The following is a 212594-nucleotide window of genomic DNA, read 5'->3' as shown; positions in this document are numbered from 1 at the left end:
AGGGGCTACGTTCCAACAACCCCAGTGGATACCTAAAATCACAGATGTTACCAAACCCTATATATGCTGTTTTTTCCCTATACATACATACCTATACTAAAGTTTAAAGAGAAATAAGGCACAGGAAGGTATTAGCAAGAATAAAAAATTTATAACACCATTCTGTTGATTTAAGATGACAAAACACCTATGTGATGACATGAAGTGAGGTAAATGACATAGGCATTATGGTGTAGGGGTAGGTAAGCTGTTATTGACCTTCCGATGATATGGTGGGGGGATCATTTGCTTCTATACCACAGTTGACCACAGGTAATCAAGATCACAGAAGAAGGAACCACAGATAAGGGGAGACTACTGTATTACAAGCCAATAGCCTAATATGCCATTATATTATAAACCAATAACACACAATATAATAAATAGATGAAATATTTAGGGGGACCGATCATGGTAATGCTGTTATCTAATATCATCTATAATTGAATATTTATATTCACACCTTTAAAAGGCCAGTTACTCAAAAATACATTTTTAAAAGATTTTATTTATCTATTTGAGATAGAGTGAGAGTGAGAGAGAGCATGAGCAGGGGAGGAGGAGGTGCAGGGGAGAGGGAGAAGCTGGCTTTCCACTGAACAGGGACCCCAATACAGGGCTTGATCCCAGGAACCCAGGATCATGACCTGAGCCAAAGGCAGACGCTTAACTGACTGAGCCACCAAGGTGCCCCCAAAATACATTTCTTTATAAGTTAAAGTTATGTTGCTGGTGCCCTTCAGTCCTTATTTTCCAGTGGCTCTTTCCCCAGTAACCTCTTGAGAAACTTCTGACAGGAACCTGAGGGTCACCTATTGGTCACTGACATTTTCTTGTTACACCTTATTCAAAGAGGTATCAACCAAATTAAACCAAAAAAACTCTTTGTCACAATCATCTTCAGATGCTGGGTGGTCCAAGCGATCTCTCCCTTACAGGTTCTTTCAAAATGCTATTAGGAACGCCCAGGTGGTAGAGTTTGTTAAGTTTCTGACTCTTGGTTTCAGCTCAGGTCGTGATCGCTGGGTTGTGAGATCAAGTCCCACACAGAGCTCCATGCTGAGCATAGCATCTGCTTGAGATTCTCACTCCCTCTCCCTCTGCCTTTACCCCTCATGCTCTCTCTCTCTTTCAAATAAATAGATCTTTTTAAAAAATGCTATTGGGTGCCATGACCCAAGCCCAGTTAAGTGTCTGCTTTCAGCTCAGGTCATAGTCCCAGGGTCCTGGGATCAAGTTCCGAGTCAGGCTCCCTGCTTCTCATTCTCCCTCTGCCTCTCCCTCCGCCTGCCACTCCATCTGCTTATACTCTGTCTCCCTCTTGCTCTGTCAAATAAATAAATAAAATATTAAAAATAAAAATTAAAAAATGCTATTAATCTCTCAGAAGTTCTAGATCAGAGTGCTGTCTTCCTGCCACACGTTGGGCTCTAGGGAAAAAGTACTCAAATACACATGAATACAACACACTCTGATCACTTCCAGATAAATATGTACTTATAAATATTTACTGATATAGTGCAAAGAGACTACTTAAATCTGAGAGCATGTGGAAGGAATAATAAAAAAGGTTGATGTTATGCAGGGAATTTTCCTACTCCTTTTTTAAGAAAGAGGAAACTGAAGCAGAGAGTTTGGAGAATAGTCAGGTAAAAAGATGGGAATAAGCCCCGACTCTGGCTTCCTTCGGGGTCACATACGTGCTGCAATTTGATTCTGGTCTCGGTGTGTTTTGCTTCAATTTTCAGGAGAGTCGGTTGGGTGAACTCCCCTGCTTGGGGTTGGCTGGATCTTGTGTCAGCTCCTCTTATCGAATTAGCTATGGCTGGAGGGGTCAGTCAGGACCGTGAAGGACAAACCTGGGTGACCGTGCCTACCTCTTCAGTATATGCTTTGAGTTCCTACCAAAAGAAAATTCTTCGTGGCTTTCTGAGAAGGTGGTATAGGCTGTACAGGCTTGCTCCAATCTATTTTTTGTTTTTAAGATTTTATGTATTCATTTGAGAGAGAGAGAGAGAACAAGCAGGCAAGAATGGGAAAGGAGCAGAGGGAGAGGGAAAAGCAGACTCCTGCTGAGCAGGGAGCCTGAGGTAGGGCTCTATCTTGGGACCCCGGGCCATGACCCAAGCCCAAGGCAGACACTGAATAGACTGAGCCACCCAGGTGCCCCTAGCCCTGCTCAAATCTATCTGCCATTCTTAGTAAGTTTGATTTTCATAAGCTTGTCCATAGCTCTATTTTCCAGGCAAGAATGAAAGAGCTGTGTCTTAAATATGGAAGAGTCTGGTAAGGAACTCAAGAGGAATTTTTTTTTTTTTTTTTTTAAGATTTTATTTATCAGAGAGAGAGAGGGAAGAGAGCGAGCACAGGCAGACAGAACGGCAGGCAGAGGCAGAGGGAGAAGCAGGCTCCCTGCTGAGCAAGGAGCCCGATGTGGGACTCGATCCCAGGACGCTGGGATCATGACCTGAGCCGAAAGCAGCTGCTTAACCAACTGAGCCACCCAGGCGTCCCAAGGAATTTTTTTTTTTAAATAGGTTCTAAAATTTTAATGTTTGTGGATGAAACTGATCACTTTTCTCTAATAGCCACTATTTTATTCTGAGAATAATTCTATTTCCCCCATTTTCTCAATCATTTGAATTGTTAACTTTGTAAGATGATTGGAAAGTACTAAAGACAGAACATGAAAAAAAATCTGCTAACATTATCCAAATAGATTATAAAAGATTATTTGTAGACCATCCCCAAATGAAGTTATATTAGGAAAACAAGGGGGAATAAAAACTAAAATATGGTAAATTGCATGTATTAATTAGAACTCTTGGTTACACAGACAGAAGATCAAATAAGATTAACTTAGGTGAACAGTAGAATGTATTTCAAAAGTACTAGATATCTCATAGAAACTAAAGATACAAATCAGGAACAGTCAGAATCCAGGGTTTGAACATAATCAGGACTCTCTGATCCTCTGGCTGCTGTCCTTTGGTCAGAAGTCCACTTCTAGACTAACTGAGATGACCGGCTGAGTCGAAGAACTCTATGTATGGAGAGGGGGAGAGTGAATGGAAAGATGGTACTGTTTTCCCAAGAAGTAAAAAGAGTATTTAACAAAACAGAGATGTCCAAATTAAAAAAAAAGAGAGAGAGAAACAAGACAAGAGAAAATAGTTTGTTAAGTTCTTGCATATTTAGAAATAAAGTCAGTTTTAAGGTCAAGTATTCTCTATTTTAAGGAAAAACTCCTTCACTCAGGGACATAATTTAAAAGACATACCAACAAATGGTAAACTTTCCATTGTGCAATAGACAGGTTTATTGTGCACTTGGCCTGTTGAGCAATGCTTAATTACCAATATTTATTGTGCATTCCTTATTCACAAAGTACTATTTTAGATATGAGGTGAGAGTTACAAAGATGAATGTATCCCGCCCCCAAGGAGTTCACACTTTAGTTATCTGGAGAAGGAAAACAAACCATAATGACTATGTCATTCTAACATAAGGACCAAACAAATGGAGTAGCGCAGCGGAAGCATGCTGGGCCCGTAACATAAGGACCAAACACTTGTTAAAAAACAAATCCTGAACTCCTATTCTGTCATTTCCCCTAAAAAAAAATTTGTGGTCTTTTTAAAAAAAGAAATAATGCTCTCTACGGTGCTTCACCACAATTTGTGGTCTGAACTAAATTTGCAATCTGCTAGATGTCCTCAATCATACCTTGTATACTGATCACATAGACGTACCACCTGTTTTAGCTGAAGACAATCAAGTGAAAATTTTTCCTATGTCTGTTTCTCACTCACCTCTTGGGTAAAGACCAGTGAGGAAAAGGGAAAGTAGGTTCGTTTTTACAAGAGATGTAACTGTGCTTTTATTTATTATTATTGCTATTATTTTCAAGTCTGGTTTTTTTAAAGATTTTATTTATTTTTTTGACAGAGTGAGATCAGAATTAGACAGGCAGATGGGCAGAGAGCACGATGTGGGGCTCGATCCCAAGGCCCTGAGATCATAACCTGAGTTGGAGGCAGAGGCTTAGTCCTCTGAGCCACCCAGGTACTCCTTAAGTCTGGTTTTTAAAAGTCGGGCAATTTGAGAGTATTGAGTTTGGCTGGAGAGCCGGTTTGGAAGGCAGACACCAGCAGGTGGCGCTTGTCTCCTCCGACGGGATTAGAATATTTTACTCCGCCTAGAATCCTGTACGAATTAAGGGCGACTGGGCATGCAGGCCAAGCAAGTGACATAGATCATGTCGTACTTTAGTGCCGAGTCCATGAAGTCACCAGTTCCTACCTTCCTGCTCTACCATTTGGAAGACCGGCTCGTCTACCAGCAGGGGTGTGGTATTTTCCTACCTGTATCCTCATCTCTCCTAGCCAACTTGCTGGTAGTGATGGTCAAGACGGTTATCCGCAGAAATGGAGGCTCTAGGGAGTTGGAGCTCCGTCCTGTGAAGGGAGTGGGGTTTTATCAGTCTTCAGCTGGTCTGCCCTATTCAGATGCTCCGTTGCTGTGTCTGGGCAGAACGTGAATTTGCTTACACGTCAGTCCCCATGTCCTTTGGGGGCAAGAAGCGGCACGAGGATACTTTGACGCGACCTGTGCGCAGGCTCAAAATGTGCTGAGTTACTGACTAGTTGGGGTCACTGGTTTTCTTACTTCTCTCTGTACCACTCAACTTTGGGGCTTAGCCAACTATAGCCAGCCCCTCTCCCTCATAGGCCAGTAGATTCTGTCTACCATCAAAACTACCCTCTTTTTCAAAGTCCTTCCTTTCTGCCTTTACAGCACCCCCCCGCCCCCCGCCATCGCTCAGAATATCTTCTGCTCTACTCCTATTTGGCTCTTCGACCTAGGGTCCAGCCCGAGACTATACAGAAGGAGGGCAACCCTACAGTCTGAGGGCTATAGGTTCGCGCTGCCTCTGACTGCATGGGTGACCTCAGACAAGTTGTGTGTTGTTTTTTTTTTTTAACTTCCTCTGTAGTCTGGGGAAACAGTTTTTCCGCTCATGGGATCCCTGGATTAATGAGATAATTAATGTAGACACCACTGGTTCATTGCATACGCCCAAATGCCAGGGGTCTGATCCCACAGTGAAAACCTGCCTTTTGGGGGAACTGTGGGTCCAAAAGCCAATACAGTTCGCAGAATTGAGATAACCTGTCACCTCCTCTTGATCTCACTGTATTTTAAACCCCATCTATTGCCTCGCTGGCGTCTTCTCAGACCCTCTAAAACTCTTGTCCCCCCAAATGCCCTGGACAGCCAAAAGAACCCAGAGGTGTTCGGTGTCTATACGAAGGTCACCCCGGTCATAGGGTCCGGCCCCCGACGTATCCCCCGTCTGCCAGGCGGAGCGCAGCGAAGCCGCGGGGACCGCCCGGGTTCCCTCCCGCGCGGAGGAAGGCTCAGGGCTGGACTGACAGCTTGGGGTAGGAGGAGGAGAGAGCAGGCGGCGCCGCGGAGGAGGGGAGAGCCGCCGAGAGGAGGGAGCAAGGGCGGGAGGAGACACATGCGCGCTGCCTGCCGCCGCCGCCGCCGCCGCAGTGCTTAGCTTCCCGGGGACAGGAAACCTTCGAGACCGAGCCGCCACTGCCGCCTCCCCGACTGCCCCCCATTCCGCGCGCCTGCCACACCCTCCTCCCCTTCTTCCAGTATTTTCCGGTGGGGCTCTGCAGGGACTCGGCCCGCGCGGCAGTCTCCCCCTCCCGGGGGAAAGCTGTGACCCCCCCCGCAGGAGCGGCGGGGCGGGGTGGGGGGGCCCGGGAGAAGATGGCGACGCCGGGAAGCGAACCCCAACCTTTCGTCCCTGCCCTCTCGGTGGCTACTCTGCACCCACATCATCATCCGCACCACCACCACCATCAGCACCACGGAGGAACCGGAGCCGGCAGCGGGGTCGGGGGAGGCGGCGGCGGCGGCGGTGGCGGCGGCGGCGGCGGGGGCTTCAACCTGCCCTTGAACCGGGGGCTGGAGCGCGCGCTAGAGGAAGCGGCCAATTCCGGGGGGTTGAACCTCAGCGCCAGGAAACTGAAGGAATTTCCCAGGACCGCGGCCCCCGGGCACGACCTCTCGGACACGGTGCAGGCAGGTGAGAAGGGGCCGAGGGGCAGGCAGTGGGTGTGGGTGAGCAGCTGTCGCGCCTTCCCCTCGCCGCGGCCAGTCGGATCCGGCTTCGCGGGGGGTCCTCTGGCGGGTGCTTTCCAGAGTCGGAACACGCGTGGGCGTGGGAGAGGCGGGCGCCGCGGCGGGCAAGGTGGCCCCCGCCTGGCGAGAGTACCGGGGTGCGCCGGGCCGCGGCGTCCGCGAGCGCGCGAGTCTCCGGCTCCCCGCCCTGCAGCGGCCGCGCCAGGGAAGTGGCGGCCGGGCGGGGAGTCGGGGGCGCGCGGTGCAAGTGGGAGGTTTGGGGCGGCCGTGTCGGCTTCCCGGGCTCCGCGCGGAGCCGGGGGAAACCGAGCGCCGGGTGTGTGCTTCCGACCGGGGCAAAGCCCGGTTCGCGCCAGGCGTCGCCCGTCCGGACGGGGAAGCCGAGACAAAGGTGGCGCGCCCGGGGCCGACCCGAGGGCAGCGGCGTGGAGCAGCTAGGCCCCCTCGCGACATCACTGAGCGGTCGGGCAACTTGGTGCGGACTGCGAGGAGGTGCCAGCCTTCCTCGCCTGCGCCTGTGCGAGGGGAGAGTCGCTGCCGTAGTCGCCAATCCGAATGGGCAGCCACTTCGTCGGCTCGGCTCCCGCGTTCCTTGCCTTCAGCGAGCCGCCCACACGGTTCGGTCCTACCGCCGAGGTTCCCTGGTTCTCAGTAACCCGATCTTTGCGGGGGCCCAGGAGGGGACGGCATGGCATATTAAAAGAAAAGTAATTAAAGCGAGCCGGTTTTCCTGTGTGAACCCGACAAGTTGTAACTCGCGCCAATGAGCAGCCAGCTCTTTCAAGTTATGTCATGTATTGACATATTTCGGAGACGTCTGCTTTCTCTTTGGTAGTTGGGGTTACGGGAGCGGGATCTATAAACAGGAAGGAGGCTGGTGGAACTCGATGTGGGCCTTGGGATCCTTGCAGAACTGCCTTGGTTTCCGATTATCCGGTTCAGCCCCCCCCCCCCCCCCGGGGGGAGGGTTTGTATCTTGGCAAGCGCCCAACATTTCCCAGCGCAGTGGGTGCCCCAATTTGGAACCACTGCCCAGACTTCCTGGCTGTCATCACCTCTTGGGCTGAGTGTCAGACCCCTTGGATACTGGATGGCTCAACTCTCAGCTCCAGATCACCCAGTTTCCTCTCCTGGGGGAAGAGAGGGGGTTGGGCGAGGGAAGCAAGGTTTTTGGAGTTAGGTTTCCAGTGCTTTCTGTTTTCGACTTCAAGTCAGTAAACATGTTTGAGCTTTTTAATGAATATTTAGAAAGAATCCCAAGTTCGCTGGAGGCAAAAAAGGGCGCTTTAGGGTCATTAAACTTTGTGGCTTGGATTAGGGGTAGTCAGGAATCGTCAAAAAGGAGGGAATTTCCAGAGTTGAAGTCTCAGCAGCTGGGGAGTCTCTTGATAGGACCTCTTAGTTATATTTTCTCAAGTGGAAGTTATTCCAAGAATTGCCTGAATCATTAGCTTTAAAAAAAAAAATCTGTTGCTAAGTTCTACTTCCCTTTTGCCATAGAGAATACCAGGGACTATGGTAAGATTGGGTAGGACTGCGGGAAAGGGAGCTGGTGACGAATTATATATGTTTGCAGGGTCAGTGTTGGTTAGAGGGGTTTGAAAGTTGTTGGTCCACTCAGTGATGCAGACGTTTATTCCCAAATTTGAGTGAATTTGGGAATTGGTGGGTCTGCTGTGCTGGCATTTCTTTGAGACCTGTGCTTTTAAAAGCAGGGACCACCTTTTTTCAGTTAAGACCTTGCCACGTGAGGTAAATGCTCCACAATATTCCTTTTCTCCTCTCTTGCTTGGTTGTGGTGAACTTAGGTTGTGAGTTTTGCCAGTTTTTATTTGTGACCCTTCCTTGCATGTGTTTAAGGTTCAGAGAATTCTAACGAATTAAAAGTCAGAATCTTAACATCCCAGTTTCCCAACAAAAAATGCAATATTAGGTATGGGCTAGGGGAGGTCACCAATGTTTGTAGAAATGTAGGACGACTTGGAAAAGGTAAAGTGTATTTAAGGTAGCTAGCGATTTCATGGGAAATGTGAGTACCCTGCCGTGTTCCAGAGTGGCTTCTGCAAAACTTCTTTGCTTCAGGTCAAAAGCTGGCTGTAAACCAAATGTATTCTGCCCTTTGTTCTGAAGAAGTAATTACTGATCACTGTTCTTTATTTGGGGGAGCAAAAATCAAAATAAAGCAAGAGTTAAATCACCCCCAGTTTGCACAGTGTTGACGTTTCCTGCATATGAAGAGTTCTGGCAAAGTGCAGAGTATGAGGAGTAAGACATATGATAAAGACAGTGGTTTCTCCTGGTTAATATTTAGAGTTTACAGAAGTTTACAGAAAAGCTCTTAAAATCAGAATGGCCCATGAAGATTCTTAAAGACCTGAGATGTAAAGTGCACTTTTTCATAAATTTTGTACAACAGGGAATGACACAGAAAGCTGTTTCTCACTACCTAGTTGTATAATTCAGGCCATTTGGTAAAAGTAAACTCTTCTGGCTGCCACCTGTGCAGACCGCCACTCTTGGGCAATGTAACTTATCTGAACAGAGTTGAAAAGTGAGATGTAAACACAGAAACATAGAGGCCGGGGCCGCTCAGGAAATGTCTAAACTCTATCACAAAGATGCATACATATTTTTCACAGGGTAAAAAAAAAACCCAAAACTCGCAAGCCTTCGCTCATAGTGCCTCAGGCCCAAAGCCTATATTTTGCTTATATTTGAGTCAAACTAATCTTGTCAGGGTCCAGCCTTTTTGAAGGTGAGAAGGTTTGGAAAGAAAGACTGACTTAATGCAGGTGTGGTGGCACAAGTGACACTGAATGGGAGAAGCGTGAAGAAAAGAGCCATGATAAGCCCTTGGTGTGTTCACTTTGCAGGGTGCCAAGTACTTTTCTGCATTTGCCTGCTCATTCCTCACTGGAAGCCTATTCATATCCTCATTTATGTTTGGGGAGGTTGCGGTTAAGAGGTAATAGGCTCAAGGTCATACCCCTACTTAGATGGTGAACCAGTGATCGGACCCTGATGGTTTCACTTTGGCTTTTATGTTCTTGACCATGTTCCTGTGAAGCAGAGAAGAGATCAAGAGGAGCGGAATCTGAGAGGCTGTTTGGGGGTTCAAGCGACCAACATTCATTTCTCAAGAACGCGCTAAGTGCCGGGCACTGTTTCAGGCACCGGGGATCATCAGAGAATTCCTGTATCCCTTCATATGGAGTTTCCATTCTATCTGGAGGGGGATGGGGAGGGAAAGGAGGAAATTGATTTTGCAGAATGAGTTGGAAGATTTACAGGATAAATATAATACTTTGTTTTAGAAAGACACATGCTGCCTGGATTTAAGGTGACTTGAGGTAGCTTGTAACAACAAGAGCACAAAGGATGACGCTTAAGAAATAGAAACTGATGCATAAGATTGGGCCTGATAAAAAGAAGTACACATGCATCAAGAAAGCAAACTTTTTTTTTTTTTTTTTTTAGTGCTGATTTATTAAGTGTGTCATTTTGGGATGAAGAAGTTCAAGGTGGTGTGGAATAAGACTGAGAAAAAGCAAATTGAAAAGAGGAGTAAGAAAAGAGAGTAGAGTGTCTGTCTCAGATTGATTGCAGTAGGTGCTAGAAAATAAAAAGGAAGCCCTTGGACTTGATGCACAGACATTTGGTGAGAACCGGTCCCATTAAGGAGAGGGTGGAGGGGCGCCTGGGTGGCTCAGTAGGTTAAGCGTTTGCCTTCGGCTCAGGTCATGATCTCGGGGTCCTGGGATTGAGTCCTGCATCGGGCTCCCTGCTCAGCAGGGAGTTTGCTTGTCCTTCTGCTCCACCTCCCTCCATTGTTCTTTCTCTCTCTGTCTCTCAAATAGATAAATATCTTAAAAAAAAAAAAAGAAAGAAAGAAAGAAAAGAAAAAAACAAGAGGAGGGAAGAGTGTATCATGGCAGTATCTTTTTGAGGTGGCTGGAAGCAGGAAAGAATGTACGGGAAATGAAGAGCCTACCCAAACAGGAATATAGAAGTCTGGCGTAAAAAAAATGCTCACTGTGGTCCCGTATATACCTGAGTGGAAGCTATAGGAGATTACAAGGTGAAGATAAGATGGGAATGCATGAGAAGGTAAGTAATAGTTCAGGAAGTCCAGGAGCCTCAAAGCAGATCAAGCTGAGATGCTGAATTGCACAGATAGACAGTGTCTGTGAAATTTAAAAAAGAAAAGGGGTCTTTTCAGTTAAGCTGGCTAGAAAAGACTTTCATAGCATAGGCATAGTTTGGGTCAGATTTTACAGGATGGGTTAGTTTTGGATAGAAGTGCCCAGAAACACTCTGTGGTTGATAAGATGTTTCTGAGATATAGGTGAGAACCTGATGGCCTGAGATCTGTGAATAAAACAGAAAGAGAGGCATTTAAGCCTGTGCCTCTGGTCAGATCCTGCCTGCCCACTATCACCATGTAATGACGTCATAGAGACTAGGGCTCTTAGGATCTTTTATTTGAGACTCTGGAGATGGCTGAGGCCTGGGACTTGTCAGTCTGTGGGACTAACACCCGAGTCTGTCTGAGCTAGCTCCCTCAAATGTCTGTGCAGATTCAAAGAATCTTCTTGGAGATTTGTGGGCAGGCTTATCTGCTGAATGCTGACTTTCCCCACCCCATTCCTATCCTATAGCAGGGATCCTTGGGATGTTAGCATTCTTTAGTCATCAGAATTCATACAGAACTTGATAAAGTAATCTATGTGTTCTCAAAAACATGTTCTGTTCCATAAACTGAGAGTTTTCATTACAAATGTGATGAAACTTTTGAAATCATGTGCCTCCTTAAAACTTATGTTCTTTTATAGTGATACTTAGTTTTAGATTATTTTTCTTTTTTTTTAAGATTTTTATTTATTTATTTGACAGAGAGAGATCACAAGTAGGCAGAGAGGCAGGCAGAGAGAGAGAGGAGGAAGCAGGCTCCCTGCTGAGCCGAGAGCCCGATGCGGGACTCGATCCCAGGACCCTGAGATCATGACCTGAGCCGAAGGCAGCGGATTAACCCACTGAGCCACCCAGGCGCCCCGATTATTTTTCTGCTATTGAATTAAATTTGTTAATTATTGCCATACCTATCATTTATTATGGTCATTAATATGTAAATGTCTACATTTATGACATGTATCTTCAGTCCTTTCCTATACATAAATGATCAGTCACAGCCTTTCCTTCCTATTTTTTTTAAAGATTTTTTATTTCTTTGACAGACAGAGATCACAAGTAGGCAGAGGCAGCCAGAGAGAGAGGAAGAAGCAGGCTCCCCGCTGAGCAGAGAGCCCGATGTGGGGCTCCATCCCAGCACTCTGGGATTATGACCTGAGCCGAAGCTCAGAGGCTTTAACCCACTGAGCCACCCAGGCACCCTCTTTCCTTCCTATTGTTATTTTTTCTTCTGTTGATCAATTCCTAAGGTGTAGAAGACTTCTAAGGTGTAGAAGACTTCTAATGGTGAAAGCTTTTAGAATATCGAAAACTCAGTATACGTGGTGGCTCAGGGTCCTGTCCAGATCTGCTTCATCTGTGTGTCTGTGTATAGCAGAAGCCGTCTCCACAAACACCCTGCTATTCTCAGTGCTTGCACTGTGGGCCGCTCTTTATTGAAGAGGCAGGAGCACACTAATCAAGTCTCTAGAATAATAGCATACAATTATAGGCCACAAAACCTCTGGGAATTTTTGGCCTGTGCTGGTTTATAAAGAAACAGCCCAGGGTTTGACCTTCATCATTGGGATGATTCTTCTGGATTGTTTGTCGGTCACTGCAACATCTTAAATTTGGTTTTTGGTGAGTGAAGTTCATTAAGCCACAATTTGGCAGATCCCAAATTTAAAATTTTTAATTTAAATTATTGATTCAAAAAAATTTCGAGTTCCCTTGCAAACTTAAATTTTTTCATGCTGTGGTTTAGTAACTCTCTGGTGGCAAGCATTTGAAAGGTAGATCCCTTTTGAAGTCTGTTAATCTTTTTTTTTTTTTAAAGATTTTATTTATTTATTGACCAGAGAGAGAGAGAGAGATCACAAGTAGGCAGAGAGGCAGGCAGAGAGAGAGGGGGAAGCAGGCTCCTTGCTGAGCAGAGAGCCCGATGCGGAACTCCATCCCAGGACCCTGGGATCATGATCTGAGCCAAAGGCAGAGGCCTAACCCACTGAGCCACCCAGGCGCCCCTGAAGTCTGTCAATCTTGATCAATTCACAGGTCAGTGTCCTTTTACTGTTGTTCTTCTGATGTGTAGGGAGACTTTTCTATCCTGTTATTCAACTTCATCATTACTTGTTTTTAAACATAAGTTTTTCCCCTCTTTGTGTGTACTTTTTTATTTTTTCCTTTATATCTATCGATATAAACATACATAAGTACAAAATATGCAAAATAGAGAAATGTACATAAAAGTATAGATAGGTAGGAGGATAGTTAGGTGACACATAGTTAGATAAGTAGATGTTTTGCGTTTAGAGGGCCGGCATTTATTCTTTTACTTTCTCTCCTGAGTCACTACCAGGCATAGACAGAGTATATTTTTCCAGAGACTTGGTAATTTAAATGATAGAAATGCTATTAATTCTACTTAAGGTGGCTGTCGGTTCATCAGTCTGACCACGTAACTTGCACTCTTATCTAAGCCTCACAAAGACCTGTTTGTGATGCTACTTTCCAGATTTGATTTAGTTCTTTGGAAAATTAGGATTCTGTCTTACAGAGACATCAGGGAAACTGCCCTGGGTTGAGATTTGGTAAGGCCCCGGATTTGTGAACAATTTCAGTGATTGAGTCAGTTGTTGGGATTAAGGTAATTTGGGGTTAATTGCAGTGATTATTTCAAGGTATTATAATAATCTATCATAAAAGGTTTAAGGATCTAAGGCACAAAACCCAACTATATTTACATATTTGATGCCTTCATTTATGTGTAACCTATAGGAAGCCTAGAGGCTTCTGTTACTGATACTCTTGGTTTTTGTTGGTGCTGTTTCATGAAAATTAATTCTAGAATTTACAGTTACTCTATTTCATATAGATTTTTTTTCTATATGATATGAATTGTTTAACCAAAAGGGGGAAAAAAAAAGGTCAGAATTCTAAGTAAGCCTTAGTTCAGGAAAACTAGGTTTACGCATGGAGACAAGCTTGAAGCACGCCTATGTTTTCTTCATCTTAATTGAAGAGTTCAGTAGTCTTGCTTCCATCTACTATAGTAAGAAGTCATGCATTTGGAAACCATCTGTTCCCACAGAGTAATTCAAAAATAAAGTGAGATTGTTTACATGAATAGAAAGTCGACGAACTGTGAGAATTTGGCTTTTCTTGCTTACTCCAGCAGTGCAGTGGGGGGAAGCGCTTTTATCATCAGATTGCTCTCTGTTCATAGTTTCTCCCCACCCTATTCCCCTTAACCAGTCACAGAGGAGGATTTAGGTGGATGGGGGCGGGGGAGAAAAACAATTATAGAAGAATGTTTGATTGCCATAACAGAAATGTTAGGTGTTCTTGCATGATGAGAAATTATTGCTCCTCTGTTAATATGCTGTTGGTTTACGGTTCCCAAAACCCTTCCAGAACATTTTTGTCACCAGCATCAAGCTCTATGGGTTTGGAATCTTCTTTGATATAGGCTTTTCTTTCTTGAGCTGTGTTTCCTCCCTCTTTTTTGCTGGAGGGGGCCCTAATACCTTGAGAGATTATCAGGGCCTGAGACCCCCAACCCAGTGAGTCTTGAATTTCCTCTTCATGTTGTCTCCGAGCAGACAGAAAGAGACCCCATCTCAGTTTTTTTAATCCTCTGGTTTCTTCTGTGGCCTTGCTTTTGGCAGCTGACCCCTACAGTGCAAGACCCAGGGTTTTGCTATATAGCATATCCCTCCGATATTCTTCCCGGTGTTTGATGTGATGCTGTCCAGTGTTAGGAGCAGCGCGAGTATGTCTGACCTGGCTCCAACTGTGTAGCTCTGATTCAACTTGTTACCTCTGCAGGCAACAGTGACTTGTTCGAAGGACTTCAGCTGCAGACTGCCGGACTAGGCTTTCCTCTGCATTGCCTTCATTTTGCTTTTCCAGGTCATTTCCCTCGCTTCCCCCTCTTGCCTGCCCCTGACGGAGTCTGCCTCTCTCCCACTCTCATTTCTTCCAGTGCCCAGGCCAACTTAAAACACGCAGTCTCCCTGCCGCCCTCCCTGCGGAGCTGAGCCCTGAATCATGGATGCCCTCAGGGCACCTTTGCAGTATTTCCTTATGCCATTTGTGGTTAATGATTACCTTCCTCCTTTGGTACTTTTCCTTTGTTTAGGCTGTTTCTGCCTTTACTGCCCTGGAAGGTCCGGCCAGGCAGGGTTTTCTTCATTTTCATAGGCACCCTCTGTGCCTGTCAGAGACAGCGTGAGGTCTCTGTCAAGGTGACTGTTGTGTCTGCCCTTGCCCACCTGCCGCCCCCCTGGAGGCTGTGTACTTGTAATCCATCATCTCAGGTCTGACCAGGTAATGGGGATCCTGAGCCTCAGTGCCCTCCCCTGCAGAGTGCGAATGACAGGTGCTCAGAAGGGTTGTTACAAGGACAATGGTTATAAGGGCACTTAGAACACTGTCAAGTGCTTTCTCCCGGCCAGGTCCTGCTCCTCATGCTTTAGATGGAAATCCGTGTGTTAAATCTATGTAGACTAGGTATCGCCTCATTTGATTCTTGCCGAGGGTTCTGTTTCAACCACGGTAGGAACTTGCTAACCCTTGGCTCTTCTAGCTGTTACCTGGATTCCACTCAACCTCCCGTATCTGGTTCAAGCGCATCTGCTTCTGAAATGCCTTTCTTGTCTATGGCCATACCACCCTGAACGCGCCCGATCTCGTCTGAAATGCCTTTCTTGACGACTGTGGCTTGAAGAGGGAGTTTAGACGTCTAGAAAGCATCCTGTTCACATCCCTCCCTTGTCTGAGGACTGAGGACCCAGAAGCATAGAGAGCTTAAGTTGCTTGACCAACATCACACAGCTGGGCCATGGGTAGGCTCCCGAGCCAAGGCAGAGTCTCACAGCCTCGCAGCAAAGGGCTGTTTCTGTGGAGCCCGGAAACTACCGTGGCACAGATGGACGACCTCCCGCCTTCCACAGAGTTCTCAGGTCAAACTCATCCAGACCAGCCATGTGGATGGTCCCTAAAAGAACAAAAAAATACTATGAAACCTTTAATAGCGTATGGTTTAAAGCCAGGGAGAATAAGCTATAAAACTAATCGCGGTTATAGATGAAACATGTTAGTTGAGGATTTTACTGTGTGTGGTTTGGGGGACATGCATGGGCCCCGGGTGAACTGGATTCAAAATACAGAAAGGCGGGCGTGTGGGGCATTCCCTAGCCTACAGACGGGAGGCCCGCAGCGGTCTTTCACTGCAGTGTTTTTCTTGGAATACCTTTTCTTGTGGAAACAAAGCAGTAAGTGGTGGTTTGGTTCTCCCGCCAACCCTCTATTTAACCCTGACAGAGGTGGGCCTCCATATTACGGTAGTTTCTCATTGTTTCTTTGGAAAAATGCAGCGTTAGTTGTAACATGAAATTCTGAATCTGGAGATCTTGGCATCAGGCTGTGAACGAAGCTCCTGCCTCATGGGGAGAACTCTCTCCCCTTCATCCTTTCCGATTGATCGTCAGAAGGTTTCCACCCCTTCTCCAGGTCCCTCGGTCAGTGGGTGTCCCTTCCCACTGGTATGGGGACAAGGGTTGGCAAAAGTCAGATGGTCGGCTCTCCCTCTCCTCAAGGCCTCCATGCCGAGGAGGGGCTGGCCCAGCAGATGTTGTTGGAGGGAGATGGGCAGGGCTTCAAACCCTTCTCTGTGTAATTTCATAAACATTTTTTTTGTAATTTTATAAATTTTTTTGTAATTTTATAAAAATTTTTAAATATATTATCTCCTCAATTTGTTAATTTTAGAATTTGAAGCAAGTTCCTGAACCTCACGACCTTCAGGTCTGTAACTTGTGAGAAGGGAAAATACTCCTTACCCCTGAGGGCTGTGAGGATTCCTGAGAGAAGGTGCAGTGGGTCTGGCACACAGTGAGCTGTCAGTAGATGTCACTGGCCCTCATGGGTTCCTCTGGGATTATGCCATAGTTTTCTTCATTAAAAATAATTGTTGGAAATTGTTGGCATATTGTTAGTCTGGGGCTAAGAGGACATTAAGAGTAGTGGCTGAGTCTCAGTTCTGGCTCCATCAGGACGTGGTGAATGCTGAACCTCTCGGTGCGTCAGATCCTCCCCTACCCCGCAGCATAAAATAAGTGTAACAATCATAGGATTATTGTGAGGAGTAAGTAAATGAATATATGTCTAAAGTGTTTAGTTCAATGCCAGGCATTGACCTTTGCCATCATTACTCTATTTCACTATCTTTAGGAAACAGATTCAATTTTATAAAGCACACACACAAAAAGCCACCTAAATTCCTGGAAATTTTGTGACATTACAAAATGATTTTAATACTCAGAAAGATTGAGTATACTTGCTTTCGGTGTGTGTAAGCATTACCAATAGTCTCTGACAGTCTTTGGAAGGGCATAGAATAGGTGTACTTATTATTCCAGCTCTAAATATTCTGAACTGAATTACATGTGAGAAAACCCAGACTAGAGGGTGAAATGGTTTTCCTTGGGTTATGTTGCTAGCGGGTGGTTGAGCCTGGGAACCAGGTCTTCTGAGCTTTTAGGTGATTTCCATTCAGTCTTTAATACAACAGCCTTCTTAGGTCTGATTTGATTTTACCAGGATGGAGAAGTCCTGAGGAGGACAAGCCTGATGAGAAGAATGGGTTCAGGATTCTCCCACTGAAGGATGGGGAACCATATACCAAGGCCACATACTATGTATCGATGCCAAGAACCTAGGACCCAAGGCTTATTTTTGGCCTCAGGATTGGAAGGGTGGGAATTATGGGGTGAGTCCTCAGAGGAGGGCTTGCCTTGTGGCTCTCTGGCCTGTGCAAGAGTCCTGCCACTGATTGAAGAGCTTTCTAGAATGGGGCGCCCAGGTGGCTCAGGCAGTTAAGTGTCCAACTCTTGATTGTGGCTCAGGTGGTAATCTCAGGGCTGTGTGAGATGGAGTCCCGAGTTGAGGCTCTGTGCTGGGCATGGAGCCTGCTTAAGATTTTCTCTCTTCCTCTGCCCCTCCTCCTGCTAAAAAATTAAAAAGTAAATAAATCTTTCTAGAAAAATAAATACATAAAAGCTTTCTAGATTAAAATAAATAGATTGCCTTTTTATGCTCTTGGCAAAAAACCATTTGTGAATCTTTTTACATTTTGGCAGCTGTTCTGAGGATGTGTAGCAAATAATTCTGTAAGATGTGAGAAGATGTCTATGAGGAGGCAAATCTTTAAGAATAAATATGTAGACTTAAATGTATCTGTTCTTTTCTCACTGCTTTCCTGGCATCCAGCATTCATTTTGAACTTTATTCAGGTGTTAATTCTTTAAAAGCCTTGTGATTGGTTCAGTATCATCTTGTAGTTCCTGCTAAGGGAACTGAAAGGGGCATGTCATCTGAGTCCAGGTTCTTTCAGAATATTTCTTTTTTTAAAAGATTTTATTTATTTATTTAACAGACAGAGATCACAAGCAGGCAGAGAGGCAGGCAGAGAGGGAGGGGGAAGCAGGCTCCCCGCCGAGCAGAGAGCCTGATGTGGGGCTCCATCCCAGGACCTTGAGATCATGACCTGAGCCGAAGGCAGAGGCTTTTAACCCATTGAGCCACCAAGGCGCCCCCAAAATATTCGTTCATTTAGTTGTCACGACTACCTGGTTAAGTAGGTAGTCTCTTCTCTTGCTGCTGAGAAGGAAACATGTTTCTTAGTAGATTTGTGGATCCAGTAAAGACATGACCAGAACTGGAGTCCACTCCTGGGGAAAATGCTAGAGTCTTGCCAGGCTGTAGTCTGCAGTCTGCAGTCACAGAGTATCTAGCGCTGGAGGAACCGGCCAAAGAAGGGGATTTTGTAGCATTTTGACAGGTAGTCCTTGGGGTAACACAGAATGAAGAGCAGAGCCTCGAGTTGCACTCAGATTCTGGACTAATTTTTTCTTTTCCTTTCCTTTCCTTTTCTTTCTTCCTTCCTTCCTTTTTTTTTTTTAAAGATTTTATTTATTTGTTTGAGAGAGAGAGAGCATGAGCAGGGGGTCGGAGAGGGGCAGACACAGAGGGAGAAGCAGGCTCTCCTGCTGAGCAGGGAGCCCAAGCCGGGCTCAATCCCAGAATTCAAGGCAGTTAACTAACTGAGCCACCCAGGCACCCCTGGACTAATTTCTTTCTCCCTCTAATCTGAAAGTGGGTGCCAAGAATGCAGGTACACATGTGGCACGTTCTGATCCTCACCTGTTTGTAATGGCCATTTATCAGCTCCTTTTCTGAGAACTGCATTTTTAGGAAAGTGACAATGACTGGTTTAAAAAATTCTCTGAGGTGTCTGTTGTGTAGAGACATAAATACACATTAGGGTTTTTAATTTTCGTATTTTTGTGTAGGTAGTTCTAGGGCTTACCCTATATTTCCTTAATTTATCACAGTCTTCTTATGTTGTATCACTTCATGTAAAATGTAAGAATATGTGATATACTCAGAGTATTCAGTTCAGTTCCACTTACTCTGTCGTTTGTGCTATTTTTACATGTATTTTACATAAAACACACATTTACATATATTTTGTATGCATTATAAACTTTGTAAACTGATTTAAACTACTTTAAAGAATTTAATAAAACTAAGCCTAAAAAACCTTACAGTCTTTTATTATGAAGGACTTTATAGTATGTAACCTAATTGAACAACCCATTTTAACTGTACTACATTTTATTCCCAACTATGAGAAATGAATGAAGACCCACTGGGTGAGTGAACAAGTAGTTTACTATCTAGAACATTCTCTTTATAATACAAGTGTTTATATTCTAAAGGTCATTTTGTTGAGTGATAATCATTGACTTGATTTTTTTTTTTTTAAGATTTTATTTATTTATTTGACAGATAGAGATCTCAAGTAGATGGAGAGGCAGGCAGAGAGAGAGAGGGGAGGAAGCAGGCTCCCCACTGAGCAGAGAGGCTGATGTGGGGCTCAATCCCAGGACTCTGGGAACATGACCTGAGCCAAAGGCAGAGGCCTCAACCCACTAAGCTACCCAGGTGCCCCCATTGACTTGATTTCTAAAAATGCATTTTATTTTGTCGTACAGATCCTGCGATACATTCATCGATTGCTCTTAGAGTCTTAGAAGATCGAACAGCAGCCCATTTTAGCTAAAATGGCAGCTCCACTTATGGCTGAATAACCAAAATTTTTTGTGTTGATGCAAATTGATCCAAATCAAAGGAATCTGATTGTGCATTTGAAGGCAAATAGACACCTCTTTGTGCCGTTCCCTTGGAGGTGTGGATGCTTATCTCTGCATGCAATTTTATGCAATTATGTTTTTTCTGGTCTTTAGAAAGCCTGGCTAAATCAAAGCTAATTTCAGTTGTACCAGTCATTCCCGTGGTTATAGTCTTGCAAAAATCTCTAGCTCTGGTTTGTTCAGATATTTACAATTCATGCTTTCTTGTATCTGTGCAGTCCTTTAAAGGGTGCTGTGCTATATAACTTTGAGAGTGTTAATGTGCCAAGTCTGATCTATTTTATGAAACTCAGTTGGTGGCTGTAAAGACTTGCTTTTGCTCCCCTTCCACCCCCAATGTCCTTGATATGTTAATGAGGACTTGGTATCTCCATAGGAAATTTGCACAGTGGGCATTCTGGGGTAATGTGCCCTGATAGAGCCCCTGATGTCTGCCCCTTGGAGAGTGAGTGACAAAGATGGGAGAACCCCGCTAAGTGCTTGCATAATCAGGCAGCCTGGGTCTCTCTAAAGTGGTTTCTTGGTTTCAGTGTGTGCCTTGGGCGCTCTCTCCGGTTTCCGTGTCTCAGACTCCCTCTCTCCTGTGGCAGCCAGGCAGCCTTGTTTGTATTCTCTTGACACCACATGGTAGATTGTGGTGATGGGCCCCATCAGTTTGGGATGAAAGACCTTAGTTTTCAAACATGTCATTTTGTGACGTGTCACCCCCTTCCAGTTTTGAAAGAGAACATTTGGTCACGGTGGACGCCACAAGACGTGCTCTTGGAGATGGTCATGCTGAGTCGTGTCTGGTTTAAGCCTCTTGCCCTGGCTTAATGAAGGAGAGCCACTCCTGATTTGGATGATAAATCCTACGGTCGCTCCACTCATGTGGGACCATAGATACCATCTTTTAAGAATAAAATGAAATGGAGACAAACAAAATGACTTTCCCGTCACCCTGTCCCTCAGCCAGTTAGTATGGGGTAAGGTCTAGAATCAGAAGAGCTTATCTGGCCATCTCTGTCTACCGCCCACACTGCTGTCCTTTGAAGAAATGGCGGTCAGTGGCTGGTTTTTCTTTTTAACTTTCAAACCGAGAAACCCTCACAGGAAGGTGTTTGGCATTTGTTGTTCATTTGAGTGGGCAGAATGCAGTACTCATTTTAAAATTTTGAAATACAGTCTAGAAAGGGGTCTATACAAAATGCAGGCACGATTCAAATGGTGATAGCAACATAGACGTAGAGGTCAGACAGGAAGCTGGGGCTGGGGGTGGGGAGGTCATTGCCTGGAGAAGCACGAGGGGTGATGGAAGCAGTCTGTGTCTTGACTGTAATGTTGAGTGCCTGGCTGTCAGGTCAACACTCAGAAACTCTTAATAATGGGGGCATATTTTCTTTTTCTTTTTTTTTTTTATAAAAATTATACCTTAGTAAAGTAGACCCATTATTCAACTTATAAGTAGACCATTTGCAATATTTGTTTTAGTTGTCTGTGTGCGGTGTGTCCCTGATGGACAAGCTGTTTCAAAACACAGAGTAATTGGGACTTCATGGCTGAGTCAGTGCCTCCTGCTAGAAGACTGATATTTCCGTTGTAGTGGGCAGATTCTTTGATCTTCATTTTCTTTATTTTGAAAGAGCTTGTTAACTGTCTGTCTATATAGTCATAGTAATAAAATATTCTAAGTCCATTTATGAGTGGTATTTTATTTAATTGATAGTAAAAACTGATGCCCAGTCAGGTTTTCCAGGATGATATTGGCTAATGAGGTCCAAGACCCAAGAGCATTTGTTGTAAACCCCTTGGGTAGCAGACACTGTGTAGACAGGCTCCCAGTCTTCTCTCCAGCCTATATGATAGCTGTCATTTACAGATACTGAGGCTCCTGGATGTTAAGCAGCTTCCCTGGAAAATGGAGGAGCCACGGTTTGAATCTTAGTTGCCTAAGTTCACCTTTCCCACCAAGCACTTGGTCATTTAGAAAGAACTGTCTTTTCCCAGAGAAAGTGGAGCTTGTTGGCTCTTTCCTGGCTGTAGCCTGTAGGTCTGGGAGCATGTGGCCTATCACTCCCAGACTTCCAACGTTACAGCTGTGACCGCCAGGTCCCCTGCCCAACCTCCCCGCATGGCTCTCTCCTGCCTGCCCACCCGGAGTCAGCTGCCTGCCTGCCGGCAGATCTGATGGGCCCCTGGAATGTGGCGCCACCCTGCTTATCCCACTGGGTTTTCCTCACACCCTCCTCTGGGCCCCTGGGGCTCCAGCTGCCTTTTCCTGTAATGTCCCCATATGTTCTGGGTTAAGTGCCTCTCCTTCGCCTTTGATCATACCTTTGCTTTCCTCTCTGCATTTGCCAAATAAAATAAAACTGAAAACAAAACAATAAAAACGAAAACTCCAGTACTTTGGTGCCTGACAGTCACCCCCCAAATCTCAACTCCTGCCTCTTCTGGGATGTCCCCAGTCCCAGCCTCTCACTCCCCGTTCACCTCCCATCCTTTCTGAACTCCAGGCTTTGGGTCTGAAGCAGGTGGTTCACGGGATCGAGTTGTCCCTCAATTATTCTTTAATCTTATGTCTTCCCTTTCCAAATCCCAACAGTGAGAATGATAACGGCCTTATTTATAGAGTCCAGTGTCGTGCTGTGTACTTCAGGGGGCTTTTCTCAACTAATCCCCGAAACAATTATAGGAGGCAAATATATGCAAATATATGTTTTCTCCCTATTTGGCAGATGAGAAAATTGAGGCTCAGAAAGAGAAATGTCCAAGTCCTAAGTGGAGAAACTGAGATTCAAATCCAGTTTGAATCTCACAGTTTGAGCACTCACATCTCACTCTTTACTGACTCCTTGCAAACTCCTTGAAGATGCTGGAGAAGAAAAGAAAGTGACATTTCCTGTGTCTTTCCTAGGGCATGGCATAGAGGAGGTCAACTCATTTCCTCACATGGTTTTTACACAAGTGCTAAAAATTAGATTCATGGCCTCTAAAACCAAGGCTTAATTTAAATAATTTGCTCCAGGTCACAGAGCTGAGAAGTGGAGACATCAAAATTAAACCAGGTCTTTCTGCCCCTGGGGACACACCGCTCTGTGCACGAGAAACTCAATCTTCTTTCTCTTAATTCTGTCCAGGGCATTTTCTTTCTCTTTTCTTTTCTTTTCTTTTTTTTTTTTTAATTCTCCCCAGGGCCCAGCTATATATTAGTGAAACTTTTCAATTAGTTATAGGTTGATTGAAAAACACCAAGGTCCCCTTTATTCTGTTAGAGGAGCAGGAACGGATAGGGCATCTTCCAGTAGAGCAGGGTGGAATCCACCAAGAAGTTAGATTTTTAAAAGAGGAGCTACAGGAATGAAGATGAGGTGGAATTGATTCTTAAAGGGCATGGCAGCCACAGATAAACCACACTTATCCTGGGAGATGAACTTTATGCCTTCCTGACTTATACTGTAGTGGAGCAGGAATGTCTAAAAGGCGGGAGAGGATGACTTCGGATTTCTGTTCTCACTTTTAAGTTGCTGTGTTGTTAACCTACTCTAATCAGCCTGCTTTCCCACTTCTCACCACCTTTCTCAGGGACAGAAGTAAAAGCCAATTGTGCTTACCCTTGGCCCTGTCCTCGGTGGATGTTTAGACCCTGAAATTCACCCAGAGAGCACCCTGAAAAATAATTAACTATTAGAAAGCAAAACAAAAAACCAAACCCAAACAATGAAAAAGGAACTCCTTTCAGTTCTGAATATATGTTACAGTACTTAGCATGAATATATGTTACAGTACAAAGCACACATTCTCCAACTGCCCAGTGTATCTTTGTTGTGTATCTCTGTTGTGAGTGTAAGTAACCCAGTGGGATGAGAAGATAGGTCTGCATCAGGTCCAGTTCCTGATCTTGGAATAGGTCCTTTACTTCCATTTCTATCAGCAGAGTGTTTCCGCTGAGTGTGCTACATGCCAAGCGAACAGTTGTCCGTGGTATTCACAGTGATGTGTGTTAGCCTGAGTGCCAGAAGAGACTCAAGTGTAGATTCTTGAGTGATGGACACAAACTCTGTCTTCCACCCATGGCCTTTTGTGCCATGGGTAGCGGAATTGCTGGCTGCATATACTGGGTTTTCTCAAAATGTGCCGGGTATGTCCTCTCCCAGGGCTATCGATCCTCCTAGAATGTGCATGATACGAGGGCTTTCCCAGAATGAAACACCACAGTGCTCAGATCACCATGCCTCTGTCACTGGCTTCCCTCATTTTTTTTTTTTTGCTGGGGATTCCAAGAGCTTTAAAACTATGGTGGCTGGTTAGGTATTAGGCTTGGAGATCAGGTGATCAAGTGGGAAACAGATGGCACAGCAGTGTGCATGGTGGCTTGGAACCATATTCAAGGCATTCCAAGTTGAGGTTCCTGCTTTTCCACTTACTGGTACGGTGACCTTGGGCAAGTCACTGAGAAGGCCCTGCCCAGTACCTGTTTCAGAGGGCTTTTGGAACTTGAATGTGTAAAGAGTGTAGAGCAGTGCCGGGCACTTGAGAAATACTCAATAATTATTAGCTGTTATTACTTATCTCTTTTTTGTCTGCTTCTTTGTTGTCCTTCTCCCCCTCCATCATTAAATGCTGGCAGAGACTTTGTTTTTCTTTTTCTCTTATAACTAGTATCCCTAGTTCCTAGGACAGTGTCTAGTCCATGGTAGGATCTTATTAAATATTTGAGCTCAATAAATGAATAAAGTGGACAAGTGAACAAATGCCAGGCTCCATGCTGGGTGCTTCTATAGTCGTAGAATGAACATGGTATCTGCCTTCATGAAGCTGTCATGTTAGTTTGTTGGAGAGGAGACTGGAGATATATCATGGCCAATGGTGATGAGTGATACACAAGGAAAGAACCAGGGGAGACTATTTTGGATGACTGATACATGGCGTACCTTTTTCTCTTCATCTCTTTGAAGACTTAAAATAGTTATTTGTGGGTCTCCCTTCCTGCTTTTTAAAGCATTTCCGTATCAACTATTTCCTCTCTTTAAACATATAGACTATTAAGTGCATGTTCTAAGATTTTTAAAAGGAAGATGAACAAACTTCAACAATTTTAAAGATTTTTGAAAGTCAACTAAGTAACTCAAAACTGGTTATGATAAACACTCACTTGTTTACTTTTAGTTGCTTTTTTCCATTTTGGTGTATGGGATATTTATTGGTTTTTCTTCACCTTTTCCTTGTCTACTGGATAAATTCAGCCAGCAAAATTCTTTTTGGCAGCAGGAATGATAAAGATTCTGCTTAGTCTTAGGATGAGATTTACATGAAATATTTACAAGTATATTCTTGGATGTTAGAATAACAGGTTTTTTTTGGCCACTGGATGGTGAGATTACTGAAAAGATCAAATCAAAATATGCCTGATGGACAAGAGCCACCTTCTTTCAGGAGGCAGAAATCCTTGATAGGGCCCTGACTCGGACTGTTGGTAGGCAGCGGAGAGCTGCTGGAAGGCTCCGTGCTGCTGCGTGCCCCCCTCATCACCAGCACAAAGAAGTGTGTTCTCTGCTGCAGATTAATGATCTTACAGGGGTGAAGTTTAAGCTCAGTTGTGCACTCCAGACTTTAGCAAAATTGCCTACTGTATGGCTTAGCTTCACACGATCGTGAGGTGTGTGCACCGCCATCTAAATAAAGCACTATCACTCGGCCTTGTGGTTAGGGTGCTTGCACTGAGTTTGGAGAGCTTTGCCTCCCTATGCGCTGCACACAGATGGTTCTCTAAGTTAAAGGAGACATGGCACCAGAATCTAAATCTACGGAACTAGAGTGTGTGTGTGTGTGTGTATGTGTGTGTGTGTGTGTTTGAGAGATGGGGACACATCAGTTTCTTTTCAAAGCCTTGCACAGGGCTTGTGTTTTTCATCTGGTGGGTGGACTAAATGTGAGCCCTGTGCAATCCTTTGCAAACAGTGGGAGATCACTGTGTTCCTGGGAGCCATTTATTTCGTACTGAATGATGAGATCTGTCTGAACCGAATTGCATGATACAGAAACTTGCTCAATTTATGTTAAGTATATCCTATATTCTTTCTCTCTCCATTTTTCATGAAATGCTTGCAGGAAGCTCTGGCTGAAATGAAGGAGTGAAGCTGGCCACTTAGCCCTTGAGCTCATGCCTCTGGTAAAGTAATAAGAAAGATCTTTTGGGAAATTCCGAAGGAACGAACATGATACACAGGAGTGAAGGAGGAAAGCCCTGGCAGGGATGATACAAAGCAGTACATCATCCGGAAGTCACTAATATTTGACTTTGGAATGATATTTTTCCCTTTTGGCAGTAGATTTCCCTCCTCTGTTCTGCTTGGACGAACAGGGGAATTAGTTGGCATTCCTTAAGCACATGCAGATTATGGCCAAAGAAAGTGGCAGCCTTGAGGCATGCCAGTGACCAGGGGAAAGCCATCTGGGTTAGACATTTGCCACGGACCTTGTGTTCATGTAACGTCTCCCTAACCTAGAGAAACAAGAACCTGAGAGGCACTGTTAGCGAGGGTCTCACACACAGCAGCAGGCTTGGACCACAGTGCTCCCTTTATGAGAGCCCCAGATGAGAATACTCTTCCCTTTTCTTTCTTTCTTTTTCTTTTTTTCTATAGGATATAGGTTCTGTCAGTGTAAAAATTCCCGAGTGGGACAGTTTAAGTTTTTTTCCTTCTGATAACCTGGAGTCCTGGCCCAAGTTGTCAAATTGCTGCTGGACTCAACGGAAATAATTATATTCTTTATGCTGATTGTCCGTGTCTGTTTTGAGACCCAGGAGTCCTGTCACAACATGAACACAATGCTCTAGTTGATGAAAGGTCTGAATTGTTTTTTTTTTTTTTTTCCCCTAAAGATTTTATTTATTTATTTGACAGAGAAAGACACAGCGAGAGAGGGAATAGAAGTAGGGGGAGTGGGAAAGGGAGAAGCAGGCTTCCTGCGGAGCAGGGAGCCTGAAGCGGGGCTCGATCCCAGGACCCTGGGATCATGACCTGAGCCAAAGGTAGATGCTTAACAACTGAGCCACCCAGGTGCCCCAAAAGCTCTAAGTTTTAAATGTGATCAGCTTTGTGCTCTTTGAAAAATTGGGGAGCATGCTGCTTCTCTTTGGATGTTCTCAACACCCCTTCCCCCACAAGCCAGAATTAGAGGCTCCTGGATGGCCCCATGGAATTTTGTACTTAGCCTCATTGTATTGTATTCTTAATTTCTCTGTCCTCAGCATCCCAGCACAGTGCCAGGCCCACATCAGCATTTGGGTTAGTTTTCCATTGCTTCATAAGAAACTGCCACAAAAAAATGTAATTCCTTAAAACAACGTAACATTTATTATCTCATAATTTCCCTGGGCCAGGAGTAAAGTCACAGCTTAGCGCGGACCTCTGATTAGAGTCTCACAAGACTGTAATCAAGGTATTGGCTAGAGCTGCTCTTATCTGAGGCTGAATCCTCTTCCAAGTTCATGAGATTATCGCCAGAATTCAGTTTCTTGTGGTTGTAGAACTCACAGAACTCACAGTGGCCTTTTTTTTTTTTTTCTTTGAAAGAGGGTCCCAGTTCCAGTCCCTCTTTGAAAAGCATTGCCTGGTGCCTGGGTGGCCCCGTGGGTTTAGGGTCTTCCTTTGTCTGAGGTCATGCTCCTGATCCTGGGATTGATGGAGTCCTGCATTGGGCAGAGCAAGAAGCCTGCTTCTCCCTCTGCCTCTTTTTCTCTCTGTTTCTTATGAATAAATAAAATATTAAAAAAAATTAAAAGCATTAGCTGATTAAGTCGGCCCACGTGAGATCATCTCTGTTTAAGAGCTCAGTCAGCCAATTGGGGAACTTAATTACTCTCGCAAAATCCTTTTGCTGTGTTAGGTAACATAATTACAGGAGCGATAATATGCCATCATATTCATGGGATGCATTCATATTCAAGGGGAGAGGCTTCTATGAGGTATACGTAACAGGGGGACAGATATCTTGGGGGACATCTTAAAATTCAGCCTACCAGAATATTGAAAGGATGAATGAATGAGTTCTGATCGATGACAAGACAGCAACCAACTTGAGTATAAAATGAGTGAGAGAAGGCATTGGGGTCCTTATTGCAAAATGTGGTTGCTAGCAGGTTCTTTATCACAAGTGAGCTGTTTCCTGGCAGCTGTAAAGGCATCAGCAGGAGAGAAGAAACAGCAAGAAAGCAAGGAAGGAAGAAGAGAACGGAAATCATGTCTTGGGCTGATTTCAGGTGGCGGTTCCGGTTCTGAGGAGCTTACCCACCTTCCAGGCTGCTGACATTTACACGCTGGTCAGACACTAGGAGCTATGGGTGTCTCCTCCGTTCTACCCCGGGGGCAGGGACGTTCTGGATGCAGCAGGGTAAAGGCAATAAAGGGAACCCCTTTCAGCTTGGCTTCTAATTTCCAGAGATGGAGCCTCTGCCTTAGGCTGAGATAAAAACCGTAGTCTTTATTCTGTCCCTTACAACCACATGCACATGCGGTATCTCCTGGACTCCTCTGGCAGCGAGATGCATTAGGTGTGGAGAGGAAGCCTTAACTTCAAATCTCCTGGCTGCGGTTGGCTTTAAAAATCAAATGGAGCTATGGCCGTCTGTGTTTAATTTGGAAAAACAGAAAGGATGTGTGCTTTGTGGCGCCCACGTAGTATAGAAGGCTCCATGACATAATACCGCTCTGCCCAGCCTTAGAAGCTTCCCGTGCAGACAATGGCCCTGCTTCCCTGACAGTTCCCAGGCATGGGTGCCACCTTGTGTAAACATTGCTGTTTTTAGTGCATTGCAGAGGCAAAAGGATGACACAATAATAGCAGCCGGAGGATCTCATTAAAATTGGGAGGAAAATATGAAGACTGGAGTCTGGCAATGTGCAAACACTGAGAGTCTTTGTCTCATCTGATTAACAACTGGATACATTCTGATTGCCTTTCTGGATTGTAAGGACCAGCATTGCAGCCAGAAGAAATATATTTTTCTGCTTTACAACAGACTGTCCTTGTTTCTCAAATCTCTTACTCCCTCCAAAATTCATATGCCGGGTCCTTGGGACTCCCTCGAGTGCTGAAATGGCGTGGTGGCTGGTTTCTGGGAGCTGGTGCAGAATCACTCAGCAGTCATTGGACTGGCTTTGGGAACACCTGCCTTATGCCGTTAGATGCTCACATCTTGGGAGGTAGAAGCGCAGGGCTTGGCCTTCCTGCCACAAAGGACAGGGAAGCACACTATAGGGGAGCTCTCTGGGGAGGGAGGTTGGCATTCTCTTAGGTTATTAATGAATTTAACGGGTAGGACCACACTGCCTTCTCCAGCTCTGCAGGGAAAGCTCCATGCTGACAAAAGTTCTGTCCCTCCTGAAGAAGGCTGTTTCCCAGGTGTGTAAGTGGAGGACTTGCTGTGTGCAGGGCAAGGGCTGCATTTCCAAGAACTCATATGTAGACCTTGGAATAAAAACAAAATAGGCCAAAGGGCTGTTCTCTTGAGACCTGATCCAGCTGATTCAGCCGAGCAGAAGTGTTGTCATGAACTTGACAGCAGGATCTAATTAGGAGCAGGGTGCGCAGACTGGACCGCCACCTGGTAATGAACCCACAGAACACGACTTAACTCCAGCCTGGACTGGACTGTCACTGGTCCTTGTGGAGTCGGGGATCCTTTTTTTTTTTTTTTTCTTTTAAACTCTTCAGAGAAATAGTAATCCCTACAAAAAGTGGCTTTTTAGAACTCCATGGAACGAGACGCCAGTATTATGAGATGCATTGGTATTGCTCTGTGTCTTTTTGTCTATGTTTTTTTTTTTTTTTATTTAATGGGAATGGTGTTTCCACATATGCTCATTTTATTGCTAGTGGGAAAAAAAGATTATCTTTCCCTAATATTAATCATTTTTCTAGCTGAGTTGGATAGGGGGTAAATCTGGCTCCTTTCCTGGGATTCGTCACTATCGATCTGATGATGTGAATGATAGAGAGATAATAACACCTCAGTAATCACAACAAAGCAAATAACCTTTAGTTTCCTAAATCACCTTATCACTTTTCACCACCTTCATACCTTTCAGAGTAAATTTTTCTGCAATGCACTCAAAGGCAGCAGCCTGCTTTGTTCCTCGTGTACCTAAGCAATGTGAATATTAAAATAATTGTCAGGCAAATCTAGTTTCAGAAACGTCTGTCCCATTGTTCGTCATCTTGCAGCTTAAAATACTGAAGCATGGAGGTGCCTGATCTTAACCTCAGCGATATAACGTTGTTAATATTGTGTAGCTTCAGAGTAATTTGATAAGACTGCCGTCTTGTATGTACCCCAGAAAGGCAGGTCTAGAGAGGGGCTTCGTGGACTGAGACCCCTCGGGCAAGTGAGGTGGGGGAGAAGCTCTTGGAGTTTATCCAAGGGAAGCTCTTGGAGCATTTTGGCATGAATGTTTGAGTTTCTAGCCCAAGGCTTTTTTTTTTCTTTTTTTTTAAATAACATTTGTTCCTTTCTTAGGCTCCATTCCCCTGTCTCAAAAAAAATTTTTTTTAAGATTATTTATTTTAGAGAGAGACGGAGAGAAAACACAAGCTGGAGAGGCAGAGGGAGAGAGAGAGAATCTCAAGCAGACTGTGCCTGACAGGGGCTTGATCTCACGACTGAGCTGAAACAAAGAGTCCTATCCCTAACCGACTGAGCCACACAGGCTCCCCCTCTTGCCTTCAATTTTTAACAAATTAAGTCTCCTTTAACCCAAACATTCTTGTTTGGTAGTGAGCTTTCTCTGCAAAATAGCCTTATAGAACTATTTTCAATGAAGAAAGAGGTTTTTGTTTTGTTTTGTTAGATTTTATGTATTTACTTGACAGATAAAGCACAAGCAAGGGGTCGTGGCAGGCAGAGGGAGAGGGAGAAGCAGGCTCTCTGCAGAGTAGGGGAAGCCCGATATGGGATTCAATCCCAGGACTGGAGGACCATGAACCGAGCCAAAGGCAGTTGCTTAGCCAGCTCAGCCATCCTGGTGCCTTTAATGAAGAAAGAGTTTTTAAAATGACTTTAATCACATGTAATCAAATTATAACCTGACTACAGATATATCTAAAGATCTGAAATAATAATAAATGCTTTGGTTATTGTATTTTTTCTTATAGGGCCCTTTTCTCATCTTCTTGCTGGGATCCTGTATTATTAGAGTGGGATGTGAAATTGTACAAAGTGTAATTTGTAGTTTGCATCTTAGCCTGGAGTTGAAATGACAACCGCAAAACACAAAGAGTTCTGTGCTGTATTGTAATGCCAGCATGGAGGGGAGGGCGCATACTGCTCTCTGTTTCAGGGGCACTGGCCTTGAAACTGGGGACACGCACTTTTTGATCTGGGACAAATCTGTAAGACTGATAAGTAACCACTGAATTTAAATTTTGCAGCAAGTCTTGTCAGAGGAGCTTGCTTGTGAGACCAAAAGGAAAGTCCCTTCCTTTGTTGCCATTCTGGATTCTCTGAGATGTGGATTAATTAGCACGGACACATTGATGAAACCTAATGTCACCAGAGCAACATTTCTGACCTGCAGTGGACCAAGATGGGAAAGCTTAAATGCATTTCAGTGACATCGGAAAGGACAGAACTTTAAGGGCAAAGCTCTTACTAACAAAGACGAGCAGAGCACAGGGGGAATTGGTAAAAATCCCTAGTTTCTGGGGCTGGGTCAGTTCTAATGAAGCTCTAGGAAAGGGAATTTGTGCACAAGGGCTGACTTGAGGCCTTCATCGTTATTATTGTTGTTGTAGTCATCGTCGTTGATGATGATGAAAAGCAGTATAGTGATGCGTCAGATATTGAAATGTACAGTCGGAACTCATCCTTTTGTTAATGGAGGTGTCACGGAGCGGGCTTCTAGATTGCTTTCCCAGGGGGTCTAGCATTCACTTGGTTAATGAAATAAAGTAAAACAGTCTGCTGTGGCCCTGTTGTGCCGGAAAGCGGGCTCCTGTGCCATCTCCTTCCTGACGTTTGGAGACTTGCAGGTGGGGTTTTGTGGGGTTCTTCGATCTCCTCATCTCTTTTGTTGCCTTAATAAACCCCACTGCAGCTGGAGAGATTTTGCCTCCTGTCCCTTATCCCCTGCCCTCCAACCTCTGTGCACTAAGTGGAACATGGCACTGACTATACCTGGAGCATCACAGAAGAGGCTTAAGGGGAGGTGAGGCGGGGAGGCCAGGGACAGAGGTGAATGCAAAACAGCAACACAAAGGGACCTGGGAGTTGGGGTAGAGGCGGCAGGCGCACAGGATCTGGACGCAGGAACTGAGAGAGGGCGGTGCAGAAAGACCAGCGACATGCACCAAACGTGTGGCACGTGCCAGGCCTGGCTCCAAGTGCGTGGGACCGATTACTTCATCAGAGTCTCCCAGAGGTCCTGTTAGGCAAAGTGCTCTCACGATCATCCCCATATTAGATGCGAGGAATCTGAAACACAAAAGGGTAGGCGGTTTTTAAGTTGTGACGTGACCCTTTTGGGGACTAACCCCCAGCAGTGTGACTCTAGTTTATACCCTTCACTGTTACACTGTACTGAACAAAGTGTGGGGTAAAAATCACAACCGGAGGCTGCCTCGCACTTCTGATTTTCCCACCCGCCCTCTGGCCACCGTTTCATGCCCACGGACTCCCTCTTTTTGTTGTCTCCTCCTTCCCTTGATTAGGTGGCCCTTCCTTTATATAATCCAAAAGAAATAATTAAAAAAAAATTTTTTTTTTTGAATGAAGTTAAGGGTGTGAGCTAAAAGCTGCTCATTTCACAGGACCCTGGCAATTATAAAAATCTGAGTGTCTTCTGGACACAAAGGACCCTTGTTACCAGGCTTTTCCACCAATGGGAAAACAGCTGTTGCTCTCATCTTTTCTGTCATTTCATCTTTGCAGCGGCCGACTGGTTGCTTTTGAGGTCCATTAGATGTCTTAACAAGGGGATGAGTGTGTTGTTGTTTGAGGGAATTAGTAAGTGTTACCAAGGCTCTCACAGGGGTTGTTGGGCTCAGGAGCCGAGGCTCTGCTCCAGCTTTTCCAACAGCTTACACCACAAAGGCTCGCTCTCTCAGAAGGAAAACAAATGACAGTTCCGTTCAGCCATGGGTGGAGCTAGGAACTGAATACGTTTCTCCAAAATATATTCCCAAGAAATCCCTGTTGATCAAAGCCAGAGGCATCCAGTGTCTGTTTATTGCAGTCTCAAGGAACATTCTGCCACAGATTCTCCAAAGACTGATCTTCCTGTCATAAGACTGCAAACCTTTCTGTCTTTTAAAAGCTTATCAAGTCTCACATTCAACATTTCATTTTGACAGCTACCGAGACAAAGCAGTTTTAGCTTCCTTTGTTTAAAAGGTGTTGGTGACGCGTGCTCTAATCTCATGCCCATTCTCAGTCAGCCGTGTTAAAAGCACTAATATTCTGCTCTTTCCTGGGTGCTAAAGAAATACATACAGCCAGTGAGAATCCCAGCCAAATTTTAAAGAATGAATTTCACCGTACCAAGACACTTTTTTTGCCGAATTAAGTCAGTGATTTATATCATGCCCTGGAGGTCTTGGTTGGGATGTGGGAGTGTAGTTTTGTCTACCTTCTGGGACTCAATTTCCCTTCCAGTCTTTCATACAGAAAGCTGCTAATTCAGGAGCCACTCGTGAGTGTTTGGCTTCAAAGATGGCTTCAGGTTCCTGGCTACACGTGTGAAAGTCCGTGCTCACTCCTGGGCAACTGAGAGTCAATAACACCCCATGGGTTTGTCTTCTATGTCACGGAGTAGATGTTATCGATGTGATTTGATCTGACTCGATCCCTACAAACTTTTGACCTTAATTTTCTATTTTTTTTAAATTTATTTATTTATTTGACAGAGAGTACAAGTAGGCAGAGCAGTAGGCAGAGGGAGAAGCAGACTCCCCACTGAGCAGGGAGTTCGATGTGGGGCTCGATCCCAGGACACCGGGATCATGACCCAAGCCGAAGGCAGTTGCTTAACAGACTGAGCCACCCAGGCGCCGCTTAATTTTCTATTTGTATTTGTGTTACTTGTTAACATTTCCACCAAGATTTGTTGGTTTTGGTGGTGGTTACCAAGATTTTAAACTGTATGGAGCCAGGAAAGTAATTTTTTGCATAATACGTTTTTCCTTTATGTAGAGGAATATTGTTTAGGTGTGTTTTTAGAGGGGATATAGGTAGTGGTTAAGGACCTCACCTCTGAAGTTTCCTCCTTTTTTAAAAAAATTCTTTTAATTTTTTAAGATGTTATTTATTTATTTATTTATTTGAGAGAGAGAAAGAGACAGGAGGAGAGAGAGAAGCAGGCTCCCTGCTGAGCAGGGACACCAATGGGGGACTCTATCTCAGGACCCTGGGATCATGATCTGAGCCAAAGGCAGATGTTTAACGGACTCAGCCACCCAGGCACCCCTAAACTTTCCTCTTCTGATGTAGATCGTGGCCTGTGCACTTGCTATTGTGTGGCCTCAAGCAAGTTCCTTAATCTTTCTGGGCCCTATTTTCTTGTTCTGCAAAATGTGGATGTGAAAAAGATGCTGGGAGATTTAAGGGGATAATCCACTTAAAACTTACTTACTTACTTACTGTCTTGAAAGACAGTAAACATCCAATAAATGCCAACTAATATTATGATGTTTCTATTCATTATTATTTTGTAGATTTTTTATTGTAAACAGGAGAGTAACACATGTAGACCTCTATATTGAGTTATGAATAGAGCAACTAAAGCAGTGAAATCAAACCTTTATTAATCAGGGGCATCTGGATGGCTCAGTCAGTTAAGCATCTGATGTCAGCTCAGGGCCTGATCTTAGGGTCGTGAGTTCAAGCCCTGAGTTGGGCTCCTCGCTGGGCACAGAGCCTACTTCAAGACAAAACAAAACAAAACAAAACCTTATTAATCAAAGAATAATTGAAGAAACTGGATGTGTAGCCTAGAAAAGAAAAAAGAAGTGTAGAAACAAGGGTAGCCATTTTCTAATATCTTAGGAGAAACACATGCCTTTTATTAGAAATTTCTGTTAACTACCAGAAAGACCCCATAAGACTGGAAAAACATTACATTTGTTAGTAAAAATTAATCTGTCTATAACTTTATCCAAAGTTTATATGATTCGGAAATTCTAGACATTGGGACTTGAAGACATAAGGATAATTAAGACATTTAAATTACACTCTATTCCATTTACCACTGGGATAATCGTAATTTTGGCTAGAGAGTGGCTTTCTTCCAGGGAACCTGCAGGTCCTTACACACATAGCCTCATTCCTTCCCACGCGTTCCATGTTCATCTCATTCTTTCACATTTGATTTAAGATCTTGCTACCCAAGGTACGGTCTGGGGAATAGCAGCCCTGGTGTCCCCTGGGAGCTCACAGAGAAAAGTAGAGTCCAACGACACCCCAGACCTCCTGAATCATATCTGCCCAAATGGTGTAGCCTGTGTTGCCAACACTTCCGAGAGGCCCATTCCTTTCTGAAGATGATGCAGGGTCCCCTTGGGCACCATAGGGCCCCCGAGGGTCTCGGCACCTGGGTTCCTCTTCTTAACTGTGCCTCTCTGTGCCTTTGTCCCTTGAGACTTTGTCCCTTGGGTTTCATCCTTGAGTGCTCCAAACTTAATAGCATTTTATTTCTTAGTCTTAACATGGCATTTCAGCCTGGTGACAATTTTATAGTCAAAACCCACACGGTATCTGTTTCATAATGTTTTATAAAGTACTACTTACTATGAAAAAGAGTGGGTCGTCCTGAGATGAAGCTCTGTGTGAATTGTGGGTGGAATTTGTGTGTCAGTCGGGAACTGACGGGGAAGTATATTTTGGTCCGCTAGAAACGTTTCTCCCCAAATTGCTTCCACACAACTACGCAGGGCAAGAGCAGAGAATTCTCAATTTGCTTCACTACTGAAAAGTAAAGGGAAATTTATGGGGTAACAGTGACATTGAGAAGAGGTAGTTCTTGAAGAGAACTGCATTTTTCATAGGTAACTAGAAACATTTCCAGCTTTGAAAATGAACAGATGTCTTCCCCCTTATTATTAGCAAGGTTTTAGAAATGAGTAGGAACAACTTGGTACAATTTTTAACAATACAGTTCGCAACATTTTCAATCTACTTTTTAAGTAAGGTGTTTTAAAAGCAGTTGGCACTTGTATTTCTGCTATTTGGAAGAACACATTCAGCATTTCTGTAATTTGCGACAGTGTTGTAGTAACCAGTATGATCTTCACATTAGTTTTCCCGGGGTGCCTGGGTGGCTCAGTGGGTTGGGCCTCTGCCTTCCGCTTAGGTTGTGGTTTTGGGGTCCTGGGATCGAGCCCCATGGCGGGCTCTCTATTCAGCGGGGAGCCTGCTTCCCCCTGCCTCTCTGCCTGCCTCTCTGCCTACTTGTGATCTCTCTCTGTCAAATAAATAAATAAAAATCTTTATTAAAAAACAAACATTAGTTTTCCTGAATATGCTTTACCTGCATATGTATCATTCACGCAGATAATTTTCATTCTCTTAGTTTGCATTCATCTTTTTGGTTTTGACTAGATTTACTGGGGATAAGGATGAACATTGTCATTTCGCCCCCCTAGGACACTGGTATGATAAGTGTAATTGCACTACTCAGAAATCCTTTCCAGCTGAAGAACAGACCACAGAGACTGTGGTTTAGGTCTTTGTAAATTTTTTTTTTTCCTTTTTAAATTTAAACCATACATTCAGATTTGGTTATGCTTCGCAGGTGTCTGCTTTTAAGAATTTTCTTCACTTCCTGTTCTCCCGGTTTTCAGTTACGAATCAGGCCAGTACTGAGGGGAAAAAAATGCACTTTAAAATTTACTTTTACTTTTCTTTTAGAGCTTTGAAATTCTAAAAGCATCATGGATTCTTTTCACAGGCCATAGCACTAGGATACCATTTGTATCAATAGTCTAGTATCTAGAAATAGCTTGACCTATAGGAGATACAAAACAAATCATTTTAAAAACAAAGAGAGAGGAACAGAAGGACAGACAGGAGGAAGACCAGAGGGTATGACCACAAAGATGGAGCGTTTTGCTTAATTCAATATGGTATTTGTTGATTAGGATGCCTTAGGGAAGGCCACACATGGGTTCCAGGACGGCCTGTCACATGTGGTTGGCAGCCAGGAACAGCCTGAGCAAGGCTGAGGAGGGCTTCACTCATTTGTTCTGCCAGCCAGCTTTGCCTCACTTCCTTCCCCAGCTTCAGGAAGGACTCCCATGTCCTCACCAGCAGCTCTTCCTAATATCTAAACTCCCCAAGCAGAAACGATTGTTAGACGTTTTGTGTAGATCTGGTTCAGGTCATTCAGGATTTTGTTTTAGCTTCAACAGAGGAGAGACAGTGACTCCCACTGGATCTCAGTATCTTTATCAGGAAATCAAGGTGGTAGGCCATCGCTGACTTCAGTTGTACCTTCTAGCTGAGACCCTTGAGATGTGTGGTTTGCTAGGGATCCAGCAGCTCCTGACAGCTGCCCCAAGAAGCTTGTAATTCTAGACCTTTATTTACCAATCCAGGTTGCTTGCCTTGTAAATGTTCTGACACACGGCTTGCTGATGGTGAAGCTTATCTCCATTTGCCCTGATTCTAGAGAAGACTGGAGGGATGGCCTTAGGCTCCATCTTTGTTCTTGACTTTATTTATGTGCCCCACTTTGTGTAGTCTCGGAGTGGCAAATTTCTGCAAAGAAAACACAAATGGATGCCTTCTGCAAAGGCCTGATAGGTTGCACTGCAAATAGAATGCGCAGATTGTTCTGATTAAGTGAAAAAATATTGAGACTTGATAATTGATTTTTGGCATTGATGAATTAAGGCAGATTAGACAGCTCTTTAGGACGCTCCTGATAACCTTGCAGTGCCAAAAGGCATTTTTGAAGAAGGGTCAGAAGAAAATTAATAAGGGTATTGGGACATATTGTGGGTGCCTGAGAGGAGATGTTCGACTCAGTTAAATTTTAGGTTGTCCCTGATTTATGAATGTGTCTCTTAGTCAACACTTCAGTTTTTTCCTTTAGTGACATTTATTAGTCAGGCATTAGAGGCAACTTTCTGAGTTCACTGGCCCTCCCTTATCTGCAGTTTTGTTTTTCCCCATATCAGTTGTCGGCACACCCCGCTCCAGAAGCAGATGCCCCTCCCTGTGACGCCCCGTTAGGAGGTCCGTAGCAGCCCAACGCTGCATCACAGTGCCTATGTCATCCACCCCACTTCTACCCATCGCGTAGGCATTTTATCAACCTCATTCCACCCCAAGAAGGGTGAGTCTATGTAATAAGATCTTTTGAGGAAAGAGAGACCACACTCACATAACTTTTATTATAGTCTATTGTTATATTGTTCTGTTTCATTAAAAGTTATTGTTGTTAGGGGTGCCTGGGTGGCTCAGACGTTAAGCATCTGCCTTGGGCTCTGGTCTTGATCTCAGGGTCCTGGTATCGAGTCCCGGGTCTGGCTCCCGGCAGGAAGCAGGAAGCCGGCTTCTCCCTCTCCTGCTGCCCCTCTCCTGGCTTGTGCTCTCTCTCTCTCTCTTGTTCACCCTTTCTCTCAAATAAGTAAATAAAATCTCAAAACAGAATAGTTGATGTTAATTTCTTACTGTGCCTGATTTATAGGTTAAACAATATCACAGGTGGGTATATGTAAGAAAAAACACAGTCTTTGTAAGTTTCAGTACTATTTGTGGTTTCAGAGATCTACTGGGGGGACTTGGCACGGATCCCCCTCAGGTAAGGGGTGACTTATTGTTATTGTTGTTGTTTTATAACAAGCTTTTATGGAATTTCATTAAATGCTACGAGTTTTTTTGGTGATAAGTTGAAACAAATCTACCCTTCTTTTTGCCACCTGTGACAGTATAGACTTGAAATTAGAGTCTTAGTGTAAGTGAAGGAACTGTGAGAAAAGGTGGAAACACATAGATCACATCATTCTTCCCAGTGTATGAAATTCATAATCTCTCTGCTTCCTCTTCTCAATTGCTGAACTCAGTTTTAGTGTTTCCATTTCATTTTCAATACCACAGTGTTTCAGGGATGAGGGGGCTGTGATTATTTGCATTATGGGGACATTTAAGTATAATTTAGTATGAGAAAAATCAAAGGAATGTGCAGATTTGAGGCTGTATTTCTCCCTTATGTAAATCTAGGCATTTTCTCTGATAGAATCGTAAATGCCAAGCTATTTGATCTTTCCCTACTGACTTATCTTGGAGTATTTATATTTACAACATGCTGTGCAAGAAAGTGTGAACACCATAACCATAGTTTAATGATCATATTAAGTTATAAGATTTTTTTATTTGCATAGTAAATCTGGGATAGATTATAGTAGAAACTCCTACAGATCTGAGATAGGAAAAGTGGTAACAGTTTTCAGAGATAAATAAGTAACCTATTCGTCTGATTAAACGTCTGCTAGTTACAGGAGACGTAATATATAACTTTCCTTTTTTGAGCTTCACTCTTTTGAGTTTCCGCATAGACATGTTTACTTCGTTTTTACATGCTTAAGGTCTTGCAGCATTTGTCCGCCAGCTCCCCAACTAGCTTTTTATTATAAAAGAGATCAAACAGAGAGAAATTGAAAAAACAGTGGACTGGGGCACCTGGGGTTTCAGTGTGTTATGCCATCGGACTCCTGGTTTTGGCTCAGGGTTGTCAGATCGATCCCTGCCTCATGCTCCAGGCTCAGCAGGGAGTCTGCTTGAAGGTTCTCCTTCTCCCTCTGCGCCCCCCACCCCGCTCATGCTCTCTTTCACAGAAATTAATTAATTACTTAATTAAAAAAAGAAAGACTAGTACACAGAACATCTATATATGCACTGCCTAGATTCATTATTAACATTGTGCTGCCATTTGCTGTGTGTGTGTGCACATGCGTGCATGTGTGTGAGGGTGTGAAGGTATACACACGTGTGTGTGTTGCCGAACAATTTGAGGTAAATTGGGGTAAGTGAATACGATGTGACTCCCTACTTTCTTAAACATCTATTTTCTGAAAAAGGACAATCTGCATAACCACAATAAAACTTCAAAATGTGAAAATTAAAAATTTTTCATGGCGGGGCGCCTGGGTGGCTCAGTGAGTTAAGCCTCTGCCTTCGGCTCAGGTCATGATCCCAGAGTCCTGGGATCGAGCCCCACATCGGGCTCTCTGCTCAGCAGGGAGCCTGCTTCCCTTCCCCTCTCTCTGCCTGCCTCTCTGCCTACTTGTGATCTCTGTCAAATAAATAAATAAAATCTTTAAAAAAAAATAAATTAAAAAAATTTTTTTTCATGGCATCTCCTAGCCAGTTCATGTTTGGATTTTCCCAATTGTCTCCAAAATGACTTTTGTGACTGTTTATTTTTTTCTCTGAATTAAGACCCAGTTAGTATTGATGCATTGCAATAATGTTATGGCCCTTTATTCTAGAATCTAGAATGTTCTCTTACATTACATGTATGACCTTGACGTCTGAAAGAGACCAGGCTGTGTGTCTTGGAGAATGCCTCGCACTGAGGATGTTTCTGATGGATTGTTTCCCTTGGGGCCATTCATTCTGTTTCACTCCTATATTTGCTATAAACTAGAAGTTGGGCAAAAAGTTTACAGGTTATTTCTTTTAGAGGTTAAGAAAAAGTGTATGCTGTCTTTTAGGAACAAATTTCCTTAAAGCCCAGACCTCTGTGATAGTGAGTAGAGTGGAGAAGGAAAATGACTTTATTGGAAGGTGAAACTTATAGTCTTCTGATTAGAGTCTCTTCATTTCCAGAGACCTGAAGGAGAAGTCCCATCCCGTCTCCTCTCCTTTGGGCTCCCATGGCACCTAGAGTGTGTGTCACTAGGAGATTTTTTTTTTTTTTTTTTTTGGCTCTATGTGGCAGCTGTCGTGTGTACTTTTTTTGTCTTGCACCGAGCCCATGAGGGTCTGACAGCAGGAACAGTGTTGATTTTATTGGAACAATTCAGTAACCACACTGAATTGCATGATTTTGCTAATTTATTTTTATTTAAAACTTTCTTCTTAAATTGGATGGGGAAAGGAGTTTTCTGGATCTACCACTCAGTTGTCTCTGTCAGGTGGATAGATGTTTTTGCAAAATACCAGATGGATTCACCCTTTCTCCTGTCGTTAGTTTAGCTACTTAGTCACATCTGGTCATCAGGGACCCCCATGTGAATTAAAAAGGTAGGTCTGCCTATCAGCGGGTATGCTAGCTTTTAGGAGTTGATGTGTGTCTTCTCTGAAACCAAGTTTCTGTTGCCCGTGGTTCTGTTTCTCTTAGTGTTTTGCCTGCTATACCCATGGACACATGTAGACTCTCTTCCTTTTCACAGAGCTTGGTGTATCACTTAGACTAAGTCTTTCCTGCACGGACATTCTGATTGACTCTGTGACCTTAAAATGTTGAGCAAGTACACTTTTTTTGTGTGCCCTACAACTTAGCCTAAACTTTGCTATAAATGGCAATGATTCTGAATTGCCTTGGTCCTGTGCCAAATGCTGGAAATAATTTTGGGATATAAAAACACAGCTTTCACATGAAAATATTTATTTTACGGGCAGTTGATAAGCATGCGCGTGTGTTACTCATTTTTATAATGAATTAGTTCCTTTCTTCAATTGCAAGAATAAGCCTTCCTTAATATCCAGTTTGTTGGAGTGGAAATGATTCCAGTAGTAGTATTATGATTTCATTGTGACTCCCTTCTGGAAAGGCATAATGGAATGAAGACTTTAATCAAATCTGAAGAAAAAGAAATAGTACTCTGGATGTGCACTTGATAAAAGGGAAGGTGGCTTTCCGCGTTCACTTTTAAGTATCACTTATTCAGGCAGGCCTCGAGGCTAGCCACCAGGTTCCTCCTGGCAATTAAGATGAGAGTCAGGATTCTGGGGAGTTCTCCGTCTAGCCAACTTAATTAAATTAGAGCTCTTCCACCAGGAAGGGGCCACAGCCAGCAAGCAAGGCAGGCCTGTTGCCTTCAGGCAAGTAAGATATTAACTCCTCTTCCCAGGCGAAGCTGGGTTGTCTTCCTTTATAGTTTAAATATAGTTAAAATAAAATACCAGTTTTATTTTCAATTCAACGAGCTAGGTCAATATCAAGGAAAGGAATATTACAGTTTGAGAAATGAGAGTTCAGTCTTCAGTTTGCGGCTTAACTCCGTGCCATGGTGTCATTGAACTTGGTCATGGATCTAGATGAAGAATGTCCCTGGTTTTCAGGCCTTCCTTACTGTCATGTGGTTATTTAAACAAAAAAAGAGGATTTTGTTTTAAAACGGCAGGATGGGGGTGCCTGGGTGGCTCAGTGGGTTAAGCTGCTGCCTTCGGCTCAGGTCATGATCTCAGGGTCCTGGGATCGAGCCCCACATCGGGCTCTCTGCTCAGCAGGGAGCCTGCTTCCTCCTCTCTCTCTGCCTGCCTCTCTGCCTACTTGTGATCTCTGTCTGTCAAATAAATAAATAAAATCTTTAAAACGGCAGGATGGGTAACACTTCCTACCCAGCCTTACTTTCTGCCACTCAGTCCTTATTTGGAACATAGTGTTGTTGAGTGCGATATTGAGGTCTTACGAATAAATCTTCTTACTGGTATGCGTAGTTGGATAGATTTTTGAAGTGTATCATCTCTTCACATTCACAGAGAAGCATGGTCTCCTGGCTTTGGGTTGCTAATTTTTTTTAACAACAGAGGAGCATTGCTGACTCCTGTCAGGGCTAATAGGCGCAGTCTCGGGAGATAACATTACAATTTCACCACTTACGACTCCTAGAAATGTCACGCCCATGACAGTGCCCTGTGATATGTGCCACTGTAGTCCATCCTTATAGCTGCTAGACTTCCCTTTTCCATTTCAGGCAGGGGTGCTGAGTTCTTGTTCTCTCTATACAAAGGGGATGTATCCTGTGTACAGATACTGGGGTTCCCTGTGGCTGCCAGCACTGGCCTTTAGAGTCACACTGATCTGGAGAATTTATTTAATCCCTTTCTGCCTCTGTTTCTTATCTGTAAGGTGGGGTTAAATTGCTAGAGCATGTTAAACATTTAGGAGGTATGTTATAAATGGCACTTTAGCTTTATACTGATGAGGGAGCAGGAGGCTGGCTGAGGACAGAGCAAAAGCTGGCGCTTTGCAACCCCCTCTTCACCTCCCCTCCATATGTGTAGCATTCCTCAGGCACCCCTGACTGCCATAAAACGATAAATAGTTAACTTGCAGAGATCACAATCCTGCAGAACAGGAATCTCCCTTGCTTTACAGATGTCCTAGAGACCTAAACAGGGAGGTTACCTTATCGATAGCACAAATTTCCAGAGGCAAATAACTCTCAGTTCCTGAAGCCCTAATGTCTCTCTCCCACCATAAACTGGAGGAGGCTGAGGTAGAAGGGAATGTAAATGATAGCAGGATCATAACACCCCACCAAGAATCTCCCAAATATCTTGGTGTTAATGCCTGACCTAAAGATGACATTGATCAAGCCATAAGGGCAAGTCCTCCCCCCACCCCCCGGCACCTTGTAGGCCCTCCTTAACATGTGAAGACTCTGTTGAAACCTCCCATCCCTTCACCATCCCCCCAACCGCAAGGTATATAACCTGCCTACCCTCACAACCCGGGGCAGCAGCTCTTCCTGCCCACGGGTCCTGTCCCCGTGCTTTAATAAACCACCATTTTGCACCAAAGATGTCTCAAGAATTCTTTCTTGATCATTGGCTCGGGATCTCAGCCCACCAAATCTCACCTAGATTCTAGAACTTCATCAATACTGCTTATATTTCTGCGAGTTTTATTATTTTGAACCCCTCCTTTGGTCATGTCCTGCTTCTCCCCAGTCCATGTTCTCAGAGGTGAACACCTTTGGTGATTCCCTACTGCTTCTGGGTTAAAATCCAAATTCTTTAGTTGGTCATATGAGGCTCCCAGTGATCTGCCCCCATCTTACCTTTCTGGGCTCATGCTTCCCCTTCCTGCTTGGATTGTATGGAAAATGTGGACCAGCGGCCATACCACACACGCCACTGAATTTATAGCTTCCGTATTTTGTGGGTTCTCTCCACCCAAAACTCCCTCATGACCTGTGTTCCTGCCCCTTCTCCGTCTGGCCTGTCCCCTCCAATTTCCACCTGCCCAAATCCCCTTGTGCCTTCTGGGTCCTGTGCCCCAGGGTAGGTTTTCTTGTTTCCCTGCCAACTGAAAATAATGTCGTCCTCCTCTAAATTGCTAACCCTATTTTTACAGTTCTCTTAAAACCCTAAGGAACTTTATTTAGAATTCAAATCGTTAATAATATTAAACAGTGTTCAGTACTTCTATTTATTCAATAAGAAAGTTTGTCAATGTACAGCTCACCCTCGAACAACCTGGGTTTGAACTGTGAGGGTCCACTTACAAGTTGATTTTTTCAATAAATACAGTGCAGTACTGTAAATGTACTTTCTTTTCCTTATAATTTTCTTAGTAACATTCTCTTTTCTCTAGCTTGCATTACTGTAAGAATACAGTATATAATACAAATAACATCCAAAGTAGTTGTTAAATCGACTGTTTATGTTATTATGTTATTATTAACCAGTAGGGTTTCCTGTCAGCAGTAGGCTATGAATAAGTTCTTTGGGAGTCAAGGTATATGAATTTTCCCCTGTGTGGGGGTTGGGGGTGGGACAGGATTGGTACTCCTGATCCGTACGTTGTTCAAGGGTCAGCTGTATTTTCAAACATTTTCCAGCAAGGATTGAAACTAAAATGTTTGTTTTATCTTTTTTTTTTTTTTTTTAAACTTGCTTTCCTAAGAGCTGAATTGATTAGACAAATTGAGTTAACTAGAACATGTTATTCTTCAAACATTTCTTTGAATCCCAGCACTTGGTAGCCGATGAGGTCATTCCGGAGAATACAAAGGCAGGAGTGAAAAAGTCTGTACAGAGAGTCACTGAATTTTAGAGCCGGGAGAAACCAACGTGACTTTCATGAACCATCACCGTGATCTGAAAAAAGCTCAATCTCAGAAAAGTGAGGCAGTGTTCTGAATAATTTTATTCTGTGGGTTGACCCAAGGAGCTGGTTTCTCTAGGGGCTGCCTAGTAAACCAGTGGGCACACTGGAACATTCGCAGAATGCCCCCGTAGCCTACTGCCCCACCTGCAGCGTGGTCCAGGTGGGGACCATCCTTCCTGAGGGAAGGTCTTGAGATGAAGCCGATGCTTCCATGACAAGTCCAGGGGGCACTGAATTGCCCCTGGTGGACCCATATTTCATTTCTAGTCTCTCTTAGTTTCTTCTTCTCTTCTTCTGAATTTTAATTCACTCTGGTTTGATTTCATATTTGTTCACTGTGGTAGCTCTGTTTCAGTAGGCCCACAGTAATGATAGAGATAAAAACACTGCTTTTTGTTAGCTATCTTTTGGATCATATATCATTTCCTGTAAGAAGCCAATTTTAACTTGATGTGATAAAATTTAAGGATATCATTATGGATAAGTATTATAACTTCAAATGTTTCAAGATTTGAAATGTGATAGTAATACATAATAATGCATAATACATAATAATACATAGTAATACATAATAGTAAAGTAAGGTTAACTCACATATGGCATTTACTATGTGACAGGAAAAATTTTACGTATTTTACATATTTGGTTGACCTATTTAATTCTCACAGTGATCCTGTGAGGTAATGACTGTTACTATCCTCACTGAAGCACAGAGAGCTTAAGTGACTTGGCTAAGATCACACAGCCAGTAAATGGAGGATTTGGGATTTGAACCCAGGCAGTCAGACTCCAGGAAACAAGTCAAGATATCCATAGTTCTTTCCTGTATTACCTGTAATCTTTCTGTTTGGCCCTGGACCCCTTCTTAATTTCAGAAAAAAAGGTGGAAAGTGCATGTTTAACATTGAAACAAAATAAGAATGATAAGTGAAATTTAAGAAACAAAACAGGATCACAGGGGAAGAGAGGAGAAAATAAAACAAGATGAAACTTGAGAGGGAGACAAACCATAAGAGACTCTTAATCATAGGAAACAAACTGAGGGTTACTGGAGGGGAGAGGGTAGGGGGATGGGCTAACTTGGCGGTAGGCTTGAAGGCAGGCACGTGATGTCGTGAGCACTGGGTGTTATAGAAGATTAATGAATCACAGATCTGTACCTCTGAAACCAATAATACATGATATGTTAATTAACTAAATTAAAATAAAATTAAGAATGTACTGTAATTTTCAAACAAATAAGGCATTGTTCCAAACATATTATTTACTTATAAAGTTTTTAAGAAAGCCACCTTGGGACAGATGTGAGACCCTTATTTTTGGACTAGTGCTAGTGCTACTTGAACTCAAAGAAAAATTCAGTGAGAAGATCTTTGTAGAGTAATAAGTGATTTCTTATCTCCCTGGAGAATAAAGACCCTGGACTTCAAGTCACTGCATGCTACCTCCTTGAGAGAGGCAGGGCCTTCAGACAGACAGCAGGTGCCCTGGGAGCTTGGTGGAGGGAGAGGTGACTTCTGGCTGAATCTGACAATAGAATTGAATATTTCAAGTTTCTCAGGTTGACTGAATTAGTCCCTATGACTTCATAAGGGACTGCTTCGGTTAGCTGCGGTGAATAAAATCACTGAATTACAATGGCTGCAAATCCTGAAGAAGACAGTTGCCCCTACTTTTCAAGTATATCACTGCTGCTTTCTAAAAATAAAACCTATCTAGCTCTGAAATGTGAGGACTGTAGTAAGATCAGATAACAAGAATGTAATTTAGGGAAACCTGATTGGCTCCAGTGTAGGTGGCTATTCAGTCTACATCTATAAAAGGAGTCTCATAAATAGATTTGATCTGAGTCCCATTGATAGTATTTCCAGTACTGCTTTCCCTTCCTCGAACTTTCTAGGCTCTGGATTTTCTCCTACCTTATTCTGATTTTACAGACCTTAGTTAGTTCCCAGCTTCATGATGATCACTAGATTTGCTTTTTCCTTGGTCACAGTAGGGTTTAACTTCCTATTATTTCTGGCCCCAGACTCTTTCAAGAGCCATATTCCTTTATGGCAGACTGGAACAAATGCAACTGTGGGTGACCCTTTTTCTCTCTCTGCGGAGCCAAGAGGATGAATGGGCCCGGTGCCAGCTTCACTGATCGTGCTGCCTATAAACTATAAAGCTGCCCTCATCAGGTCCTAGACCCACTTCCTCGCCACTAATGGGCCAGACCTGCTTTGCCCTCCCAGACCATTTTCGGATTCTCCTCCAGGTTGTATGCCCTGATTGCATATGCAGAATGGGTAGCAGAGCAGGTGCCATGTGGCTTTGTGTTCTTGTCAGCCTCTTCACTTAGGACTGGAGATGGATACAAACTAACCTTTGTAGCTCTCCTAGGCTTATTACTGACATCTGTTCCGCCTGATCATACCTAGCTCTCTGCAGCCACATCTGCACTTTAAACTTCCACCTGCCTTTTTGTTTTCAGTGTAGTTTTAGATTTCGTTTGTTTTTCACTGTGAGCTCAGAAGAGAAGATGGGTTCCAGCTATGACTCAGGGTGAGTTCCTGTGTCCTAATTCTGTAACTCTGGAGCATTCGCACCTGACAGGAATTGACTCAAGGAAACGAAAAGAACAGGAAAGGCCCTAGGCACATACCGGCCAGCCCAGACACGGACTTTTGCTGGCGACGGGCATAGAGCAGAATCAGCCATGTGAAATCAAAACATGGCTTGACGTTTTTTCTTTGACTATTTCGTGTAGGAAAGGGAGGATAAAGAGTTATCAGTGGTGAGCATAGCATGACAGTTAAACACAGTAAATCACAACTTTAGTGCTCCAAAGCTTTTTTAGTTGTGATGTCAAAAAGTCTTTGAGAAGGTAGCCAGTTTTGAGACTTTTAAAAAGCAGAAGTGTTAGGGAACAGGGTTTCCTATGTTAGTCGGAGAGTGGCAAGGAGGTGGGGGCTGAAAACGGTCTGGCTGTGACTGAGGAGGGAGCCAAAAAGAAAAGAAAAAAAAAAAAGGCTCCTTCCTTAAAAGCAGGCACATCTCAAGTGCTTATCTCTTTGATTGTAAAAGAGTGAATCTTGAACTTTCCTGCAGTTCTGAAGAAGTGTTGTGATCCTGATGAACTCCCAGGGTACCTGGTGCCTCTTCTGTGTGCCCCTAAATGTTTTCTGCCTGGAGGAGGTGGCATGATTTGGTCCAGTCTCAGACAGTGATGGTAAAATAGCGTCTTGACTTCTCCAGAGAGATAAAAAAATAATTTGTTACTGTGTAAGGATCTTATAGCAGTTGCGTTACATCTGGCACATTTCCCTTTTTTGTAGTGCACCTGGTGTTGCCATGGATATGGTAAATGGGAAAAAGTAGGGCATTTTTTCAATTTTGAATTTTATCTTTAGCATGTATATGGAAATGAAATGTGCAGAAGCACAGAGACCTCTTTGTTAGAGTGTGAAAGAATGCCCATGAATTCTAACTGCAAATTACATTCAGATGAGACTTGAAAGGGGACGATTTGAGGAAGTGCCTTCTGGAGACTGTGGGAAATCCCATCGTGGGTAGACCAGCGGCCGTTTGTTGGATCAAAGTCACAGAGATGTAGTGGTTGGTGCTGGTAGTCAAGTCTGCTGGGTCTGTGGTGGTCAGTGACTTGCCTAGTGCTTGGGCTTCTGAATTTGGGGAGCAAGAGGAGCATTTCCCCTGCCCCCAGCAGCCAGTGACTTGTGCCCTGTGTGTGCAGCTCAAAACACTGGAATTTTCAAATGGCTTTTAAAAGGGTCACTACTAATAGGTTTAAATAGATTTTGTATTTATTATCATAAGCTTAAGTGTGGGAAAGTTCCCAAGTCAGCAAAGACAGTAGATCTTCATCACTTGTGGCTTCTGTTTTTGTGAATTTTCCCACTTGCTGAGGCTCATCTGTAACCCCTGTATGAAGCCAATCAGTACCCATGGTACTTCTGTGGTCATTTGTGGGCATGTGTAGGGATGGCAGAAAATTTGAGATGCTAAAGGTTGAGGTTGGACTAGGCGATGCTTCAGCTTCTTGCTTCAGCTCTCATGTTGTGTCCTTTACAGTTGGGCCACCCTTTTTGCAGTTTCTGTGTTTTTTTTTTTTTTAGTGATGTCACTATTTAAAATGATGAGCCTGGTGGTGGGTATTATGGAGGGCACGTATTGCATGGAGCACTGGGTGTGGTGCATAAACAATGAATCTTGGAACACTGACAAAAATAAAATAAAATTAAGATGTTAAAAAAAAAAGTGCTCCCAGCTAGTGCTAAAGTGCTGCCTAGTGTTCTAAGTGTAAGACCCAAATAATACAAAAATACTAATTTAAAGGGATACATGCACCCCCATATTTAGAACGACATTATTTACAATAGCCAAGTTAGGGAAGCAGCCCAAGTGTCCATCGACTGACGAATGGATAAAGATGTGGCATATGTTTATATACAATGGAAAATTACTCAGCCATAATAAAAAATGAAATCTTGCTATTGGCAATGACCTGGATGGAGTTAGAGAGCATTATGCTAACTGAAATAAGTCAGTCAGAGACAGACAAATACCATATGATCTCACTCCTATGTAGAATTTAAGAAGCAAAAGAAACAAGGAAAGGGAAGAAAAAGAGAGAGAGGCAAACCAAGAGCCAGATTCTTAACTATAGAGAAGAAACTGATGGTTACGGGGGAGGGGAAGGGCGGAGCGATAGGTGATACAGGTGATGGGGATTAAGGAGGGCACAAGTGATGAGCAGCAGGTAATCTTTGAAAGTGTTGAATCACTATATTTCATACCTGAAACTAATATTACACTCTATGTTAACTAACTGGAATTTTAAAAAAAATTTTTAAAGTAAGGTGTGGTGTGTCTTTTCAAGAAAATGTATATGTTAGGCAGCTTTGTTCAGGTATGAGTTTATAGTTCCTATACTATGGGTGCAGTACTAATGGATCAACAACCTATTTCAACTATGGAGTTTTATTTTTGTTACTTTTCATTAGTTTTTAAAGACTTATTTATTTTGAGAGAGAGTACATGAGCGCGGGGGGCAGGAGGAGCAGAGGGAGAAGGAGCGAGAGGAAAGAAATCTCAAGTGACTCCTCGCTGAGTGCAGAGCTCCACCCAGGACTCCATCTCAGGACTCTTGAGATCATGATGTGAGCCGAAATTGAGAGTCAGATGCCCAACTGACTGAGCCATCCTGGTGCCCCAAATAAGAGGTTCTGGAACAGAAACACAAAAACAAGGTAATGTATTGATGGGTTGACTAAAATGTGACTGGAGGTATGCAAGGACCCTAACCCTGTATGTTCAATAGTAACAGTGCTTTGGTATTTGCTAAAGGTGACTTTGTAGGACAGAATTACCACAAATTATGAAGATCAACCATACGTGGGAGCTCCTTTCCATCCATCCCACCTGTTTTCTCTAACATTTCCGAGAGCATAGCTAGATGTTTCAACCATAGTACGTCACTGTCAGGACAGGAAGTTCTGGGAAACTGTGGTCGGGGGTGGGTTGGTCTGTCATTACCAGTGTGGAAATGTAATGGTGTGCCGGTCAGGAACCACACATCTAGCAAAATGTAGCAGAATTTAAACTTCACAGTTTCTGAGGCCATTTCAGAGTAAGCCCATGTATTATGTTCCTTTTTCTCCACAAGTTCCAGAAACACCACTTTTTTATATGTAAAATGGCCTCTTTCAGGCCACCGTGGGGGTGGTTTTTCTCTGGTGCTCTTGTAGCCTGCATGTCCCAGTTCAGCATACAATCAGTATAAAAATAGGCAGCCCAGGAACTTGGCCGTCGGGGAGGGGGGTGGGGATGGTGCAGATTTAGAGAAAACTTCTGCCTCCAAATGGATGATATTCTACAGGCTCAAGAAAAAGTCCAGTTTCAGAAAATTCAAGGGAAAAGGGAAAAAGTCCCTTTCCATACTCCCTACAACTTTTCCTTTTGTAGTTTCACACCCCACCCACCACCCCATTGCACCCCCTGAAAAAGGAAAGGACACAAACAGAACAGCCTTGTTCTGTGTTTTGAGGAAATGGTTTTGGGAGGCTGTTTTTGGACAGTGAATTAACGTGTCGGGACTTCCGGGATGGGCTTTCAGGAAGAGAAATGTCTGCTGTTGCAAAGCCTATGGTTCAGCTCTTAACAAGCTGTCCTCTGCTTACAGAGCCGTGGGTGGCGCTGTGGTCTACACCCCAGAACAAAACACCGGGGTGTGTGTGTGTGTGTGTATGTGTGTGTGTATGTGTGTATTTTTTAAATTGTGGAAAAATACACATAAAATGTATTACCTTATCTACTTTAACTGTTCCGTTCAGTAGTAGTGTTCAATATATTCGTGCTGCTGGGCAGCCAGTCTCCACAACTCTTTACATCTTGCAAAACCGAAATTTTGGACCCTATTCTCCCTGCTCCCAGATCTTGGAAACCACCATTCTACTTTGTTATGCATGAATTTGACTACTCTCCAAAATTCTTATCAGTGGAATCATTCAGTGTTCATCTTTTGGGGACTGGCTTCTTTCACTTAGCGTATCATGTCTTCAAAGTTCATCCAGGTTGTAGCATATATAGCAAAATTTCCATCCTTTTAAAAACCGAATACTATTCCCTTGAATGTATATATCACATTTTGCTTATCCATTTATCTGTGGGTGGACACTTGGGTAGTTTCCATCTCTTGGCAGTTGTGAACAATGCTGCTGTGAACGCGGGCGTAAAAATATGTTTGAGTCCCTGCTTTCAATTCTTTGGGTATATACCCAGAAGTGGGATTGCTGAATCATATGGTAATTCTATTTTTAACCTTTTGAGGAACCACTGTGCTGAGTTCCATAGCAGCCGTGCCATTTTACATTCCCACCAACAGTGCCCACGGGTTCCAGTTTCTCCACATCCTTGCCAACACTGGTTATTTTCTGTTGTTGCCTCATTTTTGATAGTAGTCCTCCTCATGGGTGTAAGGGATCTCACTGTGGTGCTGATTCTCTTTTTCCTAATAATTAGTGATGTTGAGCATTTCTTCATGGGCTTCTTGCCGTTTGTATAGTATCTTGGGAGAAATGTCTACTTCAGTTTTTTGCCTGTTTTTTAATTGTGTGGTTTTATTGTTGTTGAGTTGTGATTCTTCTTTGTATGTTCTGGATATTAAGTGTTAAATGTGCTTGTTATGTTGAATGTTAAATGTGTTAGTCCTTTAAAGGAAAATGATCCTATTCTATTACCTCACGCCAGGGCCTTGCCTGGGTGACATTTTGCCTTTGTAGTGTCTAAGGCCATCTTTAGGCTTTGCGATGTGCTTTAACTATGTGGGCCAGGCTTTTAAACACAAAAATATCAACATTTTTATCCTAGTAATGTCTTTAGGGTTTGGGAATGCAGCTTTCTGTCTTTCAAATCTTGATGTTCTTTGGGTTTCTTTCTTTCTTTTTTAAGATTATATTTATTTATTTGACAGAGAGCGAGATACAGGTAGGCAGAGAAGCAGGCAGAGAGAGAGGAGGAAGGAGGCTTCCTGCTGAGCAGAGAGCCCCATGCGGGATTTGATCCCAGGATCCTGAGATCATGACCTGAGCTGAGGCAGAGGCTTAACCCACTGAGCCACCCAGGTGTCCTTCTTTGGTTTTTTTTTTTTTTTTTTTTTTTTTTTTTGGAAATGCCTTCTGAACAGTTGCATTTGAAATCTTTCAGGTATTTTGCAGTAGTTTTCCCAGATAGTTGGATTACTTCGTGCCAAGGATAACAGAGTTGGGATTCAAGACCATGAATTGCAGGATCAGCCCTTCCAAGGAAGTATTTATTTTTATTCATTTTTGTTCGCTTTTCCTCGGGTCACCATCCTTATTGCTTCTCCCTTTGCTGCTATTCCCTTAAACTGAGTTTACTACTGAGCCTAGAGAGTGTTTTCTAAGCTTTTAAAATCATGACTCGCAGTAAGACATACACTTTACATCCTAGCCAGTTTCACAAATACATATACACACGCACAACTGAACTTAAAGTACTTGTAAGGAGTATAATAGTTCTTGCTAAGGATATATATTTCCTTTTGTGTGTTTGTGTGTTTGTGTGTTCTGTCATGATAGTCAACTTTTCTGCCTTTGACTGATTGCCTGTTGCTGGGGATTCTGTCCCATGTTAAAGCAGTTTGATCGCTAAAGTCATGCTGGCTCAAGTTGCTATTGAATTTTACCTGCACTGTTGCTCCTTGGAGGGTGGGAGCAGACAGAAGGTTCCATAGTGTGTGGAGGGAGAGGTTGCTCACAAAGGAAGTCTCAGCAGGATGGAAATCGCCTAGCGTCCCTTAAAAGCATAGGTTCATGCATTAAAAGCATAGGAATAGCATCCTGTCACCCACTTAGCGCATGCTTTGAGGGGAGGCTCTGATTCCCTTTTCTCTCTCTTTCCCACAGGTACTCACACAATGTGTGGAGAAAATGCATTAGCCTTAGGTCTGGTAGAGCCCTTTAATTGTCCCTCTTCTTTTCTGCAGTGCCTTTTCTTCCTTCCTACAGAGAACATAGTTTTATCCAGCAAGAGATAAACAGACTGTCTGGAATGACCTGGGGGGTAACTGTCCTGGGAGGTGGAGACCGCCCAGAGGTAAAAGTTTATGTTTGTGGCAAGTTGGTGAAAAGACTCTTTAAATTAAGGAAAAGTAAGATGACAGAATTTTTAAAAATGAATACAGGGGATGATTAGCAATGATCTAATTGATCAGAGAGAAAGAGGGGCTTTAGCTGGCTTTTAAATATCACCTAAGATTGCTTTAATGTCCTCTGGCAATCTGAATTTTTTTCTCCAATCCTTTTAAGTCCAGATGGGGTTTGGTTCCCCCTGAAATGTCACAAAACCATGAAAGTATTTGATTCCTAGGTTAACAAGGAGTTCCAGGGCCATGTTTAGGTGGCCGGCTGCCCCCGACCTGCCAAGGCCAGTCCTGCTGAGTTTCTTTGCCTCTGGGAAGATCCTGCAGAACCAGGGGACGTTTTGTGGGTGACAGGTCTCTCTGCAAGGTCACCAGTGCCTGGGGTGTTGGGAACATGAGCTTGGCTGGCATCCTGGTGTCAACACTGCTGCCTAACTCTGGAAATCAGCTAATGAGCCCAAGTTTTTCAGCTACTTTCTTTTTTATTGGGAGGAAAGAGCCTGTTTTGGTAAACCTGAGAATGAATACCTCGTCTGTTTTAACCTGGATGTTTCTGTGTCTCCCTTACGTACGGCATTGTCATATAAATTAGAGATCATGGATCTGGCTGTAGTTTAATAGTGGTTACATGGGATGTGGATTCAAAAGATCAGAATTTGAATCTCATTCTATCCATGTATTGAGGAAGCCACTTAACCTGCCCATTCCTAAGCTAAGAATAGTTGGCCCTGAGGAATCCTTCGTTCAAATTAAAAAGAGCCTTGAATTTTGAAGGTGGAAAGGTCTTTGCAGAGGATCTAGCTTTGTAGTATGACTGAGACCCAGAGAGATTGAAGTGCATTTTTGTTGTGCCTTACTGTGACAGTGGTAGTGCTATATCACCACCCAGAATGTGTCATTTAATCTGGAATAGAGTGCCCATAGGATTAAGTGGACTGGTTCTGGATTATTCTATAGTGGATCTAAATTATTCCCCTGCAGTTTATTGTCTCTGTAACCTTAGACAACCTACTTAACTTCCTACAGACTTAGTCTTCCCATGGCATTAAATAATAAGAGTGTTTTGGTTTTGTTTTTTTTTTTTAGCTTACAGGGGTGTGGTGAGGATCAAATGAGGTAAATTTATGTAAAGCTCTTAGCACAAGGGCTGGTGCCCAGAAAATGCTCGATGTCATTTTTTCCTAATCAAAGGACATTGCTTTCGTGGTGCCTGGGTGGCTCAGTTAGTTACGCCTCCAACTCTTGGTTTCGGCTCAGCTGATGATCTCAGGGTCATGAGATCGGGTCCCACATCAAGCCCCACATCAGGCTCAGCGCTCAGCGTGGAGTCGGCTTGAGATTCTGTTCCCCTTCCTCTCCTTCCCGCTCTGCCTCTTCCCCTGCTCACATGCATGTGTGCATGTGTGCACGCTCTCTCTCTTTCTCTTTTTCTCTCTCAAATAAATAGAATCTTTAAAAGGGGGGCTCATTGCTTTTGATCCCCTTCCAGCAATATGTTTTCTGAAGTTTTCCATGGTCACAGTGGTTTTGATAGCCTTTGTTCAGTACTTAAGATTAACCACAAGAAAAGGGAAATACATTAAATAAGTTTATTTTTTGCCGAATACATGGCAATACATACCGAATACATGGTATTTTTATAATAAAATGACTGCATTTTGTGGCTCCATCTTTTAAGTAACTGCCTGTTGCAGTTTCCCTGACCTTCTTCATTTTATGCTCAGAGATATGGACAGTCTCCAGATCACTTCTTTCTGGCATGGCATTATATTTGGAGCATGGGTGTGTCTGATCACTATGGGAGTAACAAAGCCACACTGTGGAGATCTGAGGTATCGGGAAGCTGTCCAGTTTCCTCCGCCTGACCCTGACTCAGGTCTTCCCTGAAATCTTCAGCCAGCTCCATTCTCTTTCTGTCAGCAGGCCTCCTTACATAACCCAAATGTGTTGTTTCCAGAGCTGGTGTCTGCAGAGGTGTTCTGTGTCTAGTAGAAAAGAACTGGGGGAGAGTTCCTGTGTGTAGTTTAAGTGGAAAATTATAGATACGTACACTGAATGCCATTAATAAATTGAAAATTATATGTATCTTGGACAATGTAATGCTATTAGAAACTAAGTATTGTGAGTTTTGAGCATTTAAAAACACGTTTTAATCTTAACCCTCACCTTTTAAAATCAGATGCTTTAATGGTCTAAGTACTATGCAAGAGGTTGTGTTCAGACTCCAATGACTCTGTTTCAAATAGTGATAATAAACCCTTTAATTACAATGATATACAGATTTTTGGAGGTATAGTGATAGTCCCTAAAATCATTTTGCCTTAATATTGTTAAACTTTCCTTTTAAAATTAGCTTGCCCATCACCCACCCCCACTTTGTTTTGTTGGCTTCAATTAAATTTTTCCTTGTGTCATAGAGTACCGTGAAAGAATATTAGAACAGCTATGGATGGGGTTTGTCAGACTTAGCAAGTAAAAGTACAGGGCTCTCAGGCTCCTGGGTGGGTGGCTCAGTCAGTTAAGTGCCTGGTTCTTGGTTTTGGCTCAGGTCATGATTTCAGGGTCCCAGGATTGAACCCAGCTAAGACTCTGCACTCAGAGCTGGGTCTGCTTAAGACTCTCTCTCTGTCTCTGTCTCTCTCTCTCTCTCAAATAAGTACATAAATAAATAAAAATCTTTTTAAAAAGTACATGACATTTGAATTTTACATAAAAATTATTTCTTTTTGGTATAGGTATCTCCTGTGCAAGAGTTAAATCTGAATTTCAGATAAATAAGAAATAATGTTTTAGTGTATCTCCCATACAACATTTAGGACATAATTACACTGAAAAATTATTGGTTATTTATTTGAATTTCAAATCTAACTCTCATGAATTTTTTTGTGTTGTGTGGATTTCCCATATGCATGAGTTAAATTTGTCTGCCTTTTCTCCTTCCTGATATTGCATAAGCATGAACTATTGCTGGAACAGAGCAGTTGTTGTTGCTTGAGTCTTGTTGCTTGAGCCTTCAGCCTCTGACTTCCTTCAAGATTTCTCTTTTTCTCTTTTTTTCACGATCCAAGGACTGAGCTGCACCAGAACGGTCTGGTGGGAATTTGTGATGCACTTTGAGTTAGGTGCACTTAGAGCATAAGTATTTTCATCTCATCCCACACTGTCCACAGTTTTCAGCCCTGACTCTGAAACTCTTCCTCTTCTTTCTCCTCCTCCCATTCCTTTCTATCCTCCCCTCCCCCTCCTTTTTCTTAAAAATCATAGCATATTTTTTTATCCTCATGTGCCTGTAAATATTTTTACTGGGCGTTCTTGACTGTTTCTAAACATCCTGATAGGGGAAGTCGGGTATTTCTTCATGTGATAAATTCCTTGTGGAGAGATTTGAATAGTATTGATTTTTAGTTTTCTCTTTTCATTCACTTTCTTTGCTGTCTAAAAATGTTACATTTCTGGAGCCAGACTATGTGCCGACCATTGTCAAATTAGCAACAGGCAAACACTTTTAGTCCTATTGCACTGAGGAGAGGGAAAGGTGCAAACAACAGTGTTCTGGGCCATACTGGATATCAGCCGAGGTGTGAGGAAAAACTCAGATGAATGAGAAAAATGTTGGGTTGAGTGGCAGGCAATTAGGTCACGGTGCTGATTCCTCAAGAAGTTGACCTGTTAAGTCCTAAGTCAGGAAAGACAATCTAGTTAGCATAGGGCAGTCCTTAGAAGTGTATTGAAAGAGAGATCTTCACCTACCCATTCCAAATTTTAACTATCCTGGATTTAAAACAGTTTTTCTCCAAGAAAAGTTGGGTTGACATTAAAACACACTTGTCTGGAATTATCTCTCTGCGTCCTTTATAAACAAATAGACCAAGACTTGGAAGGGCACACCTTAGGTTACAGAGTGTTTTCCTGGGCTGGGCTCCAGAGCTTCCTGACTCTTGAACAATAATGTGTTCTTTCCATGCTACTTTATGTATTTATTTTACAGCAGTCTTGTGCTTTTTATCCATTGCTCTCCACTTGGAAACATGCTTGTGTGCTTCGAGAGCAGAGGTACAGAAATTGTGAAGTCTTTTCTGTTTATAGACTTCACAGACTCTGTGTGCTGAGGGGGAGGGGAAACTCCTCCTCTTCTTTCTCCTCCTCCCATTCCTTTCTATCCTCCTCTCCCCCTCCTTTTTCTTAAAAATCATAGCATATTTTTTTATCCTCATGTGCCTGTAAATATTTTTACTGGGCGTTCTTGACTGGGATTTCTAAACATCCTGATAGGGGAAGTCGGGTATTTCTTCATGTGATAAATTCCTTGTGGAGAGATTTGAATAGTTTTGATTTTTAGTTTTCTCTTTTCATTCAGTTTCTTTGCTGTCTAAAAATGTTACATTTCTGGTCATAAGGCCAACACCCAAGCTGTAATTTGTGATAATGACTGAGAGATGTGATTGGGATTCTTATTTTAGGCTCACTAGGGACCATTCCTTATAAAATTGAAGATGCTGAAATGAGGAGATTTGATCTAGTTCAACACTTAGCCTCACTGGAGGAAGTGGAGACTCAGAGATGTGAAGTGACTTCTCCAGAGTCACACAGCAGAGTTAGTGGAGAAGCCATGAGTGAGAAGGAACTGAGTTGCTAAGCTGCAGAGCAGAACTTTCTCCCAGCTGCTGAAGAAAAAAGGAGTTCAGGATGGTTTAACTTTTCAGGTAATTGAAATATTCCTTTACGTTCCCCAATTCTAATTTTAACAGTTTTTTGGTGGCGGTCATCCTGAAATACTTTACCTTCTGAGGTCTAAATTGATGTTGTGGAACCTACTTTAACCTTTTCTCAGTTTGCTCTTCTGCCTCATTATCTTCTGATCATCAGTGTTTGTGGCCTAATACATAGTTGCCCTTTGCTGCTATGAAGTGTTGAACGCTTTGCTCTTAGTTACACAAAACTCCAGTGTGACAGACCTCCTCAGAGCATAGGCCTGATTTTGTCACTTTTTGGTATCCTTCCTCCTTGTCAGTTCTCAGTTTTTGCTCCCTTCACTGGTGATATTTATAATAGCATGTCCTTTCTCCCCTGTCTCACGTTGCTGCATTCATTTTTGTGGTGAACCAAGAAATCCCAGATCTCTTGGAAGGATGCATATTTTGTTTATAGTTTTGAAGAGAGATGTCTGGATGAGTGGGTACCTTTTTTGTGACTGGTGGGATTTAGGAAAGATATTTGTTTTTGTGCTTTTCTGTAAACTGGGACTTTTTTTTAAACAAAGATTAAAATTTTTTATAATTAAAAAACAAAGCTATTTTGTTTGGAAACTTAATATGCATGAGTGATAAGTAGATTCTGAGTGAGGATTTTCTTGCCCGGAGACCACCATCCATTTTATTTCTTCTCTTTGGAGAGGTTGATATAAAGTTCTATGTATGTTTTAAACCAAGCCCATGGGCCCCCTCTACTGTGATGTCATTGTCTTAGATGACCTGTCTCAGCTCCGACTCCAAAACATTGCTCTTGTATTTCTGGTGTGGCATTTGCCACATTTTAACCTTTTCCCCCCTCTTTGTCTTTCCTGTCCTCTCATGGATGTATTCCTGTTATTTTTAGGCCGTCCCCTTAGTGTCTGTGCTGAGCCATGTGCTTAGCAGGTATCCAGATGTAAGTATTTGTGGAGTGACATCTACAGTGGCTTGCCATTTGCCATTTTTGCTTACCTCAGGGATTTGAGATTTGTCTTGATAATCGAGGTTGTCTGCTGAGTGACTCCAGGAATGTAAGAGATGGCTATCTGTCTAAATGCAGAAAATGTTACGAGACATTCTATTAGGCCCCACTCAGTGTTTCTGGATCTAATAGGACAATCCAGTTTTTAGGGGTGGAGTAACCAAAGCAGAGAAAGAGTTTGGGGTAACCAAATTTATGTAATGAAAATATTGAAACAGAAAGACTTCAGTCCAATTTGATCCATTAGTAGGCTGAGTGTGTGTGTGTGTGTGTGTGTGTGTGTGTGTGTATTTAATGAAAACCCCAATTTTCAAAGGCTTTTCCATTTTCAGTTACTTAAAATGTAATTCATTAGTGTGGTAGGTCAAAAAATTTTCCCCACCCCCAACAGATGTCCAAGTCCTGATCCCTGTAATCTGTGAATACATTTCCTTACATGGCAGAAAGGAGTCTGCAGATGTGATTGAATGAAGGATCTTGAGGTCTGGAGGTGGGGGGATTATCCTGGATTTTCCCTGTGAGTCTAACATAAAGACAGCATTCTATTTTTTTTTTTTTAAGATTTTATTTATTTATTTGACAGACAGAGATCACAAGTAGGCAGAGAGGCAGGCAGAGAGAGAGTGGGGGAAGCAGGCTCTGTGCTGAGCAGAGAGCCTGATGCAGGGCTCAATCCCAGGACCCTGGGATCATGACCTGAGCTAAAGGCAGAGGCATAACCCACTGAGCCACCCAGGCGCCCCATGACAGGCATTCTTATAAACAGGAAGTGGGAGGATCAGTCAGAGAAGGAGAAGTGATTGACGGGATGGAAGAAAAGGTGTCAGTGACACAGGGCCATTAGCCAAGGAATGCAGACAGTATCTTGAAGCTGGACGAGGTGAGAAATGAGCCTCTTGGAGGAACCCAGCTCAGCCAACTCCTAGATTTTAGCCTTTTAAGACCCAGTTCTGCCTTCTGAATTGTAAGATGATACATTTTTGTTGTTTTGGGCTTCCAAGTTTGTGCTGATTTGTTATACCAGCCGTAGGAAACTAATACAGTCTGCTTTCAGATATTTGTTGTTTCTTGACTCCTGTTGGGCTACAGGTACCCAGATACTTGGACCTGAATGAAGAGAAGAAGTCCTCACATGGTGCCAGGCAACAGAACTTTTCATTTCTGTATATTCTTAAGTAACCAGAAGAAGATCCCTCATACGCTGACTGCCGCACACACTCAGCAGCAACACACATGCACACACATACACACAACTGTCCTTCAGTGGAAATAGTTGAGAGAAATAATGCATATTTCAGTTGGTTTTAGCTGACTGCGTGTGTGGAATGTGCAGATGCTGCCTGGATTCTGAAAAGATGCCCAGGTAAAGGAAGGTACAAGCTGTTGCAACTCTGGGGTTGAGACCAAGACTGTTCATTAACATCTTTAGCATTAGGTATTTTCTGTTGGAGATAACCAGCCCCTCCCTTGAAATATTTCTACTCTCCAAGCAAAACATTTAAATTGTGATACCAGTTTGCCAGTACCATGTGTACATAATATAAGATGTTGGGACCCAAGACACCTTAGGGAGGTAACCGTCATTATTGCCTACCAACCAGGAGGACAGCTTCCATACAAGTGAGGGGTGGGGTAGGGAAGGGCAGAGATGGTTAATGGAGAGGTGAGGTTCTCCCTGTGATGATCTTCAGCTCTGGGAGAAGGATCTCTGGCACTAAGTGCATCTCTTTATTTCCTTTCCCCTCCTTAAAAAAAAATTATTTATTTTAGAGAGAGAAAGCAAGAACACACATGCACAAGCGGAGGAATGCGGGGAAGTGCAGAGAGAGCAAGAGAATCTCAAGCAGACTCCCTTTTGAGTGCAGAGCCCTATGTGGGACTTGATCCCGTGACCCTGAGATCATGACCTGAGCCAGAATCAAGAGTCAGTTGCTCACCTGACTGAGCCACCCCGTTGCACCTCTTTAGTTCTAATACTATTAATAATTACCAATTACTTTTGAAGCGGGGTATTTTCTTTGCTTGTAGCGCAGTCTTGACTTCCTTCTCCATGAGATACTGGTTTTATAGCCAGAGCTGAAAGGTGATGGGTCACTCTGAGATCAAAGGCTGGGCTAGGAGGTGCCATTGGATGCACTGTGACCCCACTGTATAATCAATCAAAACAGGGATTTGTGAAGGGGGGGTCATAGGTCATGGGTGCCTTTCCAGAGTGACTAGAACTTAGAGCCCAGTGGACATTTATTTCCCCTAGTCCAAATCCAGTTTTGTTTCCTGATCTCTTGCATTAACAGCAGTCACAAGGCAGAAGAAAAGTGCAGGCACGTCCCCATGTCTTTTCCAGATGTGGTACAAACTCAGAGGGAAGAAAGGGAAGACGGTACTCTCGTCAGGACAGCTGATTTGCTTTGGAATTAAAAAGAGACTTACACATTGTTGTGTCTATGGCTGATCATATTTTCCACTGAGAATGCCTTGTGTCATTTGGGGTAACTTTGACTTTTATTTCTACTCAGTTTGAGGAAAAGACCATAACACACAATTGGAGTAAATTCTGGAAAAAAGAAATAATGCTTCATAGAGTGCTATAAATTCTTTTCATAATAAGTATTTGATGAACATGCTTTTATTTTCTGTAATTCTTCAGGAAAGTAAATGCACGGTATACATCCCTCCTTTAAGCAAAATGGTCAGAAAATGATGTAATCCTTTTCTAGAAACTTGGCTTTCCCCCTCCTCATCTCATGAAGGGAAGTGTGCGGTGTGTAATTGTGTGATCTGAACTGAATGAACCAGTTGAGTGAACCAGGTGGAAGCAGCCTCTTCCTAATCATTTCTTAACATCCACAGAGACTTGAGGTTAGTTGTTCATGACCTTTAACTTGTCATCACACTTTAAAATGGGGTTGGTAATTCCTGCATAGAATGGACATGGAGGGCTACCTCAATCTACTTCATCTGCTGAGGTAAGGCCCTTCACATGCTCCCCGTTTGGCCATGAGCGTGAGGCCCAAGGCCTGTGTGCCTTCCCCATTTCATGACGTTATTCTGGGGTGGAGTTTCAGGGCTGTTGCCTTGGACAAAACCTCTCCATTCCTCATCCTTAGAGGGTGATGGTTTTGCTAACAAGACGTGAACATCAGGGTGTCTGGGTGGCTCAGTGGGTTAAGCCTCGGCCTTCAGCTCAAGTCATGATCTCGGGGTCCTGGGATCGAGCCCCACATCAGCCTCTCTGCTCAGTGGGGAGCCTGCTTCCTCCTCTCTCTCTCTCTGCCTGCCTTGCTTCTCTGCCTACTTGTGATCTCTTGTCTATCAAATAAATAAATGAAATCTTTTTTTTTTTAAGATTTTATTTATTTATTTGACAGAGAGAGAAATCACAAGTAGGCAGAGAGGCAGGCAGAGAGAGGGAGAAGAAGGCTCCCCACCAAGCAGAGAGCCCAATATGGGGCTCAATCCCAGGACCCCGAGATCGTGACCTGAGCCGAAGGCAGAGTCTTAACCCACTGAGCCACCCAGGTGCCCCCAAAAATAAAATCTTTGGGAAAAAAAAAGAAGAACTGAACATCAGTTTTCTCCAAGTTTGGGAACCACTTTGACCCCTGCATGGTCCCTCTGATGAAAAACTACATTTTGAGAAAGCTGGCAACTAAGGGTACAGGGAAAGAAATCATGTATTTTTATAAACACTTGATGACTCATCTTTGCTCTTTATTTGAAAGGGAAAGAGTTCCCTTAAGGAAGGTCTCATGGAGAGTTCTAGAATTTCAGAATGAGAAGGGGGTCTCAGATTAACTAACTAGCTAAATCATCCAATTAGAAAGACTTATTGAACACCTCCTGGGTAGAGGATTTTGTGCTAGGAAATGTGCTTACATGTTGAACACAACAGATGTGGTCCCTTTCTCAAGGAGCTCACAGCCTAGGGGGTAACAGAACCAGAAACTAAAAGAATGGTGAGTCCACTGTAGGAGAGGTTGAGGACTTTGCGCTTAGGTGGGGAGGGGACCAGATCTAACCCATCATAGGTGGCCTAGATCATAGACCCCATCATAGGTGGGGAGGGGAGTGGTAGGTCAGGAGAATGAATGGGAAATAATCCAGAGGAGGGAGAAGGTGATCTGACTGTCTGTTGTTGAACATACACACAGCTACCTAAGGACCCTCTTGACAGCTTCCTTCTTCCTTTAGAAGGAAGATGCATGAAGAAAGGAGAAAAGGTTGTGTTTGTATTGTACGAGCTGTATTCATCAAGACATCTGCGAGCTAGTGTCTTTGTTTCCTTGTTCTTCTCTTTTTTACTGTTCATGGCCTCCATTGTCAAATAAAACAAAAGAAAAAGAGGAGGAAGTGGAATGCTTACCTCTTAGGCCTTACTTTTAATTCTGGTGCAGCATTATTTGGGAGAGAGTTTGAAATGATAATCCAAAATCATCACTCCCTTTGGATGGCTATAGAAGTTAATCATTAAAACCTTGTTTTTAACACTTAACTGTATCCATTTCTCTATTTTTTCTACCTTATTTTTGTTCAAAGTCAGCTTTCCTAGGGTAATACTGATTTATCTAGCCTACTTCAGACCATACAATCCTGTTTTTTTTTTTAATTTGAGAAAAAAAATAGATGGTCATTCTATTTATATTTTTTCTTTAAAAAACTGTGAAATTTTATTAATCTCTTCACCCACACCTCCCTCCCCAGAAGTGATAACAATATCTTTTCAGATAGGTGTTCATCTGCTATGATTTGCACTAACCATTACACTGGGACATTTAGGCATGCAGGATCTGGAAATGGATTAGAAAAGTGACATAGAGTGTAATTTGCTAATCCTGTTAATATACCTATTTAAGAGATGGCATAACTTCAAAATGTTATTTGGGAGACAGTTTTACAACCAAAGTTTGAAACAGCTGTAGAGGTGTAGAGTCCAGGATGCTTAGATTTTTGCTCCTGATTGGGATAACCTTGGTTTGGGAAGCATTAGGATAAGATTCTGGCTCTCATGTCCTCAGTCGAGTTTGCATCTGAGAGCCAGGCTTGGCACTTGTCACCTAGTGAGGTCCTCCACGGCTCTTCTAAGACAACATCTATTTAGACTTGGGAGAGCCAGACTTTCTCAGCCTGCCCACACTGGAGTGAGCTTATTTGGACTCAGCTACACAGCTCCTTTCCTTGGGCTCTTTGGGACATAGGAGGGCTGGGATATGGACCAGATCCTCCGGAGAACACATGCGTGACATCCCGACACCATCGTGCTCCTGTAACCAGAGCTGTGCAGTAGTAGCTCCCATTACCCAGTAGCCTCATTTGGCTAAAAAGCACTTGAGATGTGGTGATACAAATGAGGAATTGGATTTAATTTAATTTAAATTAATTTTAATTTAAACTTTAAAACTGATATTCCAATCCATGATTAGAGAACTTGAGTATGTGACTTTACTTTATCAACTGCTAATTTTATTAGCATAAAAGTATTTTCAGGAGGAATTCAGCATCCAAATCAAGATGTACTATATATGTAAAACATACACCAGATTTTGAATACTCAGTATTAGAAAAATATTGAATACATGTTGAAATGGTAACAGTTTGGTTATGTTAGATTAAGTAAAATATATTATTAAAATAGTTTTACCTTGTTTTAGTTTTACCTTTTTTAAAAATGTGGTTACTTGAAAATTTAAAATTATGTAAATGGCTTACCATATTTTTATTGTTGGGCAATGATCTAGGGCTTACTGAAGTAAAGGTACAAGGGCCTCATTTGCCATGGTAGTCTGTGGCATTAAGTACTAGGAGGCTCAGTACATACCCTGGGATGGTGACCAGAGACTAAGGAAGACCCTGCATTTTAAGGGGAGTAACTTCAATAAAAATGTATATTTTATATGCATATTTATTAAGGTGTGAACATATTAATGAGCAAAATAACTTCGTTTAGTTTTATCTTTCTGTCTCACAGTTTTAAATATATATAAGCAAGAAAGAACTTGCTATACCATAATGCTTTGGTATTGGGCTTGTTATATTATGGGCTCCAAGTGTAAATTCCTAAAAAGAGCTCACGGTTTTGTTGAAACTCCCACTTCTTAAGAGAGATGGGCTTGTAGGTGTTGATTTTGAGGCACCCCCTCTTGGCATAAGACCCGTTTGATCAGTCTGAGAACTACTCGATTTTCACCTTTGTGTTTTCTGGGGAAGACGGATAGCTCACATATGGCTGTTTATTTTTTTAATTTAAATTCAGTTAGTTAACGTGTAGCATATTGTTAGTTTGAGAGGTAGAGTTTCATGATTCACGTGTTGCTGTTGGTTCATCGGTTGTTACATGCAACACCAGTGCCTATCTGGTACAGGGACTCTGGAAAACAGTGTGGAAGATCCTCAGAAAGTTAAGAAGAGAGCTACGCTACCACCCAGCAATTGCACAACTAGGTATTTATCCAAATGATACAAACATAGTGATCCAAAGGAGCACCTGCACCTCAATTTTTTTTTTTTTTTAAAGATTTTATTTATTTATTTGACAGAGAGATCACAAGTAGGCAGAAAGGCAGGCAGAGGGGGAAGCAGACTTCCTGCTGAGCGGAGTGCCCGATCCGGGGCTTGATCCCGGGGCTTGATCCCAGATCTTGACGTAAGCTGAAGGCAGAGGCTTAACCCACTGAGCCACCCAGGCTCCCCACCCCAATGTTTATAGCAACAATGTCCACAGTGGCCAAAATACGGATGGAGCTGTTCATTTTAAGCAGGCTTAGTTTTGTTTTTTCTTTTTCAATGCAAAGTCATAGAAGAAGGAAAATTCTGTACTATGTGTGCAGGTCTTGTTAGATAGGCAGATGATTTCCAAGAAAACACTTAAGTGTTTTGAAGATAACGGAGCTGTTCCCTTACTTATCTTTAAGGCTGTGTTTTCTGTTGTTCATGCATTTGGTCAGTTAAGAACTGAAATTTAAGGAAAACACTTTCATTTTGACCTCTTGAAATCACACAATGTGATGATTATTTCTGAGGCTCCCTGGGTAAATATATGTGTATGTGTGTACCTTGGTAGATCATGTAAATTGCTGAAAGCCAGTGATATATCCTACTCACCTCCCAGGCAATATAGTTTGTTGTTGATGTACTTGTTCAATTATTGAAGACCCAAAATTTAAAGAAATCACTTTCATTTTGACCTATTGAAATCATATGATGGAATGATTAAGTAACTATAAATGTTCCTGGTGGAATGGATATGTGTATATGTACAGTGACAGGTGGCATAGTTTAGTGAAAGCCAATGAAAAACTGTGGAAACCTATAAATTGTACATTCCAGGTTTGTAGATTACAAATAGATTACATTGCAGTCTGTTTTAGATTGTCATAATAGGTATTAGCAGATTTTTGGTTTCCTTTAAATCAAACCATCAGCCTCTATATTTTTAGTTACCTCTTTCTGCTCCTTCTGCATTAGCCATCACTCTCCCCCATCCCAGTCATTTTTCCCTTGATAATAAAACCCAGCTTTGCTCAGGCCTCTCCCTTCCATTGTTTTACGTACGTAATCTAAAACATGATTTGCCAGAGTTTTGATTTCCCAACCCTGGCTCTTCCTTAGAATTGCTGAGAGCTTTAAATTCAGATGCTTGGGCTGTGCTCACAGAGAATCTGATTTAATTGGTTCTGACACAGGGCCTGGCTTAAGCCATTTTGAAATAGGTTCTTTGTGACTTGTAGTTGAAGGCATTCCTATAGACGCAAGGTAAGTAAGGTAGTATTGATTACTCAAGTCCAATACATTCCTAAATGTCTTATGAATTCCTACTTCCCACTCAGGTTTTTTTAAATGGCTTCATGCAAACACATTCTTTTTCAGCATTAAAAACATTAGCAGTTTGTTTTGTTTCATAAATACTGCCTACCCTTTCTTGGTGAGCCAGGTTATGTGCATTTTAATCTGGTGATGCTGCCTTCATTAATTATGCCATTTGAGGTAGTAGTGTGGTGCGATGGTTAGCAATCACTGAATTCTGGGGTCCTTTTGTCTGGTTTCAGAGAGGTGAAATTGTTAGGGAAAGACTAGAAGAAGAATATAAAAAGAGTTTAGAGATGATACTGAACAAAATCATAAAACTTAAGTCAAAAACATCTGCCAAACAAATCATAGTACAGAGAATATTTTTTTTCCTCCCCACCAATAGTTACTTATTTGCTGGCACTGTTCTGAGCACCGGAGTGCAGTGGAAAACAAGGCGGCAAGGATTTTTTCTCCTAAAACTTGCAAGCATACCAAAAGCAAGGGCATAATGGAAATAACTACAAATGTGACAAGCTATAAAGCATCAGAACGCAGAATGCTGGTGTAGCACAGGTGAGGGAGGTCTCCCTTTATCCCTACTTTAGAGGTCTCTCAAAGTAGACTGGCTTCTTAAAAACTTCTTTTAATTTAAATTGAACTTAGGTAACATATAGTATATCATTAGTTTCAGGGGTAGAATTTAGGGATTCATCAGTTCCCAGTGCTCATTAGATCAAGTGCCTTCCTTAATGCTCATCACCCAGTTACCCCACCCCCCCAGCAATTCTCAGTTTGTTTCCTATAGTTAAGAGTCTCTTATGATTTGCCTCCCTCTTTTTGTTTTGTTTTGGTTTGGTTTGGTTGTTTTGTTTTGTTTTAAGATTTTATTTTTTTGAGAGAGAGAGTGAGTAAGAGAGAGCATACCAGGGAAAGAAGGTCAGAGGGAGAAGCAGACTCCCCACAGGGATGGGCGCCCGATGCCGGGAGTCCGGGATCATGACCTGAGCTGAAGGCAGTCACTTAACCAACTGAGCCACCCAGGCGCCCCTCCTTCTTTGTTTTTATCTTGCTTTATTTTTCCTTCCCTTCCCCTATGTTCATCTGTTTTGTTTCTTAAACTCCATATATGAGTGAAATCATACGGTATTTGTCTTTCTCTGATTGGCTAATTTTGCTTAGCATAATACCCTCTAGTTCCATCCATGTCTTGCAAATGGCAGGATTTCATTCTTTTTGATGGCTGAGTAATATTCCATTGTATATATCTATACCACATCTTCTTTATCCATTCATCTGTCAATGGACATTTCAGAAAACATTTTTTTTTTAATTGAATTCATGGCGCACCTTGCTGGCTCATTTAGTTAAACATCTGACTCTTGGTTTTGGCTCAGGTCGTATTCTCAGGGTTGTGAGACCAAGTCCCACTTCGGACTCCCCATTCAGTGCAGAGTCTTCTTGTCCCTCTCCCTCTGCTCCTCCCCTGCTCTCCCTCTCTTTCTCTCTCTAAAATTAAAAAAAAAAAAAAAACAAACCAAAACCCTTTAAAAGAATGTTGAATTCATAAAACCAAACTGTTCTTAGAGGGAAGAACGTCCACGACTAAGGAAACATTTAAGAAAGAATGTCTTAATAAAATCTGATCTCTAGTGATAGATGCCATTTCCCAATCACATCTAGAATGTTACTTTGAGTCATGTTTTCTGAATGGCCTTTTTCTTTTTCCTTTGAAAATGAGTAATTGGTGGAGTCTTCTTGTTTCAGCATCCTTGTTTAATATTGCATTAACACTCTCTGGTGGGGGCTGCCAAACTCAAAGGAAGGAAGGGTATTAGGACATTCAAGATGAATAATGGCACAAGATGGACCTACTCAATTGTATATCACATGCAGTATCAAAACATTCTGTCCTGAGAAGAGATGACAGTGACTCAGAATATCCTGTTGGAGTTGTATTATAATGTAGAAAACCAGTTCAGAATTACTGTCTGGCATTTGGGCCTCGGGGACGCTGACCTCATTCCATGGCCACACGTCCTTATAAATGTAATTGTCAGGATGCTGTTCTATTTAGGGCTATACTGGTCTCACGTCTATACCGATCAGTTCACTGCGTAGCAGTGAGCCTGAGTTCTTGCTCTGATGATTTAGTTCTTAACTCATAAAAACACTGCTTCCATGGCTGGGGGGTGTAAGATACAACTACAGCAATTTTCACCTTGTAAGAGCCCAGTTTCATCTTCCTTCTGTTCAGTCGTCCCGACCTTCCTCGCTGATATGTCCTGGGACCTGCATTTGTGTTATTGTTTCTCAGAATAAAAGAGACTTCAAGCGCGAGAGTTTCAGGAATGTTTTTGTTCCCAAGAATGGATATTTTTCAATTGTATTTTCTTCCAGCGCATGCCCAACTATGGTATTCTGTGCAGGTCTTCTTAAGAAATCACTTACTATTATTAAGGGTTTGATGGAAACATTTCCCTGAAGTTTTATATTCTGAGTGTTGGTGAGGAAAACCCATCAGCAGAGATGCAAAGCCGCTCCTGGGACCTCTCTGCCTCTCCCACCCTCTGTGCCCCCCATAAGGCAACTCTTGTACTTAGGGTTTGTAAACAGTTTGAGTAGCTGCCTTACATTTCCCTCCTAGAGTAATTAAACACATTTCTTGGAAATGCAAACAAGAGACTGAGAATTAAGTTGTGGTAACACATTTGGCAGAGGAATGGTGTGTTGGAAAAAGAAAAATATCCTGGAGTGAGTTTCACTTTTGCAGATAAGGGAACTGGCTTTATTTAGTGAATTGGAACAGTATGAGCCCCATGCCCTGATGTCAGTACTCTCTCTTCCCAGATGAGTCTACCTGGGCACAAGACCAACTTCCAAATAAAACTTGAAAGCAAATGGCACAAAACAGAGACAGAGCCCTTGAAACTAGGTTTTTAGACTACAGCATAAAAAAAATCACCTATTTGCTATCAAAATAAGCTTAAAACAGAACTGCCATCTGATAGATGGCTTTTCCTCTGTCCTTCAGATGACAGTATCTGTCACTCCAGTCCTTGGTTGTAAGCCTGACATGCAAAAAAAAAAAGGTAAATAATAATGACAGTGTGGTGGGGTGTCCGCAGCTAGTGGCAGTGGATGCTGATGTTTATTATTTTATGCATTTCCTAAATGAAAGTAAGTGTAACTTCTTGAGTCACTTACTTCTAGATTTTCTCCAGAGAACTTTAAGTAGTATCATCCTGAAGAACAGGAGTGACAATTTCATTTTTTTTTTTAAAGTAGCCCAGAATACATCTCCTGTGTTCTCTGTGAAGGTAATTGATCTGAAATATTTTTTAATTTGTGTTTTTCGGCAGTGGCATAACACAGTGTTCAGTTTTTTTTTTTTTTTTAAAGATTTTATTTATTTATTTGACAGAGAGAGAGATCACAAGTAGGCAGAGAGGCAGGCAGAGAGAGACGGGGAAGCAGGCTCACTGCTGAGCAGAGAGCCCAATGTGGGGGTTGATCCCAGGACCCTGAGATCATGACCTGAGCCGAAGGCAGAGGCTTAACCCGCTGAGCCACCCAGGCGCCTCCACAGGGTTCAGTTTTGAACTGAACTGGCCGTCTGTGTCAGGTGAACAGCTCTGTGGGCGGGCTTCTGGCTGACTGCAAATGTGTTTCTGGTTGTTTATACTTGGATGCTTTGGACGGGAATAGTCAGCGAGTCAGCCTTTCATTTCAGGCAGGGGAGTGTGGCGAATTAGACATAACTTTGGACCCGGGTCCTGGAGATCTTGGTTCTCATCCCGGACCAGTTACTTACTAGCTGTGTGGGCAAGTCACTTCATTTGTCTGAAACTCCCTTTTTCCTTTTGTAAAATCAGGATGTTGGCTCATCAGTGTGGTCCCTTCCAACATTGTGTTTTTGTGAGCTAGAGACTGCACATTTGAAGTGGGAGCTCATAAGGGTCATCTGAGCTGTGTAGTCTTGTTTGCTACTTAGGGCGGCTGAGAGAAGCAGCTGCATGACCCGGAGCAAGACTTTTATGGGGCAGGTCCCCACGTCAAGCCCCCTGAAGGTCAGTTTCATGATTTTGGACATCACCAGTTCTTCCCTAACTTTTCTCTTTGAAAGACACATGCCAGGCCTTTTCTCTGCCATTAAGCTGTCTTTTTTGTCTCTACTTATTTACTCAGATTCTCCATAGAGAATGATAGCTTTTAGAAAGAAAGTTCCTGAGAAGAATAAAATCTCTCATCCAAGATAAGCCCCAGAATCTTCTTTTCATCATGATGGGGTTTCATGTCCTCATTTTGCATTTGTTTGTTGGTTCATTCATTCATTCAGTAAATGTTTTCAAGAGTTTGCTGAGCACTGGGTCTTACTAGACACTTGGACACAAAGAGAAATCAGACACAGGTCTTACCTTTGAGAATCTTTCTGCCCTGGTAGTGATGCCCTCAGTGTGTTATGTGAGCTACGTACGTGTGCATTCACATAGATGAAATTACAGCTACTTCGAATTTTAGCAAAGCCTGGTACACAGCAAATTGTTCTTTGTGTTGACTGCACTGAATTTTGCTCAATTTAAAAGAAAGTTTGCTGCAAATGATTGTACAGAGTCATCTTTGTCATTCACCATGGAGATGATGTTGAGGACACTGACATACTGTACCAGCTCCCTTGTGAAGTTTCTCAGTGGACTTTTCTTTGAAGCCCAAGTTTAATATAAAACAAAACAGTAATAACAACAAACTTAGTGTATCCCGAGTAACATGAAAGGATTGTTTTCCACTTGTGACTGTACATTTTCTCCCTTGTCAGTCATGTTTTCTTGTCTAGCTTTGCCCCTGAGGAGGCTCGGAGTTGACCTCTGTTATTAAAGTAGAATTTTCCTGCCTCTGTAGCTTTCCCTCTGTTATGTTTTCCCTGTGTGGGTTTTACTCTTTTATTACTATTAGGTAAAGTAATAACTACTTTATACATGGTAGTTTCTAGTTTACAAGTATTTTTAGAAAGATCTTGTCAGATTCCTGGGATCTTTAGCTTCATGTCTTTTTATTTTATTTTTTTTTTAAGATTTTTTATCTTATTTATTTGAGAGAGGGGGAAGCAGGCTCCCCACCAAGCGGAGAGCCTGATTTGGGGCTCGATCCCAGGACCCTGAGACCATGACCTGAGCCAAAGGCAGAGGCTTAACCCACTGAGCCACCCAGGCACCCCTAGCTTCATGTCTTAAGTTCTCATTTAAACAATTTCTTCTGGTTTCTTTTAGTTTGAGAAGTTGTGTTGGAGGCAGTGACCGAAGTATTTCCAGGAAATCCATTAAGGAGTGAATTATTCAGCAGAACAGGCTCAAAGTTAGGGTGTGAGTTTACAAGACCGAAGCTAGGAAATGGATAAGTTATACACAGAGAAGCTACTTCAGTACAGAAATCATCTTCAGGGTAATTTATTCTTAGAGATCACACACAAAGCTCAGTGTTTGAAGTCAGAAGAAAGGAAAGTGAACATTTGGATGAAAGGCTGGTGGATTGGCGTGACTTTTACTACTGTTTTTCCTTTGGAAGATGGACCAAATTGTGAGCCTTGTGGATTTCATGTGCTGAGAATTTTAGCCAAAATAGATCCTTATGTTGAGACATTTCCTAAATTCTACACCCACATACTCAGTCTTTGTGTTGCTGCCAGTAACACATTTTCTAAAATAGCAGGATTGCATTATAATCCTTTTAATATTGGATTAAATATACGTTCAAGAGAAAGAGTGCATTTAATTTACTTTTGGCTCAGGAATAATTTAAATTATGAATGGAGGTAATGTAATTCTGCTGTCTATACTGGTTGTTAAGATATTTGGACTCAGTAGTACATTTATGTTTTTCCAAATTTGACAGAAAGAGGGGACAGAGGGCAAACTCCTTCCCATGTCTGTCCCCAGCCATGCAGGTCATCTCCTCACAGGGAACTGGTGTCATCAGTTTCTTGCATATATTTCCAGCTCTGCCAAAAATACAAAAGAATATTATTTTTTTTCTGTTTTTATGCTAATGGTGATGTGCTATGTTCATTGTTCTGTGGTATATGCATTTATGTTCAGTTAATTCCTGAGGGAAAAAAAATGAAATGTATAGAGTAAATCAGGAGCCTGTGTAATCCCCACCAGAAACAAAGGGGCTCAAATGACAGTGTCGTAAAACCTTGATTAGGTAGTTAATCAGAACATGAAGCTATGTCGTGGTGAAGTGACCTGTGTATGAGCCACCATGTTTTCGTGAGGCAATGGTGAGTTTTGTGGTCAACGTCTGGAGGAACTTGCTGTTTGCCCTATTATTTATAGAGAATTTTGCCTTTGGAATTGGACATTTCCATGCTTCTTATTGAATTTAAATTTTAGTTCTAACTATACTCAATTAGCCCTCATTTCTTTTTTACCCATTTTACAGAGACATGGGTAAATAATTAATTAATATATGAGCTACTTTATTGCATATGGGGAACTCACCATCTTTCTTGGTTAAGAAATATGGTACATTCATTGAGTTCTTACTGAGTTTAAGGTACATTGGGGCTCTGAGAACAGGGACTGGGGTTGGTCTGCCATGCCCACCCATGCCCCTTCTCTTCAGTAGACCCTTCTCTTCATGTTTTGCACCTCAGCACCCAGGACATTTTGAGGGTGGTAGAGCTGTGTATGAGCCCATTTTCTTGTACCCAGCAGCTTTCCCATCCTCCCTTCCCTAGCCCAGACAGAAGATCTTCCAGTGTCATTTGGGTAGAGTGAATCAGAGATTTCTTCACCTGCAAAATGACCCTTGCCAGTCTGTGGAAGGTGCACTGCAGTGCCCCAGTGTATTTTCCATGTCCATTCGTGCACCCGTCCTTCCCACGTAGCTCTGAGTGGCTTCAGAGCCAGTGCTTGCTTCGTCTAGCACAGGGTAGGACGCCATGCCCGCTGAATGAAGGCAGATGAAGCCGACTCTTATAGAGTTCAGTTCTGGGTGTAGGGCACTTGAAGGCTGTGTAAACAAGTCTAGACTTTGGGTGGGGGCAATAGGAAACAGTAAAAGAGATGAATGAGGGAGATGAGGCGGAAGAGTGACAGGCTTCTATGGGCATCTTAACAAGTTATTCCCAGGGGCACAAGGTGAGGGGAGATGTTGGGGTAAGGGGCTAGTTAGAAAGCTTTTGACAAAGGTGAGCGATGATGGAACTCTGCATTGCCTTAACTAGATTTCTCAGTAAAAGAGTACATCTTGCATTAGATGTTTGCAGTATTGACAGTTGAATAAATTTGACACTGAAATGCCTTTGATATTTTAAAGACACAGAAAGCCCAGTATAATCAAGGAATATAGGGCATTAGTAACTCTCTGGTAATCAGTAAGGATAATGGTTTTTAGATCCTTTTTTTTTTTTTTAGATTTTATTTATTTGTTTGACAGAGAGAGAGAGAGAGAGAAAGCGCAAGAGCGAGCACAGGCAGGCAGAGGGAGAATCAGGCTCTGCACTGAGCAGACAGCCCGATGTGGGGTTCGATCCTAGAACCCTGGGATCATGACCTGAGCTGAAGGCAGTTACTTAACTGACTGAGCCACCTAGGCACCCCAGGATAATGGTTTTTAAACAATTTGTATTTTTTTACACTGTATTATGATAATAAAATAGAAAACTCATCAGGGGTTGAGGGTGCTGCTTGGGGAAGTTTGCCTTCCCAACGTTGCGTTCCTGCAGATGTTCATCTAGCCCCTTCTCTGTGCTCTTCGAAGCTAGAAGGATTTAAAAGATGGATAAGATACAGAGTAATGATGTCTGTGTTTCAGATATTGAACTCCAAACCTAAAAGAAATATTGAATTATTCTACTTTGTGTAAGAGAAACATTTATACAAGTTTGTGTATAAATAAATCAGCCCCAAGTAAATTGAATTAAGTGAAATGTGCAGACAGAAGTTGCTATTTCAAGAAACCCTGTGATGAAACCTTTGTGAAATGAAGAACTTGTAAAAACTGAAATCCAAATAAGAACCTTCTCATTTGTATGGCTTGTCCCAAGGCAGAGTATCCTGTATCTTCTATGTTGATTGAATGCCAGTTGGCCAACCACCTGACTGGTTAATAGATTATACCCTTAAGTAAGTCACTGACACCAGAGTTCTCCAAAGGCAATAAAATAATTTACTGTTGTACCAAATCAGCTATTAAATAGTTTTTAATTCTCTAGCTTGGGTGGGTGTGATTTGCATCTTTCTAACAGACAAGCATCTGCAAGTGTTTTGCCTGCAGAAGCTCATTAAAAATCAGTGCAAATCCTGATGACATCGCAAGCAGCAGGCATTAACTTGCAGAACTCTTGTCAGTGGGTTGCATCTCCAGTTATCCATAAGGCTTCCTGAGGATTCCTGCACTGTGAAAGTTGAGTCCTTTTAGACTTAGAGTGACCAGTACCGCTCAAACAATGCTGATTTTTAAATAAACCCCAGGGAGGCTGTCAAAGAATTAAAGAATGCATAATAGAAAGGGAACTGGCAATTCTCTGAGTGTTTGCTTATTTACAACTAACGTATGCAAGAAATTAAGCTAAGAAAATTACTTTGTAATTTAAACATCCTCCACAGTCTGCAGAAGTTTCCAGCAACATTCAAGAGCACCGTGGTTGTGCTCGCCAAGAGCACCGTGGTAAGGCTGGACTTTACCATTATGATCCTTTTACATTTGGTTTCATTTTTGTAAAAAGTTTGCCATTAGTTATCTCAGTAAAGTGGCTCTGTTTTTCTATCATCCTGCTCGTTGAGCTGGAGCCTTTTGGGAAGCACCATTTGGAGAGAGACCCATGGTGTCATAGCTGAACCCGCTGGCATGTGTCCCAGAGCAAGCAGGGCTGGAAGCTTTTAGTGGAGTTAAAAGATGCCAGTCTGAAATTGAGCAAGAGATCTCAGATGGAGCTTTCCATTATACTTCCAGCAAGAACAGCTGGTGAAGGGCTGCTGAGTCCGTGGGAGCTGGGACCTGTCAGCTGGTGTGTTTAATGGAATCCTGCTTCATCTTGGGAGCAATTTCTGGGGTGTAATAATAATAATGCACAGTCTTGGTGAAAGATAATGCTTGCGGTTATTAGAATGTGCAGACGGAATAGCGGCCTTGGCATTAAGAATGGTAGTGGTAGGTGAAGGCAAGTATTTAATAAAAGCAGATATTTTATAGGATCAGGAAAGCCACAAATACATGATCAGTTTAAGAGTTTTAAGTAAAATGTTTATAAAATGTGAGCTTTTCAATACTAGCCAGGCAAAATATCCACAATCTCTAGCTTCCTTTCTAAAACTCTACTCATCCTTGGAGGGTCACTTGCTTTTGTTCAAAGTCAACCCTTTCCTCCAGGGATATGTTTAATTAAGGCCATCATCTTCCATTAGTGATTGTGCCAATCCTATCATTCTTTTCACTCCTGCTGCCTGCCCCCTTTTCTTGACTCAGAAAATAATTTGTGCTACCACGTCTCTGTTTTTAACGTGCTATAAATTTTCTGCAGGAGTGAGTTTATATGAGATTTTAAGATTTGGTGGCAAAAATAGGACACACTCCATTGTAAGAGCTTCCTTCCTTCATTTCTGTTCTCTGGTGCTTGATTTGATTGGTATGGAGTTTAAGAATGTATGTGTACCCCTGAAACAAATAATACATTATATGTTAATAATTAAAAAAAAAAAAGAACGGATGTGTTCTGTGTCTTACTAAGGAAAACACTGAGAACTAGCCAGGTCCCCCCCCCCTTTTTTTTTAAGATTTTATTTATTTATTTGACAGAGAGAGAGATCACAAGAAGGCAAAGAAGCAGGCAGAGAGAGAGGAGGAAGCAGGCTCGCTGCTGAGCGGAGAGCCCCATGCGGGGCTTGATCCCAGGACCCTGAGATCATGACCTGAGCCGAAGGCAGAGGCTTTAACCCACTGAGCCACCCAGGCGCCCCTAGCCAGGTCACATTTAACTTAGTTTCAGAATGACAGTGCTTTGGCATGCCTTCATTCTCCCCCCATTCCTAGCTCTTCTCTGCGCCTTAGGACTTGGACTGTTGCAACTGACAAATCTCCCATTTTCAGGGGAGTATATTCTTTCATTTTTCTTTGGTGAGAAGACATAAATGATGGGTTGAATTGGTCGAGAGTTGGAAAATCTTGCAAGAATCCAAAGACCATGGAGGGATTCTGTTGTGAGAAGGTCCCAGGAGACAAGGCAGGCGAGGAGAGCTCCTTGCAAAGTTAAAATTCAGCAGCTTGTATTGGGAACACAATCTTTTTTAGCCACGATGAAGAAAAAAGAAAAACAGTATTAACACCTTTGGAATGATCTAGTGGTGTTATGATGACAGAATCTCAATATTGTGAGTTTAATCCAATGACTCTGAATAGGTCAATCATTTTTTCAAGATCTATTTTAACCCTAGTTACTTGTGGAGAATTTCCTTGTGGAATAGAATGCTGTATCCAGCCGATTGATTTTGGTCAGCAATCTTCCTACCACTGAAAGGCTTCCTGTTACTTTATTACTCAAAAACCTTCAGTACCTCCCACAGCCTCTGGATCACGTGTGCAGAGACCCTTGACCATCTGTTCAGCCTCTTCTGACCACGTTCTATCCATATGCCCCTGATTACCAGCAACCATGCTTTTATCCGTTTGTTTGCCAGCCCTCTCCCTGGCCCAAATGCTCAGTGATACCCTTGGCATGGTTTAAGCTTAAGTGTCTCCCGTTCCCTGACTCCCCCAGTCCCAGTTAGGACTATTCTCATCCAAACTGCCCTACCGTCATCCTCTACATACCTCTGTGTTCCAGCTTTCTATTGCCGTGGAACCAATCATCCCAAACAGTGGCATAGACCATTAGCAATCATTTTATTTTGCGTGTAAATCTGAGGGCACATCTTGGGAGTTCTGCCTGGTATCTCAAGTGATTAATGTCTTAGGGTGGCTGGCACTTCATCTCAGAGGTTCCTTGGCTCACCATCTGGTTCTGGGGCAGGGAAGAGTCCTACTGTTGGAGCTCCTGGGGTACCTTTCTCTCTTCATTTCTCCATGTGGTGGCCTCAGGTAGCTGAACTTCTTCCATGATAGAGGATCCTAGAGCCTGTCCCAAGAGGACTGGTAGAACCTGCCTGGCCTTGAAAGTCACATACAGTTGCATTAGCAGCACCATATTCATTGAGACGGTCACAAGGGCCTGCTCATGTGTGGAGCAGTTACATATACCCCAACTCTCAATGGGGAGGAGTGTCGTAGAACCGAGGGATGTGGGTTTTTGGTTTTGGTGTGTGTGTGTGTTTTAGATTTTTAGTTGTGGTAAAATACATAGAACATAAAATTTACTGTCTTAACTATCTTGAAGTGCACAGTTCCATGGCATTAAGCGCATTCCCATTATTGTGCAACCATCACCATACTTATCCACAGAGCTCTGTTCATCTTGCAAAAAACTAAGCTCAGTACCCGTTAAACAGTAACTCCCCATTTTCCCATCCCCTAGCCCCTTGCAACCACCATTCTACTTTCCGTTTCTATGAGTTCTACTTCCTAGAAGTGAAATCATATGGTAATTGACTTTTTTGTGTCAGGCTTATTTCGCTTAGTATAACATCTTCAAGATTCATTCAAGTTGTAGCTTATGTTAGAATTTACTTCTTTTTTTAAGCTTGAATAATATTCCATTGTATGGATAGAGTATGTAGATCTTATTTATCCATTTATCTGTAGGCGGATAGTTGGGTTGCTTCCTCCTTTTGGCTATTGTGAATTAGGCTGCTGTGAACATGGCTCTCAAGTGAAGGATACTTTTTAAAATCTGCTTGCTCTTATGGTTCATTCTGTGTTTTGGTTCCTTTTCTTTACTGGAGTGGGAGTACTTGAGAGCATGAACAGTGTGTTTCCACCCTTAAATCTCTAAGGCCCAGCACAGGCACAAAAAAATCTATTAAATGAAGGATGTATGTATGTATGGATGGATGGATGGGTGGGTGGGTGGATGGATGACAACTATCTATAGAAGATGGAAAGTTTCATTTCTGAAGTGTGGCAATGGCTATATTGTGTCCTATTGAAGATGGGGTCATCCCTTGATATACATCTTAAAGCAGTCACTGCCGAGTTGGGCTCCATTATTTTAGTATCCCTATAGGACAGCTCCTGGTACGGAGTGAACGTTTTATAAATATGGGTTGAATTGAGTTAAACTGCTGTTGGGAAGTGGAACTTGTAAGATGTTTTAATAATCTTTCATCATTTAATGTCTTCCACTGTGCTTAACATGTGGTCCTGTCTTGAGTAATTTTTTTGGTAATTCAAGGAGCTGTGAAGTAGAACACTTTTTTTGTGTGTTGATTAGTTTCTATTTAATTATACTTTAAGCTTGGCAACCTTGATAATGACAGATTATGTGCAAATTGTGTAATATTAGGCTTGATTTTCACTACAGCCATTTTAGCCCTTTTCATATGCAGACTTGGGTGGTCTTTCTGAAGCACAGTCCACATGATACTAATAGTGACCATGGATGGCATGGTGGATCATAATAAAATTCTTGCAGAGGCTTTGTTGCTCCTCTTTTATTTTAGTTAAATTTAAAGACCAGAGAGGAAGGAGGACTTATATTATATCAAATAAACAGCCACCCTTGCTTTCCTTTGTCTTCTTTTATTATCCACCCCCATCAGAGAGTTTATGCAAAAAAGAACAAAAAATGAAACCCAATAAACAAAAATGAAAGTGATCATAATATCCTGACTTCCTGTTTTATTCTAAATGAGATAAACACTACTGGGTAGCATTTTCCTTTACTTCTTCATAAATGTTCTTCAAATTAAAGTTTGAGGAATGGTTTGCAGTTACTACATGCCTCGTACATCTTTTATTTAGACAGTATGGTAAAATGGAGAAGCTTTCGATTTGGAGTTGGTTGGGCTTATGTTTTGGTTTTGGTTCTGTCATTTACTTGTAAAGGTACTACTTGGGAAAAGTAGGACTGATAATAGTGATCTCTTGGCCAGTTGGAAAGTTTCGGTTCGACCCAGGTGACCTGTTCATCTTAAGCATCTGTATGCTTCTGTATTTATAAATATGAACATGGTGAAAGCAGAACCCGACATATTTCTGGGAACTAAGGTGATGAGAAGAGATGGTACCGCTTCTATTCCTTCCTTTTTGCTTAGTATCATGGCATTTGAGATAAGATCAGATTCTTATTTAACAGATGGGGAAGTTGAGACCCAGAGGAGGAAATGAATGATGCAAGGCACAGAGCACATGGGAGACAGAGCCCAGGACTTTGTCCATTGTTTTACTATATTAATTATTAGATCACTGCCTATTTTCCTAATCTTTCCTCCTCCTTCTCCCTCTTTTTCAATCCCAGTTCACCGTGCTTTATTGCAGTGTGTACACACACACACACACACACACACACACACATTATGGCAAAGATCAAGAAGGATGCAGTGTCCAGCTTGTTTTCCACGGGAGCCTGCCAGTGCTGTTCCTGGCTAGACATGGTCGATGCCTGTTGATCACTTACAACAATAGCATATTTTGAAAAGCTAAATATAATTCCTTCTTTCTAGCTTTTCCTTTTCATTTGTAGTTTTTGGACCCATGTGACATCCTTGAGGCACCCACATTATTTTCTCTTTTTCTCCATTTCCATGGCCCGAATTACCATTACAGGCATCTCTCCTATAACCTAATATACATATTTACATATATACATTATGTACATTCTGAAAACCTCACCTTCTGCAAAATCACATAGGCGACTGAATGTGGCTAATGGGAAATACAGGGTTGGGCCGACCATTTGTAATCTATGCTGCTTTACTTTACAAAGACAGTAAAAACCAGAGTAAAAATAGTAGCACAGTTCAGAAGACATGTTGAATTACATATATACATATGTATTTGGATAAACTTGACTTTAACTTATTAAGAAACGTGGGCTGCTTGTTGGAAGGGGATGGAAGGGAGGCTCTGAGGCTGGCGGGATTGGGACACGGGAGGGAAGTGAGCAAGGGTCTCTGAGAATCATGCCTGTGTAGAGGGGCACTTATTTTTTTTTTTAGGTAATATTTTGAGATTTTTTTAAAAAAAAGAATTTATGTATTTACTTGAGAGAGAGCAGAAGCAGGGGGAAGGGAAAAGGGATGGGGGGAAGAAGAGAAGGAAGAAGGGGAGGGGGAGGAGGAAGGAGAGGGGCAGAGAGAGAGAGGGAGAAGCAGACTTCCTGCTGAGCAGGGAGACCCATGCAGGGTTTGATCCCAGGACCCTGAGATCATGACCTGAGCCGAAGGCAGAAGCTTAACTGTCTGAGTCACCCAGGTGCCCTCCAGAGGGGCATTTGCAAGACTGAGGGCCCAGCAGGCTCTGGCCTTGAGGGGACTGGGCATGTGGGCTCTGGTGCTGATGAGGAGTATGAGCCTCACTGTGTAGTCTGTGGAATGCTTATTCATTCTGCATTTAAAAGAATTCATATGTTTGAGTAATATTCCTGAATGCTAGAAAGTAAATAGAGCTATCTCAGAGAACTTTTCCCGAGAACCGTATTTAATACCTTTTTCCTGGTAGGTTATGGAAGACATGTGACAAAAGCCTATAACAAAATTGCAGAGGTTCTGAGGGGTGTGGAACCGGGCCAAAATCGGTGAGCAGAAAGGCAAACTGATGAGATGGGATAGAATCCTTTGTGGGGGCAAAAGACACCTTTCCCCCAATTAACAGAACAGGACCAATGGACACTGTCTTCTCAGAATCTGTAGCCTTTCTGTCTTTTATTTATTTATTTATTTATTTATTTATCTATTTATTTATTTTACACCTTGTTTGTTATTTTTAGTTTTAACTTTTTTTATACTAATCCCATGGAAATGCATTTTGTGTCCATCAAAAACAGAAAAAACATCATTCACGCCTCCAGCCGCACAGTTCCTAGAAGGTTGAAAATGATGGGAAGTGGCTGGCTGAAACATCCATGGGCGATTGGCTGGGTTTCCTTAAACCCAGTTAACGTGACCTTGATTCTGTCCTCATCACGCCTCCCACCATCCTCAGGGCCCATCATGTGGGTGATCAGGCTAGCCCTAGACCTCATGGAGGTCTCTGGCTGGTAAGTTGGGGGATAGTTTGTGCCTTTCAGAGTCTCTGGGACTGGAATAAGATGTGATAGGAGAGACTGGAAAATGAGACTAACTAGGACCAGGACTATGAATTAGTAGCCAGTAATGCAGGTTGGAATGGTGTCCTGTGTTCTTGCCTGGGTGTAACTTGCTCGAGGAGCTCTCAGGCACTAACCTCAGGGTAAGGACTCTGAGTAAGAGCCATGTGTCTGGGCCACCCTGCAGAAGTTAGGGAGGGCAGACACCCCTCAAAGCTGGGTGGCACAGAGATGTCCCCGAGTGGGTGGTGATTGAGCGGGCCTTTAAAGAATGGACAGGATTGGTTACGTGGAGATGGTGTGAAGCTAGGGAAAGAAGCGAGGCTGGGGGAGAGTTTGGGGCAAGGGAAGGATACAGAGCTGTTCCTTGGGGCTTGTGAGGGTGGTCACTGCGATGTCCACAGACCTCATTCCTAGAACCACAGGGCAACGGGTCTTTTTTTCCTTTTCCATTCTGCCCTATCCTGTCCTGTTCTGTCCTGTTCTTTTCCTGAGTTGTGTTGTTGTTGTTGTTCTCTTCTGTTCTCCCGTCCCTTTCCCTCCCCTCCTCTCTCCTTTCATCTGCTTCCTTTCCTTTCCTACAATATTCACGCCACTCACTCTGAGCATGCTTATTGAAAATTGATGGTAATGGCCATATGGGACGTCTCAGAGCTTATCTAGGATTTGGATCCCTGGAGCATAATTGGTGGGCAGAAAGCAGATGGATGGGGCAGGAATATTGTTCTCTTCCTACCCAATGACAGTTGATTGTAAGTTATATCAATGGGCATGTCCCTTGTGGTCCTGGATTCCGAGATTATGGAAGGTTATTACGATATATTATGACTACTTCTTCAGCAAATGGATCGAAGAATGACATTGATTATTGAGATTTAACAAGGTTGGACTTTGGGCTTTCATAACACAGGATCTTCTAAATCTAAATATGTGTCTTCTTTTCCGTGATCCAATGTGTAAGAAACCAAGGTACGTTTACCTTATCTCTGAAGTCCCACAGTTTGATGAGAGGCGCACCCAACAGTCGGTTCTGTCTCTCTTTCACTTGCTCTCTGCTAGGCTTTGGTGTGCAGTAAGATACCGGGTGGGGGGAAAGGATTGTATTGTTTGTTAAGTGGAAATGATACTCAGCATCCAGGCTTTACATGGACAAGAAGGGCATTTTGACTTTCCTTCCTTTTTGAAGGCAGTTAAAACTGATATTCAGAACAATGGTGGGAAAGTACTAATTAATATAGTATATGAGAAATGGTAAAATAAACAAGGTGGGCAGTTGTTTATGTAAGACGCCTGAGGAGGTGAGGTTTTCTCTGGCTGAGTGCAGTCCCTCCCAGCTCCCTTCTGGGTCCGCCTCCAAGAAGACATTTGCTCCCTCGATCTGGGACTCTTTTTGTCTGGATGCCACTGGGAGACCTCAAAACTGGGATCCTGCCCCCTCCTTCCTCCCTCTGGACTCTATTTTAGAGCTGCAGGAAAGATTTGAGGCTTTTTGCAAGCTTTCAACTCTGAGGTATTTTGGAAAACTGTAATTTTGTTTGTTCTCTGCTGTATGCATGTGGTTTCTTAAAACACAAGTGTGCTTATTTTCTGCGTCCTTTCCATAGCAAACATTTCCCCCAAAACTACAGGCTCCAAAAGTGGGTTCCCGAGTGCGTGTGACATACAGCCTCCTTTGGAAGCTTCTGGAGAGTGACTGTCTCTGCAGTGAACAACCTGCTGCAATTTTGAGGCTTGCGAGGTGGCTTCTGACCTCGTCTTGGGCTATGCCCTTCCTGTGTTCCGCAGCCAGATGGGCCCGGGGCATTCTGTGTATTCCCGCGGGCCAAGAGGTACTGCCGCGCTCTCATGAAACTCTATTTGATGATGGTGAGGGCGCTCTATAGAGAGCACTTTGGGCAGTCTCCCCTATAAAATAGCAATTTGTGAGTGACTGTCAGCATGTAGAAGGGACTCTAAAGCTAGATGACTTTGGTTTGAACACCAACTTTTCAAAGTTTTTTCCTGGTTGCTTTCCTGTTACGCTCCAATTTTTAACCAACCTAGAATTAATTTTGTTAGAAGGAGTCAAATTCAGATCTAGCTATTTAATCTTTTTTTTTTTTTAACGATTTTTTAAATGAATTTTTCTTGTGGGGAATATACAACGTTGAATTTACCATTTTAACCATTTTTAGATGTGAAGTTAGGTCGTGTTAAACACACTCCCGACTGGGCCGCTGTATGGCTTTGTGTAATGGGTGGAATTATTGTGTCTCCGTTTGTTTATCTGCAAGTGGGGATAACACACCCATGAAGTTTTTATGAGACTATGAGTGAGTCTCTAGAAGACACTCATTGTTTCCAGGCCACTGTAGGTGTTCAGTGGTGATTACACACCATGACAACACATCGTCCTGGTTGACTTGCATTTGGTGTCCTTATGTCTGTTGTGTGTATTATGTGAAAGGGGAGGTGGTGGCAACTGTCGCCCACTGAATCCATGTGGAGACCTAGAGAATTCTCAGTGCAGACACTGGAATTTTCCTCATTCTTGTGTCCACTTTAGCATGGGACTAACATGTACTTGGAGCTGCAGGGGAAGAAGAGATTTTCCAAGACTTAGATTTCATATGGTTTGCAAAGCAATTAATAATGAAAAGATAAAACCTGTTTAGTTTTCATGGTTAAAGCATAATGCAAGAGGCTTAGAGAGGGTGGAGACTTCTGACTGTATTCCACAAACACTAACTCTTTTCAGAGCCTTTGATAAAAGCTCTTACTTTAAAAAAAATATGATAGCAACAATTAGTTTTCATGAAGTCTAGATGAGTAGATCATGTGATCACAATGAGAGGGAAAAGGGAAGTCTCCAGAAAAGAAACATTTTGTTTACATTTAAATCTTCTAGAAATGATATGTTCGAAAATAATATACCAGTTTAATATATTTTCTTAAATAAGCTAGATAAATCACATTTCTGTTATACTTTCTGGTAAGTGATAAAAACAGTCTCAATTTGTACAATAAAGATTGTACAACAATCTTTTACTTTTGAGTTCAACAAGGAGCTTCCAACTAGATCTGTAAAAAAGGATGCGGAAATCATCTGAAATTTCAAACTATTTCCAGCCTTAAAATTCATGTTCCTACAATAGAATATACTATACTCAGTCACCATCACAAAAATGTCTTTCTTATCTGTGCTGTCCTAGCTAAATGTGAACTTTAAAAATGGGAAAACCAGGCACTTTGTAGACAGTTCACTCTTTGTTTCGTATTTTTGGGGGCTAAGAAAAAAAAATTGCCCAAGGAAGTATTTCTGGAAGGAGTCAAACTTTTCAACTGCCTTCATAGTTTAGCCTTCGGTATTTTTGTTGTTTTAGAAATTGGTAGTGACCCTAAGGAGGAATACACATTTCTTAAGCATGGATCATGATTGGTTCCTAATGAGTGAGTGACAACGTAGCAAATAATGCTGTTATCACCTGACACTCAGTTGGTCAGGTAATCAGCATAATACCATTATTATCACTGAATTGTATAATAAACATGTGGGCAGAGTGCTGTCGTGGACATAACACTGGATTTTGGTTCAGGAAGTCTGAATTCCAGGACTCACCATTGTGCTTGGGCCATGGAGCGAAGCCCTTAGGTTTCAAGAAGTTGTGATGGAAAAGAGAAAGGCATTGCTTTATGGTAGAAGCTTCTAGAAGGTTGTTTTCTAGTTCATCTTCTCTCCTCATTTTTCACATTTTTCCAGGATGACATCATGTATGGCAACTCCTTATTTATATGCTGATGTCTTTCAAAAGTACGCTTAAGGGGTGCCTGGGTGGCTCAGTGGGTTGGGCCTCTGCCTTCAGCTCAGGTCCATGATCTCAGGGTCCTGGTATCGAGCCCTGCATCAGGCTCTCTGCTCCGTGAGGGGCCTGCTTCCCCCCTCCCCTGCCTGCCTCTCTCCCTACTTGTTATCTCTCTCTCTCTGTCTGTCAAATAAATAAATAAAATCTTAAAACAAAAACAAAAACCTACACTTTAACCAACACCTTTCTTATGGCTCCAGACCCTCTGTCCAGTGACCAACAGACCACTCTGCTTGGCTACTCCATACTTATCTTAACTAAGGTCACCGTGACTCTTCTAACCCACCACTACCCTGTTTCTTTCCCAGCTTTCCTTTTGAGCAAGTAGCAAGTTTCCAGGCATTTCTCCAAGACAGAAATCCCGAGATGCCCTCAATCTTTCTTTCTCCTCGCTTTCTGTATTTAACTGATCGCTAAGCTCTGCCAATTGTACCTCATACGTGTCTCCCTTGTCCATCCCGTCCTAACGATAATGGCGACAGCGGTGGTGGTGGTGAGGATGGTGACGATGATGTCCGTTTCTCTATATCAACTTCTTCACCTTACTTCAAACCCTCCTCATTTCTTACCTGGATTTTTGTGGCTGCAGTTGGACAACTGCTTCCGTGGATCCCTGTTCAACATCACTTCCATGTGCCTCAGCCATAATGCCAGTCACACTTCCTCCACACACTTCTCCATCCATGCATTCTTCATCCAGGCTGCATGTTTTAGCCCAGAGTGAATTATTGCCTCTGCCCTGGGGATCTCTGTCCACCTGTCTGGAGATTCAGCTTCTAGGTCCTGAATCCTTTTTCAAGCTTTCATAGAGAATTGGTATTTTTAACCATGCTGATAAATTTAGGTCTAATCCATTGTATGTTTTCTTTTGTTCATTTCTCTACCTCCCCAGTTGGACTCCGTAAATCACTCGAGGTTCTGAATTGAGTCTTAAATTCACATCACTGCATACAATACTGGGCACGGTGTGTCTGTCTTGTAGAAGACAGCCAGTAAATGACTGAGTGAGAGAGTGACCGGGTGGAGGGTTTTCCCTGATGTGGGAAGGGATTGGGAAGGTGCCACACAGCCCTCGGGAGTCTCCCTCCAGCATCTGTGACTTCCCGCTGAGCAAGCTTACGTGGGTGATTTTGCTGGGCTCTTTCCAGTTATATATGTGCTTGGGGATCAGAGCTGAAAAATATAAGGCAGGACTACTTTTACATTTCCAGACTGAGCTTGTTGATAGGCAGAGGTACTGAGGTTGAACAAGACTGAGTTAATAGTGAAAGACACACGTTTCTCTCAGGCATCCATAGGACTATGGCCATCCCAGTGGCCTCACTTCCTGTTCATGCCCACACACTTCAAGTGGGCCCTGAACGTCACCTGGCTGTCATTCTGCATTTGTTGAGTGCATTCGCTTTCCCGCTTTCTTATTAGCTACTTCATACTTTGTCTTTCCTTAAACCTTTAATATCTTCTCCTCTCTCCCTTTCTGCTGTTTGGGCTCACAGACAGTCAGAGGAGACTTCTCTGTCTCCCTTCCGCCCCATCTACTCAGTTATCTGCATCTGTGCCCATACCCACTGCCTCACCCCCTCTGCTAGAGAAGAACTGTCCATTTTCCTTTGGAAGACCATGACTGATGCTTGAGCTCCCCTCCGCTTCTGAAAAACACCACTGTATTTATTGTCTCATTTCTCTGCTGATTCCTGTTTCCCCCTTTTCACCAAGTGATCTCCATCAGCATACAAACATGCTGGTATTTCTTCCTCTGATAGGACCTTCCCTCCAGCTTCTATCCCATTTCTTGTCTCCCCTCTACCACAGGCTCTTTGATTTGCTTAAACTCATTGTAACTTATTTGTCTCCTTCCATACTCTCTCTCATTCCTTAAAGTAAAAACAATTTAATTGTGGTAAAATACACATAGCCTAAAATTTACCATCTTAACTATTTTTAAGTGTAAAGACCAGTAGTAAATACATTCCCATTGCTCGTGAGGCCACTCTCCAGAACTTTTTCATCTTGCAGAACTGAAACTCTAGACCTACTAAACAGTAACTCCCCATTTCCCCCTTTCCCCCAGCCCTTGGCAACCACCGTTCTACTTTCGAACGGTCTGAGTTTAACTTCTTTAAATAGTCCTTCCATTTTCTCTTAAATCCACTTCCATCGGGCTTTTGTTCCCATGTGCCCCCAGCACGCCTCAAGGTCACCTGTGACCTGTACCAGGCTAGATACTCATTGCTCCGCTCTGGACTGATCTGATCCAGCAGTGGCGCAGGGCACAGGGGATGCACATCCTCCTCCTTGACACAGTTGCTTGACCTGGTTTTCAGGAGATCATGCTTGCCGGGGTTTTCCCCCTTCCTCACAGACTTCCTTCTTAGTCTTCTTTTCATTTCCCACCTCTGTGCCTTGGGATGCCTCTGGGGCTCAGTGCTGGGCCCTCTTGTCCACCTTCACTGAACCCCTTGGAAATCTTAGTTTTGTCTTTAAGTGTGATTTCTGCTCCCACAACTCCTGCCCTTTGTATCTCCAGCCCAGATATGTGCCCTGGGCTCCAGACGGGTGCGTCTCCCCACCTGATACCTTCACGTGCGTGCCTGCTGGGTGTCTCAACACTGATGTCTCCAAAACGAGCCCTCACAGTGTTCCCCACAGTGTCTGCCCACAGGCTTCCGCATCTCGGGATGATGACGCCACTTTCACTTCTGGAGCCAACATCTGCAGGCATCTTTGACTATTCCCTTTCTCTCAAAATCACATCCAATCAGAAAATTTGCTAACCTCTCTTTTCAAAGGGTATGACCTGAGCCCACCACTTCCTGCCTCTTCCCTCTCCCACTCAGGTCTAGCCACACGGTCTTACCTGGCCTGGATTATTGTAGGAGCCTTTGTAGAGTCTTTCTGTCCCTGTCCTTGCTCCCTCCGAAGCTATTCTCAACACAAGGTCTAGTAAGATCCTTTTTAAGAGTGGAGGAGACCCTGTGCAAAACCTTCCAGTGGCCAGTAAATGCCGCATCTTCCCCTTACCAAGGTCCCCACTTGGTCTGCTCCCCTATGACATGCTCCCTGGCCTCAGTTTCTTATTTTCTCACCCTGGTTCGCTCTGCTGGAGCCACACAGCGTCGCTGGTGTCCCCACAGTCCACCGTCCTGTGCTGATTCAGGCTTTTCAGTTTGCTGCTGACCCCGAGTGCAAGGCTCATCCCCCCAGATGTGCCCATGACTTCTTCTCTTGACCTCCTTCAGCTTTCACCTAACATCACCGCATTCGTGAGTCCTCCCTGGTCACCCTGTTTAAAATTGCAGGCCCCCTCCTCCATACTTTCTACTCGCTCTTTCTCTCTAGCACGTATCACCATCTAACACAATCTGTATTCTCCCTGTTAGTTTTATTTAGGCCGCCCCACCTGAACCTACGCTCCAGAGGGCAGGCGTTTTGCCAGAGTTCACGGAGCTGGTGCACAAATATTTGTTGAATGACTGTAGAGAAAAAAAAAACTCTCCCAAACAGAAGATTATAATTCATTGTCCATTTCCCTCTCCTAATAGTATCTAAGTTTCACTTGAAATTTCAAGTTCTTGTTTTATCTAAAAGATGAACAAAGCTGAATTTAAAATTCTGCAAAATGAGGTGTGTGCTTTCAAAAAAGCACATACAAGTAAAATCATAATTTAGGCTGCTCTGAACATTCTTGTACACATAAACTATCATTGGTAGTAAAAACACTGTTTCCATTATGCACTGGAAAACTCCTGTGGATTTTCAAATAGATGCAAATGTAAAATTCATTTTCATATCGACTTCCATTTAAATGTTACAGTAGCTTTAGATTTCCTGAGTCATATCTTAAAAATATCACTGGTAGTATCTTTGAGGTTTTTTTTGATAGTTGTGGTCAAGTTTGTGGTCCTCTTTCAACCTCACTAGCATATGTTGAAACTTGTGGATGGCTTTTGAAATTTTGCCTCATTTGAGATTAACCAACTACTGATAATTAATAATACCATATGGTATAAATTTTGAATTCTGTATGATTTATACCTCCACATCATGGCTCTTACCCTCCCTCTACTCACTTAACACAAGTATTTGGAAAACTTGAATAACGGGTGGTCTGGCTAGTAGAGCTGCAGTTTACATCATAGTTAATAAAAGGAAAGATTCTTTTCTTTATCTTGAACCCTCTTAAAATATACCAATACATTTTCGTGCCATTTAGAAAGTCTCCCAGTTATCTTATCTGTGATAATTAAAGATCTTACATGGTCTCATGACTGAGATTATTTACCAAATTGTAGAAAAAATAATAACATTTGATTTGCCTCTAAAGGGCTCTTTTCGGGACAGGAGCAGAGGACATGAGAGAGAGTGAGAGAGAGAGAGAGAATTTTAAGCAGGTTTCACACCAGTGTGGAGACTGACTTGGGGCTCAATCTCACAACCCTGAGATCACAACCTAAGCCTAAATCAAGAGTTGGATATTTAACAAGCCACCCAGGCACCCCTAAAAGGCTCTTTTTAAAAAAAAAAAAAAAAGATTTTATTTATTTATTTGACAGACAGAGATCACAAGTAGGCAGAGAGGCAGGCAGAGAGAGAGCGAAGCAGGCTCCCTGCTGAGCAGAGAGCCCGATGTGGGGCTTAATCCCAGGACCCTGGGATCATGACCTAAGCTGAAGGCGGAGGCTTAAACCACTGAGCCACCCAGGTGCCCCTAAAAACCTCTTTTTAATGGGAGAGACCAAATCAAAAATATATGTGAAAGTACTATGTAAAGTACAAAAGCACTCCGTCTGCTTTATCTTTGGGGGGTAGTATTCACTTTTCATAATGGTTTTGTTTGCTATTTTTAAAGAACGTAATAAAAGAATCTGATGAACTGATGGTTATGGTGAACTGAGGACTGTTTCACCATAAATTTGATTTAAAAAGCTTCCAACAAAGGTAAAAATCGTAGAAAAATGTTACCACTTGGTCATTTTTATGAGAAAGGGCTTTCTCTCCAGCAAGTAACTTTTGGTTCATGGTTGAGAGTTTCAATATTTATGTAATCATCAACTCACAACAGCGCATTGTTTCAGTCTTGATAGCGAGCCTGGAATGATAATAAAACTCAGGCAAGTCTGGGACCACAGAGTCCAGAGTTTTCTGCTCTCTCTTCTCCCCTGCTCTCCGCCAAGGATGCGGAGTCTGCTCCTGGCCTCCGACTCCAGCACTCTCGTGGATGGCAGGCGTGCGCGAAGTCCCTACTTAGAGCCCTTGGGACTCACCTCCTTTGCCTTCCCCAGATTTCTCCTCTGGCAGTACTTTCCAGATCCCTCACTGACTAGCAACTCAGAGACTACCCATGAACTGGTTGCTAAGTGACTGTCCTTATCGGCTCAGCCTGGTGGGGCAACAAGCCCTTTGCTACGTTTTGAATACTAACCACGTGCTTTAGTGAAGGGGTCTTTGAGCTCTTGAACCCCCCCTCCCCCCAGGAAAAGCTCCCCCTCTTGCAGCGCAGAGAACCTGAGGTCCTTGCCCTCCCCTCACAGCATCTGAGCGGCTGCTCTGTCTGCTCTGCCATGGGGCTGGTCCCCCGCACTCCCTGTCCCCTGCCCCGGGGCTCAGGAGCCCTGTCCCCAGCAGAGCCCCATGCAGTGTCTCATTTGGGCTCCTCTGCACCCCAGGGGATCCCTGTTCCTGTGCTAATCTGCAATGGAACCTGTTCTTACACCTCTCTTACTGTGAAAGGCAGGGCTGTTCCTTTCTGTGCTGTGAGCCTGTGACAGCAGAAGCTGTCCTAGCTCTATTTCCTTCCGGAACCATCTTCTGCGAGTTCAGGTGCTGCTGCTCTATACACATCATTTCACTTTTCCTTCCCAATGGGGATGGGTGGGGCCCAAGTGAATCAAGCACACATTTGGCGGCGGCGGCCAGTGGGGCAACGTACATGCAGGTGGATGGAAGGAGCTGGAGAAAACTGTGGGGGGTGCTCGGTCACAGAGCTGCTTGACGCTGCCCACGACATCGTCCCTATGTCATTGTCCAGAGCTGCCCCCTTGTCTCAGGCTGCCAGCCCCTGTAGGCTTAGTCATTTCTGGCACTCTGGGGAATTTCATGTTCTAGGATAATGTTTGTCTTTTATGACCATTTTGAAAAAATGCGTTTTTTTCCAACTGTGATAAAAATAACCTACAGCGGAAAAAGTACCACGTTAAGCATGTCTCAGGGTGTAGTTTGGGACACTCGTGGGGTGCAGCCATCACCGCCGTCCATCTACTGGGTTTTATCTGTGTAGTCCTGAGACGTGACTCTCCCTTCTGCTTCCCCACTGGCCACTGCGCTTCTACTTTCTGTCTCTCTGAGCTTCACCACGCCAAGCCCCTCCTACAAGTGCAATCGTACGGTGTCTGTCTTTTTTGTGGCTGGCTTATTTCCCTTAGCAAAATGTCCTCAAGTTGCATGCACGCTGTAGTGCGTGTCCACCCCCCTTCCTTGTCAAGGCCGCATCCTATTGCATTGTGTGCGTACACCCCGTTTTGCTTCTTTGCTCCTCCCCTGGTGGACATCTTGTCACCTTTTGGACATTGCAAATTAGGCTACTTAAAGCATTCGTGTTTTATAGGAAAAGTAGTATCTCCCCTTCAAATTAGTAGGTCCCATTTTAAAGATGATTACCATCAAGGGGCTGTTGTTATTACGTCTCTGAGACCAAAGTTGTCTTCAAGCAAATGGGATGTGATTCGTGGTGCAGTGAAGCCTTAGCTCCTCAGAGTCACAAAAGGATGGGTCGTGACAGAGAGGCTGCACCCACCTAAAATGTTTTCATTTTGAGTAACTTTATAGAGAACAAAAAAAAGAATTAAGGACACACTTCCCTCCTGTCTTCAACAGAATATTTGAAATGCAGTTCAATCCTCAAGTTGACAGGGGCACCTGGGTGGCTCAGTGGGTTAAACCGCTGCCTTCAGCTCAGGTCATGATCTCAGGGTCCTGGGATCGAGTCCCGCATAGGGCTCTCTGCTCAGCAGGGACCCTGCTTCCCTCTCTCTCTCTCTCTGCCTGCCTTCCTCTCCATCTACTTGTGATCTTTCTCTGTCAAATAAATAAATAAAATCTTTAAAAAAAAAAAATCCTCAAGTTGACAAACTACTGCTAGATTGTTTGGAGTCATTAGTATGTCCTTGTCTCTGGTCCCTGCCATTGCAGCTTAAATTTTTTAACTTAAAAGTACTTAAAATTGAAAATGTAGATCGATCTCACCATTCATTACTGTTCCATGTAAGAAATGTACTTTCTTACGGCTGTCTCTTTTCCTTACATGTTTGTTGTTTCTAAAATGCTGTGAGGCTGGAACAGTGATAAATAGCATTTGTTAGAATTGTGTTGAAGAGTAGAAAACCTCTTTGTAGAGGTTCTTTAAGTGAAATGATTATACTTTGGAGCAGAAATTTCCTACCCATCCTGCCCTCCACCACACACATCTATGCTGTTCTTTTAAAAATCGATAACCTGATTTTTTTGGGGGGGAAGGGCAGTGCTTTGGAGAGGTACAATAAATCAGGTTTTGCTAAATGTGTCAGTAATGCATTTGTTAGTAAAAGGCCACCTACACGTCATTACCTCTCGGCACTTTGCGGGCTTACAAGAATCACCCACTAATAAAACCACTGCACCAGGAGTCTAATCTGACACTAGATGCTTTTTGGCACTTACCAAAATTAATTTTGGTTTCTTATTTCTTCCTGCAGCCTTGGAAAGGGAAACCTTCCAACCAACTTACGAATTTTTCACTCAAAATACACTATATTTTTTTAGTCTGTTATCTAAGATTTGCTGTTATCATGAAGCATTTATGTGTATGGTTTACTTCCTGAGCTTGTCAGTTAGGTTTTAAACTCCTTCCCAGCCCAAGCAGTATTATTTCTGGCTAGAAATATTCAGAACCCAGCGTTAGCTAGCCTAATGGTAGAGACTTTGCTTAGAGGCCTTCACTCTGTGCCTGGGCACCTGCCCATTTGTGCCAGGAGCTGCTCAGAAGCTGCTCAGGAGCAGCTCAGAAGATTTAGAGGTATCAATCATCTCATGTGATCCTTCCTAATTCAATGGGGCTGGGACCGTTATTATCCTCATGTTACAGATGAGGAAATGGAGGTATGGAGAAATTAAAATAATTATTTCCACACAGCTGAGTGGTTGGACCAGGATTTGAACTCAAGTTGTCTGACCTAAGAACCTGCTTTCCTACTCCATTCATTCAAACAATATTTATTAAGGCCTTAGTGTACACCACTGAACCATGCAAAATCCCAACCCTCACAGGACTTACATTCTAGTAGGGAGAAAGAGAAAAGTAGTAACCATAATACTAGAATAAATGGTATGTTTCTTGAGGAGTTTAAGTGCTAAGAAAAGGAGAAAATGTAGACTAGAGTGAGGAGGTTAAGACAGAATTTGAGACTTTAAATAGATGGTCAGGGAGGACTCATGGCTCATACTGAGGAATTACTCAACTCATCTCTTCTGTTTGATAAGATTTGTTTTTGTTGTTGTTGTTGATCTTTTAGAGATGTAGCCTGAGATTTTGACCAACTCCCTCAGAACTTTCATGAAACCGCTTATTATTTCTGTCCCTTTAACCCTGGAAGCATCAGGTGGTTTCATCTCCAGAGTCAGGATGAGTCAGCCCAGGGGCTCTGCTTCACAACCGAAAGCAGCATGCCCTTGCTTGAGTGCATTTCCAAATGGGCAGGTGCCCAGGAGTACCCCCATGGGTGCTGAGTCATGGGGCCGGGTAGGCGGTCTCTGCCAAGAGAAAAGTTGAAGCGAGGGGTAGTCAGATGCTGGGGGCATTGTGGATGGGGGGAAGTTCAGAAGGGACAGAAAGATACAGCTGAGATTCTTCTAAAGAGATCCCTGCCTACCTAGGTACAAGGAGAGAGGGACTGTCTGGAGAGGACATATATTCCCAGACCATGCTTCCGCTTAAGGATGGTCCCTGCACCGTAGTCCCAGGCATGACCAACCAAGAGGGTGGTGATGGTCAGGCACAGAGCATCCTTCCTCAGTATTAGGAAGACAACAGGTCCCAGGCTCTAGTTGGTTGGTCAGGAGTTTAGATTTCTATGTGAAGAAAACCCATTTGACCCGATTTTATTGCAGCGTCATGCTTGGGGCTAACATTCCAAACTTTAAACTTTCATGATAACATGTGTATCGTTCAGCTTGAAAAATACATCCTTTGGTCTCGTGGAGCTGGGTGCGATGGTCACTCCAAGATGAGGCCTTCTTGCCTGACGGGAGAGTAAGACCCTGCAGGTGAGCTTTGCAGCAGCGTCGGTCTGCCGGTGCAGCTGCTCTGTGGCTGTCGCGGCCGATCACGCAGGATGTTGTTCCTGGACCGCTGGCCTCCTCCAGGTCCTCCTGAGGCACCACTTTCCTTTTTTATACAAAAACAACATCGTGCTTCTGATGGTGCTGACTGCACACCAGATTCCAGCGACTGTTTTTCCACCCTCCCCTGCTTATTTTCATTCAGTGGGCTACTTTATTTTAGGGATTTGCAAAGCTTGTTTTGGCCCGGGTGAAACTTATTGTTTTATTTCTGGCTGCGTGGCTTTCATGTCGATGGTTCAGTTAAGCAACGGACGTGGGGAGGACGTGGCTCTGGGGTTCCGGTTGGCTGCCTGGCTGTGTTGCACGGAGCTGTGGCGTCCCCCACTCTGCAGGGCAGGGCTGGCCCCTAGGGGGGCTTTGCAGCGAAGGACAGCGTAGCACAGGGTGGGAAATGAGGTGCCCATGTGACACATGTCCTTCTTTCTGGAGAAAATAATTGGCATCTTGTCAGAAGTTTTCGAAAACACTTCAGAGCAAGGTTTCCAAAGTATCATACCTACTGGTTTATTTGTTGCTTCCTAGCTCTGTATCCTCAGGCAAGTTACTAACCTCTCTGGGCCTTAGTGTCCACACGTAACTGAGAGCTATAACAACACCTGCTTCACTAGGTTATGCTGAGAAATCAAGGAGGAAAAAAAATCTAAATTTCTATGATGATAGCCAACTCATAATACATAAAACTCCCTTCCAGGTCGGATTTTTGCTGCTGTGATTGTATCAAAAACTATTTGCGGAGGAATTTAGAATAATAATCTGATTGACTAACAGTTATCTCTGGATCAGCTCAGGTTGTCTTTCCCAAATTAGGATTCATGGTAAAGGTACCAGTGGGCTCTCCAAATCAGGCCCCTCCTGGACCTCCTTGTCTGGCCCTAGGACAGCGCCACCTGTTGGAAAGGCTTGGTTTAGCTAGGGAACCTGAGAGGTGGGATCATCTACTCAAAGGAATCCCCTGGAATAGAGGGAAGCAACTGGACATCCGGGGAATCCTGATGCCAGAGCCACTTCCTAAAATTTATGGCCATAGGCCTCGGGCTTCCGGGCTTAAAAAACTAAGTGATTTCAGTGTACCCACGAGGCTGAGAAACACTAGGCGAACATTTTATTTAGGAAAACAGCCAACCCACGAGCTCTCCTGCTCTAGAGGTGGTACCTCTCTATATTTTTAACAGAATTAGACCAATAAACAATAAAAATAAACACAAATTCCTCATCTGTAGTTACCTCTTCCTAAATTTAAAAGCTTACTTACCTGTCGTTGCTCAGAACTTACCGGGTCATTTCAGAGCTCCTGACCCATTTGCCCTGCTGGTTTTGGTTGTATTACAAGATGAAGATTGGATTGGCCTTCTTCACATTTGCCTGTTGTCTATGAGTACTTGTTCTTTTCGTCTTCCTGGGTTCGACAGCGCTCACAGGCCCCACCTTGGTTTGTCTGTCGTAGTGGGTGGGATGACCAGGCTTCTGGCATGGCTCTATTCTTTCAAAGGCCAAGTTAGGGATGCTCACAGCTATGTGCACACTGTGAACTGGCTGTCCTCTTACTTGTTTAATTACAGCTAAGTCCTAGATTCCTTCCTTCTGTTCCTGCTGCTCCTCTTCCTCCCTGTCCTCCCTGTCCTGACCCCATCCTCCTCCTCTTTCTTCCTCCTCCTCTTCTTCTTCCTTCTCCTCCTCTCCTCCTCCTCCTCCTCCTCCTTCTTCTAATTACCCCTTCTTCTCCTCTCCCTTCCCTCCCACCTTCTTCCCCGCATTCTCCTCTATTTCCTCCTCCTCTCCCTCCTCCTCCCCTTTCTCCTTCTTCTCCTCCTCCTCCCCCTTCTTCTCCTCTTCCTCCTCCTCCTCCTCCTCCTCCTTCTTTTTCAAGAAAGATCAGATTTTGTTTTCTCTTTTTTCCACTAACAGAAAGATTTTGAACAAATTGGTATGCCACTCCCTGCTTCCTCCCCCAGTATTTATAACTGGATTATCTGCTCTGGGTTATCAAAGTCAAAACAGCATAATCCAGACTGACTTCAGCCCTTTTGGACAGCTTTCCTGTGGTGCTTGCAGACACTCAAAGATACAAAGTGATGTCTGCATTAGCCTGAGGAAAGCCCAGGAAAGCACATTACCTGGTTTTGGGAGCCTTTTTCTGTCTTCCAATAATAAAGTTAATTCAAAATTAAATGATACTCAGAGGCAAGTAGGGAAAGTAAGTCATGTCTTTGAAAACCCGTTCTAAACTCTTCAGTGAACAGAGTGCTTACGTAGGGTTAGCGTAATTAGCGGGTGAGGCCAGGATTTCTACTTACCAAGTTTCCGGGAGCTGTTTCCAGAATTTAGCCCATTAGCTGACATATTGTTTTCAGTACTTTATTTTTTGAACATCGTGTTTATAACTGTCTTCCCCTCTGGGTCTATACACAGAACATGCTGCTTTTCTTTTGACTGTATTTTGGACAAATAAAAATGCAGTGAAGATTAATTGCCGTATCTTCCTAATAATCTTGCTGAGGGACACATCATGGTCTTGCTGGCATTGTTCTGTGGAGAAAGAGTGGTCTCACGTGAGGACCTCTGTCAGGTCCTATAGTTAGATGTCCTTAGGTGTGAGTGTAACTGCTTATCTCTGTGGCTCTGGGCAGGTCACGCAGGCTTTCTGAGTCTAGTTTCTTCAGATGGTGGGGGCATAGCTCCTTGGGGTGGTTTAAATGAGGTACCAGATGCAAAACTCCAGATACAGTGTGTGGCACAAAAGACATGCCTAATGGATGGTAATGTGATTTGCCCACCTGGCTTTCAGCTCCTTATATGTACCTTTTCCCTTTTCAGCACAAGTAGAACATCTTACCTTATAGTACATTCTGGGTTTGCTTTATCTCATTTTTCAAATGATAAATTCCTTAAAAGTAAGTCTCTGTGTTTTTCACTTCTCCAGAAACCTCGTCCTGAGTGTATGTTGATAAATACGTCAATAATCCATCATATGATTAATGAACTTAAATAAGAAAGGAGAGCTTTTCTCTTTCTTTTCTCTTCTTTCTTTCTTTTTTTTTTTTTCGGTCCATTTTTCAGCTTTGTTTTAACTTCAACAATTCTGGTTTAGGCAACTGTTTTTTATTTAGGCATTGAAAGAGTCTGAGCTGTGTGCAGATTCTTTAATCAATTTCTTCTCTTTTCTTGTGGAAACTGGAACACGAATGCAGGATGATAGGAAGCACAGTGCATGGGTAAATTCTCACTCACAGTTGGACATGGAGCTCTGTTCATGTGACTAGCAATGTAGTAGGCTCAGGCAGGGCGGATGCCCATTGCTTGTAACTTCATTTATAATGAATAGCCAGAGTCCTTTCAGGAAAAGGATTCCTGAAAAAATAGAGGACAGCTAAGTTAAAAACAAGGATTAGAGGGATACCTGGCTGACTCAGCTGGTTAAGTCCTCAACTCTTGATTTCAGGTCGGGTCGTGAGATCGAGCCCCGTGTCAGGCTCCAAGTGGACCATGGAGCATTGTCTGCAAGTTTGAAAATAGAGTGCTTTTTAAAATTAGATTATCTGATAAGAATATAGATTTTACAATGGAAGGACATATTTGTCAAAAAGATGGGCCAGTAATTATTATGTGGGTTTGTACTTTATAACTTTTTTTGTCAACCGCTGCTATTGATTATCACGAGGAAACAAAATCACTTGGATTCTGACTATTTTGCCAGAAAATGCTTGAATTCTGAATACTTTTTATTCATAGAAATCTTAGATCTGAAAAGAATGTTAAAATTGATCCAGTTGCATGTACTCGGGTTTTACCTATTCAGGAACAGTGACCCGGGAAGCTGAGTAACTTCCGCAAATATCTCAAGCGGTTGTAAATTTAGAGCTGGTCTTCTGCTCTCTGATTGGAGCGGTTTCTATTGTTGATTTGCTATCCCATGATCTTTTAAAAGGTTTATAGTTACATGACAGCATTTCTACAAAAACCCCTATATCCTTTTGTTTAAAAAAAGTGTGAGTGACACTGAAACTAATAAAAACATTATTATTATTTAAAGCAGTTATTGAAACATTCAACTTGATGGTCTCGTTCTCGCAGTTCTCAGGAAAGTCAAGTTTGAATGTAAACTGGAACCTCCGTAAAATTTTTTCTTTGAGTCTAACCTAAAGGAAACAGCCCATAAAAGTTTTCTGGGCAGATTTCCAGCATTGTAGCACACGCAGATTGCCCTGTCTAATAGAGTTTCAGGAAGAAAGAATGCAAGAGGCTTGTGAAATTGTTTTCCATTGAGGTTCTAAACATTCACGAAATGCTTGTCTCTGTATTCCCTTCAGTAAGAGCATGGGACTTCACGGTTTGCTCTGGCTTCTTCGCTCTCTTTTCAAATGAAACAAAATTCTGTGTGTAGAGAATATGTTTATGTGTGTGCATGTATCTGCGTGTATATGCACATATGTGTTTATATGTAATATATATAACACATGTACCTATTATATATTGAATCCGTTTCTGTATGCAAAATCAAGTAAGTGATGCATTCACATTTCTAAAGGTACAGCAGGATGTACAGTGGGGGGCTCTCCCTCCGACGCCCCTCCTCTGTGCAAGAAACCCTCTCTCCAGAAACGACCACTTCTACCAGTTCCTTTTGCAGCTTCTACAGATAATTTATTTATATTTCCATATCTATTTACAACTCTGTAAATATTCATTTAAAAATACAAATACTAAATACTTGGTTCTATGCCAGGCTTTTAAAAGAAATTTATAACGTCTGGGAGATTGTACCAGATCAGCACACATAAAGCTGCTTCGTTCATTTTAATGACTGCATTGTATCAGCACTGCACTATGGAGTACATTCTACCACATGAAATATTAATATTATGCTAGTATTTATTTATTGATTTAATTTTAGTTTTATTTATATTTATTAATACCATATTAATATATAATCAGACCTCCACTGATGTTTAACTTGCTCCCTATCTTTTGCTCTTTCAAACCACGTTAAGAAATAAGTCAGTTGTACATATGAGTTTATCTGTAGATGAGAAGGATTCCTAGGTTGAATGAAATATGTACATTTGTAATTTTGATTGATATTGCTAACATGTTCTTCATTTCATCACCATTTCTTCAGCATTATAATGTGTTCACCAATCTCTTTTTGGGTGGGGGGTGCCTGGGTGGCTTAGTCGGTTAAAGCCTCCCAGGGTCCTGGGATCAAGCCCTGCATCAGGCTCTCTGCTCAGCAGGGAGCCTGCTCCCCCCCCCCGCCGCCCCCCCCTCTCTGCTTGCCTCTCTGCCTACTTGTGATCTCTGTCTGTCAAATAAATAAATAAAATCTTTTTAAAAAAAGAAAAGTTGTTTTTTTTTTTTTTTTAAGATTTTGTTTATTTATTTGACAGAGAGAGAGACAGCCGGGGAGGGAACACAAGCAGGGGGAGAGGGAGAAGCAGGCTTCCTGCTGAGCAGGGAGCCCAATCCAAGGCTTGATCCCAGGACTTGATCATGGACTGAGCCAAAGGCAGATACTTAATAACTGAGCCACCCAGGTGCCCTTCACCAAAGTTTTTGATACTAGTCTAATGGGTGAAAAGTATTCTCCCATGTAGCTGTGATTTTCATTGCTCTAATGCGAGTAAGGTTGATCGTTTTTTCATATGCATAAGAGCCGTTTATATTTCCTTTTCTGTGAGCCATCCATTCTTTTTCCTTCCTTCCTTCATTCCTTCCTTCCTTCCTTCCTTCCTTCCTCCATGCCCTCCCTTCCTTCCTCTCTCACCTTCCTTGCTTCCTTCTGTCCTTTTTTTCCCCCTGCATTTCAGACTTCTTATCATTGACTGTATAAAAAATTAACCTGTTGGGCTTATGAACTGTAGGACTGCTCACCTGCCCCTCGTTCCTTGATTGTCATGTATGTTTTTGGTGGAGTTTTGTTGGTTTTAGAATGTTGTAAGTTCTGTTTTAATGTGTTGAATTTATCAGTCTTGCACTATGCCATTCATAGGAAGACTTTCTCTGTTCTAAGATCATAAACGCAAACTTCCCACGCATTGTCCCTGTGCTGTGATGGCTTCACTTTTTGAAGTTAATCATTTAGGGGCAGCTGGTAGCTCAGGGAGTTAAGCATCTGCCTTCACCTCATACTCATAGTATGTTTATCTTTTCATATACTGCTCAATTCCATTTGCTAATTTTTAAATTTAGGATTTACATAAGTATTTATATAGAAGGGAGATGCCTAAGTGGTTTCTTTTTATGTATTTTCTTTGTTAGGTGTTGATATCAATATTATACCTTACTGTTTAAATAAGTATTTAGAAACTTTCCTTCTTTTACTTTGTGTGGAATAGTTTAAATTTTATCAGAATTGTCCCTTTAAACCTGCTTAGAATTCACTTCTGAAGCCATCTAGGTCTGTCCTTGTTTATTTATGTATTTATTTCTCAGAAGAGTAGTCAGGAGGATAGCCTTTGGACTTCTATTTCATTATTGTATTCACCTATTTAAATTTTTTTTTTTTTAAGAGTGTGAATCCTTAAGTATATATGACATGATACTTAATAAACATCTGGTCATACTGATTGAGTCCCTCCTGATGAAGGGTGATATCAGTAATGTTGACTTATTGTTTTTGACAGTGGTAGCTCTTTTCTCATGATTGGTGTTCTATGGTATTTGACAGTTATGTCTGCCATTCCTAGATCTAGACATTAAGGACTGTTCCATTTTTTATTGTTGAGATGGTGGTATTGTAAACCTTAATGTTTGCTTACACTGCTCTGTAGACCTCCATTATTACGGTCTTTGGTACACTTGAGGAAGGGAGCCCAGTTTTATGGCTGGTCATGTGGCCGGCACATTGCCTATCCTTAAGAGAGACACAGTTGATCTGTCTTGGGTTTGTTCATTGTAGGTTCTCAGTTATTCCAGTGAATGCAATATTTATTTAGTATCTACTATGTGTGTGTTTGCAGAGGATATAATGTCCCAAGAGACAACATATGTTATGAAAGCAAAATTGAATTAAATAAGTATTATGGTAAAGATATGTATTCAGAGAAGATTGAAGGATACAGTTTTCATTCTTGCCTAGGGGAGAATGACTTTGAAATAATTTTTAGATAGAATGGAAAGTAAATATTGATTCAGTTACTCTTCTATATCTGGCCTGTATTTACAAATTAACATAGAGATAAAACTGTTTTAGCAATATTTTTGCTTTCCCATATGAATTGGGTAATATGCCAGGAAAAAGAAATCAGCCCTGGAGTAACAGAGCTACAAGGAATGAAAATGCTCATCTACATTTAGATTATGCTTATTTTAAAACAAGAAAAAAAAGTATTCATAGTGGGTAATTGTACTGGGTCATGTTGAAGATTTATTGACAAAATACTCTTTCCTTTTCTCACAGATTTATCTAAAAACAGACTGGTCGAAGTCCCAATGGAATTGTGCCATTTCGTATCACTGGAAATTCTTAATCTGTATCATAATTGCATCAGAGTCATTCCTGAGGCCATCATTAATCTGCAGATGCTGACCTACTTAAACTTGAGGTAGGTTGACTTCTAAGGATTGTAATCAGATTCAGTGAAAAAAAACACAATTAACTGTGCTTTCATTTCTATAAGTTTTTTTTTTCTTTTTGCAAATCCTGATCACCCTTTGATTATTTAAGATTATTTATTTAAGATTATTATTTAAGATTATTTAAGAACTACCTGTCATAATAAATTAGTAGGGCTATTAATGTTGTTTTCAGTGCTAGACTTCTCTGAATATCAGTATGGCAAGATATTTTTATTTTTTTTACAGTAATTTATGTGGTATCATTTATACTTTTTGGGTTTTTTGGTGCTTGGTATATTGTCTTCATGTATTGATGTAGTTTTTGGAGGTGGAAGGCTAAAGGACGGGAGGAAAGAACTTGAGGGTTGTGACAAATTGGGGCCTTACTGGTCTTTGGGAGTTTTTGTACCTTTGGATTTGCTACTTAGTACTGTCTGAGCCTGTTCCCTTTTGGCCACTTGGGAAAATTCAAGAGCACTGACCAACTGCAGCAAGATACAAAGTTTGCTGTCTTTGACCCCATTCAATTAGGTCAGCATTTGCTGAGGACAGACCAGTGGACTGTACTGATTCCCTAATTATGCACGCACGGTGTAACATATTAACACCCCTGAGCAGCCCTGAAGTTAAGAAAATCAACTTTCTTAAGACCCAGGTTTTAGACTTTGTGCTGTAACTGTCTCCTGCTCTGGACAGATTTTGGTTCCTTGTCTCCTAAATCTTTGACTCACACAGGATGTCAGGAGAGAAATAGGAACCGTTAAATCAAATCTATCTCTATTACAAATGCAAGGTTCCAGAGTTCAAGCTGGAGCAAAACCTCTCCCCATGTCAGTGACATGATCTTGGTGTGGGAAGAGCAGCACCTGATTAGCAGGGCTGGTGTAGTGTCACAAACATGCCAAATTCCCAATGAACGAAATGGAGCCATTAACTTATGATAATAATGTCCTTTTTCTTTTTTTTTTTCTGGTTTGTTGGTTGGCTTATGGTTGGCCACGGAGAGTTGGGGTCTTCTCTGGAGTTCTTTGCAGTCAAAAATGGATTTCTACAGTGCTTCATTAGGTGTGCATATCCTTCTTGGGAGTAAAAAACCAATCCTAGTCATGTTTTGAAGTGGGTTAGTGAATAGGATGTAAGTTACTATTAGCATAGCCTAGAGGCTTATAGAACTACCTTCTACTTCTCCAGGTTTCTAGTTCATCTGACCCTTTTGAGTTTCCCTGAATAAGATAATCTAAATTATTTCTGCAACAGCACAATGTTCATTACCTTGGAGTTGACTGATGGAGCCAATGGAGTGGTGTCTATTTCCCTGAATCATCTGCCCTCTAATTCAAAATCTGCATAGAGGCAGTATCCCAAGAGCACTTGCAGTTGTGCATGTGTTTAATTACCTAGGTCTGTCCTGCTGTGACGTTTTTCACCTCCAGTAGTCCTACATGCAACACGTGGGGAGATGTAAGTTTGTACTGTTATAGCAAGTCCATACACAATGAGAAGCTGCTGGGTATAGATGAGATCTCTCTTCTGGTATGATATGAACTATAAAATTCTACAAACATGAGGTAATCTAATCTTAAAATTTATATTATGCTTTAAAAGCACTAATATGATTGGTATTGGTGTGATGATTTTCACGTTGGGCTCAGTCGAGAGTGGAATAATACTGCTGTCTTCAGATGGTAGGAAGGATATACTGATGTGTGGGTTTCAGGGTCCTTTAGTGCAAGAACAGAGTGAGCCATTGGGACTGAGGATGCTGAAGAGGAACCGTGTAGGTATATTGTAAACAATTTTTGGTGAATTCCTAGGTGATAGGAAGAAGAAATAGATAAAGGGTCTGTTGAAGCTTTTTTCTTTGTTTTTTCTGTTGAAGCTCTTTAAGCAGTGTTTTCTGTTTAATTCCTTGTTTGCCTCTATCTTTTCTTCCCTTTATATAGGTCACTTTTATTCTGTGTTTTCTTTGCTCACATCTCTACTTTAATATCACTGTGCTTTAAGACATATGGAATTGATAACTACATGGAGAAAATTTAAAAATATATTATCTCTTTCTTTTCAGAGGAGTTCTGTCAGGGTATATGAAAAATGTATGGACATCCTTGGGGTGTCTGGGTAGCTCAGTCAGTTAAGCAACCAAATCTTGATTTTGGTTCAGATCATGATCTCAGGGTCATGAGACTGATCTCCTTGAAGGGCTCCATACTAGGCATGGGGCCTCCTTAAGATTTTCTCTCTCCCTCTCCTTCTGCCCACCTCACTGCTCATATACTCTCTCTCTCTCCCTAAAAAGAAGGCAGGCAGGCAGGCATGTGTATATCCTCTAAACTCTTTCAAAGACAAGTTACACACACACACACACACACACAATGATTTTTGATACCTCTTTTGAGTTTATTTCATGAATATAAATATGTAACATAAAATAATAACAAAGGGCAAGCTTTGAAGTGACCATGAAGATGGCATCTTGTTCAGCTGTAAAACCTTTAACTCCTGACTTACAGGTTTGGTGGGAACATGTCTTCTGAGAATTGGATCCTTGGAACTGAATTATTTCTCTGTTTGATAGTGATTTGAAGTGGGATGTTTTATTTGTCTAAAGGATCCATTATTGCTTATAAAATAGTAGACGACCGTCACATCTGCTTATTTGCAGGTATGTAATAAATGTCTAGAAAATACCAGTGGCATCTAACAAAATTGTTAACTCTTCTAAGATGCTAAGCAATGTTATTCACGTGATAGTGGTGTCTTTGTGAGTTCTTTCTGTCTCAAACTACTCCCCCACTTCAGCCACCCTCCAGCTGCTGACCGGGGGACATGTAGAATATTGTCCTTGTGTGTGATCATGATACATGTCCCGTCCACGATATCAAGGACCGGGTGTTACGGCCTTTTCAGGTCTTTTCTGCCTGTTATAAGAATTAAGTCAGTGAAATAATATGTATTTCTTCTTGGGTATGGTGGAGGGGCGTGGTAGACTCTGGTTAACTTGAGCCTCTGGAGAAGAGACTGCCCATCGGTTTACTTGAAAAGGAAGCAGAGGGACTCAGGATGCTGCAGACATACTAACTCATAGACGAATTACCGGCTTGTCTTCAGTGCAGGTTTTGGGGGTTTCTTTGGCTTTTGGGTTTTGGTTTTGGTTTTTTTGCTTGTTTGTTTGTTTGTTTGTTTGTTTTTTGTTTTTTGTGATAAGTTGCATACTCTGCCAAGGAAAGGAGCTTGTGTTCTAGACAGAAGCATATCATCAAATCATGGCAATATCACCAATTTAGATGTATCAGAGAAAATCTGTATAAGTTTCAAAAAATTAAAGAAAAATGAAATTGCTTTTAGGCATACAAATTAAGGTAGACTGAATCAACCATAGCATGTTCTGAAACAGCTTTAACAAATAGGCAAGTTCATTAGGTTTTATAAATAAGTACCTGGAAATACTTTCTCTTTTGTGGTACTTAGGGTTTTTCCTCTTGTTTTATTAACTACAAATAAAGAACTGTGGGGTAAAGTAATGCAGAGAAACTGCTTTTCAAATGTTCACAGATTTCATATTTCTTTCTTTCTTTCTTTTTATTTTTTTAAGATTTTATTTATTTATTTGACAGATAGAGATCACAAGTAGGCAGAGAGGCAGGCAGAGAGAGAGGAGGAAGCAGGCTCCCTGCTGAGCAGTGAGCCTGATGCAGGGCTCAATCCCAAGACCCTGGATCATGACCTGAGCCGAAAGCAGAGGCTTTAACCCACTGAGCCACCCAGGTGCCCCCCGATTTCATATTTCTACACTTAAAATTAAGCATGGTCTTTCTGTATTTTTAGTCTTTTCTCTTTTTTAATAAGTCATATGTGGAAATTGCTAGTTTTGTAGGTTTCAAAGCAGGTGGGATGCTGTGTAATGCTACTGTGAATCGATAGTGGGTATTCCGGTGGGGTAAATAACCAGAAGTATTTGATGGTCGCGATGATACCGATGACAATGAAGCTGATGGTAGTGGTGGTGATATGCCCCTGCCTATACGGCTTCTCGGCTGGTCGGATCTCTCACAGATGCTATCTTTAAATGTCAGATGGCTACTTAGTGCCAGAAACCCAAGTCCTGTCTTAGACCAGAGATGGGTTTCATTAACACTTGGAAAATAAAACCCTTTGCTGTGCAATACAGTGAAAAACACTTCGGTGTGTTCCCACACGGTAGGAATATCAGATTCATAGAAAACACTAATTTATTGCTGTTTACGTAGCCTGAGTTTGAAGGCTCTGGGCTTTTAATCTTTGCGTCTTGGTATTCACAACAAAAGGTTATGTGTGTTTAGTGTAGGTGCCACTGTGTTTCTTCCTGTTGTAAAGTGTCTTAATCCCAGAAATGTGGCCAAGAACAATAAAAATGATTAAGCAAGACCTATCCCTACATAGGAACAAACACTTGGAACCCGAGCGCTACAGGAAAGCCGTATTACAAAGTTTAAAATCTATTTTAAGGTGCTGGAGAGTTTGTTGATGATGAGACCCATGAAGAAAAGGTACCTTGGGAAAATAGAACAACCCAAGGCAGCAAAACTCTTGGCTAGGACCAGAGAGGTGCGATGAGTCTTAGAATAAGGACTTCAGCTTTTGAAAAGTTAGGTCTCAGAGAGGTTCAGGAATAGAAGCAGCTAAAAAATGAAAGTTCTTTACTGACTTTGATCATACTACTTCTAGAACTCTTGGTGAGTGGTTTTAGTTCCTGACAGTGAAACACACAGCACAGGAGCTGGGTTCTTCATTAGAAGCCCCTGGGGAGCGTGGGTGGCTCAGTCTGTTAAGCGTCTGACTCTTGGTTTCCACTCAGGTCATGATCTCAGGCTCTTAAGGTCGAGCCCCATTTTGGGCTCTGTGCTCAGCACGGAGTCTGCTTGCCTCTCTCCCACTGCTCCTCCCCCTGCTCTCTCTCTCTCTCTCTCAAATAAATAAATAAAATAAAATAAAAAAGTACAAAGGAGCTCCTGTCTCTAGGAGTAGTTTCTGAGGCATTGCCTGTAAAGAAAAAGGCAGCCTATTGAACAAAATGTTATCACACCATAAAAGGAATCTGGTTTGGATGCTTTTTCTGAAGCCTGGCATCCTTTTTGGCTGCTAAACAATGTGCAGAAAGAGCCAAGTTCCTGATCGCCATGTAACCTGTATCCACACCTTCCTTTGCGGAGGTCATTTCTGAGAAATAGTCTTTAATCCTAAGGACATCTTGCTATTTGAAAGATCGGAGGAGCACCTAGCATATAAGAGTTGTCTCAGAAAGCACAGATTTTATGTATTTGTTGTAAACTAAAAATTGATATTCTTTGTTCTTAAGAATTTTAGTTTTCTCCCCAAGAAACGCACCTCTTCTTGCACTGATGTTTCTGAAGGTCTCAATTGTGAGATAGCACCTATTCTTTCTAGAAACTGAGAAAATTGACGGTGTCTTCCTACCCTGGAAAAGGGGAGGAGTTTTGTTCAATTCAAGACAAACTTCTATTCCAAATCCTTTTATGAAGAACTTATTGTATTTTCAAAGGAAAAATGATACATTTTGGAACTGGTCTGGGGTAGCTAGGTTGTGTTCTGTGAAATGACAGATCAGAAGGAAGATTCCAAAACATAGTGAACCATGTTGGAATTTGCAAGCATCATCTTAAAATTTGAAAATTTTTTTTGTAGAATGCTGTAGTTGGAAGTGACCACTGGGTAATTGGTTGCACAAGCAGCGGTGTGTGTGTTAAGCCTTGTTTTTTCTAGTGTGCTCCCTGAGCATTTGTTCTCAAGGCAGAACCTAGAGACAGTCGTCCCTAAAAATTTACATTTTGCAGTGCCTATAAAATTATGTACATTGGCATTGGTAGTTGATGGGTTTTGCTAAACGTGAATGAGTTAATAGTAGGATATTTCTTACCAGATCCCATTCCTTTTAGTAGAGTTCATACTTGGCAAGACTTCCAAAGAGGATTTTTCCATTATACATGTCACCTGATCACAGATGTTGTTTAAGATCAGTGTTTGTATTAAACAGAGGAACAGAGAGACACAAAAGGGACATTATGGCTTTGATGGCTAGAGCACTGTCAGAATGTGTTGTGTTTTTTTTAGGTCTATTTCTGATCTTAATGGAGCACTTAAAATCTTTGTGCTGTAGATTTTCCCTCCAAAAATGGGGTAAATACCTACTCCTAATTGACTATACAGATGTTTTGTTTATAGTAATTCTCAGAGTTTTTTCTGCAAGCCCAAAGGAGCAAGATGCAAGTTACATTTATTTTTCTAACTAGACAGATGAAAACCCTTTGAAACATTGCCATTCCATCAGCAATCAACTTATTCTATTTCCTCTAAGAATGCTGCAGCTTGCCAGGTCCTATAACAAGTACTATCATCAAGAAGAGTGAATGAGGGACGCCTGAGTGGCTCAGTGGGTTAAGCCCCTGCCTTCAGATCAGGTCATGATCTCAGGGTCCTGGGATCAAGTCCCGCATCAGGCTCTTTGCTCGGAAGCAGGGAGCCTGCTTTCCCCTCGGTCTCTCTGCCTGCCTTTCTGCCTACTTGTCATCCCTCTCTCTCTCTGTCAAATAAAAAAAAAAATCTAAAAAAAAAAAAAAAAAGAAGAAGAGGGAATGAGAAAAGGAGTGTATATACAACAAGGAGGGTGTGGATTTCCATCATCATTATCATCTCATTTTTTTTTTTTTTTAAGATTTCATTTATTTGAGAGAGAGAGAGAGCGCATGAAAGAGGTGAGGGGCAGAGGGAGAAGCCGGCTACCTAATGAGCAGAGGGCCTGATGTGGGACTTGATCCTGGGACTCCAAGATCATTACCTGAGCCAAAGGCAGTTGTTTAACCAACTGAGCCACCCAGGTGCCCCATCATCATCTCTTAATAGCCAAAGAGGATTTAGCTGGTACTCCGTCGTATTTGGGTCCTTCAACAACCCTTTACTTTCGGTGGGAAACAGGAAAGTGATTTATCCCCCAGCCACACCAGTTCATACATAAGAATAGTAGAAATTGGTGGAATTTATTTCTGTGGCATTTATAGTTTGCCTGGCATTTTCACTTTTGTTACCTTGTCTAACATTAATGATGCTTTATTGTATTCCTTGCCCTTTGGGAGAGTTTCATAGTCTTAAAAATAGTTGTTAGAGAATTGTCCAGGAAGGGCGCCTGGGTGGCTAAGTGGGTTGGGCCTCTGCCTTCGGCTCAGGTCACGGTCTCAGGGTCCTGGGATCGAGCCCCACATCAGGCTCTCTGCTCAGCAGGGAGCCTGCTTCCCTTCCTCTCTCTCACTGACTGCCTCTCTGCCTACTTGTGATCTGTCTGTCAAATAAATAAATAAAATTTAAAAAAAAAAAAAAAAAAAAGAGAATTGTCCAGGAGACCAACCTAAATATTTAAATAAGGAGGGCTTTTTTAAATTTTAAAAAATTTCTACTGTATCTGTAGTTGGTTTGCCTTCCTAATTCCTGGTGTTGTGAATTTTGTTTTCCTTTATTATTTATTATTATTATTATTATTTGCTTTATTATTTATTATTCCTTTATTTCCTTTATTAAATTAAATTAAGTTAATTAAATTAAAAGTTTGTTTTGACTTGTATATTTTTGTCAGATCAACTTTTAATTTTAGTGACCAACTTTTTTAGGTTTTTATTTTCTATTTTATTAGTTTTCGTTTTTTATCAAATTTCCATCTGTCTGCTTTCTTATGTTTGTTCTTTTTCTGACTTCTGGAGTTTGATATGTGTATTCATTAATCTCTGTTTATTTTTTTTCCCTCATAGGAGCATTTAAGATTATGGATTTCCCTGTGTGTAGCACTTTAGCTCATTCCTTAAAGTTGTGAGATGTCATATTCTTAAACTCACTCTTAAAACTTTTCCAATTTTCATTATTCTTTTTTTTATTTTTTATTATTATTTTATTATTTTTATTTTTTTTAAAGATTTCATTTATTTATTTATTAGACACCGCAAGCAGGGGGAGTGGGGGAGGCAGAAGCAGGCTTCCTGCTCAGCAGGAAGCCCAATGTGGGGCTAGATGTGGGGTTTGATCCCAGGACCCTGGGATCATGACCTGAGCTGAAGGCAGATGCTTAACAACTGAGCCACCCAGGTGCCCCTAATTTTCAGTATTATTTCTCTGACTCATGAGTTTGCTAGAATTGATTTTTTAATATTAGTGCATTGCATTTTGGGAATATTTTATTTGATGTTGATTCTTTACATTGATTGAGATATATGTTATAGCCTGTGCTTGAGAAGAATGTATGTCCTTCTAAGTGTTGAATGTGGATTCCAGTAAAGCCATTAAATATAGCTTTAATTTGGAAGCTCACATCTTTTTTACCCCAAAACATCTTTTGTCTGCTTCATATATATCTGTTACTGAGAGATGTTCTTTAAGCAAAATAGGATGATTATAGATTTGCTTTTTCCCCCGTAATTCTATCAATTCTTTATGTATTTTAAGACCAAGTTATAGGCCAAGTATTTTGAGCCCAAGTTCAAAATTATATGTCTTTCTTGCAAACTGCAGGTTTTATCATTACGTAGTGATTCACTTTATCTTGAGAATACTTTTTTATTTTTAACTTACCATCTATTGTATATGAAATTAATACTTACGTCTTAGCTTTCTTTTGAGGCTTTTGCTCGCACATATTTTTTCATTTTTTTCATCTTCAACCTTTCAGCCTTAGTTTCGGTATGTATGTATGTGGATTTACATTTTTCTTTTTATTTTGTATTTTTTTTAATGAAGATTATTATTGCCTTTCCCCCCTGGCCTTTCCTCCCTTCTATTGTCTATTCCAAGTTTTATTTATTCTAATTTTTTTCTTCCTCTTGTTTAGAGGTTAGTCATTATATCTCTAGACTTTGAATTGAAAGGTTGCTTATGTAAATTGTTACCATGAATATTTGACTTACAAAAGCCTGAAGGTAAAGGTAAAAAATATCTCTTCCATCCTCCTTAAAGTAATAATATTCATAGAAAGCTTATATTGCAAGTGTCCCTCCGCAAACTTGTGTATTATTTTTATTCTATATTTTAGGTCCATCTTGCTTTTTACTTTGAATTGAGTCAACTGATACTTATTTGTACTTACATATATATATACACACACACACATATGTATATATATATTTGTATATATATTTATATATGTGTATATATATATGTTTTAAATATATAAACAAAACAAAAAACACATATATATATGTTTTTTGGTTTTTGTTTTTTGTTTTTAACCAGATTTTCTGCTTTTTCATCTCACTGTTTTTTGGTTCAATCTCCTTCTTTTTAACATGCATTCTTAAGAAGTTTATTCAGTGATGGTATGCTTATGGTAAGTATAGTCTTTTCCTGAACTATCTTTTCCCCCCATTCTTGAAAGAAGGTTCAATTCTTAGGATAAAATTTTAGGTTGTATTAGTGTAAAATTTTAAGTTGCAGTTCTTTTCTATTGTATTTCAAAGATAGTGTGTTTTCTGACATCTGTTTTGCTATAAAGTAATCCTTTACTAGGTTAAATGTTTTAGGCTTGTAGAGCATTTTCCATGCTTTTCCTTTTGATTTCTCCCCATACCTTCTTTTTATCTTTGATTGCTCTATATTTATGATTATAATATGTATAGGTATATTATTTTGGTTTACCTCGCTATAAACTTTGTTTTGCTCTCTGAGTCTGAGGATTCGTGTCTTTCATCAACCCTAGAAAAATTTTAGTCATTGTCTTCTTTCATATTGCCCCTTCCTCCATTTTTCTATTATTTCTGCCTTCTTTGGGTATTCCCTATTAGTTAACTTCGATCTTTCATTCTTCTTCTTTTCTTAGTATCTTATATAGTTCTTATTTCTTTATATTTGAGGTAGTTGTCAAACATGAAAATGCATTTAAGCATATCGAGAGTGGAAGTACAGTAATTCTTTGAAAGCAGGAAAAATTGTAGTACTGTGGGCTCCTCAATTGAAAAGACTCCCAGTGATTGGAGTGTGTAGCACAAGAACTCGGTATTTTGGCTTATTACTGAGATCTGATGTACTCTCTTACCCTTAAAATGGTATACTTTGTTGGTTGGCTAAAGACAAACTTTCACTTGGTACTAAATTTCTATGAGTTAAGTTATTTTATTATAAAATGAGTTGAGAACAAGTCTTAAAGCCTTTGATCCATGAAACTGGCACCTATGAGAGTTTGACTTTTTTTTTTTTTTTTAATATTTGTTTTATTTATTTGACAGACAGAAATCATAAGTAGACAGAAAGGCAGGGGGAAGCAGGCTCCCCACTGAGCAAAGAGCCCGATTCAGGGTTCCATCGCAGGACCCTGGGATCATGACCTGAGCTGAAGGCAGAGGCTTTAACCCATTGAGCCACCCAAGTGCCGTGAGAGTTTGATTTCTTAATCTTCAGTTTTTTCTTTGTTGACTTTGTTGACTTTTTTTGCCTGCCTTTTCTGTCTTGTCACATCCTCCATGCCTTCTTCCCTGGTGTCTTAAATTGAGGGTCAGATGGAATTAGGGCTTTATAAAGGTGAGTAGATTTTGACTGCAGTCTGGAGGCCTAAGGGTCAAGCCAGGGCTTTACTTTGGTTTTCTTGGTGTTCTTATTTGCTTGTTAGTGACAATTACAGTAACAGGGCAAATACAAAAGTTTTTATAAGAGTTGCTTTTGAGAAAAGAGACAGTATTTTTTTTTTCTCAGCTTCCCAATTCAAATTTAGATGCATGGTTTCATTTTCAAAGTAAAAAAAACATATGCTATCATAGCTGGAAAACTGTAGAATATGTTATTAATAGTATTATCTTAATTCTGAAAGGAATGCTAGTGCTCAGAGCTCAAGGAGGGGAAATCTTGACAAAATAATGTAGCCAAGAGTTTCAGCATATGTGATAGTCCTAAATAGCACTTTTCCGCAGTAGATAAATTAAGTCAAGAATAAATGCATATTTGTGGTTCTTTATCTAGAAACATTCAAGGGATTGAGTGTTTAGGCAACAAAGGGTATAATTGGGATGTGAGCAGTTGAGTCTGTGGGACTTTTTTTTTTTTTTTAATCTCTTGCCATTTCCTGGAACACCTTTCCATTCTCTGGACCAGATGGACTGTGAGGACAGATGGAATGAGATAATCTCTTTGAACAGTGAGAAAATAACCAGAAGATTTGGGTCACTTTCAGGGTTGGATAATGTGGAACTATGTTATCTATTAATCTAAGCATATCTACCTTAACCTCATGAAATCAAGCAGTGTTTTTCTGATACTCCATTTGGCAAGCCAAAGCAGAAAGGAATGTGAAAATAACATAAGAAAATTGATCTGTTCTACTCAATGATTAATTTGTCTATTCATGAATAGAGAATAAAGGATCTGGAGAAAAGTTACCTGCCAGACTCCATTGGAGAAAAAAGTTGTTTGTTTCTAATCTCAGTGATGCCATTGGGTCAATTAAGGAATAAGTAGAACATCATTTCCTCAGAGTATGTTTTATGGAAAAATGTTCTGTTGGATATAGGTATACTTAAACACACACATACACACACACACACAAATGAAACTGTGTATTATACTAATCTGTGCTGTGTATCTCCAAGCAACACAGAGGCCTACCTATTAGCATCTCCCAGGGTGGTGCTTTCCAAAACATCAGTTTATAAACACTAACTTAGAAGAATTTTTATCACCCATTCATTCCTTTAAGAACTGACCTCATGCTTAAAGAGAATGAGGTTAAAAAATGTGATCCCATCATGTTTCATTTGGGATCGGGAGGGAGACAAACCATAAGAGACTCTTAATCTCACAAAAGAAAGTGACGGTTGCTGGGGAGTGGATTATGGACGTTGCAGGGGATATATGCTATGGTGAGTGCTGTAAAATGTGTAAGCCTGACGATTCACAGACCTGTGCCCCTGGGGCAAATAATACATTATATGTTAATAAAAATAACTTAAAAAAGGTATGTTCCCTACATAATGTTATTTTCAGTGGCCCAGTAATCTGTATGGGCTAGATGTATTGAAGGGAAAAATGAAATATAAGTAGAAGACAGAAGGGCCCAGGAAACACACATAAAGTGTGTTACACAGAGCTGGCATCCAAGCTGATTTATTTTTTAATTAGTGCTTTTAAAATATATATACATATATATTTGTTTATTATTATTTATTAGTTATCAAGTAAAATTAACGATTTTTTGAGAAAAAATTAAGTAGTGCAAAGCACAAACGATATATCAGTCGTTCACACCAGTACTCACACAATTGTTAATATTTTGTGATGTGTGCTTATGAGCCTTTTCCTTTTCCCAGCCCACCCCCCCCTTTTTTTATAGGATTGAACTCTTTGTAGGGGATGAGAGGATTTTTTTTTTCCCAGAGGTTCTGAGAGCTCAATATTATATAATGAAGAAAAGAATGACCTTGACCAGAAGTCTGAAACAGCTGAAAGAGTCTTTAAATTATCTGCACTGAAATTTTGTTGTAGAAATGCCACATCCCTATAGTTGAAATAATCACTCATTAAAGGATAATTTCTTTTAAAAAGGTAAAATCAGGACTCTCATACAAATATGACAGCCATCAAAGATTGTATATAATTCGTTAATTACCGAAGGAGCCAGTAAGATGTCATACATAGCCTGTTTGAGGGAGACTTCACGCTAATGTGCACACGCCCACACACTAGTGGGCTGACAGAGATGAATTTATGAACAGCTCAAGAGCGCCGTGATCATTTACAGTTCCACCCACTGGCCACAATTTGTCTGTGCGTCTGTGTACTAAAATTATTTTCCTTACTGTCCGTTTTCAGTTTTACAACAAATTATAGGGGTGTAAGATAGCTCAAAGACGATGAAAGGCAGAGATAACTTGGAAGGGTATATTAGACAAGACCCCGAGCACTGATTTTACCCATTTCAAAGTCAATCACAATGTTCCTAATATACTAAATAATTCCATTTGCATCACTGTATGCAGGAATTGTGCAGCTTCATGAACTATAAGAAGAAAAATCTAAGCAATGGTATTTGCTGGGGATTGTGAAACTCTTCTTCCAACAGCCTGTGTCCCAAAGACTGTGAGAGGCTCTGTGCGGGCAGGTGTGTTGTTGGGCAAGACTGAGGAGAGTGTGTGCTCTGAGGGCAGCACGTGGACCTTTGTCTGGCCAGGCATTCGAATGGGTGGCCTTCAGGGAACGTAAGTGAACTGTTAGGAGTAGAGGGTCCTCCCTCCTGTACGTTAATCCGAGGGCGAGACCACTGTGACCTCTGTACCAAGAGGAGAGAACAGCCTAGAATCTTCTGTAGAGACAAATTTTGAGTAGTTGATAGTGGGGTCCAAAGTCTGCAGACCCTTGTTTACAGAGTTGTTAGGGTGAGCCAGGCATCTTTCAGTCCCCCTTACAAGAGAGCATCCATAAAGGACGTCTCATTTTATTTGCTAAGAGTCACTAATTTTTTTTTTTTTAAGATTTATTTATTTATCTGATGGATCACAAGTAGGCAGAGAGTCAGGCAGAAAGAGAGGAAGGGAAGCAGGCTCCCCACTGAGCAGAGAGCCCCACCTGGGTCTCAATCCCGGGACCCTGGGATCAGGGCCTGAGCCGAAGGCAGAGGCTTTAACCCACTGAGCCACCCAGGTGCCCCGAGTCACTAATTTTTTTATCTTATGTCTTGAGAAACCCAGTAGGAGATACCTGCTGCTTCAGAATTTTTAAAATAAATGTCCAGTGTTCCAGTGGGACATCAGCTCAGAGAGATGTTGCCTAATCCTGTGAAGGGCTAGGTTTGAGGATTCATATCCATTTCATATTTTCTCTGAGTTTAGAACAGGTTCTTGATCAGAGCAGGCTTTCAGAAATTTAGAAAAATAATTGGCTTCCTATCAGTGTTTGACACCATGCCACCAACCTTCCTGGATTTGGTCAGGAATCCTTGCTTTTCTGTGTCTTTCTGTTTCTTCTTTATTTCCCTGTCTGGGTGTTCTTTCTCTTTCTGCACCTTATCACTAGAATTCCACAAAGGTCAGTCTTTGGTCCTTAAATCTTCTCTCTCAGACCCATGCCTCAGGTGTCTCAAATATATCCTCTCCCCCTTTTTCCTGATTGCCAAAAATTCAGGTCCTCTTAGATGCTTATTGACTCCTCAAAATTGAAGCATCTTCTAAACTAAGCTCATTTTCTTCTTTCCCAAATTAGCATCCTTGTTCCTGTCCATGTTCCCAGTTTTCTCCACCCCCCCCAGCTTAGAACCTTAGAAATTATCTTTGACCCTGTCCTCCACCCTTTTTCATAGAAATTAATCATTGAGCAACCAGTCTAACATCTCATTGCCTCCTGCTTAGAATCTGAGGTCCTCTTCCTACTATTTTCCGGGTTTCCCTTCACTTTGTATTCCAAAGTTAATGAAAATAGGCAGTGTTGTATTGAAGAAGATCACAGACATTACTATGAAGCCTGGCCTGCCTAGTTTCAAACCACACATCACAGAGCACTAGCTAGGCAATCTGGAGCAAGTTCTTTAAACTCTCTGAACAACATCAGTTTTTGCATCTGAAAGGTCGGGGGTTTAATGGTTCTATTACATGACTGTTGCTTATATTACATGACTGTTGTGAATATAAATAAAATAATAGTTGTCTAAGGGCCGAGCATAATGCTTTATACATCATAACTACCCAAGAAATGTTTCTGGAATTGTCTAATCAGGTTTTGTAGTGTGCTATGTCACATCTATTGCCATATGGGTTAAGAAAAAGAGTGCAGAAGATCTAGTAAAGTAAGTGGATTTTCTAGTATTGTTAGTAATGTGGATATGGTGCTGATTTGTAAAAGTATTCGAACAGTTAAATGAAACCGTGTTATTATAGGCTGTCAAGTTACATGGCAGGAGCTCTCTGAAGACTCATTTTCTTGGAAGAATAAGTAGGAAAAAAGAAGGATGTATATAGACATATTCATACAATTAATTCCACCTGCACTTAAAAATTCCTGGAAATAGATGGAGAGACGTATGTCTTTAAATGATAGACAAAATGTTCAAAAATGTTCAGGCATCTTAAATCTTACTATGAATATTTTGTATTGCCTCAGAGTCCCTGGGTAGAATATTTTGTATTCACTTAGGACTCGAGGGTCCGTCTGCCTAACTTGATCTGGACAGCCTGTTCTCCTCTAAGTTGGTCTGGATATCCCCTTCCTTTTGGGTGGAGGAAAAATGTCCGGGTAACATTTGGCTTGGTGGAGTTGCATGGAGGAGAAGGTGGGTAAGGTAAGCGTCTTTGCCTGGTAATAGGAAGCTAGTGTCCATTCTACTTGGAGCATGGCTCCAAAAAGTGGGAGAATTATCCTCAGTGCCAAGACATTTTTCTTAGCCATTTAGTGGTGGTTTCCCTAGGTATCAGCAACGGTGTTTTGCAGAGTGGTGTTTTTCAATACATAGGGCTTATGCTTCTACAGTCTTAATACTTTTTATTTTGTTTATATTATTATTTTTTAAATAGCCCCAATTCAGGGCTTGAACTCATAGCCCTGAGATCAAGACCTGAGGTGAGATTAAGAGTTGGATGTTTAACCAAATTGAGCCATCCAGGTGCCCCAATAGTCTTAATACTCAAAACCCCAAGTCTACATTCTTTCCTCTGAAGGTGTTTGACCGTTATTATTCTTGGCTGGCATCTGATACTGCTTTCTCTTTGAATATCCAGAGCTTCCGTGATTTAGAACACTTAGCTCCATTTTAGAGTGAAGGGAGGGCATAATAAAATATTAAAGAGGAAATTTGAGGTCACAGTTTTTAGAGCCTCATCTTTTAAGAAATGACGAGCTCTGAGGAAAAAAAAAAAAAGGACAGGAAGTAACTGAGAAGGGGCGAGTTATCAATAATTTCACTTTGAAATCTAATTACAGACATCGGCAGTGGTGGTTGCCGGCCATGGAGAGTATAAAAAAGCGGAGTATTTTAAGCCAGGCTTTATTTGTACTCAGGAGGAGATTGATAGGCTGTTATTGTGGGAACCGGCTTCAGCTGCAGTGGCCAAATATGGTGCAGGTATGCACGCACAAAGGCATAGCAGAAGGGCTGGTGCAGCCACTGGCCTGAACTCTGAGCTGCTGTAGACACTCCCTTTTTGCTTCTTGCTGTTCTTTTGGTTCTCCTTTCTGCAGCTGACTGCTTTGCTTCTCCAGACCTGGCCTTCACACATGTAGAGTGGGAAATGGATCGGTATGTAGTGCTCAACAGCTGGTTCACGATGCAGGTTTAGAAGGATGATTCTGCGTTGCTGGTCTCAAGCAGTTGAGACTGGTGATGGCCACCCCCAAGTTGCAGACAGCCTAAGTGCTTTCAAAGTTCAGGTTCAGTGTGGCTGCCCACATGTTATGCATGCCCGAAATCTCAATCGCACGACTGCTTTACTGATCTCATGTCAAACAGGGTGAACGTGATAGTCATGTAATTTTGTATTTGTAGCATTAAAGTCTGCCAGGAGATCCCAGGCAATGTGAAGCGAGGTGCTGGTGGTTGTTGGGAGGAGTCTCGGGCATCTGCGGATGGCGGGAACGCAAGGGGAGGACAGGCCGTGAAGGGGAAGTACTCTGTCACCAGGGGAAGAGAGGGTGAGACATTTTTACCATGGTGGGTTTTTCAGAATGGAGCCAGCAAGAAAAAGGAAATGGTTCTCTATAGATATTGTTCACTGATGTGTATGGGTAATAAAGACCATTAACAGCCAAGTGTCATATGCAAAAGAGAAAAAAAAACCCATAAAAATGTTACTCTGCCTTGAATGAAAGGTGAACAGGGTATGCAGAAAAACAAAACAAAAACAAACAAAAAAGAACAACCCATAAACACAAAATTAAGTGAGATGTCCTTTGAAAGGACGCATACCACGCACAGAGAAACTCTTTGCACAAACAGTAGCAATAGCTACAGCATACTTGTTTGTTCCTGCCCCCAAACCCCCACCCCTGCCGAGATTCACAGAAGGCGAGCCTGGAGTGTTCATACCACAAAACCTGCCCTGATCTCTCTGGGGCTGTTGAGGTGTGAGCTGGGACAGTTTCGGCTAGGCTTGTGATGGTTATTATTTCACACCATTATTTCAGTTACTCTCCAGAAACCAAACAGTAAATGAAGATGGTGACCCCTGGATATTCATGTTTTCCCAGATAAATAGTAGGAACTTGGCATTTGGAGAAGGTGGGGGAGAGAAAGTCGTCCAAGTGCTTGTAGGCGCTCGTCTAGGGTTCCCACAGTGGTCGTAGTTCACTTGGTTTCTCTTAGGCTGAAGTTGTATAGCCCAGCCTGGTCCTATCCTGCACGTCTCGGAGTGATCATCTTTATGTTTTAGGGGTTTATGCTTTCAATGAATGCAACATGAAACCATATTTGAAAAGTGGTTGACATTTTAGCAGTTAGGAAATAAAATAAAACAGAGCTAAGCACACATACACTTCTTTTTGGTCACGCTCCCACTGCTTTTTGCCACGTTAGTGGTCAGGTATCATTTTGTCTTGTTGTGGAGATTTAATGTTGGGCCAAGCACTTTTGCCTCCATACTCTCATGTCTCATGTTGGATAAGCGTTATCATCTATGTTTTAAAGACAACAAAACAGGGAAGTTAAATGTTTTACCTACACCAAATGTTTGTGGCAGTGACGAGATTTGAAGCCAGGCCTTCTAATTCCACAGCTGGTGACCTTTTCACCAGTTGAGTGGGTGACTTTGTTATGGAAGTCTTCCTATAAATTATTTTTTGCTGAGTGGGTTCTACCCTCAATTATCAAGTGAACCCATACACTAAAAAGAACCCATACATTATTCCAGTAGAATAAAAAATATATATATAGGATACCCTGATAATAAAATCACATGTAAGAATATAGTCTTATTTATTTATTTACTTACTTACTTGACATACAGGGAATACAAGCAGGGTGAATGGGAAAAGCAAGCGTCCATCTAAGCAGGGAGCCCAATGTGGTACTTGATCCCAGGACCCTGGGATCATGACCCAAGCCAAAGGCAGATGCTCAACAACTGAGCCACCCAGGTGCCCCTATAGTATTTTTTTTTTATCATCACATATGTTAGGGGAAAATAACTTTCTGATAAACCAATAATAAACAAGGTTAAATACCACCATTAAGTCTAAAAACATGGATATTAATAAGTGTCATAGTCAAAACACATTAAATTAAGACTCTCTAGCAGTAAAACCGTATGGAAGTGAGATGGTTTGCACATTCTTTAGTTTAAGAATTATGTTAAGTTCGGGATAGTGGATACTTGAAGCCAAGAGAAATTTATCCTGTAAACTAAAGCTATCAAAAGTGTTCAAATTATGTTGCCTTGTTTCATCTTGACGTGAGGAAATAGACCAATAAATCTAATAGGGAGTCATTCGATTGAGAAGGATGGAAGAGGAAGCATCAGCAGTAAACACGGCCCAGTAAAGACCTTCCGACTCTCCGCCTCTCCACCTCCCTCCCTGTGCCATCATCGTCCTCACAGACTGGGCAGGGGCAGTGAGAAGAGATGCTGGGCAAGAAGAGTCAGGCTGCCGCGACCAAATCTGTAATTTCTGCTTCTGAATGAGTGGCCCCGTTTCCCCCACTAACTTAATCCTTTGTACTGAGTGAGTTAAAAAAAAATTTTTTTTTTTTTTAGATTTTGCTTTCAGGTAGAGCTTGCAAGGTAGATTTGAAAATAAATGTTGACCATTACCTTATCAGATTGTATACAGCCTTATTTTAAACATTCTTCCTGCAAAGGGCCCATTTTTAGCCGAGAGGCCAGCAGGAGACAAGTGGGGAGCAAGACAGTTGTTTGAGGCCTGAGGCAATTATTTGCTTGAGAAAAATTGCTGCCAGATGAGTGGTTTGAAAAATCTCAGGCTACCCATGTGGTCTTTAGTGGGTAGAGGATTAAAGGGAATGGAGTTTCTCCTGTCCTTTATAAATACTTGCTGGACAGCTAATGGGTTTTTGTGTGCATGTGTATTTCCTTTTTCTTTCGGGGAAATTACAAGTCATATAGGAACATCCTGTGATAAAATATATGAAGTTGAGCCTGAGAGACTGGATCAATGAAATTGAAGAAATGTGACCTGGGTCTGTAGCGTGCTGTGTTATAACTAAAGTTCTGGCGTCTGGATTTATCTGCAGGTGACTAACTATAGTATAGCATGAGGCATAAATGAATAGCTTACTCCATCAACAACTTTTAGCATAAAAAGCTTGTAACCCCCATCAAAGAAATCATGCTTACATTTAATTATGCTTAAACTTAAAATGCTTACATTTAAAATTAATATTAACATTTTAAATTTAAAATGCTTCAGTGTTATTTTATTTTAAATTAGTACCCACCCTAGAATTCCCATGAGCCTAATCCCATGTAATCTCAAATACTGTGCTTCTGAATGAGAAGAGTCCTCATTGCATTGCTTAAATGGTATGATAAGTGGCTCTCCTCATTCAGTATCTGTTATTAATCTGAGGAGATCCCTGCATTATGGTGAGACTGGGAGTAGCTGAGATCTGAGTTTCCAAGCAAAGAAACACAGGAAGAATGTTCAACTGCAATTGTTAATTCTATGAAAACAGGAATGTAGAAATTTTTGAAAATACCAATTAATCTTTTTTCCTTATCTTTTCTCCAAAAAGAAGTTTAAATGTGGCTCCAAAATTAAAAAAAAAAAATTACCTTATTAACATTTTAAGTAACCAATCCTCATTTTAGGAAATTATGTATTAATAAATATTTTATAACCACGAATTACATTCCAAATTATTTGCTTGCCACCTTTCAATAAACTTCGTTCTCTTTTCCGGAGGTAGTGTCAAAGGAGATGTTTATGGAGCTTGGAGAAAGCTTTCCCATCAGCGCTCCAGGAAGTCCCTGTCAGCCAGTCAGAGCAGCCCCACTGGGCTCCTGTGGGTGGATGTCAGAGGCTGGAGGACAGGCTGGTAGCCCTTGATGCCCTTCTGCTGCCCTCAGAGACAGGAGAAAGTGCCACGGTGTGTCCAACCCCCTTACTCTCCCTATCACTCTAACCAGGGGGAAGTGAAGAGGCAGCTGGTCCTTCCAGTGCCAGAACCCCCCTCCACCCCCAGATGGCTTTCAATCTCCTCCCTCCCTCTGCTGGACCCTCTTAGAGAAACCTCTCTCCTTCCCGCTCCTTTCTGGAAATCTCTTTATTTGCAGATCTCAGCAATGGAGGGAAGGTTGACTATGTCTTTTCTTGATAAACCCTATTACCCAGGCATTGGGTACCTGGAACAGGAGAGATATCAGGGGAGTTACAGGGGAGTACCCACATGATAAAGGTTTTTTTTTGTTTGTTTTGTTTTGTTTTTAAGATTTTATTATTTATTTGAGAGAGAGAGAGAGAACATGAGTGAGGGTGGAAGGGCAGAGGGAGAGGTTGAAGCAGACTCCCCGCTGAGCAAGGAGCCCAATGTGGAACTCGATGCCAGGACCCTGGGATCATGACCTGAGCTGAAGGCAGCCTTAACCAACTGTGCCACCCACACGTCACTGGAAAGGTTCTTTCCAGGGGATAACACCTGCTTCTTCTCAGCCCATCAGCTAGAGATGTCCTTTATTTAGCCATATGATTCCCACCTCCTCATATGGGGGAGTAGGGGATTAAAACCTTCAACTGAAATATAATACATACAGAAAAGTACATAGTTCATAATTATACATCTCAATGAATTTTCATAAATAGAAACCCCCATGTAACCAGTATGCAGATGAAGTTTATCTTTTTATAGTGATATTTATTTCTTTTTAAAGATTTATTTATTTTAGTGAGAGCTCGCAAGAGGGAGCACGCAAGTGAGGGGTTACAGAGGAAGAGAAGCAGACTCCCCATTGAACACTGAGCCTGATGCAGGGCTCCATCCCACAAACCTGAGGTCATGACCTGAGCTTAAACCAAGAGTTGGACTTGAAGCAGACTGAGCTAGCCAGGTGCCCCGTGATATTTATTTCAATTATGAAAGCACTTTGTAGGAATTTTGGAAAATTCAGCAAAGTATAAGGAAGAAAATAAAAAGACACTCATTGTACCTAATCCCCCTTGAAGGATTACTAATAACACTGGTGTGTTTTCAGGCTGTCTGTCCCTTCCTCTCTCCCACACTGATTTATGTGTGTCCATAAATACATGCACACTGTACCACAACCTTGGAAGCTTCGTGCACGTGCACACATACACACAAAACAAGTTCTAAATAGTTGTAGTAACTCGACACACAGATTTTTAGATATTTCACAGCCTGGTCATTGGCTTCATCAGCAGAATGCCAGGGAAAGAAAGGCAGGGAAACTAAAAACCTTCTGTCTCCTTACTTGATGGCAAGGAAGGGGCTTTTTGTGGGAAAGGAGGTTGAAATAAATGACTGACATACATAAAATGGTTCATGGATTGTACTTACCCATTATTTTCCCATTTCTCAGAAAAACTAGGCATTGATGATAGGAGGTTAGGAAGTTCAGACACTTCTCGGTAGAAAACCTTGTCCTGCAAAGCAGAAGTGAGACCTGGAGCCAGACTTTTGGGTCCTTTGTGAAACTGAATGTGAGCAGTTTCTGGGTACTCTGTGAAACTGAACCCCTCGAGGCCCTAGCTTTCGTTTTGGCAGAAGGCCAACTTTATTTTTTTCTTTTATTTTTTAAAATATTTAAAGAGAGAGAGAGAGCAAGCATGAGAGAGCATGAGCTGGGGGAGAGGTAGATAGAGAGGGAGCCCCCCACTGAGCAGAGGGGGCCGTGTGGGGCTCGATCTCAGGACCGTGACCCATGACCTGAGCCAAAGGCAGACACTTAACTGACTGAGCCACCTAGGCACCCCAGTGTTTTTCTTCTCTTAATTAGCTCCCTTGCAGACATCCAAATAGACCTTAACCACAGTGGCTCTTGTGTTAGCAAAAGGAAGCAGAGTCAAAATGTTGGAAATCAGGCTAGAGGTCTTTTATAACTTGCAGCACAATGACCTTCCCCATCACTACTAACACGGACGGGAGGATGCCTTCATGGTACTTGGATCTTGCTGAGTTTCCTGCTCACATTGTCAGAAGAGAACAGTTGGCACCAGCTTCCTGTTGCTATTGGTGGCACAGGGCGTGATGCCCGTCTGCCTCTTGGCTGGCCAAGGACTCAGCTTCTGCAAGGGCTTTCCTGGTGCTGGAAAAAATTGTTTCCCACAGAACTGCCTATGCCTTTCTTTCTTTCTTTCTGTTAAATATAGATTTTATTTATTTATTTATTTAGAGTATGTGCAAGAGTTGGGCAGGGGGCAGAGGGAGAGGGAGAAAGAAAAGCAGACTGCCCGCTGAACTCCATTCCAGGACCCTGAGATCAGGACTGGAGCTGAAATCCGGAGTTGGACGCCCGACCTCCCAGGCACCCCGTCTTTCTTTCTTAGAAATATACTTTATTATCTTCTGTATTTGGGATTTATGACACATGCAGAAACTTTATTGGACCTTTTATATTTGTAAAATGTCTTCTTGGATCACTCCTTTCTTCTTGCTGACTCACATTCAGAAACAGCATGACGTGGCCCGTATGTTCACCTGTGTTCTGGTATTGTCTTTGCAGTCGAAATCAGCTGTCTGCCCTGCCTGCCTGCCTGTGTGGTCTGCCTCTGAAAGTCTTAATCGCAAGTAACAACAAACTTGGAGCGCTGCCTGAAGAGATAGGTCAGCTCAAACAGTTGATGGAGTTGGTATGTTACTGATTTTTAAGATGCTCTTTTTATTTGCTTACTAGTTGTAGTCTATCAAGGTAGTCAGAAAGACTCTTTACTACAGTTGGACAGGGCGGCACGTATGTTGCTGGAAGGCTGTGCGTGATAAAGTCATTAAGTGGAGAGAGGAACAGTCTTGGCTTTGCTGTAGCAGACACAGTTCCTGCAATTTAGAGGTTTCCGGTAGTTTACGCTTCCTGAAGTTCACAGGATTTACATTTCCTGAAGTTTGCAGGTTATCGTGTGGTAGTTAGATCATTTTTTTTTTCAGATTGCATGTAAATTTGTGACAAACTATGGTTCAACTGGCAAAATAATGTACAAATAAGTTAATAGGCCATACTTTATGAATATAGATAATTAATTCAGAAAACGCAGAGTGCTCTGATTCTCTAAGGGTTTTAGTAGCCATTGCCCCAAATTGATAAACTCTAAAATGTGACCAAATCCCCAGAGACAAAAAAAAAAAAAAGAAAAGAAAAGAAAGAAAGAAAGAAAAGCAAACTTTATAGATGGGTGGACATGGGTTTGTAAGTGTGCACCTGAGTCTAGAACACTGAGGGCCAATAACTTTTCTCTTGTGTGCCAACTCCAGTTCATTTCTTTGGGGCCACGTAGAACATTATGGTGATGATTTATGAGGCCCAGATAGAGAGTGCTGTGACTCCTACATCTTGTCTGCATGGGGAGTTGACTAGGAAAGTGACAGCACCCATATCATATTTGGATCAGCTTTGGTTTTAGCATAGAAATGAGGTATTGCTGTATGAAGGCAATACCTCAAGGTGAAGAAAGAGTATCTTCTTCAGGACTTACGTGATAGTAGTAGCTGACACCTGTTCCAACTAGCTCACACCATAGTTGGAATTGGTTATAAAAATACAGGGGTCTCCTCAAATAGCTAAGCAATCTTGGGAAAAAAGAACAAAACCAGAGGTGTCATAGTCCCATATTTCAAGATAGCTAACAAAGCTGTGATAATCAGAACAATATGGTACTGGCACAGAAACAGACACACAGATCAGTGGAAGAGGATAGAGTGCCTAGAAATAAACCCATGCTTAGATGGTCAGTTCCCCTATGACAAAGGAGGCAAGAATATACAATGGGGAAAAGATAGTCTTTTCAATTAATGGTATTAGGAAAACTGGACAGCTACATGTAAAATAATGAAATTGGACCACTTTTTTAGACCATACACAAAAATAAACTCAAAATGAATTAAAGACATAAATGTGAGCTCTGAAACTATGAAACTCCTAAAAGAAAACATAGGCAGTAATCTCTTGGACACTGAATAGCCTGAACAATGTATTTATGGATAGATCTCCTTAAGGCAAGGGAAAACAAAAACAAAATTAAATATCGAGTCTACACCAAAATAGAAAGTTTTTGCACAGCAAAGGAAACTATTAACAAAACAAAAAAGCAACCTAGTGAATGGGAGAATGTATCCTCAAATGCTTTGTTCAATAAGGAGTTTATATATATTAAATATAATATACTTAACTTATTATATATATTGCATATATCATATATAATTTATATATATGATATATATGTTTTATATAATATAAACATAAATTTATATAAATATATAATATATAACATAAATTTATATAAATATAATATATAATAAAATTATAAATATATTTATAATATAGTATAATATATTAGATGATATATTATATATCAAGTATATAATAAAAATTTTATAATAAAATATAAAAGATATAAAATATATATAAAATTAAAAATTAAAAAAAAACTGCCTGTCAGATACATTTTTTTCTTTTTTTAAAAAATACTTTTTTTTTAGGAGTCTGATAAACCACAAAATTTAGATCTGCTAGAATTTGGATTAAGTCATACAAACACAATATAAATCACAGGTTGGTTTTTTCCCACTTTTTGGGCTCCCACAGCTGGGTGGCGCATGGAACATGGTCAGTCTGCTGGAACCTGTTGCCAGCCTGGACGCTGTTGCACGGTATCCTGGGCTTAAGCTGATAGCACGTACCCCCATCTGCTGGGCTGCCGGCTGTGACGAGGTAGCCCGAGTGCTGAGCCTGGAGCCGGCCCTACACCAGAGAAGGGCTTTCTTCAGGTGCTCCCAGCAGCTGTTGGGCTAGCACTGCGGCAGGAAGTGCAGTGGAATGGCACCGTCTGCAGCCTCGGGACACCCCCAAGCTGTGGGGTGGCCATAAGGGACCCATTGAACTCTCCTTAGGCAGCCCATACAGAGCCCAGCTCCAGCAAAGGCCGCCCTGCCTCTTCATTACACTAACTGCTCAGTGCTGACTAATCACCTATTACACGGTCATCGACTGGCCCCTGCTGTCTTTTCTCCACCAGCAATCACGGTTGAATCCTTGAATCCTAGAGTGTGAGAGGCACAGGGGTTTCACAAGCATCTAGTCCAAGCTCTTGACATCTTACAAATGAACAAACAAACAAACAAACAAAAACCCCAAGGTAGAGAGACAGTGTGAGGTATGGAAGGTCCCTGTGGTGTAGCTGAGCTTGTGGCCTGAGCTTGAGCACCTTCACCCTGCACCATGTGATGGGAAGATAAGGCAAAGCTGCAAATGATACTCTATTCTCTCCTCTCCCCTCCCCTCCCTTTCCCTTCTCCCCTCCCCTCCCCTCCCCTCTCCTCTCCTTTCCTCTCCTCTCCTCTTCTCTCCTCTCTTCTTCTACTGCACTCTACTCTACTCTCTCTCTTAATTCCAATGTAGTTGACATACAGTGTTCTATTAGTTTCAGGTCACAAAACAGTGATTCAGCACTTTGACAGACCCCCTGGTACTTATCATGACAAGTGTCCTCCTTAATCCCCATCACCTATTTCATCTGTCCCCCCACCAACCTCCCCTCGGTAACCATTAATTGGTTCTCTCTAGTTTAAAGTGTTTCTTGGCTTTTTTCTTTCTCTCTCTCTTTTTCCTTTGCTCATTTGTTTTGTAAATCCTGCATATGAGTGAAATCATATGGTATTTGTCTTTCCCTGACTTATTTCACTTAGCATAACACTCTAGCTTCACATATGTTGCTGCAAATGACAAGATTCCATTCTTTTTTATGGCTGAATAATATTCGTGTGTGTGTGTATGTTCCATAGTTCCGCTATTGTAAATAATGCTGCAGTAAACATCTGGGGGCATGTAGCCCTTTGAAGTAGTATTTTTATATTCTTTGGGTAAATACCCAGTAGTGTGATTGCTGGATCATAGAGTAGTTCTACTGTTAACTCTATGAGGAACCTCCATACTGTCTTCCTCAGTGGCTGCACCAGTTTGCACTCCACTGAGAAAGGAACAGCGTTCTCCACATTCTCACCAACATTTTTTGTTTCTTGTGTTTTTGATTTTAGTCTTTCTGACAGGTGTGAGGTGATACCTCATTGTAGTTTTGATTTGCATTTCCCTGATGAGTGATGTTGAGCATCTTTTCGTGTGTCTGTTAGTTATGTTTGCCTATCTTCATTGGAGAGATGTCTGTTCATGTCTTCTGCCCCCTTTTTAAGCTGGATTATTTGTTTTTGGGGGTGTTGAGTTGTATAAGTTCTTTATGTATTTTGGATATTGACCCTTTACCGGATATGTTATTTGCAGATATCTTCTCCCATTCAGTGGGTTGCCTTTTAGTTTTGTAGATTGTTTCCCTTGCTGTGCAGAGCTTTTTACTTTGATGTAAATTCCAATAGCTAATTTTTGCTTTTGTTTCCCTTGCATCAGGAGACATCTAGAAAAATATTGATATGGCTCATGTCAGAGACCCTACTCCCTGTGCTCTCTTTGAGAATGTTTATGGTTTCAGGTCTCACATTTAGGTATTAATCCATTTTTTAATTTTTGTGTAAGGTGTAAAAAAGTTGTCCAGTTTCATTGTTTTGCATGTAACTGTCCAGTTTTCCCAACACCATTTGTTGAAGAGACTTTTTCCCATTGGATATTCTTACCTACATTGTCAAAGAGTAATTGACCATATAATCAGGGATTTATTTCTGAATTTTCTGTTCTGTTCTATTGATATACATGTCTGTTTTTGTACCAGTGCCATAGTGTTTTGATTACTGCAGCTTTGTAATATAACCTGAAGTTTGGAATTGTAATGCCTTCACCTGTGCTTTGCTTTTTCAAGATTGCTTTGGCAATTTTGGAGTCTTTTGTGGTTCCATGTAAACTTTAAGGATTGTTTGTTCTAGGTCTGTGAAAAATGTTCTTGGTATTTTGATAGGATTGCATTAAATGTGTAGATGGCTTTGGGTTTAGATATTTTAACTATTTATTCTTCCAGTCCATGAGCATGGAATGTCTTTCCATTTCTTTGTGTCTTCTTCAATTTCTGTCATCCATGTTTTATAGTTTTTAGAGTACATGTTTTTTTCCTTTTTGGTTAGGTTTACTGCTAGGTATTTTTTTATTTTGGGTATAATTATAAGTGAGATTAGTTTCTTAATTTCTCTTTGTGCTACTTCATTATTAGTGTATAGAAATGCAACAGATTTCTGCACATTGATTTTATATCCCAAGACTTTAATGAATTCATTGATCAGTTCTAGTAGTTTTTTGGTGGAGTCTTTAGGGTTTTCTATATAGAGTATCATGTCATGTGTAAATAGTGACAGTTTTCTTCTTTGCCAAATTGGATGGCTTTATTTCTTTTGGTTGCCTAATTGCTGTCAGCAAATCTAATTTTAAATGTACCGGTAGCCACATTTTTTTTAAAAAGCAAGTAAAATTAATTTTAATAATATATTTTATTTCATGCAAAATGGCTAAAATATTATTTTAGCATGTATGCAATATTAAGTTAATGAGATCTTTTATATTTTTCTTATATTAAGTCTTTGAAGTCCAGTATATATTTTACACGGACAGCACCTCACTGGTTGGACCAGCCATATTTCTCATGCTCAGTAGTCATGTATGGCTGGGGCAGCTCTGAAGCCTGTGTTCTTGAACTGTGTGAGCAAGCATGATCTTTGTGAAAAGCATTTATTTCTGACGTTGGTGAATACTTAATCAGTTGCCATTTATTTAACCACAAAGGGTGACTGGCCTTGCTTAAGGTCACAGCCTAAAAAAAGATTAGTTTCCATCCGTTCTTATTTATCTTTCATCTCTTTTTGCTTAAAATAGTAGTGCTACTGGGGTGCCTGGGTGGCTGTCGTTAAGCATCTGCCTTCAGCTCAGGTCATGATCCAGGGCCCTGGGTTCAGGCCCGGCGTTGGGCTCCCTGCTTGGCAGGAAGCTTGTTTCTCCCTCTCCTGCTCCCCCTGCTTCTCTTCCTTCTCTTGCTGTGTCTCTCTCTGTCAAATAAATAAATAAAATCTTGAAAAAAATAGTGCTACTACAGGTAACCATGTCAAATGATTTTGAGTTATCATTTGGAAAGAAATTCCCTGGAGAGTCTCAAGTAATTCTAGACTTGCTTCTGGGGCTTTTGTTTTATAGTTACATGGTAACCAACTCTTAAAAAATTTGGGAGTCAGCTCCCTTCCCCCACCCAAGGATTCAGAGTACCTGAAGGCAATTAAGTGCTGATAAAATCACTCTGCTTATCAGGCTCTCAGCATTGTTTAGCTATTTTGGAAGAAATATTTTTAAATTGCACATCAGACTTGAAGAATATACTAAATGGAGTCATAAACCCTTTCCTCTTCCAAGTGGGAGTATTGCAGAGTCCTCATCGACCAGAAAAACAAAAACAAAAAAACCGTAGCTCTCTGCAAGAAAGGGGGAGTCCTCTCTAATTTTTAAGAGGAACTAAAATTGGAAAACGCCATCTTATCATCTTAAATATATCACAGTTATCTGAAAATAAAACAAAAAGCATTGCCATGCAATGACTGTCTCATCCAGCCATCTGAGATTATGCAGAGAACAAAGTTGATCTTCCTTCCATGAAGAAGCCATTAAGAAATACCTATGGAGATGTCCCTTTTTGAATCAACGAGAGGCCAGCAGAGAGTTAGTTCCATGTTGTTTCAGGTGCAAGAGAATCTAAGGAATCCTGGCACTGTGGCGCTAACCCCTCTAGGGTCATTGCTGATGGGAATGATCTAGATCTTTCCAAGTCTCTTGGCCACTTTGAATTACTTCTGTCCCTCTTGTACTCTCAGAGCTGTAGCTGTAATCTATGTAATCTATGTTGCTTTTTAAGTCTTTGTATCTGGGTATTCTTTCTGTAAGAGAAAGAGAAAAAGCCCTGGTATTTACTGAGCACCTATTATATGCTCAGCATTCTACTAGGTAAATTACTTGGAGTATTTTATATAATCTTGACAGTGACTCAGCAATGTAGAGACCGTGTCTACATTCTGTAGATAAGTTTGAGTTTCAGAATTACGTACCCAAAGCTGTGGTACTATGGAGTGGTGGAGCTGGGATGAAAACCAGTTCTGTATGATGAAAGCCCCAACCCTTTGAACAGCGCCACACAGCTGTGCTTGCTAGATCTTCTTCTAGATGTCATGTCTCATGTTTTCTTTGTCGAGTTCCTGGTTCACCTTGCAGTGGTTTTCCCATTAAAGTTGGGGCATAGCACAAACAGCCAAAAGTGAACCAGAGAATGAATGTTACAAAAATAGGGGCAGTGTCTCTGTGGAAGTTTCCTCGTGAAGGAACTAAAGGCAGTCGGGAAGGTCAGTAGAACATTCTGGTATTGACTAAACCTTGCTTTACTCATCAAAACCACATTAACATTTGGAGACATGGTTCCTTTACTGTCAAACCATGCCTGAAGGAAAAGGCATGTTGAATATTTGGTAAGAGATGCTGGGTGAATGGCCTATGTTATAATTTCCAGACAGCTGTGAAGACAAGCACACTGAGTTAGAGCACAGTGAAGGTGAGTTTCCTCATGGTTCTCTGTGCAAGCTGACATCCTGGGGTCCGGGGATGCTCTAGCCATCATGTGGTTTCTTTCCATTTGTCTTTACCCAACTCAGGCAGTGAAAATTATGGCTTCCAGCTTTTACCTCCATATAAGTGAACATAGTATCCATGATCCAGAAACCTACTCTGACCACTGAGGAGCTAACGGGGTCTGACACAAGTAATAACTGATAGAAAGGTGCATTTACTGGGATGAGACATCTCATTTTTATTCTCTTTTCATGAAATGTTTATTTGTGTGGGGAGTTTGAATTCAAGGATTGATTATAGACACAGCGTGTACTGGCCTGCTTCTGAGGAAAATCCCTTCTTCATTTCCATCCATAGCATTCCAGCCTCTGAGCTAGGTGTAGGGGAGACATAAATTCCTGTGTTTGCCATAATCATTTTTCCACTTGCAGTCTCTGGAGATGCCTTCTAATGTCTCCAGTTTCTGTGTGACAGTTAGAAATCCCTGGCTTGTGTAAGATCCATTCTGTTGAAGAGCAATGGGGTGGGACAGATGTTAGTGGGTATATGAAAGGGTGTGAAATAGAGTTTTATATGGAAGGAGGCTTCCAGTAAGCATTGAGAGGTGGTAATTTATCATACCAGTGGTTTCTTGAGAAAGTCTTGAGTTTAAATGAACATATTGATTTTTCTTTAAAAAAAAAAAAAAAAAGTTCTGGCTACAAGCATTGAGGTTTCTGATTGCTAAGAAATCTAAATTGACATTATTCCTAAGGGAGTTAAGTATCTATCTTTCAAAAACTCTTCATTATTTCTGTTGTGATAAATGCATTTTCTTAGTATTGCAAGGAAATTTGGATTTTTTAAATCTTTGCCACTTCTTTTTACATAGGCACAGAGAGGTTAAGACATTTACCTTAAGTTACACAGTGAATCATACAACAGACATTCCCCCCCAAAACAACATGATCCCATGATGGGAGCTAATAGCTTGAATTTCCTGTCAGAATGTTTGCATTTCCTTCAGTTAAATAAAGAGTTACATTGATTACAAAAATATGACTTCAGCAGTTTTATAACCATACTAGGTTTTTGAAAGCCAGAGAGTCAGAGCAAGGTAGCTCATGAGAATACCATGTGCTTTTCCACAGGGTGGCCCAGTCTCACTGGATATCTTTTCTAACCAAGACCATCTTGACCCAGTATGCAGCAGTTGTGTTGGTTTTCATTAGAGGTTACTCCTTAAAAAAAAAAACTTTTTTTCTTCTTTTTTTTTTAGTGTTATTTTCTGAAAGTGAACATTACCTAGTTTAATAATCCAAATTAATCTGATGTTTTAAATCCTTGTCATTTTTGCATCCTGAAGGGTAAATTGACAACTAGCACTTAATAACAAAAATATATTAGTTTCCAATGTGCATTAAAGACTTCTATATATTTCCTTTATTGCTTGGAAGAGCTGGTATGAAATGACTCTGAAGTTTTTCCTTCGGTTACCCAAAAACATGTTGATTAAACCAGTGAGAAAAAGTATATTTAAGTCATAGTTAAAATTCTCCATTTTGTTTTTTTATCTCAATGACTAAATTAGACTGGCCATAAAAACTGAAGTATGAGTATTTATGTTAACATTTAATAATTAGATTCATTTCTGTATAAAAAAGAATATAATTAGTCAATATTTATGACATCCTTATGATTTCTTTTTGGCTTGCCTATACATTTGCAATATTATAATGGTAAATATATGATAATCTGATTCGCTGAAAACATTTGTAATATTATAATGGTAAATATATGATAATCTGATTCACTGAAGCTTGTAATAAGTATTTCTGAGTTATAGCTTAGGGGCTAATAGAAAATTCAGAAGGGATTCATTTGGCTCTTCTAAGAAGCCACTGAATCTGGAATTCATAGCTTGGCAAATTCTCACTAAAGTAGGAGGCATTGGTGTTATTTATTTATTAAATTTACTTTCCTAAATGTTATCTTTTTAAAATGAACTCCACATTTTAAAAAAACATACCTTAGGCTAAATGTGGACAGACATGTACTAGAGAACCAGACCATTCTAAGAATATTATTTTTTCATGTTCTGAACTGAAACATCTTACCCAGAACATTTAGAGTATTATCCTCTCTTTCCTACTCCTCATTCCCCAGCTAATTAAGACATGGATTTTTTTATTTTTGTGATGAAATTCATAGCTCTTTAAAATTTAGCAAGTTTCAGTAACTGGGGGGCAATAGAGTTTTGCGTAGTTTCTACAATATTGTTTATACAATAGTGAAAAGTCTTTACCTTGCTTTCATGATAAATCTGCCTGGGCATTTCCCCCCTCATTATTTTGGCAGGACAGGAAATTACTGACAGCAGAGTACTATTAAAATAATTTGACCCTCACTATACACCCTTCTAAATGTAAATGGACAATTGGACTTTGTGTTTCTAATTGTCTACAGATGTCCTATCCTGTAGGTCAGAAGGAAAAACTCTTTATCATTATGTTTTTTGTTTTTATTTTAAGTGTGAATTGGGCTTTCTTTACTAGTAAGTAAGCATTTAAATATAGCTGAAGGAGGTTGGTTTTCCTTAATAAAGCCATTATGTTAGAAATGCATGTTAGAGGGCGCCTGGGTGGCTCAGTGGGTTAAGCCGCTGCCTTCGGCTCAGGTCATGATCTCAGGGTCCTGGGATCGAGTCCTGCATCGGGCTCTCTGCTCGGCGGGGAGCCTGCTTCCTCCTCTCTCTCTCTCTCTCTCTCTCTCTCTCTGCCTGCCTCTCTGCCTACTTGTGATCTCTGTCAAATAAATAAATAAAAAATCTTTAAAAAAAAAAAAAAAGAAATGCAGGTTAGAAAAAAAAAAAAACTACCTTATATTTAGGGAAACAAGCATACCCTTTCTGGCTAACCAGAGGGTAACCAACAAAATGCAAGGTGAATACAGTACCCCCCCAAAATAGGATAAGACTGAATGAGACTTTAGGCCGTAAATTGCCTAAATATATCTGTTATCTGTTTCCCTCTACCCTCCTTTGTTTTTAAAGAGCGATTTTTGGGGAGCACCTGCACAGCACATTGGTTGAGTATCTGAATCTTGATTTAGGCTCAGGTTGTGGTCTCCAGGTCTTCTTGGGATCGAGCCCCGTGTCAGGCTCCGTGCTCAACAGGGAGTCTGCTTGGGATTCTCCCGCTGCCCCTCCCCCTTCAAAATAAATAATAAAAGAATGATGTTTTAAGGAATTCTGTCCTTTTGGGGTGCCTGGGTGGCTCAGTCATTAAGCATCTGCCTTTGGCTCAGGTCATGAGCCCAGCCAGTATCCTGGGATCGAGCCCTGCATGGGGCTCCCTGCTTGGTAGGAAGCTTGCTTCTCCCTCTTTCACTCCCCCTGCTTGTGTTCCCTCTCTCCCTGTGTCTCTCTGTCAAATAAATAAATAAAATCTTTAAAAAAAAAATTCTGTTCTTGAAACTTCTGAAAATTGTCAGTTTCGTATAAAAAAATTTGATTACCATAAACTGCAAAAAGGATCTTTCTCATGTGCTCCCTCACAGACTTATAAAAACTTACTATAGATGTCAGTAACATAACTTTTCTAAAGAGATGGAAAATTCCCACTGTTTCTTCCCTCACGACCCCTCCCTCCCGCCAGCCATCACCAGTGTGACTGTGCCTGCCTGCGAGTTCATAGAATGATTCACTGTCATACATTGCTAGCACTTACCTGTGTACCCTTTATGTGAGGGCTCTTCTCAAAGAGAATAGAATGGCACCTCTTGCTTATCTGTGACTTGGCTGACAGAAAGATAAAGGTTTCTTTTGAAAAGATTTGGTTGTGGGTATCTGTGACTGATCAGATGCCGTCATCGTCGGGAAAAGGTAGCATTTCACTTTCTCCTTCTGGTGTACGGAAGTATATGCAGAGACACAGAATTATTTACTGACTCCATGAGAGGCTCAGTGACAGAACACATCTCTGGACCTTTTAATTCTGTAATTCCTTCCTCCAACTCTTATTTCTCTGCAGATGTACTCATGGGTTTTTGTTTTTAAACACTAGGGATGTTTTTCATGGAATTCCATGTGACTTTTCTGGGCCAGGAGGGCTGCATCCACAGCCAGCCTGGGGGTGACGCCTTTGCACACCCAACGCTGTGAGCCTGTCACACGCTGCCTTGCCTGGGTCAGACGTGGAGCTCGGAGCTGCACCGCGGCTGATCGAGCTGTGTAGTAGACTCAGTCTCTGCGGAGGGCTTCTTCCTTCCCGGTAGCCAGAGTGGTTTTAGTCCTCAGTTGGCAGCCTTGTGACCTTCCAGATTGGCAGGTCACCTGAGGATTTTCAGATGAGAAGGGATAAGAGGCCAGCAATCCCCTTTGTCCTACACAGTCCTGCTCTTACATGGAGCCCAGGGGTTGCTGGGATTGGGTCGATGGTGAGTTCTCCTCTGAGTGAATGTGAAACTGCTTTGCTGCCTTGTGAAGGGGGTGGGTGGTAGGTTCAGAAGTGATGTGGGGGAATTTAAAGACTCCGTCTCAATGGGATCAAACCTAGCCCAAGTATATCTGTGATTCTTCCCTTTCAAGCAGGACCTGCAAAGGATCAGTGTCTTATGTTGGAGCACCCCAGGGTTCCAGCCGTGAGGCAGAGTGAGAGTGTCAACAGAAATGGACTTTAGAAATTTCGTCCAATATTTATTGATCCATTACTTCATACCTGGCATTCTGCTTGGCACCAGGAAGATGGAGTGAATAAGACCCAGTATCTTCCCTCTAGGATCTCACAGGTTCATAAGAGAAGGCAAATGTGTGAGCATATGAATACAGTGATAGATTCTGCATAGGGCCACAGAGGAAATAGTGGTCATTCTGCCTGGGTGTTAGTTTGGCGGGGGTGGAGGGGTGGTAAGAGGTCTCAGAGAGGAGTGATCCTTGAATTAATCTTGGAAGATATAGGTGGGACAAGAGGACAATATTAGGAAATGGCACACTAGACAGGGAGGAGCCTGACCAGGTTTGGGACTGTGAAATACCAGGGCATTGCGCTGGTGACAGCAATTGGTAAGGCTATGGCTTGAGGACGCAAGGGAAGGCTTTCAGATGGATGGTGCTGGAGAAGTAGACCTGAACCGTGGCTGCTGGGCCCTGCACGGAGTTTGGTGGGTTTCACAGGAGCTGTTGCAAATGTCTGAGCTGGTAAATGACATAGTGAAATGCACACTCTGGTAGCTCTGGGAAAGATGGGTCTGGGCAGCAGACCGATGTAAGGAACCCATCAAAGAGACCATTATAGTGTCCCAGGAGAGGGAGTGTGGCTCTGGACTGGAGAGTAGCTGGGATGAGGTGGGGAAGAACAGAGCAGAGCTTCCAGAGAAGGAGGAAGAGTGGGATGGAGGGAGAGAATAAGCAGATTGTAAATGTCGTAACTTTCATTTTGCCTGTGTCGAGAGGTGGTTCCAATCAACGATCAATGGGATATTAGCGTTTCAGTATAAAAAAAGATGACATCCACATGCCCCACAGTCTTGATTGTAAAATGTACTTAAAGGTTTTTAGGTCCATCAAGTTCCTAGCCTTCCAGTAAGAGCTCCATTTTATCTAAATAGTACATCCAAAAGATGCATTAATAGTCACAGTTTCTCACTGTAAAATGTGTTTGGTAAGTAGGATATGTAACCTTCTATTTCAAGGCACTGTGGGATGGTGGCTTAACAGTAGGTAGGCACTCGTTCTAAGTGTTGACTGCCTTGGATGCCTGACATAACCTCTGTGAGCCTCGTTTTTCTGACTGTAAATGTTAAGCTGTGAATGCTGCCTCATGGGTCCGTCATGAGAATTATGAGGTTGAAGCCCATGAGCACAGCAGACACAAGGCCCTCAGAATAGCCCAAATACTTCACACATCCTTCCTTTCTCCTCTTTTTTTCTCCTCAGAGGATGTTCAAAATGGTACACTTTCTTTTTCTGTTCTGTGCTAAGCCTTACTTCGCCAGGGATGTACTAACCAAGATAAAAAGGTCCTTGAATAGTTGTCCTCATATGTAAATTCCTTAAGAAGCCTTCACATGAAATGTTTGATTTCCTGGAAAAGGGTGTTTATTATTTCTGCCTTTGCTTTTGGTGCAGGATGTCAGCTGCAACGAGATCACGGCCTTGCCCCAGCAGATAGGTCAGTTGAAATCTCTACGGGAACTGAATGTCAGAAGAAATTACCTTAAAGTTTTACCACAAGGTAAAAAGCAATAAACCAGGAGATGCTTTTTTTTTTTATTGCTTTTTGTTCACTTATGTGAAGAAGGTAGTTTGTCTAGTCATGTTTGTGTATGCCTAATGATATTAATTATTAATTAATTGTATGAATATGAATATATAAATTTCACATGCAGTTAACAAAAAGTTAATATTCAACTTTTAATTTTCCTCAAGGAGTACGGCAATGCGATCATTCTCCTGTTTAAGGCTGTGTGTGCATGTTGGTTTGCTCGGGCTCACGTAACAAAGTATTACAGATTGAGTGGCTTGAACATCAGAAATTTATTTTCTCACAATTCTGGAGGCAGGAATCTAAGACCAAGGTGTCTTCTGAGGCTTCTGTCCTCGGCTTACAGATGGCTTGCTTCTCCCTCTGTCCTCACAGCATCTTCCTTCTGTGTCTTTGTCCTAACCTTCTCTTCTTATAACAATCGTATTGGGTTAGGGCCCACGCAAATTACTCCTTTTAACCTGATGACTCCTTTGAAGGCCTTATCTCCAGACACAGTCACATTCTGAGGTCCTGGGAGTTAGGACTCCAACAACGTAGGAAAACTGGGGACACACGATTCAACTCATAACCCAAGGCGGCATGAATTGTTTTGGTATGGATGTGTGATGTTCTGGAACATCGAGCTAACACTGTAGGTGATGTGCTTGGTCTTGTAGACCCAGCTGTTAGGACTTCTGGCTTTGGACACCTGGTCACCCTGGTTGGGAGCCACCCCCTATGCTTCAGGTGAGGGTACTAGCCCTGCTGAGTGGTCCTTGGACGAATGTCACTAGTAGTTTTGGTGAGTCTCCCAAAGGCTAGAAGGAAGGATCCTCCAGAACCTCAGCAGTGAGACTGGAGCCAACCTCAGGCAGACTCTTCCCTGCATCTGTGGGCTTCTACAGTACGTTGCTCTGATACTTCGTCTCTGAGTTCAGAGAGAAAGATGCATTTCTTCAGAAAGTGTGCACCCTTCAGAACCTTGACTAGCAGCTTTGTAGATGGTGGTGGATCTGAATTGCCTATTTTGGGGATTCTTGTTCAGACTTGCATCAGAATGAGTTGATGAGCCGTAAAATACTGAATGCTTTCCCAAACACGTTTTCTCATTTCCAAAGATTGCATTGATTTCCTTCAGTTTCATTTAAGGCCACCAGGCATACCGGGTTTCAAATATATATTTAAAATTATACCTCAGAGCAAAAGCACGTATTTGGAAACAAGAACGAAAGCATTTGGTTAATGTGATACAACGGCAGCTAGTCAAGAACTGCCTGACTTTTATTATTCTCTTCCTGCATCTTGATCTTTGGCCTGAAGGCAAGCAGATGAAGCTCATGGAAAGGAAAGAACTTTATAAAATGCGGTGTGCTTTATAGATGGGAGGTTTGAGTGGCTACCTGCCATCCGTCGCCTTTCCTGCACTGACCTGCCTTTTAAAGAAGTTGAATTAGAAACTCTCTTGGCACAAGGATGTATTAATTTATTACTTGAGATAATTTGGTATGAAAACTGTTTTTTTTCATTCTGTCATTGGCTAGCCTATTTTGTATGGAAATGGTTTTTCTTGGTTTGAGCAAGCACAAAGGGAAACACTCTTACTAACTACACATGTGTAAGCATTTAAACCTTTTGTGACATTAAAGAAAACTAGCCTCTAATTGTAGCCCTCATGCTAATCATTGAAAAATCATTACAGATCATCAAACTCTCATTTTCAAAGGAAAAATGTGGTAGAGTCATTTCACTGATGCCTATAATATTTAGAAACGTGTCAACGTTGTGTCTGCAAACCGAGGTTTTTCTTTGCTCTCAGCACTCCCTACCCTCTTACCTTAAGAGCATTCCTTTCTCTTGAAAAGATCAGTCACACCATTTCTATCCTTTTTATAATTGTGTTTTCCCAGGTTTAATATTTTAAAAATATATTCAAAACTAAAACTTCAGTTTACTAGAAAAATCTCTTTTTTTAAAAAATAACTTCCTGAATATCAAGTTTCTTTTTTGCTTCACTCTAGAGAACTCTATTAACAAAAGAGTATGGATAGTGCTTTCAGGCAGTGAATTTGAAGACTTTCCATATTTACTTGTTTTTCCTCTGTGAGTACCCCTCCCCATATGCTTTCAATCTGAGAAGGGAGAACAAGTCTGTGGCCTAATTACCCATATCAATTTTGTGGTGGTTTTACTATAAATACTGCAATGAGGAGACCATATTTTGTTTTTTCTAGGACCAGAATGGACAGAGTTAAGATTAAAGGAGCCAGTCATTGACCTTCTTTGCAACAGAAGATCCCTTGGATTTTCTTTTTCTTCTCCCTTTTCCTGCCCTGTTTCTTTTCACCATTCCTGGGCTGGAGTTATCATCACCATCCCCCACCCCCACCCCCACCCCATTTTCTTATTGTGAAACTGCCAGGCTCTCGTTTTCCCAAACTAAGATGGTAATTGTGTCCCAAACTGCAATTAACAGGAATAGTCATTATAAAAACCATTCTTACTTTATTTACCTTATTTAAGTTGCCTCTCCTCCCCTTCCTGGTACGACTGCCAGGAACTAACCCTCAGTCTTGCATAAAGGTCTTCATTTTTAGCAGCAAAGACTTGCTAAAGATCTGGAGTCCAGTTAAATTTTGGTATGGACGGCCATACCACGAATTCGCCAACCTAAGTTTAGTGAATAAAATTAACAGTCTCGGAGATGGATTAATATCACTAAGGGTTAGCGCAAGGAGATCTCCCTCTCCTATATAAATCCCTCTAAGCCTTAGTCCTGTTTTAGAAACAAACTACGAAGTGAGAGGGATCTTACTTTCCCTTTTCCTTCGATTTTCTTGATTCCATGCTGTCGTCCGGGTTCCCTTCCTCCCTCTCTCCTTCACCTGCTGCCGCTCGCAGAGCCTTCATCAGGACAGCGTCCAGGGGAGCGGGACATGTCATCTGCCCTGCTCTTGGGGGCGGAGGGTGGGGACTGGGTTTGGGCAGTGAACTACTCAGGGCAGTTGACACAGAGCTGAGCTTGGGACCTGCCAAATTGGATGCTCTTTGGCCTCTCTTCCAGCACTTGAGTCCGCTTGACTCCATTTTTTAAATACGAATTAACTCACTAAGGCATGAAACAAGGAAAGTCCCTTACACACCCAGAGGCCCAGAGCCAGGTGAACAGGAGAAGAGATACCGGTTGCTAAGAGCATCTTTGTTTGTGGAACCTGAAGTAGCACAGCGAGTCCAATGACAACCCTCAGGCATACGAGGGGGAGGGGAGGCACTGTGGGAATTCTCCCTGTGGGTCCCTTTATATCATGCCTGCCTGTCCTCCGCTTTGGAGCTCCTTGTGTCTTCGAAAGCGCTGTATTTCACCCTTTCCCACATCCTGTAATAAACGCTGTGGACCCTTCTGACATGAACCCACCCAAGTGTTTGACGCACAGATCTTAGCGCTTTGCCCTGTGTCACCCTACATGTCTGGTGTTGCTCAGCCCCTTTGCTCCATGGAACATATTTGACTTTGTTCCTTGCAGCTGCCAATGTCGGTTGGAATGCTTGAAATTACTGAGTGTTTACTATGCCCTTGGGTGGGGACTTTAAGCTAAATATAATGTTCTGTCTTGTTTGTGGAGTTGCAGAAGACGGTAAAAAAGCAGTAGAATTGAGCCTCATCAAATCAGGATTACAGGGTCCACAGCAACATTCCGAATTAGATAGCATTTAGTTCTTAACGTGAAATTTTAAAAACCATGAACATATTTCTTGTAACCAGATACTTTGACTAGATAAGAATATTTTATGATTAGCTCATTGTTCATCAGCTCACAATTGAAGTTAAAACATAAACATGTCCTATGTGGTATGGCTTATGTGATTGTTTTGCTGGAAGAAAGGCCTTTCTAAACAATAGATATTGTAAATGTCAAGAGTGTTTCTAGCTCTTGTCAGAACTCACAACAATTTAAAATTATTGCCCTCCCGATGAAAGATTTCCCCCTCCCCTTTAGTAAAATATTTTATACGCATACCACATATTCCTGGCACATACCTTGCTTTGATCATGCTAATTGATGTTTTTCCTGGTAAGCAGAGAATGAGTTTTTGAATGTTTAGCCACATAATCTTGTTGCTTTCTGAATTTGTTCTTTTTCTTTTTCTTTTTTTTTTTTTCTCTTTTTTCTTTTCCCTGTTCTTTAGAACTAGTAGATCTTCCCTTGGTAAAGTTTGACTTTTCCTGCAATAAAGTGCTCGTGATTCCCATTTGTTTTAGAGAGATGAAACAGCTGCAAGTGTTACTGCTTGAGAACAACCCTTTGCAGTCTCCTCCAGCGCAGGTGAGGGATGACGGCAGAGCTGCCCCCCCAGAGGGGCGTACTCTCAGTAGCGCGTGGGCAACTCCCAGCAGAGCTGGGCCTTGGATGTTCTGCTGAATTAATATTGGTTTGGACATGATCACAACCTCTGAAAGATGAAACCGTGGGTGAATCCGACCACAGGGAGGTGTCTTCTGCTACGTTGAGTCTGTTTACCGGCCTTTGACTCCCTGTTCTGATCACTGCAATCGTAGAATTAAAAGTTTGAGTGGCTTAGCATTTGGACACGCATTGGAAACTCCTTCATGGGGTGAATGGCTTATCAGTGGAGTAATATATTCCTCACTTTCACGTGAGCTGAGAAACGGGGTTTAAACATTTCACACACTATCGGTTATTTAGAGAGAAGTTCCAAGTTCAGCTGTTAAACTGTGTGCGAACAAATCGTATGCTTCCAGAATTGGAATGTTACTCTGTCAGGGATTCGGCTTCTCTACTTTTTTACACTGTTTAGACTTTGACACATTTCTGTTAGGATGGCTTTCTATTTCAAGTAGAATCTAGAAGACATAATTGCCTAAATACTTATATATTTTGGAGATTAAAATGTAAATTTTGGAGATTTAAATTCTCAAATTTGGTGTGTATTGTTGAAGTGTTACTTAAAATGAAAACACAGAAATGAAAATATACAGAGTCACAGGCCTAGTGTTTACATTTTGTTTGGCCATTGGAAAACAAATATGTATTATTAATTTCTCCGTAGATTTGCACAAAGGGCAAAGTGCACATATTCAAGTATCTGAGTATACAAGCATGTCAGATTAAGACAACCGATTCCCTTTATCTCCACACGATGGAGAGGCCACATTTACACCAGCACGTGGAAGACAGGTGAGTGTGACTGCAGTCACTCAAAGCCCCCGTTTAGAATTTGCTTCGGCCAAGGCATGCCAGGTTGGTAACTCCAAAAATTCCTTTGCCTCCCTTAACCAATGCAGATTTGTAACTCAAGTGTTTTAACAGTTTGGAATAAGAGAGAGGAAATTGTTACTGTTGATAAGCTTTTGACATCTTGCTAATCTTGTTTTCCCTATTCTAATCAATAATCGTCTTTCCTGAATACTGTGTGTGCATGTATGTCATATGCACTCATATATCTCCTTATAAATGTAATCTATAATATAAATACAGGTATTTTTGACTTACCAGGTAAAACTACCGTATCAAGCTCAGGCATGTCTTTTTAATTATTAATTTTTCATCTGCCTCCAGAACATTGTTAAGAAAAACTGCAGGTTTTGTTTTGTAGTTGTCTTTTAGAAATGCAGTGTGCATAGTTTTTGCCATTTCCTTTTTGGAACGGAAGGGTTAGAATCCTTTCACATGCCCTTGGCCTTTTGTGGCATAATTTGGGCCTTGAATTTTCAAAGATTAAAATTCCCACACTGGACACATGTATAGAAACACATTGTTTTGAGAGGTCTTTATTGCAGAGACCTTTGCTTAACTCTCTACTGAAAAACATGGTGACTTGGGGCACCTGGGTGACGCAGTGGGTTAAAGCCTCTGCCTTCAGCTCAGGTCATGATCCCAAAGTCCTGGGATCAGTCCGAATTCAGGCTCTCTGCTCAGCAGGGAGCCTGCTTCCTCTTCTTTTTGCCTGCTTCTCTGCCTACTTGTGATCTCTGTCTGTCAAATAAATAAATAAAATCTTTAAAAAACAAAAACATGGTGACTTAGAATCTCAGCCTACTCTAATGATACCTTTATATAATACTTAAAATATGTATTCATTATTTTAGTTTTATAGACATCAACTTTGTTTTAGTCACTGGATAAAAGCTTACAGAATTATTGAGAGTAACCACATAAGAGGCAAACACCTCTTATAAAAGATAAAAGCAATTAGGCAGTTTTTGCTTTTATAGACAGTATAATTCACAAGATAAGAAAATTTTTAACTGTTTCAAGAACAGACTACTTGGTTAGAGTAACCCTAAACACAAAGAATTTATTTTGTCCTCTGTTTAGAAAGACTATTTGATTATTAGGCCCTCCTTTAATATATGGGGCTGATTTGTTGTCTTATGGTAATAATAAAATTTGTATAGCAAAAGTCATTATTTGAATATAAATTAATGTATCTTGTTGTGAACTTTGTGATTTCAATCTTTTTCTAAATGGATTCCATACTGATGACACCTATCCCAGCAAGAAGGATTCAGATTCGGGTGTTGGAAGTGATAATGGAGATAAGCGTTTATCTGCCACAGAGGTAAAGTTTGTGATTAGCTTTTTTTTCCTTTCTGAGGTAGATCTATCCGCCTGTTCCTAAACCCCTCTGCGGTAAAGGGCATTAATGCATCTGTGTGAGAATGTGTGATTATATTCGTGAAGGCAATTTGAAATCCCTCCAAGCGTTATATAAATAGGAGCTGTTTTTAGCTTTTGCTGCGTATTTAATATTTTGTAAATGTCCCTATCCCCTCCCCCTACACTCCTTACATTACCTAGCATGTTCTTGAATATTTCACACATATTATGAAATGATGAAGAGTGGTACTCAAGTACCCAGGAGGCATTTTTATAAAAGCATTTGTTTTTAAGTGACAGAATAATTTAGGAAAAAAGTTATTTGCATGCGTAAATGTTAAGGAGTCAAATGTGCATTGCATTTTAGCAGTTTACCCACAGGAAATGCCATTTTGAGTAGCCATAATTTTTACAGCAATATTTGTTTTCCTGAAACTTTTTGATTGTGCTCTTTTCAGACAACTGGATAAAAGTTGGGTTACTTGTAAGCTCAGAGGCCTTCCACACTAGAGCTTCCTGAAGTGGTTATAAATAGCTCATTTATCTCGCTTATAATTGGATTCCCCCCAACCTTTCACTAATATACCATCAAATGGAGTTTATTGAGCAGGGTAGCTAGAAGGAATGCCTGGGGCAGGGGATGGATGTATTATGGCTTCCCTTCTGAGGAAATTTCTTGAGTTTTGTGGTTATTAAGTTTTGAAACATTATACTTCTTTGAAGATGTAATTAATAAGTCAGTTACCCCATTTAAGGAGTTCACATTTGTACTGTGTGTGACTCCCAAGAAAAATGCCTTTTCTCTCTTCTCTTCAGGTCTTCGAGGGTTAATATTTGCATTTATGTCCTAGGAAATGCTTTATAAAGCAGTGTATTAAAGTTAGGATACCCTAAAGATTTTAAGGTAAATTTAAGAAAAAACCTCTAACACAGAACATTTCAAAAGGAGCTTATAGGCAGAAAAAGAAGGCCAATTTCAATAAAAGAAAATAGCTCTCATGAAGCCACATGAATAGGTTACTGGGACTCCCTGGGGGAGAAATTACTCAACACATTGCTTTATAAGTTGTATTTAATTCAGCCCCCTTAGTTTTATTAAAACTCATAAGTCCCCTGAAATGTCCCATTGTTTCAGAAATTACTCACCCTAAGCTTATTTTCTATGAAATTAAAACAGACTCTGCTTTATCCTTTATCTGTTTTTTAAGGATAATTAAGTTCGTTAATAAAATATCACACAAAGAACTTCATTATCCTTTTGTTCTCACTTAATACAAGTAGGATGCTAATATCATTCTAGAAGGAGGCCAAGGGTTTATTCCCTCCCTTTTAACTAGATGCATTATCTTTGGAATTTTGCTACGCTTTTCAGATGGGAGGATAGTGGAAAGAAGGACCATAAAAAGGGTTCTAGTCAACAGAGTCAGTGCCAGCATCTTCCCTTTAGCCTTTTTTTGGTCTCACGCTGTAGTCTCCTTACCTGAGAACCCCTCCAGGCAATTTGTTTTTCAGAAAGAAAAGGGCCCTGAATTATCCAATATAGCTTTCTGTTTTCACTTTGGCAAATCCGTTAGCATCTATGGTCAGTTTCTCTGGCTCCCCACTTCTGTTTCACTGAGGCGTTCAGAAAGCACGTCTCATTCCCTTTCTTTGGCTGTTGCCCTTGTCTGATTGATTTAGTGTTTGTCTCCAAGAAGTTTAAAACATATTTTTGTCAAGATAAACATGAACAAAAAAATTGGCGGCTGAATATCTGTTGAGTGGATGAAATGCACGCTTCTTTTGTGTCAGTTTCCAAACAGTTTGTGCGCCTGTCCAAAAGTAAACGAACACCGGACTCTGAAAGCCACGGCTTCAAGAATTAGGAGCATCCCACGATTCCCTGACATGCGTTCTGTGGAGGTTCAGGATCCCTGGGATTTGGAAAGCTCACTAAATAACAACATGAAAACGGAGACGTAGGAGAATAAAGGAAGCTCCAGATTTCATTCGTGACAGAATCGTAGATTATCTGAATAAACTTCATCAGCTAGTGTGGGAAACAAGCACCCCTGAGACAACTCACTCTGATTACCAAATCAAAGCCTTATTCTGAAAATTGCACAGAACACATGTCCTTTTAAGCCTTATCGTCATTCAGCACTTTTATATATCTGATGCAGCCCAAAGGCCTGTGTGTCCCTCAGTCTCCCACAGGGAAATCAACTGGAGTTCACTGTTGCCCTGTGAATAAATTGTTGCCTGCTGTTTGTGACTAGCACCATGAAACCTTAATGCAGTTTTGGGAAATTGGTGGTGGTGTGCAGTAGCAGAGTACCAGTCCTCGGGCTAATGTGATAGTATATTCAGTTACTCCTTCGTTCCATCAGGGATAACATAGTCCTTCTTAGTGCTCTGATAGTTGCTCTTAGGTTGGCAATGCCATCAGGTACCTGACAAATTTTTGGCTCAAAACATATGTACAGAGAAACACTTGAGTGTTAGCTCAATGAATTTTGTGAAAGTGAACACACCTACATTGACAGCCACCAGTGCAAGGAACAGAGCTTTACCAGCACCCCAGAAAGCCCACACATGCATCCACCATGCAAGCCAAGAGTGGTCAGAGTCCTCAAATAGCACGGATTAGTTTTTGCTGGGATTTGAACTTACGTAAGTGGAATGGTTCTTTGTATCTCGTTTTTTTACTCAATATTATGTTTTTGAGAATCAGCAGTATTCTTTTAATCACATAGCATTCTCTTAATCTACATTGATAATGCTTGTCCCTTGAATGAAGCCGTGCATTGTTTCCTTTTAGCCTTCTGATGAAGACACTGTTAGCCTCAATGTGCCAATGTCAAATATCATGGAAGAAGAACAGATCATCAAGGAGGACTCATGCCATCGCCTTAGCCCCGTTAAAGGTGTGAGAATGAAAGATGGGGAGAAAGTGTTTGTTTTAAGTTTCAAATACTCTGTTTATAATCTACACAAATAGGGCCATGGTATTAGCTTAAGTTTATTGAGCGTTTCCTGCGCACCAAGCTCTGTGCTAATCTGTGAAGGTGACCTCATTTAAAGTTCAGAACTCTGAGATGGATATTCTAATTGTCTCCATTTTATAGGTGAGGGAACCAAGGCTCAGAGACTTTAACTTGGCAGTGATCACACAGCTAGTAAGTAAGTTGTAGAGTGGTTCTCATTGTGAAGATTTTATAACAGTCTTTAAATCCATTCTTGGAAAGCATATATTGACATATAGATATATTAGGAAACACCAGTGATTGTAGCACTTAAAATCCCGAATCTCATTGGCTTAACACAGTACAAATCAAGTGTACATGGGAGTTCATGATTGAAAGGCAGTTCCCCTCCAAGCAATGATCTATGCAAATGATTCAAAGGCCCAGACTTCTTTCAAGTTGTGACTCCAGCATCTGAAACACAAGATTTCCAAAGTTTCCAAGTCCTGTTTTAAGGCAGAAGCTGGCCAAGCACGGAACCTTGTTCACAGGAGGTTTTTAGTGGACTGAGCCTAGAAGTGCCCATCACTTCCAAGGAGGCCTGGATACATGGCCACATCTCTTACACATGAAGATGGGAAATGTAGTTGAGATGTGTGCCCAGGAATACACTTGACTTTGGACAAGACAAATGACCTTAGTTCTCTTACCTATAAATGAGGTGATTAGATTAATTAATACATAAGATCTTCAGTAGCTGTCCAATTCTGTGGTTCTCTAATAATCACCACGTGATCACTAAGTACTTTATGACCAAGAGAATTTTCATTCTCTTGAAAATCCTAGCAGTGTATTTCATATCTTGGTGAGGAGCCCTCATTTGATTATATTAGGGCAGTATTTCTTTCTTTTTTTTTTTACTGCTCCTGTTTATTCAATGACTTTAATAGAAAATAATAAAATTTAGTGTTTAATGATTTGTGGCAGAGATGACTTCATGATATATGAACAGTATAGAACTAGATTAATATGCAGATTTTCTCCCTAAATCTTTGAAAATGCTCTCATTAGGGATGGGAGAGCCGTGTGAACCAAATCAATGTCTAGTGTTTGCTTTCACTTTCTACCTTCAGGTTTTTAAGTTTAGCACTTACATGTATCTGAGGTTTTGGTTGGAACCTTACATTATCCTCCCCCCAAATTACTGTATACTCTATGCAAAAACATAATTGCCATATTATTAACTTGGATAAGCTATGTAACATGACATGGTCTACAAGGTAGTGCAGGCAAATTTTTAAAACAAAAGAAATATGTAATTTGTCACCAGTGAGTTTTTTCCTCCCTGCTCTAGAACTCTAGAAGTGGGTATTCTAAGTAGGAGTCCTTAAAGGGTGCCCTACTCACTTCTTTTCAGTTTGCAGATCATGAAGAAGAGATCTGCTTGGTGTTCCTTTTGCCTCTTTCAAACTTCCTTTTTTTTTTTTTTTTTTTTGCCTCTTTCAAACTTGCTTTCCTCTGTTTCTTAAGAAAGTTATAAGAGATTTCATTTCTTTAAGGGATGAAGCCATAGAGAAGTTTAGACTTTCCAGTTTGCCATGGGGGTGGGGGGAGCTTTCTATTTTTTTCTATTTTTTTTTTCTCTTTTTCTTCCTTCATTCATCTTTTCATCCCACTCTTCAGGGAAGAGACAAGTTGGGTCGTTCATAAAACCTCCAGAAGAAGCAAGGGTCTGAAAGTAGTCTGATGGTATATGAGGGTTATCTGTGCTTTGCTCATCTCTTCATGAAACCATCTTTTTGTCTTTCTCTACGTTTTCCTAATAGGGGACTTTCATCAGGAATTTCAACCAGAGCCTTCCCTTTTGGGTGACAATGACAACTCAGGAGAAGAAAGAGACCAATTTACTGATGGAAAAGATGTTCTCCATTCAGAATTTATAACCTATATTAAGGCAAGTTGAAAATCTGCTAATTTTTAAAAAATTTTCTTCTGTTTGGTGCCTTTGCATTTAAGTTCAAGGTTACTAGTCAATCACCTTAAATATCAGCTTACTGCCAGTTTCCTCAGGTTTCTAAAATATTTTCTCAAAGCATGGGATGTCTATTTCCTGATGTTAGGAGCTGGTCCCTATGATACGTCTCGTGTGTCTGTAAATGTGTCTTACTTCCTTTATATTCAGTGATCAGTTAGCTTTCCACCTCTCAAGTTAGCAGACGTGTCAGCATTACCATCACTAAAAGTTAAAATAGACAATTTTATGTTCTTTTCCATGTATTCTAGGTGAATGCTTTTCTTGGGAGTATGTCTGTAGTATAGAGAAAAAACGGAGAGACTGAAAATCTAGAAACAGAGGTCTTCTCTTTCTGGGAAGGTCACTCTGAGGATACTTACACCTGAGCTCTCATCCTTGCACTGAGGTGTTGAAAGTTTGGATGAAATCACTGCATTCTCCGGTGACCTTTCGTCACAGTTGCGACACAGAGAGTAGAAGAACACTAGCCCTGTACTAACACTGGTAGTGAAGGTTCCACTTTGAGACATGATTGGTGTGTTTCTGCCAGTCCTTTTGGCTCAGATTGTAGCCCCCAGGAATCACAAGGGTAATTGAATAAAATTCATTTTCACTGAGACTCATGAGAGATGATGGTCTCGGGCTTACTGTGGTAAAGCAGGGGTGAGGTCTCTCGGTGCTTGTCCTTGTTTCCTGAGATTGGTGCTGGGATGGCTGCTGGGCTGGGTCAGTATGAGGGCAGAGCATTGCTTTGTTTTGCCTCATCTGGGAACATATGCCCATTGCGGACCCAAGGTTTTCACTGCTCTACAGAATCCCCGATTTATTGATTCATTCACAAATAAATTTTAGTGAGTAGGTAAATTTATAAAAATGGAACCCACAAATAATGAGAATGAACTGTATAACCCTGTAACTTAGCAAAAGAAATCCATTAGTCCTATTTTGCATATTGAAAAAAATTGGTATTTTATATTATTGGCTATTTTATCATGACATTGAGAATTAGAAGGAAATACGCATGGCTCCCATAGTTGAAACCCAACAAAGAGAGATTAGAACATGTTCTTTTGCTCATTTCTGGTAGTATATTTTCACCCACAAATCTCACTGTTATTTGGATAGTGACACAGGAATTTCTGTGTTTACTGTACTATGCACTATATCTATAATTATTAAAGAAAAGCCTGAGTGTTTTTTAAGCCAGAGGCTGGCATCCAGTGCTAGCTACTTTCTCAGAAGAAGACTCTTCTCAATGATATATCTAGAGAATGGGCTGGGTCTCAGTTAGTTAACAGTGTGTCAGTCCTTGTGTCTGTCTGTTGTTTCTTCCTTGCCCAAGGAACGTACCACCATTCAGGGGTGGCTCCTTGCTGGCTGTACTCTGAGTTACGGCAGCAGAACTCTGTGTCAGAGTTGACAGTGGACAGGAGCACATAGAAGTCTTAGCAGAGAGACACATTGTGCTAACTAATCCTGTCACATTTATTTGGAATAATAATGGTGTGTTGGGGGGAGAGACATTTCAGTGAAATCTGAGTGCGGTACACATGAAACTATTAGATACAATTTGAGGCATTTTCTGTTCAGTATTTTGCACTTTCTTTTTCCCCAAGATTATACACATATGCACACATACACACACTCCTCTCCTCTCAAAAAAAGTAGAAGGTGCTTCCTCATGTGACCAACGGGCCCAACTAACAGAGACATCTGAATGTCTGGAGGTGCTAAGAGTGCAATAGGAAATAGAATTAAGCTTTACATTTCTGACTCTAAGTTAACAGGTGCTGTGGTCCTGGGTCAGGTTTTTTTTGTTTTGTTTTGTTTTTATTTTATTTTTAATTGTGGTAAAATACATGTAACATGAAACTTACCATCTTGCCATACTGAAGTGTGCGGTTCTGTGGTGAGTACATTCACATTGTTGTGCAACAATCACCACCGTCCATCTCCAGAACTCTTTTCATCTTGTCAAACAAAAACACTGTACCTGTTCAACTTTAATTTCCCATTCCCTCCTCCCCTCACCCCTGGTAGCCACCATTCTGCTTTCTGTCTCTATGAGGGACCCCTGTAGGCAGCTCATAGAACTGGAGTCTTACAGTCTTTGGCTTCTGGTGACTGACTGACTTCACTAAGCGGGATGTCCTGCGGGTTCACCATCGTTCTGGCATGTGTCAGAACTTCCTTCCTGTTGAAGGCTGGGTGACATTCTATTGTATGTATAGACCACATTTTGCTTATCCTTTCGTCTATAGATGGACACTTGGATTGTTTCCCACTTTGGGCTGTTGAGAATAATGCTCCTGTGGACATGGACTAAGGCAGGGTTTGACTGTTGACTCTTGACAGCCAGTGGCTCTGAGAAGACCTGTATGTTCTGTCCACAGGATAGGGCTGAGGACTGTGAAGAACTGCTACGGATAGAAGAGGACACGCACTGGCAGTCTGAGGGAATGTGAGTCCCCAGGGCCTGGTTATGAGCCACCGTCCTGTAAAGTTCATGGTTCAAGCTGAAAGCAGCCCTGTAAAATGATAGAATTTTGGTCTCCTTTTCTTTGGGCAAGCTGATAATCTCACCTAATGTTATATCGATAAGTTGCAAGTTTTTCTCTGTCGGATGCTTATTGTCACAGTGGAAGTCTAGACCTCTTCCTTGGCAAGGAGTTTTATCTGACTAGAGGCTGTGGATTGAATTTGATTCAGGAAATTAGATAAATTCCCTATGTTAGAGATTATAGCTTACTTCCATTTGCCTGAGGAAACCAACCACTGGACCCCGAGCACTATATAGTCCCCGTCACCCTCTCCCTTGAACTGTCTTCAGATTCAAGGTCTGAGAAAACTATATACCTCTCATGTCTTGGTCCCATGTCTAACAGTTGTAATAGCTAGCATTTATTAAATACTGTGTGCTAGGCACTGTCCTAAATACTTCACAGGTAGTAACTCATGTCGTCTTTACAACAATCCTGTAAGTTCTCTCATTATCCCCCATTTCACATGGGACAAAACTGAAACACAGAGAGATGCCCAAGGTCACAGAGGGTGGGATTGAACCCAAGAAATCTCATGTCAGGTGGATATCCCTCCAACTCTATTGCATCTGAGGATTTTACTTTGACAACTTTACAGGGGAGGGCATGAGTCATCTATCAGACGATGAATGATTTCCAGGGGAATTGAACTTGAACCATGTGGCATAAGTAGATTTTTGGTTCTCAGGATTTTGTTTTCCATGATCTGGCATGTGGGCCTGGATCCTCCGTTATACCTTGGGAGAGATTTCCCCATAGTGAGGATTTACTATACTGTTGAAAAGTTTCTCCACTCAGAAACACATTGGCCCATGTTCTGGAGTGGAAAGCAGTAACCATCATCAAATTTCTCTTAACTTTTAAAAACACTGCTATGTTCCTTTAAAATCACTGTCCAGTATTATCAACTATTCTTTGAATATATTGCTATAATGTCAAGGAGGACTAGTTTGATTACAGAATCATAGGATTATGGGGAAAGAGATTTTATAGGGAGGATTTTTTTTTTTTTAAACTATAGCTGACCCTTGAAAAATGCAGGGATTGGGTGCAATCAAAAGTCTGCATCTAATTTTCAATCCTCCCTGAAACTAAACTACTAATAATCTGTGACCAGAAGACTTACCAATAACATAAACAGTTAACATATTCTCATATGTATTATATACTGTATTCTTAGAATAATAACTAATTTTTCCCTTTCTCAGTACTTTTAGGCTATGCAGTTCATCTGTGAATTTTTTCAAATTGTTACAGATCTCTAAAAAATTTTCCAATATTTATTGAAAAAAAAAAAAAAACATGTATAAGTGGACCCATGCAATTCACACCTGTGTCCTTCAAGGGCCAGCGGTGCATAAAGCCTTGGAAACCCCATTCAAAATCTTACATCTGTTGTTCTCAACGCTGTCTATAGAGCTTAATAAAAAGCCCAAGCCCCAGTATCCATCTTGGCATTTTTTTTTAAGTGCCACAGATGATTTTGCTGCATAAAAAACCCACACTGAGAACAACTATCCCCCAGTAAAGTCCTGTATTGTATGAAAGCAACAAAATCGGGCACACTGGTTGCTCCAGAGGTGGAAAACCCAGAAGTGGTGCACACTTGCTGCAGCTGGGTACCCTGTGCATCCCCCCCAACTCCCGGGGCTCAGGAAAGCTCAGTGTGAGAACCACCCGGTGGGACCACTGCCTTGGTTTTATAGAGGAGCAGAGACAGGCCCATGACGTTGAGACTTTGTGTGACCTGCTGGATTGTAGCAAAGCTGGGCTTCCCCCACCCAGAAGCTCCACCTCTGCTACCTTCTGGCAGCCCACTCCACAGGGGACTGACACGTGTTCATTATCGTGTTGAGCTGGTCAAAATCATTTTTTATATGTGAGTTGGCTTTTTATACATTTGTTCTTAAGAATCTGGACAATAGCCACATTCCAGTAATCCTTTTTGTTCTTACCTCTCGGTTCATGCTGCAGAGTAAATTCATCCAAAGACCAGGACATGAATATAGCAATGATTGAACAACTGAGAGAAGCAGTAGATTTGCTGCAAGATCCCAACAGGTATGGGCGTCTTTCCTGGGGCCAGGCTACATGTGTAAATAATGTGTGCTAATTTATTGAGTACGTTATCTCACACCATTTGAGCTTAGTCTAAGCACCAAAAAAAGAGGAGTTCTCACAAGATCCGTAAATAGAAGAGTCACAGTTCTGGAGTGATTGCGATCATTTCCCCCTTTTGCTACTCCTTAATGAAATTTAGGCACCTTCGTGAGATTCTTATGGAAGCTTTTGGTATAATTCTTAGAAAACAGAAATACGATAAAAGTGCATATTTGATACGGCTTAAAATTTGACTCCCAACTTAGAGAAATATCAGGGAGATTTTCCAAAAAAGAAAGAATTGGTTTATCGGGTACTGTTATGTTGGTTTCTGAGATGCTAAATATATGTTGACTAAATAATATATTTCTGAAGATTTGGATCACAAGATAATTTTATAATTGAATTGGCCATTGTCAGGAACAGACACTGTATGCGGTAGGTACAGTTTTTGGTTTCTTCGCAAAGGATTATGAATTCCCACGGACAAAATATTTTTCACAAAGACCATATACCTGGTGTCAGGTCCTAACTACTTTATCACTAGAGAAATGTATCCCAAACTTATTCCTGGTAAATTGTTTAGGGGTCCCAGGGACTCAGATGAGAAGATGATGTTGTCTTAAAATATGTTGAACATGGAAACCACACCACATATTGCAAATTTATGAAAATGGTGGTTCATGCGTCCCCAGAGTGTTAATGATGGGTCACCACCAACATCGGCTGACCCCAAGAGTGATGGGTCAGTTTGTGTGGTTGGAAACCTTCAGCAATTGATTTGAAAGGCATTTTGGTTTTGCAGATATTAGTTGGGTGCTTAGAGCATGGGAAGATCTACCGTGTGCACCTTGGGGGATAAGGAGATGAATAAGACACAGCTCTTGCCTTCTAAGAACTTAAATGGTGGTAGAGATTGCCTTGAGTAGTTATTTTTAAGCAGAATAGATTTAAGTGCTGGAAGTGAAGACCTGGCCCCAGATGGAAACAGGGAGATGGTTGGGCTGGCCTCTGTGAAGCCTGGGATAGTTCATCTGGGCCTTTAATAACTGGCCCTTTCAAGAAGGCAAATCCTGGATTGAATTAAAGGTTTAGGCAAAGGCACAGAGGTCAACAGGGAGTGGAGCGAGCTTGGAATGGTTTGGGTAGTGATAATCTCTGCCTTCTCTGTGCTTCAGTACTGCTTGTGGAACATTCAAAACCCAGACACCCCACTCCACCTGTGAGGCTGGGGCCTGACTGTTGCACTTTTCAAAAATACTGCCAGTGTTTCTGATGGATAGCCAGGACTGAGACTCCACAGCAGGGCAGCGGGGGTGCTAGGGGTGCCTTTGAATGCTGGGTTGAGGAGCCCAGGCCTTATTTTATATGTAGAGGGAGGTAGTGGTGGTTTCCAAATATGACTCTTCATGTTACCAGTTGTCCCTAATGTTTGGCTCAGAGCTTAGCTTATTAGTGAATGCCTAATCGAGGTGTACTCCTAAAAGAGGTGAGCTTGACATCCTAAACCAGGGCAGTCAATGAGAGGAAACAGGGACAAGAGAGTGTGTGTGTATTGTGTATTTACGTGAAATTATAAAGAATGGGGAAACAGACTATCTGAGAAGAAGACCAGACTTGGGATCTGCCAGCCACTGATTCTGAACTCTGCTCCCACACCGTTAGTCTGGGTAAGAGAGAACTACTCTACATGCCCGTTTCCTCATCTAGAAGGTTGGATCCAAGTACTTATCCTTTTAGGATGGTGAGGATTTGAAATAATATCTAAATTATTTTAATAATTTATGTTAAAATATTAATAAAATAATATCTAAATTAGTAGGAAGGTAAATTGGCAAAACCATTCTAGAAGACATCCTATAGTATGTGGCCATAGCCTATAAAATATATGAACATTCTGAATAGATTCTAAAAATTTATCCTGAGAGACAAAGAGATATGAACAAAAATTGTGAAGGGGAAGGTGTTTTTATAGCAAATATTTGGGAAAAAAGAAATAATCCAATAGTTTGGAGATAACTAAGTATAAGTATTAATTAATAAAATGGACCATAATGTGGCTGATACAACTTTTTTTTAAGTTTCCAGTATATTTTAGAATGCTCATTTTATAATGTTCACTTCAAAAAGTATATGAAATGCAAAGGTTTGATCCCAATTATAGAGACAGAATCGGGTCTCAGTCACGTCAGAAACCTAGAAAAAGTTAAAACTGGAAGGAAATATATTACAATGGGTGTTTTTTCTGTAGGTATTTCTAAATATTTTTCTTTAGATTTCATAAATTGGAGATACTTAGTGGTAGGTAGTGTTGTAGTTCTTTGGTGATCATTTGAAGTGGGTGGTGAGAACAGTGGAAGGAACTGTCCAAAGTGTTTAGATCTGAGCCCCTTCTCATTACCTAAGGTGGGGAACAAGGAGGGGCAGGCAGGTTTGAAGAGGAGGATGTTGGGGTCAGCGTAGGACGCACTGAAAAAAAATTCAAGATGGCAATGTCCATTCTGCTGCTAGGTGTTCAGTCCTGGGGCTTCGAGACTTAGGTTTGAAAGTCATTTTCAGGGATGCCTGGGTGGCTCAGTGGGTTAAGCCTCTGCCTTTGGCTCAGGTCATGATCTCAGGGTCCTGGGATTGAGCCCCACATTGGGCTCTCTGCTCATTGGGGAACCAACTTCTCCCTCTTCCACTACCCCTGCCTCCTGCTTGTGTTCTTTCTCTTATGCTCTTTCTTTCTCAAATAAACAAAATCTTTAAAAAAAAAAAAAAAGTCATTTTCATATTCTGCTGCAGTAACAGAGCCTTCTAAGGAGGATGAGAGTCCCAAGGCCAAGTGTATCGATGGGGAGGGAGCTTGAGTCCAGGAACGAGCCTTGAAGACATGATGTGACACAGAGAAGGCCACAATCGGGGCCTTCAAACTTCATACTGTTTTAATACTTCCACCTTTTATATTTTGTATCACTCCTCCAATACACTTTTCTTACAAATTTGAGATTGATTAATACGTGAACCCCAAAGGGAAAAAGAACAGCCTAGTTTGGTGGAAATAGAAGTGGCTTGGGAATGTGGGACTGGCGCCCAGTAGTAAAAATCCTAGGGACCTGGAGGAGTGTTCCCAGCTCTGGGCCTTAGTTTCGTCTTCCTTCATGAGAAGTGGAATGAACTGAGGACCTCGAGATTCCTCTCCAGTGTGGAAACATTTGAGGCAATGAGTTGCCAAGAATGTCCAGCAAGTCGGAATGGTGGGTGTGTGCTTGAATTGTGGGAGAAAAGAGCCCTGAGTAAACTTCCAAGAGCTAATTGATTTACATCTTTATGGAGTGTCATTTTAAAACGCATAAAACTTTGTATGGATTTCATTTCCTCCCTAAAATTATCCACTCCTTTGGCTGCTTTTTATCTTTGTTGTTCATCCTGAAATAATTATCACAATAGGACAGTTCTAATGTATAATAATGTTTCTGTGAGCCAGTATAATGGTAATTTAAAAAGAGTCTTGTGTTTGTTTTTATAAAGAGAGAGCACTTCAAGGGGTCATTTATTTCTAGCTGCTTGAGACTTACTATTAATAATAAAAACTTTACATGCATATTGGGTTTTTCCTTTATCTCATATTTCATAATCCAAACTTTTTGTTTGCATGAAGTGGTTGATTATAGGATTAACCTTTCATACAGCCTTAACATTAGAAAATCTAGTTGAATATTGGTACTGTATTTTGCCTTTATCTTGGTTTATTTTCTTCAGGATTTCTGATTATTTGTTTGATAGCATTTTCAGTAAGCATATATAATGTGACTCATCTCTTCTTTAAAGATAGCCTTGTAACTTTTATGACTCAGCAATTCCTGGTTTTACAGATCTTAGAAAGAATTCAACTCAAAATTGCAGAAATTCTGAAACTATCTGTAAGACAATTTCACAAATAAAATTGCATATCGAATAGCTTATGAATTTTAATTTTTGAAGTGAGAGTATTCATGTATGTCAAAGATATCTTCCCATTGAAACAAAATGCTCTTGGTACATATAGTATTCTTAGCAATTTTATATGCTTCTATAAATTCATCAATTTCTAGAATAGAACTCAGCATTGCTATCTAGGAATATTATGACTTTAACAGAAATTACTGTTATATTGCAAGTAAGTTAGATTTCAATACCAATAACAGACTGAAAATTAAAATTGTATAAAATCTGGCCCAGGGTGGGTGGGAGAATACCATGTGGTCTTTTCAATACCATGAAAGTTCTACCATAAATCTTTGATTACTAAATTTAATGATAAATATAACTTTTTAATGTACTGAAACAATAAACTAAATATGACCCAAAACACTGGATTTATTAAAATCTTAGAACATATGAAAAGTTTAATAAATTTGCTAATATCTTCTTCCCCCTTCTCTTTAGATTAAGCACCAATATTACAGAGAGAAATGTTGTAAACTTTTATCCTATGGAATCAGCAGAAGTCTTAGACTTACAAGATTCTGCACTAAAGTATGTTGACCTTCTTGTAACCAAATATATTTTCTCTTTCTACATTGACATATGTATGCTTTAAATTCTACTTTTTGTCATTTTCTTTATTCCTACAGTGGTCAAATACAGCTGGAGACCTCTCCGGTGTGTGAGGTAAGGCCGCTCTTGGATTAACCAGAACTCCGTGCAGTATTCTGCCACAGAATAGTGGCTACCATAGTCTATAAAAGATTGATCATAGGGCAGAACATTCATTAGTGAGACTATTATTCAATTTTGTTCATGGTCTGTTTTTTCACGTGTTTTAAATTTTTACCTTATTTAGTTTTCCTGCCTCTCCTAGTTCATCTTTCATTAAAGATAAGAGTTTGCCCTTCCCATTAAATTCTCTCAATTCTGGGAGTCAGATAGTCCTGCCAAGCCAGACAGTAGCAACTAAGATAGCTAGGGAACCTGCTGCTTCAGAAAGATGTAGGACAGCTCAGTGTATATTTTAAAGCCAAGAACGAAGCCTAGGAAGTGGCCTGGTGGAAATAAGCTAGAAAAGACATGAGAGGCAAGAACAAATGATTTGGGAAGCACCTGGGAGAATTAGGAGAACTTTGGCAGAGAGACCTGGTGGGATTATGTGGGGGCAGAGTAAGGGTGGCGTTACACTAAGTGGAGTTCTGGTGGCTACTGAAAGCAGTTTTGGCATAAAACTAGAGATGAGCTAGAAGGTTCCAGAGAAACAGTTGTAAAGATAGGTTTGAGCCAGTGGCTTGGGAGGGACATTTGTGTGACACCATAATTCATCCCTCTCTAGTGAGTGGGTTTGGGATGGCTAAATTTGGGACACACCAATTTATGTCCCTGAGGTGTGTCCTCACCTTATGTCCATGCCTTATGTGACGTGTAGTGAAGCAGTTTCACACTCTTAACTGGCTACGTCTCTGTGTTAAACAAGATGAGAGAGAACCAATATGGTTTCATTGTCTAGCGCCATGACTTAGAATTATGTTGAGATCTAATCCCACCTCAAAGACTTCTAACTATGGGCCACCTCTCTACACCTCACCTTCATTTTCTGTAAATTGGGAACAGCCCCACAACCAGGGGCTCCTAGATGTTAGCTATGCCTCTCACTCCACCACTCTGTTATTATTGGTGGGCTCCTTAGCCAGAATTGCTCTATTGTGTCTTCGCTGGTAGAGGCATCACTGAATTGCCCAGTCCTGAATTACCCAGTCCTGGAACATCAGGAAGACTTTTCTGTGAAGGCTGCCCCCATTCCCAGCCCATTACCTCAGGCTCTCCTTTGAAGCAGGCTTCTTGTGATTCTGTACGGCACCCCTATTTGACTGTTGATTGATTATAGTTGACCCACAATTTATTTTAAGCTTATTTGGAAATGATTTTAAACTTAGGAAAATAGGAGGAAAATTTGCAAGATTCTACAAAAGATTACAAAAATTGCATCCTTTCACCCAGAGTGACCTATTATTAATGTTTTACTGCATTTGTGGTATGGTTTCTTCTCTTTCTCCACACAACTTCTTTTTCTGAAACATCTGAGGGTTTTATTCATCATAGTCCTTTTCCCCCTAAATATTTCACTGTGTGTATTCTAAGAGTAGAGCTTTTATTTTACATAACTATATTGCAGTTATCAAATTCAGAAATTTGCGTTGATAAGCTGTTTTCATCTAATCGACCATTCATATTCCAAACTGTTTGATTGATCTCATGATGTTCTTCACGGTGTTTTTTTTCTTCTCCCATGGAGGATCCAGTCTAGTGGTAGGCATTGTATCTAGTTAGGAGGTATCTATAGTTTCCTTTACTCTGGAACATTTTTCTTTTTTTAATGATTTTATTTATTTATTTGACAGACAGAGATCACAAGTAGACAGAGAGGCAGGCAGAGAGAGGAAGGGAAGCTGACTCCCTGCTGAGCAGAGAGCCCAACACGGGGCTCAATCCCAGGACCCTGAGATCATGACCCGAGCCAAAGGCAGAGGCTTTAACCCACTGAGCCACCCAGGTGCCTCGACTCTGGAACATTTTTGTAACCTTTTTTTGGTTTTTACCACCTTGAAATTTTGAAGAGTATAGCTCTCCTCTTTTTGAATGGCGTGCCCCTTATTTTGCCCCTTATTTTGTGAGACAAAAGTCCCTCATATTTCCTCGTGCTGAGTTGAGATTCTGTGTTCTCGATTGCAACACTGCACAAGTGAAATTGTGTCCTTTTCAGGGTGTCACACGTGTCTGGAAGTGGACCTGTTGGTGATGTTAATTTGATTGCCCATCCGTTGTGTCACTTGATTTGTCCACTGTGTAATCATTGTTCTGTTTTTCCATTGCAACCCACAAGCACTCAATGAAGAGGTACTTTAGGACTGGTTAGGGTCCTGCTGCAGACCCATTTTTGACTCTAGTAAAACAGATGTCCACCTGGGTGCATGACTTCAGGAGTATCAGTTTAAGATGCAGATCCTCTAGAAAAAAGATACCTCCACTCCATCTCTGATTTGTAATGTTTTGTATTAATATACGTCAGGGTTTTTTTTTTCCTTTTGGTTGGATGAGAACTCCTGTTTGGTGTAGAAAATTCTTACTCATGGTCTTCCTTGTCTAGGGCATTTGTCTGTCCATGATTGGCCCATCTCAATGATTTTAAAAAGAAGGGATCAGATAGCAGGCCCTGGAAGTCACAAGGAGGAGGAAGAGAAAGTAGTGGATTAGCAAGGCCAGTGCTAATGATTATACAGAATCTAAATGTGGTCCTCATTTATGATTTGGTTATTTTTATATTTTCTCTTCTGTCTCATTCAGAAAGAAAGGAATAACTTTAGCATAAGTCTTGAATCAATTAGCCAGTTTTGTTGAGTACTTATGCTGGGTTTGGTTTTGTTTTGGGTGTCGGGAACTGGGCTATGAAGGATATGAAGTTGTCCTTACTTTTAAGATGTCTTTAAAAATGTGGAGAGAAGAAGACTTGGATATTAAGAAAATTGAAAGAATTTGAGATGGTCTTTGATCCTGAGTATTTTAGGTACTCTGGGAGACTGGGGAAGAGGTGGGGTTTAGAGAGATGGAAGTAAACCTAGATTTGGGAGGGTTGTTTGGATTTGGAAGTGTTTCAGCACACAGCTGTGGCAGAATCAGCACAGTGTGGGAGCCAGCCAGACACACAGAGAAAGGGTGTGAACTGTGGCCCTCCCCAGTACCATAGGTAGGGCCGAGATGGTTTCTACATCACAATGTCTGACTTTTAATATACTTGAGATGATGGTCTGTATTAAGTTTGGGTAGCACTGGCATCCATTCAGGAAAGAACTGCAAATTATAGCCTCCTCCATAAATAATATCAAATTGGGGAAGGTGTAGGGGGGACAACAAGAAAAAATTAGCAGAAGGAATTGCTTAATAGAGAGAATTGAACCTGGAGGTACTTGTTCGTATTTCTAACAAAGCGATTTCACTGAGTAGGGAAATTAATGCCATTTTATTCTAAAAATGTGTTTTTCCTTTGGATGTGTCAAAATTTGGAGTATTTTTTAAATAGCACTTCTCAGGCATCTTAAATTTATACTAATTTGGTGTACTATAAATGAAGATGTTTATACTAGCTATCAGCAAGTTTTTTTACTAGGGTAATCATTTGGTTCCGTGATGACCATATAAAGAAGGCTGATCTGAGTGAAATAACCTAGAGTTTCCTCACTGGTTGCCAAAGCAAGCTGGTGTCGAATGATAAGATTGTCTCAGGTAATTTGGAGTGTAGGCATGTATATTTATTAAAAGCTCCCGATGAGGGGTGCCTGGGTGGCTTAGTTGGTTAAGGCCCCAACTCTCTGTTTCAGCTCAGGTCATGATATTAGGGTCCTGAGATTGACCCCCACCCCCATCAGGCTCTGTGCTCAGCTTGGGGTCTGCTCAAGATTCTCTCCCTTCTCCTCTGCCCCTCCCCAGGCTCAAGCACACCAAGCTTGGTCTGTCTCCTCTCTAAAATAATAAATAAAGTCCTAAAAAATTAAAAGCTTCCAGTGAGATTCTGTGTATTAGGGAAATACTGCCTTGTATCATTTCCAAAAACCTGTAGTTCAAATGAGGAAGTGGGAGCCCTCACGTGGCTTGGGAATCTAGCAAGTCAGGTTATGTTTATAGGTACTTTGGACTGAGCTCTCTGCCCTGGGAGATCCTATTCTAGTTTGTGTGATACTTTAGATGTATTTTTTTGAGTGTGAGTACAGCTGCATATGTCAGTGTGATCCACTTAACTACTTAACACACTAATTGATTAATTCATTGTATATTCACTGAGTGCCCAGCTGCCAGGGATATGAGGGAAGTCAGATGGATGCTGTTCCTGTCTCAATAACTTTATGGTCTAATGGAATACTCCATGCATTATTTTTCCTTGAAGGTGCAAAATGATCTCACTTTACAGAGCAATGGGAGCGAGTATTCTCCAAATGAGGTAAGTTTCCTGAAGATTCCTGTAAGCTGAGGTAGTTTGTGAAGGCCGAACTGGAATATCTTTTACAGAAATAATCAGATTGTCTTGATTCATGAGTTAATTGCATTGCCGATTCTCTGGGGGAGTGTCTCTCCTTAGCTATCATAGTCTTAACTGGCCCTATCCATAATGGAAGATTGACTTTATAAGATATATTTTGAAAACCAGATATGGCAGCATCTTTATAGAAAACAGAGAAATGGCTCAAACAGACAAGGTTTCGAATGTCCTTTGACTCATCAGTGGTGCAGTGTGTGGTGTCCGTGTAGGTGAAACTGGTCGGTGTGACCTGTGTTCCTCCCCTGTTGTGTCATGACATTCTTCATCAGCTGGGCCCGCTGTGAGGGGGACTTGAGTGTGTGCCTGTGTGTATGTGCACATGCACACGTCTCTTCCGGAGCAGAAAAGGATTGCCCGTGTCACATGGTTAAAGAATATTTTTTATTGGGCAAATAAAAATTGACTGGCTCTCCCCCCAGGCAACCTCTGCCCGGTCACCCTATTTTTTTCAGTCAGGGGCTTCATCATACAGCAGCCGGTCAAAAAGCTAGTGGTCCCCTGTAATTCTGGAACGTAGAGAAGCATGTGTAGTTCTGTTTCCGTTGCTCGTCTTTCAAAAGCCTCCTTTCCTTCTGATACCGCAGATGAGAGCGAACTCGCCTGCCATCTCTCCCACCACCAACAGCACCGCTCCGTTTGGCCTGAAGCCTCGATCAGGTAAATTAAGACCTCAGCGTCCTGACGCTTGTAAACACTCTGTGGTTTCTCTTTAGCCTCCGACATGTGTGTGTGTGAGCGTAAGCAGCCCTGCGGACGCACCCTGGTAGACACTGTGTCTGGGCCTCAGGGCTCTGCCACCGCATGGGGAGGCCAGACTTTGGAGCCTTGTTTCCAGTGAATCGCCCGTTCCGCCCACGTTATCAGTCGGAGACATCTTCCCTCCTTTTTAGTCCAAGCAAAGAGAAAAGGGCATGGGGCCTGCAAGCAGGGAAGAAATAGTCCAAGGAGTTTTTTACCAGTGGTTCCCAGTAAGCTGCTGAGCTCAAGAGCAGCCTCCCACAGGATGATTCTTCTCGAATATCCCTTGTCGGCTTTCTAACCCTCCTAAGGTCATGCATTTCCTTCGACAACAGGGCGATCATTTCAGAACTCACATGAGTGGTCAGAAGCCATTTCTTTAAAAGAGCTTTTCTATTCCCCATTTCTCTTATTACCCTTTCTATTAGTCATTTCTCTTTTAATTTATTGTTAGTATAGTCACAGATGTAAATTACAGCCGTGTGAAACTAACTGTTGGTTTTAAAAAGAAGGACGATGCATAGAAAAATTCAGTTCTTCTGATTTCTCCACTACAGTTCTGGCCAGATCTACCTTCTTTTAGGCCCTTTTTTGTTTTAATACTTTTGGATCTTTGCATACATTCACGACCCTCATGCTTTTAAGTAAGTGCTAAGAAAGGACACAGACCACGTTTCAGCAAAAATCTCGTAAAGAACTTAGATATTCTTGGATTTTTCAGTAAAACATCTTGGCAAGATTTGAAGGTATACGTGGGTATAGTTTGTAAACAGGTACCTATAAAAAACCCAAATGTAGTTCCTTCATGAAGACAACTTTTTTGTTTGAGGAGCAAGTTGATGGATGGGTAACATGTAGCCTGGTATAATGGTTTCCTGACATCCTGGATGGGCTGGCTATAAGGCAAAGCTATTTGAGAAAATGCTAGGGTACAGCAAAGGTTAGTAGGTGTTTCATGGAAAGCCAAACCGTGTGTGAAATAAGGCTCAACTGACTGGCCTCCTCATTTATGGCATCGAGCATATGCAGTCCGATCTGGGCTAGGCTTCCATTTCCCCAGGGCCTCAGGGGTGTGCTGGGAGAGATGATCTGGTGGGCACCTCTCCTCTGTGCCTTCAGTGCCGGCCTGCCAGGAGAGGTAGCTCTGTGCATTCAGGACCACAGACTGGGCTACAGACTTGCTTCTAATCCTTACACGTAGTTTTAAGGAATTTTAAATATATTTAATCATTGAGCAATCAAAAGTTGAATGAATCTCCAAAGAACAATATTCTTTTGAATGTGCCTCTTTACAGTTTAGGTATAAAGTTGTCTCAGTGATTTCTTTTTCTCTCTTTTATGGAGTCCAAACTCGGCTTATCAATATTGTGCTCGTACTGTTGAACCATTTCAAATTCATCATCGTGGTGAAAAAGAAATGGGGTATTTATTTTGAATAGCAGAAAACAAAGATGATTTCCTCTCCAAGCTTCTAACCTTTCTATAATGCAGACTAACCACTGTGGAAATTGTTCTAGTTGTTGAAAGCTTTGTGGAATTTGGTTGCTGTAAATAATGATGATTTATCTTCAGGAACATCGAGTGGCATGTTGGAATTTTATAAAACTGCATTATATATTGGGGATTTTTTCATTTTATTTAGTCATTTAAACATACTTCAGTGTGTACTTTTCACATTTTTTAAAAACGATAATATATAGCAATCTTAATTAAACATGATTTAAAAAGAAATTCTATTTGATTAGCTTTGGAACTTTTAAATGCCAACTGATGTTTCTTTTAAAGTTAAGTATATGGATTTATGTGATTTCTGTGTTATAAATAAGAACAGACTGCTCAAATCAGCACGTTGAAATAAGAACTTAGATTTTTAAGTAGGTTGATAGTTTTCTTCAGAAGAAAATTTTTTTTTCTCTTCTGTGTTCTTCTCCAAAGAGAGAGAACTGTACATACTCGAATATTCATTCCTGACTCAGAGGTGCTTAAAAATGATTGACATCTATTGGTGAATGAGATTTGTTCAAAATACTCTGCTAGTATGAACAATTGTTCTTCTACTGATCAGTACCAAAGACAGCATGAAGCGGTATCTGTGTCCAGGGTTGAGCAGAATTTTGGCTAGTTAGAGCTATCAATAAAGCATGCCAGTAGCCTTTAAATAGAAATTTTGCATTGACATGGAAAAAAATTGACAAATGGTAAACACTGATTCTGTAATAGTCTCATTTCCATATAACAGATGTATTTGCACATATTAAGCTTTGTCTACGTAACCACATTTTTTTGTGTGAATCGTATTTGCTATGATTGTTAGTTACTTAGAAGGTTTTTGAAAAAGGGGTCTGGTAGGTCTTCCGCTTTGTATCTGTGTTATCTGTGGGCACTCTTCCTCTCTGCTGACATGAAACATGAGCGCTCTGAGTCTGTGGGCTTGCAGAACTGTTAAGATTAACGATATTAACTGCATGCAAAGTATATGATTGATAAGTACTAACACTCGGTTTTTATCATTCTTTTTATTTCATGCGCCATCTTTCATTCTTCTCCTATATTGTACATTTGAATTGAAATCCCATAATACGAAATTCGCTTCATTTCCATACAAACCTTATGCCATTTGTGAAATGCTGCTGCCCCTTTGGTTTTCCCTGGTCCTTGTCCAACTGTACGCGGACCGGCTCTCTTGCTCTCCTGCAGACCCAGCCCTCACTCTTCCTCCTATCTCCTTCAACAAACTTACACAGGCACAAACATGGGACAGCTCTAGCTACAGTGTTCCATCTGAAGGAGACAGTGACAATGGTAGGTGGCCTTGTACCTATTCTTCGATGTGCTCATTAATAAGCCAATGAATGTACTGAACTCTTGTTTCGGTGCAGCTAAGGGTAGATGATATTCGCCTGCATGCCTGCTCTAAGAACCGATGAGTAAAGCTGGAAAGTAGAGTCCAGAAAAGTGCATGGGGGTTGTTCTCTAGCAGTTTGTCGAACTGCATTTAATTAACTTGAAAATTCTGGATTTCGGGAGGACTTTACAAGAATTTCTTTCTCTACCTTTTCCACTGGGGTTTTTTGTTTTTGGGGGGTTTTTTGTTTGTTTGTTTGCTTGTTTATAAAAACCGGGGGTTGTGTCTGTGCTTGGTCCTGCATCTGCCCCAAAGTGTGTTGAGAGTTCGATCTTTTATTATCTATGATTAACCGTATGAGATTTTTAAGGTAATGAGTACCGTGGCTGACCCCCGAGTGGTACACTAAAAATAATGTCAACATTGAGAAATTTCTAAAAGTGAAGAGAAATCACTTACCTTCTTCCCTTTTTTTTGGTTACTTGCACACTTTTAACTTTTGATACCTTCTACCTTTTTGAGTGTCCATTCATGTAGATGATATTCAAATTGGCCTGAAAACCAAATATGCCAATAAAAAATTGGAGACAGCTCGTTGGATTATTATGAGTATCTCTTAATTTTGTGCCATTAAATATCTTAAATAACCTAAAAGATGAAAACAAAATACAGTTATCTAGGTCTACATGCCACATAGGTCAGAATCTCCATGTCGCCTAATGTTAGTTAAGATTTTAAACATTTTACTCTAAGAAAGAAAATGACAAAAATAATGTTAAATGAATAGGGAAGAGAAGTGAGATATGAAAGTGCAAAGACAACAGGAAAATAAGTTTTCCTATTTATTTCTTAGGAAAATAAAATAAATAAATTTTCCAGTCATAATTATCTTTTAACCGAAGTATGTTATATAGGAAAAATATATTAAAAACATTTGCTGTGATTTCTGGTCAAAATTCAATAGAAAAAAGTTCTTCCAACTTCCTTATAAAGAAGGACACATGTATATTTTGTCAGGTTAGTTGTAAAAGGAGTTTTACCATTGCACAGATCTCTAAATTTTTTTTAACTGGATATGCACTTCAACAACAACAGCAATGAGACAGAAGCCCTCCTTACATCGTCCCTATTTTAAATTCTGGAAGTTGAAGAGGGTTCAGTGGAAACTTTCTTGAGAAACTGTTCCTTTACTCAAAAATAAAAAAAAGAGGGGGAGAGGCATTTCTGTTTTTCAGAAAACATGGCTATTTATGGGTCTGCTGTTGTTTAAAGGAAATCAAGCCTAAAATGAAAGATTTATGTGTGATTTGGTATTTCCTTAGGAGTGATATCTGAAACCAAAGTATATGATTGATATACTTTCTATTAAAAATCCTAAGATTTCCATAGAAATTAATAATTGTAGAACTCTCTCAGAAAATAAAATAATCTCACACTCTCTACTTGTTATTTTTTGTACAAGTGCAAATTGCAGGGATTCATGTGTTAGCTACAAGCCGTACCACAATCATAATAAAGGAATTGCTTCCAATATTCATGTGCTTCCCTCAGTTACCCTTATTTGCAATTTGTCTAGAATGTGCTGTGGACAACAGAAAATTTTCTGTGCAGAAATATCCTTGAAAAATAGTGGTGCAGGTTCCCAGATCTGATTTTTCACATGCGTTTTCATTCTCTTTGTGCTACACTTGGCCTTGTGATTTCCATATATTTTCCAACACATTTTTTAAATGAATGAAGCTTCCCTGTGCGTATTCACAAGCATCCAAATTAATCTTGCAAGAGAAATACAGCCTGCGATTTTATGCCGTTCTTACTCCTTCCTCTTAAGTAGGAGATCCTGTTCAGTGGCCATTCTTGGCATTTCCAAGCTGATAAGCACATCAGTTTCATTTCCTCCTACTGTTGGTATCCATTGTCTGCACCTGTCTCAACCTTTGTCAAGAAACAGCATCTTATTCCTGACTCAACCCAGTGTGCAATGCAGTTTTTCTTTCATTTATACTTTTTTTTTTTAGCTTTAGGTAAAGTTGGCATTTTTAGACCTTGTACACTGTCTTGCTTTGTATTAAAATTCCCCTTTATTTAAAGTCTTTTTAGTATTCTATTCCCGTGTCTCATTTTCAATTCCCCATCTTTTTCTAAAACTCTGTCTTCAAAGAAATAAAAAACGGCAAACTGGCTAGGAGGTCCTTGGAAGTTTGAATTCCCACAGGCCCCAGGGTTCTGCCCCTTGAGATCTGTGGGGAGGATGGGAGGGTGTGTGCAGGGCCGTGGGGCACTCCTAGCACTGGGAGGGGGCAGATTCACGCCAACTGGTTCTTAGGAACAATTTCATCTCTTTCTTTTGCTCTTGTGCCCTAGTACTACTCTGCCCGTTTCATGCCTTTCCCCTTCACTTTGAAGTGAAAACTGTTCCTATCTTCCTTTTTTTCTCCTTTTTCTTTTGTTCCTATCTTATTTTGAATCATTGTCCCTTTTTCAAAATTTGCAGTTAGTTCATGGGTGCCAATTTATACTTGTTTAAAATTGGCCGTTGAATTATCACTGGAGAATGAATGAATGGGCATCTCCATCTTGGGTCAGTTTACAGACATTTACTAAGTTTTTACAATAATTCTGCCCTTCTAGTATTATTTTCCCCATACAAAAATAAGGAAATAGGCTGTGTGCGGTGTTTCAGCAGTTCTTAGCTGTAGCTTCGCATTAGAATCATCTGAGAGTTTTTAAGACAGTAGCTGTCTAGATCGACACTCAGAAGTGTTAATTTATTCGGTGTCACATGGACTCGACACATTGATTACATTTTTACTGGTCTTTATGTTATGTTCAAGCAGGGGAAAGTCACTAGGTTAGAATAAATTGCCCAAAAATGATAGAGAGGAAATATGAGCATTTTGAGGGCAGAGAGAGAGTGTATCTAATTCATTTTGGGACACCAGAAGGGAATAAATGAATGCGTTAATCAGATTTCTAATTCACATTAGCCAGGATCTAAAGCCCCGGATATTTTTTCAATATTTTTTCATTTTATTTTGCTGCCCTTGTATTTGTGTATCTTAAACATCACTCCCAGTCCTGGTTCTTAACTTCCGAGGATAAGCTGAGAGCTAAATTTCAAAACCCTATACATCCATGGAGAAGCAATCTCTCACTGAGTTGAATTTAAGTAATAAAGTTTAATAATATAGACTGATAAATTCTATACCAAGAGTGCATTTCACATAATAATTAAATAAGCATTTCAAGCAACTTATAGAGCAGTGGGCTTTCTTGGTTTAACTAAAAGATATTCTTGGGGCACCTGGGTGGCTCAGTTCATTGAAAAGCTGACTCTTGATTTCGGCCCAGGTCATGATTTCGGGGTCCTGGGATTGAGCCCTGTGTTAGAGCGAGGAGTCTGCTTGAGGATTCTCTTTCCCTTTCCCTCCACCTCTCCCCCCCATGCTCTCTCTCTAAAATAAATAAATGAACCTTTTTTAAAACGATATTCTTTTTTTTTTTTTTTTTAAGATTTTATTTATTTATTTGAGAGAGAGCATGAGAGGGGAAAAGATCAGAGGGAGAAGCAGACTCCCCACGGAGCTAGGAGCCCAATGCGGGACTTGATCCTGGGACTCCAGGATCATGACCTGAGCCGAAAGCAGTGGCTTAACCAACTGAGCCACCCAGGCGCCCCTAAAATGATATTCTTAAACAGAGAAATGGTATCTTGTGCACATTCTTAAATGTCTATTGTCTACCTTGTGCTAGGCATGATGTTTGTTATTACGGGTATAACTCTGAAAAAGACAAACAAGGTATCTGCTTTTATAGAACTTTTATTTCAGAGTCTAATGAATTCAGACCTAGAAACCAAGCTTTCGTAGATCTTTCATGACAGAAAAAATTGAGGTGACAGATTATCAGGGTGGGATAATCTTTGCAGAAATACTCTCCAAATAGGCTGATTTTTGAATGAGAGAATTTTTGAAAGACTTGTTTCATTTTTCAAACTGCTTTGTGGGGCAGGAGGCGACATACAAATTGGAAACAGACATAAATTCTTAAACAGTCATAATGGAGAGTAACAGATCTATACTATATGTAGGAGAGAAAGTGATGAGTGCCATGAGAGAGACACAGATAAAGAATTCTGTACGTTGATAGACAGATCACTCCCAGGTCGGGGATGAGGATGAGGAGAAAAGTAAAGGAAGTACCAGAGATAATAGAAAAATCTGTGGAATTTGACGTGTACCTACAAAGATGAATTTGACATTCTGCACAAACATATTCATCATTCCTTTCAGGGGCTTTGCTTTGAGATTTGTCTCTTCTGCTAAAAAAATTACAAATAAGAGCAAATCATCTTTTCCATTCATTGCATGTTATTTATTAGTTAAGTTACTTATTAAATGTAAAGAAATTATATTATTATAATTATATATAATTATATAATATTAATTTATAATATAAATATAATTTATATAATAATTTTATAAAAATATATATTATATAATTATGTTATTTATTAAAGTTAAGAAAGACTAATTTTTCCTGTATCTTAATTCACCCTTAAATCACCTACTTCTTCATCTCTTCATACACACACACACACACACACACAGTCCTCCACACACTCACTCTGCTCTCTTCTTCCTCTTCTTCTCCTTCTTACTTACACTTAAATAGGGTGGCATTTGATTCGAGAAACAGATACAGACAGTGCTGCTCTTCTTAATACTGTCTGGTAGCCTTGAGTTAAACTCCCTGCCCCCAAAATTAAGTAAGGAGGTTCTTAAAATTTAGTAATTGAAATTAAGGGGGAAAAAATCAATAATTCTTCTATAGATCAATTTTCCAAATCTTTGGTTCAGGCTGGTCACATATTATTGTCACATATTATCACGTATTATTACTGGTCATGTATTATTTAAATATGATTTGAAAGAAAAGAAAAAAAAACCAACAGTATTACCATAGAATTGGAGCTACCATAATGCTCCCATTAAAATGATTCTCTAATAACAGACCTTACAAAATAAGCAAGCACTTATGTGCTCTGTAGATTTATTATTAGCTTAAAGAGTTTGCTTTAATTTCTCATATAGTCCACAGTAATTAATCCATTTAGAACACTAGTAGTATTATAGTCATGATTTCCAATAATTTTAGGTACATTTGAAATATTCATTAAAAAAAAACACAGTTCAAATGTGTTTTAACACTTTGTGATGCTTAACATTCATAGAGCAAATACTCAAGTATGCCATTTTATATTTTTAAGATGCATGGGAATTTAAGATGAAAAGGGGATACTGGGACATTAAAACCCAGACACCATTGTAATATCTTATCTCACACAGGGTTCTAACAAGGTGTAGATACTTGAATTGTGTGCTGTTAAACAAAGCTCACGGTTAATTTAACTTCCTGATAGTTTCGTATTCAGAAAGAAATCTGCCAATAAAAACATATTGAAAATATTAAGCATGCTGTATTAGATAAGATTGCCCCCTAGAAAAAAGGCAAAGGGAAATAAAACCTCCAAAGAAAACATTAGCTTTGTTTAAACAATGTTGGGGCGCCCCTTGCTGGCTAGTGTATAAATTACTCAACTCTGCTCACATTCCTTGACTTTTTTGGTAAATTTGGTTGACTTCTTTTCTTTGAGGGTGTGGATTTACATTTCAATACATATCTCTTCTGGATGCTATGTTAAATGGGTAGAGTTTTTCCTTGGTCTTGAAAGGATGCAAAGGCAAGCTTAATGCATTTCCAGTTTCTTCCCATCTCCCCAGTTTGTCTGCTTTCTCATTTCCCTTAGCTCTGCGAACTGCTCATCTCTCTCTGCTGGGTTACACTACTCTACTTCCTTTGCTGGACTTGCCTTGATTTTTTAAATAATCGGTCTCACTTCCTGGGGTTTGGTTTCTGTAAGTCTTGGTGACAGCCCTTTGGTGACATGTCTTTGGCTCTTTTTGCCCGTGACTTTCCTGGATGGCTTGAAACAGGGGCCCAGGCCCCAGGCTGACTCTTCCCTGAGGTTCCAGAAGGTGTTATATCCAGTAGACCACCCTCTTTCTCCATTTACTGTATATCAAGGGTATATTAAGACAACTTTCTAATCTTCTATAGAGTATCAGAATGCTGATTCACATACCCTGCAACTGACTTAGAAAATACTGAGATGTGAGAAGCTTAATGCAAGTCATTTTATTTATTTACTTACTGGCTTATTTGCTTATTTATTTGAGAGAGTGCATGCATAAGCGGGAGGGCCAGAGTGAGAGGGAAGGAAGGAGATAATCTGAAGCAGGCTCCACACTGAGCACGGAGCCCAATGCGGGGCTCAGTCTTCGGATCCTGAGATTAAGCCCTGACCCAGAACCAAGAGTCGGACGCCTAACCGACTGAGCCACCCAGGCACCCCCACACAAGTCATTTATTAAGGTCGTTTGGTCCAAAGGTACACTTTGGACCATACATTGAGAATAAGATGACATAGTTGGGTGAGCATGGAGTAATTGATTATAGGGAGTGGACTCAAGTTGTTCTATTCTAAGTATATTTATAAACTATATTTAATTTTTAAAACTTAGTAAATTGAAAAAAAAATTAGCAAATTGAGGTAGCTTTTAAAGTGACCTATAAAGGGGTGTCTGGGTGGCTCAGTCATTAAGTGTCTGCCTTCAGCTCAGGTCATGATCTCAGGGTCCTGGGATGGAGCCCCGCATTGGGATTCCTCCTCTGCTGGAAGCCTGCTTCTCCCTCTCCTACTCCCCCTGCTTGTGTTCCCTCTCTCTCCATCAAATAAATAAATAAAACCTTTAAAAAAAATAAGTAAAGTGACCTGTAGGAAGTGTTTGTCAGAATAGAATAAAAGTTGCATGACCTTCTTATTTACATGATTTATTTATTTATTTTTTAAAGATTTTATTTATTTATTCAACAGGTAGAGATCACAAGTAGGCAGAGAGGCAGGCAGAGAGAGAGAGAGGAGGAAGCAGGCTCCCTGCCGAGCAGAGAGCCCGACGCAGGGCTCGATCCCAGGACCCCGAGATCATGACCTGAGCCGAAGGCAGTGGCTTAACCCACTGAGCCACCCAGGCACCCCCATTTACATGATTTAAATTATGGTGATTGAAATTACTGGAATTGCAGTAGTCATGCAACCTTCCCTGTGGCCGTGGTTTTTAAAACTGAAGTTGTCTGCCCAGAATTTCCTGGAGGGCTCCCCAACCCACCTCACCCCCCTAAAACCCCCATGCAGTCTGTGGGTCATAGACCCCCATGTAGGTCTGTGGGACAGGGGGAGCAAATATGACTCTTACCAGTACCTTGCTCCCTCCTGTGTGAATGGGAAGTTGACAGTCTCGGGATAAAAATCTCAAGGAAGAAAAAAAATTAAAATTTAAATCTGCCCTGGGCTTTGTATCATAATAAAAAGTGATTAAAATCCTTGCCGGAATCACCCTGCCCTATGTAGAATATTGTTTGCCTTCTTATTAGTCTTTAACAAAATGTTAGCCTTCGGAGGTTTCGAGGATTTATTTTCTCTGGAGCCTGAGGCCCCCTCCCCTGCCTTTCAGAGGGAGCTCCGCTGTCAGTCGCTGTTCGTGATGGTCGTAATTTTATTTTTTTTTATTTTTTTATTTTTTTTTTAAATTTTATTTATTTATTTGACAGAGAGAAATCACAAGTAGATGGAGAGGCAGGCAGAGAGAGAGAGAGAGAGAGGGAAGCAGGCTCCCTGCTGAGCAGAGAGCCCGATGCGGGACTCGATCCCAGGACCCTGAGATCATGACCTGAGCCGAAGGCAGCAGCTTAAGCCACTGAGCCACCCAGGCGCCCCTGGTCGTAATTTTAAAGACGTGAAGCCACGGATGATCTTTTAAATTGCCTCCCATCTTGCCAGCTTTTCTAAAAGGAGTCTGTGGTCATTTCTAAAGAACTAACTTTTTGGATATAATGTCAGTGACATGATAGAAGGGAAAGTTTTTCCACTTTACACTTAAAATATGTAATCTTGTATCACTTAGTTCTTGTCCTTAACTCAGGCTTATAAAACATTTGGCCAACAGAAATATTAACCTGTGCACATTTTTAATGTGTAAAGCAATTCTAGAGTCCTCTTCTTTGAATAAAATTATCTTAATTTATGAAAGGACCATAAAGCCCCATGTATAAATGAACACTTAGGATGAAAGCAGGAGAACATGAGAGAGGGGGCACCAGTCAGAGCTGTGGCCTGGCATGGTCCCAAGGATGAACCACACCCTTCCCTGAATTCAGTCTATTATCACCAAAAATATAACTGTTGTTAGTCTGCATAACTCGGTACAGTTTAAAATATAATCTTTAGAATATTCAAATCGAGCTTTCCGTGTGAAGTCAGAATTGGTTTCTGTGTGGTAAGTGCCTTATTTACTTAACTACATACAAGTCGTCCTATAAGGCAACCTATAGCGGGCACTCAGTAAAGGCTTTTTTTCCCCCCTTTTTATTACAGTGTTTCTAAGACCTCAGAGAAATTTGGAATCTATAGACCCACAGTTTACAATTCGGAGGAAAATGGAACAGATGAGAGAAGAGAAGGAACTGGTGGAACAGCTCCGTGAGGTACCCCGGAAATAGTCCGTTGCTGAACAGGCTTTTCCCCTGGAAACAGCCCATCACTGAATACCCATTTTCAGAATTGAGGCAGCATTTTCTACTTTTGAAAAATAAGACTTTGAAGCACTGCAGAAAGGCTTCATGCAGGTCACCTCCTGACTGATGTTGGGCAACTCACATAACATCCCTGATTTCAGGTTTTTTCACGTATTAAAAAAATACTTCCCATCTTAGTGGGGTTTTGTGAGGGAATATATGAGATAATGGAAGTAGAAATACATATGGATTAAAGCTAGTACTGGTTCAGTTCAGGTATGCTTTAAAATAATACACTGTCATTCTTCTGCTTAGCAATAATATTCCATTAATTTAAAGATGTTCATCGTTACTCTACTTTGCATCCCAACTGATCAGAACTTTGTAATTAGTTACTCAAGCAAAGCATTTGAGTTCCTATCCAGGATGAAGTCTTGCACTAGTCTTTCCAATGAAGATTTTAAGCTTGGCAATGGCAGGGAACATGGCTGCCTTATTGTTTGCATTTCTGTTCCCACACAGCTTCTGGTGGGCATTCTGTAGCTGTTTGTCTATCCTCATGGTCTTTGTATCTAGTGAGAGAGCTCATACATGAACATATGAGAGATCAAATAGCAGTCCCTGGGTCAGAGAACACATTCATATTAGTTAGTAAAGTCAGTACGTCATGAATTGCTTTATAAGTTCTTTATATTCAAGGAGAAGTACCGTAGCCATGACCCAGAAGAGTGTAAGAAAGGCTAGAGTGGATAGATTTAAGGTAACATCTTCTCCCTTCACTAGCAGATGGTTACTGACTGCCTCTGTGTGCTGGGCAGTATTCTAGGAGATGGGTAGAGGAGAGAACATAAAGGTCCCTACTCTTAGGGAGCCTATAGTTTATGAGAATAGATGGTAAAAAAGGAGGAAAAAAATAAACATAATTTCAGAGGGCAATGAATTCTGCAAATGAGAAATGAATCCCATAAATAAAATTAAACTAAATTAAGGTAGGTCCCCATCTGTGTTGTTACAGATGATTCTTTATATATGATTTAGCAGGTAGTCAGGAGGAAAGAATTAAAAACGCAGAAACCTTTTACCACCACTTTAAGTCACTGGTTGGCTTATTAGTCACAGGGAAAAAGTCAAACCTCTGTCGTATGCCTAGAGCATTTGCATATGCTAGAAGTTTGGGAGGTGAATTTTCAGAGGTAAAAATAAGATCAAAACTGAGAGATGCCTCTCAAAGAGTGACACAATATTATCTTAAAGTTTGGGTTATATTTGTTGTTTACATTTTCATTTATGATGTAAAATAAGGGACTGAAAGAGTATGGAGAAGAAAGGTAGGTGTCTACACACAAGAATGTTCTGAAAAGGAATTACATGATGCTGTATTATGCACTGGTTTTCTAGCACTTCATTTATTCCAAATCTCCAAATTAAGTCATTCTTTCTTTGGCTGTTATCCATTTAACAGGCACCACTGTTACAAAATAGAAATTTGTATTTGAAGTTTAAAAAGTTAATTTCTCTACTTCTACTTCTGAGAAGATTGAACAAACCTACTTTTCCCTATTTCCCTCACTAAGTACAAGTAAAAACCATGGACATAACATACAAAATAAACATAAGGATACTCGGAAAGGTAGAGAGAAGACAGCAGACTGGCCAGGGGCCCTCAGGAATAGAAATGACACAGTGGTGAGTTCTATGGATTTTCATTTTTTGCCTCATATAGCTCAGACTTGGAGCTGAAGTAGTTGGAAACCCAGAAATGCTGTTGGGCACAATTTCTTTTAAAAGGCCACCCAAAAGCTTGCTTATCTTAGCCAAAGTACCAAGAAAGGAACAACCTAGCAAGATAAAAACCTTTAGACAATAAATGCTTTACTCCAGCTAAACATCCAAAAATTCTGTGGCTCCTCCCTTATCCATGCCAGCAGCAAAGATGGAGCAGGCTCGACTTCCACCCCTGGTTGGTGGTATCAGAGAAGACCAAAACAGGAGCCAGGAGTCTCCTCCATGCTAGCTGGGAACAAGCCCATCTCCTACCATGGCGTCAATGGAGACTACATGGGACTTGGGATTTCCACCTGCATCCAGCAGTTAGAACTTCCCTCCATCAAGTTAACTGAGATCAAGCGGGAAGCATAGATATCTGCATTTGCCCAGTGGTTATAAGATAGTAACCCCCATTTCCTGCCAGAGCAGTGTCCCCAAAAGCCAGTTAAAACTGAAGGTTTAAATAGAATCTTGAGTCTCCTAACATAATAGGCAAATGTCCAAGTTTCAACAAAAAAGTCAGTCATCCTACCAAGAACCAGAAGATTTCAAATTGAATGCAAAAAGATAGTCAACAGCTGACAGCAGTAATATGGCAGAGATGTTAGGATTACCTGACAAAAATTGCTTGATAACAGTGCTCCAACAAGCAATTACAAACATGGTTGAAACAAAGAGGAATAGTAGAGCACGTCAGTAAAGAAAGAGAGACTCTTTAACAAAGAAAGAGAAGACCTAAAGAAGAGCCCAGTGGAAGTAAAGGGCTGAAAAACACGTTATCCCAAACAAAAAGCCCAGCGGAGGGGCTCAACTGCAGAATGGAGGTGACAGTGAAGTGATAGAGGTTGCCTAGTCTGAACCACAGAGAGAAACAGATGGAGAATAAGAGCAGCCTCAGGGACCTGAGGGAGTGTAGCAGATGGCCAATATTCATGTCATGGGAGCCTTGAAGGAAAGGCAAAGGACAGCAGGGCTGAAGCAATACTCCAGGTGGGAGTGAGGTGGGTGTGGCTGTAGAGATGCACCATTAGGAAGGTGGTCATGGAAATAGCTCAGATTCTGACTGTATCCACATCAGCATCCTGCTGTGGTACTCTGGTATGTTTCTGCAAGTTGTTGCCTTCAGCGGAAATGGGGTGAAGGGTCCACAGGATCTCTATTATTTCTTGTCACCAGGTATGAATTTGTAATGATCTCAAAACGGAAAATTCAATTTTTTTAAAGTCAAAAAATTGATTCTCAGCAAAAACAAAGTCTAAGAGAAAAGTATCCCTTAATCCCTCCTCTACTCCTGGCAGACTGTCAGAACCAGTTGGACCTGCTTTCCATTGATCACCTCATTCTGGTTTTGTATTTCCATAGCCAAGGCTGAGGCAACATTGAACTCCAGAAGTAATTCCATTATCCCATTCACTCAATCTACTAAAAATATTAGGCAGAGTTGGATTTGTTTTTCTACAGCAGGATTTTTACTACAATATCTGTTGGAAAAAGATAATGAAAGTGTTTTCTAAGTGTTCCTATTCTTCTCCTCATAATGAAGTTAATGTCTCAATTCATAAACACCCATCACTGTATTTGACCCTCTGTTGCCTGTTGACAACTGGATTCCCTCTGATTCCTCTCCCAGAGCATCGAGATGAGACTCAAGGTCAGCCTGCATGAAGACCTGGGGGCCGCACTCATGGACGGTGTGGTTCTCTGCCACCTGGTCAATCACATCCGCCCGCGATCAGTTGCAAGCATCCACGTCCCCTCGCCAGCAGTTGTAAGTAACACCAGATAAAGGGAAACTAACATCCACATAAGACAAATTTTGGAGTACAGTGTTGCTTGTTAAGATGCCAGCAGGGTCCCTCAGGATCTCAACAACTAGAAGAGCAGGAAAGAAAAAGCTCTAAATGAAGCAGCAATCTACCAAAAAGGGGAAAATATATAAATATGTAAATAAAAAGAAAAGAATTTATTTCAAAGATAAAGCACATCACGTTAAAGGAATTACTGGTTGGGGTGCTAACTTTTATGGCTGTACGGATGTAAAGATTCATTTCTCACTAGGGGTTACTTAAACAGTGAGGAGTCTTTCCAGACAGCTTTTTTTGGTTGGTGGCTTCTCTGCTAAATGGAATGTCTTGGGATGCTGGGGTGGCTCAGTTGGTTAAGCAACTGCCTTTGGCTCAGGTCATGATCCTGAAGTCTCATCCCCACATTGGGCTCCCAGTTCCAGTCTGCTTCTCCCTCTGACCTTCTCCCCTGTCATGCTCTTGCTCTCTCGCTCGCTCTCTCAAATAAAATCTTAAGAAAATAAAAAATAAAAATAAGTGGACTCTCATTCCTTTATTAGTCACTGAAGAATTTAGGATGACTCTGAAAAGATGTGGGTTCTATGTAAAATGACATTTTAAATAACCCATCAAGCCAGAGGTTGGTCAGCTGGGCATTAATTCAACGATTCCTCAGTGCCTCCCTTTGCTCAAGGTACAAGAGTTACCAGGACAGTAGTGAGAAAGGCGGATTTGCGAGACTCTGCTAATGGCTTAAAAATCCTCATCTCTGGGGTGCCTGGTGGCTCAGTCGTTAAGCAGCTGCCTTCAGCTCTGGTTATGATCCCAGAGTCCTGGGATCAAGCCCCGTGTCCTGCGATCAAGCCCCGTGTCGGGCTCCCTGCTTTGGCGGGAAGCCTGCTTCTCCCTCTCCCACTCCCCCTGCTTGTATTCCCTCTCTCACTGTCTCTCTCTGTCAAATAAATAAATAAAACCTTAAAAAAAAAAAAAAGTCCTCATCTCTGCTGTAGGGGAGATGAAGCTAGAGGTAGGAGCCTCTGCCTGGAGATCACAGAGCGTGTTTCTTTCCACCCTGAAGGGAGCTACCAAGTCCATTTTATGGTCATTCAGATGAGGGTTGGGAATCAGGGATCAGCTTGTCTCTGGAGGCTAGGTCAGGTTCAGGCATGAGGACAAGAAAGAAGAATTTCTGTCCACACTCTTCACTGTTCATTAAGAAAGGAGGAAGAGTTGGGATGCCTGGGTGGCTCAGTTGGTTGAGCAGCTGCCTTCAGCTCAGGTCATGATCCCAGCGTCCTGGGATCGAGTCCCACATCGGGCTTCTTGCTCAGCAGGGAGCCTGCTTCTCCCTCTGCCTGCCATTCTGTCTGCCTGTGCTCGCTCTCTCCCCCTCTCTCTCTCTGATAAATTTTAAAAAAAAAATTTAAAAAAAAAAAAGAAAGGAGGAAGAGTTTAAGGGCTAAGAATGCAGGGTTTGGGTACAAATGCCACATCTACTTATAAGCCATATGACTTCAGGCAGGTATTTATTTATTTATTTATTTGTTTGTTTGTTTTAAAGATTTTATTTATTCATTTGACAGACGGAGATCACAAGTAGGCAGAGAGGCAGGCAGAGAGAGAGAGGGAGGGAAGCAGGCTCCCCACTGAGCAGAGTGCTGGATGTGAGGTTCAGGCTCTGTCCCAAGACCCTGGGATCATGACCTGAGCCCAAGGCAGAGGATTTAACCCACTGAGCCACCCAGGTGCCCCTTCAGGCAAGTATTTAACCTCTCTTTACCTTGATTTGTTCTCTGTCATGGAAATGTTCCTGTGAGGATAAAATAGGCAAGAATGCAAGCCATTGTTATTGGTGTTTGTAGAGTAGATTTTCGAAAAATTCGGAGCCCCTAATTTCAAGGCCCAGTGCTCATAGAATACCACCTGAGGAACGTTCTTCTCCCTGCCTTCCCCCCAGGAAAGCCTCACCATGGGATTACCTTTTTTTTTTCTCTTTTTAATTTAAATTCAATTAGCCAACACATAGTACGTCAGTAGTTTCAGATGTAGTGTTCAATCATTCGTCAGTTGTGTGTAACACCCAGTGCTCATCACATTGGCTGATGGGCATTAAGAAGGTCATAGTGGTATTTTTTGTGCTTTCTTTTCTCTTGGCAGCAGGTAGCTGAGGATCTCATTCCAGCTGTCAGTTTCCTTTCTATATTGTGGAACACATTTTCCCTTTGAAAAGTTTTACCACATTTGCCTCAGAAAAGCATGGGGGGCCACCTGGGGGGCTCAGTCACTCTGCCGTGGGCTCAGGTCATGATCTTAGGGTCCTGTGACTGAGCCCCCCATGTCTGGCTCCATGCTCAGCAGGGAGTCTGCCTCTCCCTCCACCCGCCACCCCCCATCCATGTGCATGCTCGCTCTCTCTCTTATATAAATAAATAAAATCTTAAAAAGAAAAAAAGGAAATCATAGGGGGAAAAAGATGAGTTTGTCTTCTCTTTCAAATCTGTCTCAAGCTTACCTTAGTTTGGGCAGCAAATTCTGTCCTAGAATCCAGTATGAAATTTTCCAGTGTTTTCTATGCCAAATTCTTATTTCATAATTGTTCCCAAATTATGAGAAACTATGACTCCTCATAGCTTCCAATTTGAATCTATAATTGTATTATTCATAGTGAATCTGAATTGTGTACTAAGCATTTTTATATTTTATTAAGCCTTCAGGACATGCTGCATTCATCTAGAAATCTTTTGATTGTCGGCCTATTTTCTTTTTTTATTTATTTACTTTAAAGATTTTTACTTATCTATTTGAGATGGGGAGAGAGAGAGAGTGGGAGCACGGGGTGGGGCTGAGGCAGAGGGAGGAGCAGACTCCCCAGTGAGCAGAGAGTCCGATGTGGGACTTGATCCCAGAACCCTGAGATCATGACCTGAGTGAAGTCAGGCACTTAACTGCCTGAGCTGCTCAAGAGCCCCTATTTCCCTTGTTAAATAATTTTTTTTAATTGAATAAATAACAGGAAATAATGCCCAACAAGAGAAAATACAGAAACTCCGGGGAAAGGAAAAAAAAAAACAAAACCCAGCAGCCTTTATTCCATAAGCCAAAGACCACTGTTAACATTTTGACTTCTCTACAAACTACTAGCATCCTTTCTGCATTTAAGTTGTTCCTGAATTGCGAGCTCCTTGCGGATACCTTTTAGTAGTTTTTAAAACTTACCAAAATCTAGAGTTTCCTCATACCATCAAAATTCCTTCATAAATACCCATTTTAATAACTGTAAGATATTTTAGCTTATGTTTTCATATCACAGTTTTCCTTTTTAGAGATACGGGCTGTTTCCAAATGTCCACTTAGCACACATTCTTGAGTGAGTGTCTCAGAGCTCCTCTGAGCAGCCCGGCCTTGCTGCACGTTGGAGCCTGCTTGGGTCCTGGTCCGAGCCCTCACTGTCCGTGCAGTGTCTGCGCAGGCTGTGCTCTCTAATGCAAAAGGCTGCTCCCTACCCTCTCTCCACATCCCCTCACCTTGAAGCTCACCATGCAGGCTCCCATTTCTCCCTACTTCAACATCTCCAGGAGCTAAGCTATTCTTGACCCTATAGAACGGAGTTAGATTCTTTTCCCTGCTTTTTTTTACCCTCCTTATCGTCATGTCACAACCAAGACCTATACCATACTGTACTGTAATCTGCTTCAGCTTACCAATAGTTCCCACTGGACTGGAGCTAAGCGACCATGTGGCTTGCATGTTTGGCTTCCACAGGTACACACTTAGCCCGGAGCAGAGTATCTGACCCCTGGGAAACCCTCTGTTTGCACCATCATCACTGCCCTGACAGCACTGGGTGCCTTTTCTAACCACATTATTGTCAGCATTAAGCAGTCTAATTTTTCATTTGCAAAACTACTATTGTCCATTTTCTGTAAACCAGGTTGGTGCCATTTTGACTCTTCAGCCCATGGTGTGGTTGAATCTCTAACTATTGTATTTATAGCAAGTGCTTTTCTACCCTAAACCCAGGCAACGTCGTAGAATGAGTCAGGTGCCCCATTTACTTACATCTTTATACACACACACATATACACACATCACAGCATATACAATGTCTGGAAGAATAGAATCCAAAATCTTAATAATTCTTATCTCTAGGTAGATGTTTCTAGATGATATTTATTGTGTTCTTTTTACATATATATTTTTCCTCCCATGAACATGTGTTAGTTGTGGCATTAGAAAGTTTAAAATTTAACCTGTTAATAAAATTATTTCTCTCTTAATAATTCATTATTTCTGCATATTTGTATTTCTAGCCCAAACTTAGCATGGCCAAATGCAGAAGAAATGTGGAAAACTTTTTGGAAGCATGCCGAAAATTAGGAGTACCAGAGGTAACGTCAAACTTAGTCCCAGAACTGTGTTTTGGTGCAGATTTCCTTTAATATATGTGTTTGAATCCACTGAATGGATGTATAGCTTTGCACATGCTTTTTAGTCTCAGTCTTTCTTAAGGAATACTATTAAATAAGTTATATAAAATTTTAGTTTAAATTCCTCTATTGAAATGAAATTAAAATGGCTTGAAGTGGTAGGGTCAATACTGAGGGAAAAGAGAATATAATTTCCTTAAGGTTTTGAAACAAATGCAAAATAGTCAGCTTGAATCTCTACTCCAAGAGCAGAAACTATTGCGGCTTCGGTGAGCCTTCTAGCAGGTTCCACAGGGAAGAATTTTGGAGCTATTGGTTTTCCTTATCCACAGCTCTTAGGCAAAGCAGACCTGTAGTTGACTACTAATCTGTTGATTTCCATTCCGTATAGTTGCATTTTGGTTGTGTGGATCAAATGATCAATGTTGAAAATGTTATAACTATTGTTATTATTATAATTAATTTTTACCAATAATAATAACAATGTTTGTATGTTGCTTTATAATCTGTTACCTGTTTGCAGTTCCGTTTCCCCCCGTTAGTCCGCCGTCGACCCAACTGGCGTTCCCTATAGGCAGCCCAACTATACTTGGCTACTTTCCTTTCTCCCAAGCTCAGTCCCAGCCTCACTCAGCCTGATGGCTAATTTGGGGCTTTTAGAGGACTTCGCTATTAGTAACATAAAATGATTTCTTCAGGAGACAAAAGCCAGTCCACTCAGTATTTGGGGGTAAGTTGAGAAATTCATCATCATTGTGATAAACGGAAATGCACAGAAAATTACATTTTTAAAAAATTTTCTTCTGTGTTTTCCTGTCTGCCAAAGACAAAGTAACTACAAATTCCGTCATGAAATACTGTTTATGAATATGTGAAGGAATTACATTGTAACATAATTCTCTTCAGTGATAGGAGTTAGGTATTGGAATTAAGAAAGGGTTATTCTCTTTCCTCCCATTTTCCCCTTTTCCCTCCACCTTCCCTCCCCCCCTTCCTTCCTACTTTCCTTCCTTCTTCCCTCCCTCCCTCTTTTAGCTTGTTAAGATTCGAAGGTCAGGGGTTAGTGGTGTAATTTTTTTTCATCTTATTTGAAGACAAGGAGAGACCTATTAAAGCATCATTATGTCAGAACTATATCCATAAAGAAAGGTCTTGTAAATTCATGTTTAAAAAGAGTATAATCTTTATATGATGGACTAAATGTCTTTGTGATCAATCCAGATGTCTTTCAACAGTGTGAATCTGTGTGTTCGTATTACCTGTGTATTTATTAATATTGCATATACCTTGTTGGCTTCAAATATTTTTAAAACTTCCTATACATGCTATTTTTAATAATGTGATCCCATCCTGGGGTAATAAGATTTCCATGTGCGAATCAAAACTATCATACCAAGTTTCAGAAGTTATTTGTGTCTGTGCTAGAAAGCACTGGTGAGTTATGACCTAATCCCTTGTGATGTTTTTAAACTCAGAAAATTTTTTTGGCTTCTGGTGGTACAAAATGAAATGTAGATGCCCTTAACCAAGTGTTATGAGTAAAGATTGGTAATTGCAATTTTCTTTTAAAGTAGGGAAAAGGAAATTAAATTACCATAATATGCACCGAAAAATGTATCATAATTTCTGAAATATGCCCCTAGCCCCATGTCCCATGGCACTAATCAGCAGTTCATAATTTCTGAGAAGATTGAGTTACAGGGAATAAATAACCTTTCTTGCCAGGGTCCCATTCAGCTATGCTTAGTAAGAAATACATTACTTATGCCATTTTTGACTTTTTTTTTTTAAGATTTGAGGGGACCTTCAAGTTTTCATCCTGTATAATGTGTATGTGTGGTTGTATGTATGCTTGCGTGTGTGTGTGTGTACACATATATCCATCCTGATGGATAATCCAATAGCATTTTACCAGTGACTACAGTTACATTAAGCTTCTTGCTACCAGAAAAATTCTGTTGGTTAGTTAGCAATTGAACTTCTTAAGGACATATTTTAAATTAAGGAAGGAGTATTCACGTGGAAAACTAGAAATGCTGTTGGAAGGTAATTGGCAGATCTCCCTGTACACACAAGGGAGCTTGCTTTCATCTCACAGAAGTAACGAGGAATACATGATTGGAAATGAGGAAATCTTGTCATCTGGACATAGGATAGTGAGTTGGGGGAGGGGTGGAATGATTCCTTCAGATACATTTCTTGCACTATTGAAGGGGGTTGATGTTATAATGTGTATGTGGCACACTACAATTAATTATTTGCATTAAAAAATTATATCACAAGCCTAAGTGCAGAAATTCTCCATATATGATCAGACATTTGAAAAGACTGGTACCAAAAAAAAAAAAAAAAAAAAAAAAAGATAGAAAGAGAGAGAACCTATGCCATTACATTTTCTTAATTGCATCACACTTCATATTTGGGGAACAAAATAGTCATTGATTTCCTAGTCACAGACAGTTAATTCCTCAGTGTAAGCTTTTCCTGCTTTCTTTCTTCCATTACTTAGCTTCTCACAGACATTCTTAAGTCACAGAGGTGGTGAATTCTATAGTTTATAAATAAGCTCCATACTAATTGACAGTGATGAATCACCCGGTAGAGACTAGAAGGTCACAGATGTGCTCTAAGCTCTGCATTTGGTGTCCTTTGTCATGGAATCACTGTTGGAAGCTCCAAGACAAAGGCCAGTACTGGCCCCTGATACAATTTTGTGGAATGTGGTTGCTGAGCACTGGGTAGTTAAGTTTTTACATATAAAAGAATCTGAAAAAAAAGAATCTGAAGGGATGGAATTCATTCTAAAAATGTTCCAATTGTTCTAGTTCATTATATTTTCCTTAGAAGTCCCGGTGGACACAGTCCTAGCTCTGTGCCGCAGGGTGGGTCAAGGTTCATGAAGCATTTCACTCTGGTGTGGATTACCTTTAAATGTGCCTTCTTCAAATGGGTTGCGGTCAGCATACTTGCAGGAGGTTAGCATATGAGGACAGGTAAGGCAACTCTAGACCTCTGGGTGTTATTTGTGATGTCTGGTTAAGGCCAGCTCTGTCCCCTTGGCTCCATAGTCAGGGGAACAGACAGAATTTGGAACAGCAGCTGCTACTGATGGAGAGAAGATATCACAGAAAGATATTAGCAATGGGGACCTGGAGCAATTCTGTTAGGATAACAGGAGAATTAACTTGCTATTAAATTGCTATGAGGTAGAGGCTTGCTAATGAGATTGCCAAGGAGAGGTCCTTAAAAATGAACCGGAAGTAGCACTCGCGGGCAAGTTTCTTTCTCAGTGGAGGGGATGACATCCCTTCCAATAATTATTTCAGTGTAAGTCATTTTCCCTCCTGCTGCTCATTTCGGGTGCGTTGGGGTTTTGGTTTTGAGACCACTTCCTCCACAAAAGGGACACAAACAGAGCAAACATAACCCGGAAGGAGAAGAGTGAGTGGGTGAAGGGGATCTGTGAGCAGAGAGAGAGAATACAGAGGTTTGGGGTCAATTACCTCTACAGGTGCTGGTAACAAGTTCTGTGCCCTGAGGCCAGCTCCTTAAACTGTGCAGCAGTTAACCATTCATTGAGGACTTCTCATGCAGGCAGTCATCTTACATGCTCACTGTGGAGGGTTGGAGGTAAATGTTTGATGGCTACACTCTGAGGAAACTAAAGTGGGGAGAGGTGAACCCCTTTCCAAAGCTCAGGCTAGCAGCTGTGTAGCTGCGGATCTGGCGTTGGAACCCTGCTCTCTGTGCCCGAGCGCCCCCCTCTGCAGATAGCAGGTGCTGCAGTAAATTCCAACCACGTTCTTCAGAGCCGTGGAGTCTTTCCAGTAGCCAGCACAGGTGAGGGAAAGCCAAGGGCTGGGGAGGAGACAACAGATCATTCCAGCTCCTTTGCATCCACCAGAGCAGTTTCTCCTTTGCCCATAGTCTATAGTGGATTCCCAGCTACCATTCTCTTTGAGGAGAAAGATATCCTGTTGCTAAACACAGGTGCCAGAGCTCCTTGCCGTAATGAGGCCGGTGGTCAGACCGTGCAGGCCGTCTTTGACTTCTGGAGTACTGCAGCATCAGCTCGACCTTGAAGACAGGCCTACCCTTGGTGGGCTCTCAAACTCTTGAGGATACATTCTTTGCATCACCCAAGACTCTGAGTTTGGTTAACCCTCGGACTCGTGAGGCCCTTAATGAACACACTGAGGCTTCTTTCCTTGGCCTGTAAACTTGTAGAAGATACGTGGTTGGCAACTGGGGGTTTCCAAGTTGATTCAAATTGAGGGCAGTGTGGGGCTTTTATTAGTGTTGTTGCAGGTCCAAAGAAACATCTGATTTATGAAGCATTGAAAGTATTAGAAAATAGGTATTTGTTTGGTTCACCAGGGACATTTTTCTACTCGGTTTTAAATAAGTAGCCTTGGCCTCAGACCTCTCTAAGGAGCAAGGTCCTTAAATTTAAGACATTTGCTCTCTTTAGAGGAGGAGGGAACTTCATAGTCATTACTGTCTGCAGAGGAGAAATAGAGCAAGAAGATTTGGGCAGCAGCTCCTCTTAGTGGAAGACTCCTTGGGCCCCCGCCTGCCTGGGCAGCACAGAGGCCAGGGGCTTGCGAGACCACAGGGGATCCCTCAGCTTCTGCATCGGCCAAATGGAGTTAAAAATAAATTCCTAGAGAACATTCAGATTCTGACAATGATCATGTTGATCTAAGTGGTTGATCAAGTTGACATTGTGACTGAGTTGACAGAGTTGACATGGTGGCCGAGTCTTCTTTGCAATACCTTTCATATTTGCCTTTTGTTGTTTTTTTGTAATGAGATAGTGATATCTGAAAGTAACAGTAGTAACTTCCCTACTGTCAGTGAGGTTTTAGGAAATTTGTAACTACTCTGAATTTTTTTAATTGACGTACATTCTATAAATTGAATATGCAACTCTTTTTTGTTGTTGCTTTAATCTTGTGAGAACAGGAGAAATGAATTCTTTCTCTTTTATGCCTCTTTTCTTCCCCCTAATCAGTAACTTTAGCATCAATTTAAATCATAACTAATAAATAATTTTGGGGGCATAGGATGAGATTATTATCACAAAATTTAATTTTCTATTTATATTGGTTAGTCTTGAGGTCAGATAACCAGAGGTGTAGACTGGCACATTTATTATTTTATTACCAGCAGTTTTAAAATTCATAATTTATTAAAAAGGGTCAGTCTCCAGTGTGTAAAATCAGGTGCATTTCTTAACAAGTAGTATGTGTTTACCATTGAGAAAATAAGACTCCTTTCCCACTGTGTGTCTCCTGATGGCAGGGTCGCCTGTGGTCAGCAGTTCATATGCGCATTGTTGAGAATAAACCTTTTATTTTTTATTCTTTTTTTTTTTTTTGAGATTTTATGTATTTATTTGACAGAGAGAAATCACAAGTAGATGGAGAGGCAGGCAGAGAGAGAGGGAAGCAGGCTCCCCGCCGAGCAGAGAGCCCGATGCGGGACTCGATCCCAGGACCCTGAGATCATGACCTGAGCTGAAGGCAGCGGCTTAACCCACTGAGCCACCCAGGCACCCCTTTATTCTTTTTTAAAGATTTTATTTGTCAGAGAGAGAGCACTCACAAGCAGAGGGAGTGGCAAGCTGGGGGGAAGCAGGCTCCCCACGGAGCAAGGAGCCTGATGTAGGACTTAATCCCAGGATCCTGGGATCAGGACCTGAGCCAAAGGCAGACACTTAACTGGCTGAGCCACCCACGCGCCCCAAGAATAAACATTTTAAAAGCAGCACCTTCAGTTACAATTCTAGATGAAGTAGTTTACTGATAATAACAGTTTTCCTATAAGTCCTTAAAATTGATGATTAGTTCTCATATATTTGGAGAAAATTCTAGAAATCCTTCATTATCTCACCCCACCCCTCCAGATTTTATACCTTGTCCATCAGCACTTTAAATGTTCAGAATTACTATCAACATTCCTGATCCTTGTTATCTTGGATTTTTAAAAAAATACTTTTTAGGTGTTGACCTTAAGAATTAAAGTTATATTTAAATAAATTGAATATATTCTAAATTTCCTAGAATTTAGACTTTATGACGCTCAGAATGTTTATAAACCAAATCTTTTGCCTGATCTGTCTACATTTCTGTTTGTGTCCATAGTATTCGGGGAAACTGGGCTAATCTTTTAATAGTAACCTTAGTCACACATTTTTGAGTTGACTCTAAGAGAATCAATTAACCTCTGGCGATTGTGATTTCTGTTCTCTATGGTGGGAATTAGCATCCACACTTGTTCTGAGGACTCTGATTATGTTAACTGTGTTTTTCAAATGCCTGCAGTCATTACTAATTTTGAGTGAAATTTTGCCTCCTTAAATGTCTCTTTAAAGTTTCTTCCTTTTTAGCATTTTCCTATTTTAATTGTAAGATAAGAAATGTATAATCCCTAAGTCCCTCTCATTACGACTGTAATTTGGTGGGCATAAGGGTCAGAAAATTCATTTCTCCCAGAGGTTTCAGCCCTGGTTCCTACCCAGCATCCCCTCAGAGGCTGCCCAGAGGGCTGCTGAGGGATGAGGGACAGAATCAGAGAGCAGGTAACAGAGGGCCCCAGCAGCCTGCACTCTCCTGGTTACAGGGATTCCAGTTTTTGCCTACCGGATGACCTTAGACCCATGCCTTTTCCTTTAGAGATTATGATTTAGTTTAAACCAGCCACTGTGGACTGTGAGTCTAGCCCCTACCCACTTTAATCTGAATTAACCCCAGAATCTGTGGCATCATGAAATTAATTCCAGGCAGAGAAGAGTGTTGTGTTTTGGTTCCCCGTGTGAGACGTGTGCTCCTGAAGAACACGACAAGGACAATCTGATTCAAGTTCTTCGATGGCGCTGCCAGGTTGCAGGCCAGACATTTCCCACAGGGTTCCAGGAAATGTATTAAAATATACCCTAGAGGTAGAATGATTTGCTTTTAACATGGAAATACCCACTTTTGTGAAAATCACATTTCAGTCTGTCGATGCCTTCTGTCTTAGTCTGCTTTGCTCAGATTTCACTGGTTAAAGCCCAACATTGCAATAGAAAATTCTGATTGCAATAAAAACTTCTTTCTTTAGATGTTTCCCCATCTGCTTCGTCCGTGACCTGCCTCTCTCTCCCAGCGAAATCAAATCTATGTGTAGCTGTTTTAATTCTTAGGAAAGTAACAGTGGTAATTTGATTCCTCCAAATCCACTTAGAAAAGATGCATTATCTGAATAGAATATTAAGGAGACTTGATATCTTTAAAAAGTCTGTCCTTCACAGCCGCATCTCTACCTTCATAAATTAAAATAAGAGTTGAATGCTTTTCACCTTATTCATCCCACTTGCTATTGTAGTATTCCTATTTATCTGAGGGCATCAAGCTAACTTCAGAGGATATAAGCAAGACAGCATCTCATATCTTAGAATCTTTCAGTGGCTCCACGATTTGCATTTGCCTTCGCAATATAGGCTAAAATAAAGGGTAAAACTGTGGCAAAATATGTTATAAAATATAGATTACATATATTTTAAATGCTTTGCCAATTTTGAAATAAAGCTGCATTTATAAAATATAAATATTTTCAGTCCTTTTTTAATTTGGACAGAAAACTACTTCTCTTTCCTACTGACCTATTAGTTATAACCACTATTAATGAATGGTAAGCTGTGGTCGCTTCCAGTTGAGGAACTCAGTGAGTCAGGAAACGGTTTGCTGTAGCTATCCAGCTACCGATATCCAGAGGCTGACTCGGAAGACTTGTGCCCCACTGTACCTGTTTAGTGGTGAAGAAATTCACCTAACAGCCCCATGTGGGTGTGTACTTTTATTCTAACTGCACATCCAGGAAGGCTCCTCTAGACTTTGACTTATGGGTGGCTGCAAAAACATGAAATTTAATGTACTTTCTGACACGTGTTAGGAACATAATTAAAACCAGCATTCCCCAGAGTTTAATCAATAACCCTTAAAACAAGAAAAAAATTAGATGTACGTATCACCTATCAGCGAGAGCTCACTTATATTCATTCAGTCTTCGTAAACCAGGCTGAAAACCACATTGAGAATGGTGAGGACAGGTGGGGACTCAACTTGGAAATTTATATTTTTCCCTTAGGTAAGGTTATGTCCTCAGTGTCCCTAGTGAAAAGCTCTTATTTTTATGCCCTTGGTGAGCACGTGATAACACTGAAATATTTGAACCGTTTCAATGCCAGAATGACCTATAAATTGCAGAATGTGCCATTCCTTAGTGATGGCATTCCTTAGTAGAGGATTTCTTTGTGCTGTTTGCAGAAAACACGTTGGGTATGCTGCTTTTCTTTTGTAATGGGTTAAGAAAAATCTTTGATGGTGGAATGGGTTTTACCTGCTTGAAATAAGGGGTTACTCTTGCCATTTGCTAGTAACCAGAAATGTGTGCTTCTTTCCAGCTGTTCTTCTGTGTATTTTTAATTGTATGCACTGTCTCTTTCTGTTCTAATGGCTGCCCACGGAATAGGCCGACCTCTGCTCTCCGTATGACATCCTGCAGTCGGACTTTCATCACATTCGAAAGACTGTTGACACTCTGCTGGCACTTGGGGAGAAACCCCCACCACCAACTTCTGCCTTCCGCTCCAGGGACCTTCTAAGCTTCTGTCTTGTCCATCTTCTCTTTATAGTGCTGATCTATATCACTTACCGCTGGAATGCTCTGTCCGCCTAACGCCTGCATGTGTGCCCACACTCCCTTTGCTATGTCACCCTGATCCATTGCAGGCCCCTTCCGCCATCTGAGCCTTTGCCTGGCCAGCTTCCCTCCCTGTCATCTCTTGAGTGATCTCTGGAGTTCTGAAGCCGGACATTATGCGTCCGATTTTCCCAAAGCACAAACTATTTCATAGAACGCAGTTGCCATTAAAGAATTTCTCCCACTTACTGGAAGACAGCGACCTGTGTATCTAGACCTCACGCTTTCTCATTCCCATAGTGCCGGCAGCAGTGCACTGCAGTTCTCTCTCTCCCAGGGAGCTCCTCTGCCCTGGGTAGAGCGGAAGATTCTACAACAGGAGCAGAGGGGATTTAGGGTATGGAAATCTTTCCTTTGGGTCAGTGTCAGATCCTAATTCGGGACTGGGCAATTGTGTAGAAGGGCTACCTTGCAGAGGAGACAGAAAACTGGCATTTGGGGCCCTATTTGGCCTATTAAAGTCTTTAGCAATACCATTATTGACCAAGTTGAAAAATGCCATCGGCAAATGACTGCTTTGCTGGCCATGCAGTTGGCTTTCTCCCTGTTGCTTGCCATGGGAGCTGTGAGGGGCACCAGGGAGCATTGCTGCCCACTTCCACAGGGAGGAAACCCCTCTGCCCTGCCCAGCCGCATGAGACCTAGCTGTGCAAGGGGTCGCTGGAAGGAGGGTCCATCGCTGTTAGAGCGCCACCTGGAGGATTCGTTTGCACATCACTTGGCGCATATTTTTACTTTTTGCTCCTTTAGGTCTATTCTGAGCTCTTAGGAAAGCATTTTCCAGAAGGGATTTATATTTTTAAATAATGTAATGGGTCGTTTCTCTTTTTTGCTACATCACATCATAACTTCAGGTCAAGAATGTGATGGATTTGACTGTATTTGCTTTCAAATAAAGCCATGAGTCATGGAACATCTTGGCCCTAGCACTTGGGTTACTATGGCAGAAGCCAACAATAAGAACACTCTTATTTTAGAAGAATGTAGTGTCCCTAATGACTTGAAATGTCTATTTAGCCTTTGTTTTCCAGTGACATTAGCAAGCTGCTTCTACCTAAGTGAGCTTACAGGATTATATTTGGTTAATATATAACTTTTGGAGCAATGTGATCAGTTTATAACTAAAAGAAAAAACCCACTAGAATCTTTTCTTGGCCAAGATATTCCTGGTTCTGGGATGTCTTTCTCTAATATGAGAACGTCCTGCCCCATGGTTCAGACAGCTTCCCCTAGGCTTCGCATTACATCCAGTTGCCAAATACTGTTTCTTAAATTTGGGAGATGATGACATTAACTTCCTCAAGATAAATTTCTAGTTTACTCAGATGCAAACGGTCTACATCAATGGCTTCTAAGAAGATAATTTTATTTTTCTGAATGTTTCCATGAATCCAGGGAACTTGAGAATATGGAAGAACCACACAGAAAAGTATATTTATAAATATTCTTTGTTGCTAAATTATATTTTCTAATGGGAATATTCTTTACATTAGAATACCTTGAGTTACCTGAGCTGTTCCCTCCTGATTTTGTGTGGATCGGTGAAATACAGGGTATGCAGACGCCATTTAGCTAACCTCGGCTGTGTATAAATAACCCACAGATGTACTGAATTGCTTTGGTGCTATCTTGTACTCTTCAATCTGTAACACAATAAAAGCCCTTTGTGCAAAGCCTAATGAGCACCCTGAGCCATAAGTTGTTTAATAAACACATTGCGGGTGATTATTCCAGGTTCCAATCAGCCCATTGATGCCCTGACCTGTGCCTCCACCCCCCACCCCAGAGCAGCTCTCTGGGTCTCCACCAGCTCTGCAGTGCACTGTGGCTTCCCTTAGTGATCCTTGTTTGGGTTTTTTTTTTTTTTTCTTCTTCTTTGGGAGGGGTGGGAGGCAAAAGGGAAGAAGAGTTATGACTTACAGGGTGGCACTTCAAAGAAAATTCTATCGATAAAAACCGAGTAGAGCAATCATGTGAGATCAGATTTAATTTTCAGTGCTGACCTGATGGCATTCTTAGGCTGTGTTCATATTTCAGTCCTGGCATCAAAGGATCCTTTGGATGCGCTTTCATTTCTCATGCCATTAATGTGTCTGTTCCCTAATGTGCTGCTCCTCTTGGGATTTGTGGGGTGGTATATATTTTTTTCAATCAAGTGGTATGGTAACTAGCAGAATACAATTAATTTAGCCCTTTAGGCAAAACTTGGAATGAACTGTCTTGCCCATTGTCAAGCTGTTCATTTCTATTTAGAATATTAAGCTTCTCCACGGTTCTTCCCTGAGGTACCCGCACACCAACCCATATGCTCGCATGAGGCCTGCCATTACAACGTGACTGGGGATGTAAGCTGACGTGTGTCTCATCTGAGCGGTGGGCAGGGATTTAGTTCCATGATTTATATGTGCATCCTAAATCTCCTTCCTCACACAAGAAGGACCATTTTTCCAGTACCTTCAGTGCCTGATAAAAGGAACCCATTGTTTATTTATGATCTGTCATTGAGATAGAAAGATCTATTTGAAAGAGAAAGTTCTCTTTCTCCAGCTCCTCCAACTGGTGACAGCTCGCCCCTCAGTATAAGGATTTCCACAATATGTCACAGCTAATATCTATTCATTCCTTCTATTTATGGATTTATGATTCACATGTGGCTCAGTGTTCGGGGCAAGACACTCACAGAATGGGGCTGGTGGTGAGGGGTCCTGCAGAACTCAAAAGTAAGACAACCGAGTAGGTATTTCATCAATGAAAATAAGTTTAAAAAAAAAAAAGGTGCTTGATACCCTGATACCTTTTTTTGTGACTAAGAAATTAAATTCAGTGCATGGTGGCTAGGGTTATCTCTCTAAAATCCATGTTGCTCTATAAGGACAAGACATCCTAAGGGCAAAGGATGTCTCACCTTATAGGGTCCAGTACTGGACAACGGATTAAAATTTCAGAAGCCTGAAAGTAGTTTTGGATTAAATGAAAAATATTTTAATACCATTTTATTTCAGGGGATTTGGGTTTAAAATTAGGATTCATATTTTGGAAGTAGTTCTCAATAAACAATCAGATATATAGAGAATGTGCACTTTTTTCCTTCTTTGAGACCATCAGGGTCCAGTTCCTTGGCTCTTCAGTGTGATTTTATTTGTGCTTGTGTTCATTTATTCGTTCTTCTAATACCAAAGGAGCACTCTTAGAGTAAGGCTCTGTCATAGACCTTGGGGATACGTGACCCTGTCTTCAAAAATCCTGCAGTCTAGACCGGGGGTCAGCAACATTTTTACCAGATGATAAATATGGCGGGCTTTGTGGGCTCTGCAGTCTATGGGACAGCCACTCCGCTCTGCTGATAACAGTCTGAAAGCAGCCGTCAGCACCCCCTGTGAACAGGGATGGGTGTGTTCCAGTCAAACTTTATTTACAAAAACAGGCTGTGAACTGACTTGGCCTGCAGGCAGTGGGTGTTGGACCCCTGACCTACTGGACAAAGCAAATGGGAATTCAGGGTGACACAAGATTCTGTAAAGCAGGGGATCAGACCTGGTGGGGACTGGGGAGTCTGTAAAGCCTTCCCGGAACTGTGATGTTTTTACGCCGAGACCTGAAAGGTATATAGGAATCGCCAGGGGACAGGGGTGCAGGTTCGGGAAGTGAGGAAACGAGCAAATACTTGTGGAGAATGAAGTATTCCCGAGGGAGGACGCACTAGGTGGTGGCAGGGCTGGAAGGCAGAGACTCGAACGGAAGGTGCCATGTCTCTAGGAGTGGGACGTGGTCTCTGTTTTACATGGGAAGAAACCGACTCCAGAATGCTTAGATGGCAGGAACTTGAAGCTCGCTCATGTGAAAATAACATAGATGGTTCTGCTTCAAGTTCAGTCACTTCAAGGGCAGGAACGGGCATTTGAGAAACAGACTGGCAGATCTGAACTACGCATGCATCAGTGACTTCATCATAGTCCAGCGGCTGGCCCGGGAGGAGGTCCCTGGCTCTGTGGGAGCACAAGAACCGTAGAAAGAGGAGAGCCAGGTGGCCGTGCTCCCGAAAGGCCTCTTCCGCCCTGCCCAGAGGTCTGTTGCTCTTGATGAGAAGAAGACCAACAAACCAGGTCGCAGAGCTAACGCCTGTCCCCGAATCGAGGGTTCTGTGATCCCCCACCCAATGTGAAATTTGATGGCGCTTCTCAGGATAGAGGCCCTTTTCTGTCCCCAGGGCACAGATTCACCTTCAGATGAAGGAATTTCTGGGCAGCTGCCTGATGTTGTAGAAAGAGCCCGGGGTGGGAGAGGAGACGCATGTTCAAATCCTGGCTCCTATACTTACCTGCTTTGGGACTTTAACAAAGTTACTTAACCTCTCTACGTATCAGTTTTGTCATCTGGAAAAGAGAGCTATTACACCTGCCTTACACAGCTGTCCTAATGAAATAAGCAATGCAGATCTGTAGTGTTGGCCCCCAGCGTGTAGGAGGGGCCCCGGAGATCTTTCTGAGTTCGCATTTACTGTTTATGGCTTCCCTGTTTGCTGGGGCTCTAGAAAGAGTTGGGTGACGGGCTGTGAGGGAACCTTTACTGATTCCGCCATTGGAGAAGCAACACAGAGCACGAGCTCTTCAGGGGCCATGGGAAGCACTGTGTTTATGCAAGATACTCCTTTATGACTCTGCCCTGTGTTTTAAAAGGAAACCCAGCAGTGGTGCTGTGTTCTCCAGGAAAGCCGCTAGGCTCCTCTAACGATGGATAAATTTAAATGCATTTAAAGACAGTGTGAACGTACAGTCATCTCTGCTTTAAATCCCTTTCATCCAGGTTTACGTGGCTCTTCTCTGTCACTTCTGATCAATTATAAATGTACAGCCATTCCTTCTCTCTCCCAATTCTGGGTCACTTCTGAGACCCTCCCCCCAGAACCCCCTGGCCTATGCAGAGGCAGGCCATCCTGGCTACCCTCTTCATTTCCAGCAGGCTCCCCTCGCTCAGCCTGTCAGCCAGTGCCTCAACTCATCATTCCTATCAGTCTTCATTCCAGTCCTGTGGTAAAATAACAGAACTGCTGCGTTTTTATGTTTCTGTTACCTTAGTCCAGTCTTTGTAGATACCTCCGACACCATCCAAGTAATCTGAGGGCACTTCCGGGTTTCTTCAGGGCATCTGAATGAAAGGAGAAAGGCAGAAAGGAATTGAGAAGTACCTTTTTATGTCCTCTGTGTACTTCTCATTGCCAGCTCTGAGGGTGTAAGTCAGACTCGTGGGCTCCACACTGGATTTCGGAGTGAGGAGACCAAGAAGGTAAGAAATGCCACTTGGAAAACTAAAGGCCAAGTAAGGTAGCTCAGTCTGTGTCGTCTCCAGAAGTCCTATCAGTGAGAGGTTGAGATCTCAGTACTTTCCCCTCCCTGTCTCTTTGGAGCCCCCAACCCTTCCCAACCATGGCCACTAGCTTGGAACCCTGGAGCCAGCACTCCTCAGAGGGACCAGTGCAGCCATTAATGGGGCCATGTTGCATCTCAAGCAGGACCGAGTTTAGGGCATGTAGCCCCATAAAAGCTATGCTGTACACAGAGTTTAGACCCTGTGGAAATATTAATACTTGAATTCAGGCACACTTAGGACTTCAACACTGTGGTCAAAAAGCAAAGTGTCTTTCAAAATGCCTTGGGAGTATTTATTCTTTTAAGATTTCTATTTGCGTTCCTCACCGAGCGTTCTATTGATCTGTTACTGCTTTTCTCGATGATTCATTGAATCAACATGTCTCATAAAACCCTTAGTAATTTGATCCAAATACTTCTTTAGAGTTTGTTGTTTATCTTTTAATTAATTGGGGTTTTTAAAAAAGATTTTATTTATTTATTTGATAGAGAGGAAGTATACAAGCAGGGGGAGCAGCAGCCAGAGGGCAAAGCAGGTTCCCCAATGAGCAAGGAGCCTGATGCTAGGCTCAATCCCAAGACCCTGGGATCCTGACCTGAGCCAAAGGCAGATGCTCAACCAACTGAGCGTCCTAGGAGCCCCAATTTGGGGTTGGGTTTTTCTGGGGTTTTTTTTTTTTTTTTTTTTTTTACACTTAGAAGCTTTAAACTTTAAGGCAATCAATTGTTTTTATCTTTTGTAAATTTTGGATCATTTTTTAGCTTAGAAAATTCTCCATTTATTTATAAGAGAGAATGCTAACGATTCATCTCTGTTTTATTAGGAGAGATGTTCATTTAACTCTTTATTAGTTCATTTTGAATTGCTTTTAGAATATGATGTAAATAGAAGACTTTAATCCCCCCCCCCCCCCCGCAAGTAATGCCTCATACCAGAAGCTTAACCATAATAGTGGCCATTTGTAATTTCCAACAAAGCCTGATGTCAACTGGGGTGCTGTGGAGATCATAAGAATGGGTTAAACAAACACCCCTGCCCCTGTGGAACCAACCTTAGCAATGAAATGCCAGATTGAGGTGCTTTCACAAGCCTGTGACAGGTGGCATGGGGAGAGGATCTACCCTGACATCTGGCTATGGCCCATCTTGGCCTCATGCATGGCTCGTGATGCCCAGCTCACACAGAGCCTCCCATTCTTCCTCAGGCTGACACGGGGCTACTAGGTTGTCTAGCAGCGTGAATGAGTGTCCAGCAACTATGCCATTGACAAGATAATCCTATTATGGTACAGAGCAGACATGCAAAATAATGGTTAAAATTGTGTTCTAAAGAATCAGTTGCCTTATGTTGACGTGGCCATTTCTTAAGACCTGGTGCCAGACAGAGTCTGAGGTACTCTGCATTTACCACAAGTTAGGGAAGGACAAGGGATAGGGGTCATAAAGTGATGGAAAGAGTACAGGAGATGACATTTTCAGATGGTGGAACAACTTACTGGAGATGTCACGGCATGTCCTTTGAAGATTTTTCTAAGAGTGGCATGCCTATATCTGCAGTAATTTATGGAGAGTTCTGCACTGAGGAGGCAGGAAGATCTGGTTCTTCAAGCAAGAGTCACATGAAATGAAGCAGAAGTGTCCAAGACCCTAACTGGCTCATGTTAAACCCTGCATCCACTGCCTGGGGTGTGACACATATCTCATTTAAACTGTCCTTAAAAACCGCACTCGTTGGGCTGTGGAGGACAGACCGTGATCTGTAGACAAGAGTAAGTATTTGCTGGGGAGTATTTTCCTAGCCAAGGAGATTCCCCTCACTCCAGAGCCAGATGACAAAGGTCTGAGATTATTTGGTTGTGTTCTTTTATAAACTGCTTTGTTGAGCGTGCGGGTTCTCCACCCAAGGAGTGATTTGCGTTGATTATTTTCCTTGACTTGTATATACCGGCCATTTCCCAAGAGCAAAAATACAACATGAGAAAGTAACAGGACATTCGTGTCTTTGACAGTTTTATGAAAGAGTCCTAAAAGAGAGACTGTTGAAGGTTGTGGTGAAAATTACTTATTTACAAGGCTGTTCATAAGCATGAAGAAAGGATACCAAGGCTACCAGCATACCTCTATTTCAGAGACCACAGCAAATAAAATCAAGGTTTATGGTCAGTAGAATGGCACATGGTCTGTATAAATGAGTGTACTAGTTCCTTTACAACGTGTGAGAGGTTCTGTGCCATTTTGCTTTGCAAGAATGTAATCTAATATAGTCTTGGTGTTTGGTTTCCACCTGACTCTTTAGCTCAGTTATTTAGCATACAGGTTGTTTTTGTTTTTTTTTTAAAGGATTTTTTAAAGATTTTATTTATTTATTTGACAGATCACAAGTAGGCAGAGAGGCAGTCAGAGAGAGAGAGAGAGGAGGAAGCAGGCTCCCTGCTGAGCAGAGAGCCTGATGCGATGCGGGGCTGGATCCCAGGACCCTGGGATTATGACCTGAGCCGAAGGCAGAGGCTTTAACCCACTGAGCCACCCAGGCGCCCCTTGTTTGGTTTTTTTGTTTTTTTTTTTTTAATGTTTCAACTATTGCTTATTTCAAGATGCTTGGGAGACTTTCTGAAACAACCTTCACTTGTGAAAAATCGTCATTTTCTCTGCAAAGATGGAAAAGATCCTTTGCCAATGGGTTGAAAGCAAGGGAGGGAGCACAGTCCGAGATACTCAGATAGGCCTATGTCAGAGCTCAACTTAACTCCTGTCAGTGGTGTCCTCTAAGATTTTATGATTATGTTTCTGGTCATCTAAAAATTGACATTTTCTTCTTCTTCCTTTTAGGAAAAACTGTGTCTACCCCACCACATCCTTGAAGAGAAAGGCCTGGTCAAAGTGGGCATTACCGTTCAAGCCTTACTAGATGTAACGGTAACAAAGACTCTGTTCACATGAAACCAGCTCCTCTCTCCTTTGGGTCGGTTCAGACTCTTGTCTCGTCAGAGATCCTGAACTCTGCTCTCAGCACCTGTTCCTCCTACCCTCCCGCTCCCTGCCTGTCAGCTCCCTGGCTCTGGCTGCATTGAGGGGAGGACAGAAGGGAAGATTTTCCGCCTTTCAGAACTGACTTCCATTGTTAAGATTTGAGAGATGTTGACCTTAAAGCCAGTGAGGGAGCTGCCACTGAAGGACTGAGCAGCACATCAATGCCTTTTACAACCTCCTTCATCCCTTCCCCGCTCACCTACTGCCATTACCAACACACCAAGCACAACCGTTTTTGCAACAAGATGCACTCATTTTATTCCAACCAAACTTCTTGTGTATTTAGTGGGGGGAGGGGGACTCAATCAGGTATTCCACCACCAAATTTTTCAAGACGTTTCTTGAGACCATTGCCTTTTAAAAAACTATTTTCGACATACAAAATATTTATATAAATATTATTTATTAGTGAGTTGTTATTCATCCTTTGGATGCAAATTGTAAATTAGGAAACTATTTTATTACTGCTTTTTTGTGGTTAAACACTTTATTTTAATATTATAAATATTGAATTATTTTCTATCCTCTTTGGTGTGCAGTAGTTCTAGGTCTCAGTAATCATGTTTTCTGGTGTATGGGACTCAGCCAAAAAAAAAAAAAAAGCCAAAAACAGGTGCTTCTTTGACAAGAACTGTTTTCTGGGGAGGCATTATTTACACTTTGGTTTATGGAACATTGGTTTTATTTATATTTCTGCATTCCATCCAGTTTCCTACATTCCAGCAGCCCTGTTATCCTCTCATATAACGAACTGACTGAAATCAAGAGAGCACCCCAAAGTTATTTGTAAATAGCTGTGATGAAAAAAAAAAAAAGGCATATTAAACTTGAAGATGAAATGTGAACAATTATTTTTTTGGATTCAGACTTATTTTGGTATGCACAAAACATTCACTTTTTAACACAAAGAAGTAGTAAGTGTTAGCATCATGTGTCTTGAAGTATAATTTTGCACTGTAACTTGGCTAACGAAAGAAAGTCTAGCACCAAAGGTAGATAGCAAGGAAATGGTCTAGGTAAGTAGAGGTAATAAAAAGTGCATTGTTTGATCAAAAGCTTTTGTAAGGCCAGCTTTGACTGAGTGAGTGAGAATGGCGGACGGCACATGGGACCTGGATCAGGAAACCGGCCCTCCTCAAACCCGCCAGTCTTAAAAGAGGAAACGATTCAGAGCAGACGTGCTCATTGTGTTGTAATTTAGTTGGCGCTTCCATAAAATGCTGTGAGATTCATGGTCTCTGGTGTGAGACCACAGAAATGAGTTAGCCAGTTGGTGGAGCAGCTGCCTGCTACACCAAGGCAGGCTTAGGAGAAGGCTTAGGTAAGTGGTGTCCGGAAGACTGAGTAGCCTAGGAAGGAGGAAGTTCCGTCAACACATGACTGGAGAAGAGCCAGCAAAGGAAAGGGACCACCTGTGTTGGCTTGAGACAGCCACGTACGGTGTCACAGACATGGTTACATGCATGCGCGTTGACCCCGCAGTTACAGATAGCCTGGTCATTCGTCTTTCAAAGTCTTGTGAAGGCTGACGGCAGCTTCACTTCTGTGAAAAGCCACTGTAAGTTTTGAGAGCAGCAGCCGCCACAATTCATAAGAGAAATAGAAGGGCGAATACAAAACAAGACAGCAGGAGGGCGGTATGCGGTGAACACAGACGACCTTCGGTCAATGCCAAGACTGCCCTCTGCTGGGCGAGAGATGGGGGGCAGTCACTGGAAATGGTCATTTGGATTGGCAGCTAGTAGTTATTTCCTATCAAATGTACTGTGCACTTTAACCTAACTTAAAATATATTTTAATATTCTTCTGTACTGCACAAATACCTGTTTTGTCAAACAGCATAATGATGTAAAAGAGAAAGGCATCTTGGGCAAAGAGCGTATTCAATGTCAACAACATGCCAAGATCGATATAGAAATAGGAATTTAGACTGCTGCACCTTGATGGGCATTCAGAACGCAGGGTCCTGAAATATTTTTTTACATGTATATATGGCAAACATGAAGCTCTGTCATCCTTGTTCTGAGAGATTTTTTTCCCTCCAAATTAAAAATATTTCTTTTGATACTAATCCAGTATTTTTCTTAAAGTTGGCTGTATAATACAAATGGCTTCAATATTTTGTGCAATGGCTTTTTTTCCTTTTAAATGCAGTCCTTGTATGGCTAAGACGTCTTCAAGATCCTTGTACACTGTTGATATGTGCAATAAAATGTGCATGGCCATCTGAGAGTACCGTAAGTGGACAGAATGTACATAGTGCAAATATCCTTTCTTTTATTATTTAACAGCCATTAAAACTTTGAATTTGTACAAACCCTCTTCTGCCTGACTTACCCATCCAATGCAAAGGTTGACCAGTCACAAAAGAAATCCTAGAGTGTTGTTGCTGAAATAGAGAGTAGCAATTATCTAGTGTGTGTGTGCGTCTATAATATATGTATCTTCCAACCTTTTTTTTTTTTCCTCGAACTAAAATCTTCCCTGGAAGCGGAGAACACACAGCAGTTAAAAGTAGCATTGCTGTGGTGAGGGGGAGTGGAGGGGTTAGACGTAGGACCCTCCACCTGGCCCTTGGGTGGTGGCTCCAGAAGGTGTCACTGAGGAAGTGCGAGGGCTGTGTGGTGCGTGTTGTAGAACCACAGGATCTGGTCCTCTCTCCTCAGCTGCCCCCAGTGGGATCTGACCAGCAGGGAGTGAAGTGGCTGACATGCTTGTGCCCCCATGAAGACGGGGGAGGTTTTTTCCCACACGCGCAGCCTGCCTCTGGTGGAAGAGTAGCTGCTTTGAAGAATTCAGGTGAAAACACAACACAGGACACCAACAGCCCAAGTAAGCAGGGATCAGGGTCAGGGCCTCTGCATTCAAGATCCTTTCCTCCTGAGTTGAGAAAACCAAGGCATGGCCGTCGATGTTCCGATGGGCAATGCTACTCCTGTGCCCAACCTCAAGCTCTTAGGTATCTTGGTCTGTCACATGTCACGCAAGTCTAGCATTCACAGACACTTGGCCCTGTCAGTTGGCTGGAGCACCTGGGGAACGTGTGAAGGGCAAGCAAAAGGGAGGCACAGGAGCAGAGCACTGGGGGGACCTGGCAGGCAGAGGGGGTGGGGGACATTTGCACTGGGGTCATCCATCCGGCTCAGCCCAGAGACCGAGTTCTGGCCAACAGTTGCATGGGGAAGCTTCCCAGTTCTTCCTGGGCAAGTCAAAGAGATCCAGGCAGTAATGACCCCAGTGGGGCTGGTTAACTAACCTGCCATCTCTCCCAGGAGGTTAGCTCAGAGGGACCAGATCCAGTTGAGTCTGGTCTCAGGGGATGTATGAACTCAGGGAGTTCTCTTAGGAGCTGGTGCTCCTTGTGTGGGGGGCCTGTGTGTAAAGCAGGGCTCCACTACCTTTACTTCTCACACCCACATACTAATGGGCCATCATAATGGCCAATATTCATTGAATGGCTACTGTGGGTCAAGTGTTTTTCTGAACTCTAAACCTCATTAAAACAAGGCTACTTGTCTATTCTCTGTTGATTCCTTATTGCCCAGACCAGTGCTCGTCAGCACTGAAAAGATGCCAGTTAGAAGAGTTAATGAACTTTGCATACAGTATTTTCAAAATTCTTGCCAAAACGCTATCAGGAAAAGGACTTGTGGACATCTACTCAATACCACCTATGTCAGGGAACTAACCCTGCCTCCTATACCAAGAGGTGTTTGTGGTTCTTACCTGACATTGCCCACATGGCTGTTGTTTATTGATTCAAGAGTAGCCTCCTTACTCAATTGACCAATAAATCTTTTCCCCAAGATTTTCATTCTTTTTCTGGTGACTGGTGACTGTCAGGTAAAATAGAAGGCAAGGCAGGTTCAAGTTCAACTTTCGGAGCGTGTGTCCTTTTCACTGTACAGAGAGCATCCCAGTAGAGCTGACCAACTGAATTTCCTAGAGTTTGTTTGCTTGTTTGTTTGTTTGTTTGTTTGTTTGTTTAAAAGGTCTTAGGCAATTTTTAGGATTTAGAGATACAAGAGAAGGCAAATTTGTGGGATAAAACTTGATAAGCTGAGCCTATTAGGACTGGTTTGAATGCTAGCTAAGACAGATTAAGGCCAGGAAAAGAGGTTGACAGAATAGGCCCAGTGGAGAGGAAGTGTTCCTCACATTGAATGAGGTTGAGGAGGATGCTTCCAGTTTCTTTGCCATTTCTCTCTCCCAGTTTGGTAAAACATTACTATAGATTTTTTTTTTAAATTTTGGAATTTTTATCTGTTTATCAAAGTGATACACATTTATCATAGAGATTTTTGACAGTATGAATAGATTGGAGAGGATCACCTGTAATCCCATCTTATAGGGAACTGTTAAACTTTTGAAATCTTTTCTTTGAGACATTCCTATGTATTTTTACACAGGACAACCTTACATACTTTTCCCCCCCTTGTTAATACTAAAGTATATACATTTTCCCCAAGGTAATACTGTTTATTCAAAGACAAAATGGAGTTCCCTAATAATATTTTAGAAGCCCCCTCTAAAAACATCTAATTGCTAGAATTACATGGTCTTACGTGGACAGTACCTAAAAGAAGCAGGCAGACCCAGAAATAAGGTTAAGGGCCATTAGGTCTTTGGAAGACAAAGGGAGTCTGCAGGGGGTTCAGAAGATACCCCTCGAAAGGGAAAGTGGCCAATAGGAGGTATGTTTTTAAGCCAGCCCCACAGTGAAAGACTGAAGTTCAGTATTGGAGAGAGCATCTCATACCTCAGAATCCTCCCAGCCCAAGTCCCAGGAAGTATTTATATCCCCCCCAAACCTCCCTCCACATCATGCCTAGAAATGCTTAAAGAAATAAACATAAGCCCCTTTAAATGCTTTGCTTATATAAGAATATAAGGAAATCTCCAGAAACCCTAAGGAGAGAGGGAGGTAGAGGCCAGAGTATTACAATGAAGGTGTAATACTTCATTGTAATGAAAGTGAAGCCATGACCTTGCTGGGAGCACCAGTCCATCCTCTTGACCAAGAGACAGTGTATTAACTAACAGGAACTCTGTGATGGTGACAAATACACTGTGACCCGGTCAAGGTGAGTCCTGAGTTGGACCTGGAATCTCTGAGCAAAGCCAGCCTCCATCAAGGGCTGAGTCTTCATGGAGAGGATAAAGAGAAAAGCAGTCTGTCTGTGAAGAGAGATGACAAGGAGAGTAGCCATCCTTGGGGGAGAGGAAGTGGGAAATGTTAGCTCCTGTCACTATAGTTCTCATCCTCCACAGATCTGTGCTTTGAATTTCTACTGCAACTGTGGCCTGGAACCCCCAAGATGAAGAATATTCACTTACAGTGTCTCAGGCTGGCCACATTCCAGGACACCAAGGAGAAGACAAAGCAGTTCTTTACTGAAGCAGGCCCCACAGGTTCCCCGGGTGACATCCGGCCATGTACGAGCAGCCCATGCAAAACTACCAAAGAAGCTCTGAGACTTGAAGCCTCAAAGTTTTTTTTGCAATCGGGCAAGACCCGATTGGAGCTGGTAGGAAGCTATTCAAGGCTTTATCATCTTAGTGTGATATTAAGAGGAAAGTAAGTACAACACAGGAGTGACGAGATATAAAGAGATGATAACTGAGGTCTTTCCAAAAGTGATAGAGCATTTGAATGCTCAGATTCAGGAAGCACAACACATTGCAAGCAGGATAAGTAAAAATACATCTCGATCTGTAGTGATCCGGTAAAAGCGATCCTAAAAAATGAAGACATGTCCTCAGATTTCTTCATTCTACCTTCTAATGGCTAGGCGTTCCACTTGGTAAAGGCACTCAGGGACAACCATCTGAAAAGGTAAGTAGGATCTTCCATGAGCGGGACTGGAAATCTGTGTCAGCCCACATCCAGGGCTGAGGCAGCTGTGCCCAACCAGAAGGTCTTAAGAAGTACACCTATTTGTGGGGAGTGGACACTGTCCTGGCAAACAGGTCTGGGGCTGAGGATTGTTGCCTTAAGTGTCATGGAGAATGCAGGACAGACGTCATCAGGACAGTAAAGAGGACTTTTCTGATAAGGTCAAAGAGGTGATGAGACCAAAGGGATGGGAAGCAGTTAACCGTTGAAAATCCATCTGGCCCCTCTGTACTTTTTGTATGCAGGACCTGAAGGTTGATTGGCTCAGCAACACTCAGGAAAAACAAAGCTGCTGAGGATTTATAGAGGGCAGTGGGGGCAGACTAGGTGTTTTACAAGGTCACCTGGGGGTAAGGTGGTGGTGGGTTTAGGGAGGAGAAGCAGGGATGGGCAAGCTGCCTGCTTTCCACTGTGTAGAAATGTCAACGGACTTGGCCAAGAAGCTGCCTAAGAGCTATCACTTTTCTTTGAGAAATAAAAGAAAGCTCTTGATCTCTTAGAATGTGGTTTCCACATAAATACCTGTTAGAGTCATTAAAGCTGGGGTTGGGGACAAAGGGAAAGACATGCTACTGCCTGAGTAAGTTTCCATACAGGCAGACCTGTCTCCTCAAAATATTGTCTAGTCTCCTATTCCCAAATCCTTAGTGAATGTTCTGCAAAGAATATTCAAGGGGCGCCTGGGTGGCTCAGTCGGTTAAGGGCCCCGCTCTTGATTTTGTCTCAGGTCATGATCTCAGGGTCCTGAGATTGAGCCCTGCATCTGTTTCATGCTGAGCACAGAGCCTGCTTAAGATTCTCTCTTAGGGAGAGAGGGCACACGAGCATGTGCACATAAGCGGGGGAAGGGCAGAAGGAGAGGAAGAGAATCCCTAGCAGAGTCCCTGCTGAACACAGAGCCCAACCAGGGGCTCCATCTTTTGTGCAGGGTCTATGTTTTGTTGCTATAGTATCCACAGGACCCAGAATAGTGGCTGACATGTAATAGCTGCTCGATTAATATTTGTTGAACAAATGCCTTTGCTTTCTGTTCGTTTTCCTTTCCATCCTTATCACTCTATTGAAAACAGTCATAATAAAGTCATGGGTCCCATCCCTGTGGAGGGAAACCTATGGGATGGTTGAACACTTGCTTCTTGAAACCCAAGAGTTTTCTTCTGGTGACATTTTTATCTCTCTGTTCTTTTTTTCATTTTCTTCATAGTCTTCTTGTTCTTTTTTTAAGGAGCACTTGGCACTCTTTTCTCCATGTTGAAGATCTCTGGGGGCACTCACCAGCGGTCGTAACTTACAAATGTTACAAATCTCTGCAATTGCCAGTCCAACTTCCCATCTGAGCTCTAGCATGATGTAGCTCTGGGTATCTTCACTTGGAAGTCCTATAGATCCTTCCATCTTGCGGCATTTACAAGTTAACTCCCTGTCTACCTTCCCAAATCCCGTCTTCTTCTCCTGCATTTCCTGACTCAGTGGTTTTACCACCTTCCCCGTCTCCTGAGCTAGGCATTATAGGCTCATCACCAGTGTGCCCCTGTCCCTGTTAGCTGGTCAGTAAGCCGTGTAGACCTTCCCTCCGAAAGGGGAGATCTCAGCCCCAGCATCTCCTCTCCATCCCTGCCACCTTACTGCCAGCCTGCGATGGCTCTCCAGGGATGAGTAGTCAGTGGTCCCTCTGGTCTCGCTGTCTCCCGCTCCTTACCGTCTTGCCCCTGCTACTACGGTCATGTTGTTAAAACACAAATCTCGTGTCTCTTCCCTGCTGGAAACACCCTCAGTATCTCACCATTATTGATGCGGTAGATTTCAGCACCATACCTGCCTTTACAATCTGTTCATGGTTTGCTGGCTAACGCCCTCTGGGCCAACCACTCCTGTCTCCTCTCTTCCTGGGCCTTGCTTCAGCCTCTGATGTCTCTGTCCTCTGTGCTGCGGTGACTGCTTGGAATGTCCTCTTACTTCTTAAAGTTGTGAAGTGCTACCTGGCTTTCAAGACTTACAGTCAATGTCTTCTTTTTGGGGTAAGCCTTTTGCACTCCCTCCAGATGATCTCAACCATAACTCCCACTTTGCACGGAGGTGACTTGTTCAAGGTCCCCCCAAGTGCTAAGCAATAGTGTAGTTTGGATTCAGATGCCCTGCAGTCTGTCTCAGAACGCATGCTCTTTCCATGGTACTATTAATCCTTGCTCTACTGCCTGAATGCCCTTGACCAAATACCTGCAATCATAAAAATAAGAGTAAATAGTTGAAGCCTTTACTTGGGTTATTTTCTTTGATCTTCACAATGATCCTAGAAGTAGGTTCCATTATTATCATCCCTCTTTTGCTCATGATGGCAACAAAAAGTTGTCATGGAGCTCTCTCTACCCCAGTTTTTTTTTTTTTTCCAACCATTTTATTATTTTATTTTATTTTTTATTATGTTATTAGTCACCATACAATACATCATTAGTGTTTGATGTAGTGTTCCATGATTCATTGTTTGCGTGTAACACCCAGTGCAATATGAGCCTTCTTTAATACCCACCACTGAGCTAACCCATCCCCCCACCCCAGCCCCCCTGAAACCCTCAGTTTATTTCTCAAAGTCCATAGTCTCTCATGGTTCATCTCTCCCTCTGATCTCATTTTCCCCTTCCTTCCCTACTGTCCTCCATGCTATACCTTATATTCCAGCTCTGATGGAGGGCCCCAAATAGTGGGTACTCTGTACGGTCACCTTTGAAAGGGAGGTTTTAGGTCACTCGCAAAGGGGATGTGAATCCCAGCTCTGTCCAGCATCCTCTGTGAAGGGGCTAAGAAGAGTTGAGTTGGCCAAAGGTTTTCAAAGATGTGCGGTGCTGTGCACTTCCCCAGTCTTGCCCTGCCATGGGAAAGGGGAGTGTGTTCTATCAACCTCAGGCCTCTGTAGATGAGCATACAGGGACTATTTGGAAAGGCTGATGTGTGCTCTCTGGAGTTTCTGATGCAGGGGCCTGGAATCTGAACTCTGGCCTGTGGGGTGGCAGGGAGGAGAGAAGGGAGCTGCCCTGGGAATGAACTGTGCTCCTCCCTAGGGTGCGGACGGAACACAGGCTTCCCCAGACACAGTCTCCCAACCCCGCACGAGGGAACTGCTCTGTGTTTGTGGGGGTGCGTGGAATATGGCTGCAGCAGAAAGGCAGTGGGACAAACCAAATTATGAAATCCCTCAGGATAGAACAACTGAATAAGGCTTGTTCAGGATTATTTCCTTTTTTAGAATTCATATTTTAAAATCAAAATGATAATCCCAGCAGCTGGGATAGCCTGTCTGCACTATGCAGCAAGTATGGGCTGGATTAGTCTACGTTTAAGGCCAGAACATTCTATAGTCTGTCAGGCCTTCTTTGTATATAGCTAAGAAAATGAGTTAGTTGCTATTCGCGCTAGAAAACTTTACTTTTTAGTGTGTGGCCTATTGTGATTGTCCTGAGAAAACACTGGGTGGCAGTATTTTTACTGAAATGATTTCACAAGAGCCCCTAAAGCAGTAGGTTTCCGTCTTCTAAGAATACTCCTGCTTAACCAGTAATGAACAAAAAGACAGTACGCCATCAATCCCCCACGGGAACAGCCTGTGGTGAAAATTATGACTCTAAATGCAGTGTTTGAAACACACACACACACACACTCCCCAGGATGCCAGAACTACCATCCTGATCAAAGTCTCTTGCCTCTTCTAGTTCCCACCTCCAGGCCCCCATTTCTAATAGTATTTGAATTTGCCTAATAAACCCAATGACATGAAACATGTTAAGATATTTGACTGGTTGAGTAGATACCATTGTCATCCAAAAAAGACAGTGCTGGGATTCTCTTCTTTACCTATTGTCACCAGAAAGTGAACCTCTCATTAAACATCGCCAGTGACAGAAGGCTGGCACCTGGTGCCAAAGAGACGTGAATGAAATCGGAAATCTAATGCTCTTGGATTGGAGTTCTGGTCTCGGACGAAATACTACGAGGGTATAGATCCCTCTGATTTCCTCTCTGAAGACCAAAAGGACATTTTCTCCTGGACTGGCTGGGGCCACTGAAAGTGGAGACAATTTTATTTCCACAGCTGACCAGCCTTGGTACAGGGTAGGCATTGAATGCACAGCTGTACTCAGTGTGCTGACCCCCACGATTCTTTCCTTTTACTCAAAAAGCTGTGGTAAGAGAATTTCAGCTGGAGAGGTCTCCCACATGTCACATGATCTGCAATATCTGACTATTCACATATCCTTGTATGTATCACCCCAGCAGTGTGCTACAGGCATTACAAAGAACGCACAAAAATATACATTTTAACAGGAGGGGGATGAGCTAAAAATACAGACAGAAGCTCTCTTACACTCCAGCGAATGGTCTTGTGCACCTTTGCAGGTGAGCACACCTCATTGTGGAGTCCAGCGCCACTGATGGCCCAGTCACTAACACCTGAATGGGATGATGGTGATCTCGAAGTGCCCTTTTGCTACAGGGCACAGTCCCGTGAGTTAGCTGGTGCCAGGCTCTTGTCTGTCCCATTTGCAAATGCAGAATCAGGTCCAAGGTACACTGTGGATGTGGGAATTACATCTGGTTCTCTTATTCTGGAAATCTCACTATTTCGCAGAGCAAGTTATGATAATTCCATTTTTTAAAAATTGTTTTTGAATCAGAACTTAAAGTCCTAGGAGTATAAAGAAAGGAAAAGGCATGAAGGTGTGTTTCTGGGCCTTGACACAGCTGGGTGTCTGCACTGTTGGTTCTCTCTGGCTTCCAATATTTATTAAATATGAAGGTTTAAAATAAATGTTTTACAACTCAACATATATACACATAACTTCCGATTGTAGAAATGATGCCATTCATCAAAAATAAAGCCCTTTGCCTATCATCCTCAGTTCTGAAGCTGGTCTCCTTTCCAGAAGTAATGGCCATTATTTTCATTCGTACTTTTTCCTAGGAAATATTTCTATCTATAGAAAATATACATATTGTGTCGGTGGTTTTAAAAATGTTAACAGTATTGAATTTACGTGCGTTGTTCAGCGGCTCATTTTTACTCATAAATGTTTTGGGGTGTTTTCATATTCTCCCGACCACAAGCAATCCTGCAAGGCTTTGCAAGTATATGAATCCGTACCTGACAAGCATATAAATCTTATGTGTATGGTGCATTTTCAGAGTGGACACACTCAGGAAGCCAGCACCCAGATAAAGTAATAACAAGCCTCTCTTGCTCCCTCTTGTGCCACCTTCCCATCACCTCTCCCAAGGCTCCCACCCCTCCCCGTTATGGTAAACCCATCCTGACTCTTCTAACACCATGGATGAAAATTGCCTGGCTTGGAACCTTACATGAGATGGCACAAAATGATTTACACAGGACGTAACTTTTTGTCTGGATTCCTTTATCAATACGACATTTGCAAACACTCCATGTGGCCGGATCTAGTAGCACTCTCATTATCATTACTGGAGAATATTCCGACTTCTGAAAATACGC

At 41.6% G+C, this 212594-nt stretch overlaps 1 protein-coding gene and 3 long non-coding RNA genes across 8 annotated transcripts; 1 reads left to right on the top strand and 3 right to left on the bottom strand.

The window, feature by feature from the left end:
- The first annotated feature begins 5505 nt into the window (after positions 1-5505).
- Positions 5506-202046, top strand: LRCH1 (leucine rich repeats and calponin homology domain containing 1). 5 transcript variants are annotated; one of them, XM_082700566.1, is made up of 20 exons: positions 5506-6142; positions 102577-102721; positions 125363-125489; positions 138489-138594; positions 142792-142928; positions 143674-143801; positions 145122-145185; positions 148024-148129; positions 149995-150122; positions 152576-152643; positions 154697-154783; positions 159233-159322; positions 159421-159457; positions 163713-163766; positions 164450-164522; positions 167301-167405; positions 175943-176052; positions 179480-179617; positions 183944-184021; positions 192575-193143. In XM_082700566.1, the coding sequence occupies exons 1-20, from the start codon at positions 5824-5826 to the stop codon at positions 192779-192781; spliced, it is 2307 nt and encodes a 768-aa protein (XP_082556692.1). In that variant the 5' UTR covers positions 5506-5823; the 3' UTR covers positions 192782-193143. The 5 variants fall into 5 exon arrangements, with proteins under 5 accessions (XP_082556692.1, XP_082556690.1, XP_082556689.1 ...); XM_082700563.1 differs by lacking the exon at positions 192575-193143 and adding an exon at positions 201001-202046 and having other exon boundaries at positions 5507-6142; XM_082700567.1 differs by lacking the exon at positions 5506-6142 and adding an exon at positions 9690-10305.
- On the bottom strand, positions 12189-16233 carry LOC309848670. Its single transcript, XR_014303199.1, has 2 exons — positions 15073-16233; positions 12189-15018 (listed from the first exon to the last, which is right to left on the bottom strand). It is a non-coding gene; the product is annotated as an uncharacterized lncRNA (long non-coding RNA).
- On the bottom strand, positions 47046-53169 carry LOC309848669. The gene is made up of 2 exons (XR_014303198.1): positions 53064-53169; positions 47046-49854 (listed from the first exon to the last, which is right to left on the bottom strand). It is a non-coding gene; the product is annotated as an uncharacterized lncRNA (long non-coding RNA).
- On the bottom strand, positions 95357-97463 carry LOC309848668. The gene is made up of 2 exons (XR_014303197.1): positions 96433-97463; positions 95357-95603 (listed from the first exon to the last, which is right to left on the bottom strand). It is a non-coding gene; the product is annotated as an uncharacterized lncRNA (long non-coding RNA).
- Positions 202047-212594: the final 10548 nt, after the last annotated feature.

The sequence above is a fragment of the Mustela nivalis genome, assembly GCF_964662115.1.
Source record: "Mustela nivalis genome assembly, chromosome: 15".
Lineage (NCBI taxonomy): Eukaryota > Metazoa > Chordata > Mammalia > Carnivora > Mustelidae > Mustela > Mustela nivalis.
This window is presented reverse-complemented; position numbering and strand designations above follow the sequence as displayed.

Excerpts from the sequence above, each read along its gene's own strand:
- LRCH1 (XM_082700566.1), top strand. The coding sequence starts at position 5,824 with ATGGCGACGCCGGGAAGCGAACCCCAACCTTTCGTCCCTGCCCTCTCG. Across the intron at positions 6,143-102,576 it reads CTCGGACACGGTGCAGGCAG|ATTTATCTAAAAACAGACTG; the intron begins GTGAGAAGGGGC and ends CTTTTCTCACAG. Across the intron at positions 167,406-175,942 it reads TGAAGGAGACAGTGACAATG|TGTTTCTAAGACCTCAGAGA; the intron begins GTAGGTGGCCTT and ends TTTTTATTACAG.